The sequence below is a fragment of the Gymnogyps californianus genome, chromosome 9 (assembly GCF_018139145.2).
Source record: "Gymnogyps californianus isolate 813 chromosome 9, ASM1813914v2, whole genome shotgun sequence".
Taxonomy (NCBI): domain Eukaryota; kingdom Metazoa; phylum Chordata; class Aves; order Accipitriformes; family Cathartidae; genus Gymnogyps; species Gymnogyps californianus.
In genome coordinates this window covers 17,446,251-17,673,084 of record NC_059479.1, presented here as the reverse complement: position 1 = coordinate 17,673,084, position 226,834 = coordinate 17,446,251, and the positions used below count along the sequence as shown (strand labels likewise).

General features: G+C 45.9%; 15 protein-coding genes, 1 long non-coding RNA gene and 1 other non-coding gene across 23 annotated transcripts; 10 read left to right on the top strand and 7 right to left on the bottom strand.

Moving 5' to 3' along the window:
* Positions 1–12,739: 12,739 nt before the first annotated feature.
* On the top strand, positions 12,740–15,029 carry C1GALT1C1 (C1GALT1 specific chaperone 1). 3 transcript variants are annotated; one of them, XM_050901558.1, is made up of 2 exons: positions 12,740–12,781; positions 13,643–15,029. In XM_050901558.1, exon 2 carries the CDS (start codon positions 13,648–13,650, stop codon positions 14,602–14,604), a length of 957 nt encoding a protein of 318 aa, XP_050757515.1. In that variant the 5' UTR covers positions 12,740–12,781; positions 13,643–13,647; the 3' UTR covers positions 14,605–15,029. The 3 variants fall into 3 exon arrangements, with proteins under 3 accessions (XP_050757515.1, XP_050757517.1, XP_050757514.1); XM_050901560.1 differs by lacking the exon at positions 12,740–12,781 and adding an exon at positions 13,114–13,146; XM_050901557.1 differs by lacking the exon at positions 12,740–12,781 and adding an exon at positions 13,472–13,524.
* A 2,969-nt stretch (positions 15,030–17,998) lies between these two features.
* Positions 17,999–24,565, bottom strand: MCTS1 (MCTS1 re-initiation and release factor). Of its 2 annotated transcripts, XM_050901563.1 has the most exons (6): positions 24,463–24,565; positions 23,543–23,695; positions 22,728–22,825; positions 21,489–21,622; positions 20,396–20,463; positions 17,999–18,237 (listed from the first exon to the last, which is right to left on the bottom strand). In XM_050901563.1, exons 1-6 carry the CDS (start codon positions 24,471–24,473, stop codon positions 18,156–18,158), a joined length of 546 nt encoding a protein of 181 aa, XP_050757520.1. In that variant the 5' UTR covers positions 24,474–24,565; the 3' UTR covers positions 17,999–18,155. The 2 variants fall into 2 exon arrangements, with proteins under 2 accessions (XP_050757520.1, XP_050757519.1); XM_050901562.1 differs by lacking the exon at positions 24,463–24,565 and having other exon boundaries at positions 23,543–23,766.
* Positions 24,566–28,969: 4,404 nt separating this feature from the next.
* On the top strand, positions 28,970–54,742 carry CUL4B (cullin 4B). The gene is made up of 20 exons (XM_050901555.1): positions 28,970–29,616; positions 32,327–32,442; positions 37,225–37,328; positions 38,251–38,320; positions 38,814–38,887; positions 39,927–40,089; positions 40,190–40,279; positions 40,564–40,646; positions 41,783–41,850; positions 42,990–43,108; positions 43,937–44,129; positions 45,241–45,345; positions 45,654–45,764; positions 46,518–46,603; positions 47,440–47,547; positions 47,810–47,923; positions 48,901–49,006; positions 49,084–49,256; positions 49,808–49,960; positions 51,164–54,742. The coding sequence occupies exons 1-20, from the start codon at positions 29,082–29,084 to the stop codon at positions 51,257–51,259; spliced, it is 2,667 nt and encodes an 888-aa protein (XP_050757512.1). The 5' UTR covers positions 28,970–29,081; the 3' UTR covers positions 51,260–54,742.
* A 9,052-nt stretch (positions 54,743–63,794) lies between these two features.
* Positions 63,795–73,918, top strand: LAMP2 (lysosomal associated membrane protein 2). Its single transcript, XM_050901556.1, has 9 exons — positions 63,795–63,882; positions 65,054–65,172; positions 65,699–65,912; positions 67,128–67,289; positions 68,076–68,293; positions 68,813–68,932; positions 69,211–69,289; positions 70,096–70,263; positions 71,488–73,918. The coding sequence occupies exons 1-9, from the start codon at positions 63,822–63,824 to the stop codon at positions 71,625–71,627; spliced, it is 1,281 nt and encodes a 426-aa protein (XP_050757513.1). The 5' UTR covers positions 63,795–63,821; the 3' UTR covers positions 71,628–73,918.
* Positions 73,919–81,172: 7,254 nt separating this feature from the next.
* ATP1B4 (ATPase Na+/K+ transporting family member beta 4) lies at positions 81,173–92,371 on the bottom strand. Its single transcript, XM_050901561.1, has 8 exons — positions 92,319–92,371; positions 89,423–89,585; positions 86,536–86,664; positions 85,579–85,683; positions 85,098–85,294; positions 84,408–84,464; positions 83,567–83,662; positions 81,173–82,628 (listed from the first exon to the last, which is right to left on the bottom strand). Exons 1-8 carry the CDS (start codon positions 92,352–92,354, stop codon positions 82,467–82,469), a joined length of 945 nt encoding a protein of 314 aa, XP_050757518.1. The 5' UTR covers positions 92,355–92,371; the 3' UTR covers positions 81,173–82,466.
* Positions 92,372–95,339: 2,968 nt separating this feature from the next.
* Positions 95,340–123,570, top strand: TMEM255A (transmembrane protein 255A). 2 transcript variants are annotated; one of them, XM_050901649.1, is made up of 9 exons: positions 95,340–95,397; positions 99,864–100,006; positions 104,534–104,596; positions 110,851–110,940; positions 112,842–112,904; positions 113,966–114,054; positions 116,803–116,962; positions 118,265–118,408; positions 121,972–123,570. In XM_050901649.1, exons 1-9 carry the CDS (start codon positions 95,340–95,342, stop codon positions 122,128–122,130), a joined length of 969 nt encoding a protein of 322 aa, XP_050757606.1. In that variant the 3' UTR covers positions 122,131–123,570. The 2 variants fall into 2 exon arrangements, with proteins under 2 accessions (XP_050757606.1, XP_050757605.1); XM_050901648.1 differs by having other exon boundaries at positions 116,800–116,962.
* Positions 123,571–125,718: 2,148 nt separating this feature from the next.
* ZBTB33 (zinc finger and BTB domain containing 33) lies at positions 125,719–136,767 on the bottom strand. Its single transcript, XM_050901780.1, has 2 exons — positions 136,735–136,767; positions 125,719–130,727 (listed from the first exon to the last, which is right to left on the bottom strand). The coding sequence occupies exons 1-2, from the start codon at positions 136,760–136,762 to the stop codon at positions 128,683–128,685; spliced, it is 2,073 nt and encodes a 690-aa protein (XP_050757737.1). The 5' UTR covers positions 136,763–136,767; the 3' UTR covers positions 125,719–128,682.
* Positions 136,768–137,022: 255 nt separating this feature from the next.
* NKAP (NFKB activating protein) lies at positions 137,023–141,465 on the top strand. Its single transcript, XM_050901820.1, has 9 exons — positions 137,023–137,276; positions 137,763–137,843; positions 138,241–138,314; positions 138,534–138,653; positions 139,118–139,163; positions 139,561–139,676; positions 139,826–139,901; positions 140,287–140,436; positions 141,082–141,465. Exons 1-9 carry the CDS (start codon positions 137,023–137,025, stop codon positions 141,254–141,256), a joined length of 1,092 nt encoding a protein of 363 aa, XP_050757777.1. The 3' UTR covers positions 141,257–141,465.
* Positions 141,466–142,579: 1,114 nt separating this feature from the next.
* Positions 142,580–144,690, bottom strand: LOC127019661 (uncharacterized). The gene is made up of 3 exons (XR_007766959.1): positions 144,621–144,690; positions 143,119–143,171; positions 142,580–142,739 (listed from the first exon to the last, which is right to left on the bottom strand). It is a non-coding gene; the product is annotated as an uncharacterized LOC127019661 (long non-coding RNA).
* Positions 144,691–149,790: 5,100 nt separating this feature from the next.
* On the bottom strand, positions 149,791–150,714 carry NDUFA1 (NADH:ubiquinone oxidoreductase subunit A1). The gene is made up of 3 exons (XM_050901880.1): positions 150,537–150,714; positions 150,198–150,287; positions 149,791–149,887 (listed from the first exon to the last, which is right to left on the bottom strand). Exons 1-3 carry the CDS (start codon positions 150,636–150,638, stop codon positions 149,867–149,869), a joined length of 213 nt encoding a protein of 70 aa, XP_050757837.1. The 5' UTR covers positions 150,639–150,714; the 3' UTR covers positions 149,791–149,866.
* A 399-nt stretch (positions 150,715–151,113) lies between these two features.
* On the top strand, positions 151,114–159,157 carry UPF3B (UPF3B regulator of nonsense mediated mRNA decay). The gene is made up of 10 exons (XM_050901833.1): positions 151,114–151,281; positions 151,461–151,567; positions 151,692–151,798; positions 153,340–153,438; positions 153,809–153,919; positions 154,635–154,678; positions 155,339–155,527; positions 156,023–156,174; positions 156,884–157,196; positions 158,068–159,157. The coding sequence occupies exons 1-10, from the start codon at positions 151,114–151,116 to the stop codon at positions 158,212–158,214; spliced, it is 1,437 nt and encodes a 478-aa protein (XP_050757790.1). The 3' UTR covers positions 158,215–159,157.
* A 65-nt stretch (positions 159,158–159,222) lies between these two features.
* Positions 159,223–161,868, top strand: RPL39 (ribosomal protein L39). The gene is made up of 3 exons (XM_050901748.1): positions 159,223–159,327; positions 159,708–159,811; positions 161,526–161,868. The coding sequence occupies exons 1-3, from the start codon at positions 159,325–159,327 to the stop codon at positions 161,572–161,574; spliced, it is 156 nt and encodes a 51-aa protein (XP_050757705.1). The 5' UTR covers positions 159,223–159,324; the 3' UTR covers positions 161,575–161,868.
* Positions 160,928–161,059, top strand: LOC127019855 (small nucleolar RNA SNORA69). Its single transcript, XR_007766993.1, has one exon. It is a non-coding gene; the product is annotated as a small nucleolar RNA SNORA69 (small nucleolar RNA).
* A 6,860-nt stretch (positions 161,869–168,728) lies between the features above and the next one.
* Positions 168,729–169,745, bottom strand: SOWAHD (sosondowah ankyrin repeat domain family member D). Its single transcript, XM_050901500.1, has one exon. The coding sequence runs from the start codon at positions 169,743–169,745 to the stop codon at positions 168,729–168,731; it is 1,017 nt and encodes a 338-aa protein (XP_050757457.1).
* A 2,923-nt stretch (positions 169,746–172,668) lies between these two features.
* On the top strand, positions 172,669–200,046 carry SEPTIN6 (septin 6). Of its 2 annotated transcripts, none has more exons than XM_050902062.1 (10): positions 172,669–172,695; positions 179,515–179,629; positions 187,268–187,463; positions 188,628–188,814; positions 189,055–189,216; positions 192,073–192,169; positions 192,430–192,598; positions 193,104–193,236; positions 193,911–194,101; positions 199,796–200,046. In XM_050902062.1, exons 1-10 carry the CDS (start codon positions 172,669–172,671, stop codon positions 199,818–199,820), a joined length of 1,302 nt encoding a protein of 433 aa, XP_050758019.1. In that variant the 3' UTR covers positions 199,821–200,046. The 2 variants fall into 2 exon arrangements, with proteins under 2 accessions (XP_050758019.1, XP_050758018.1); XM_050902061.1 differs by having other exon boundaries at positions 172,669–172,705; positions 179,522–179,629.
* A 3,146-nt stretch (positions 200,047–203,192) lies between these two features.
* NKRF (NFKB repressing factor) lies at positions 203,193–213,583 on the top strand. Its single transcript, XM_050902060.1, has 3 exons — positions 203,193–203,467; positions 207,201–207,322; positions 210,645–213,583. The coding sequence occupies exons 1-3, from the start codon at positions 203,274–203,276 to the stop codon at positions 212,630–212,632; spliced, it is 2,304 nt and encodes a 767-aa protein (XP_050758017.1). The 5' UTR covers positions 203,193–203,273; the 3' UTR covers positions 212,633–213,583.
* Positions 213,584–216,077: 2,494 nt separating this feature from the next.
* Positions 216,078–225,334, bottom strand: UBE2A (ubiquitin conjugating enzyme E2 A). 2 transcript variants are annotated; one of them, XM_050901718.1, is made up of 6 exons: positions 225,095–225,334; positions 224,727–224,807; positions 224,559–224,584; positions 219,094–219,183; positions 217,965–218,053; positions 216,078–217,528 (listed from the first exon to the last, which is right to left on the bottom strand). In XM_050901718.1, the coding sequence occupies exons 1-6, from the start codon at positions 225,136–225,138 to the stop codon at positions 217,400–217,402; spliced, it is 459 nt and encodes a 152-aa protein (XP_050757675.1). In that variant the 5' UTR covers positions 225,139–225,334; the 3' UTR covers positions 216,078–217,399. The 2 variants fall into 2 exon arrangements, with proteins under 2 accessions (XP_050757675.1, XP_050757676.1); XM_050901719.1 differs by lacking the exon at positions 219,094–219,183.
* Between the last annotated feature and the right edge of the window lie 1,500 nt (positions 225,335–226,834).

The following is a 226,834-nucleotide window of genomic DNA, read 5'->3' as shown; positions in this document are numbered from 1 at the left end:
ACAAGAAACATGTTAGGGCTGTGGAGCGTAAGTCACAGAACATATATTTCTCCAGACATTGAATTTTTCCTAACGAGATGTGATCATCTTCTGCTTTTGCTGATGTCTGTGAAGACAATGCACGAGTAGCACCACATACTTCAGCAACAAACACTAAGGATCTGGTCTTTCTTTATAGAAATATATATTATAACAGAAAAGTTTGTGGGTGTTTTTGCATCATATTAATTGGAGCTGGATCAAACCCAGGATGAAGGACAGCATTCCCTACTGAGACAAAGGGCAACACTGACCTGGAGCCCTTCCATCTCGTTACCATCAGAGCATCCCACCAGTTACATCAGCACTGCACAGAGACTAAGGTTTTGTCCTGGCTCCTGTCATCCAGCATTTGAGTAGACTTAAATACTGCAGTATTATTTCCAAAAAAGGCTAGGCTGTCACAGGCAGGAATAATCACTTCTCTCTCTCCAGAAGGATGTATGCAGATTGCTGGGGAGTCATAAAGGAAATGTATCCCAGAACTACAGCAAAATCAGTGAAATGCTTTACTTTGTTCAGCTTGCTGTTGAACCATCCCATTTGGCCACATACGGAGGCAGGTCCTATGCTACTGCTCTTTAAGGAATTTATATCTACCATCTTTCTTCAAAAGGAACAGTAACAAAACTTCAAATATCCAAAAACTCTGAGGCATTCTGGAAGCCTACAGTGCATCTGGCACTGCTCTCTGAATGCTGCACTGCTAGTGCTCTACCGTGTCCTCTACCCTGTCCCATCAGATGTGTTGGGTGTACTCACCTGAGCTGCGCTTTGAATACCTGCTACTTCTGCGATCACCTTAGATATTTTTCTTGTTCAAGCAACTCTGCAGCAATGCTTCCCTCAACAGTATTTCAGCCTTGCTGCCACCTAATCAGACTAAACAGATCAGCACTCAGTTTCCCCACAGTCTGTAGAAATGGGGCTTATTCTAAGAGAATCATAGAATCATAGAATGGTTTGGGTTGCAAGGGACATTGAAGATCATCTAGTTCCAACCCCCCTGCCATGGGCAGGGACACCTTCCACTAGACCAGGTTGCTCAAAGCCCCATCCAGCCTGGCCTTGAACACTTCCAGGGAGGGGGCATCCACAACCTCTCTGGACAACCTGTTCCAGTGCCTTGCCACCCTCACAGTGAAGAATTTCTTCCTTATATCTAATCTAAATCTACCCTCTTCCAGCTTAAAGCCATTACCCCTTGTCCTATCACTACGTGCCCTTGTAAAAAGTCCCTCTCCGGCTTTCTTGTAGGCCCCCTTTAGGTACTGGAAGGCTGCCATAAGGTCTCCCTGGAGCCTTCTCTTCTCCAGGCTGAACAACCCCAGCTCTCTCAGCCTGTCTTCATAGGAGCTAAGGGCTTCTGATAAGAGCTGAAGCCTCCTCTGTCATCGACCTCAGAAGGGATTAAAACCATTGAACATCTTGCAGAGAAATCTGTCTACATTCAGCCACCAAGTTCCGGGGCAGAATGCACACATGCTGTACACAAGAGCCTAATAATTCACTTGCAATGTCTTTAATGCTATCATTGCAGGGGGAAAGAACATTTTATCAGAGCAACAGAAGTCTCTTTTTTTCACATTGCCTGAAAACTGACAAAAAACCCTACCCACAGCCACTGAAAAGGCTTTCCTTCAGGAGCTGCAAAGACCTTTCACTTTTCTTTAAGGCTAAAAGAGCTTTCTGCAGTGCCACTTTCATGTCCTATTTTTCATCATCTCTGCTCTGCCCACTCCTTCTGGGGGTCCTCCCTGCTTCCCTTCTCCAGATCCGGGTCCTCTTTGAACAGCCTTTCTGTTCTAGCAGTTGGGAGAGGAAAAACACCCTCCTCTATTCTTATCTTTTCCCCTTCCCCACCAGCAGTGCTTCCCTCTCTGCCCAGCAAATTGCCAGTGTGGAGCTGCCCTGTGTGTCGGGGGGGAAGAGCTGCTCTGGATGGCACGTCCTGTACCTAGGGTAGGTGGGAGAGAAAACAGGAGTACCAGTGCTCCCTCGGGCTGCTTCACACGCCTACCTCCAGCACAAGGCATGTCTCCAAGACCATGTCCTGACACCTTGGCAAAAGCAGAGCAGCAGGGGCTGGGCGCAGCTAGGAGGGAAAGTCTTGAGAACCTGTCTGAAAGGTTGAAAAATATCATCACTGCTAGTGAGACGGTGTTGCTTTTGTGGGAAGTTCAGCTGACATCACCTGTCACCATGCAGTGAATGGGTAGCTCAAATGTGCACACACTTGTTGCTCTATATACACTGTCTGCATTTCTGCAGAGTACGAAAACCAGGAAGAACGGGCAAGCAAGGGAAATTAAGACTGATCTCCCCTGTTGACTTCATAATGGTATTGTCAACATCATGGCTCTGCTACAGGTCTTGCAAATTTGGCTACATACAAGGCATGCTCCATCATGCTGACATTTGACATATGGGCCTAGCGAACATACTCTCCACAGCAAAGGCCACCTACACTGCAATACTGATTTCTGTAAGCTGCAAATTCCTGTCCTTAGTTGGCAGTTACAGGAATGTTGTCAGTATATTCATGCCAAGAAGTCCAACCATGAAAGCAAAAACTAAAGACAAAGGACATTGCCAAAGAAAATCTGACTTTTCTGAGACTCTGACATATCATGAGTACTGTCGATGTTGGATGGTTCTGCTCCTAAATACTCCTGAAGTCAGCTATTAAATATCGTACAATAAATCCAGTGTAGACTCACTGCCCCATACTGAAAGTTTTGCCTAAGCTTTAGAGATCCTACAAAAAGTCACAGCAGGGAGAAGCGAGGCCACCCATCCTACAGAGAAGCATGTCCATTAATCAGAATTATAGGGCCATCATTGACAAATACAGCAAATCTGTTAGCAGAGAGTTAGGTGACCTTGAGGGGAACATCATCTTGTAAAAAACTTGTACCCATAAGACTCAAAATTAGTGGGGTTAAAAGGCGTCATAGGCTTTTGTGTTCTTGGTCAGTTCCTTTGAGCCAAGTCATGCATGGTGATGAAGCACTGAGCACATTAAGTTCCATGAAACTCACTGTCCTGTCTATATTTCTTGCTGATTTGAGTAATTTCTTAGAAATGTTATTTTTTAGTAATTATAATCTTGCAGGAACCCTGGGCATAGGGCTGAAGGGACCTCATGGATCACTGAATCCAGCCTCCTTTTCTTTAAATTCTGCCATATAATCCCACTCACAAGACTTGCAAATTCAGGCTTTAAACTAGCAAGGTAGCTTGTTCCCAGTGCTCTATGGATATGGCTTTTCAACATAGTGCCCTGATGCTTAACTGGTTCTGCTGTGTTTTTAGCAAGTTTTATATAATACTTACTCTCTTTACAGCTCTACCTGCAAAGTACTTCAAAAGATTCTCTGTTAAGACTACCACAGTAAACCTGCTGACTCCATAATACAAATTCAAAGTAATTCCAGGTCAAACCTTTAATCAAAGAGACCTCTCTAAGCTTCTTCTCACCCTTATTAAAGAGATTTACAAAACCGTGAAGGAGGTTGGAGAGTTAATGATGTGCCATTTAAAAAGGCTCCATTAAGATTTGGGTATTTTTATCTTTCAGAAAAAAAAGCATTTGCAGATTATAACTCTAAGGAGACAATTATAAGAGCATTCTGAGAGTCTTTTCACTTGATCTATAAGGGGAAGAAATGGTACAGCAGAGTATAGGAAAGAAAATACACTGCCTAAGCCTTTTTCTTGAATAGGATCCTAACTAGCCACGTTGCAGCTGCAGTGAAGTGTCTCATGTTCCTGTGATTTATCACTATAAGGGCCACATCATCTGCCAAAGTGTGCTTGTAAGAAATTAAATGGTTTCCAAAGGAAACATTAGAATAAGACAGATTTAGATTTGCATTTTTACCCTGATTAGTGTCTGTGAAGCTCCTTTGAAAACTTTTGTATCAAACACAAATACAAAATTATTGCCAAATGCAGTTTGAATTTGGGAAGGTTTCAGGAAGGAAGCCCAGTTACCCACAGTAAGGGATGAAGAGACTGTTTACAGGAGTGAGAATGCAGAACAGTACTGAAAGAGAAAGGAAGTGGCAGCCTTCCAACATGCTGCGCCTTGGACCAAATTGCTTTCTGTCTAACATGATGTGTTGTTCACAGGCCTGAGTTATTCCGTCACCCTTTTAGCTTGACCTTGGACACTAAGCTTCAAATCAAATGTAAGTAACAAATTAAGGGCTTGATCCTGCACTCCCAACTTCCCTTTCATTTCAAATTGAGGAGGGGGAGTGGTATTAAGACCTATATTAATGTTGATCATGGTGGTTTTCCTGATGGACTTCCAGCCAGAAAAATCACCAGAGGAAAAAAACTCCCACAATTAGCCTAGCTACTGCTGACAGACAATTTGGGATCATAGCAGAAAATGAAGCAGCAGTATTTCCATTGATCCCAATAGCATCCGTGAACCTCAGAGTCAGCCTTTCAAGACATTTGTTTGCATATGAGCACTTCTGCCAACTTGTATTGATTTCTCAATTTCAAAGGGAAAGAAATTCAGCCTCACAGTACTTGTTCATAGTTGTAAGACTCTGCTCTGTTGTCCTGCTGTAAGTCAGGAAAGCTGAGTACAACTGTAAAGAAGCCCCAATACTTCCATCAGAAAGACCTTGGGCAAATACAATACGAGTCTATTACATTTTTTTGTCATTAAAGCATGGAAAGAGGCAAAATACAAATACATGGAAAAGGAAAAATATGTAATAATCTAAACAGATTGGCAAACTGTAACACTGGGTATTCTGCCATGAATGTTCAGAAGTTTACTAACAGGCCAAACAAGCCTCTTGGTCAGTATCAATTTGACTCATGGTGTATAAAACACCAAAATGCTAGCAGTGAGAAAGGACTGACATCTTGCTGGCCTAAAGAGGTGACTTGATTTTCAGATGTGTCAGGAAGTTGCTCCTGGCAAATTACTGTTGTCCCAAATAACATGCATTCTGTAGAATAATTGCTAACGTTAGTCTTCTAGGGTAGGAATTAAAAACCACAAGTAGTTGCCATGAGACACTGAGAACAAAGCAGCTTTGGTAGTTAACACCACAGAGGAAAATTCTCCCCTAAGTTTATATAGTCTTCAGAGGGGATGTAAAAAATCCCAGGGAATAATTAGATGCATGAACAGCTGGAAATATGTGGCTAATCATGAAAATAGAAGGGTTTTTTGATGTGGGTCTTCCCATCTTTATCTGTATTCCTCCTAGAGAAGTTTTGCAGAGCTTCTACAAGGGATTATTTCTGATTTTGAAATCGCAATAGCAGTTGTAACCAATAGCACCTCCCTATAAGCCATGAATATCTCCATCCACATTCAAGGAATACGAGTTACACCACCTCAATACCTCAATCCATTTGCTTTAGCACCAACCTATAAAAGGATGACCCATAACTGTCGAGTCTTCTACCTGCTTCCTTTTCTCATTTCATGGTCAAAACAAGCACTTCACCTAAACTACTGCAAAGTTCCTTGGGGAGACAGGATGTCCTGGTTTCAGCTGGGATAGAGTTAAGCGTGGTGCTTAGCTGCTGGCTGGGGTTAAACCACAACACAGGATCACATTATGATGAAGCCCATCAGATTTGCTTTAGAACTATAAAATGTCAGGATCAGCCCATAAGAATCCTTTCAAGTGTACAGTGTACTTCTCTTCCTATACATTATTTCTACAATCCCATTCCAATTACCATGTTCCAAAGCCTTTTCCTCATGCAGAGAAGCCAGGTAACACACGAGAACCCATTGAAAACATTTCTGACAGCTTCTTTGACAGATGTTCAAGACACGCTGTTGACAGTATATTTTTTAACTGCTTAGGATTAATAATTAAAACTGATTCAGCACTGAGAATCTTCTAACTTTGTTCTGATCAGGAAAAATCATGTTCAACTATGAAATGACTAGTATCATTAAAATTCTATTTCAGAGAACTGCTGTTAAGTGATAATTTTGCTCTTCAAATTAGGAGAGAGGATTAATAATTGAATCCAAAGACCTAGTTATATATTTTGGTGGGTTTGTTTCCTAATAGGAAGAATGACTTGAGCAGAAATCCATTAAAATTTTTAGTATTCCCATGCTAGTCTGATTCTAAGCTTTTCCATTAAGTAGCACAGTCATAATGGCATTAAACCACTTAAGCAGCAAAAACAGCACATAATTATCACTTTTAATTCAATCTTTTAGAGTGTGAATAGATACTGTACATCACTGACAATTCACCCTCCTAAAGAGATTTTTCTATTCCTTCATAACAGCTTCACAGCCTCTTGTACTGATATAACTGACCCAAACATGTATAATTTTTTTCTCAAGAAAAATTCCTCAGAATAATGAGATAGCAAAATTAAGCACAGATGAAAGAAGGTGTAACAATCAGCTACTGCTTTATTCTTACTTTAAGGTAGGTGTTTAGATATGAGTGGGAACTAGGGCACCATTATCCATGTATCAGCATATCAACATTTGAAACTATGAGTGTAGTGTACTCTCAGAATTATGAGCATGCTAGATATTGCACATATTAAAAATAAAAAAAAAAAGTCCCACATAGAGCGTATAAAGTACATGGAAGCTCTATAGAAATGAGGGGAGAACAGAGAAGACTATGCAGCACGTAGCATCCCCTCCCCATCCCTCAACAGACCCCGCTGTATTTACCGCCTGGGACCTCTCTCCCTTGGGAATTAGGAAGTGTGACACCTCACCTGTACCTGCTGCCCCAAGCACCAGTGACAATGACTTGCTCCCTGCCTGGGAGGTGCAGCTGGTGTGAACAGAACCAATATTCGCTTCGCACCACTGCCATCCTCGATGCCAGCACTGCAGGGAGCCAGGAGCAACATTGAGCGTTGTAAGGTCAGGGATCCCCCAGGCGCCTTTCTCCTGGTGCCCCCTCCCATACAATTAACCCTCTGGCACACTGTAGATACTACCATAGTGCTAAGGAGCAGTAGCACCTTTGCATTTTTCTATATGTTAAAGGGATCCATAAAGGCCAATAAAAGGCAGAGCGCAGGAGTGCTGTGGTCTAGTTGTCGACAGCAGTGCCTCTGCTAAAGGCTGCAGCGCAGTAGCTGCAGTAACAAGCCTGTGCAAGTCAGGAGTCTAAATACAGCCCGCTATCTACAAACCAAACTGAAAGAAACCAGACAGCATGCTAGGACTGGCCAAGCTGAGCCCCTGTGAGACAATACAACACTGTCAACATCTGTTTGAAAGAGAGAGAGGCTAAAATCTGACACATCGACTGATCTCAAATGCAGCAATCTCAGACCCTGTGCACTCTCCTCTTTTGCCTGCAGTCTCTGCTACTCCCTGCTCACATGCGCACACTATTAGCACTGCTTACAGCCCTGCTTCACCAGAAAGCAGAAAGCTTCTACATCTGATTGCAGTGCCAGAGTGACAGCATCCCCTCCTACACAGAACAAGCTCTCTCTTTCATGGGTCCTCAGCTACCAGGTAAAGATGAAACAGTTCTTCCCCCACCCCAGGACCAAGCATATAATGTTCTTGGTATATCTCCTCTCTGCTAAATCACATATTTACAGTTGCAGTACAGGGCTCTGAGTTGCTGCTCTAACATCATTAATAATTCCAGTTTGTTGCAAACACCTATCTAGCAGACATTTTTGTTTTGCATCTGCACATACAGCTCGGGAGTCTCCTATTTCAACATCAGTGCAGGAAAGCAAATGTCTGCTTGGAGAATCTGATACTTCAAAACCTCACTTTCCTTGGCAAAATGAAGGGATGTCAATGTTTGGTACAAGAAAGCATCTCATGGAAGCTACTGACATTCAGGCCTGTCAAATGCTCTGCTATTTCCATCCTTCCTCTTCCTCCTCTTCCCTTAGTGGGCTAACGTCAACAGAACTTCACAGATCTTTCCAGCTAGTAACAATAACTATTTACTCACCATAACCCCTTTTACAATACAATACAATTACAGAAGCTTTTGAGTATCTCCAGGTTGCAGGTAACCAAACTGAGGCAATGTCTAAAGAAGATTTTCTCAGACACTGGACCAGAACTCCTGTAAACCAAAACACAAACCTAGTCCTGTGCTCAGGCTCCACAAACTGCTGGTAAATCATGCCAAGGCAGCGCCTGAAGAGCAAGGTTCCCCTTCTGACTTCTCTGTGTGCCACAGCGCTGTCTTTGTCACTGCTGCTCGCAATGATGCTTCTTACCTATGCAATCTGAGCCTGAAAAAGCATAATTTGAGACCATAATTTTCTGCAGAGGCCCTTTTTCAAATAACCTCAGACTGACAAAAGCAAGCTCCTTAAAGATGCAGAAAAATCACTTCATCACTGTTTCATGCATTTTATTTTAAACGACTATTAAGAACCCATTCTTTCTGATAGAATTCTATTTTCATCTCCACTTTTTTTTTCCTTTGGGAGCTTGCAAAATAAGATTTCTCTATCTCTGCCTTTTTTTTCCCTGTCTATTTCTATTTGATCTATGATGTGGGGTTTTTTTCCTGTGCTTCTGAGAGAGTTGACATTAAAATGTCTAGTTCCTGTTCTCTTTCTGTTGTATTTGTGAATCTGAGCCATTCACAATGATGTCAGCTCAGCTCTGGGCATTGTCTCTGCTAGTTCAATTCCAGCTGAATTGCTGGAGCTGGCAGGACATTAGCATTCACTTGATTGATTTAGCATACCCAGAGAATAAGATGGGTTTTGCATTCAGCTACACACATTAAAAACTGAAGAAATTATAAAGCAGTCCAAAGTTGGTAAGTTCTTTTGGAGTCACACATCTTTTGCTTCTCATATATCTTCCTGTGCTTGAGGGCACCATTTAAATAATGGCTACTTCAATGCCAAGCCCTTCTTTGACAGCACTCATGGATGAAAGAGGAGAGAAAAGTGATTTAAAACTATTGTTTAACATAGTTTAATCAATTTAACAGATTTCAAGGCTAAAAGATCGTATTATGCATTATCTCCTATAAAATGCGGGCCATACAATTTCATTCTGTAATTCCAGCATTTTGTCCAACAACTGGAGAGAACACTTTTTCAGAGGTAAACACTTCAACCTGAGTTTTGAAATTAGTATTAAAAATATAACACTGTATCTTCTATTGGCTTTAAAACTTTCTTCCTTTGTCCAGTGCCTACCCCTGTGACAAGGTCTTGGTGTTGTATGTGGCCATGCACACTTGCTCAAGATGTACATGACCTACGAAGAGTCCATGTCTTTCCACATTCCAGATTTGGAGTGTGAAACTAAAGTGAAGAAGAGGATGCAGGGCAGAATTTTCAGAAGAGGGGGCTAAAGTTTGGCTCCAGAATCCATCCTCCTCCAAAAGAAATGCTGAGCTGAGCAGCTCCCTGTGAAGTGAATGAAGAAATCTGGCTTTACCTACCTGCGAACTAGAATCTCCTCCTATTTTATGACTTTAGAACAGAGATTCCCAAACCTTTTCCAACAATAGGATTGAAGACCTCAGCAGACATGCTTGTTCAGTTATGCACTTTACAGGCTGAATGAAACGATGGCAGTACCAGGCACGTAACAGAACAGTAATAGTTGGCCTCTTCATAAAAGCCCTTTTCCTGCACTCTCTCTGTTGGCTTCAGTGTGAGTTCAGCTATTCAAGATAAGGGTTTGCAACCTTCAGACCATAACCACACTTGATCCCCTCTTCTGATGGAGTCAGATGGACAGGTAGAACTTGTGTGTTTTCCAGTAGCTTCAGCATTATAAATATATGGGTGATGTGACAACAGTCAGCTGTTCCAGTTCAACCACACCTCTGCATTTCTCATCATTTCAATGGTATCTTCTGATTAGGGGTTCTTTCTATATGGCATTTGGCTCAACTGGTGTTTTAACTGCCCAGAAACATCTGCAATAGCTCACCTCTAGCTTTGGTTACCCGTTCTGAATGCTACTGCACTGCTCTAGCCCAGCCTCTCTGCTGCACACTTACATAACAGAGACAGATGAGTCTGTTTCCAAGAGAGTGGACAGTCATTTGTGATCATTAACAAGCAGTCACTGTAAAAGATGACAACTCATGTGTCAGCTGAAACATTTCGCATTAATTGGAACAAAGTTCCTATCAAATATGTTTTGATAATAGCCAATCTCTCATGGACATTTTGGACCACACAGGGAGAACATAATGTTTGATGTCCTTCCTTGGAGGCAAGAAAGAGCATCAGAAGGTAAATGCAGCTGCAGCCAGCGAGGAAAGACAAGCAGAAAACAGCAGGGGATCAGCTGTCTGTCGAGACAAGCAGCGAGCTGTGGAGCTCTTCGGCTCTGTCAGCAGTTTAGATCCTGGCACAGGTCTCTAGGTGTCAAAAGCTGCTATTGTTTGAGAGTGTGGCAGAGATACTACGAAGGATCAGTAGGAAGTAAGGGGTGAAGCTGCAGCTAACAAACAACTCAATGGACAGCAAGTCAGTACTCAAAGCTGAAATCTGGCCGATATTTCGTGTGCACGTATGACTGCATGTTTTAATACAAAACTAATGCACAGCCATTTGCGGTGATCTTGGAGGAGTCAGTTCTCCTGGTTCATTCCTACTGTGTGACTGAGCACCTCCCTTGGCTTTCCTCACCTAACTTCCATCTGAGGGCTGGCCCTTCCTTGGTTACGACATTTGACTGGTTCCCAGCCCATGGCGGGATGACTTCAAACACTTACCTCCTGCAGTTCTTAAAAACAGTTTCTTGTAGTAATTTGAGATGGATAGTTTACAGGAGTACATGTGTGTCTAAATGAGCTCTAATACAGCTCCATAATACTTAATAATGGCTGTTGTGAGATCTTATGCATTACTATGCCATTTTAGTCCTTTTAACACCAAGCAACAATTTCAAGCAACATAGAAGCCAGAAGAGTCTCTTCAAGTTTATAACATGCTTTACATGCTGCTTAAACTTTCTCTTCACTGATCTGCTGCTGGATAAAAGCAATGTTGAAAATATATTAAAGAGACAGTCAAGATCTGTAGCTACATTACGCATTCTGTCAGAGCCTTGGAAAGAACCTCACTGAAGTCAAGCAGGAAAACAATTTGCTGAGCATCAGCTGAAGCAGTGAATCGCAACTCATTCAAATCTCTTTAAACTACATGATCAAGCAACTGCTGAAGCCCTGAAAGCCACAATTGATTCTGCAAACAGGAGATACCTAAAATAAACTTTGAACTGACCTCTAATCTCTGATATGTGATAACAACCTGAGTGTCCACCTATTTATATCTTAAAAGCAGCCAGGTGGGAAAAGATAGGATGAGTGATGTTCCCTTAGTGTAGTAACAGAACTACCCGAACAGACAAACTGACAGCATTTTCCTGTCACACTGTGTAATTGGGGTTTAGTTCCACTGAACGGAGCCATTCTGGACATACATTGATCCAACCAAAATGACTATTTTGTAACATTTTTACCTGAACCACAAGCAATGGTTCCCCAGGCCCAGAAGAGTCAAGCAATCGATATTCTTACAGATCTTTTTGCCAAAGATAACATCGTTAAGCTTTCATGTCTACAGTACAACCACGAGCCTAAAAAAAAAACTTATCTGAATAACCGAGGCATCTGGGGAACCCAGCCAGATGCCACAGAATCCAGATCAGCTCAGCTGTAAATTGATGTAAATAAAACCCACCAAGTTCAGCCAACCAGGGCGCACCTTACAATATAGGGAAAACCTATATGTGACTTTATCCTAACCACTGTGTTGGCCTAAGTGTACACTACGATCAGCTAATAAAGAGATAAAACATGTAAAACCTTTTTTTTTTTTTTCCCAAGAGGCTGGTGGAAAAAGGGAGCAAACTATTGTTCAGCGATGCTCCTCCAAATCAGGTGTCAATTCTAAGTTCTCAAGAGATGATGCGTGGAAAGTGATTCTGACGTGCTGCTTTCCATCTGGAGCGCAGGAATAATTATCACGAAAGGAAACGAAAAGATATGTTTGTAGAAAAATGTTTTGGCTTTACTCTTTAAAGATTAACTAATCTTGTGTGTGTGTCATGCTCTATGCCAGGGGAAAGGAAAAACAAGTGAAATGTACCATGCTTCCAGCACACTTTATTGTACTGCTTTGGAATTTAGGGCAGTATATCCAATCGGCATCAGCAGATTTGATCCTGGATATGGTTTAAGGCCGGTTCTGCCTCTCTGCCATCCTGTCCCCACTCATATACCTTCTAATTTAAAAGCAGCGAGTTTGTGCTAGAAACTTAAAGTCACGTAAGTACGTTCACAAAGAGATTCATATAGTAAACAAGACGCTAACCAGCCTCCGCAAGCGTTGCTGCCTTGGCACAGTGCAGCAGCAGCAGCAGCAGCAGCCCGGCTTTTCTCCACAGCTCAGCCTTGGAGGCGCCCTCCATGACTGCAGGCCGGCCCGCGGGCTCCGCCGGGGAGAAGCTGCAAGCGGCCCTTCCCCGCAAGATGGCAGGGCTGCCCCGCCACGCCGGCTGCTCGTCCGCCGCCTCGGCAGCCGCCCGTCGAGAAAGCCCGTCCTGCCTCCGCCTAAAGGCGAACCAGCAGCGCACCGCCCCGCTTCTGCGAACCCCGAGGGCGCCGAGGCTCCCGCCCTCACCCGTCCGGCAAGCCAGCCTCCCTGACGGGACCCTCCGCGCCCTCCTGCCCCGACGGGACACCCGCCCGCAGTGAGGGGCCGCCGCCGTGAAGGCAACGCGCGGGGAGAGGCCGCCACGGGGGTGAGGCGAGGCGGGGGCAGGACGCCCTGAGAGCAGGGCCGGTCAGGCGGGCGGCGGGTCCCACTGCCCCGCGGGCGAGGGCGCAGGGCACCGGGACCGGGCGTGCACCGCGAGATGGCGTCCGCCCCGACAGGAGGGGCCTCCGCACCAGCGAGCGGGCGGCGGGCGGCGCCTAGAAGGGCTGCGCGCAGCGCTTCCGGCGGGGAGGAGGAAGGGGCGGTGGGGCGGCGCGGCGCGCTTCCGGGGCGGGGTGCGGGTGCCGGTGCCCAGGCGCGAGCGGCCGCGGTAAGCGGCGGGCGGGCCGGCCCTGTCACCGGGGCCGCGCGGGGGAAGAGGCGGCAGGACCGGCCCCAGCCCCAGCGGTTGTAAGGCTTCCCCGGCGCTCCGGGTGTCTCGGGGACTGCGGCGGGCGGGGCGGGCCGGTCCGGGCCGCCGTTAGAGGAGTGGCGGGCAGGGTTCCGAACGGCGGAGGCGCCTCGCCGCGGGCCGGAGGGCGGCGGGGAGCGGGACTGACCGGGCCTGGCCTCCGGGAGGCAGCGCCCGAGCCGGTGCCGCGGCGTCTCGGTGCTGCGGGCGGGCGGGGAGGCTGCGGGGCCAGCGCAGAGCAGCGGCGGGGCGGGGGCCGTGCGGTCCCGGCGCTGTACAAGACCCTTCCCGCGGGGGTCTGCCGTACCGTTAGCGGTAACGAGAGCCGAGATCGGGAACTTTCTTTTTGCCACCGCTCTTTCACCAGCGCTGTCCTGGTATGTGAGTTAAGGGAACTGCAGCTGGATTTAGAAATTGAAGAACGTATTAAAACTATACAGAACCTGCAGCGGTAAACTGATTCCCGTAAGTTCTTACAGTGTGCCTCCTTTCTAGGAAAAATGATTTTTGAAAGCAGCTCCTTCGTGAAGGGTGTGGTGCTAGGAGGAGCCTTCTGCATGTTGGTTACACTCCTCGGACATATTAAGGTGGGCCACGGGACTAAAGGACATCACCACGAGCATCATCACATCCAGGCTCCCAACAAAGAAGATGTCTTAAACCTTTCAGAAGGTGAACGCGTGGAGCTTAGTAAAAGTATCCGCGTTTACTGTATCATCCTTGTGAAACCGAAAGATCTGGGGCACTGGGCTGCAGTGAAGGAGACGTGGAGCAAACACTGTGACAAGGTGGAGTTCTACAGCTCTGAAAATGTCAAAGTGTTTGATTCTGTAGCCCTCAACACAAATGATATGTGGGTGATGATGAGAAAAGCTTACAAGATAACGTATGAACGCTATAAAGATGAATTCAGCTGGTTCTTCCTTGCATATCCAACAACATTTGCTATTATTGAAAATCTTAAGTATTTCTTACTGAAAAAAGACCCCTCGCAGCCTTTTTATATAGGCCATACTGTGAAATCTGGTGACCTTGAGTATGTAGATGGTGAGGGAGGAATCGTCTTAAGCATTGAATCACTAAGACGACTCTCCCGTGTTCTTGAAGACACTGACAAGTGTCCGGAGCAGGGAGGTATGATTTGGAAACTTGCTGAGGATAAACAGCTAGCAATCTGCCTGAAGTACACCGGAGTGTTTGCTGAAAATGCGGAAGATTCAGAAGGAAAAGACGTCTTTAACACTAAATCAGTCGGTGCTCTCATTAAGGAAGCAATGTCTACTCACCCTCAGCAGGTGGTGGACGGCTGCTGCTCCGACATGGCCATCACGTTCAGCGGACTGGCCCCGAACCACATGCACGTGATGATGTATGGCGTTTACAGGCTGAGACCCTACGGCCACACGTACAACGACGCACTTGTCTTCTTGCCACCTGCAGGCTCAGACAATGACTGACGTCTCTTCAGAGAAGACCTGGAACCACGGACTCGGCTCTTCTCATGACATGCGTTTGTACTGACAGATTCGATTTTTGTATCTGCTGGCACTGGCGTACAATTTTTTTTGCACATTGAGGTTTGGTAAAGCTCTTAATTTTAAAAAATGGAAGGAGAACTTTTTTCTAAATCTTTTACACAGAAATGCTTCTGGCTTTTGACAGTGCTGGAATGAAATGATAAAGAAGTTAATGTTTATGACAAAAGGAAATTAAGTTTATATGGGGGGTTTGTACATGTAAATACTTATTAATGAAAACTCAAATGAACTTTAGTCTACTGTTACAAATATATTTTTGCAAGACTTTGATTCTTCCAATTCTTCCAGGCATTTCTAGAATGTCTTTATATCTTTCTAAGATGTACCAATAAAACTACTACAGATTCAGTCTCAAAGACTAACCTTAAGGTATTTCCTTTACACTGAACCACACAATAGCTTGAGCCATGCTGTTCATGCAGCGCCTGTCACTTCACGTACAGCCTCCTAACCCAGTCAGGAATTAGCAGGAAGCAAGCTGACGAGATCTGTTAGGAAGTTTCAGCAGAGTAATATTAAGTGACCTTTGGACTGCTGTTTTTAAGCAGATGAAAGAGATAACTATATTTGAGTAAGTATTAACATGGTCAGGTAGCCTGTTAGCACAAGAGTAATTGCTTATTTAAAATTTCACTTCATACATAAGTATTAGAATAAAGTTTCAGTATTATTTTCACTCCTGTTAGTAGTGCTAATAGTGTTTACAAGGAAGAAGTTGGTTAACTGTTACTACACATGTAGTGTAGATATATTTACAGATATTTTTAACACCAAGATGCAGAAAGAGCAACACATGCTTGCACTCCCAACCTTTCTTTGAATATTATGCAAAGCAGGTTACATGCACAACAAAGCAATATGCACAACTCCCCAATACTGGGTTTGGGGGGCAGTTGTGTGGTGGCTTTGGGGTTAGGGGTTTTTTTTTTGTTGTTGTTGTGGGGTGTTTTTTTGGTGGGTTGTTTTTCAGGTTTTTGGGTGGGGGGTTTTGTTTTGGTTTTTTTGTTTTTTTTTTTTTTTACAATTGAGTGCACTTGAAATTAGTTTTATACAAGTCACCAGGCCACACTCCCTTCTACTCACAGCAAGTGGGAATAAACAGCACTTCAATATTTACTCCATATAGAATTCACCAACCTGACGTGGATGTTTCAAGACTTAAGGACAGTACTACACCTATGTGCTACATCTAGGACTATGACAGGCTTTGTTGGTACTACAATATCCATAACATACCCTCTTCTCAGGTCTTTTATCTCACCTTTCTTTCACAGACCATTTGTAGTATCTCATCCTATCCTGAGCTGCAAGGGGGCAGGTGGGGAAGTGAAACAGCTGCTTCAGAGCTGATGAGAATATCCACATCTTTTTTGTTTTAAGCATCAGGTCCTTCATTTTTGACAAGAATGGTAAGACAACTGCTCAGAGCCCCAGGCAAACTACCAAAGCTCAGCTGTTTCAGAAGGTGCACCTTATCTGTCTCACCTTTTGCACATTCTCCTCCTCCATGTCAGTCAGAGCTCAGCTAACATAGCAAGACAAACATGTACATGATTGCTGCCAAAACCCAGATAAAACTTAAGTTAGTATTTTTGACGTTTTGCTAAATTGGTATACAAGTTAAGTTAAGCATGATTTAACTTATATCTTCTTACAGAACCATTTTTAAAAGGTTAGATCCACAGTTGGGAATACTCTGGCAAAGCCAGATGAAGAAAGTAAAATTTCGATTTCCGCAGTGTTTCTGATATTAAAGACAGTTCTGACCCCACTGCAACAACAGCAGTCACAGGGCAAGTCAAGGAAAAAGAATGGGAGTTAATTCAAACCAGAATAAATCTCATTTATCACAGATTTGAGATACTGTAACACAACAGGAGGAGACAAGATGGAAGGGGAAAAAGCAAGCCACAGAACTCAAGACTAGCTCATCTTCTGCAAAAAAGAACCACTGAAGCACAAACTGATTCCCCATGGCACTAACAAGAAATTAGTACATTTATAGCAGAGTCTTTAAGATGCACAAAAACATCCATTAGCATTCTGAAGGGAAGGTCTGAGGTTTGACCAGACTTTTTTCTGCAACACCGCTGTAATAATCACCTTAATTTTTGTCTTCCTACATTAATAAATAGTTTCGGATTTACCCTGTCATTTTCAAAAGTACAATCTTTTAAATTTCTCCCGTAAAATTATTTACAAGTAGCACATATTAGGTAACACATTCCATCTCCCATGTCTTAGTTTGACTTCAGAATCAGATGGAGAACACCTCTGCCACTATCTTCTGCAAAGGTCCCAGGGTGGGGAAACCAAACACGCAGAACAGCACCGAGACAAGGCACCTGCATACAAAGTTACGTTCTGCCATTATAAAATACAACTGTTAGAATAGAGACTTGAAATATTAATAAATGCTTCCAGAGACAGAGTTATGAGTGGTAGACCTTAAAGTTTCCTTAGTTTATTAAATGATTCCATGGCACAGGCTGTTTTCCATAGGCATAGCTTTGGGTATGCAGTCGCTGAATAAAGAGTTGGATTATCCAGACAAATACACAGTGCTCTTTAACCCGTTCTGTAGATGTACATACACGTGGCAGTGTGTACAAGCTGAGATCTCTTTTGAAGTTCCACCTGAAGAAGTTGCTCCTGGCTACACTGATAACCATGTTTTGCCATCATGCCTTTGTTAAACAGTGATTTTGTTTCTGCTCCTAAAATAAGAAGGCAAACAGGAAGTAGAGCATCAGGCACCAAGTTGGCACACGCTCCATTTGGAGTATGCCCACCGTTACTATAAACTCCACTATAAGGAGAGCGATATCAAACAGTGTTGACAGGTAGAAATTTGAACATATATATATTCTTCAGATATGAACTAGTGTAAAAGAATTTCTAGTCCACATACCAGTCTAAGTTCATAAATCCTATACAGATAAATGCATATTTAAAAGAGAAAATCCTTAAGTAAACTACTGAAGTTAATGCTGTTAATAAATTAAGTTAAAAATAAATGTCAAAAAACTGATTTCTCCATATTCAAGAAACAGGTAGACTAACAAGATGTTAATCAGAAGAAAAAATCTGAAGTGTTTCAGAGGTTTTATAAACCGTATTAATTATATTTCACATATGCTTTATATTACTTTTAGAAGAGCATAAAAATGTAAACATTTCTTGGCTTTTTCCTCCTTTTTGTTTGAAATAGTCTACTCACAGTCCATGCAGGATCTTTCCATCAGATATCTTCAAAGGACTTGGGTTTAAGACAAAACAAAAGAACTGTAATAAGAAGAAATCTAGAAAAGTATTGTAGCCTAACAGTACTTTCGCATTCACTTGATTTATTTAGCATAGCCACAGAACAAAGTAATTTGTACATTCAGTCACATTAAAAACAAGGAATTACAAAGCAGTCCACATTTAATCTAAGTGCATTCCTTTGGAGTAACACAGTTCCTTTTGTTTCACTTGTATGTCTTCATATGCCAAAGGCCATCATTTAAATAGTGGATATTTTCAATACCAATCCCTTTGTTGACCTTCTCACTGTAGGAGGAGGAAAAAGGTACAGAAGTATTAGCTAGGTTAAATACTAGAGCAGTACAAAATACAATGTTTAAAGTAGAAAAAGCAACATTTGTCAACTGGAAGGGGCGAAGCTATCATCCACAAAGTCATAATCTTCAACAGCAGGTGGACAAGCAATATTTGTTATTACATGTACCCACATCACTGAATGATAAGAGGACAAAATTTGCCTTCCACATTCTGTCAACAGCCTTCCACAATATTTTTAACTACTTCTTTGTGGAAGGCAGTTCTTCAGACAACACTTCTGCTACTTTTCTTGATTTTAGCATTTCTCTATCAAAGTAGCACAGCAGTTGAAAGTGACCCTCCTCCTCCTAGCACAGGAAGTGGTGTAACATGGCTGGAAAGTGGAATTTGACAAGTTCTGGTTCCAAGTGGGCCACTGACACACTCAAATGCAGGTGAGCTGCTTTGCTGCTAGTTGCAGGACACCTACCCACTTAATAAAGAATTACAAATGCTAAATTTATGAGCCAAGGACCTGCAGCATGCTACAGATGTACTATCCTCCTATACCCTTTGAGTCATGTCATCTTTTAAAAATGATTGTTTTGTGTGTCTGCATTGGATTTGTGTTCGTCTTTTTTCCAGTACATTATTCCACGGAAAAATCTAGTTTTGTCACAATAAACAAGACAAATCTCATCATTCTAGGACTGAGAACAAGTTTCATTCCCCTGGAGAATATAATTTACTGTATTTACACTAAGTGTTCCATTACTTATACAAATTGTCCAAAAGTAATCAGGAAAGAAAATACTGCTATGTTAATTGCATTAACAGATCATGTATGATAATCACACCAAGTGATTGAAATCATACTGTTTCACAGTTTTCTGGTTTAAACAGTATCACACAAAAAAAAGCATGCTAACGGGCTGCATAGATCAGTATCATTTAGTTTTCCTCTCCAGTTCATGTTGCTTCTCACAGGAACAGGATATTCAGCTGCAAGGCTGCTGAATTTGAAGTTAGGATTAGGAATACAGATAATCCTGGTTTGCAGTGATCACAGCAGATCACTGCAGATGTAGGACTGGGACAGAAGTAGCTATTCTTTCCACCTACTCTTGGAGTCTTTTGAAGGCACTACAAAGAATCGTGAGGAATATAATTCCTCAACAGCTACAGCAGGTCCAAATCCAGGTTGCTGCAGTCCCACTCTACCCCTGTCCTCTGTAACACATTCCTACCTCTCTCCCTTGTGCCACTGTAACGACTTAGGACCGCAGAGTGACCCAATACAGAAGATGATCCTGCTGAGAATTATTCCCACAAGAAAGAGTGGCTTGTTTTCATCAAAATCAGCTTCCTCACCCACACAAGGGCTAGACGGGGCTGGAACCAACGCAGCCCAAACCTGCTACGTGCATCTTACATCCTGCTGCAAGACATTACAGAACTTAAAATGACAAAGTGGTTTAGCTCCTTATAATTTAGCGCTGTCTGAATGCTAACAACTAACATCCATTTCCATTTTCTATCTCTCTTCCTTCTCAAATAGTTTTCAGTTGATGTTTATCCCCTGAACAGACCTCTACATTTCACAAGAAGCTCAGCTAAGCTAGTAAGCACATCAAGCAGGAATGCTGCATGTGGGTACAAGGTAAACAAAAAGAGAAGGCCACAGAGGAAAGCCCAGCTGGTCAACCAAGTACCAGCAGGACTTCAGTCTCTGCTGTCCCTACAGACAAAAAAAAAAAACCCACTTCAACATTTTCAACCCCCTCAAATCCAAATTACATCTCTTGCCAAGTCCAGGTAGTAAGTACTCTATACAAATATTTCTTTGTTCACCAAGATCTTTGAGAAAGTATGATCAGAGAGCAAGAAATACTAACATTCAGCGGTAGTACTAATGTTGCATATCTTAAAATCCATATTCGCATGAAAAGAACTATTCTGATCCCATTTCGTACACAAATAAGTAGGGAAGATATTCCCTGCCTCCTCTCCTTTCCCTGAATATTAATCAACAAAATGAAATCTTAAAAAATGCTGTACTTGTATGACATATGCTGTAACAATGATGCAGTAACCTTGACAGTAGTGCTTATATTCCAAACTAACATAGGAATAGTGAAATGGGACAGGTTTATTTCAAAACACTTACATGTCCTCAGCTGACATCTTCATTACTCCCACACATAATGCATGTTGTTTTCCCTCTGCCATTATCGCCTACAAATTACCGCTAAGGAAAACAGTTTTTTTTAAAACTATTTCAGAAAAGTAAAAGCAATATGAGGAAACGACTTCCCAAAAAGCTTCAAAATCCCGTGTTGAACTTTTACCCTTTTAGTAATTCTAGAGCTCTAGCTCTTAAAGATAAGCAAAACAATGCACTGCATTTAACAATTGAATCACAGTGTGTAGAACAAAGCATGTATTTATGAACTTTGAACAGCAATTACAGAAAAAGATCTCCCAGCACTACACTCCATTTCTTCCTTTGTTCCTTTCTGGAACAGAACTGCACATGTTTGTGGGGCCATTTTAGATTCCAAGGTACAGAAGAATTGAGACACAAATCTAAAAAACCAGAAGTACTGAAATCAGATGTGTCCTTTTCAAAGCTTAGCAACACACGATGCTAACTGCTGATCTTTTCCTATAGCATCTAACTAACAACAAAAGCAGCACAGCTTGGTATTATTAATGCTGTATTTGCTCAGGGTTCCTTTCTCAGTAATATAATGAGCAGGAGTGAATTAGCATACTTTCCTCATTTTACATACGCTAATTTCATCAGATGGATAGAGCAAGTCCTGACTACAGCAAAGCTGATTCTAAACACCTTTCCAAATTCCCTAGGAACAGGAGCAAATTCTTCTATAACTGAAGGAGATACAAGATTGATTAAGGAGACAGGACAAATCACACTGTACTTCATCTATTTTTACAGTTCTGCATAAAATCACAAAGGAGCTCCATTTATCAGTTAGATTAATGGAACAGCATCCCACCCAGCAGCACAGCAGGAAGAGTTACTTGGTTTGAAACATCACAGTAAATAAAAAAAATTAATAACAATTTTAACCTTGCCAAATAACATCTGAACCTCTGCAGCTCTTTTCAGATTACTAGTTATTCTATGAAATACCATTAAAATCCAAAGTAATTCAGATTACGATCAGCTGAGAACACAAGAACAGAAATTTAACTCATCTCACAGCAAGCAGTAATTCATAGTTAAAGAAGGATACAACAACAGTATCAACGGCAGCAGGGTAAAGTTTTGCTCCAGGAGACGTCAGGCCAGGGCACATTATATTAGCTCCACTTAGTACAAATTTAATGGCGCCTTTATCAACCTGCTGATGTGGTAGAATAAATGGGTCTAGGAGGGGAAAGATATAGCATTACAATTAATATGGTAAGATGACAACACGAATAACTCATTATCAAGTCAGTTTAGATGGGGCAATTAGATATATAGTGTGCTGCGAGGGTAGGAAGTTTGAGAAACAACTACCGGAGCTCCTGCTGGGCTGTACTGTCCCAAAAGGACACAAGTACTGTTCTCCCAGACCACATCTTTTATCTGAGAACCAAAGGGTAATCCAACACTAGGCCTATGCCTCCTGCACACTCATATACCCATACACTGAGTAACAATTTTAAAAAGTTCCCCCAATGAAAACAATCACACAAGCACCCACATACTAAGAGGTCTGAAAACCAAGGGGTCTTAAATCCCTCAAGTTACATGTATAACCTCTTACATGAAAAAGAAAGAGTTTAACGTTAACAGGACAAAAAAGGCAAAGACAGACAAAACTCATGAAGGCTGTCAGCTCTCCAAGCCATCCTTGAAGTGCATGCACCATCTGTATTTAAAACGTTGAGATTTGACAGAATAACATTTTTAGGGATACCTACGCTCATCCAAATCAGAGTAACACATTCGAGCAGAACAGTGGAAACAGTAAGAAAAATAACATGAGAGTAAACTGTAAACAGCAAAAAGCATGCAGCATAAATTCTTACAGGAGACAAGTATACATTACATCATTAAACTCATGATTAAAGAATATTTTTCTAGTAAGAACCTACAAGTATTTGGAAGGAAGCAAAAAGGGTTTAAAGGAAGACTTGAAAGAACAAAGATAGGGACTAACAACAGGAAATTTAGACCTCTGCCCCAGGGAAACCTCCCTCAAGATTTTTTGCAGAGCTTTGCACACTTTAATTCTTAGAAATCAAAGTTCAGATTGCTTAACATATAGCATTACAATAATTATGGGGGAAGCAATCCATATAGGCATCTGAAATAGCAAAGCAATAAGTTACAGTTGAGAAGGTATACTATATCTTTAAGATCTATTCTGGAATATATACATGCATGTAAGGAGTAAGTTCTTTTTAAGTCAGTTCTACAGAAGTCCTGTGGAATCATGCGCTCACCCCTCTCTCCCCACCACTACCATCCTCAGGAAACTTACATTTGTGAAGCAACCTTAGCGTCGGGTAAAAAATCCCTTCTCTTTGTCTGAAGAACAGCAACTCCCCATTCACAGTGAGGATTTCTATATGTTCATGACTGCAAGATTAAAAAAAAAAAAATATTCCAATAGCTACTTAACCCTTTTATAGTTGAAATGAAGTATTTCACTTCAGAGTCTTGTCTATCTTGGCATCTGAGAATTAAGACCGTCAATTAGCAAGAAAATTTAAAACTAAAAATATTATCTTTTTTTATGGCTTGTTCAACACTGGCCTCCTGCACACTTCCTTCCCCTTTAAAAAAAAGAAAAAAGAAAAAATCTACAGACAAACATCCAGCTGTTCACAAACTGCATTTCTTCGGGTTTTTTTAAATGCAATAAAAAGGAGAAGGAATCAGCAAAAATATACTACCCTCTATTTAAAAAAAAGAAAATCCAAGAAAATAAAATGGATGCCCAAAAATAGTAAAAAAATCCGCTACTGGAAGCTATCCAAACAAGTTTAAGCTACCACATCCATAAAGCTGAACGCTTCCCTTCAACAACAGGCTGATCCCTGGAGAGTCCCCGAATATGTTGCACATTCGCTACTAGGCAGCATTTTTGTTTTCCTCAAACATCCTACTAGCATGCCTTCACGAGCGTGATGAGCACATGCAAACTTTCTGATTTGACCATAACATGGACTGTTATCTGTTAATAAATGATAAATGCTTTTCAAAAACACCAGGTTCATCTACTATACAAAATAAATATATAAAGGAAGCAATCCTAGCACCTCGGAAGCAAAGTTTAAGAGAAATGAAACTCACCATCTTACTATTTTGACTGGGTCCTTCTTTGGCATAATTTGGTTTAGCCATGGTTCAATAACAGGAAACTGGTCTATCAGTTGATTCTTAATACCTTTAATAACTGAAGTCTTCAGCTGGATGCAGTTTGATACATTCTCCTTTTCATCAAATCTGTCAAGTGAGTAAAAGTATTTCAGAAATGCACAATTCGCTGCCCAAAAGATGCCATATCTCAGCAGCATTCTTCAGAAATGTTTATAAATTTGCTATAAAACCTTACCGGTACCACATCTGTCCAACTCTCAAATCTAGGACTTCACAAGGCTTAAATTAGTCCCCTGGGAACACTGGGCTGGGGGAAGGCGGGGGGGTCCCACTAGTACACGGTCTTTATCCCTAAACTTCGTGTACATCCATGAAACATGTTTTTAGTCTCACAGATACACCTTGGCACACAGCGCTATTTCATTTAACTCGTAGAGCAGACTTTGCTGGTAACACTAACACCTATAGCCCTGTTCAGATGTATTTATAAGAGTCCTTTACCACAGAGGTATGAACTGCGCTTTGTGCTACCCCGAAGCTCAGACAAGTTAATGACTCAGCTTACTTTTTAGTTTTTTTTTTCTTTTAACAAGCAAGTGCCCAAGCAGCCCAGGCCAGCGCGCCCGAAGGCAAACCCGACGGCTGCAGGGCGGCGCTGCCCCGCGGGCTGAGGGCGCGCCCTGCGCCCCGAGGAGGCCGAGGCGGCCGCGGGAGCTGGCGGGGAGCGGGGCCGGCCGCTCTCGCGCTGCCCCGGCCTCAGCCCCCGAGCAGGGCCTAGCCGTACCGGTCCCGCGAGCGCAGGGCCGAGCCCCGGGGCAGAGGGGGCGCCGGGCCCGCCCCGGCTCCCCCTTCCCTCAACCCTCCCGCCGCCTCCGAGCCCCGGCCCCACTCACTTCTTGAACATCCTGGGGACGGTGGGCGCCGGGCGGACGAGGCGGGCGGGTGCCTGGGGCCGGGCGTGGGGCCGGCGGGCGGCGGCGCGGGCACCCACAGCCTCCGCGCTCCCTCACACGAGGCTGCCGGCCCTCCCCTCCGCGCACAGCCGGAAGCGCCGCGCGCTTTACGGCCTGTCGCGCCGCTCCATAACAACGGAACGCGCGTGGCGTCACCGGGGCGGGCGGGGACTCCAATTCCCAGGGGGCGGGGCGGGGCGGTGTCTCGGCGCATGCGCACGGGCGGCGGCTGGGCCGGGCAGTGACGTCATTCTGAACTACAAAAGTGCCAGGAAGGACAAACTCCAGCTTCAAAACTGAAGTAATTTCCTAAAGTCAGCACACGGGTTTAAAGCATGCGGATCGAGGACCGACATTTTGCCTGTAGTTGCCTACGGCATGTGTAAAACCCGACGTTGGTCAGCATGCGCGTGCAGAGGCGGCGTGGGGTGAGAAGTTACCTCATTTTAAGGTCTTCGGCACGCTCTTCTGCCAAACCACCGCCCATCGCACACCGGTGGCTTTATTCGGCTTTCACAAGAACTAGGTGCTTGTTACTCGCAGACACGGTGCTGTTTTCCTAGGTAATATATCACTTTTCATTAAAATAAATCCTTTAAAAGAGCTAATAACTACTAACATCATTTAAACACAAAATACGTTTAACAGGAAAAAATGCCACCACCTTCAAATTAGCAAAGCAGAAGCTATCCTCCCCCAGTTTCAGAACAGGAGACAAGATCCTGTCGACCGCATTCTGAAAAAAAAAAAAAAGGTGTTTCTTGTCAAACAGCAGATGCTGGAGCCGGCCAGGGAATCGGTCAGACGTGACGGTGCCGCATGCTTCAAGGTGGAGAAGGAGCAGAAGAAACCTGGCCTGCCGTGAAGATCTCAGCTGCCAGACAGAAAGATGGGTTCTGGTGAAGACGATTACGCTACATAGTGTTTATTAGAATCAAATTAGGTTTTGCTTGGTGGTGGCTGCAGTAATCGTGAATATTAATAGAAAAACGTAGATAGAGGGAATTTACCATACTGCTTTTTAACTCTTTGAAGAGCAGACGTGCATGTTTTTGTTCTGTAGGAAGGCAGCTGCTATATAAGCATACATAAAGGCAACCACTGAAACGTTACCACTGGCATAAAGGGGAGAAGGGAGAGGACATAAAAGACCAGGTCATCGTTTATGCTAACTACCACGTTCTTTTTTCCATACAAAACAAATTAATCAGCTTTGATACTATAACAACTAATTAAAAAAGTAAAATCAAGCCTTTATACATGGTATCATTTATTCAAATAGTGAAATACAGAGTCAGGAACACACTAATAACTTTTTAAAAAGATAGGAATGAACTATGGCATTATATAAATATTCAGGCATTTAACTCATGAACGCCACCTCCACCTACATTGTAGCATCACTAAAAATACTAAGCTATAATCAAGAATTCAGTTTTAACTGAAACACAGCGACATTGCTCATACTCAGATTAGAAAGTGAGAACAGGAGTTTATCACGCCAACAAACTATTCCATACATTTTTTGTGCTCCTCAGAATAACTTCTATTAAATAATACTTTGCCAAGTAAATAACCCTTGCAGGTGTGCTCACATTTTTAAAAACTGTAGTGAAAAATTCATCATACTCCCACCTCGAATGTTAGAAACGTAAAGTAAACTTTTACCCTCAATGACCCCCAATAAATATGGCACATCTCACTGAAACCGTCTGAACCCCTGGTTTCATGCTAGCCTACAACAGCAAGATTACTTCCTAATTTTCAAAAATGGCTTTTGTCAACAGGAAGCTCTTACCTCCGTTCTTCTGCTACCTTAAAGCACCTGGACCACTGGCTCCCTTCAGGGCTGAGCTAACCTTGAGCCTGGTCTCAACATCTCCATCTTCTCTTCCAAATGCTTTTTGTTGGTGTAGCTGCAAAGACTTCAAAGCCAGCTAACTGCTTGCCCAACCTAAATTTGCTTGTGCAAAGGATTTTTGAAGAAGGCTCCGAGCACCTAGACTGGAATTTTGTACTATAGCTCTCATTGTTATTGTTCAGCCACCACCAAAAAGCTGGAGACATTTGCTCTGGTTGCAGCGTCACTTTTAAATAACAGAATTTTAAAAGCATGGTACCTGGGTAAGACTGACAAAGCAAGCAGCACATCCAGCAAATGGCTTTACAACCCCTCCAGCCCTGACAGAAACCACCCTGCAGGATCATATGCTAAACAGAAAAGATTTAGTATCTCTCCCCCCACGTTTCAGTGGGCAAAATCCATTGCACCTGGCTTCCTCCCGGGTCCGCAGCACGTTACCTTGCCTTCACCCGCTCTCCCACCTATCCCAGAGCTGCGTACTCTGACTGATGGGACACAGTCACTGACTCTTCCCCACCTGAATGACTGCATGGACAGGATAACCCTCCCGCTTCACCAGGAAAAGGGACACTTACTCATATCTCCTCTTTTATAAATCCAATCATTTTCACAAACCAAGAATCTGTAGAAATCTAAGATCTCTTACATCTCTACACCTCTTACCTAATTTGGCTTAAGTGAACGTGACAGTTACTGGGAACAGAGGAAAACTTGACAGCATAATCATCTAAGTTTCATTTACTCAGCAAACCTGTTTATTTCTGTTACATCTGACTTGGAATGTAACTCATTAGTGCTTGGGAACTATACAACCTGTTCTAAAGCCAGTCAAAAACAGACTGAAGCTTTGTTTGTTTTTTTTTAATCTGGAAAAAGTACTTTTCTACACATCACTAGCATTACGTTTCAGGCCTCAGGAGCTGTCTGCCAGTTACTCAGACAGAAAACATGCTCCACAAAAACCTCAGTAAAGTTACATTCGTATCTCCACGAATCACAGTTTCAGTCAAGACAAGTTAGCGTATCTTTTTCTATCAAAGACAGAACCGCCAACAGCCTTCCCCCGAGGAGCTCTGCTGTCAGGAAGGCAGGTGTAAGCTCTCGCCTGAAGTCCTTGGAGAGTCTCTTCTGGAACAAAACCTCATCGCTTGTTTTGTTACTTTTTCTGCAGGTATTTCTCAACAGTGATTGACTCATAACAACGCTCTTGGAGAGTTCACGTTTCCTTTGGTAAAAGATACACCAGCATCAAAAAAGAGCCACTAAAGCTCCACAATTCCTATTTTTGCTTGCAAACGTTTAAAAATAAACCCAAAAAACAACGACTCTAGGCTTTAGCCCCGCACAAGTCCATATATATTAAAATCATGTGAAAAAGTTGACACTAAATGATTGTTTATAAATCAATGTAAGAAAAATAATTTCCAAAAGAAGCTAAGAGGCCGAAGCCTCCACCTTGACCGCAGGCTCACAGCAGAGTGTCCGAGCTCCAACTAAACCCAACTTTGCACCACGTTTACCTCAGCCGGAAGTCCCTGCGGCAAGCCGACGGCAGGACTTCGGCTTCCTACGCGTCCCTGCGGGGCCTGCCCCGGCGTACCGGCACCGACCTGCTCCGGCAGCCCAGGCCGCCCGGGGCAGGCCGGGCTGAGGGGACGGGCGGCCGCCTCCCGGCCGAGGGCAGGGCGGGACCCCACCCCCCAGGTACGGGGCGCGACGAGGGACAAGCCCAGCGCCCCCCGCCCGCCCGCGGAGCCCCGCCCCCTCCGCGGTCCCGCCACGCGGAAGGCGGCGGCCACGCCCCCTTCCCGCAACGACGCGCCCTGCGCCGGCGCGCGAGGGGGTAACGAGCGCGCCCGTTACGAGCGGCCGGCAACCATGATCACTTCCGGTAGGTCAGAGGGCAGCGGAAAGGAGCGGGGGGCGCCGGCGGGAGCAGGGCGTGCGGGCAGGGCCGCCGGGCCGGAGGTGGGGCCCGCCGCCTAGCCGGGCTGCCCGGCCGCGCTTCCGGGCGGCCGCGCCCCAGCATGCACGGCGACCGGATGTGCCGCCATCTTTAGGCTCCCTCTCTGCCGTGTATTGACAATAACAAGCCCCGGGCCGGGCCGTCCCCCCTCAGGAAGCGGGAGCAGGAGGCAGAGAGGGGGGAGGCGGGAGCCCGAGGAGAGCGGGCCGCGGGGGGAGAGCGGGACGGGCGGCGGCGAGGGAGCGGGAGGCGTGTGGGGCGAGGGGCTGGAGCCGAGGCGTCGGGGAGCCGCGCTCAGCTCTCCCCGCTGCTGCTCGGCGGAGACGAGGCGGCCGGAGCAGGAGGGGAGCGGAAGGAAAAGCTGGGGGAGCGGGCAGCCGTGGGGAAATACTGGTGTTGGAGAGAAGAATTGAAAGAAACTAGTGGGTGGCGAGAGGCAGGAACCGAGACGCTCCGCTGAGAAAGGAGTAAAAGCAGGAAAGCAGAGACAAACTACGAGAAGAAACAAAGTAATAAAGAAAAGGGGAAGAGAGGAGATAAAGTGATTCCTCCGAGAAAGAAGAAAGCGAAGGAGGGGGAATACGAAGGACTCCACTGATGAGAGAGAGGAGTTGAAAGACGCCCCCCCCCCCCGAGAGACACCAAACAGAGACTGACTCTCAAACTCTCTCTCTCTTTGTCACACCACAAGGATTTGATGCCCCTCAGCCTGTTCACTTCTGTGTGTTCATGTTTCCCACAGGTTTCTCTTCCCCCAACCCCCCAGCTGCAGCCCAGGAGGTCAGACCTGCCACTGATGGTAATACCAGCAGCAGCTCCTCCTGCAAGAAGAGAAAGTTAAATAACAGCAGCAACAGCAATTCTGAAAGAGAAGAATTTGATTCCATTTCTTCCTGCGCCTCTTCTCCTTCCAAAAACACCTCCTCATCATCTTCCTCTGTCATCACCACCTCCTCGTGCTCCTCCTCAGGGGTTGCCTCCTCTAACCATCACCTCCAGAAGAAGCTGCGCTTTGAGGACTCCGTGGATTTTATTGGACTCGATGTGAAGATGGCTGAAGAGTCTTCTTCCTCCTCCTCCTCTCCTGCTGCCTCTTCTCAACAGCAGCACCAACAACAGCTCAAAAATAAAAGCCTTTTAATTTCGTCAGTGGCTGTGGGGCACCATGCAAATGGCCTGACCAAAGCTGCCTCCTCTACTGTTTCCAGTTTCGCCAACAGTAAACCTGGCTCCGCTAAGAAATTAGTGATCAAGAACTTTAAAGGTAACAGGCCATAATTTGTCACAACCTATGGGGCGCTGACGCTCAACTTTGTGTTGTGTTTTCAATGTGAAAACCGGTTGGCTTTCAAATAGCTCCAAGTTTTACAGGAAATGCTTTTCTGTGGTGGATGTTTCTATACTTATGTAAAGGGGGAATAATGTTCTATGATGCATACTTGCCCAGTCATGTACACATCCTGAGCTACACTTCGCTGCTTGGGATTATTTTTCAGACTCCTTTCACTCTGTCTCTTGAGAAGGCCTTAACTTGTATGTTAGACGAAAGGTTTTACTACATAAGTGTGGAAATCACCTTTCTTCAAACTTTTAACATTTGATACCTCTTTTCTAGTAATCCTGATTCAGGGCTTATTATATATTTTAGCCCAGTTTCTGATAAGTCTTTGCACAGAATGTGTTTTTTTTAAATTGGACCTGAATCTATGTGTCTTGCTTCTATCCGTGTTGTCTGTTTATAGGTTAATCTGCCTGTGCTTAGTTTTAAATGTTGAAACTAAGGTGATTATCAGGCTATTATGGCGGATTTCCTTTCTGGTTTCCCCACTTACCTTTAAAGTCGGTAGTTCAGATTTTTGCTGAGTGTTTTCCTTGCAATATCCTTGCTGTAGTTTTTATTATTTAACTCTTTCGTGTCTTTTCTCTGTCTTAACATACTTTTACTTTACAAGCTTACATTACTTTATAAATTCTTTCAAAAGATATGTTTGAGATTCTCAAGTGTTGTTACTAGAGACCAACTGAAGCAGAGAAATGAAACTTTTCTGCTGTGATGCTGCTTCATTTTCTAGTAAACAAAAATACAAATAGGTGTAGGCAGAAAGCTTAGCTAAAATTCTGTCATTTTTTTCTCTGTAAAGATGGGGAAATCATGGGCTTTCTTATTTCCTGCCTCTTGCTATCTTGTAAAATAGTCCAATAGCTTGCTTTCCTGCGTTGTTTTTCTTTTCCGCATGTGTTTGGGGTTGGGAGGGATAAAAGATATTACTGACAGTAAAATTATTTTCTAAATACACAATTGATACAAATGTTCTGTAGAGATACCGCAGAAGGTAAGGATTAGGATTATTTTAGCCACTGTAATGTTTTACAGCAGTTCATGATCACAGTGTAACTTTTTGCTTCAAGGTCCTCCTAATTCTCAAAAATGTTCTCCACCCATCATGTCATCATCATTTAATTTGCCTGATTATTTTAAAATTTATACTTTTGATGCATGATAGAAATAAATGCCACTTTTCTGTTGCTTGTACACTGTTATCTTTAAGGGAAGTCAACTTTCCATGTTCAAAGTATTTGTTAAATGTCATGGATTGCATGGTGCTGTGATCATCATTCCTTATGAATTGGTATTTGAATCACTTGCTTAAAAAGGATGTCTCAAGAATCTGCCAGCTTAGCTTTTTATTTACTCTTAGATGCTAAACTGAATAATAATCTTAAGATTATTGTCTTTATCTTAGTGTGATAGCAATAACATCCTTTACAACTTCCTAAAATCCGGAATCTTGGTATTTACTGCTGAGTAGCATACTCATTAGTTGCTAGTGAAAATAGGCAAGTCTCACTTGTAGTAAGTTGTCTCTAGATTCTTAAGATACAGCTAATGTTGGGATATTGCCAATATTGTAGGGAAATGCTGGGAGGACAAAAAAATTACTTCTCTGTTTGTTATTTCTAGAGAAATCATAAAGCTTTACAATTTGTTTTTTACCTTTAGGTATGTAAAAGTCAATTTTAATAGAGTATAAACTCTGGGCCAGTTTCACCTGTTGGTGGCATGGATGTGCATGTGTCTTCTTCCCTAAATTTTCTCCTCCTTCTCCATTTGGGAACATGCTTATTAGAACAAAAATGGCCATTTTAGCTAGTTATGAGAACATACAGAATTTTAAAATAGTCCTGGTATTCTGAGGATGTGACTTGGGGAGTCTCTCAGCCTGTTGTAAATGCTTTAGTCTTGCTGAAGATGCTGCATAGCAGGGGCATCTCTAGAAAAGAGGCTGAAAAAATAACAGAATGAGTCAAATCTGCAAAGCTTGAGCTATTTGAACATTAAAAGAGGGCTCTAACAAATATCTACTGGCCAAACCCAAGAGAGACGTAAATGGATTACTTTAAAATAGGAAGGTTTTCCTTGCGACCATAAAGCCTGTATCATAATTACAGTGTTTCCATGCATGTTTCTTGAGGGTTTCTTTCCAACTGTTAATACAGAATAGAATTAATAAGCAGTAAATTTAAAAAACAAGCTATACACAACTCTGTATCTTTTAATCCATCATTTTCGGCTTTTATGTTCACTTACTTTTAGCTGTGCTGTCCTGGTAGTGAAAAAGAGTGTAACGAAGATGTAGATCATTCTTGCTGGTTTTTAGCCTTTTATCCCTTCTTGAGCTGCTCAGACACACTATTGTGATTTTTATAAATCACATGTACTGTTTGGGCTACAGATGCTGTGATGTGTATGTGAAGAGCAACGCTGAATTTTTACAATGCGTTATTATTTCAAATGTAAATACAATACTGCTTTTACATGAATGCTTTCTTTTCATGTAAGTATAAATTAAAATCTAGAGTATCAGCCCATACCTCTTTCCTCTCAAAGCTACATTTTTCATTTCTGTAAAAGGTAAAATGTTCTGCTTTTTCTAAATACTTTCTCAAACTCTATATAATAATTTCTTTTAAAGATAAACCCAAATTGCCTGAGAACTACACAGATGAAACCTGGCAAAAACTGAAAGAAGCTGTAGAAGCTATCCAGAACAGTACTTCAATTAAGTACAATTTAGAGGAGCTCTATCAGGTAAGTGCTTTCAGTAAAAGCGATGGGGTAGGGCTTTTTGTTTTGTTATTGGATTTTTTTGCTTAAAACACTTTTTGATACAGTGGTAACAGTGTGACATTTTGCTTGACGCCTGCTTTTGTTATTGAAAAACTTTTCATCAAATAGTTTCTCAAGTTTTAAAATAATCAGTAAAAATTTCACAAGACCTCACATTGAACTCAGAAATTTTTTTGACTTGCCACAACATAGTCCAAGGTATGGTTTCCCTTGCAACAGTTGACAAGAATTAAATAAGGCAAGGAGCTGTATTCCCTTTACTGTTTTGGGGTTTATGGTGTGTAGCTGCTAAAGGAGAAATGTGAAATCCTGAAACGTTAATGTTTAGGTAAGAAAGAGACGATTTATAGTAAAATATAATCCTTTTTCTGAAGACAGTATCTGTTCATGATTGAGGATCATAAATCATTTAAAAACTGAAACTCTTATTTGACTTCTTAAAGTAAATAGAGTACCATTGTTCTTCATGAATTGTATTATTTTGGTTTGACTGTAATTTTTTATCATTCAGCATTCTGTCTGTTCTAACAACTGAGAATCAAAATTTATTCCCAGCAACAGCTCTGATTGTTTTGCCCTAAATGTTTTAGGAAGTGATCAGACTTGAACTGCATTTCCTAACTTTTTTTGTGAGCTCCACTTCTGCTTTTTCAGCTGAATGTGTTGGGGAGACTTCTTCCCCTCCTCACCTTTTCCCTACTAACATCGTGGTACTTGCGGTTTTAGTGGCCTAGCAACGGTACTGCTTTAGCTAGGTATTAAGACGCACTTACACTTTTTACTCTACTTTTAAAGCCTTTATTACCTGGTTAGTTGTTTGATTTGTTCCTCTGTGTGTATATAGCCTTCTCACCATCTGTTTTTAGTGTCTCTTCTTCCCCTGCCCTCCCCTTTTCAATAAAAGTTGCATTTGGATATGACTGATTTCTGTGAAAAGTTGGGAGAAAAATCCTGTTTGCACAAGGTTTGGGGACAGATTTAGGGAAGGATAAATTGTCATTCCTTGTGGAACCAAGAACCTCATGGGCCAAGATCCTCAGTCCAGTGTGTTTTTCAGCTCATTATAATCTTTTATAATGTTCAATTAATCTAAAAATAGCTTTTTTGACAGTTTGTCAGGATAATACGTAGTATTGTTAAAGTAACAATAAACAAAAGTATTGTTACTTTTGCAAAACTTGGTGAAACTAATAACAAATTACAACCCACTGTATTGGCTGGTATTGTAAATTACTCTAGACTGAACAACAGAGCAAATAACTGTTAATTAAATACTTGAAGGATATCCAAAATTGTTTAAAAATACAAAGTTCTATTGAAAGCCTTGCTTCTGCTTCACAGTTATCACTTAAATTCCTGCTCACTTTTACCACAGGCTTAATTTAATGTTGCTTGTGCTCAGAAAACCAAAAATACGCTTTTTTTCTTTTAAATCTCAATTTTAACATTGTAATAACTTAGATACTTTTCAATGAAATAGAATGCAATCAAGTATGAAATTTTTCTTTTTTAATCTAAAAATAAATGTCTTGATTTAAAAATAGGAATAGGAATCACTAGTGTTTTTAAATGCTAACTAAACTAATGTCATTTCTGAACAGCTGCTTGGTAAATGGATCTGATGCCAAATATGCCTTGGCAGACACCATTATCCAAGCATAAAGGGGAATTGCAAAAGAGTCTGCAAAAGTTCTGCTGCACACCTCAAAATAAGATACTTCTTTTTTTAATAGAGTTAAACTTCTTGAGTTTGGTTTAACTCTTGTCTGTGTTCAAAATCCTACTGAGCAAACATTTTGAGGCTTTATTTCTTTGTGGGACACTAGCTTCATACTTGCTTTGTTCCTTCCCAGCAAGAGAAATTATACACATCTTTGAGTAGCTGAAGTGCTACAGAATTGAAAGCTTCTTAATTAGAATAATTTTCCTTAGATTAGTACCAGAAAATAGAGATCTAGATCTTTGGTACCAGATCCCTAGTTAATTTCTTTTTTTACTCAGTCACAGAGTTAAGTACTTCTGGAAAGTTCTGATTTTCTCTCATCAGAGCTGTGTTCAGTTCTTTTTCCTACTTTTCCCCAGCACACAAACCCAGATGTGGATGCTGCAATTAAAACAAACAAAAAAAAACCCCACACAGCAGAATATATGTTACACAAAGGAAATATGACACTTTGCCTTCAGATGTTCTGACTGTCTTCAGCACACAGATTCCCTGATCAGAAAGCTTTATTCCATTAATTCAGAACAAGATAATTTTGTGAACTAGAGGCCCTAAAATTGCTGGGAATTTTTGATACGATGCAATTATTGTTGTGTAACACCAGTAATTAAATTTGCAAAGCATAGTATTGCAATAGTAGTGTTATGCTCCACAGAGCGAATCTTAGTACAAGGTTTTGTATTGGTGTGCTTAGAAACTTTACTCTCTTGAAAAAAAAAAAACAGCTGAGCAGAATTCACAAATTAAAGTTAAAACATTTCTATGGATGTTATCAATGAAGATGCAGAAGTTTTGCACTTGATGTTCAAACACTCAATACTAGCAGGCGTGTTTAATGCTTTGGAATTTCTGATACACAAATGCAAAAGCACAGCTTTATATGAACACTACATAAAACTAAGTGTATATTAATACATGTTAACTTATTTCACTAAGAGTTAATGGTATGCATTTGTCCATGTACAGTGCAGAGGCTAATTCTTTTAAGGATTTGGAGAAGCATGGTTAAGTAGTACTTGTTTTGATAGACAGCAGTTAGGAAAATGTTGGTAGTTGAGATGGATGAACTGGCCAGAAGTACAGCAAAATGGCTGCTGGTGTCCTAGGCTGGTAGGTAGAAGTGAGACTAACTGTGGTTATGCAGGTGACCAGCAAGTTCTATCTAAAACATTCGTCTTCTCAGCTCTTGGTTGGCTTCTCCAAAGTAAGTGGGAGAGAAGAAGAAACTCATTTATTGCACTTGCCGAAGGTCTAATCAGGCTCTTCAAGCTTAGTGTTTTCCATCCCCTTTTTCTTCTGAAATCAAAGTAGCAGTTATTTCGTGTTTTGCTGCTCTCTCATTTCGAGCCTGACCTGGTGGGTACAATAGCCAAATAGAGTTGAGCAGCGTCCATAACCTACTCTGAACAGTGAAATGTGGAATATGTTTTCCTGTCACATCATTGTATTTGTTTGGGGTTTCTTAAGTGTTAAGGCTCAGAGTTGAATTTGTTGCCATTTCCAGATATTAAGATATGTACACTTCAGTGATAATTCTGGCTTTCCTAATAATCATCATCCGGACCTGTTTTAGTCTTAAGTGGCACACTCACTCTCTTGCATTACCTGTTTGTTTCTGACAGTAAGCTTATGCTGGTTTGGTTTTCTTTTGTTGTTGTTATTGTGTGGGATGGTTTTGTTGTGGGGTTTTGGGTTTTTGTGGCGTTTTTGGTTGGTTGGTTGTTTTCTTTTAAGTCCTCTATGTCCTAGAGCCAGTGTTAGCTGTAGTCCACTTGCTCTAGAGAGTTGTTTACTGTTGATATCCTAGGATAAACTGAGGAACTCCTTGTTTAGCTGTTTTGATTGTTGCTGTGCTTTTAGTGGTGGCTGCTTACTGTTTGCTGGTGGCTTCTGTTTGGACTGTTGGGAAATATTCTGGAGGACTTCAGCGTAATGGAGTAGATCTGCTCTGTATACTTTGAACTACGCTGTCCCTGCATGGTTGCCTGCGGTTGCTGGGGAGCAAACTTGATCTTCCAGTCCTTTTTTTCCTATGAGTTGGTTGTACTGGCAACTGAAGTATTTTCCATTAAAAAAATAAATAAAATGGAGAGGCATTAGTTGAAAATCATATGTGCCTCTCTTCTCTAGCTTCTACAGATGTCTTACGGAATAATCACATATTGTGTCTTTCACCAATCTGCAAAGAGTTAAAGTTGTTCAGTTGCTTTCCAAATCTGGGCAATTGGTATAAATTTTGGAAAAGCCTTGAGTTACACTTATGGACTTAAGAATGCTTGTTTGCTTGATCAATCTCCAAGACATGTCCCCATTAAACTTCTTTTTGCTTCTTGCTGTGAAGCACAGCGACAATTCTTCTAATACTTGATTATGATCTAGAAATCTGAGATTTGTCACTGTAAACATCTGGAATGTAGTCATACTACTAAAAACTGTTCAGGATTATAACTAAACTTATTCAGGCAAGGGGTTGATGGATGGAGAGATATAGATATAAAATAAGTATATGTATGTACTTTTGGGGATGAGGGAAGCTTAATCAAGGAAAGGACTGCAAAAGGAAATAACACTAGCAGTGCTTTTCTACTAATATCAGTGTGACTTGCAGAGCACAGCAGTTAATAAAATTAAGACCTTAAGTGTCTGCTTTGAAGTATGAAACCCAGCAAGCTGCTGGAACATATTAAACTAACATCCTTGTTCTTAGAGATGCAAGCCCTGGAGTTCCTTATGAGATACTGGTACTCCAACTGAAATTAATAAACTGTAAGCTGTTCGGGGCATGGCCTTCCTTTGTCTCTTATTACTATTATAGTGCCATATATAGTGCCATGTCTCTCTCTGGTGTTTTGCATGCAGCTGTTAACTATGTTACAATTAAAAGCTGGTAGATTTTTGAGTGAGAGGCAGAAGAATTCCATGGTGGTTTTGGGTTCTTTCCCCCCCCCCCCCCCCTTCCTTGTAAAACTACATATAAGAATATAAACAGATTTCTTAGTATCTGTTTCTCTTTACTTCAGGCTGTTGAAAATCTCTGCTCCTACAAGATTTCTGCAAACTTGTACAAACAATTGAGACAGATCTGTGAAGACCACATTAAAGCACAAATTCACCAATTCAGAGAATATCCTTTTTTTAGCTGTTGACAAGCCAAAATGTTTTTACCTGCCAGTATGTGGTGATGGATTTCTTCGACTAGTTCATGACACTAGGCCGTGGTAATCTGAATTCCTACTTTTTGCATAATTGGGTCTGTTTTCATTTTTCTGTGGGACCTCAGAGAACACTACTAGTTCCTTTATGTCTGTAACCATTTTAAAAGTTTGTGAGAAAGTTTCATTGGTATTTATGAAACGCTTTGACATCTTACAAAAGCTCATATTAGACTTACAGCAAGGCTTAAAAAGGCTGTATTGCTTCAGGCTTTTTTATATGCTGAACTTACCATGCTCAGGTAAACAGAAAAGTCTTCCAACAAGTAGTTCTTGTTTTCTTTTTGAAAAGTGCTAGTGGTCTGGCAGCATACAATGTTAGTGGTTCTGAGAATCAAAATGTTTTATTTTCAAAAGTTTTGAGTTGCATCAGATCAAGATCCTGTTAAGTGGCTATTAATTAGTACCAGAACTATGCAGTGAGCTGAATACAAGTTAAATTTCAAGGACAAAATTTACCTCTTAAGGCTATCTCTTAACATGAGCTGAAATTATAGTATCTGTGTAGTGGTGGGCTCTTACATGTATTGTGGATTGTTGTTTTTTGAGGTGTGGGGGTACGTGTATGTGTTCACTCCCCAGGGATGGGGAATTAGACAAAACATTCAAAAGTATTTAGATCATTTTTTTAAATCATTAAAATAATTTTGATTTCTCATTATTAACACAAGGACCCTCATTAAAAATAAATATGTTGCAAGAAGTTAACTGGTTCTTTTTGGGAGTAGGTGAGTTTGTTGTGCTCTCTATTAAGTGTCTTTTAAAAAAAAAAAGTTGGTTCATTTCATTGCTAACACTACCTATTAATCATAATTTTCTTAATGATTTCTTCATGGATTCATTGGATAGTGTCCTTTTTCTAAAGAAAATAGATAAATGTTGGCAAGATCACTGCAGACAAATGGTAAGTTTTTTATCTTTTTAAAGAAAACCAGTTGCCTAGTCAGTGTATGTTTTGCTTAACTTTGTTCCTTTACAAACATACTGTGCTTCTGAAATGTTGTCTTAAATTTATATAAGGTTTCTTTGTGAAATACAACTGCATCTAGTTTGTTAGAAATCAAGCCTTGAAAATACTTGTCTGTAGTGTGTTTCTTGACACGTTGGTCTGATCTTGGACACACACACACCCAACTTCCAACTGTTGTTTCTATGCAAACCTTTCTCCTTTTTATACCTGTTATAAAAGGAGCTATTCTTTTATACAGAAAGATGCTAAGTGTCGCATTGATCATCTTGCTGAGATTGGCAGAATATTTTAAACAAATCAACACTGTCTAAGAAAGCACTGCCTGAAACCCGTCAGTGGGATTTTTTTGGTTGTTGAGCATAATATGTGTTGCTCTTCAGTTTCAAGAGTGAAATTATTGTGGCTTTTTTATTCCTTCTCATAACAGATTATGATTAGAAGTATCTTTTTGTTCTTGGATCGAACTTATGTACTTCAGAATTCAATGCTGCCATCGATTTGGTAAGGGCACAAAGAATAAAATTATTGGGGGTTATATTTAAATTATCGCATGTATCTTGCTGATTTTCGGGGGGGGGTTTAATATAAACTTTATAATGACCTGTAAATTAGATGGTGAATGCATACATGCTTGTTGCAAAGGGAGATTTCACTTTTAATTTTTGCCATGAGTTACAGGATTCTCCTAGAATAGCTGTGATAGCAAATTTCAGCTAAGTAGATATCAGCCTCCCGTTTGCACAGTTAAAGGAGAGGGCCTGTTCAACAACTGAAGTACGAGGGTTTGGGTTGCCCAGGTACTGCCTTTAACATGCATAGTATTCAAAGTTCTGTAAGTATTTTTGAAGGAAGAAGTTATCTAAAATAAAAGCAAGTTACTCTCTTTTGGACTTCAACCTTTGGGCCTCCCCCCCCCCATTTTAATAATTAGCAAATGCCCTACAGTGCCTTTGGCACTACCTGAATTACTTTGCCAGAGATTGAAGGAGTGGTGGATGGAGGGCCTGGCTTTTCCTAAAAGTGTCCAGACCCACAGTTTCAAATTCATGGAAGGTTTTGACTGGCATGTCCAAAGCAGAGATCCTTGTCTTTCACATTACTGAGTTCTTCTAAGCTCTGCCCAAGAATTAGAGATTAGAAAGTGATGGACAAAAAATAATATTGTCCAACAGCTTAAGCATGGAATTGGGAATCAGGATGACATTATCCTTTTCTCCTGAAGGCTGCTGTTCGTTCATTTTCCATCATCCTGCCAACCGAGTGAAAAATAAAGATGCTGCAGAAGTTAGGTGGTTATTTAGGAAAAAATATGTGCTTTGGTCTTTAAAATCTGTGGCTTACTGTTGATGCTTTGTCATGGTTTATTTTAGTGTTTATGTGTTTGTTCATCTTGAGTGATTTGGGGGCAGAGGAATGAGGAATTTGAAGAATGCTCGTATTTATTGGCCTCTCTATTTGATCTAGATCAAATTTTATTAATAGAGAATATTTGGGGTTGATTCTTAGGCAATTTATTGAACAGTCTTTATTTTCTTTTTAGGGATATGGGGCTAGAATTGTTCAGAACTCATATAATCAGTGATCAGAAGGTTCAGAACAAAACTATTGATGGCATTCTTCTGCTGATTGAGAGGGAAAGAAATGGTGAGGCTATCGATAGGAGTTTACTACGAAGCCTTCTAAGCATGCTTTCTGACTTGCAGGTGAGTAGACTTGTTTCACCTTTAAACCAATGAACAGCTCAGATTCTTATTTAGTGCTCAGTAAGCTTTATCCTGGATTGCTATCGTGTTGTTTCCCTAGATTTATCAAGACTCTTTCGAACATAGATTCTTGGAAGAGACTAACCGCCTGTATGCAGCAGAGGGACAGAGGCTTATGCAGGAACGAGAGGTATTTTGAATGTTTAACGATTTGTTATGCCTAATGACGAAGCATTTGTCAGGGAGAGGAACTATTCTGCTGCCTTAGCCAGCGTACAGGGCCATAATGTGACCTTTATGTTTTATAGTACTCTGGAAAAGGAAATTCATATGCAGTTGCCTTCAGTCACAGTGCTAATGATTTCTGCTTAAAACTGGAGCTGCTGCTGCTGCTGTCAGACCAGTGCTGTCTTTTGGGTTTTTTTTTTTCTCTTGATTTTTTTAAAACATACAAAACTACTCTGGCATTTTCAGGTTCCAGAATATCTTCACCATGTCAACAAGCGCTTGGAAGAAGAAGCAGACAGGATAATCACTTATTTAGATCAGAGCACACAGTAAGTGCAATCTCTCTTTGCTTGGTATTGTTAGCTGTTTGGCTCCTCTTCTGTTGAGGGCCATCTAATAGCTACAATTTATTTCAGTTGTTGACCGACCATCAAATGCTTCTCATTTCCCCCAATTCCTTGTTTACAGTGAAGCACTGTCTTGGCTCACACAGCTAATATCCTTTTCTTCTAAGCCACTAGCTATTTTGACATAAACATTGTTGGGCATTTGGTTGGAGAAAAACAGGCTGCCATCCCCAATCCAAACATCTCTTTCTTGCTGAAATGCAATTAATCAGCTGTCATCCTACCTCAAAAAGATAGGACCCGGGATAGAGAATTCTCAAGCTAAAGGCTCTGAATATTTACATAAAAGTATGTGCATATTCTTTATGGAGTCTGGGAAATTACTGACTAATGTCACTCTTCAATCTTTTCTACTTAGAGGCAGGATTTCCTCAAATACAATCAAGTGGAGTCCTACTATGACTGGTAGGACAGGACAAATGTTCTCCTAACATAAAGCCACAGCTGTCATGTCTGAGAGAAAATGTAGTTCACTAATATAACAAAACTCTTCGAGCAAGCGGTAGCAACTTCTTAAAGAGCAGGTACAGAGGATCTCTCTGAGAGGAAGGTGTTTTATTGCTACCATCATACATTTTTATTTCCTTCCTCCTTCAGCTGTTAAAAACATTTAGCTTGTTTAGTGGCTTCCTTCTTCTACACCATTATTAGTGGCCAACTCCCTATTTTGTTTTAATACCTCTTGACTTGTGAGGTGTGTTTTTTCTTCTCCTTGGTTTGTCTCCCAAGACATGAATCTCCTCCCACAAAACAGGAGAAGGTATATTCTTTGACAAACTTTTGCCCAGTTTCTTCACTAATGGAATCATTGTCCAGCTGCCTAGAGGTTATGTACAACAGGCTTATTGTGTGAATTAAATCCTCAGTCAGCAAACAGAAAAAAAGATTGCTTACTGGGGAGGAAAAAGGATAAATATGTGTATAATCATTTTAGGTCCTTGGCCACAGATAATTAGAGCACTCCTAATGACAAGCGTAGTTAACATAATCTCAAAAAAAGGATTTAAAACTGTCGATAATGGAAAAAGGAAAAGTAATTCTAAACGTTTTTTCTATAGGAAGCCACTAATTGCTACTGTAGAAAAGCAACTTCTAGGTGAACATTTAACAGCCATTCTTCAGAAAGGTAATCTTTCTTCTTTATAGAAATGTTTCTAATTACTGCTTCGGGGCTTTCAATTCCTGTGCTGAAAAAGAAAGTGACAGATTCAGGTGCTGGGGGAGGACATGAGCTACCTCAGTCTTTAATGCCCTTTGCTACTCAGTTCGTGAAATAGCATTGACCATTTTGCAAGAGGGCAAGTACCATTCTCCTTGTCAGAGGTAAGGAGACGCAGTGCTGTCTTCAGATATACAGCAAAGCAAAAGCAAAACGAGAATAGGGGACTCTTGACTTCAGTGTGTTAAATAGCATTTTGAAGACTCAGAGGTAAAGGAGTAGCCTTTGAATTATGGCTGTACCAGAAAGGGGAAACATTGATTACTTGCTGCTCACAAAAAGCAGCTTGTTTTAAAAACTTAGTATAATTTGAGCAATGATGTATGTTGCTTCAGTTCTGCAGTAGTCTCTGTGGAGTCAAGTGACCCTCTGTTGCTCTGAGGGATAGTCTAGAAATAGATATGGGTGCAGAAAGAGTTGAATAATAAAAGAAAATGATCAAGTCCTTACTAGCCGGATTCTGGATGAAACAGGTATGTGAGCATCTTCCTGCACATCTGTAACAGACTCTTTATTGAGAGGAGTATCAAGTTTGCAATATTTACCCATCTACTTTCTTAGAACCTTGCTGTGGAGCATCAGGCCTTCTCTGCCAATGTTAAAAAGTGAAAGGTGAAGATACTTCTTGAAGCTGCTTGCCTTCAAACATCTGTAAAATTTATTTTACAGCTGGAATTGAGACTCAGAGCTCTGTCTTGCCAAGGAACGTTTCCTACAGATCAGTAGAGCGTAAACTTTTCAAATCTTTAGGGAATAGTAAAGCAGAAGTAAGCAAAGGTGTTGTTTTAAGTATGTTACGTAAAGTACACATAGCCTAAGATATCCAGTGCAATAACAAGGTTTTTAAGGTTTGAGCCAGTTCAGGTAGCCATTCTGTGTTTCGCTGTTACATTAAGTAGCTTTAACAAACAAACAAACAAAAAAAACAACCATGAATTGCTTGATAAGAAATACTAGCTTTGAAGAGGTCCCTTACTGTAATAATATGCTGTGCTTTCTTTGGATTACTCTGATTTTAATTTCTATTGAAATTCTCTCATTTGCAGGTTTAAACCACCTTCTTGATGAAAACCGAATTCAAGACCTGTCTCTTCTGTATCAGTTGTTCAGTCGTGTGAGAGGCGGAGTACAGGTTCTCTTGCAACACTGGATTGAGTACATAAAGGTACTGTTCCTAGAACTCTGGAACAGATGCCACTATTCTATCAATGGCGTTTACACACAGATATTTGAGTCATCTCTATAAACTATTGCATTTTTCTAAGAATTAAAGACTACTTGCTTATAAACATATATTTAATAGGCAGCTTTTGAAACTGTACTAGGAAAAGTACAGTAACTGTTCTAGCCCTATCGAAGAAAATATTGAATGTTCAGTTGAATTATTGAACTCCAAATAAAATTGGAGTTTTTATCTTGCTTATAGTTAGTTAGAACTATATTTCTCCAATAGACATTTTGGTAATGGCAGAACGTTTCTGTCTTCTCCCTGCTAAAATTTCGTGTCAGAATGAGTGGTAGCTTAAGTTACCAACCAACTGAAGTTTAAAAAGCACTTGAATATCACTTAAAATGTTTCATCTTATTACTCAGTGAAAATGTTGTCACAGAAAGTATGGTTGTTGTGAATGAAGAAAGGCTTTGTAATGGCATAGGAGTACTGTTAAGTAAAATTTAGTTTAGTGGGAGCTTTACCTGTGTAAAACCTGAGGATATAGATGTTTAAAAAGGGTGTGTTAATTTTGTCAAGCTTAAGTTTATTTCTTTAGACAAAAGTTCTGAATCTGTTCACTTATAGGTTGGTTTTGAATCAACATACAAGGTCTACGAATGATTATATAGTAAATACTTCATAATGGTATTACTTCTATTGTGTTAGTGGAACTAATATGAATACCAGAAACAAAACATTACAAAATAACTTAGGCTTTTAAAAGTCTTGTCATTTAAATTCATTATTCAGGATAATTGAAAGGTATGTTTTATTTTGCAGGCATTTGGTAGCACCATAGTAATTAATCCAGAAAAAGACAAAACCATGGTCCAAGAACTACTTGATTTTAAAGACAAAGTTGACCATATTATTGATGTTTGCTTTCTCAAGAATGAGAAGTTTGTAAATGCCATGAAAGAAGCCTTTGAAACATTCATTAACAAAAGACCAAATAAGCCAGCTGAACTCATAGGTATTTTTCTTCAGTTTCTTCCCATGTGAGAATTTGGGTGGGGGACAAGAGGGAGCTGCTGATGCAGCCTACAGATGGGATATGATGGAATTGTGTGTTAAAAGACATTATGCACAATGCATTGTCAAACTGGGGATCTACTGTGCCGTATTATGCAAGTGAACTGTTTGATAGAATAGCATTAAACATCAAGAACAAGCTCTATTCATCAGTTCACTGGCTAGGCTATAGAAAAGTGAAGAACGTTAGAACTTAGGCATTCCAGCAATTGACTGGTGTCCAGATGTGAGAATACTGCTAATAATTTGACTTTTTCAGAAGCTTACATAACTGTGCCACCAACACGTGCACAGAGCTATTAGGGGCTTTACACAGATAACTATGTTTTAATATGTAGAGTGAAGAGAGATGAGGATGCGCTGTACCTCTCATGTTATGGGGACAGAGCCTCTGTAGTTTGCAAAGAACGTTGTTTACAGATTTGTGCATTACAGGCCTGGCGCTCTGCGCTTTTGAATACCTTAATCATTTCCCCACACAGTGAATAATACCTGCTTTGCAATCTGTTGTGCTGTTAGGCTTGTGGAGTAATGCTTTCTGCCCTCCTTTTTTTAAATTAATTCACTAACTGTAATGTGCTTACCAAACCATTTGAAATTAAAACAAACAGTAATCTGCTAGAGAAATTCAGCAGGATAGTCCACACATTTACATGACTGGTTTACATATTTTTCTTCTGATCTTTTTGCTTCTATTATAGCCATGTCAATCTATAGCAATAGTGACTTTTTACTTTGAGATCATAATATAGATCAGGATTTTTTACATACAGAAAAATCTTTTTTAACATTATGTATGCTAATAAAGTTAAGATGCAGTAATTGCTTATCTGAAAAAAGAGATTAGGCTATAATGTTTTTATACCTTTATAGCCTCTATGAAAATATATCAAGCTAGCTGTGATGAAACTGATTTGAAGGGGATTTCAGGATCCTTTACATTTCCAAAAGATTTCACAATATTAGATTCTTTTAAAAAATTCAAAAAATTAAATTATTTCATTGTGATACTAAGCATATGCTAAACTTTTTATTCCTCAACACTCCTTTAGCTAAATATGTAGATTCAAAGCTTCGTGCAGGCAACAAAGAAGCTACCGATGAAGAACTTGAAAAAATGCTGGATAAAATTATGATCATATTTAGGTTCATATATGGTAAGTATTGGGTTTTTTGTGGGGATACAGTTGTTTAATCAGTTACATAAAGGTATTTTGAAATAATTTTTGCAGTCTGTCTGCATTTTCAAGTGTTCATTCTCTGTGGATGCAGTTTGCTGGTGTAGTGCTGTTTAACTAGTTCGTGTGTTAAAATGCCGATAACAAGACCTCACTCAAAATCTGTGGAAATCTTAATGTGAAGGCCCTTGTTAACTTTACTGAGCTTTGAATTGGGCCTCTTGTAGGTAATGTTTGGTTAAAACAAACAATGATTTGTGATCACTGTCAAATCTCATCTCTTACAGGAAAAGATGTCTTTGAGGCCTTTTATAAAAAAGATCTAGCAAAGAGACTATTAGTTGGGAAGAGTGCATCAGTAGATGCTGAAAAATCTATGCTTTCCAAACTCAAACATGGTAAACTATCTATCTATCAGCTTGCTTTCTTTTAAAAATAGTCATTTTAACAGTCCTTCCCAGAAGTGCTGTTTGTATTTCCCCTTTACATGAGGGCAAAAACTTCATGTGCAAGTCTTGAATGACTGATAGGTTTTGAGGAGACTCATTTGCTTTTAGTTTCGTAATTATAGCAGCAATAGCCAAAAAATGGGAGCTTAAAGTGCACGGTGTATCTTGGCCTGTGGGATAGAGTTGAGGTTCCCTGCTGAATAAATCAGTGATGTGCTCAGAGAACTTTAGGATGACTTCTGCTTGCTATTCACTCCATATAAGGTCTGAAACATGAAGCTGCCAGCTAGCAGTCTCCTAGTCTGGTCTTCATTGTTTCATAGGATGGAGTCTTTGGGTGGTAAGAGTAGGATTTTTTAGAACTTGATCTTGTTCTACCATCAAGAGACAGTTTGGCAGGCAGCTGATAGGGGTTAGAATTGTCGTCTGAGTGACAGGTTGCCAGTGGAGTCCTAGGATGAACAGTCATGTCCACATGGAAGAACAATTGGGTTGCAAAATAGCTGCCACATGAAAACATTTTACCCCTTCTTGTTTATAACCTTATTCTGTATCTTAATTAGAATCCAGGTCTTTATGTAAGAACATATGCTGAAATAGGTTGTCTTGCTTCAAAGTACATTCTGATATTTAGAATAACTACTCTATGGTGTTGAAAATAAACAAGATTAATTTTTAAGATTTACATTTTCTCTTTTATAGAATGTGGAGCTGCTTTCACCAGCAAACTTGAAGGAATGTTTAAAGATATGGAGCTTTCAAAAGACATAATGATACAATTTAAACAGGTACTGTGGGAAAGCCTGCCATGGCTCCTTCATTTACTTGCTTTTTGAATGAGTTATTCTCAGAAAGCCTAACGAGAGGGTGCAGGATGTCTTCAGTTGTGAACATTTCTATTGTAATTGAGTTAAACTCCTTTTGAATTATTCCAGTTGTCTGTAATGTTCTTTCAGTACAGAGAAAAGGACTTAATAGGTGATTGCTTTCAAAAGGAGTGGACAAAAGCCCAACTGAGAAAACAGTCTCTACTGAAAATCAGTCGGAATCTATTTCTTAATTCTGTGCTGTCTGTGCTTTTGAAAATTTTAATGAATTTATTAATGGTTTTCCTGAACAACAAAGCAAAAAACTTGAAACAAGAAGCTTCTTTAAAAAAAACAAAGAAAAAAAAAAGCCACCACCCGCAGTAATAAAAGAAGTGTAAACTTATAAAACATTTTAACACCAGTTATAAAAAAATTTTAACACCGCTATATTCTGATGGACTGGCTTGTAAGCTTTTGCCCATTAATTCTGGCAGTTCTGTAATGTTTTGATTACAAGCAAATTTTAACATTCTTTCCTCCATTCACACATAATTAGGAACATCTTCACATGAGCCTGCTAAAACACTTCTTTTGCTGTTTTCTTCCTGTATGGAAGTGCCTTTAGAACTTCAGGAAAGTGCTTTTTCTTACCCTGATTTTCTTGTATGTAACTCGCAGTTTATATAGTGAAGACATTATAAGGTCACCTGTCTTCTGTGCTCTCGTAATGCCTTTTCTAACTAACTATTCAGTTCTACCTGAAATATGTTTAACAAACATTGCTTTATTTCAATTTACTTTGTTTCTTTCTGCAGTATATGCAAAATCAGAATGTACCTGGCAACATTGAACTAACAGTGAATATTCTGACGATGGGTTATTGGCCAACCTACGTGCCTATGGAGGTCCATTTGCCCCCAGAGGTAATGAATATAGACATATTACACCGAGTATCAGCATATCAGTAACGCATCTTGATATCAACTGCAACTTGGTTTTAAATATGCATATAATCTCTAGAAAGAAATGCAGAAGTGTCTTTTTTAAATAAAGTTTGTTTTCTTTTCTTGCAATTCCCTTCATCTTTCTAAGCCTTTATTTAAGGCTTATTTGATTGTGGAGGAGGGAAGGATGCTTTTAAAGTAGAAATCGTGTTTTAGTGTTTGGGTTTTTTTCTTTTTTTAGATGGTAAAACTGCAGGAGATATTCAAGACCTTTTATTTAGGAAAACACAGTGGTAGGAAACTTCAGTGGCAGTCAACACTAGGACACTGTGTACTAAAAGCAGAATTTAAAGAGGTGAGTGTATTGTTTCTCTTATTCCTGTTGCTTTGCCGATTCCAAGTCGGGGTTGTACCTTAGCGATATATCGGGAAGCTTTTTTGTGCTGTGATGGAAAACTTAGCACTGTTTTTGCAATTAGTTTTAACTTGTGACCTCTTGCTATCATTTCTGGAGTTGGTAGTTTCTGAAATAGATGTAGTAAGGTCTAAGAAGATGCATCCAATTTCTGTATCGGTAGAAAAAAAAAAGTTGGTTACTGCTTGCAGAAAATATCCAGTAGATTTAGTTCCATATTAAAAATGGCACTAATTTTTATACTGGGGAGGAAAAAAAAAGGGGGGGGTCGTGTTCCATAGGTGACCTTACTTCATCTGACAGCATTAAGCATCTTTACAGTAAGCCTTTCACTACTGAAATAAAAGTTTTGGATTGTACAAGAACACAACTGTTTTTAAAGGGCTTCCAGTTATTCCCCTTCAGCATTTCTTCATGGGCACAAATATATTTCAAGAAAATTTCTCTTGGAATAGGAATGCTTACCAGTTCTATTTTTCAGAAAAATGTTAATGGTAAAACAAATATTATCAAACTTGGTTATTTCAAAAATCCTGTAGTACTGTGTTTCTTAAACTAATATTTGTGTTACACTTTGAATTAGAAGTCTTTCAAATTGTAATTTTAAGCACTCAGTGCTTTGAGATTTATCTTGAGTAAGTTGATGCATATCTTGGATGAGTTTTGTCACTGGATGTAATAGTCTAACCTTCTGACCTCTAGTTTATTCTGCATTTCATAGTAAACACAAGGTGACCAGTAACTTTCATTCTTTTTTATTCCCAAATGAATAAAATAACAATCCCATCCTTTAAGTGAAATAATTGACATGAGTGACTTGTTGTTCCCCCCTCACCTCCCCCCCAAAAAATAAACCAAACCCCCCCCCCCCCCCCCCAAAACAGCCTAGTGATGTCTGTTAATTTCCCTTGTGACAGGGCAAAAAAGAACTTCAGGTCTCCTTGTTCCAGACACTGGTGCTGCTCATGTTTAATGAAGGAGAGGAGTTCAGTTTAGAGGAGATAAAGCAAGCCACTGGGATAGGTTGGTATTGAAGACAGCTGACTACTTCCACGTCTTCTTACTAAAAAAAAAACCTAAACAACTTGTTTTTGCTTTAGAGGATGGAGAGCTGAGAAGGACACTTCAGTCTCTGGCTTGTGGCAAAGCCAGAGTACTGACTAAAAGCCCCAAAGGCAAAGATGTGGAAGACGGCGATAAATTCACATGTAATGATGATTTCAGACATAAGCTCTTCAGGATAAAGATCAACCAAATTCAGATGAAAGAAACGGTATATTCTTTTTAATTCTCTGGGGTTTAGATCTTTGGGTTAAGTATCTTGTTGCCTGCCCATTTACAAGCTTTTTTCCTCTCGGTTGTAACATACATACGATATCTTTGTAAAAGTTAGACGTACAACTTGGATGGTAGCACATACCTAACAATGCTGATTTAAATGTGTGCTTCCATACTAACTTAGACACCAGTGATGCTAGATGTCCCTAAATAAGGTTGTTTAAGAGAAGTTCCAGTTAGTGAATGTTCTTTTCACCCATAATCATTCCCTGGAGCTTTACTGAATGGTTTGTGAACATAGAAACAAGTTCACAGTGAATTTTCCCTGACAGCCATCCCATGTAAAATCTGTGCAAAGATTTTAATTCCTCGTACAAGTGGTTTTTTAATAGATAACCGGTCTTTGTATTTCTAAAGGATTTATATCAAATACTTGACAACAGACATTTTACTGTCTTACACTGAGAATTGTCTTAGAGATACGAGGAAGAATTGTTTTGACAGTTCTAGTGTTCTCTTTAAAACTTTTCTAAATGGATCCTTCAGGTAGAGGAACAGGCAAGCACTACAGAGAGAGTATTCCAGGACCGGCAATACCAGATTGACGCTGCAATTGTACGAATCATGAAGATGCGCAAGACACTGAGTCATAACCTGCTTGTGTCAGAGGTCTACAACCAGCTTAAATTCCCAGTAAAGGTGTAGTACTGAGTTTTCTTCTTCTAAAACTTTATTACTTTTTATATTCCCTGGCCTGTCCTCAGTTAAACGGTGCTTCTGTCTAAAACACTCATCTTTTTACTATTAGGAAGGACATACTCGCTTTCAGGAATTTTTAAAGTGCCAGTTGTGTTCATTTATCTGAATATTACCTCAGACTTTTAGTAAGTTAATAAAACCCGTTACCAAAGGCTTTCAGAACTGGAGTCTGTTAGCAATAACTGTGAAGCTAGCTCTCCTTGTACGCTGTTCTTGCATTTAAGTGTTCTGGCAATGTGTTCCTGGGGACGAGGGGAAAATGATTCAGATACGTAATGCAGAATTGGTTTTGATTCTTAATTTGGTTGATACTTTTTAATAAATTAGTAATCAATAAATGTACAGTGGCTTTTCCAGACACATTATATTGGTTAATATATATACACACACATATATTTATGGAATGAAAATTAGATATTGGTGAATGTCTCAAAGCTAAAGAAACCCACAGTTGCAATATAAAATGAATAGCTTACTGTGTGCAAATGGAAATGGATTTTCAAATAGACAGTGATGCGTCTGTTTGAGTTCAAATATACAGTGCTTTCTATCAATGGAAATGTAAAAAAAGTACTGCCATCTCATTCTGTTTTGTTACCATGTTAAGTTCCTGCAGGCCTGTAAGTATTGCATAAACTGCAGTTGGACTTTGGAGGGTTATAACAGATGATTTAAATGCTTTTCCTCACTCTTTATCATGAGGCGTTTTTATAAAGTCCTTCTCCCAACAAAATCATAGGGCACCCAAACTGTCACAAAACTCACTCACATCAAGATAAAATGAAACTTTTACCATCTTTACCAGGTAAAAGTCAGAAATAGAAACGCTTTGGTACGTAATGCATGAGTTGCAGTTCTTTAAAGTAGAGTTCAGTTTAAACAGCAGCAAATATCTTTCCCTGCTGTAAAAAGTCTATGCTTAGCTGCAGGTGACAAGCTAATCTTGTAACTTTCCCTTCAATCAATTATACATTGCAGACTTTAGAAGCTTTGATGCTTTAAGGGATTTTTAAATTTTTTTAAAAACTGATTTCTGTTTCCTCAGCCATCTTAAACAGTATGTGTATTTGGCTTAAGTAGAAAGAAAGAACCGAGAAACATTGACTGCAAAGTAATAATGCTGACATCTGCTTTATTTTACAGCCTGCTGACCTTAAGAAGAGAATAGAATCCTTAATTGACAGGGACTACATGGAAAGAGATAAAGAAAACCCGAATCAGTACAACTATATTGCATAAACATATGTTGGCCTTTGTTTTACTGCACACTTGGTGTCATACACAGTTGCCAGTGGATAAACTAGCCTGTTGATCCTGTTAATTGACTTTTTATACTACCGATGATTGAATGAAAGCAGTGTAATGGAAAAGTATAGTAGAGTGGACTTCTTTCAGTGGTTAACATGCCCATTTAAAGAGTACTATTTACATTTTAAGAAGAATGCTGTTGAACTCTTTGCATGTTATTTAGTAAGATGTGCAGAAAGCTGAAAGAAAGTACCTGGTCTTTGTGATTCCATTTGTCTCTGGGTCTGAAGAGGAGTCCCTTGATATATGACAGATGTCTTTCACACCTTTAAATGGAAACAGAAGGTTAATTAATATAAGAGAATAACCTTTAAAATGCTTAAACTGCATGCAAACTTTTAATTTACTGTACAGAATGCATTTCAGTTAGTAACATACCATTGGTTTGGTTGATGCCCACACTTGGATCTTTTCCCTTGAGGGAGGGAAAATGGGGAATAAGCCAAGCTGTGCTTATTGCTGATCTAATGGAAAATATTCTTGGTCACAATTAAGACAAAATGGTACCAATATAAAATGATGTATAAAGTTTGCAGTGTGGGCATATATACTGTATATACAAACACCATTCTTAAATAACTGCTACAACAAAACAAGTTCAGATTCGATTTATATGGCTTGCCTGTAAGACTTGGTGTTCACCTTTGGGAATTTTAAGCATAAAACAGCCATAATGGAAAAAGTGACAGTTTTTACTAGTCATGGGTAGGAGGCCTTCACCTCTTGGCAGCAATACTCTAGAAAAGAGAATCTATTTACAGATTTCTATGAAAAGCCACACTGTTCTTGTGGTAAAGCTGTAAGAACAAAAATTACAAATGGATTTTAATACTTGTTTTGCTTTGCAACATTCTAAACTTGAACTAACCTCAAGGTTTAGACAGGGCAGCTCTTCTAAGACTGCCCTGCTTTGGATTGCTTTAACTTAAAGCTTTAAGAACTCAGCCCTAGATGTGGCAGGCCTCCTAGAACCCAGAAGCCTACCTCTCATATAGAAAGTAAGTATTGCTACAAGGCATCTAAAATATATTTTCTTAGATGACCAGAGAGCATTCTTTGCATCTTTATAAGACATGGGAGAATAAGTCACTTGAATGTAGAGCTTTGTTTCAACAAAATGCATTGGGTTTTTTTATTGCTATAGCAGCATGTGCCAGGAATATATGGAAGAAAAAGTGTCAGCAGAAAAGGTAACTCCTCCACATAACAGTTCTTCCTTACCCAGCCAGACTTTAGACCTCCGATCAGCTGTGTTGCAGAGCACAATGAAAAACCTCATCCTCTTTCAGGCACTGATAGTCCTGGGGAATACCAGATATTTCTTGAAAGCAAGATGTTACTTTTGTTCAATGGCAGTGTAACTTAGCTCTCGATGATCTACAACTTTTATCACTGTGATCCCACATTCAGGGGTGTGCATGTGCAAGAGAGGGAGAGTGTGTATATATGTGTGTGTATTTTGTATCCGACACATCCCATCCTTACTGCTTTTTTGATCAACTGTTTAAGTCCATATTTTCTCCAGCTGTGTTTTCTCTCAAGCTCTTTTATATGGAGTCCTTAGCTGACATGAAGCCGATGGGGTTTTTTTCTCCTACTAAATCATTTGCTGTCACCCTCTACTAACTGTCATACAGCTCTTTGTGATCTGCAGAAAATCTACCTTATCCTTTGACACTATTGCAGCATAACCACTGGTAGACATCCAGGACCACCCTTGCCTCTGTAAGAAAAATACTAACAGTAGAGTTATCTGGTAAGAAACTTGAAGACTGCTCCTGCAAATCTTTAAGTATTAGTTCAAATAGACATGCACTGGGGAGGAAAGAATGCCCCCCCCCCCAACCTTCTGTATTTTGCATTCAATGTTCCTTTTTCTTGTATGTGTTTTGTATCTTTAGCCAATAAAAGATTCCTTTTAAAAAGGTGTTTTGGAGAAGGAGCATAAAACTTAACTCTTTGGGAGACAAGAGATGATGAATATCAGTATTGAACTGGTTCCATTCAGTCTGTTGTAGCATATAAATCTAACACCACTGCATGTTTAAAATACCTATTCTGGTGAAATCCTCCCTCATTAGACAAGTGTGTTGCATTCAGTCAAACTAACGGGAAAGGTCTGAAGGTTTATTTAATTTTTATCCCATCCATTTCAGTAACTTAAATGCAGAAAATATTATATAGAAAATGTCCTCAAATCTCATCAGACTTCCACAATCTGAGGCAGACCCTAAGCGCCAGTCTAGTTAAAGCAACCCAAAGAATGGACTTTGAGAACCCTGGCTAGGCTGAGAGGGGGGGTGAGAGAGAGGAGGGAGAAGGCTTCTCCTTCTTGTGTCTTCATGGGTTTTCCCCAAGAACTTCTTCATCTCTTCTGCTAAGGTCTCACTCATTCCTGGTTAATGACAAAGCTGCAGCCAAGATTTATCGTCCAGCCGTACAACTCTGCAACTTCTTGCTGGGATCATGTGCCTGCCTATTGAGCCATATATATCTCTGTAAGAAAAAAATTAACGTGGGCTTGGACCACAGCTCATCTGGCTATAACACAGCTTGTCTGTTTGGCCACACATTTTTAATCTTGACTCTTGCATGCAGTTTATAGCACCTTGTTCATAAGAAATTGCAGTTTATTCTTAGAAATATATATTTTAGGTTTTTTAATCTTTATACCCATAAATGGACTATTTTTTTGTCTTGGCTGGTTTAAAAAGTGACCATTTTGTTTAAATGCTGTAATTGCAAATGTGTTGTAAACGTTGTTTTGTTCTATAGTTTACACAAAGGTGCCAAAGTAAATAGTTAATAAAAAAAAAACAAACCCTAGCAAATTGTTAAGTTGCTTTAGCTGTTCTTCATATTTTGGTCTCTGCTCTTTTTTTTTTGTCAGCCTTTCATTTTTTCCTAGACATATCATTTGCCCTAATGCTTTCTTAAAAAAAAAAAGTGCATCTAAAGAAATGTTCAAATACCACTTTTTTAGTGATTTCATATAGTAGGAAGAATATTTTCTTTGAAACGTTACACTAAAATTGTAAGAGTACAGCAGCATTCAAAAATGTAATATACTTTTTGTATAACAGTTCTTCAGAGTATGTCTGGAGTGGGGGAAAAACTAACCCTGTTACTTTTCAGAAGCCTCTTCCCTCGGCTACCAGAATATGAAATTGTGCTTTTTCACTGCATCAAAAAGTTATAGTTTATGCAGACTTGCAAACAGGGCATGTATCACCGTTGCATCCTTCGATGCAAAAAGCAGCAAAACTTTTTTTATGTTTCATAAGTCTGATATGGGTACAGAGAGTCTTTCTTAAGTTGGTAAATAATGTAAATACATGTCCTTTCAGAGAGTGAGTCTGTTATCTAGGTATTTTGTGTCATTTAATAAATATTAAACAGTTTTGTGTTGATAAACTCGTGTGTGTAAAATGCCTTCTTACTCAAAGTTCTGTATGTTGGGCTTACTAATGTTTGTGGCTTTTTTAAATTCTTTAGCTTGTGCTTTGATAGCAAAATACTTGTTTGCTACTTCAATATAGTAAGTAGTTCCTTCTTCATTCAGTCATTAAAATCCCTTGAGTTTTCTAAGTGGCTTCCATTCCTGAATTATTTTTTTACTAAGTCTTCTACAAGGTTATTGGAGGGGAAGGAAATAAGCATCCTCGCAAACTCTGAATCAGGATTGGAATGTGCAGAAGTGCCAGAAATGGTACAAAAATACCCAAGGTGGTGGCTTGTTGCTAGTAGAGGAGGCTGCTCTCCTGCTGTACGATTATTCCTTGTCTCCCAGCACAGTAATTTTTTTAATGGCTCTGGTACAATTATTGAAGTACAAAGGACAGGGCTGGACAGGGAACTTGCTTCTGTTATTGATGATGGCTGACTGGGCCATTTCTTAATTTTTCTTCAGCCATTTGGAACCACTGGCCCAAATCTGAGCAGAATTTGTCAGGAGTATCTTCAGCCCGGCCTTTCCTGGTGCAGTCGCTCTGAGGACTTAGTGGAGAGGGGAGGCGGAGTGTTTTGATTTGACTTTCTGAGCTCTGGAGGGGTGGTTTGGAAACACGGATAGCTGTAGCAAAGCAAGCGCTGATCCTCCAGACTGGTCTCTGTTGAAGGCTTGCATGTACTGCAGGGAGGCTGACCTTGCACAGCACTGCTGTAATCACAAAATGTTCCTAGTGCGTGGTGGTTTTAAATAGGTATGGTAAATGTCTTCCACTAATACTGCTCAGGTGCTTTCTTTCTCTGTTATAGCTTGGAGGCATCTAAATGCATGGGATGGTTTTTCCACCACCAATTTTTCCTTAAAGAGAGTATTTCCTACTTCCTACGTTCTCCACAATCCTACAGAATTCTGTTGATAAAAAAAAATCCTACAGAAGCAGACAGATAATCTATCAATCTCCAAATATCCATCTACTCTGAGAAAAACACCAGAGAGCAGTAAATACTTTTAATTTGTTACTGTATGAAGTGCAATATACATTACTGTACTTTCTCCTGATTTTGAGAGAAACTGGTGCCAAATCAAATTTAAGATGGTAGCTTTGGATTTTCCCCTTAAAGAGGCAAGGGCTTGTGAACATACTGTGGTATTTAGAAAATTACACCTCAAAACTTATTTGAAGGGTTGAGAGACAGTGGACTTTGTGCAGAGGGTATCTTGTAAAATATGGAGTTAACTGGAAAGAGGAGCAATGGATGTTGACCAGCCTATAATGGAGCAGGCTTTTCTTCTGGTTCAGTAACTGCTTCCTGATAGAAGGTCATCTTTAAAATGACTCTTATAACTTGTCTTGCTGCTGCTGCTTATGGGAAATAAGCATTAGGATATAAACAAAAGAAGAAAAGTAACTTTGAAAGTTAATTTTCTAAAATCAGTCAGACATTGCAGCACCGTAGTTAAACCCCTTTTCTTAAGCTTCAGAAAAGTAGTTCACATCCAGCAAATACTAAATTCTTGATTGTACGGATTTACGCACACCAGCCACTGTAACAGGGTCCGACCCTAGGATCCCGCTGAGAATGCCAAGTCCGAGTGAAGGTTTCCAATTAGTCTTTTATTAGTTCTTCGGTTACAGCTCGAGCTGGGTGCCTCCGGAGAGGGACCCCCACCCCAATTCACACCTCTCAATTATACTCGTACCACCCATCACCCGATCCCCAAGTCCGACCCCAAGTCCAATCACTTAATTCTGGTCGGTGGTGTTGATTTCTTACTGGTTTTCACTGTCGCTGGGCTGGCCGCCTTCTGAAGTTACTTCATTCTCTTGGAATTGTCTCCTTGGTCCTTACCCTCTTCATTCCACTCGTATCTGCCGAATTCAGTGAGTTCTTTGTCAGCAGCATTAGTTTTATCGAACGTTCACGCTTGGTCAGCTCTTGCGGCCTAAGGCTTCAGCTACTTTAGCTGCTAATGCTAAGTGAGACTGTTCAGAGAGAAGAAAACAGTTGATCAAATTTCTTCTATAGCACTGATGTTAGTTCTTTAGCTTGCTCCTTAAAACAATCAGTTGTTGGTCAGCTTGAAACACCTGTATTTTAGAGCTGGAGGAAAATAGGGATGTCACTGTGTTAAAATGCCTAAGTAATCTTAACTTGCTTTTGCTACAAAATTTTGTCTTTTCAAAAAAGTGTAAGTCTAGAGGTTCTGCTCCATCTAATGATATTTTCAGTAGATAAGGAAGTTGCAGTAACTGCTTTTCAGTAGATCCAACATTTAGATGCTTTATGCAATTAAGGCATGCAGAGGGTCAGGCATCAGACTCTCTGATAATGCCCAGGCCATTGCAGGGCTCAAGGGTTGCAATGCTTCTTTCCAAAGCTTAGTCACTATGACTTTGCAAATAGACGTGCTAGTATGCAAGTAAATTGCATCTAAGATTATATGGAATGGATTTCCGTCTACCATTTGGAGCGGTAAGTAGTTTTAATACAGCATGAAATATCAGTGCTGGATTATTAGCAAAATGTTCACTTAATATGTAGCTTTTTTCCCCCTCCCAGACCAAACCTCATATGAAATTATCACAATGCATGTTCTGTTTTACTCTTGTGTAGTCTCTGAAGCTTGAACTGTATCTGAGAACAATTTGTTACCACGGTCAAAAACAGATACCTTTTTCAAAAGCAGTCCATTAACTATATCGAGAAAATATTTCAGTTGGTGCTAGTTTGAGGCTCAAAGCAAGGCTGCTCTACTAATTTTCACTAAAGGCTGGGCAAGACACTGTGCAGACCAAGTTCTGCCAGGTGTGTGCTGGGGAGGAGGTACAGCATTCGGGCATGAGATGGGAACAAAGATTACAAAATACAGCCTCTGGAACCTCGTCACCGTGCAGGTAAAGCTTGCTTGTAGGCTGCGGCCAGGGAGTAGGTCAGGCTCGCTCCTCAGGAGAACTGGTTCTGCAACCAAAGGGCTGCGATTCTGCTGCTTGCAGAACTGGCACCATCTGCGTATCCCTTCAGTTTCTTTCTTTTTATTCCTACGGCAGCAGCTGCTGCTTCAAATCCTAGCTCCGAAAGCACGAAGCAGACACGCAGCCTCAAACTGGAGAGAGATCATTCCCCAGAAGAGTGTTGTTGCTCAGGACAATGCAGTGAACAGACAATAGCTCAGGGTTTGCCAGACCTGGTTTCCTACCTCTGTCAGAGCTGGAAACTGTAGAGTAATTACACATATCATTATTACACATATCATTATTACACATATCATCTGCCCTGATGTGCTCTGTGTAAAAGGGATGTAATGTTATTCTAGGTCACAAGGGATCCTGTAGCACTGAAGTCCTGCAGTTAAAATATCCAGATATGAAAACGACTGTATAGTACATAGTCTCCCTTCCAACCCTGTATTTTAGATATAACTTCCTTTCCTGCTGAAATTTCTCAGAAAAAGTTACAGTCAACACATCTTTCATAAGAGTTGGAAGTGGGAGGTGCCTCCTGTGCAGCACCAGTCATTTTCACAAAATAGTTTCTGCCCTGAAGCTGACAGATGTATCTCCAGCAAGTTAGCAATGTATGTCAATAAAAACACAACATTGAGAGTATTGACATTTTTCTACTTTGCTGTTACAAGCCCAAAGAATATGTTGAGTTGTCAGTCAAACAAGTTTTTTTCATATTAAACAGATCTACATCTAGAAGTGGTTTGGCGTGACTCACAAAATGCATAACTCTCATCTGCTGCCACATGTTAAGCCGGCTGCTGAGTGCTCCAGTACACGTCACATCCCGCAGCAGCTGGAAATGCTTCCGAGCACAACAGGGTACCCTAACACCAATGGCACCACCTCGCCCTGCATCCTGCAGCATCGAGGATGCCCGCAGTGGGACAGCAAAGGAGCACCTGCTGTGCCAGCACCGTGCCAAAGCCCAGCTCCTGCCTCGCTTTCACCTCCCTGGGCAGCCGGCGTATGATTAAACCAAGTTGCACGTACATGAGTTATGTTTGTGTAACAGGCTTGTGATGAAATACTGCCGCCTGTGCCTTTGCTTCTTCCCGCTAAGCTGGGAATGTGTTTTTCCAGCTGTGTCACAACACCAGATTTCAGAGTGCTTTTGCAGGAAGTTTTGCAGCTGTCTGCTGCAACCTGCTCTCTGATCTCTTCACCTCCCCACCAAGGTTTCTTTTTTTGGCATTTCACGTGATTGCCCCAGTATTGACTCAGCATTTTCCTGCAGCAGCATTTAATGGTTTGGTTTCCTACCACCACCTCCTCCAGAAACCCAACAGCTCAGAAACACTGCCATCTGCTCAGAGCAATTGTGAACCACAGCTTTCACACGTTTTAGATAATAAGTGATTTTTTCAGAGCTAGCACAGCAGAGCTATCGGGAGTCATCCCTCTTCTACCACTGAGCAGGCTAGCATACGCAGCTGAAGCACTGCAGACGTCACACTGTGCTGGACAAACTATGGTCTTCATTACGGTGCCCGGATCACAGCAAATCCTTATTCCCCAGGTGACAGACTGGGGCTGCATGAGAAGGAAAACCCTGGTGAAGAGCTGTAACTCTCACAGTTGTTGGCACAGTCCCAAGAGGGTCCCTGTGGTTCATCCCTCTCTGCCAAGTGAATCTGTGACCTCTCTGGCCAGCATTAATCTCTTCCTCTTTCCATCCCTCCCATCTGAAATGGTACCAAATCCTTCCTCTGCCTCCCGAAAAGAAATAATTGGTTCTGCCATAAACTTGTCCCTGGAAAAAAAAAACCAACAGAAAATGCCCTATTGTTTAAAGAGACATCTAAAAGAATGAATAAAAATACATTAGAATAAAGTAGTGATTACCGCATGTCCTAGGTATTCTCTCTTTCTTCTTTTTATCACAAGCTGTGTCTTCTGCACCAGAGCTCAGAAACATTAAGTTACTCAGGGCTTCATTAAACGCTGGACACTTTGCTTCTGACCACACACATCCATCAATTTTTGCAAGTCCCAGGGTTAAGAAAAGTTTGATTACAGATATAATATCTAACCAGCTGAAACCGCTAAAGGATTCACAAAGGATTAAGCATACACTGGACATCAAGAATATGATGTGAATGAAAGTCACAGAACAGCCTATACACTTGAAATTAGGCATGAATTTATATTCTTTGATGAACCAAAGCTTTAAAAAGAAATCATAAGCTTTTGCATATTTATTCTCAGTACATGTCAATACCTATTTAAAACTACTGACATCAGACTAAGTATAACATGCCATAAAAATGTAACGCCGTACAGAAACATTACAGTCCTCATTTTCACATCCAGCAATAAACATAACGAATGCCCTAGAAAACCAGGATCAGCTTGCCATCCATCAGTGGCTCCCAAAACCATGCCAAATGCAAAATCATTTCTCTCTAGTAAGCAAAAGGGTAAGGCATTTTCTCCGCATCATGGTAACAATCATTCACACTTCTATCCTTAAAGGAAAACAGCATTATCATATGAGTTTGATCTTATGTTACTGAAGCCTGACTATCACATAGATTTTACCATTCTTTAAGACTGCCACAACCAACAAAGAAATTACTCATCATAAATAAGATGCAATGGATATTTGTTGGAGGTTGCATCCTACAAGTACTGAATATAATAGCTTTCCATGGAATTTAAGAGGAATCGGACAACATCTGACCCCAACCACTAAATTTTTTTCTAAGGAAAGCTGGAGGATTTGTTAAACAAGAGAGGAATGGAGTTTAATTTTGCTCCCTCCAGAGCTACAAACAGGAGACAGGCTTTGGGAACTGCCCAAAAATTCTCTATTTAGGGAGAACAGTGCCAAACCCAAGCTTCTGTCAGTTGGCTGGGCACGAGGAGACTATCACTGTGCTAATGCACGAGCACATTGTTTTTAACAACCTTTTAACACATTCAGATGGCTGGAGCACGTGGGCTTTGCTGGGCAAACGTCATCCCGTACGTGAATGCGAGGTGCCTGTACCACCTCCCTGCAGGTGGAATTTGATGCTTTGGTCTCCCCAAGGACTCCACGCGCGGGCAGAAACCCTCTGGGCAGCCTTTGTGGCCGCCTCATCGCTTCCCGCGTTGTCGCTAGGGTCAGCCTTGACCTACACACACCACAGGCACATCAGTCTCTCCTGTGATATTCTGTGACAATCAAAACAAACTGCCAGTTCACAGTCTCTGAATTCATACAACTTCACCTTTCTATTAAACTACTCCTATAGCCAGTTTGGCATTGACTTAACTGAAAGCAGGATTAGCCCATACATTGTTTTTCCACAGCTCCAAGGGAGGAACTGTCCTCTCATTTATCTTGACTGATACAGCAAGCAAGAAGTGAACCACTGAATAAAAAGCGCACCTGCTAAGATCACGGTAAAATGACGTAAAACCACAAAGTGCCCGCGGAAGGCAGTTATATGGCAGGGATGGAGGTACAGGGAGGGCAAAGCAACCAGATGCAAACAAAGAAAGAGAATAATCTGTGTTCTGATATTAATGATGATATTTCTGGTGCAAAATAATATATTTTTCATCATGCTAAATTATATAAAAGATACTGTTCTTTTAATCCCACACCAGTTGCTACTTTTATTCTGTGTTATTAAACAGAAATGGATTTGCTTGTTATGATAGCTACCATTTGATTTCATTTCAAGCTTCACTAAATTGGCAAAACGGAAACAAGGTAATCAGTCTTCCTTTTATGTCTGCAGAACATCCAGTCGTTTTACAGTCTATTTCCTATGTGCAAGCAAGCGATCAAAATATTCAGGATTCTTCCCTCAGAACAAGGGGGCATTTGAACATACCAAAGTTTATACATAAAGCTACATGTCCTGAAGTAAATGTTCCAGCTGATATAAAAGGTGACATTCTACCACACAAACTGCTTGGAACATACCAATCATTTTGTGCTCCTCCAATTAATTAAAGCCTAATTCAATGTCTCTCTCCTAGTAGTCAAATCCTCTTAATGTAATTGCTCCTAACTCCCTGAGAGATCCCTTTTTAAAAACAGGACTTTGCACTAAAACAGTGAAGCCTGTGGAAATGTAAAAGCCCCAGCAGCAGGACTCTCCCTAGCCTCCGACATGCCCCATTCTTTGCGGTGGAGCTGAGAAAGACGAAAGACTTGCTGCTTTCAGAATTCGTGGTTTCCTCTGTGCTGCTGTTACCGGACGCTCCCCCACAGCCTACAGCAAGTGCTGGCTCCGTTATTAAATATAAAGTTTATTTCTTCAGATAAGTTTTCAGTAAATTAAGCCCAAAGGCTAAATAAAAAATTATTCTTTCTAAATATTTTGAAATGACATGAATTTTGATATTCACATACAACGATGCTTAGACAGATGCACGTGCAGCTATGTAATACGCATGATAAGTCGGTTCTAGGTGCAGTTATTAAGCCCAAAAAGAAATGCAAAGAAGCAATGAACGTGTCTGACCACGCAAGCATTTGTGCGTGGAACCCCCATTTGTACGATGCACTGGTTTCAGTGGTGGTCCTGCCTTGCCAGGCTTGGTTTTGTGATACCCTTTGGAAAAGTACAGTATTGCAAGTATACAACTGAGAGTATTTAACTGACATTTAATCACAAATTGCATTATTTCAACTTCCTCAAGACTTCATAACTGCTTTCCTATCAACACCGTCTACACTCCCACTGTCTCACTGTATCAGGTCAATGTGTTTTATTGTCTTCTTCAAGAGCTTTCATGTTCTTCCCCCATGACTGGGCATGTCTCTTAGTGCCTGATTATTCAAAATACTATTTGCAGTTCTCCCACAGCATCAGAAACAGGAATATGTTCTTCCAGGAGGGCCGTTCCTCGCTGAGTCTCGAGCTCCTGTCTCCTCAGGCAGCTGAGCATCTGCCTGCCATTTTCCTTGCTGTCTCCCAGCCTGAATCTCTTCTTCCCCGTCCCCCCTTTCTTTGCCAAGCCAGCCTTTCTTTTTTTTTTTCTGCCCCTCGTCAATAGTCTCCAGGCTGCAATCCAACCTCCACCACATTTTATACCTTCCAGTCTCAAATCCACCAGGTTTCTTCTCCACCCCACCAGCTCTCTTCTCCCTCATTTGCACCAGGCAGCTGCTTTCTCCCACCTTTTTTCTGCCCCATGTTTTGCACTTCAGCATCAGCGAAACCACAGCAAAGCACCCCAGTTCTCGGTGCTGGTGCCATCCCCCTCCCTGCTTTACAGAGGCCATTCCTGGAAAGGTTTCTGCCCAGTCATGGTGGAGGCCCAGTCCTCCCGAGAGCCTGAGACCATCTCTGGTCGGCCCTGGGTGACGTGGGAGGACGGACAATGAATGACAGTCGTGTCAGCCGGGAGGGACACCGGCAGACCACCCAAGGCCACCCCAGCCCTAAAGCAGAGCCATTTCCCCAGGGCAGGCCTGCCTAGCCCCCATGACCCCACATGCTGACCCACTGCAGTGCTCTGCTGCTCCTGCACCACTGACTTAAATATTTAGGTCAATTTAGCCCACTTCTCCCCCTTTTTATTTATCGTAAACATGGAAAATATCTCAGTTCTTTATTTTTTGCAGTGAAAGCCTCCATATTAAACTTCCTTGGATGCGCATCTCCTCTCGGCTTTCTCCTCTCGACCTACAGCAGCCCCACTGGAGACAGCAAAGGCTGCCGAGGGCCAAAGCAAGCGGCCGGTAACCCGCTTCTGCGGAGGCCCGCAGCGCCCGCACAGGGCAGGGGCAGGGGCAGGGGCAGGGGCAGGGGCAGGGGCAGGGGCACGGTGGCACGGTGCCGCCCTGCCGCCCCCCCGCCGGGCCTCCCGAGCAGGCGGGGGCGGACGCGCACCGACCCGTCGCCCGCCCGAGGCGGCGCGCAGCGAGCCTCCCGTCCGCGAGCCATCGAATCGAGGCCCGGCGCGGCGATTGGCGGCGCGCGGGCGGCACCGCCCCTCCCCTCACATGACCGATGGCGAGGTTTTTATCGCGCCCGCTCGCCGCGCCTGCTCGCCACCGGCTGTCTCTCGGCGCCCCTGCGCCTGCTGCCGGGAGCATGGGGCCGCGCTGCTCCGCCGCCTCCTGTCTCCTCTTCCTGCTGCTGCTTGGCACCTCCGGTGAGCGGGGCGGCGGCAGTCCCTAGGCCCGCGGGCGAGCGGCGGGCCTGCGGGCGCCCGGGCGGAGGCGGCGGCGGGGGGGGGCCGCAGGTGTCCCCACGGGCGCGGCGCCTCCCCCCCCCCCCCCCCCCGCCCCCCGTCGCGCACGTGACGCGGCGTCGGGCAACGGTCGGGCGCGCGTGAGGGTGCCGCGGTCCTGGCAGGCCCGGGGCCGCCTCAGCCCGGCGGCCGTTTCCCCAGGGCGGCCCCGGAGCGGAGGCGGAGGCGGCGCCGGGCTGCCTCCCCGCCGCGCTGCCTCCCCGCCGCGCTGTCACCCGTGGAAGGGGAGCGGGGGCCGAGGCGCGTCGCGCTGGCCTAGCGGGACCCTGTTGCTGGTGCCGCCGCCGGGATGGCGGAGAGCGTCGGGGGGGAGCGCGGGCCGGGTCCGGCCTGGCGCCCTTCCCGGGCCGGAGTGCAAGCCGGGCGGCTAAGGCGTGTGTTTCACCCGAGGGCCTGGCGGCCAGGGCGGCCTGCCTGCTGCCGGCCCACCCGAGCGGCGCTTCCAGGCAGTTGGTTACCTGCGCCTGTGGATCGTGTCAGCCCTCCTCACCAGCGGCCAGCTCAGGGCTGGGGGGGCCAGCGGTCACCGCAGTGCAAATCAAAGCTAACTGTGGGGCAGTGCTTCTGTTGAGATTCACTGGGTTAAAAATCCAACAACTACAAAAAGTTCTCTAAAAACATAAAGAGAATTTAATGTCCATGTCTTGTGAGCCAGAAATTGTGGAAACACAATGAAGGCACCCTGATCTCATCTCTTAGAGGTCAACTTGAGTCATACCACTGATGAAACAGATAAGATAATAGGGAGACCCTGGTCTGCAAGCAGTAGGTTGTTTAAGTGCACTTCAGTCTACTCAGTTTGTCACCAGAAAGCTAATGCTCCTTTAGATTATTAGTCTCTGTCAGGTAAAAAGACTGTAAAACATTCTCTCAATTTTTATCTAGCTTTGATAACTTCATGGTGTGCTTCCTAGTTTTAATACTTTTTAGAAATCTAGCTGCTCTTTCAGTGTCTGGCAAATTGAATCCAGTCCTGAAATAATTTACTACTTTGTAATGAGCTGTCCTCTTAAGTGGTACTAGAAAATGAAATAAAAGCAATGTCTTAATAGCTAATAATCATATCTTATAGATTTTTTCCAGTCCTATGCAGTGGAAGTAGATGTAAAGGATGCCTCTAATGCTACGTGCCTGTATGCAAAATGGATGATGAGATTCTTAATAAAATATGAAACAAACAGTAGTGATTATGTAAGTATTTGGAGGTAACTTTTGTTGAGAACTGTTTTGTCCTGGGTAAAAGTTTAAGTACATTCTTTTACCTAGGGTGTTTGGGTTTTTTACCTTTTTTTTTTTTGCGAAGTCAGTTGTTAAGAGCATTCCTAAATACTCATTTTAAAACAAAGCATAGGTTCTCAACTAATAATACAAATAACTGGAAGTGCCCTATTGCACTTACTTAAATGGCATACTGGTCAGACTTGGTGGTTTTTGTGTATCAGTGTAGTAATGTTCTTAGCCCGAATAGTAAATGCAAATTGCAGCTCAGCACAGTCAAGATTTACAGCCAAGTTAGATTTGTACTTTTGTACTTGAATCTGATGTGGCTCCTTTCTAAGTCAGATGTCAGGGAGCCTTTTTCATAATTTTGTAGAATAACCTAAAACAACCTCGCTAATCTTGTGTGAAGTTCCATCTAACTCCAGCAGGTTTATAGCATTGTCATGGGGAAGAACTGGTATCTGTGAAAACATTTAAAACTACCCTTCTCTTCTAGAAAAACACAACCTTGAATTTGTCATCCAATGTGACACACAATGGAAGCGTCTGTGGCAATGACACAGAAGCCGCACTTCTGGCAGTACAGTTTGGAGAAGGTCACTCTTGGAGCATTAACTTTACAAAAACCAATGAAACTTACCAGGGGGACTTCATCACATTTACCTACAACACCAATGATACTGCTGTGTTTCCTGATGCTAAAAGAAAAGGTAACATTCAGTGCAGAATCCTACTTACAAAACAATCTCGGCCACAAGTGTCAGATCTCGTGTAGCTGGCCTTGGTTGGCTTTTTCAAAGTTAGAAGGACTGATAATGTATCTAATGACTTCTACGCCATATACTCCTAACTATTGTTCATCATAGCTGCCTACCGGATAAGAATACAGACTGGTTAGCTTTACTGAATGTATAATTCTTTTAAGTGGAATAGAAGGGGAAGGTTAACTGTTTGAACAGCCTCGATCAGCGAGGTGCTGCTAGTAGACAACAGGCACATGGAAGATTCGTTTTAGTGTGCACTACTTGACCTTCCACATAGCAAAGCAATACAGTGTTAGGCTTCCCATGTACTAATACCTACTAATAATAGGATTTTTTTTCCTTAAATGAAAGCTTTCTTATGGCACGTCTAGTTCTGGAAGCTTGGTTTCGTGGTTTAACCCCAGCCAGCAACTAAGCACCACACAGCCGCTCGCTCACTCCCCCCACCCAGCGGGATGGGGGAGAGAATCAGAAAAAAACAAACGTCATGGGTTGACATAAAGACAGTTTAATAGGACAGAAAATAAGGAAAAATAATGATGATAATAATAATAAAATTATAACAATACTACTAAAAGAATTAGAATATACAAAACAAGTGATGCACAATGCAGTTGCTCACCACTCGCCGACTGATGCCCAGTTAGTTCCCAAGCAGTGATCCACCCCTCCCAGCCAGCTCCCCCCAGTTTATATACTGGGCATGAGGTCATATGGTATGGAATATTCCTTTGGCCAGTTTGGGTCAGCTGTCCTGGCGGTGTCCCCTCCCAGCTTCTTGTGCTCCTCCAGCCTTCTTGCTGGCTGGGCATGAGAAGCTGAAAAATCCTTGACTTAGTATAAACACTACTTAGCAGCAGCTAAAAACATCAGTGTGTTATCAACATTATTTTCCTACTAAATCCAAAACACAGCACTATACCAGCTACTAGGAAGAAGGTTAACTCTATCCCAGCTGAAACCAGGACACTTGGTTACTTCTCTGCATTACTTAGCACTTCAGGTCAGGACACATAGGTAAAACATTCAAGAAAGGTTAGGGTTGTTAAAGAGTAAGAGATAATTAATTAAGCTTGTCTTATGGAATTATATAAAACATAATGCTACCTATAAATGTTCTTGTAGTTCATAAGGCATTAAAATACTTGTGCTTATTTTTAGGACCAGTTACTGTTGTTGTAAAGGATACTATGCGTCCAGTTCAACTGAATAATGTCTTCGTGTGTCATAATACTGACTTTTTTGAAGCAGAAAACGTAACACAGATTTTCTGGAACGTTACTGTGCAGGCTTTTGTTCAGAATGGCACAATCGGTAAAAAAGGTGAGCATTTCAATTTGTGAATGAGCTTTTTTGTATTGCACCTTAGTGCAGGGAGCAAAGTCCCACAATAAAAAAATCCACCAGTTCTAAGATGTGCTGCGTTGAATAATATTCATGTAAATATCCTTTAGTACGTCTTTCCTTGTTCTTGGAAAATAGATTAGTAGAACAGATGTAGTAGTCTATAGTAATGTAGATTGTTCCCATGCTAAGGTGGTAGTCTAAAAGTGTGTATTCCAGTAATTGGGGTATTAAAAATAAGCACTTCAGAACTACTGTTGCTGACTAGATCATTTGAGCTTCAAGGTTTTTAGCTGAATGCCTTCTATTTTCAGTGGTAGCCTCTGCTTTTTCATTTAAATAGTCCAGAGCCTGTTGTTTCATCTCATAGCTCAACTACTCAAGAGAGATGAGCACATCATCCTGCTACATATAGCTTAATAGGGCTGCTTACTTTGTCTACAGCAAATACATATCACACTTCTATAACCACTTAGCTATCTTTGTGTGTTTCACTTCTGTGTGTTGGAGGTAAGTAGTACTGCATATGCTACATGGATTTAAAACTGTGGGCATTACAGAATTTCTGAGAATAAATGGTAGCTGTAAATTGTTTGGAATACTGTGCCATAGTGCTGAGTTTGAGACTTCTGACTTGGTAATTAGCAGACTCCCAGTGAGCCTAGATTTTGACAGAGCAATTGGTATCTGTATTGAACTGACCTCTGAGTCATAAGACTTTAATAAAATTTTGGCACTGAAATGGTGGTTAAAATTTCTTTTCAGAGTCTAGATGTCGTGCTGATACACCTACTTCTGCACCTACTGTTCCGCCTACTGTTGCCAATGTAACTACTGCATCTACCACCACTTTATCACCTGCTCCCACCACTGCTCCCAAACCTGTGGAGAATCCAGACACTGGAAACTATTCTCTTAAAAGTGGAAACACAACTTGTCTTCTGGCTACTGTGGGGCTGCAGCTGAATGTTTCCCAAGACAAGGTGCTTCTCTTCTAAAATAGAAGAGTAGAAAAGTTGCTGTAGTTATTTGATAAGAAATGTGAGTGCAGGGTATTTGCTTTGTACACTGCTGGCTGTCCAGAACTGCTTCTAAGTAATGTACATAGCACCTCTCTGACATCAGAATAGTTTTATGGTATAATATCTAGCTTCAAAACCTTACGTGGATTCAATGTAACTCATTACTGGGAGTACCTCTAATGTCATTAAAAGCCTGGAGCTTTCTTAGCTTTTAAGGCTGTTGGTCCCTGTCTTTCCCCACAGAGGGAGCCAAAGCTAACTGTTGTATTAGGTGAACAAAATAAGACTTCATTGGGCAATTTGTTTGCTTCAGTATTACCAGCATGTAAACTTAAGTAGCCTTGGTTCGATAGTAGCCAGGCTCAGTCTTCCCGCTGTCATCTTCATGACAAGCTCTTCTAGCCTACGACAGCTACTGACTGAAACAATGGATTCCTCATGGCAGCTGAATGTCTTTGACGTGGTATGTCTGTATTTCAGCCTCTTCTGATCAACATCAATCCAAAGACAACTAGCGCAGATGGTACATGTGGTAACACAACAGCTACTCTGAAATTGAATGATGGAAATAGCACGTTGATTGGTTTCACATTTGTTGTTGTAAGTAACTTCTTTTATTTTTAAACTAAGTTTCCACTTTAACAGCATTGCATGATGATCACTCATAGTAAAATCCTTCTGTCACTTGCTGGTGATAGGCTGTTCCCATATAGGAAGTGGAACTGGCTAGCTGACTGCCTCAAGACAAATGGAGAATTGGGTTAAAGTTGTAGAAAATGTAAGACTGTGGTAAATGTGTTAGCCTTTGTAAAGCATGTGTTCTTAAAGTTAAAAATGCAGAATTGCATGCTGACAGTTGGTTCTTGCTTCTTAAACAGAAAAATGCAAGTGGAAGCGTACAAAAATTTTATCTGAAAGAGGTGAATGTTACACTGCTCAACCGTCTGAATGGTTCTGGTAAGAAATAGTATCTGCCTTAAAGCAAGTGTAAGCTTTTCTTCAATGTCTGTATTTATCAAATACTTCTGACTTTTTTTTCAATGCTGTTCATGCTTATGGTTACTTCCTACTTTAAGTTGGTAGGAACAAAAGTAATAAGCAGAAATGGCTATAAGAGTTACTTTAAACAGCAGTGTGGGACCATTCTCTTTTCCTGAAACTTCTGCTAATGGGGTCTCTTACTTTGTGATAAACAGATATAAATTAAGAGGGCTTCTTTATAACTGTTTTCAGTAACCTCATTTTTTGAGGTATGAAATACAGTTGTACCAACTCTGAAGCTTTTTGTTTTTCCTAAACCAGCTGTTGTCTTCTTTGATTGAAGATGCTGCTGTATCTTCCAAACACTTCTACTTAACTCTCACTGGGAAAAGAGACCAGTCCTTCAAAAACTAAAGCATACTTTTTTCCAAATCAAAAGTATGGGTTTTTTTAAAGTTGCTTGTTACAGCTACTGCAGTTAAAAGGGCACTAAAGCTAAAATGCTTGCAACTCTGCAAAGTTGGGGTGAGTGGAGGTACAAGGAAAGCCTAATATGTCTATATGGAGGATAGATTACTGCTAAGTACTGTAGTAACTTCAGTGCTGGACTTCTTTTGGTTAAGCAGATCAATCATACTTCAGACTACCTTGTTTTTCAGAGTAGTCAGTGTTGAAAAGTTGGCACCTCTAGATTCAGCTCCTTAGTCTTATGATTGTATTAGCAACTCTGTTGCATTTAAAGTGGGCGTGCAAATTTCTAGTTTTTTTTCCCCTTTGTTTAGTCATTTCAAGTGCAGATAACAACAATTTCAGCAAGTGGGATGCTTACCTTGGTAGTTCTTATATGTGCCGAAAAGAGCAAACTCTTGAGATTAATGAAGATCTTCAGATACATACTTTTAATCTATGGATTCAGCCATTCCTTGTGAAGGCAAATAAGTTCGCTACAGGTAAGAGTTCTTTTTTTGTTAATTCTTGCAATGCTTGCAAAATTCTTACTTGCTAAAAAGCACCAGTGTTGGGCACAAGCACTTTATTTTTTAAGCTCTTGTTCCATTGTTCGTTTTTTTTAACACGTGGAATGAAGAGAAATTCCGAGACTGACATTCAAGTTCAAGGAAAGCTTTGTTCTCACTTTAAAAATGTCTGCTAGGTATGTTGGTTCTCCTTCATAAAACTTGAAGGAGCTAGAGACACTGAAGAGGGACTTAAGCATTGCCTTGCAGAATAGGTTAGAAGTTATCTGACATCATCTTGACATACAGCTTTTTGTAGCTCAAATATATAAGAAAATGGGACAAAACTTTAGCAGAAGTGGACTTTGGTAATACCGTTAGGTGTTTCTTTTCTTTTTACCTGTCAATCTAAGGAACAGGAGAGTTGGGGGAAAAATGAACTGGTAGAGCTTCTTTCAGAAACAGTCTTGAATATCTAGAACTAAAGAAAGATTATAAAATGTTTGTTTGCTGCATTATCCTGGTCTTGTCTGGGCAAAACTGGAATGGCTTAAATGACCTCTTAATCTTTAGTGTAACCTGGTTTTTGTACTTAATACTTGCAGCACAGTCTTATTAGACTAGACTAATCTGTAGACAAATACATTGGGTGCAGATTTTTGAACTTCTTTTAGGCAGAGGTAAGTTAACTCCCCAAATGTATGCAGGGTAAACTATTTATCATAATACGTTCTGAAGAGCTAGGGTCCCATTTCACTCTGTAGTTCAAGTTGCAGCTAGCTTCCTCCTTCTTCTAGTTATAGTTACTTCATCGCTGTAACATGTCTCCATTCTGGATAGGTTCTTGATACGAAATCCAGGTCACTTTATTCATAATGAGTAAAAGCACCAGACTTGCCTTAAGCATGAAATAGATAAGCCTGGTTCTGTCGTAAAAGTAGAAGAATGGCTGCTCCCTTGTCTAGTACAGATCCTGTGCACATGAAAACTCATACACTGTTATCTTACTATAGTTTATCAAACATTCCAAGTGATTATAATGCTTAATATATGCTAGATGTACCCATGAGACCTCTGCAGTTCTTTCTCTTAGTTTAAAGATGTAATACTACTTGATTTTTGAACACCTTCATATTAAGGAAAACAGATTTTTATACCACACTCGGCAAGTATTCTGTCTTTATTTATTCCTTGTTGCAACCTTTTTCTCATCTACAGCCCAGGAGTGTTCGCTGGATGATGACAGCATTCTAATCCCAATTGTAGTTGGTGCTGCACTTGCTGGCTTGATTGCCATTATAGTGGTTGCTTACATAATTGGCAGAAGAAAAAGCTATGCTGGATATCAAACTTTGTGAATCTAAATGTGATTTCTGTTCTGATCTCACTCTAAACAAAGCAAGTGCAAGTTCTGAAGTCCAAAAAAGATCCAAAACTTAGGAGTAATTACTAGCCACAGCTAATTGGAGTTGAGAAACACAGACTGTTTATCTCAGATGAAGCAGAACTACGTTTTTAGTTTTCCTGCTCTAAGAAGACGACGTGGGGTTTATAGCTGTTTTGAAGATGTCAAATATTGGATGAATTGCTAGGCTAAGGATTTTATCTTGCAAAAACCTGAAGTGTTTAGGATTTATTTTTGCTTTTTACAAATTGTAGCCTGAAACAAGAACACGTTCTAAACCGATGTGCATTGGGCAACTCCCAGAATAGCATAGAATTTGTACTTGCTTCTCTCCTCTGCGTTCCTTAGTTGTCATAATTGTGGGTTAAGCTGGCAGCGTTAGTCACTATGTTGACTCGTATAGTATTTAACAAGGATTGTACGATGCCCAGTAACAACTTCGTTTTTCATAGAACTGAACTTTAGGCTGGTGATTAAGTGATCTTTTGAAATGGCAGCAGTAACTTACTTAGCTTTGACAGAATTTGAGTAGTTTACTCGTGCCTTGGTGTAGTTTCAGAAATCATTCCTATACCGGGGCTGTACAAACAAAATAGGTAACCTATACTTGCCAAATGGTGGATATAGAGGAAGACTTTAGTGCCATTTCCAAATGCTTTCAAAAAAAACCATTACTGTTAGGCACTGAATTCTTCATCACTTATTATACCTTGGCAATCATCTGAAATGCTCAACTGAGGCAGAGTTCTGCTAAATTAATGCAAGCTTTTTTGCTGGCATCAGTTTAAAGGGAATAACCTTTCTAAATATTCCAGAACTTTAAAGTGCACTTAACTTTATATCGTACTCTGCACAGAACTGGTCTGTCTTGTTGCTTTGAATGACCATTGTTTAAAGATGCTTTCATTTAATGAGCCAGTATCTGTTGTTGCAGCTTGAGCTGTCTTTAAATCTTCATCTTGAATGGTTCTCTGCCAGTCAAAATTCACATTATAACTTCCCGCCATTGGCATTCTGGATGTTTAATGTACTTTGCGTTTGATTGTTTGCTATGTAGCATTTATTAATGTTAAGAATGCAAAAGCCAAACAAGTCTGAGATGGACCCACAACACCTGTTTTTTCCTTGCTGTATGGAAAGGAAAACTAGCTTAAAAAATGCAGTGCAACTGGACTGTTCTTAAACTGCAGCTTTGTAGAGACTAACCCTTGCTGCACAACTTTTCTCTGGCCTCCTTGTGCTGTAATACATAGTTTTTACTGCATGGAAAAAAAAAAAAGTCTTTTAGACTTTTAGATAAGTGTGGCTTTTTTGCATATGTCATAACATGAGCTGCCTAAATTAGTTATTTAATGAACATAATGTTGTCTCCCCCTTTAGAATGAGTTTAGCCTGCAACAAAGCTGGTTTAGTGTTTTATTAGTGTTTTCTAGGGCTGTAGAGATGTCTGTGGCATGTTTGTATACAAATCATAAAATACACTTCTTTCAGTAATTTTTTTTTGTAAAAAGTTTACTTTTGACACTAGCCAAGGAAGCAAGTATGGGTGGATAATGCTTACTATAGCTTGTAGTCTACAGCTTGAATTTTGCATCAGTTATTGAAATTCATTTTAATGAAAGTGGGGAACTACTATAAGTTTAATCCTGAAACGGGCTTCAAGACTTTGCATTTCAATTAAAAAAAAAAGTGGATTTAATGACTGTCATATTAATATATCCTCAAATGCAGAAGTTCATATAGATTTTTAGCTTTTTTGTGACTGATGTTCAGTGGCACCAGTTACACATGCATTTCTGTTAAGGAGTAGTTACCACACTGTATTCATCTGACCATGCAAATTTTTGAAGCGTGTACAGTTTCCAAGTGACAATATAGAAGATTAGTGCAAACTGCTCCCAGAATTCAACAATACTAGAAGTATCTTTGCAAAAACCTGCAACTTAATCTTCATTTGCAAGTATATTGGCTCAGAGGTTAAAGTACTCCTAGACTGATGTGCAGATAACTGGTTCAAAACACATCTAAGTTTCACCTGACTGCCTGTTGTTATAAAACCACTAGTTTTCCTGTATGTATTGCTCCGTAGGGAACTGTCAACCTGTTCAATATGTGCTCTGAATAATAAAGATTGTTCTATTTCTTAAGGAAACTTGTTGACATTTTTTAACTGATTTGAAAACAGACATCTTGTACTGTGGTTTTTTTAAAGAAAATAAACGAAATGAGTAAGGTCAACTTCAATCAGTCTATACCTGAGATTCTGTTACATAGCTGGTGAAGGTGCTCCTCGAAGAGTCCTGTGTTGTCTGTGTCTTAATGCTTTGTTTTGCAGCACATTCTGAAGTGTGCTTGGGTACAAGCCACTAGCAGAAGGCAGCTTGGGAACTAATTGAGACACTGTACATCTGGTTCATCGTTAGAAATTTGCTTGTAAACTTTTTTGTCAATTGTAGCTCCATCCAGACAAGATGTTTTATGATTGATTTTGCTAGCCGTCTTAAATTGGTGTACAGCTATGAACAGTTCAGTTTCTTCTTGCAGTTGTCCTGGAAAATGAAATCGGTCTCTGCATTCAGCAAAACTGAGAAGGCGTTAGGGTGCGTTCTGGGAATGGGTTAGTAGCTTCATCCTCTATGGTAGAAGCTGTGTTGATCCTGTCTGTGCTGCCAGTTCTGGTAACAGTACTATATACTTTTTTCTGCATCAAGAGACACTAGTCTTCCCTTTATCATAACTCACTCTGGCCTATCTTGTGAACTCTGTGGTCATATGACAAGAGGAAAAAGTGTGGTCTAATCCTATACCCTTCTTGATTCTAGCCTGCACTGCTTATATAATCATTATGTTAAAGCTGCCGCCTTATCTGCTACACAAAGTCAAAATAATGTTAGCACCTTTCTGAAGTGTAAGCTGAAGTCAGCTGAAGCTTTTTTAATGTGAAGAAGAACACAAATATTTTAATAGGCTCTTGTTAAAGAGCTTAACAGTGGGGTTCCTAAGGATGTAAATCAGTCAAAGTGAATTTAAACTACAATGGGACTGCAGGTGTCACATTTCCATCAAGTTAGCAGTACAAGTCAGTCTGCAAGAGTCTGTGACAAAACTTGGAACAAGCAGGAGTTACTGCTGTCCTGTAGTAAGTGTAAAGACTTTTTATCAAAGCATTACTATTTTTGCTGTAATTCTATCTCCAGTATTGTCATCTCTCCTGGAGACTTGCAGTGAGTAGACACTGGAAGACTGGACTTTGTGGTGTACAGTAATATGCAGATACGTGCTTTTCAAGAAAGCGTATCATGGAATTATGAGTCTGTTACGATGTTTGGCAAGGGGAACTATTGCTATTGTGTTTGGGAGAGGGGGAGGAGGTCAGGGTTTTGTGGATGATTCATGTCCTGTTGGGGAAAGGCATAACACTTTTAAATAATTAGAGGGAGATTATAGTGGTAAATACTTCTATTTAAATGCATTTCTCTGTCAGACTTGCACTTTTTCTATTTAGCTGAAAACTGCAGCCCAGAGGTAGACAACTTCATTGTACCCATAGCAGTAGGAGCAGCTTTGGGAGGATTAGTCGTCCTAGTACTTACTGCCTTGCTTTGTTGGTTACAAGAAACGCTGCAGTGCTGGATACCAGTAGTTTTAAAATGGGAATGTTTGTTTAAAAAAAAATCTGAACTCAAAAGGCGGCTTGCTTGCCGAGTCAGGCAAATGGTTTGTTAAAAACAAACCTGGTTAAGAAATGATGCAGAATGTATTGGCATGGTTTATGTTTGAACCTAACAACTTAGAATATGTTCTAGTTCATAATCAATTGATAAATTAATTTCAGTTCTTGCAAAATACTACACTTTTAATTTCAGAATATTGAACACATGCAGTGGCATTATGTGAATAAAAATAGTTTTGGTCTGTGGAAACAGCATTTAACTTGTGTGTGCCTGTGGATGTTGAATATTAATGTGTATAATCTATCATAGACTGCAGTTTGTTTTGATTACTATTGACTGTGCCGTATACATTTTACTAAATATTAAAATTGTGCTCTAAGATACCAAGATTTCTGATCTTTTAGGTTGAAGGTGCCATGCTAGTAGTCCTCAAAAGAAGCTTTTCCAGCCAATAAATGCTGCTTTTTTCTTTTTTAATTTTTAAATTTACCACAGTGTTCTTTATTGTATAGCATATACCAATAAAAACACAAAATTTTGGGCTATCAGTTGCGTCTCATGATTGGAATTAAAAGGGAAGATAGCTTTTTTTACTGGGGCTAAAAATGTTGGGGGCCAAAATTTCTGATTATTTTGAATGGAGATACATTCAACCAAGTATGTCGAAAAAGCTGTTCCTCCTGGCCGGAATGTGGAGTCTGCTTGCCGTGGTGTATAGTTCCCAGGTTCTGCATTTGAAGACACTTCTCTGAAGCTGCTAACCATTGTACAGTAACAATACATGGATAGATGTGTGCCAACAGCAGTGGCAAACTGGAGAGAGGTAAAAGGTGGAATGTTCCTGGTATGAAACTTTAAACCCTTTTTATCCTGGGAATTCCTTGTAACAGTGCCATAGTGTGATGCGTATTGCAGTGATCTCCTTCCTTTAAAGAAGAGAGAAAGGGAATTTCTGTTGCTGCCTGCTGGGCACCTTTCATCCTTAGCAAATTCATTCAGCTTTAGTATGAATGACCCATTATCCAGCATGTAGTAGTTAAATTGTGTATGTTGATCTTCAGCGAAGAAAGATGACTAAACATCAAACGCAGTTCTCTTTTTAAGATACTTAAATACTTTCTCAGTAGTCAGAAAATTCTGAAATAGCTCACTGTATAAGGTACATATTTCCTTTCCTCTTTTTCCCTTCCAAGTGGTGTTCTACTTGGCAGTAGGTGCCTTCAGATTGTCCGAGTTTAGTGTTTTCAGGTGCTGAACATCTGTATGTTGTTTTCTTTCCTCTTAGCCGAAGGCTTTGTGTAGTCTTTCGTGAAGGGGTAGTGGCGAGTGTGTACTGGACTGTAGTGAGCTAAATCAAGACAGTAAATTTCCCATAACTAAGGCTGATTCAGTTAGAGGCTCAAATGGTTTAAATATTCACTTAAAACAATAGCGAACTTTTGATAAAGCATTGAATGTGTGCATGACACTCTGCTCTAATATAAACTCAAGCAAAAAAGTTTTATAAGGAGCTCTGCTTTATTAAAAGCATGTAAGTCAAGCACCCTTACGGTGTTGAAGGAGTACACAGACACTGTATCGTATCTTACTAAACATCTCATCTTGGCACCACACAGGTGGAGCTCTGCTCGCTTTACAAACGGGAGGAATGCCAAGCCCTGCCTCCATGTCTGAGGTGTATCACTGAGTTTTGAAATCTGTTCCTGGTGTTGTTTGCTAATCCCTGCCTGAGTGCTTGTATCAGCAAGGAGTTCATCATGTATTTTACAACCTCTATATTAAAAACCCCTGTAGTACTACCGCTGTCTCCTTTTTCCTCCTATGTTGATTTCAGTAAGGTCTGCATAGTTCTGAGCTGAAACTGATAACCCTTTCCTTGTATTTGGATTACAAATAAAGAAAGTTACCCACTCAAAGAGAGAGTCTGTCACTGTTTTCCATTCAGTGCTTTCAGCATATGTATCTTGGCTGTCTCTTGTAGTTTTCAGTAAGTTTCTACTTTGTTACTTGGTTTGCTGTCTGTTGTTTCTCTTCATCTCTAGAACCTAGAGAAGTGCTGGTCACTTGAGGGTTTGGGAGGTCACTTGGACAAGGCAGTAATACACCAGTCTGTCTTTTTTTTGTTGCTGTATTGCTGTTAACTCTGAGGTGTGATCAGCTAATGCATGCTCACACTGCTGTTTTGTCCTCACGTGTCTAATCTCTCTGAGTGGACTGCTCGCTAGAGGAAGACGAAATGAAACGTACAAATCAGAAGAAGTATATTACCAATACAAATGATGTGTGTAGTGTATATGTTTAAAGAAAAATCAATCTATCAATTCTTTCCTCAATACTGATTTTACTTTAGATGTATTATTGTATCTAATACAGTGTAAGTTCTCAAAAATGTCTGTTTGCTCCTTGCTTGCTTTGGTTTCTAATGCTTGATTTCCTTTATTAATTTATTCTCCCTTGCTTTTTTTGTTTTTCTTCTTTCTGCAGCCGAAGAATGCTTTGCTGATTCTGACCTGAACTTTCTAATTCCCATCGCAGTGGGCATGGCACTTGGCTTCCTTATCATTCTTGTCTTTATATCTTATATCATTGGAAGAAGAAAAAGTCGTACTGGCTATCAGTCTGTATAACCTCTTAATTCCGTCTCTGTTGCCACCTTCCCTGCTCTTCTCCTTTTCCCAGACTCCCTGATCTGCCCCTTTAAAAAGAAGAAAAATAAATGAATTTATAGTTTCTTTAATTCAAAAAGTAAAGAAACCACTGCACGACAGAGTAACATGCCATGAGTCTGAAGATGAGTTGCAGAATTACTTGAAGCTACTGTATGATTTTGGAGAAAGAAAGTGTTCTGAGGCCATAGAATTGAGCAGGGTTGATGTGTGTCCACGTGAGAAATGCGATTATTTTGAGTAAAGGAGACATCTACAAAACTTTATTTCCGTTGTTTATCTTTTTATACAAGAAAATTTCTAGTTGCATACAGCTTATCTCGGATACTGCTAAAGCTAAAACTGTAATTAAAGGTGTGAATGCTATGTCGAAAGGGCCTGTACATGCTATGGGAAAATGAATACCGACCTCTTAACGGAATTCTATTGGGAACTTGGCATATGGCTGTTGTCTTTTTTCATTAGCAGCTTGTTCTTGTGAATCAGTCTGAATTTGCTGTTCCTTCTGAATGTAAAGGTAGTACCTGATCTCACTAATAAACTAACATAATATGAGAAGAACATCTGATTCTTCTGGTAAATTAATTTGTTTAACATCAGTATGGAGAAGTTGACTGCTAATGTATGTTAAATGGCTGTGCACTGGCATGATGTCTTTAATGTCTTTATTCACTAAGATAAGGCTCAGTCCTGGAGAACTTTGACTACTCAGAAAAGCCAACAGCCTGCTAAAGGAAACGTGTCCTGTGCTATTTTGTTTGACTGTGTTTTCTCTTTTGTTCTGAGCTCAATTGTGAACTGAGGGCGGGAGGCTGGAATTTCACTGGCTGCAGTTTGGCTCAGCTTTGATTCTGTGCACATAAAAGAAACTACACAGTGTTTCAGCACTGGTCCGTGTGAGGCTCAAGAGTATTTTGAGAGCTCTCAAAGACTGACTAAGAGCACAGATTGTTCAGAGATTCCTGCGGTTCCTTTGGACAGCTTTCATGAGTTAACAGGGGATCGCTGAAAAGCTGTGATGTAGGAATGCAAGTGAAGATATAAAACCAGTCTGTTTTGATAGGATTAATCTGCTTTTAACCTAATTAGTGCTCTCTCAAACAACAGTTGAATAGTCTAAGAGCACAAAATTTCTAGTATGACGAATGCTGATTAGAAAGCAGAAACTAATACATACATAGTAAAGAAAGTGACTTGCAAAGGAATAAGAGCATCTGACTTGTTTGAAGATGCTTTCTTTGTTATTAATGCCATACCTTTTGCAATTCTATGTTCCATATCTAAACTGTACCAAAATAGAAGGTAGTTGGTTGTGGTTGTGTTCTGCTTCATTCCCATCAGGTTCATGTTGACAGGATGAAAGAAACCTCTTGCTCTTTCAACCTCTTTGGTCCATCTTGGTAAAAGCCTTTTGCAGCTAGCGAACCCTGATTTGCAACTGTGGGACAGCTCAAGAGCTGCCAGGTCTGCAGAGAGCTACTGACGGCACACAAAGTTTCTGTCCTCTGCAGCGAGTGTTTACTAAAGCTACTTTAATATTTAATCTCTTTGTGCGTTGAGCCTGTATCTATGTTGTAGGGAAAGCACCTTCAGTAATTCACATGCACAAAGGAGACAGTCAACACTGATGTTTAAGTAACTCACAATAGCTATATATTCAGGGAAGAGAGATTTCTAAAGAGCTAGTTTTGATGTTTGAGAAATACCTGTACGTTCAATTATTCTTGTCCTCACTGTGACCAAAGATAAGCTTTACCTGAGTCTGACAAAGCTGATTTTTGTACCGCAAATGGGCTCTTGAACCAAGTTGTCTTTTTTTAGGAGTGTAATTTAATGCTGCTGAGTTGGACTGTATGCTTTGGGTTTGGTTGTCTTGGTCTTTTGTGTTGTACCTTTGCTCTCACAATACTTGATTTCCCTGCCAGAGTGGTAAATGGCGAACTATTTTGAGACTGGCAATTTCTGAGTAACACCTGCTTGTCAGAGTGTGTTGCTTCTCTGCTGCCAGCAGATGGATTCCATCTATGGTTTCATGCTTAGATTGCAGATCAAAGTATTTTGCATCACTTTTGCTAGGTTATTTTAGTAAAATGTGGCAATTTCCTAAATGCACATATATATATATTTTATATATGCATATAAAGTGTTATTTTGGGCTTCAATAGAAGTCAAAAATTGAGCCAGCACTTTAAGGTTGTTGTAGCATGAAGAGTGGTGTATACAATTCTCCAAATGTTGAAATGACTGTACAAATATGCTGAAAGCAGAATATGTGTATGGAAAATAAAGTTAACTATGGTGTTTATAAAGCTTTGTTTTAGTGTAAGTAGACACACATGCCATTTCTGAGAACTTTTCCAACGGGATTGTCAACTGGATCTGAATGTTGGTGGGGAAACAAACTTTTGCTTCTAAGCTCTTCATGCATTTACATCCAAATTAGTTGATCTTTCTTTGTTGATTGGATCAAAGCATGGGTCCAGCATCTGCGAAAGGACCAGCTGCTTCATGAATCCTTCCAATAGGCAGGTAGGGAATAGATATAAATAAAGTTTTGTCCTGTTGCTAGTTGGAGAACTGTTAATTTCATGGCCTGAAGCATGAAGGGTTTGGTTTCCTTTCAGGATCCTACAGAAATATAAATGTTTTAAAAGAGCTAAAGCAATTGGCAGGCAGGGAAACATTTCATAACCCCCATAACATGTGGGTTAACTTACTTCTGATGTCAAAGGAAGAGCCACTACCACGGCAGCATCTTGGCAGAAGCCGGTTTCTGTTGATCAGAACATGCCCTTTCAGATAAGTTGGGCAGGCAGGATGATCGTGTTGCCCTAGCTCTATCAGTGTCATATGAATAACCACATCTGAGCAAAATTAGTTCCTAAACTACCTCTGGTTCAGGTTTTTAACAGTTCTTAATAAATAGGTTTTGCCCGATGGTTGTTTATGATACTCAGCAGATAGCAAGTCTTATTGTTCTGGGCTTCTGCACTCTTTGGCCCTAGAAAGTTAATCAAGTGCTCAAAGGATCACATTATATGCTGCTTTGAAATTCAGTCCCTAACTGGCCAGCACAAGGAGCTAAAGCTAGAAAGTGTGTCTCTTACACCAGTGTTTTAAGAATGGTACCATAGAGTTAATTTTACTGTAGTCGCTTTATTTTTAATACAAAAAAATGATTTCTTAGAGACTTATATAGATCAGGAAATGATGGCAGATTAAGTACCTGGACTAGGATGTAGGACAAACATACCACAATGCTCTTGTTCAGTCAGTAATTTTAGTAAGTGTGCTTTCCAACTAGTACATTATCCTAAGGTGTCCTGTCCTGCTGTGTTCTCGTAGCTCGTAACGTGCAGAGCATAGTTCATCTCTGTCAGATACGAAGGCTGTATGCCCACGGGCCCGGGAGGGTCAGGCTGCCCGCGCAGCAGAGGTTGCTCAGGTTAGCAGCACTCCGCTCTGACAAGGGCGAGCGTGCTTCAGAGGTCTTTGAGGATGATAAATTAATTGATGACTTCACTAATACCAGCATTGACCCCTTAACGATGAAATGACTAAGCATTTTCCTGCGGTTTTCTGCAGCATTATAGCTGTGACCTCTCTGGAACAGGGAGGAACAGGTCTGAAATATTTGGGGGGGTCTAACACCTTTCACTGGCACTTCTGTGCCTGACAGGGGAAGGAGGAGCCGTCAACCTGCGAACCGTGACAGGGAGAGAAGAGCTCCTTTCACTCATCCCTGCCTAATAGACTTGATGAGGATTCCTGGGGCAGAGAGGAGTACTGGAGTGAGGAGGAGGAGGGAGAAATGCATTAATCTTCCCATCTCAGAAAGGAATAGTTGGAAAGGTTCAAGGGCAAATGATTTTCTACATGGCCTTTGCTCCAACAGCTTGGGTGTGCCGAACAAGCTGCGTAAAATGCTGCATCAAGATGCTGCTGGTGCTGAAGATCCTAGGAGGCATTTTGAAATCTGCCATTTTCACTTTTTAACTGTGTCATTGCAGGCATAATCCAGAATTTTTGCTGTTTATTATTTTACCAAGAATAGTGCTAATAAACTACCCTCTTGTTAGCTTTTGCCTGAGAAATGCACATAAAACTATGGTAAAGATTAAAATTTAAAGCCAGGAAAAATGCATTCCACAGGGGTCACTTGTAAAAGACCTTATGAAAATAGTGTTCAGATACCAGAGCTTTTTTTAATCCAAACTGAAATGCTTTTGCATTTCAGGAGATAACTTTTAATTTTCACTAATAATGATTTACATCAGATGATGAAAAATGTGGTTCCATGCTCCATTGCATCTCATTTGTTTCCTAGAACAAATAAATTAACAAAAAATCTCCATGTGCCTGTTTTTCCTAGCAGAAAAAATGCTAGCTTTATGCTTTGAAAAGGAAAAAGCCTCTGACTGACTTAACCTAAGTGCCCAGTGTTTGCGGTGGCTACTTTCCAATGCTGAGTGTGAAGATGATTCGGCCCAGGAAGCGGTCGCTGTTAACATCATTGATAATACCTTTCCCATTCAGGCTGCACTGAATAGGGACCAAATAATTCTTCTTCACGTCTGTAAAGTGCATAGCCACCAGTGGGGACGTATAGTTGACCTGAAAAGAAGGGAGATTTAAGTGTAATTTTTGAGGGAGCAGAAAAGCAGGCAGTGCTTTCATGTTCAGTAAAAATCATTAGTAATTGGTTCATGGTTCCGAGGTGTCTGAGTGCGTTTGCCTGATGTCCGTCATGGTCCCTCAGGATGCTGAAACTGAGCCTTTCTGTGCCTGTGCCTCAGGGACGGGATCACGTTGGAGTTTTGCACTGCACCGTGCCTCTTGGGTTGATTAGCCAGGACCAGTAACACTGGATAATGGGACTCTCAAATACTTTCTGCTGTTCTAAAAACCGACCTATGGCTTGTAATAAGAAATCCGTGGTGTTCCTTGGATCTGTGTGCTCAAAGGACATGCAGACGTGGCATCTGGGGCTGTTGCTCATCCTCAGCCAGCAGCAGTATGACAACAGGAGTCTAGTCCCTGCCTCATCTTCCATTTCAGCTTTTGTTGTGAAGGTGCGTTGCCTCCTAACGCTGTACAGCCCAGCGCAGACCAAAGCAGTGCTGGCCAGCACGTTCAGAAATAGCCACCAATGTTGGACTGCTCTGTTTTGAGCCACCCAGCCTGAAGTGGTTTTGTCATAGCTTTGACAGAAGCCCCATCCTTTTCCTCTTGTGTCACCTAACCCCTGACTTCCCTAACACCCTGGGAAAATGCTGGTGTTGAGACCTTCTCTGGGAGTTAGCAAAGCCAGTCTTAGTCTCCAGATGATAAATGTAATCATTCCCATTGCTGGCAAGGGGGAACTGGAGTCCCCAAGGATTTCCTGCCGTTTGTCAGAGACAGAAATAGAGCGCTGTAATCCCAGTGCCCATGGCCTCCGTCCTGCCTGCATCTGCCCAAAATAGCCAGAAAGCACATCTGTACTTTGTGCAGCAGCTCCTGCCCTCTCCTTCCCAAGGAGACATAACAAAGATGCCAGAGTCCTTACTTACGTGAGTGATCTTGCCGTAGTAGGGATAATACATGAGATCAAACGTCCCATTTCCAGGGTAGAAGTCCACTGATCTGAGATCGCTCTCATTGCCTTTCTGTAATTGGAAAAAAAATTAAGGTAGACACATAGCACGTGGGACACAAAATACAGCTCCATTCAGAGTAAGGTGAAGGAGAGCTTTAATACAGACAGGTCTTGCAAATCCACGTCAGGGCTCAGCTGCGCCTGCCTGCCTGCACGCAGCGTGTTTGCTGGGAGAGCCAGCTGCTGCTGCAGCAAGCCAGAGCATAACGGTGCTGTGAAGGCACAGGCGAGGGTTAAAGAATTTGCTGCCCGTTGAGCCCTTCCTGCGCTTGCCTGCTGCTTTATTTCTCTCTAAGGGTATGATCCAGCTGCTGCCCAGGCAGTGGGAGCCCTTCCTTCACCCTATTGCTGTTGGCTTGCAGGGGGCTCCCCAGGACCAAGGGTCCTGCGGAGCGGGTGGGGATGGATGTGAGCAGCTCCTGCCTCTTCCCCCCCCCCCAGCTCCAGGCTCTACCTGGCACCCCGGCACCCAGCCCTGCAGGCCTGCCCTCGGGGGCTGAGCAGAGCGCTGCCGGTGAGGCTGGCAGGAGCCGGCAGCGCTCAGAGGGCGAGGGCCGGGGTGGGAAGCAGGAGACTGATGGATGGCCTCTGTCGTTCTCAGCAGACCAGCCCCTACTTGCGCCCAGAGGCATCGGCAGCGCTGGGTCCTGTGAGTGTTTGGGGCTAAAATGAGGACAGATATCGGTGGGGTCCATCAGAGGGAGAGATTTGGCCTTCTACGCACCACGCTGCCGAGCATGAATGAAAGCAGTTACCTGCACTTTGCAGTCCACGCTCACGGGGACCCCAGCACCAGGGCGGTAGCCTATGATCTGCAAAAACAAAAGACATGCATGCTTGTATGAAATGCGGTGCCAAGCGCGTGCTGTCTCCCTTCTCAAGGGGTTAAGCTTTTCTATGTGCCAGTCACGTTGCTCAGGACAGGAGTTATGTGCCCCTAGAAGCAGGGTCTGCCACCCCGTGCAGTGCAGCTTGCCCGTGCCTGAGAGCAGAGGCAGAGCAGAGCATCCAGAGAGCCCAGACTCCCTGGAGCAATACAGCCACTTCCCCACACAGCTCACCCCCCCCCCCCCCCCTTTATTTTCCCAGCAGCGTGCACTGAGCCACCATGCTATTAGAAGATTTCAAATAAACTCGATTCTATGAAAATTCCCATTATAAAGAGAGTGGGGTCTGAGGTGTAGCCCTAAAGCTCAGTTCCTCCCACACAGGGACCTGGCACAAGACCCTCCAAGCACTCAGGCCTCAGCAAATCAAATCGAGCAAGTTTTGTAGTGTTTCTTTTTGATGTTTTCTAGCGGGTATGAGCCAGCAGGTTTTGGGATTCTTGTTCCCTTTTTCCCTGGGCCTGAGAAGTGGAGGAGTTTCAGTCCCTGCATGGTCTTTACTCTGTCACACTGCGATGCACTGAAGGAAGGAATTAGGATGACCGGCTTTGTCCGTACCCGGTTCATCTTCAGCAGGATGCAGGGCTGGCCTTTAGAGTAGCCAAACGTTGGGTCCTCAATGCCAGAGCAGTTCTGCAGCAGTGAGCGCTTGAACTGGCAGGCCTTCTTCTCCTCGCTTTCATTGCCCCCTTGGATGAAGTACTGTCCTGAGATGCACTCAATATTCTTCTCCTCTTGAACTTTGTCATCATAAGCTGGTGGGGACCAAGAGACGTGTTAACGTTTCTCGAGACATGCACAGACCCACGCTCTCAGAGTACATCCGCATGTCAAGGGAGTTAGAAAGTCCCACCTGGAAAGGCAAGGCTCCCTCGCACAGAAGCTCCCGTGACCACCTTATGAGCCTCCCTTTCTAGATGGGGGTCGTGAGATGCCGAGAGCTGATCCGCGCCCCAGGAGGAGACCCCTGCACTGTGTGCGTGTGTGCATGGATGCAAACAACTTGCCGACATGACTCCTGGGGTGTCTAAGAGCTTACCTGCTAGGAAGTGGTGCATGCTGTCCACGTAGGGTTGCCACGTGCTGGGCTGAGAGACGTTGAAGGCAATGGTGAACCCATTCAAGTACGGTCTGATCATTACTCCTGGAGAAGGAAATGGACCCTGTTAGAGCAGACATGGGTGGACTGGCCACAGGCTTGGGGCGTGTGTTGCAGGGGCTGGTTGCACTGCAACTGGGCTTGGGGCTGGGCACCGGCATGAGAGCGGCAGCACCAGCTCACAAATAAACTCTCTCCTCAACCTGCTGGTCCCTCACCTCCATTTCACACCCAGAGAACACCATGCACACCAAAATATCCCGGGAAACACGGGAGACCTGGAGGGTCTCAGCAACGCTGCAGGGAAGAGATGGGCTTGGGGCTGCATGTGGAGTCTGAGGGGTCCCCCATGCTCCCAGCCGCGCAGCCAGGTCCAGGCAGGGAGCAGGGCAAGGGGGCCTCGTGTTCCCCACCGACATGAAAATACAGGGAAAATGCTGCTTCTGTCATAGGGACAGCAGTTTTTGAACATTATCTTGCCAGGGGTCCCCCAAATAATAATGCATAAAAGCTATTCCTGATTTGCATTTTATTTTGAAGATATGGGGTATAAAGGGGCAGCAACTGAAATGAATGGGCATCGCTTATGAAATGCCTAAACTTGCTCATTTACCTTGAGAACAATTAGCCTCATAATTAGCATAATTAGAATAACAATTAGTATAATTAGAATGAATGCTTCACATGGGGCTATTTAAGATGCCTGATCCTCCGCAGAGAACCTGCAGCGCTGTCGGTGCCCTGAGGTAAGTGATAACGCCCCATGTTATGGAGGGCTGGTTGAGCGTACAGCTCCAGCAGGGCTTCACCCGAGGTCCCTGCCACGCCATTTTGGTGGCACTTTGCTGGGCGAGTGCCAGCAGAGGTGCCCAAGGCCGGGCTGGCTGGGGTACGTACCTGGTGGAGACACACGGTCCCGGTACGTGGGCGTGTAGGGGCTCAGCGTGAGCAGCATCACGTACATGCAAAAGGCAAACATTCCCGCCAGGCATGTGTAGAAAATAAAGTAAAACAGTAAGATCAAGCCTGCGAAAGAGAGAGGGCATCTTGCTGTTAACGCAACCAGAGCAGGTCCCATGGGCTGTGTCCCGCAGGGATGCACAGCCGTGCTCAGCATGGCATCCTCTGCAGCTCTGAGTCCATCATGGAGGTGGGAGCCCGCAGCCCCCACTCTGCACATGGACCCCGGCATTTTTGGGTGCAGGATTCTCAGCCAGACACGCTTCCTGCCCAGCCCCGGCGCCGGGGCAGCTGCTGTTTGGCTCTGTACCCTTTTTGCTGCATGGCCCTTCCCAGAGCTGGGTCAGGACCACGTCCGTGTGTCCACCTGCCTCGGCTCTCTCTGACAGACAGACCCGACCTTAGCTCCTGCCCTTCCCACCCCCTCTTGGCGTGGTAACACGCAGGGGTACCCAGTGGCTTCAGCACGTCCGAATTCCCGATGGGGGCTGCAGGGCAATGCTCCTGCCCCAACTCCTGTCGCCTGTGCGGCAGGGACCCCAGCGCTGGGACTGAAGCGAGCGGCATTGCTCGGGGGCTGCGGCATTGCTCGGGGGCTGCGGCACCGCTGGCTGTTTCGTAGCCCTGATGTCCACGGAATGGATTTGTTTTTCCTCTGGACCAGGCTGATGGCTGAGGCTGTCTCTAGAGGCCACAGCCTATGAATAAAACCCAGCGGCTCCGAAAGCAAAGTGAAGCCCTAGCCCAAACATTTCCCAGGAGAAACGTGCCGGCAGCTCGGAGGGAGCCCTGGGAACGCAGATGTGCACTCCTGCCGTGCTTCTGCCGGGGCTGTGGTGCTGGGAACCACTGCGGGGCCATGTCCTGCTACGGGCTGAACCAGGGCGGATGGGACCATCACCGCTGCTGGTGGCACAGCAGGGACAATGTCCAGCTCTGCCACAATGATGCTGGGACGGTGCCTCTGCACCAGCCTGGTGCCGGGGGCGCCGAGCCAATGCTTGTTGGGACATGGTGCTGCTACCATTCCCGTTTTTACGTTTCCTGCAATGGAGCGGGAAGCGTTGTCACCGGCAGAGCCGGGGTTGCAGCCTTTCCCAGGGGCTGGGGCCTCCAGTGCTGACCCTGTGACCAGCCGGCTCCCTGTGTTTTGGCAGCGCAAGTCCCCTGAAACCCCCCCGTCCCTGGGGAACACCTTCAGGGCCAGCGCGGGGGAGCAGCCCCGGGCTGGGCAAACTCCCTCCTCCTCACCCGTGAGATGAGAACGGGAAAGTTCAGCTCCATTCACCCCCAAATACTCTAATTTTAAAAGAAAATTTGATTTTTACAATAGCTTCAACGCCTCTCTCCTGCCCCCTGTATGGGTATGTGAGCTCACACGCGTGTGCAGCCGGGGGTACGTGTGTCCACAGGGCAGTGGGGCTGTACAGCACACCACAATGTTCCCAGGGTGCGGGAGGACACTGCGCCCTCCCCGAGGCTGTAAATAAATAACTTCCAGCAGTAGCCAGCCGAGGCCACATGCACACCAGCCTGAGCAAGTCCTCTCACAGGGCTTTTCTCAGCACCTGGCCGAGCCTCCAGAAACCCAAACCCACATCCCTAAGGACTGTCACCCCCATACTGCTCCCACACTCCAGTCTGCGCCTTCCCATCCGGCAAAGGAGCAGCGAAACCAGGCTGCCTCTGCGGCCGGCAAAGGGCACGGGGGAGCAAACATGGATTTCAAGGCCTGCCTCAGACTTGTGCTTGTGGGTTGTCAGACTCCTCTGGTGCTCGTGGGCAGGTTCCTTTGTTTCTCCTGGCTGTCAGCACAGGCTTTGCAGGAGACGCAGAGAGCTGGGCAGGGGTGCGGGCAGGCTGCAGGGCTTGCGAGCGCATTACCAGTGCCAGCCAACGAGGGCTGCAAACGCTGAGCAGCAGCCCCCGATAATTCACAGCCTTACACCGGTGCGGATGTGCACATGACACTGGGCTAAGGCTGGGGATTTTCACGCTGCTGTGGGGGCTGTGTCCTGTCAGGAGAACAGAGCTGCAAAGGTAGATGGCATCACGTGTGCTGTGGCACCTTCATCTTGGACTGAGCCTGCAGCAGTGCTCGCCCTGCAGCCGCAGGCTGCTCTTAGCCACCCAGGGCACCTCCAGACTCAGTGATAATTTTTGAAGGCCACGTGGATACAGATAAAATAGACAGGGGGCTCAAAACCCTCACTGGCACATCCCAACCCACCGGCCCCAGTAGCACATGCGGGCTCTGCTGTGGGCACCATGTCACGCCCCGGGAAGCTGCGAGGTGATGGTGATGACCGGCCCTTCCCACCCCAGAGCCAGGGTGCACGCAGGCAAGGAGGGCTGCTCGGCCCCGCGGTGCGCACCTTCCCTAAAATGCCTGCCCTGCGACTCGGGTGCTCTTCTCCCACCAACACCGGTGACCCCAAAGCCACCTCCCCACGATCTCCTGACTTACACAGGCAGGAGCCGGGGTGCCGGCAGCAGCAGGGGTGCGTGGCTGCGGCAGACCGACCTGCAGCCCCCGCGCTTGCTTGGGCTCTTAATTTCTTCCCAGTACACAGCCTGGGCAGCCCGAAATCTTTGCTTTCACATTCTCAGTAAACATTAACATCCAGGCAAAGGGTAACTTTCCCAAGGTTTTCTGCTTGTCCTCCTCACTAGTTCTTTATTGCGCTGGTTAGAAACATCTACCCTGAAAATGTGGGACGGGGGTGGTCAGTCCAAGCTATCAAGGACATTCACAGGCAAGTGCGTCCGTTGTGAAGCAGAAAAGGCAACGATCCCCGAAAGCAGGGCTCTTGCAAGGACCTACCCCAGCTCTTGGCCGTTCTCCCCAGGCACGTTCTCTCCTCCGGGTTCCACAGGAACATCTTCATCTCCCCAGCCAGGTCTGCCCAGGTTTTGCTCCCCATCTCTGCCTTGGTCTCGTCCTCCCCTCTGTCGGGATCCTGGACCTTCTCCTCATGCTTATTTTCCTGGAAGAGTTACAGAACACAACCCCCACACGCAAGCTGAACATCTCATTGGCCAAAAATAAATGCAAAAGCACTTAATAGCTGGAAATGTTTCAAATTTCCATTTTCCCATCATCACTCTTGAGTTAAAGAAAGGCAGTTTTGGCTGTTCTGACTTAAGATCGCTTAGATCCCAGCATCCATTTTTCCATGACACGTACGTCACTGCTGTCACACCGGGTACTGTCTCCTTGTCCTGGCATTTACAGAAACTCATCTTTTACCACCTGCGTGAACATGACCAAAGAAAACCTGTGAGCTGGGAGGGCCGGGGTTGTTCCCACGCTTCTGCAACATCTCTGAGCTCAAGTGCATGTTTTCTGTGCTACCACAGATGACAGCAGGCGGCATTATTTAAGAGGTCATCCAGTTTATTTTTCTTGGCATGTGAGCAAGTGTTTAGTCTTTGGAGAAATCCCTGTGTTGTTATTTTTTAATTACACTAAGTTCCAGGGAAAAGCATCTCCCAGGCGGCAAGAGTTTGATTTTTGCCTCGGTGGTGAAAACTCTTTTGTCTGGAGCTCGGGAACACAAATCTCTCTGTACCTGCGCCTGGCCAAGAGTTGCTTGAGATGAGCCACAGCAGCCGTCCCTAAGCCCCGTTGAACGTGGGCAGGCTCTACGTCTCCAAAATCAGGCAGTGAGGTGGGAGAGGGTGCAGACCTCGCGTTGAGCTCGGGGCAGGGCTGGGCCAGGTACCACCGGGGACAAGGGGTGATGCCGAGATCTGGATGGGTTCATCGCCTCCCCGCACTTTAATGCAAAGGCTGCTTGCAGGGCTCAGCCACTCCTGGCTGGGTCAGGGCCATGCTCGCCCGCCCCGGCCATGTCTCCCCGAGGCTGCCGTGCCCGCTGTGAGCGCAGCCCTGCAGCAGCCGCACCGGCATGATCGCCCCGTGTCTGCGCTGAGGGCCGTGGAGACCTGCCGGCCACGGGCACCTGTTGGAGCCAGGGCCGACAAGCGAGATATTTACACCCCGCGGGTCACGCCGGGGGAGCCGGGAAGCAGCCGACAGCTTGGCAGAAAGTCTGGCTTGGAAACACCTTCGAATCAGGGGGGATTAAACTCTGCTCAGACACACAAATACTGCAAAACAGTGAGAATGGGGGGAAAGTACCAACTCCAAAGCCCGAATTTGTGCCTTGGAGAGCCTGGGCCAGACCCAGGGGGGCTGTAAACCATCACCATCCCACTGATTGCCCCGATCAGACCCAGTTAAAGCCCCGGTGGGGCTCTTCTGGGAGCACGCCTGCATCGGAGCACTGCTGCCCACAAAATGCCCACGGCTGCCCGCACAGCGAAGGCAATGCTTGGCCCAGGTCCCGCACCCCGGGCTGAAGCCCTTCCTGAGCCAGCTCCCGCATGGCCACAGCCCCGTATCATGCAGGGCTGATGAAACCAGAGGATTTCGGAGCGGGGGAGCAGCAGCCCCAGCACAAGTCGCTGGCAGGGACATGGGAGAGGAGGTGCGGTGGCTGCTGGCTGCCAGGACATCCACGGAGGAGCAAGTGATGGAAGAGGAGGAGGAGGAGGAGGAGCTCTTCCTCCCGCTCTCCTCCCCATTAAATGAAACAGCCACCCGCAGCTGTTGTGGAAACATTTTCTCAGACTGCCAGAGTAGCAGGGACTGCTCGGAGGGACTCTGCAACCATGCTTAGTCCTGCTTTGGGAAAAGCCCTTTGGATTTCACACCAGCTGCAGCTCGGAGGCAGCGAGGGCAGCGCATGGGCTGTATGCAGAGCCCTCGCCCAGAAGCTGCTACCGCTGCTTCGAGCTGCGGGGGGACACAGGGATGGCCCCCCACGGGCTCTCACCCGGGGAACCCCACGGCTCTGCCCTGCAGAAGGCTTTTGCAAGGAGGGAAAAGTTTCCGGCTCTCCTGGCTCCATGCTGTGTATTCAGCACTCGGTGAAGGGTCTCGTTCTGCTGGCTGGGAGAGGCCACGGGGGCTCCCCGGCGGCATGGGAAGGCTGAGGAGGCCCCAAGCTTTCCCCACGGGCAGGGACGTCTGTGTGGGGCAGCCGGACAGGATGGGATGACCCCACTACCCAGTCCCCGGTGCAGGTCCCTGAGCTAAGGAGCTAGGTTAGGTCTGGATTGCAACACCTCCCAGCTGTTTTATCTTTGCAGCCCAGGACCAGAGATGGTCTCAGAGCAGTCCCTTGCACCCGGACAAGGGGCAGGAGGAGCAGCAGGAGCTGGGGTAGGAGTGTGCCAGGGCAAGGAGGGGTCACAGCCACGGCGGGACCTGTCGGGACACTGGACAGCCCTGGGCTGCTGCCTGCCTGGGGTGACTCTGGGTGACGAAGCAAAGCTGAGGTTCATCCCTGGTGGGATCACGCTGTGCTGACGGTCATGGGTGTCCTGGGGGAGGCTGGGGGCCTTGCCCCATCCTCACCCCAGACCAGCTCAGCTCTGAACGGCGGGTTTCTCCTGCTGAAAGCCAGGTGTGCAGAGGGTGGCCTATGCCCAGGTGTCCCTGTCCCTCCTAGCCCACCTCACTGCCCAGGACCACCAACCAGACCCCCTGCTGCCCCTTCCCCTCTCAGTACAAAGTGCTTACACTTTGCCTAAGGAACAAAGTAGCATTTCCTAAAACAAAGGAGCTATATTTATCAGCCATGAAGCAGGTCCTTGGCAGCAGCCCCCGCCTCGCCTCTCGGAAGGTGGCCAGCAGCCCCCAAAAGACTCACCGCCTTCCGATGGGGGCTCCTGTGCTGGCCCTCCATGCCCCCGGCGCTGGCGTTCCCGTCCATCCCTGGGTGGGAAACGCAGAGAAATGTGAGCGTTAGCACCGCAGGAGCCCAGGGCTGAGCCCAGCGGCACCAGCCCCGTCGTGGGTGTCACGTCACCCCGGCTCTCGGGGACCCACAGGCACAGTCCCCTCCCCAGCACAGCTCCCCAGCCCTGCGGCACCCCCCAAAAAGGCTGAGTGAGCATGGCTGCGCCAAGACCTTTGCCTGTCTGCGGGGAACCACGCTGCTTTCCCTCCCTACTCCGCAGGACTTCAGCGTTCGGGAGTCGATCAAAAAATAACTTGCTTTCCTAAAAGGGGTGAGCTCAACGCAACAGGATCCCGTCCCGAGCCCCCTGGCATCTGGTGGCCTTTGCAGCACCCTCGCAGCATCCTGCCCCGTGCCCGAGTCCCCATCAATGCCAGCCAGCGCCCTACATGGGGAAGCCGGGCTCTCCGCCCCGAGGAGGCTGTGTAGCTGTTAATAAACATTAGCAAATCTCTAGGGCTTTCGATGGCCGCATGTGTCTGTCAATATGTGCTTGTCAGTCACGGCAGGGCCGTGGTTAATGCTTGCAAAATCTCTTTTGCAGTGAAGGGGTAGTGCAAGGGGCAGGTCTATATTTATCCCTTTGAATTGAGACAGCAGCTAGGAGTGCGCAGCGTTGGCTTCCTCAACCCGGCTGTAAGTGCTGGCCACAGCCACTGAGAGAAAATCCAGAGGGACACCTTGCTGTGACACCCTGCAGACCAGGGCTGGGGACTATCAGATTTTCCCCCATCAGTGAATTATGGGCACAGGATGGTGCATTAGGGGCATGGGGGGGTGCATGCTGGAGTCCCACTGCTGCGAGGGGCCAGTGTGGTGGGAGTGCTGGGGGGCAGCAGGGGGACGGGGCACTGGTGTCGGGCCAGCCTTGCCAAAGCCCTGCCTGCTGCTGCACGTGCAGCAGCACCTGGAACCTCTCCAGCGGTGTGATGGCAGCGTGCGAGGGCTGCCTGTCCCTAGCTGTGCCCCATGCAGCTCTTGAGGAACGGTGGGGCTTGGTTTACACCGTCTGTCCCAGCAGGAGCTCGGCACCATCCACCAGCTCATTCCCTCGGCACGTTTCCAATGGGGCCAGCGACCCTTCCCTTTGCAGAAGAGCCAGGCCCCATTCAACGGTGGGGAAAGGCTGCTTTGCCCCAGGCTGGGGCTTTGCCTGGAGGCATGAGGATGTCCGTCCCAGGCTCCCGCAGGGCTGCACCGCACTCTCCAAGCAGGCGAAGCACCGTTTCTCCCTTTCCTCTCCTGAGCATGGCTGAAAGCCGCTCACCGGCTGTGCTAATAAATGGGCGCAGCGGGAAAGAAAGAGGTTTGGCAGCTGCCCCGGTCTGCGCCGAGTTGGCCGGGGCTGCCGCACGCCTGCTGCCGGGTATGCAGGCAGGGCTGGCTCGGTACTGGTGCCTGCCCGCAGCCAGGCCCTCTCGGCAGGAGGGCACGCAGGCAGCTGTGCTCACAGCTGGCTCTCCCCGGCCAGGCTGGTGCCTCGGGGCCGAAGAGTTGCCTGTCCGAAGCTCAGGAGCTGGGATGGGGTGCAGGGGTTTAACATGGCCTGGGCAATCATGGGGCACCAGCAGCTCCTGGGGGCACACGCACCCCATCACAGCACTTGTGCTGCCGCACAGCCTGGCCCTGGCACGGAGCGGAGGAGGGAGCCGAGACCTGTCCTCCCCATCACTGGCACGGAGCGGGGGCCACTGAGCAGGAGGGGGCCAGTGCCGGCCCCGCTGCCCAGTGGGGCACAGGGAGTGAGCACAGGGCTCCTCTAGTTCATCCAAGGTAAATAACCGCTGTTTTCTCTGGAGGTGACGCATTCTTTGCCATTAATTGATCTAGGCATTTGTTTGTAACTTGCTTCTTGCGCCGCTGTCAGTGTATGCTTTCTCTTTTCTCCCGGGAGAGGCTGGTAATTAGGCTCTTATCCAATAAAAGTGTGGGTTTTTTGAAGCAGAGATAGGATTAGTTTCTTTTAACTTGATGAAATATGCTTTGGCTTGAAATAATTACATGATTTGCACTTAGCACCTCTCAGCCGAGGGCATTAAAATGATTTACAAGCAATTATGAAGCCTGCTGGGAAGATGCTTTTATCCCCATTTTACAGATTTGATATGGAAAACAGAGGTTGAGGGCCTGCCCGGCTCCTTGGCCAGAGACGCGGGGAGCCTGCAGGGTCCCCTGGGAGCGCTGCCTCCGTGGGACGGGGCACAGGCAGCAACAGGCATCGCCACCAGAGCAGAGATCTCAGAGCACCGAGAAGTAAAAAACTGGGCCAGTGGCCACGGTGGGATGGCTGCCCAGGAGTGCCACCAGCACCGCTCTGGGGCTCAGCGCTGCAGGGAGGAGGGAGATGGGGCGGATTGGGGGGGACAGAGAGGTGCCAGGGAGATGTTTGGCGAAGGACTTAGCGGCCTGGAGCCGCGGGGCTGGAGGTGGGGTGGGAGCTGCTGGGGTGCAAAGGGGCTGGGGAAAAGATGGGGAGAGGGCAGGGGAGACCCGGCACCAGCGCTGAGCCCCTGCGGCCGGGCTGCGGGTGAGTGAGGGGGGGGTCCAACGCCGGGAACCTCCTGGAGACGGGGCGGGACCTCTATGGCTCCCCTCCCCAAAAAACCCCTCCGGGGCACAATCACTCCGCCGGTTTCCAGCAGAACGGCACCAGCAGCGCGTACGGACCGCGGCGGGCGAGCACTAATTTTGGAAGGAACGGCACATATCCACAGCCCTTCCCGCTGAGACCCGGAGGCACCGCCGCGGACCCGCCCCCGGCCCCGCCACCGGGCGGGGGCAGCGGGCGGTGCGGTCCGGTCCGGCCCGGCCCGGCCCGGCCCCGCAGCTCTCGCTGCTCCCGCCCTAGCGCGCAGGCGCGGCGGAGCCGCTGCCGGGGCTCTGTCCGCCGCCGTGGCCCGGCGGGCTGCGGCGGGGAGCGGCGGCAGCAGCATGCGGCAGTCCCTGACTCAGCAGCGCCCGGGCGGCGTTGCCCTGCCCGACTCCGTGGGTAAGTGCCGCGGCGAAGTGGGGGGGGGGGGGAAAGGCCCCGCCGGCCCGGGAGGATGCGCCGCGGTGCGCGGGGGCCGGGGGCGCGCGGCCATTTTGGGCGGTGGGTCCCCGGGGGCGCCGCCGCCGCCCGGACCGGACGGGACCCTCCGCCGCGGCCAGGGGCTGTAGCGGCCGAGGCGCCCGCCGCCTCCCCCGGCCCCGTTCCCCTGCCCGCCCAGCCGCCGTTCGGGCGCGGTTTCGGCCGCAGGCGGACGGTCCGTCTCTCCCCCCGGAGCTCCCGGGGCCGCGCCGCCCTGGTGCGGGGCTGCGGCGGAGACCCCCGTGGAGCGGCTCACTGCCCGGGCGGAGGCAGCGGCCGGCCCCGCGCAGCCCCCGGGTCGCGCAGCATCCTTTGGACCGGGGAGGGAGTGCGCTCCCGCTCCCCTCGCAGCGCTCCTGCACCTCTCTAATTAGGTCAGAGAATCCCTCATACCGCTCCGCGCCGGCTGCTAATTGCAATTTCCCCCCCCTTCCACCCATCCAAGCAGGAGATGAGCCACCCAGCCGCCTGCAGACCCCCTCCCGTGGGCCTGCCGGCGGGGCCCTCAGTCAGAGTGCGGTTTGGGTCACAGCTCGCAGGCTAACGCTTTTTTAGCAGAGAAGTGGAACAAAAGGAGGAGGGCTGGGAAGGAGAACGGCTGGGTGCCGTTTGCCCCCGGTTCTCCTAGGGTAAAAGTTAAAGCTGGCTTCCTTGGGCTACTTTGCGCTTATTCTTCGCTTGTGGCTTTTCCCCCCAAAGAACAAGATGGAGAAGTCGGTGCTGTTTCTGTGCCATCTTGTCTATTTTCTTCTGATAATCAGGAAAAACTTAAGTAAATCAGGGGCAGTACAAAGATACGTATTATTGCAAACTTTTAAAGTAATTGGGGAAAAACCTGCTACAGCCTTGTTTTTAGAGTGGGCTTATATATGGCAATCGTAATAACAGGATGTTTCTGAGGCTTAAAATAAAAACGATCTTTCTGAAGCCTGTCCACATTCTGAGTGCCATTTTCGCAAAAGAAATAGCCAGACTGTAGATAGCATTGATTTCTTTACATCTTCCTCACAGAGTTAAGCACAGTGTGTCAAACCACCTTGTATACTCACGTTGAGGTAAGCACTGCAAGTTTTGAGGTATCCAATTTGGATAAATCGCAGAGAAAAGGCTATTACTGTGTCTTAAAAGCAGAGATAGCAAAGCTGTTGTAGCTCCACTTCTGTGTGTAAAGCTGTACCAAGCTCAGCAGCAAAGAGGAAAATGATCTAATGGGGAATACTTTCAGCAAAAATTAATGTTGAGAGAGAGGATTTTGCCAGGGCAGCCCTTCAGCAGCTATCAGTGGAGATACTGAGTATGCATCCATCTATGCTGAAGCAGCTGCAGGCATCCTTACAGACATACAAAACCACTTTCTCAATATACATGTAACAAAACATGTTTTCAGAGAAAGAAGAAATGGAATTCGTGTCCCAGTACAGAGTTGAAGTGGAGGTAATCACATTATCTCTTCAATTTTGCAATTCTCTCCAATATCATGTTAAAGGATTATGGTTGGTTTTGTCAGGACTTGGAATAAAAGCATTTTGGTTTTTGGTGGTGGTGGTGGTTTTTTTGTTTTTAATCTTATGAGGAATATTGAAAAGTTTTCAGAAATTTTTCAGTTGGAAACCTTTTATTTCACTTCTGTATTGCGTGTTGGTGTGTGCCAGTTCTGAGCTGGGAAACAATGTAGAAATGGAAGAGTGGAAAACATGGTGGTTCTGAAACAAGTTCAGAATCCATAAACAGTGTTTCAAGCTGCTTCTTTTAAGAGTGTTTTCCTGCAGAAATGCTATTACAAAATACTCTGGTTTTGAGGAAAATAGCACATTTTGCAGGTTTTTTCATTGTAACTTTTTGAAGCATCTCTGATGGAAATGCAGGAATACCGGTTTGTGTGTGTAAATGCCGTGCTCGTGTAGCCACGACGCTCACTCAGATGTGCTCTGCAGGGTGGTTTTGCGTGGCGCACAAACATCTGCACATCCACACAGCCTAACCGTAAAGAGTTTAAGCTGTGTAAGGAACATGACTGGTTTTAGTTATCTTCTGCTCATTTGCCTGCCAAACTGTAGCAGTGATGAGAAGTTTGGTAATCTACCATGTGTGTAAGCAAGACAGGTTTGTTCTTTCTCTCCTTTCAGAACTAATCTATGCAAGAAGTAGCAATTTTTTCTCCAGTTTCTAAAGTTTTGTTCAGCTAAACCTTTGGTCCCAGTACTTTGGAATTTTAAGACGTTTATGTGACACTTGCATTTAAATGACTACATTGGAACTGGAGTGTGGCACAAGGGGAGGCATGTATTTCGGAGGCAATACATACAGAATGGCCTAATATCTTGATGAATTTTGAACGCTTTAGAAGTCTAGATTTTATGTTATTAACTTACTTGGCAGATTTAGGAGAATAAAAAGATTAACCCTGAATACAGCCTGCAGCAAACAGTTGGATACCTTTATCTCCATCCTCTAAAAAATGGCATGAAAAATTAAGGATCACTGATAAAAGATCCAGCCTGGATCTTAGGGTTGTGTAGCAGTTACTTAATTTTATTTTGTTTGAAATTAGTAACTGTCTAGCTATTCATTCCAGCTAAGGACAAACTAGTTGTCAGGCTCCTTGCTCTTAGACCCAGTGGTGTCCCAGTGGTGTGGTCACAGCTGTGCCCAAGGACATGAGCAGAAGGTTTGTGGGTGGAGAGCTTTCCTTCCAGAGACACTGGTCAGTCAAAAAGGATGTTGCTTTTCTTTATAAACCTCTCTTGCCTTTCATCTCCTTGTGTCGGGCTTTTAGGCCCAAAGTTTAGGACTTGTCTGTCATTTCAAGCTCATCTGGTTGGTGTGGGTGAAATGATCCAGCCCTGTGCCCATGGCAGCCGTGCCAGCCAGGAGCATGGACCGGCATGGAGAGGGAGCGCTCCTGCCAGCAGCACGGCTGGTGGGTCAGGTTGGAGTGGGTGTGGAGGAGCAGCAGGGAGCTGCTGCCCTTTTCCCTGGGGAGAGCTGTCCCTGCAGAGGCAGGGAGATAATTTGTACCAGTCTGTGTCCGTATGGCTGCATCGGTATAGCTGTTAGGGTGAAAAGATCTCTCTAGCTGTGCTGCAAATATGCGCGGACCCTAAAGAAGGGTCTGTGAGCACCTGGGGCGTACATCTTCAAGACGGAAAGCTGCCCAGCAAGGCCTGGTGTGCTCCCCTCTCTGGAGAATTTGGACAAGGAGGTTGTGGTTGGCTTGGCTGAGTCTTTCCTCCCAGCTTTTCTGCAGGTGTTTTATCTCACCAGGCTGTCAGGGAGCCGCTGAACACCTCAGATGGGGGTTCCCGACGTGGTTAGCTTTAGGGAATATGCTCGGCGATGGTGGCAGCAGCTCCTTGCTCTTGGGGCGTGTCCCTTCCCTTCTCTGAAGCACTCTGAGAAGTGCTGGTGACATGCACATCACTTGGGAGCCTCTGGGGTGGGAAATACCTTTGCCTGCTCCCAGGGTGCGTTGGAGAGCCCCGGGCTGCGGGGATGGGACTCAGGGTGGCCCCAGTGGCCCACAGGGAGTGCGGCAGGGGGCCATTACAGTGCGTTATCCTACCCACCACTCTCGCAGGTGCTGGGTTACGTCTACGTAATGTATGAAATATAATCAAAAGGATTGTTCCACAAAGTGATGTAAAGATGGCAGAGCACACGCTGAACAAACACGCCTAAAGATGTTGCTGAGTGTAATGTCGCAGCCAGCTTTCCTCTTGGCTGATGGAATGACTATTTTATATTTATGCTCATTTGGGAGATCTATAAATATATAAAAGAAAAAAACCCGTAATCAGGCAGCTGTAGATGAGTTTTACTAATCCACAAATTCATTATTCAAGCATCTAAAAATACCTGGTCCTTGCTGAAAGTAGAGGATGATACTACAGGAGGAGGAGAAGTGGCTGTTAGCGGTGATGTCTCATTTAGATGGAAAAGTGTGGATGCCTTATGACAGGATTACAGCCAAGATTTTCCCCCTAAAAACAAGTGGCATACAGTGTGGTTATTTAGCTTGATGTAAGTAGACAGATCAGAAAATATGGAAATGCCTAATGGTAATATTTCTCATTAGCTCACTTGTCCCAGGCCAGAGGGGCTGGGAGGCTCCGATGTCTCCAAATGAGCTTTGCAAAGTTACAGTTCTTAAGGCTCTCTTCATCTTCGTCAGAGCAATGATAAGTAAATGTAAATTCAGATGCCCTAGTAACGCTTGATAAAGCATGTTAGTGAAGGTGAAAAGTGACAGCCAAACCCAAAAATATTCTCAAGTTAGAAGAAAGAAAATTCACCACAATGTGGTTGGCGGTGGGAGGAGAAATTTGCGGTACCGTGACTGTCCCCAGATGGAATCAGCAAATTCTGTTGTGTATGTGTGTTTTTAGGGTCGTTCAATAGAAGAAAAAGAAATTCCCTCTACGTAACTGTGACTCTCCTCATTGTGTCAGTATTAATTCTAACGGTGGGCCTAGCTGCTACAACAAGAACCCAAAATGTGACTGTTGGAGGTTATTACCCAGGGGTTATTGTAAGTATAGAACTCCTAGGTAGGTCTAGAAAACTTATTGCCTACAAAGTCCCTTGTAATGCTGCAAATGTTATAAAGGGTGATCTTGTCCTGAATATTGTGCTCAGCTACTTCATTGCCATTTGATTTATTTGTTTTATTATTATTTTGCACCTGCTGCTCATTCCCATGCAAAAATCCCATCCAAGTGGCAGCTTCCTCTGAGCTTAGGTAATAACATGCTTTTGAGCTAACGGTGAGACAGATAAATAGGTCTTATGTCAGTCAAAGCAACCTTAGAACTTCTTTGTTTGCATACATCACATTAACCCCAGGCAGAAGTAAGGCAAAAAAGGACCATAGGTGCCAAGAACAGTTGAGAGACCAGGTCTTGAAATGCTGTTCACGTGGACTTGTGGTCATAAAGTTCACTTGCAGAAGTGTTTAACGATTCGGAGTCCCTGGATGAGGAGAAGCATGTTAGCAATAGCTGTGGCAGCTTGCCAGGGGAGCACGCACATCAAAGCAGCTAGCACATCCATTTCTTCTTTTTTGTTATCAACAGATGAAAATGGGAAAGGACAATCTTGTAGCTTCAAATGGCTTCATTTAGAGAAGACCACTGGTGCCCAGCCTTCTTGCCAGGAGATGTATAACCTCCTGCAGAAGCATAAGGAGCAAGTACATCATGCCCTTCCCGGCATGAGCAGAGGTCTAACACGAGCTGGAAAGCAAGTCCTGGTCCGTTCCTGTGCATGTCTGAGACATGCTCAAAAAGAAGCACAGAAAGGACTGAGCTGCAGCCAAATGAGGTGTCTTAGCCGGTTGAGTGTAACTGCAGCCCCCCAGCTAGAGGCTCCTGGTGTAACAGCTGTGGAGTGCTGCGCGTTTAGGTTTGGAGCCTTGAAGTTGGAGGCTTAAAGCCAGTGCAGGTAACTAGGTGGAGACTTGTTCTTGCCTTATTGCAGTTTGATTTATTTGCCACACATTGCTGATCTCAGGGAGGTTTATACTTCTCTGTGGACAACCTCTTCTATGACTGAAGAAAGCCCCTTTACAGCCATTAGCGTGGAACATAGTTACAGACTGTGTTGGGCCTCTTTGATTTAGGACTGGTTTTCTGGCTTGTCCCAGTAACTCCTGCATTTAGGCCTGACCTTTTTTAAAGATAAGTATAGAAGGAAGGTGTTGAGAAAGGTGGCAGGCTGGCTTCAAACTCTCCGCACTTAGCCTACGCTCTGTCAGCCTGAGTTGAACCTCGTGCTTCAGAGCAGGTCAGGCAGACTGATGCAGATGGGTAGAGCCTGTTGTTCACGTCCCCTTGACATCTCCTGTGCTATTTATGCTTCGGGAACGTCAGCATCGCTTACACTCTTGTAAGACTCAGTCTACTCAAGGAATTAATGAATTCCTGGACTTGGGAAAGGCGTTGTTACTTTTTTCAGAGGCACCCTGACAGTTTGTGTTTGTCACCAAATTCCCCCCTTCTCAGTTAGTTCATTAATCTGCTGTGTGGAAATGCGTGATGACCTCGCCTGTCTCGCTGCACAGAAAAACATTTCAGTGTGCTGCTGGATGCTTCAGCAGGTGCTTAAAATAGCTGATGTTTCGTAACAAGCTGGGATTTCTCCCTTTACTGTGGAAAAAGGACTTGCTGTGGTGCATGAGTACTCGGTGAGTTGTTCCCGAGCAGGTGGTTTCCACAGCCCCGAAGAAGCAGCTCCTTGCAGGTCTTGTCATCCAGAACTTCACACGAATGTTAGGCCTGCGTGCATCTCCATCAGGGGTTTCTGTGCACCGTTAGTGGTGCACCACCATTAATCATACCCTGAGTACCCTGCATTAGTAAGGAAAAGATAGAGCCAGAAGTCTCTTTGTGTGCTGGGTGACTTCTCCGTGTGTGGACCAGATCCATGGATGGGATCATCTCATGGGACATCAGATGTCTCATTGCTGCCATGCCTAATGCACCGTTCTTTCCTCCTTAAACTTGTGTGTCTTGGGCAAACACCTCTTGTGCAGGGACAAAACATGCAAAGAAGTGGCTGTCTGATGCAAGGCATTATCTTCCCAGCCCTCTGCTCCCGAGGAAGGACAGAACTGGGCACTGGAGATCTTCCATGCATCAGTGGGATTTTGTTTGGTTGGGTTTTTTGGGGGGTTGGGGTTTTTTTTCCCCAAATAGTGCAGTTCCTCATTGACGCAACTGGAGGAGCTGAAGCAGAGGTGGTCACCTCCATGACCACTGCCACCTTCACGACTACATCTGTGAACACCCTTGCTGTGCCTCTGTAGGAAATATCCTCACCTGTGGCTGGATGACTGACCTGGGCCTGGGAAGCCCAGAGTGTAACAGTGATGCTCAGGAGACAAGAGTAACGATCAGGTGCAGAGAGCAAGCACCCTTCTGGAAGTGAGGCTCTGTGAGATACGTGTGTTGTCTCCAAGCTATACCAGCTTCCAGCATCTGTGTAAATGACTGACCTTTCTTAGGCTTTGGCTGGCAAACCTCTTCTGTAATGGTTCCTTGTCAAGCATGTTGGCCTGGGGCTTTACTCTGGAAAAGCAGGTTCATTTTGTGTACTGTCCTCCTTTCAGACAGACATCCAAGGGGATCATATCCACCAGCAAATAAGCGATGCAACTGATGCAGATTACCAAGATCTCTTTGTCCCATCTGTAGAAGAACGAGTGGTTTTCCCATTAATGCAATGAGAATTCCCATTAATTAATGAGAATCCACTGATTTATTTGGTCTTCACCTGTTGGATGTACAGGCTTGCTCTAGTTTCTTCTTTTTGAATTATCTTAAATTATCTTAAGTATATCACCTTTTGGTTTGAGGCTCCTCTGAAACACCACATGGACGTTTCTCTTAAATGTGTTGGATCAAGCTCAAAGGGCACAAAACGTTTTTCATGAGCATTTGCCTTAGGCGTGTGTTGCCACACAACTTCCTTGCTGCTAAACATCACCAGACTGAAAATTATGCCTGGATCTCCCAGGTTTTGGGCTTGGAACTGAGCTGTAAAACTCCTGTACTTGGGGAAGGTGGGGGTTGTTGCTTGCCCAAGCTGAGCAAAATAGTAAGCCCAGAAGCACTGGCAGATGGGGCAGTTCAGCAGTGCCCTTGGCTCTCTGCCCTGCCTGCCTGCTGCCCCAGAGTTAAGCAGCACCTGCCTTCATTGCTGTGCTTCCCACCATGGTAGTTTGTCCCTGATGTGAGGACAACAGTCTCCAAGGCTCAGAGTGCAAGGCAGGCGGCCGGGAAGCAGCAGCCTGATCGGCTGCTCCGCTTTAATCCCTGCCGTTTGAGCCAGCAGCCCTTGCTGCCCGCGGCACTGCACCAAATGTTACCGGGCTTAAGCAGAGCGGGGGAACATTGAAGCCCAACTTTTCATCACGTTTGTGTCTGCTAATCTCTGCACATGCCTCTGCTTGTTAGTATCAGGCTTATTAAACCTTTGTTTTCTATTCCTGGATCTTAAAATATCAATTCCAGGTTAGTTGACTCATTCTTGAACCACTGCAGCTTGTCCCGTGCCTTATTCTGCTTCCTGAGGAGTTGGCCAGTTATTTGGCATTCTCACCTGGATCTTCACTGCTCCCCTAGTCTATTGACTGGATTTGTACCTGCTTAATGTGACCAGTCCAACTGTAGGACTTTTCTGGCATTTCTCATTTTGCCGACCCATAGAAGTGGAGTTGGATATGCTCTACACTGATCAAAGACCTTTCTTGGTGTGACACAGAAGTACTTCTGCATCTCCCCCTGTAGTCTGGTTCCTGTTTGAAGTCCCTGGCTGAGGTGTGCTCTGTCCTAGAAACTTCTATTTAGTGTAGCTAAATAGCTTAAGGCTATGGAGAAAGGAGGTGGGAAATCGCACTCCTGGCTGACTTCACTGAGCTGAAATAAGAACAGTGTTGTCAGTTACGGCAGCAAGAAAAGATGCTTTTGCTGGAGTAGCTTATTCTGTAGGCTGGGCTGGCATGAGCTCTTCTGGTAGAAGACCCTGGTTGATGCATCCTCACCCCTGGAAATGAGGGAGGAGTACAAGGAGGCAGAAAACTGCTAAATCTTCCCGAGCATAATTCTCCCTTATTTCATACTTCACATCAAGACACTCTCTGAGTTGAAAACTTAGGTGATTGCTCACACCCTTGGTGAGGTTACAAAAGCCTGGTCCTGCAGATGCTAGTGATGTGGTCCTGCTAGGTTTGCATCTGGAGGCTCCTGAGTGTTCGTAGGGTTGTTCCAAAACAGCAATGCATATCCTCATCCACCAGCCATTTCTCAGCATCACTGGGGAGGGGATGGAATTCAGAACTCATCCTTTTGGTTTCTACACACGCTTCTAGTGTCATATAGGGGATACACTTGATAGTTCCTGCTAGTGAGAGACTCCACTGATTCCTTGCTGAAGGAAGAGTGCTCACACATCCGCAGTATGTTCTTTTGCTGCTTCTGGATTTAATTGTGTTCTGTCTGTATGTAAAATATGCTGGATGTCGTCCTGATCTAAATGCTAACAATATGTTGTTTTTCAGCTTGGTTTTGGGTCGTTTCTTGGAATAATTGGATCAAACTTGATAGAAAACAAAAGGCAAATGGTAAGTTCATTATAAAAACTTTTTTTAAAAAATGACAGTAACTCAAATTTTGTATGTAAAGAGTATTATTTGTTTTCCTAACTCTTCCAGGGTAGTGTTGCATACCTCTTGAGAACTAGAGATGGTTCCTGGCAGCCCAGGAGAACAAGGCTGTTAACCCTGATATTTTTAAATTAAAAAAAAAAAAAAGCTCAAGGAAGCACAAAGTGACTATACACAGTCTCATTGAACTCAGTGGGATTTTTTTAAAGGGTTTGAAATTGAGTGTTTGGAGTTTTCAGGGTAGTCAGTGCTTCACAGACTCATACCCAGTGCTTTTTCTGTTGAGCTATCACAGTATGTGATACATAATATGGTAAATAACATAAACATAATACATTTATTTTAAATCTTTTAAAATAAATTCTTAGAGGCGTGGGGCTCTGCAAAAGTTCCTTTTGGCCACTTTCTATTCTAAGCAAAGGATAGAGAAGAAGATCAAGCAGGTGGTGTAGCAGCCAGCCCGGAGACTGGAGGTGAAAGCCCTTAGAGGGCCCAGCAGAAAGTCCTTCCTGAGGACAGGAGTGCTCAGAGCTCTCTGCTCTAGATATGCCTAGAGAAAAGTCACTCAAGATACCGACATGATGAAAAGCATGAAGACTGGTGTAATTGAAAAGCAACCAACTTCTCCAGTGTTGCTGATTAACATGCGTGTTGCTGGTCCTTGTTTCCAAACACCTCTTCAAATAGGAAGGAAAGCCAAGAAACTTTGCATGCTGTAAAGCAGCAGTTGGGGACCTGAGGAGCACAGAAGACGCTGGCTAGACCAGATGTGCGGACCACAGCGCTCTCTGGTTCACTCCTCATGCTGCAAGGAGGCTTTTGCATGCTGGGGCTGAGCAGCTGGTGTCTAGGCAGGTCTGTGGCGTCCCATCCCATGGGAGCAACGTTCAGAAGAGAGCAGGTGGGCAGTGAACGTGCAGATAGCACAAATCAGATGAGACCAGCGCTGCTGGTACGATATGATCATAACTGAGCTTGTGCTGGGGTACGAGGGGGTCTCTCTGTGCAGTGGGGACAGAGCTGGCCCGGATTACCCCCTTTGGCAAGCACAGGAGACTTGTGTGGACCTGGCTGGGTCTCTGATGGCCCCTAAGCATGTCTTGCAGACGCTGTTTCACAAACCTCTCATCTTCCTGCCTGTGCCTGAAGGTAGGGGCTGTAGTGCTTGGAGGTGTCAGTAACAGGGCTTAGGGTAGGGGGAAGTCTTTTGGGAGAATTTAGCAAAAGGTGTGGGTAGCGAGAGAGACTGAAAGAAGTTGGTACCTGATGTGGTCCCAGCAGGCTGTCGAGCTCAGTCTTTCCTAGCCTGTTTTCTCTGCTTGCCGTGTGTGGCTGGCTAGAGGTAGCATGTGGGGAGGTATGTCCAGCTCCTGGAGCGCTCTGTGGGCATGCCTGCCTCCTGCCTCCGCTTGGCTCTCCTGGGAGAGCGGCTGCAATCCCTCTTGTAGTGGTTTAACCCCAGCCAGCAACTAAGCACCACGCAGCCACTTGCTCACTCCCCCCACCCAGTGGGATGGAGGAGAGAATCAAAAAAAAAAAAAAAAACCAAAACCCAAAACTCATGGGTTGACATAAAGACAGTTTAATAGGAGAAAGGAAGAAAATAATAATAATGATAATAATAATAAAATTATAACAATACTACTAAAAGAATTAGAATATACAAAACAAGTGATGCACAATGCAATTGCTCACCACTCGCCGACTGATGCCCAGTTAGTTCCCAAGCAGTGATCCATCCCTCCCGGCCAACTCCCCCCAGTTTATATACTGGGAATGAGGTCATATGGTATGGAATATCCCTTTGGCCAGTTGGGGTGAGCTGTCCTGGCTGTGTCCCCTCCCAGCTTCTTGTGCCCCTCCAGCCTTCTTGCTGGCTGGGCAGGAGAAGCTGAAAAATCCTTGACTTAGTATAAACACTACTGAGCAGCAACTGAAAACATCAGTGTGTTATCAACATTATTTTCCTACTAAATCCAAAACATAACACTATACCAGCTACTAGGAAAAAAATTCACTCTATCCCAGCCAGAAACCAGGACACCCCTCCCCGGTGGTTGCCCCATGCTCTGGCAGCGAGATCTCTCCAGCCTTCCTTGTATGAGGTTGCACAGGGCCAAGGGGGGATCGTGCTGTCCCCGCAGCCTGTCCTGCTGGCCTAGCGCTGCTGCCTGCTTTTGCAGGGATGGAGCTGCCTCTGCGGGGGAGCTCAGGGATCAGACTAGCAGGGTGTGCTGCTGACCAAGGCTAGGGCACATTTGCCAAGCTGCAGAGGGAGTTGGGAGAAATTCCTGCTTGTCCTAATCCAGAGGCTGGGCTGGGCTGCCTTGCCCTTTGCTTTGCAAATAGCGTGCTCCCTGCAGAGCAGGTGGGAGAGGGTGAGGCAGACCCTGTAGGAGAGGAAAACTGCCTTTCCGACAGTCAGACAGGGTGCAGGGGAGGTGGGTTTGTTGTTTTCACCCTGGCTCTGCAAGAGCAACATGTCCTGTTCTTTCTGTCCTAGCAGGGTTTCCAAGCCTCTTCCTCATCATGTATTAGCAGCATGTCAGGGTCTGGTTGAGCAATGACCATGTTATGGCAGTCCTGCGTTCTTCACAGGAGTGCCCATGAGTGACAGCATGGCTCTGACTTGATTTGTTTGTTTATTCTGAAGAGTCCTGAGTAGCCCGTGTTTATTCTTTTCATCTGTCTCTCATTTTGTGTCCTAAAAAGCACGCGTGACCCAGCTTTGCAGGGATTGCGTCACTGGTTGGCAGCTAGCGTGTCTCTGCCCTGACCGCAGAGAGGACATGCAGTAGCTGTCACTTATGTCCCTGTGCTTTAGTCACATCTCCTCCTTGCCCAGGAGCACTTTACAGTGGCAGCTTTGTCCATTACATGTTTCCGTAATACCACTGGCAGTGCAGGATTTTTTTTTTTTTTTTTTTTTTTTAATCTTCTGTCAACTTCCCCAGTGTCCTAGTTTGCTAAAAGGCAGTCTTGGTGTTGCTTGTTACGCAGTTGCTCCTCAGTGATGGCAGGAAGAGCTAAAAGCAACTTCTGCTGCCATGTTCTTGTGTACGTGTTTCTGCCCGTAAGGTGGCTGGGGAGCGTGAGGAGTCGAGCAAGCCAGTGTGGCTGACGGGGAGAGCTAACCTGAAGCAGCACTCCTCACTTCTCTCCAGCCTGCCGACAGGAATAGACCCTTCTCGTTTTTCCCACCCGAGCGTATTGGCTTTCATGCTGTGTGTCTGCACTTCCCACTTGTCAAGGTAAGGGAGAGCTTTCGTCCCCCCAGGGAGGGCCAGCTGCCCAGCGGCGCTGCCCGCCTGCCTGCCAGCGCTGCCTGCCAGCCAGTGCTGCAGGCAGCTCTGACTTACACCCGAGCTTCCTGCTCAGCAGTTTTCAAGTGAGAGGAGTCAGCATTCTATGTGCCTTTGTGACAGTCGTCCATGCCATGGAAAAGTAGTAACCAACAGCTTCGCAGCCTATGTGTTGCTGGACCATGGCCTAAAGGGAACCTCAGCCCAGGACACTCCTGCTTCGTGGTTCCTGCACTATCTGAACCCAGTTTGTCTGCTCTTGTTCGAATGCTGCTCAGTGTGGCTGACTTCAGCAGGAGTTAGATGAGCGAAGACTGATCACTAATACCACACAGCTCTTGAGAGGGACTTCTGCTTGCTACAGTAACAGTATTGTCAACCCCAAATCAAAAATCTTGTTGGCAAATCATGAGATTAGTTGAAAACCGTGGGATTTTTAAAATAAATTTGTATGGTTTTATTTGCTGTTTGTTTATCATGAATTCTCAGTGTTTGGTTTTCAGGCTTTTCTTTCTCCAGCTGAGAGAGAGGAAACTGTGTGTAAATAAAGTAAGCAAACCCATTTCTAACACCAGATCCTTATATCCTAGTGGGGCTGTTATGAAAGTATCATCATTAACCTTGTATTATTTTAAATAACCATATTAGCAGCTCCTATCTGCAATCAGGGGCGACCGACAAATACCCTAATTGTATCTGTTTAGTGTTTGGCTCACTTCCTATCTCCAAGGGTCATGCTATTTAGGGAGAATATCCTCTTTTATGTATGTATGTATGAAACAAAGGACAGTACAGAGAAAAACTAAACTTGCTACAAAATAACCTAAGCCATAAAACCTATTTCTTCCACCGAGACTTTAAGAAGCTGTGCTTTCTCCACTTGTGTGGTTTCACTGGTTGTGGTAGTGAAACAGGGTGACTGCTGTAATGGATAGTGCAAGTTGTGATTCAGATGTGGCGAAGGTGTGGGTCTGAGTGGGGAGGAAATGCTGGTGTTTACAGCTGACAAGAAACAGGGTCCCAGCATAGGACCTGATCCTGGAAAACTTGTCACCTGCTGCCATCTGCAAGTACTTTGTGGCACAGCATCTAATATTCCAGTAACAGGTTGTTACTAGAGACCATGACTTGTTTGTATGGTCATTGGGTTAATTTCACAGTCTGCTCTATCTACTACTGCAGTTTTTATTTGCAGTAGGACAGTGTACGTCTTGAATACTTGTCTCATCTAGAAAACCATTTTATTTTCTCTCATTTTGAAGCTAACTGAAGTAAGCAATTGTACAGGGACCATTTCCACTGTCCCAAGTGAGCCCTCCTGCATCTCCACTCATTGCTCAGGCTGACCTGGTCTGCACGTGGATGTTGCTGGAGGAAGGTCTGTTTTCACTGAGGGAGGTTTAGATAGAAACAGGGTGATTAACCTAAAGATCCTGAGGTACTTTAAGAATGCACATAGGATCCTTCTGGCTTGTGTTTGTGAAGGGGTTTGGCTTGTCTTTCTGAGATCTGGATCCTCGTGCAGTGGCAGGCACCAAGGTCTTTGAGCAAACTCAGCACCTGGAGCTTTAAAACAAACATCTCCGTGCCAGGATACCTGAGGTATCTGTCAGTACTGGCCAAGCTAACTGTTATTTTTGTATTTGTGCTATTAGTGATTTTAACTACTGCTCAAAGCTCCCGATGACCAGAGTCACCTTTGTACTTGTGGAGAAGCAGTTTTTAACAGCTGCCAGCGACCAACACTTGCAGGCTGTGCTCACTGGAGTGGAAAACCACCAGGGAAAAACCCACTAAAGCTTTCAGTTCTTTAAATGGAAATACTGCTGTTCCCCAAGCAACATCTTTGTGAACCTGTCTGTTTGAATGCCGTGCTTGCCCTTCCTCCATGGCCCTGTCGATATCCCTGATGTGCTTTGGCAAGGGGCATTGGGATCAGTATTGGGAGCTCTGTGTGTGATGAGCTGGTCTGGAGCCCGCTGGCAGTGGCTGAGCTGCTGCTCAGGAGCGAGGAGAGGGGTTGTGTCAGCACTCGTGCATGGTTTCCCCAGCTGAGCACTGGCTCTTTGGCAGAGGTGGTGTTTAAAATGGCGTAGTGGGAGTAGAGACTTTGTTTCTCATACCTGGGTTGGGGTTTGAGTATTTCTGGTTTGCCTTCTGAACGCTTTCACCCTAATTTTAAGAATGGGCACGATGCGGCCAGCGGAAGAGGATTGGACCTGTCTGACTTCCCTCCTTGAGCTGAAGGTGGACATCTCTCTCCTGGCAGCTCCCCCAAGCCAGGGGGAGGCCCTGTGGGCTGTGCTCGCCGCAACCCAGCACCGAGGAGCCCAGCCAGGCTGCTGTGAGGGTGTACAGCACCGATGGCGTAGGCTGGTCACCTGTCTTCTGGTCTCACGGCTTTGTGCTTATGCTTGCATGAAAGCGTTGTTTCCTGAAGGCGCAGTCCCACCAGAGAGGTTGGCACACAGCAGTCTCCTGTGTTCTTACAGCCTGGGAAGCGTTCACAGGAGCCGCTCCCCACAGCATTCCAGGATGGGGAGAGAAGAAATCCCCTCCTTTCTCTCCAGGGAAGAGTTAAGGGCAGCAGCAGCCAGAAGAGGAGGTGTATCCTCAGCCTAAGTTTAGCGCTTTGGAGTCATGGAAAAACCTGCATTACAACATCAAGTCCCCAGAGAACCAGTCTGGCAGAACGCTCCTACTCCTGCCGCCTTGCAGGAGCAGACGCTCTCCTTTGACACGCACATCCCATTGCCTTCAATGAGACCAGTCTGTGCAGCCTGGGCAAACATTTGGGTCATTGATTGCTTGAGGGCTTATTGACTGTGGTTTACGTATCCTCGTGGAGGGGGCACGAAATGCTTGGTTGTGGAGAGGCAGATGATACTTTGCTTTGTTTTCCTTTCTCAGCTGGTCGCATCGATCGTCTTCATCAGCTTTGGCGTGATTGCTGCGTTCTGCTGTGCCATAGTAGACGGTGTCTTTGCTGCCAGACACATAGTAAGTGCTTCCAGGAAAACACAGGTCCTGCAATGCTTTTACTCTAGGAAAACAAGTGATGGTGTCTGTAATCCCGTATCAGGCCACATCAAACCCTGTAAATGTATGTCATGTGCTGAATACTGTTCTAAATCATAAACTTTAGAAAAATGTATTCTAAATCATAAACTTTAGAAAAATGTATCAGTTTTTCAAAAATATTTTGAAATTAGCAGCAAGCATTAAGATCTTAAAACTTTGCTTTAGTTTTTTTGTGTATGCTTTATGTGTTTACTGAGTCTCAAAACTGTAAGATGTAATGTGAATTACAGCTATTGCCAAGGGACAATATATGAGCAGTAACATCTATTGTATTTTAAATGTTAGCAGAGGTAGTTCTTAATGCTGATTGAACCACTGGATGTTGTAGTAGAATGAAGCAATGCAATACGAAGCTCATTAAAGTGTTACATTATAAACAGGAAGCATTTGCAGGAGGTTCTCAGTTTCCATTCGATGACTTAAAAAAATATGAGCTACTGCTGTCATGACCAATCGCTAGTACAGTGGGACATGCAAAAGCTTCAGTTATTAGTATAGAAATGAAAAAACACAATTCCATTTCAACTTTTTAATTGAAATTTATAACTGCAAACAGATTTTTGTCCCGCAACTCTGCAGTTTGATGACTTTTTTTGAAATTTTTGGCAAAATGGGATTAAAAAGACAGATTTGGGGTTTATTTGTGATCAGAATGAAAAGGATTTTCAGAAGGTTAGAATTACCCATGAAGCAGAAACTCCCTGTGTCAGCTGGCTCCCCTTTCCTGCCCCTGAGTGTTCCAATGGTAGAAAGACGGCTGGACGGCAGGATTTGCTGACAGAGCAAAGGGCAGCTCCGCTCAGCTGCGTGATAGGTCTCCGTCTGTCTGGATGCAACCAGCAAGTCTTGGCCATCTCTGACCCCCCCCTTGCGAGGGCATGTGAAGCATTAGCTTTGATAAAAAGGTGAAGCTCCTTTGACTGCTGATCCTGGCCGTGTGGGTCTGAGCCCTGCAGACTTGCTCTGGGATTTTTAGGTGCTGACCTCATGGGTTGGGTGATGGCAGGAGCTGGCATCTCCTCCCGGCTGGCCCCGGGGATGTCTGCGTGTCTGACGCAGCCAGAGCTGAGCAGTTGGTATGACAAGAGCTCTGGTTTCTGCCTCTTGATGAACGGACGTGCTTTTGGCCTCGCTTCACCCCCTAACAGTCCAAAAATGTCACCGTCTTGCTGGAGACGTGCTCCTGCCACGCTAGCACATAGCGTTCCCCCTATTGCCTGCTGCTGCCGCTGCCCTGCCACCCCGCGCTTTGGATCAGACGCCCAGAGAGCAAGTCCGGCTGCTCCTGGGAAGGGCTCGTATCCAGCGTTGCTTTCCCTGAGGTTTTGCCCTGGGGACCAGGCTGCCCCAAAGTGAGACGTTAATGCATGTTTGCAGGCTGAGCCATTGGTAATCCTCCAGAGCTTTCCCACAAGTCACTTGAGCCCAGAAAGACAAATTTGCCAGCAATTTAATGAGAAATTGTTATGATTCAGCATGAAGAACACTCGGAAACACGTCAGGCAGCCCTGGGGTGTGTCTGGGGGGATGAGGAATGAATCATTCAGTTCGGGGTGGCCACCCTCACCCAAACGAGCCTGGCTTAAGAGCCTGCTCCTCCTGTGCTAGCTGCAACAAATACATGTCTCCAAGGACCAGGGTTAAACATCACCTGGGGCTGGGGTGGGGGGCTGCCGTGGGTGGGGATGTTGCAGAACAGCCACTGTATTGAGGTGCTGATGCGAGAGCAGGGTCTCTCTAAAGCCTGGCCCCTTTCCCCAGACCAGCTAGCTGATTTTGATTTCGCTGCAATGCTAAGGCTGGTGCTTTTTCGTCGGCAGGATCTGAGGCCGCTGTACGCAGGGCGATGTCAGTACTACTCCAAGAGTACGACCCCACCAGAGGTGAGAGCAGGTTCAGCTGTGCTGTCTCCATGAAGGGGCCAGCTTCATGGTGCAGGTGGAGGAACCTGCTGCCAAGCTGCTGCTCCGGTGTCCCGGAGGTTTGCGAAGCGAGGAGGGGGTGGGAGGCTGGGCCTGGGGCAGGAGCGGGGTGCTGGGAGGACTCAAGGAGTGAATTCCTCCACACTTGGTACTGCCTCATTAGTGAAGGAGCAGGTGGAGAGGAGGGGATGGGGGACAGGAAGATACACCAGTTTCTCTAGATCTTCAGCTGCACATTCATTACAGGAGCAGGGTGGTGTGTTAAGAGTTCAGACAGCAGTAATTTCTGTGGATACGAGCAACATATACCAGCTTCTGCACCTCTGCTGTCTATTGTCTTCTCCAAAGAGAAGCCCGTTGGGGACGGATGTTCCTGCCACACACTGATAGTGTGTGTGGACATCTTTGGCTGCCTTTGCTGTGCACTGAGAGTCTCTCTGAGATTTCCTCACAAGTTCCCAAGTAGTTTTGAATAACCACTATATTCCAAATTAAAATGCTTGCTTGAGGTGCAAAGTAAGTACTACCCGGTGCCACTGGTGGGGTCCATTCTCCTTTCAGCCCAAAGACTGTCCATGCGAGCTTGGGTGTTATTACCCACAGGCAGACAATGAACCGCTTTAGTCAGTTATTCACCAATATGGGAATCTTGCTCTCAGTTTGTATCATCCTATCGACAACTCTTTGCTCTGAGTTGCTGTGTGGTGAGGAGTGTTAGTTCAACAAGGTCTTGGCTGCATGTAAGAGTTGCACAACCCCCTTCCTATGCAGGCACATGCTTATCTATGACTTCCCCATGGTGAAAGGAAACGCTGGTCTGTTCTAGCCTAGTGTGTCTTTATTCCAGTATAACTGTGTACTTTGTAGGAGCTGTGCTGCAAGATAAGGAAAGGAAAATCTGCCTGGGGCTAATCTGGAGATCAGTGCAAAATCTACATGTACAGCAGGCCAAATAGCAGCAGAAACCGTGTTTGGTGATTATGTCCTTATGTGCTTTATGTATTTTTTCTGTGTTCACACAGGCAATCTGTCACCCACAGCGCCGTGCACCTTGCACGCCGAAAATAAAAACCAACACCTGCTTCTGCTGTGACCTGTACAACTGTGGAAAGTGAGTAAGCTAAAAATACCATTCCTGGCCGTGGGAAGGGCGAGCAGTGGTCGTGCTGGTTTGCAGGTGTCTGAAGGGCCAGGATAGGGCAGGAGCAAAGTATCAGTTAATGACAGCTGTTGTGGGAAGGGATCTTAAGCTGTAGTTGCTAGCCACGAGGACTCCCAGGCAAAAGATAACCAAGTAAAGGGGTGTATGAAATACACTAAAGCCATCCCAGCTACGGGTGAGCATGCTCTGGGCCAGCCCAGCTGGAAAAATGAAGAGGGTGGGAGTTTCCATTGCTTCCATGCTTGGTGCCTTCCCCAGTTTTTCCCCTATTGAGTGTCCCTTGTCCTAACACCTTCCTTCTCTGTTGGCACTGCTCGTTAGCTGGGTTTTATTTTGTTTTAGAATATTGAAGATGTAAAAACCGGGACGCTGTTCTTCCTCACCTTGTCACCATTTCATTCCCCACCCTGCTAACAGGGAGGAGAGTTCGCAGGCTGGTGCCACCTGCATGTTCATAAATCAGTGTCCTCTCTGCCCAGTGAATATCTTTCATAGTCACGAGAGGTTGGAAGGTGTACCAGCACTGTGCAAAGATGAGTCAGAAGGGTGGTTACCAATCAAGAACCACTGCATAGTGATCACACCATCATTAGATCTGGCTACTGTGCCTAAGCCAACTTAATTTACAGCATGCGCTGCTTATATCATTTGGAGTGCCTAACGTGTGTCAGCAAGAAATTAATAAATTGATTTTTTTAGTGCTGGCTCTTGCCTAGTGCTGTTTCAGGCTTAGCATTTCTCACAGTACTTGTTGGGCTGGCCCCCACTTAAATCATTGACTGCGGTGGAGGAAGATCAAAACTGCTGTTGGGAGAGGGTGGTTCTGTGTGCTGGGAAGGGTAATCCCTGGTCTCTGTAGGACTTTGTTTCTGTGGAAGCCACTGCAGAGCGGTGAAGCTCACACTTTCCTTTGACACTTTACAGAACACGATCCCTTTTTACTAGCTCAAGAGAGCGATACACAGAGAAGTGATTGAAATAGAAAAATTTGTAACTTTTCTGTATCTTTTTTTTTTCCTTTTTCTCCCCCCCTCCCACCCGTCAGGCTGGTTCAGGGTCCTGCCTCTGACCCATTTTCCCCTCTCTGATATAAGATATCAGTTGTTAACATCTCAATCTTGCTTAGTACCACACAAGTGTTCTGCACTGAGGAGGTGCTGGTTCTTTTGGGATCCGAGGAAGAAAGTCATGGATGCTCAAGGCTGGTTAGCTCACATATTTTGTAAAGGATGGAAATTATAGAAAAAGTGACAGCAATCTTGCATCCCTCCTGATGCTGGGAACCCCGGCTGTGGCAGCATTGGACGAGCCCCTTCCTGTTGATAAGTACATGCTGTACTTATCTGTACAATGCTGAATGTTCTCAGTGGTGCACCAAGGCTCGCTGACAGCTTTACACTCTCACACATCTCCATAGGAACGAGCTCTTGCAAACAGTACATACAGGTTGTATTGTTAAAGGCAGTCACGGTATGTGCTCAGGTTATACAGAGGTCATGCAGGCTGACGTACAGGTTTTTACAACCTGTGGTTATGCTCTGCCTCGATTCTGCTTGAAATCCCTGCCTCCTTGTTGCAGTGTCTTCTGCAGTGGCCCGCTACAACAAGATATGGAAAAAAGGAAAGGAAGAAACCGAAATTGAGTAATGAGGGAAGGAGGGTGGCTCTTGTGAAAGGGGGCAGGTTCCTGCAGGCCTTGCAGAGTCTGCTGGGAAGCTGAGCCTGGATCTCCTGCTTCTTGGCCTTAAATATGAGGCTGTTCTTCCCCATTTCCTCAAAGCCCTTGTGCAGTTTGAGCCTAACCCCATACATGAGCTGGGAGATAAGTCATTCATAAGCCCTTAGTATTGTTTGTCCCTGATAAATACGTTTTCTTAAGGGGAATTTGCTGTAGCCCACTATATCTGGTAAGTTATGCCGAAGGCCAGCCTATTCCCCCAAGCGGCAGTCAGAGCAGTCATTACTGAAGAATCCCGCCTGTGAGACTCCAGCCCACATGTTGCAGGAGCCGCTCTTCCCTTTCCAAAATAATGACCTAAGTGTATTCGACTGAGTTTTCTCCATCTCTTTTCTGTATGTGGAAAAGCTTAAAAATGTGAGCAGAAAGACCTCTCTCTGCCAGGTCCCAGGGGTCCTGCCAGCCCGTGCCGTTGTAGAGCTGCAAAGGGCAGGCAGCTGGAGCAGAGCAGCTGAGTGGGATGAGCTTTGTGGCCAAGCCCTGCGGTGCCGGGAGGCCAGCTGTGCTCTCCTCTGCCTGTCCCACCCAGCTGCTCTTACGGCTGTGAGAAGCAGCCAGTGCTGCCCTGAGGGGCAGCTGCTGCTCCTCGGGGCACGGACTGATTTCCCTGCATAATTCCAAGACCGGTTTGTCCTTGGGAAGCCTCCAGGATCTCTGTGGAGATTTCAGATGATAGAAGTAAGAGGCAGATTCAGACTCAAGATCATTTGGGTGTTGGCAGGCCTTGCGGGACTTGTTTCACAACAGATCAAGCCGTCTTCTGCCGTTGTCACGCAGAGAGATTTCAGATGCCGCAAGCATGGGATCTAGCAGGCTTTATCCCCACTCCCTTGGTAGTTAGGTCCAGGCTATCATTAAATTGCAGAATGCATTTTACTGTCTAGCAGAAGTGCTTAGGTTTTATGATGTGTGGTTCATTTTTTTTATCATTATTGTTGGTTTTTTTTCTAATCTAGCAGAGTAGAGATTTCTGGAGGCTACTATGAATACATTGATGTCAGCAGCTGCCAGGACATCATCCACCTTTACCACTTGCTTTGGTCAGCAACGATTCTGAACATAGTGGGGCTATTCCTAGGGATCATTACAGCAGCGATACTTGGAGGCTTTAAAGACATGGTAAGATGGTACCAGTTTCTCTGTGCATTAAACGAAACACATCAGGCAAATTGCCTTTTCAAAATAGTCATGAAAACAGCTATTGGTATTTCAATGCAAATGATCTATGCATCACTGCAAAATAGCTGTAAGGAGAAAGTGGAAATGATTCACTTTTTTGATCTGGTGTCACCACCTGAACACAGAAAAGATGAACAGAATTGGGAGATTGTATTTTCAAAACAAACCTCAGAGGTGTTGGCAATACTGGAATGAATAAAAATAAGCTCTTTCTTAAAAATGGATCTTCCTTTTCATAGCATTGACCTTCTCCAAGGAAACGTGTGGTAGTTGCTCATGAATTGTTGATTTTATAGCAGTAGTAGGGTTCTGAGCTTTACAGACTGTTTAAGCAGCTGTGTTAGGCTGAAACTCTCCATCTAGTTTCTTCATGGTGCAGAATCTAAGAGGGTGAACTGGGGACCAAAACCAGGTGAAAGATTGCAAACTTCAGATAATGAAAAAAATGCTGTTCTGACAACGTGAGCTTTGAAATACCCTCACTTAACCAGGCTGCCTCTTACCTTCCACACAGTTTCGTTCTGCAGAGGACAAATCAATGGGGATAACTGAACATTCAACAGATAAATTTGGGGCTTTTTTCGGTGTCTTGTGACTCATTTGGAATAATACAAAATGAGACACCCAGAAAAGAGCATTTGTTGTCCTGGCAATACATTTTTCTTACAAATAAATCTTGGGGCCCTGTATTAAGGGTGCCTTATTTTAGAACTCTGAACTTTCCTACACTCTTTTCAGACTCACCAAGATCTTCCCAAACAAAACAGGATACACACTCCCAGCTGTGCATCATGGCATTTAGAGATTTGATCCACACCAGACAGCCTGTAAACCTCTGCAAAAAAAGATATATAGAAGTGTCTGTGAACAGCAGTATGAGAGGAGTTGAAATATGCTGATCTCAAAATGCACTGAACAACAGAATAATCAAAATTAATGGATTCTTTCTCCTACTTGTGAAGATGCAATCTGAACAGTTGTTTTGTTTGAGTACTGGCGTGCACTGGGCTATTACCAGCTTGTTCTGTGGAATCTGAGAGGAAACAATAGGTGGCTGAGGAATGAAATGACCTCAGGACTTACCTGCTGCCTAAGAGGAAACCGGATTGCCAGTTGCTAATTTGAGAGAGTTGAGCTCTAAAGACACACAGTGCTCCTTTAAATCATTTCTGCTTTCATTCAGCTGTCAGCTTTCTGTGACTTGGTTGGTAGCCTGAGATTCTCTTCTTTTTGTTGTAACAGACTCCTTCCCTCCCTACGCTGAACTGTACGGTTGAAAATGCACACCCTTCGGTGTCCTACTACTCAAGGCCACAAGTGACATCTTATAACACCTACTACCACAGCACTCCTCACCTGCCTCCCTACTCCGCATACGACTTTCAGGTAGGGAACATTACAGGATGTTTTCTTGTTTAGCAGCAAGGTTAAATCCAGCCGGTCTGCAGGACTCTGGAGGCCTGTCTTCCTGTCATTCACACAGTTTAATTTTCCTGTTCCTGCAGAGAATACCAAATCTTTCCTACTAGGCAGTGCTCTCTCTTACTAAGGCACTGTTTTCCTGAAAGCTGTCCTTGAAGAGAAGGCAACAGAACCTGCTGCCTGCCTCCCCCGTCCTTCACTGGTAGAGGCCACATTAAAAATAGGCATTGCCTCTGGAACACGCAATGCTCTGAGGACAGAGGCAAAGCGAGGTGTTCAGGTGCTACTTTTTATTAGGCCAACTGCTATGTCTGAGAGAAACAGATGAGCTTTTGAAAACAAGCTGTTTGAGCTCCTGAAGACACGTACTGACTGAAAAGCTCTTCTGTTGTGTATTTTTTCAACACGCTTCAGCTGGTCTAAGAATGGTCCCTGCAGACATCACCTTCCTCTTCTGAGTTGTGGAGCTGTGCTGTTGGAAATGGTGATTTCATGTGAACCTTGTTGTCAACATCAGCTTTCACTTGTTGAAGCAGATGAGGACATTTCCTCCTCAGTTCTTCTGTCAGGTGGATGTTACCACAGTGATGTTAACTTTAACACATGTTACCACAGTGATGTTAACTTTAACACATCATACGTTTTCTTTGTAACCATCAGGGCTGGAGACTTTTTTTATTAACAGGAGCTTAAGGTCTTGGACATCAGCTAAGAGGTGTGCTCTGTGATAGCCACCGTTTCCCTCACGCATTAGAGGTAACATGAATCTAAACCTTTCTGGTTTGACTGCTAGTGCCACTAGACAACACTGTTGTCAGGGCTTCCTAGAAATATTTGAACATTTACATCAGAATTTCTAGGACTTATTTATACAGATTGGTGACTCATTTTTGAGATTAATGCAACCTGGGACAGTCAGTAGTGTTGTATAACTTTTTACAGTTACAAAAATGCCAACCTCGGCGCATACGAAACCAAGCTCTGCTGCGAAGTCCTCTTCTCAGCTGCTTGGCTGGTACTAAGCGCTGTTTAACTCGGGGTTTGTCTGTATTGCAGCCACAGTACCAGCAGAGAGCTCAGCATGGGTGGATTTGCCCTGCTTTTCAACTAGAAGTACTGCTGGGGCTCTGCTAACGCTTACAGCTCAGCTGGACAGATGAAAGTCTCTCTGTGTCTCACTGCTGTGAGCACAGGTGTTGGCTTAGGAGCCAGCACAAAAGCTGGGCATAAATTGAGGTAATCTAAATTTAAAATAGCCAAGTCTCTCTTTCCAATGCAATTCCAAGTCTAAGCCTTGCTTATCTTCCAGGGAACTTGAGGGCCTGCGTGAAAGCATTAGCTGAGGCCTCTAGCTGTGGAGACTCTCTTGCCTTGAGCCCTGCTCTGACCCGAGCAGTGTCTGTACCACCCTGACACCTTCTCCCCTGCCATCCTACAGCACATGGAGCAAGCCCAGCCTTGCCTCTCAAATCCCTTTTGAAGGCTGCACTCCCTCTGGTGCAAGAATTGGCCAAGTCAGTGCTTCCCACTCATCCCACACATCTTTCACAGGAAAAAAAAAAAACAACACTCCAGAATTTCTGAGGAAGCCTGTGCCCCTGCAAGAGCCTGGCTTTCACACATAACTCTAAAACAGAGACCCAGCTCTCTGGTTTTTGGAGGAGCACAAGCTGATGGGTGTTGCAGCAGCCACCGCTTGTGCCATGGCACACTCCACCCAGCCGGTTGTGGTGAGGAAGGCAGCAGGCCCTTGCAGTGGGCCATGACGGGAACTGGGCAGGAGGAAAGGGCCCTGGTGGAAGTAGTGCCAGTATCTTACTCCTCACTTGATGTGCTTGGTTGGGGGCAATGGGATGAGAAGGTCTCAGTCCTGCAGCATTTTGACTTCTGCAGGCCATGAGCCATGTTTGGCTCTGATGAGAGAGCGCAGGTGAGCGGTGGCCGCCTCTGCCTTTCACCCCCCGTCGAAAGAGGAATGAGTGCCATCTGCCCAGCCACCAGCTTCATTAACAAAGCCAGGCTGCTGCCTGCAGTTGGTGCGAGCCAGGCTTGCAGCCACGGCAGCTCTCCTCCAGGACTCGTGGCTGTGGCTGAGGCAGCTGGGCACAGGCGTTTTGTAATGGTGATAACCCAGGGCTGCGTTTGCTAATGAGTGCCGCCACCATGTCGCTGTGGCAGTGCCCTTCCAAAAGTCTTTGCTGTCTGGGGGCTCCCACGCATTGGGCTTTAGGTGAACTGGGACGTGATAGAAGAGCTGTTGCGTTGTTTGAAACGGGAACGGTTTGTATGGCTTTCTGTGAGGTCCTCAATGAGCAGGCTGGGCTTTCGTGGTCTGTATATCCACTTACTAAACCATCACAGGTTGGTGTTAGGGGAGTGAGACAAAAAAGATGCTGTTTGAAAACAACCTGCTGTTACTGCGGAGTCCATCATCCCTCCACCCACCGAGGTAAAATCACATGGTCGCCTCCGACCTTGTACGTGGTCACCACTGCATACAGCTCTGCCTCGCCGCCCCTGGCACAGGTCCCTCGGCATGCACTCCCGTGCCCCTTGCAGCACGGTGCAGATCCTCCTCACGCTTCTGTCTCTGCCGGGGCTTTAAGCCGGGCACATTTGGGATTTGCAGTCCGTGCCTGCAGCCGAAGGGTGGTGAAGGGTGCGTGGTGCCTGAGCGCCAGAGCAGAAAGGTGCTCTGCTCCAGCGTGCCGGTGGCACGGCCAAGCGCCATCCAACACTGCTCGCTCTGCAGGTGGCTTGTTCAGGTGGGCCAGATGGCCAACAGCAGCACAGGGCACAGCATGACTGTCGGGGATAAAACCACGGTGTATTAGTGGCCAGAGGAGCGAATGCAAGTGACTGTATTTTATTGCCTGTTTGTCTGGCCTGTTTCTGGAGAGAACACAGCCTGTGTGCAGGTCTCTGACAGCGCCAGCACCGTATGACTTGAGGCTTTAGACCTAAGGTATTTTTGATAATGAAGGTATTTTGGAGAGCAGAAATTAATCTTCAGGCATGCACAAATTTTGTTTCTCCACCTTTTCAAGCTTTTTACTTACTGAAGGAATAAATGATTTTGTTATCATTAATTTCTGGGGGTTTTTTATTTGTGATGAAGAGAAAAAGTAGCGTAAAAAGAAATTATCTGCAGCTTGTTCATTGTTGCTACGGGCTGATGTTTGAAACCCAAGATTTGAAAGAGACTCATCAGTTTTCAGTTGTCCAGCCTCTGTGAAACGCACCAGGTACACAGAAGTGATGAGAAAGAAAATTTTTTATTTTTTTTTTTTTAATGCATTCTTCAGTTTTAGGTCTAAAGAGTCTCATTATGCAAAACTGTTACTTACAGACTGTGCTTACCTTGAATGCAACAAGTTATTTGAATATTTATTTGTATGTACATATGTTTTGCAATAGTGAGCCTTGAAATGTTGATTTTGCACTGCTTGGTAATGAAGTATCGCTTTGCCAGGGTCCTTTACATTAAGAAGTGGTTACATTACAGCATTCTTGCCGTCTCCCTGCAGCATTCCAGTGTGTTTCCAGCCTCCACTCCTTCTGGCCTCTCCGATGACCCCCAGTCAGTGTCGCCATCTCCCAGCTATATGTGGTCCTCTAATGCGCCGCCTCGTTACTCGCCACCGTATTTTCCACCTTTTGAAAAGCCACCACCTTATACACCATAAAGAATGTGGGAAAGAAGAAAAAAATATTTGCCATTGAAATAATTGTGAACATTTTGTATTTATATTTTACTGTGGGAGGGAGCAGGAGGATAGATACAGAAGATAATTGCAAATACAAATATTAGATTGGACTGTTCTTTCTTGCGAGACTTATTTCAGAGGTTTAACAACGGAGTATGAGGAAAGGGACTGCTGATGTTTTGCAGTGTCGGTGAGTAGCGGGTGACCTAAATTCCAGCCTCCTTGTTTTACCGCGAGGTTCATGTAGTCCTTGGTTTTTAATAAAGCGATACAACACAGATAGATTCTGGTCTGCCTTACTCCATCTTGTGCCAAGCTGAAGTAAGGGTAGCCAAGATCGACAGTTGCTGGAGAGTATCAGTCTCTTTAAGGTGAGGGTGCTTGCAGACAGCTCAACGCTTGTTTTGTTTGGCCTTGGGGTTCCAGTTGCTGCGATTTTTGGGGGCCACAGAACCTAGCTCATGTCACTTGTTGGTTACAGCCTACACACTGGAAAAATCTTGGGGGGAACCGCAACAGTGTCTCAAACTTTAATGCTAATGAAAAGAGATAACGTCATAGGATATTTTCATGTATGTCTAGCAAAACAATTGGAATCTTGCTTTTTTGAGGGGAAAAGCTTTAATAGGCAAGCTGTTTTTATTTCAGGATGCTTCTTAAGATAGAAGGTGAAATGGAGTTGTCTCTCTGAATTCTGTGTAAGTAATGCTGAAGTCAAACAGTTTGGGTGGTTGCACTGCCTAAATCTTCCTTGTATTCCTATAAAGAGCATCAGGAACTGTCCACAAGTCACTGAAACAGTGCAGTGAAAACTTTTTTTTATTTTCCCCCTTTCTGTTTGGTTGGGAATTTTTTTTTAAGCTTGTACTTCTAACTTTTTAAATGGACTGAATCAGCACCCTGAATAAGCACTGGTTTAGTAGCTGTATTATGGGCTGCACATAAGGAATATCCACTACTAGTTCTCCAAGATGCAAGTCTCACATGGATAAAATTCAACACCCTGTAATATAGGATGAAACTGATAGGAGTTTGCAATTATTGTTGTGACTTTCATTTAATCTTCAGCTGATGACTGTGCTGATTGATCTAGATTCCAACAGATTTTGCATGCATCGTGCATAACAAAAGGTCAGCTTTGTTATGTGACACACTGTCCTGTAAAGTGTGGTTCTACTCCAGGAAGTGATTTCAGATGAGTGTTCAGATCTGAGCTGCTCAACCTGAGCGTTCTCAACTGCTTACTTCAGGGATAAAAATAAGGTACTGACTTTTTACTCCTTATTTCCTAAAGATTTAATTTCCTTGGCATCAGATTGTTGACCCTAATCCTCAGTTGTCTACCTTTACTTTCAACTGATGCAGACAAAAAGGTACCTAAGAGCTAAATTTGGCTTTCAGAATCTAAAAGTGGAATACATGGGGGGGGGGGGGGGGGGGGGGGGATCCAGTTGGATTTTAAACTGTGGCATCTCTCTACTTTTAATCTAAAAAAAAAAAAAGAAATACTGTCAACATGGAAAACAAACACTGAAGTATCTGATCTCACTTTTCAAAGTATACCCACACTTTATAATGCTGTTTTTAATCCTATGCATTTGCAAAGCCTTTAGGCTAGGCTATGTGTTAACCTTATCATTTCCACTGTCAAATACTAATCAGTATATTAATAAGCTAAAGGATGACACTGTTTATCCAGAAGCAAGTGTAACTTTTCTCCAGTAACAAAGAAAAATAAATGGCTGGAGAAAGGAATACACCTCATGGGATTTAAAGCAGTAGTGTATGCAGAACACATCCTAGTGACATTTTGTTTTACTACAGATTGTTGAAGTGCAGCTCCTATAAATTTGCATACTGGACATAAATTTATATACTAGGGCGTCATCCACTTTATATTACATTTTCCTGGATTAAATCTTGACAAAGAGATCACGGGCAATTTCAAAATAGACCGTACTTCTTCTGATAAAACTCCCCACAAAACTACAATCAGAGGGGCACATTAATATCAGAAAACATTTTATTGCTGCATCTTTGAAATAAAAGCTAACAGTCCTGTCCCACTTCTGACAACCATACTCTACCATTTGTGCCTGTCAACTAAATAGGGCTAGAAGGATGAGGGGACAGTACAGGACAGGACTAAGAAACTCATGAGGGGAACATAACTTAGTGGCAGAGAAACAATTAGGAAATGATTGTGTCATTGGTTCTGAGTTGACAAATACTAAACTTAGGAAATTATCCAAATTCTCATTTTTTTCTAAGGAATATTTAAGCAAAAATTACATTGCTGCTTTAAATTCGCTATAAAAAGACAAGTCCATTTTCACATTTAAAAAATTACTGGTGAGATTTTCTGTTGAATTACCTGTTTCCTTCTGCTTGAGTAAAACTAAGCGTTTAATGTAAATGCAACATTCTGCACTGTATTCATCATTTCTTATGAGAATGTCAAGATTGTGACTCATATGTACCCTTTTATTACTTTACCAAAGTTAAATAAAATTGTGTGACTTTTGTAAACATTTATAAATTGCATTTTACATTTTAGCAACTTAACTGTTTTACAAGCATCTTTAATGTTAGTTGAGGAATTCCAGTATATTAGGATCATGCATTTAAAAAAAGCAGAAAACTAAACAAACAACAACAAAACCCCCCAAAAAACTATTTGCTATATTGGAAACTGGTGTTTCTACCAGGATTAGCCAGAAACACCATTTTTTAATTTCTCTTTTTAAAAGCCCCATATGCCCCCACACTTCATAATTCTGCAGTTCTACCCAGATTACAGTGATTGAAGTCAGGGCACCCTGTTAAGTCATTACTGCTGATTTTTTGCTTAGCACAGAGGCGAATAATCCAGCCAGTGCTGTGTCAGTGTCTCCTTTACTTACTTTCATGTTTACTATATTACTTTGGGCCTAATTCTGTCCTCATGTCAGCTGCTCTTTGATGTTAGCAGAAGTAGGTGGAAGTCCTATGCCAAGGAGATAAAGGCATCTAAAACACCATTTGATATGTTTCTTATTAAATTGCATTCCTTACCTGTAATAAGAAGTCTACATAAAGTAATTTTCTCCATGTTAGCCATGATTCACCAACAATCTAACTCTTCCAAATCATAACTAGTCAGCAACCTGCTAAGAAGAGGAGCCCTAACCATGAGTTAGCTGAAATGCATTGCACTGGTCACTGCGTATCTTTTTCTTGATTTCTAGCTCATTTGCAATGACAGCAGTAGTTGGACACTGTTCCACAGCAGCTCTGCCTATTCTGAGACTAAGCATATATCACAACATTCAGCTCACAATACACAGTGGAGTTTTTCAGCTAATTTGCTTTCTTGTAAAGTGCTCAACCGAAAAAAAAACCCAAACCCCAAAAAAACACCAAAAAACCTAAGCCCCAAATAAAAACACCTCCCACCCTGCCCCCAGGGGGTTCCCTGCTATTCCCAAAGACCTGGAAAAGGAAACTACAAACTGTTGGTCATCTAACATGTTAGACGGTAGAAGTTGAGTTGTCATTAAAAAGAAACATGCTACACCCATCTTTAGAATTAAACTTTTTTATTTTTGCCATAGAAAGCTCTAAGAACTAATATCAAGTATTGATTAATGAAAAGTAGAACACAACTTTAAAAAGTATGTTAAGGAAAGACTGTACAACTATATACATTACAGATCTGGCAAAAATGATAAACGTTTCACATGGAACAGTTCCTAGGCAATGGCTGTAGAACTCAGTGTTCAATGTATATAGTCATCAGCTTCTGCATCTTTCTATAAGCTGCATGCCTTAACAGTACAAAATAAATAAGCAGTCAATTGTTATCTCAATATTTTTAGTTCACGTACTGGAATGCTATGGTATGAATCCCCAAAGAAACCATACAGTGAGGATGCAGCCACCATTATCATATTTTGCAGCAGATCCGTTAATGTTTTTATATGCATATAAATGACTGTGAGGTTTGCTACCATACTCTGTTGAAATTTTTAATTTTTATATAAATGCATTTTCAGATTCAGTCTTTGTCTTCCATTACCCCAAAGCCAATTTCTTAATATTTACATAAGGTTTTTCATTAAGTTAAACTGGAAGCTAAGTGTTTACAAAAACAAACAAAAAAACAAATATAAGTGCAATAGCCAGAAATCTAAATATAAAAGCTCATGGCCCCATAAAAAGTTTTAAAAGAATGGATTTAACATGTTTCCGAACCAATAAATACTGGAAGTGAAATAAAAAAATGCTTTACGTGACCTCTGGACTTTGGATATCAAAAATCACTTCCAAGGAAAACTGAAGACCCTGAGACACATGCAAGCACGAGTCTTCTAGCAAAAATAGTTACAAAGCCCTAATTTTCCAGTTTTCCTCCAAAAAGAGACCTTTAGTAGGCACAGTTTAATTTAAGGTTTTAAATACATCAGCAGCAAATACTGATAGCCATTATGTTTAATTATTACTGAATGTACACTTTGCAACGTATGCTTAATTCCAGATGTGTCATGTCAAGGACAAAAACGACATTGTATTTTTCTTGTCAAAAAGTTCAGGAAGTCTCAATATAGCACGTGGCCAGCTAAGTCAGAGCTACCTGTGCGAATACAGGCAATCAGCACTTACGTCTTGTGAGGATTATGTTTGACTGCTGAAATGCCATCTCAGATAACGTCCAACCTGTAACATTTGAAAGCACACCCCATTATTTTCAAAGGGGTCTGCAATATGATCTGGAAATAATCGTGTGTATCATGTTCTTGGCCTACAAAACAGAAGTGCTGAGCATTACATGCGTAAGGTAAACAAATCCTCCTCTTTCTCCCGTCATTAACTCATACAGATTTCTGGTACCCTTTTTTATAGCTCAAGTTGTATTTGAACCATTTACCATTTAAATGCCTTTCTGTTTAGAGTACTGTATGTCTAAAACCTTAACCTTGAAGGTCATAGGATCAAGATGCTTACTTAAAACATGAAAAAGAAAAGAAAAACCTTTAACTGTAATTTAAGCAATGAAAGGTTACGATAACTAACTAGTACTATGCACGACAATCTTTCTCAGTCATCTCTAGAACTTGAGCAGTTTTCGTATCACCATTTACAAAAATTCAACAAGTCACTATATCTGAAATGCTAAACTATGACTCCAGTAAACAGCTGTTTGTTTTTCTCAGATCTACTGTTTCCTGTTCAAGTTGGACGTCTAATTTATCTTCTAAGTGCCTAAACATGTACCAATTGCAAGGAGAAAAAAAGGACAATGTAATAAGCCCAAAACTAAAAACAGATGACAGCTAGACAACTGCAGAGAAATGATACTTTGGATTATGGTGGATGGAGGGTATTTTTTGATTGTTGGTTTAGTCCTCATGCTTCCGCACCCTATAAATGGGGGGGAAAAAAAATCCAAATCCCTGTTTCATTTAAAGATCTAGCCAAATAGGCATACAAGATCCTCAGCAGTCTCAGTGCTAAACCAATATAGCACTTAGATTATTTCATAGTTTGGAAAAGTAAATTTCAAAGCCTTCAGCTAAAAAAAAAAAAAGTATTACTTTTATCATAAGTATTACTTTTTTTGAAATACCAGACTGAAGCCCTCCTTCTTGGAGAGCAAAAAAAGCATCAGCACTTTATTCCAAACTAACTACTGGCATCTTTTCCAGTAGTAAGAAAACCTAACATTATTCCTCAAGCTTTGAAAAGGCAAAAGTTTCTCCTTCTGAAGTGTTCTAAGCTTCATCACTATTGTGCTTTGTGGGTTTGGGGTTTTTTTTTCCCGTTGCAAAAAGAGTAAAATATAATGGTCCAGACACTGAATACTCTGCTCACCATACTGCCAAGTATAAATAAAGTTTGTTCAAGTTAGCCCTAACTGAGTATCTCTTGTTGGCAAGACTATTTGCCTGAAGACAGATGATTCATAGTGCTTATAAAGGCAGAACTAAGATGCTAGTTCAAAAATACACTACTCCAAACTACTGGATCAGTTCTTTTGGACCCTTGCAGTAACGCATTGTTCACAAAAATGAGTTGTGGGATTTTTTTTTTAAATGGTTCCATATTCAAGAGACTACGATGAAAAATCTGTTTTCTTGGTCAACGTCTAAACAGAATTCAGCATTAAAGTGCTAACATGAAAGAAAGGGTTTACCTAGTAAGTATGGGTACAGGAAATACCTCGATTACTTTAGAAGATTTCTAGCTCTTTAGAAGAAATTGTACCTCTTCAAGCTACAAATCCCCACGTTTTGATCAAAATTAACATACCAGAACACACTGTCAGCTCCTTGGAAATGTCTTATTCTCTATTCAAGTAAACTTTCAGATGAATCGCTTCCACAAATCACTTGCAGCTACTAATGATCCATCTAAGTGCTACCATTTGATGACTTGGTAGAACAAGTTAACTTGTTTTCACTTTAACATTTGATTTTACAGCGATTTTAACAGTTCATTTAAAACAGCTGCAATATTTCTGCACTCAATCCTTTTTCCAGTATTTAATGCATTTCAGTAAGATTCCGGTATTACAAACTCAAATTCAGTACTTCCCTCTGATGGATTTTGTTTAAAAATTGCTTCATTTCCCTGTGGAATGAAAATGTCATCCCAGGTAATTTGTTTGGCTGGAGGGTTAGATGTTGTTCCTTCAGTGCCATCCTTCCCTGTGCCAACACGATAAACAATTCCACCCTCATTTATTACTGGTATACTGCTTGAGTGATCAGTAATGTATGCATACTGTCTGATCTGCAAAGACCTGCAAGGATGCAATCGATAAAGCTTGGTATCTCCAGAAGGGTCTTGGCTATGAACTGATCTTATGTGGGAGGCCGTAATTTGGTAGTTGATGAAAGATTTGCCACACGTCAAGCACTGGTACCTTCGCTCACCGGTGTGGTGAATTTCATGCTTCGTACGGTATTCTGCAAGAGGAAAAACTTTGTCACAATATCGACACGGATACTTCTTCTCCCAGGAATGAACATTAAAATGTCTCCGTAAACTCGTCAGACATGCATACGATCTCTTACACACAATGCAAATGTAGTAGACCCTTCCATCCACTATGAGCTCGTAATGGTCATCGTGCTTTACTTTCATGCGTTTCCTGTTTGGAGAATCACCACCAGACGTTCTAGGCGTTTCATCAAGCTTGGCTTCACCTTCCTCGGAATCACCCTTCACAGGAATGACTATGTCATATGTATCCTCGCCGATATTTGCATAAACCTTACAGCCTGTGGACAGGCCTTCTATTTCAGTTGCTGTATCTAATGTTATGATTTTCTGCCCTTCTGCCACGTGCTTTGATGCTATACCTGAACTGAATTCCTTGTTGTTTCCAGTCAGGACATCTGAGATTTTTATTTTAAATTCTCCAGGTTTAGAAAATGGCTCTTGTGAAAATGTAACAACCTGTTTTTTCTGTACACCTGATCCTTCAGAGGTTGCTGCCTTGGGTAGAGAAGGTTGCTGAACCAAAGAGCTACTGCTGACTGAACCAGGACTAGAGGAGCTAATGATATCGACATCATCTTCAACAACCTCTTCATCATCAACAGCAGTTGTTTCCACTTCAGTTACGGAGCCATTATTAGAAGGCTGCTGGTTCTCCTCAAGTAAATTAATTGTAGGGGTCACATGTGTTTGATGCGAGGAGCTGGCACTGAGCGATGAGTTAAGCAGAGGCTTATTTAGCACAATGATATTAGGAGTCAAATGCTGCGGTGTTGCAGAGACAAGTGATTCGGCACTTGATTGTGTTTGGTTTGGGCTTAGCTGACTGGCAGACGAAGTGAGTTTTTGAGCTGCTGTGGTGCTCGTCAAATGGGGAGAGCCACCACTGCCACATGATTTTTGGTCAGAAACTCCAGCTGGACTTGGGCAAGGCTGGTTCTGGGTAGCAGCATTTGTGTCTTTAGTACATTCTTTTGGAGGAACAATCTCAGAGCAAAAAATTACATCATCATCATCCTCATCATCTGAATCACTCACTGTAATTTTTGTAGTCTCATATTCTATGCCATGTAAGGAGAATGACTGTGTTATAACCGGCATCCCATCCGTTACCTCTTGACTCTCTGGCCTTATTACAGGTACTTGTGTTTCAGCATCCTTTTGACCTGGACTAGAAGTTGAAGTTTCTGAAGCACCATCTTTGACCTCGCTTGGCATGTTTTTTCCTTCAGACGGAGGTACGCCCAGATCAGCTATGAATTTAACACCCAGCTGTTGCCCTGATTTAATCAGTTCATCAAGTAAATCGGATCGAACGCTGATTATTTTGGAACTATAAATATAGTTAAGAATTTCTGCAAAAATTTCTGCTCTTACAAAGCTCAGTTCAACCACTTGGTCAGCCACTGAGAAAAGCTGGTGAAAATATGTGCTTGAGGCCGAAAGGATGTTTCTGTGAGCTCGAAATTTCCGGTCCTCCACGATGACAGTAACATCACAAAAAAGTCCGTGGCCACGTTGTTCATTCAAAGACTGAAGGAGCACACTAGAATACTGTGTGTCTGTTGCAGAAATCAGTTTTTTCCCCTCCATTCCTACAAAGAGAAAGTAAAAGGCATCAAATTAGTAAAAACAGATTTGTGGTTTTAACTGCATGACAACGTTCCTGCATTTACTGTTTATTCCTTCTTTTGAAAAAACAGATCTGAGATACTATTCATAAGCTTATATGCTATAGCACTCCGCAAATTTGTTTCTTACTGTTATTTGTCCCTTCACGTTCTACACAAGGTATGTGCAATTCTGAATATATCCTCTATTCTTACAAGGTGAGGAACAGAGAAACAACTGCTTATCTGATTCAACAGCAAATAAGGTAAATTCGAAAACCAAGAAGATGCAAGATTTGGGTCCCTCAAAAGGCTTTAAACATTATTAGAGATTTCTTTTTAATTGTGAAAATATTCTGTAAATTGTTATGAGAAAGCCTGGTAACATCCAGGTTATTTATGGGCCAGACAACAAAATCCATGCATCCATATATTATCAGCCAACTGAGGTTAATGAAAATGCTATTGATACTTCACTTCCTCGCCCAGAAAAAGAAACTTTTTTTTTAACCCTTCCTCATATATTTGCAAGATTGCTTTGTGTTTGAAACCGAGTTACTGAGGCAGCACGGTAACAAAAAAGATCTGTAAAGTCAAACTAATCCATCTATCGGCACTTCCGATTCCATGCCCCCCAACAAGATGCAAAAAACAACATCAAAATATACGAACAGCGAGTTAAAGGCTCTACGTCCTTAATTTTACTCATAAAACTTTTATTTCCAGACGCCTGGAAGGGCAGGACGAGATGAAGAGGCCGAGACCCCCGGCCGCCGAGCGCCAGCCTCCCCGCTCCGCCGTGCTGATCACGGCCGCCGCACGTCAGCCGCGGCTAAAGCACATCTCGCTCTCCTCCAAGGCCAACCGCTCGGCTCCCCCCGCGGCCCCCGGTGAAGTTTACCATGAAAACGAGCGTTTCGAGCCAGAGACGACGCCGCCGCCGCCGCGGGGAGGGCACCGTCGCGGGAGGTGCTTCGCGGGCGGCCCGCCGGGCCCCGCCGCGAGCTCCCCGGGCGGGGCAACAGCGGCCCGGCGGCCCCGCCTCAGCGAGACGGGGCGGCGGCGGCAGGCCCGGGGAAGCGGCCCGGCGGCAGCAGTAGCCGGAGCTGACGGGCGGCCCCTCCGCCGCCTCCGCGCGGCCAGGCCGTGCCCGCCGCCGCCGCTTCCTGCTCGAGGAGAGGCGAGCGGAGCCGGCTTCCACCGGCGGCGGTAGGAGGGGGAAGGCAGCCCGCGGCGCGGAGGAGGAAGGCGAGGGCCCGCGTTACCTGCGCTCCGGCCGCCAGCACCCGCCGCCCTTCGCCGCACAACGGGCACCGGCCGCCGCCGCTTCTCGGGCTCGGGCGCCGCCCCCGCTGCGCGGCCGCCAGGGGGCGCTGCGCCGCGCTGCCCTCCCCTGCGGGCCGCCGCGCTCCGCCCGAGCGTGCTCGTCACCCTTCGGCTCCCTGACCCGAACGGCGTCGGGAACCTTCGGGCGCGCTCGGGACCGGAGGGCGGGGCGGGGCGGTCCTCCAGCCGCCTCAAGCGGGGGCCTGGGGCTGGGCCGCCCGTGCCTGCCGTGGGTTCCCCCGGCCCGGCCCAGCCCGGCCGCCTGCCGACCCCCCCACCCCGGTGGCGCCGGGAGCCCCCCCGGCCGCGGTGTAGCGGGCTGAGGTGGTTGGCGGCTCCCAGGAGCTCCCGGACGCCGCCTGCGGCTGCACCGCCCGGGTCGCCGCGCCCCCGCGCCGTCTCCCGCCCCTTCGTGTCGGCGCCTTCAGGTGCACCGAGGGCCGGTTACAGGCCCCAAGGCCCCGTGTGTTGGCCGCTGCCGGGGCGGGAGCTCCGCACCTCGCCGGTCCCCGGCCCTGCTCCACCAGAGGCCTTGGGCAGCCGAGGGCCGAGCACACGGGCCTCGCTTCGGCCGTGACAGTTCCTGCCTGGCTCCCGCCTATCCCGCTCTCCTTGCCCCAGGCGAAGCCCGCAGTAAGCCCCCCCAACACCTGCCTTATGTCTGACCGTGTTGGAAGGCTGTGGAGACCTGATGGCAGCAGGTTATTTCCCGCTGCGGCTCATTTCCTTCCCGGGGGCAGAGACCAGGCTGGCGCTGCTCTGCCAGCCGCTGACGCAGCTGGCACCTCCGCCCAACAGCGAGGAAATCTCCTGTAACCTAAACCTGAACACCCACGCTCGCACTGCAGGATCATTTATTTTGTATTCTTTGCACCACAGTGGCACGTGTTAGACCCTGCTAGGAGCCGTACAGACGTTCAGTCCTTTGACAAAACGTGGCTCTCGGCACATTCGACGTGGTCATCAAAGTGACATATCCACAATGCGGTCTCTTGGAAACTGTCACTGTTCATGAATGCTCAAGGAGCACCAAGATCATAAAAGATACTTTTCATCTTCAGTTACTGATCTGTTCCTTTTTTTTTCCTATGGATTTTGTGGACTTGAAACACAGGGGTTCTTGATTTTTCTTAAGATTCAAAAACTTTGCCAAGAACAAATGTCCTTCTATCAAGTTCGACCAAAAACATTACCAGGCCACGGTGACTGGCACAAACGACTGCAATCCCTCACTGCATGTATCAGCAACGAAATGGTCCTGCCTAAGTTTACGAGCCCTTCTAGCAAGAAAATCACCTGCCATGCTCCCTGTATTTGTATAGCTAGTAGCAGAAGTGCCTTCTTGAAGCGAGCCTTCAGATCTGAAATGTTACAAAGCCGGTTTCTGTTTATTTATAGGCTTTTCCAGAGAGCTGAGTGAAGAAGAATAAATAATAGAAAAGAATAATCAGGGGAAAAGGTAGGCTTTTCTTCCTCATATAACCCTTCAATTAAGTTTTCTCCTTTGATATAGGTTCTTAGTCATTTTTACACAGGAGGTTATATTAAATGAAAATAATACTATAATTTTTTTAACTCAATGTATAATCCTGTGTTCTTTTTTCTCCTCCAAAAATGTCTGATGGTCCAAATTAAACCATTTCTTAGCCTTCCATCCTTCGGCTTTAAAGAGTTTTCTTCTCCTCATTGCCTATCTCATTTCTAAATAACTAACAGGAAAATTTTCAGATCAAGATGAGCACTGATTTGGAAGGAGCCCTGCTCCTGAAGCATCATCAGTTCTCAAAAATCAGGTTTGAACTGCCTATCCTTCGGCACAGAAATGCTGGCTAATTTAAAAGATGCTGGTCTAGCTGTGAGAGTTGCACCATCTCCTTGACTTTTACCTTTTTGCAGAAGCTTCTCTCTATGGCAACTTCTTACATTAGATATAAAATCTGAACCCCACTATCACCTTGCCATGGTCAGGGCAGAGCTAATGCTCTGACCAGCTTAAAAAGTTTTACTGAAGCTGCCACTCAGTCCTCCTGCACCTGAAGGCAGAATTTCAATACGAATATTTTTTTGTCTAGCACGCACCTCTTTGTTTGGGGGGGGGTCCTCTTATTTTTAGATAAGCTTAGAAAGTGTTTGGTGGTTTGACTTACATAAAAACTATATAGTGACAAATTAAAAGAACAATTTTGTCTAAGATATTGACAAGAAACATCTAGAACATAGAACTAAATGTGGTGTTCTTGGAACTGAAAAATAGGTAAGAGACAGAATAGCAACTTTTATTTTGATGCATAGAAGTGATCCAAAAAAACTCTGGGATGGAGGCTCTGAAAATATGAAGTACAAATTTAAAGAAGTGATGTGTAAGCTTTTGTGAGAAGACAAAAAATTATGCAATTCAGTGACAAGTTTTCAGTTAATCAATTTGAAGAGCTCCCTTCTTTTTTAAAAATACAGTTTGTGGGAACAGAAAATTCTTTTAAAGACAAATCTGAGAGACAAAGAAGTGTTCTCTGTCGTGAAAAAATGTATTTTACATTAAAATAAATTAAATTTGATTAACAGGACAGTGAATTTCCCCTTAGGGCCTTCAGTAAAATAAAAATTCAACAGTTACCCTAGCTAAGACTACTTTTAGGGACAGAAATATTATTCCACTGGGGAATGTCAAATAAAACACCACTGCTTCTGAAGGACTCTAAAATACTAATTTCCACCATTTGTGCTTCAAGGAATTTTCAGAGAGTATTTTTCCTGTCAATCCCATTATATATAGTCTCATATAACTGAATTTAAAGTCCAGTGATACTTTTTATTGACAGTAGTAGTTGTTGCAGATGCTGTTACGTACTGTATATATGTGCGTTGTATAACCTGTGTATAAAAATACTTCAAGTCACTTTACAATATTAAGTAACAGAGGTGCAGAGTGCTCCTGAGAGCTCGATGTTTTAGTCACCATTTTGCCAAGACGGACCCTGGGGTACAGACATGAGCGGCCTTATCATGAGAGCTGTCTCAGCGCAACCGAAGGCTGGCAGCCAGCTGTGCCGAGCGCTGCAGTGCTCAGTGCCTCTGAAACCCCCTGGCTGTCTGCCTCCCTGCCAGCCTGCATCAGCACACGGTAAACCCAGGCTCCAGTGCACAGCACGCCGCCACCGGCCACATTTCAGGGTCTTCCACCCCTTTTCTGGGGCAGCCCCGAGCCCTGGCTGTGGGAGATCCCAGGGGAGAAGCTAGGGAGGGTCACGTGCCCTCATGAAGGCCTCGGGGGTACATTTACTTGCCACGTGGATAGGTCCCTACGTTACGTGTCTGGCCCAGCAGCTTCCATCTCTCTCATGGGTTGGTGGCATGACCTCCTGTAACCAGTGCTGGGAGTACATAGTGGCCTGGACTTCTTCCTGGGGACATCTGACTTCACATACCACAGGGGTAAATGAACTCAGGCAGCCTGTGAGGAGAGCATGGATACAGGCTGCTAAGTCTCAGGATCACTCTAGGTTTCAGGTTCTTCCTGAGACTGGAAGCTCAGACAGACAAAGTCACTGAGCCTTAATTCATGCAGTATGGATTCAGCTGGCAAAAATACAGCCGCTGCAGACTTCCAGCTGTCTCATTCAAATGACCCTACCGCCGATCAAAACAACAGCCTTTTAAAAGATAGCCTTATCTCATTGAATTAGGCAAGCAGTAGTCCCTGATATTCAAAATATTCACAAAGCCCCACAGCAGGGAGACACCAGGCCGTCCTCGGACAGACACAGGATATGCTAACACCATACACATACGCAAACCTCTGGTAACATGTTTTCCATCCCCGTTCTGCATGTGGTTAACATGCACGCAAGATAATAAACAATTTAAATAGGCTTCCTCCTTCTTACAGGTTTTTTAATGCTGCTTATGATAGGTTTGGGAACTGAAATAGTGTTTCATTTGTGAAAAAGAGACTGACATACTCAGATATCTTTTCTAGACAGCATAAACCAGCATGGGCTTTCCGGGAGCAGCCATCTGAAATGCCTCGTTTACACCGAGCTCGCAGGAGCCCGGCAATGTTACGCCGCACTTCCCAGGGAAGAGCAGAAACTCGTTTTTTTTTTAAGAAAGCACCGCTGCAAGGTGCTCAGCCCTGGCACCCTGAGGGGGAAGGACGCTCACAGAAGGAGGACAGTGAGCGTCTTATCTTAACACATAATTTGTATAATTTTCTCCCCAGATCGCTGCCGTTTCGGGTGCTCCTTAGTGCTGCCACGGAGACCGGCGGCCAGAACCATGACAGGCCGGTCTGGGAGGTGCCGTATTTTTTAATTTTCAAAAATCGGCCGTGAAGGTGCCGGGCGGCGCTGGGTCCCGGTGACCGGGGAAGGGGGAGCCCCGGAGCTCCCCGCGGGGTCCGGGGGAGGGTGAGTAACGGGGACTCCCCGCCTTCCCCCCGGCGGAGGGGCCGGGCCCGGCCGCGGGCGGCGGGGGCGGGCCGTGAGCTGTCCGCCGGGCAGTGCTGCTCCCGGGCCGCCGTGGACAGCTCCCGGCCGCGGCCCCGCGCCGGGCTCCCCGCCGGGGCCCGCGGAGCAGGGCGGAGCGGGGACGGGCCTGCGCCGCCGCCGCCCGCCGCTGCCCCTCGCTCCCGGGGCGCGGCCCCCCGCCGCCGCCCGCGCCGCCTTACCTGGCACCGCCGCTGCCCGCACGTCCATGCTGCCGGGCGGCCGCTGGCGGGGACCCGACCCGGCCGCCGCGGGGCTGGCCCGCCGCCGGCAGCACAAAGGGAGCCGCCGCCGGGAACGCCGCCGCCGCGGCGCCGTGTTGCCGCACGGGCGGGTGGGGCGGTGCGCCCCGCGGGCGGGGCTGCCCCGCTTCCGCCCCGCCGCCGCTGCCCGCCCCCGCCCGGACGGGAGGGCGCCGGAAGCCGCGCGCCGCCCGGAAGTGGCTCGTCCGCAGCGGCCGCCCCGCCGCCATGGCGCCGGCGTCGCGTTCCCGCAGCCCGCCGGCCGCCAGCCCCGAGCGCCGCGGCCGCAGGTCGCGCTCCCGGTCCCGCTCCCGCGAGCGCAACGGCCTGAAGCGCGCGAGCCACCGACGGAGCCGCAGCTGGTCCCGCTCCCGCGAGCGCACCCCCGGCGGGCCGCGCTCCGCCGCGCACCACGGCCACCACCACGGCAAGGCCTGGCCCGAGTACTACGAGAAGGAGAAGGAGGAGATCCTGCGGCAGAGGCGAGCGCCGGCCCCGGGCTGCCCCTGCCCGGGGGCTTTCCGCAGGGCCTGTCGTGCCGGTTCCTCCCCTCCGCTCGGAGGAACCGGCGCTCCCGGGGAGGGCAGGGCAGGTGCCGGCCCTGCGGTTGCCGGGGAGGGGGCGGCTGGGCCCGTTTCCGTACGGCCCTTTCGCGGCCTGGCGTCGCCGTGCTGCGGCGCTGCCCGGCGCTTGGAGCCCCTTCGGCCTTTCCTTGTGGCGGGCATCGCGTGGGGCGTTCCCCGCCGTTGTGGCGGGACGGGGCTCGGCTGGAAGGGTGCTAGCACCCGGTACCCGCCGATCCTCTGCAGTGTGCGGAGGTTTGCTTCCGGCCTCCCAGGCGCCTGGTTGTTTCTTCTCCTTACTGCAGCTGCTGTAGGCGGTGAGAAATGGTGACAGAGATCAGACCTAAAATGTTTATGAGCTGGGTACAGCACACGAGGCTTCAGTGAAGGTGTTTTCCGTTACAGGAGACTCAATGAGAGAGAGAGGATTGGAGAACTGGGGGCACCTGAAGTCTGGGGACTGTCACCAAAGGTTCCTGACCCCGAGTAAGGCATATTCTTTCATCTTTCCTTCCGGTTTTTATGATATTGATTAAATGTCGGTTTAATTTACAAAAACATCTTATCCCTACGCTAGTCCCTTTGCCACAATTCATGTTGTGTCAGTTCATTTCTGAATCAACATAATGAGATTATTACTTTTTTTTTTGGTCCTAAATAATTCCAACATATCAATTATGCAAGATATGATTTATTGTAGATCAGATGACCTTTGTGTTGTGGTTCTGAAAGCAGTTCCCATGCTGCAAATTAGCTGTTTAATGGTTTACTCTATTGCAAGTATTGACTCAAAATCTGCAAGCGTGTGTTTGGTCATATGTGTACCTTTGATCTCGAGTACTACAAAATAGATTTTAAATAGCAAACTTTTATTTTTATTCAGTTCCGATGAACATACACCGGTAGAAGATGAAGAGGCAAAATCTAAGAGTAGTTCTTCAGACTCCAGCTCAGAAGGTATTTTGTTTTGCTTATACAACTTGTTTCAAAAATAGGAAGCTACCGAAGTCTAGAATCTGGTGTTGCTCGCAGGAGGTTCATTGACTTTGATAGGTGGAAGTGAGTGTGGTGGGCTCCAGTTCAAAGGAGAGCCTTGCTTTGGGAAGGTCGGGAAATACATGTGGAGCTAGATGATCTTTGCCTGTTCTCTAATGTTATCTTTTAAAAACATTCTAGAGGAAAAAAAGAAAAAGAAGAAGAAAAGAAAGAAGAAAAAGCGGAAGGCATCCAAAAGAAAACGCAGAAAACATTCGGAGGACAGCGACAGTGAGTCGGAGTCTGAGCAGAACTCCAGTGGTAAGAAAAGAAGGTTTCGGCTGATGTGCGTGGCGCGAGAGCTCTCCTTCTGCTCTTCTGAATGCAAAGCAACGCTTCTGGCTTTTGTTGCATGCTTGCAGCATTCTGAAATTACAGAGCTGCAGCATCAATGCGGTATTCTTTTCTTGCACCGTCTTGCTGGGTTTGCAGGGCCTTTTCCTTGAGTGCTTGCGGTCTGGCCTCAGGAAATAGGATTTCTGAATTTAGCGTCCATTGGGCGTCTCGTGCCGTAGATATGTTCGATATGTTGTCATATCAAACAATACTGCAGGTAGCTTTCTATTGAGACCTCAGTATTATTTGGTACCTAAACAAATCACGTCTGAGAAGCTGTGTACTAAGGCATTCTGGTGGAGGCAATTAGTTATTCACAGTGCAGTAAACTACTTAGTTATAGCTAATCATCTCTTTTTGATAATATATATATACTTTCCTTTTGTCAGATGAAGATAAAAAGAAAAGCAAGAAGAAGAAAAAGAAGACCAGAAAGTAAGTTTCCAGGTTGTTGTGTGTAATTCTACCTGCTTTTGACTAGAGGGCAGCACCACTTTCTTAGCAGGTAGCGAGGAAGGCTGAGCACTCTTGTAATTAGGGCTATAAATGCTGTGGAATAATCTTAATTTGATGGATTTTCTTTAAATCTACAGAACCATGCAGCATAGAGGACTCACTGCAAACGTAAGGAGCCGCTTTCTAACGCATAACAGTGTATATATTGTCTTTGTTTTGCTGTAAGGTGTTTTCTATGAGACAACAACAGTCTATATGCAGACAGCCAGTCCTCGCATAGGTGGAAGTTGCCTTGAGAAACTAATGACTTGAGTATGATTCCAAGCACTTTCTTTCATCTTAAATTTTGGCCTGTCTGTCTTTGACTTTATCACAGGAAGAAGTATAAGAAAAAGAAAAATAAGAAGAGCAGGAAGGAATCCAGTGATTCAAGTAGTGAAGATTCTGATGACGAAACGTTCCAAGGGGAAGATCTCTGGATTGAGAGATCAAGTAGGTTCACCTGACTTTAAACTTGGATTGAAACTTCTTGGTGTCCTCGTCATGAATTCTTTTTTAGGTGTTGCTGACCTGCGTAACTCTTCTGATAACAAAGAACAATGGGCACGATATTAATCTTCCTCATTATTTGATTGTTGCAGAAAATACAGAAGCTGATAGCTTGATTGGACCAGAAGCTCCCAAAACTCATGCATCTCAGGATGATAGGCCTTTGAAGTGAGTAGCCAGCTCTAAGTGGCTAGTGGCTGAAATGGTGGTGGTGCCAGCCTTTACCCTGTCCTGAATTCGGGTAGAAAAGTCTGGTTTATGCTTTTTAGCCTTGATTCCTAGAAAATCAATTGTGAGATGCCTTTATTCTAATGCTCTGCAGTATTGTGACTTTATAGTGTCTTCATTACTGTTTAATCAGAATGGATTCAACTGGTAATTTACGATGTTGCTAGTGTTAGCCATAAGGAAGAAACAGGCCAATATGTGGGAAAGAATAAGAAAGTGCTTAAAAATGCAGCTGTAGCAAGTAGTGAACGGGGAAGCTGGATGTTTAGCTCAGGCTCTCACTATTTGAGACTGATTGATTGAAATAACTGCCTTTTTTTTTAAGCTACGGACATGCCCTCTTGCCCGGTGAAGGTGCAGCAATGGCAGAGTACGTAAAAGCAGGAAAACGTATACCCCGGAGAGGTGAAATCGGCTTGACCAGTGAAGAGATCGCATCGTTTGAGAGTTCTGGTTATGTCATGAGTGGCAGCAGGTATGGTATTGATGATGGTCATGGTTCAGTGAAATTTTCAAGAGCTGCTTCCTCTGTTGGCCAGTTGGAAGACTGCTTCCAAGCTCTAGTTGAAAGCACGGAAGAGAAGGTGCTTTGTGTGCTTGGAATAATCTACACTAAACTCCCTATTGCTATAGATAGATGGTGAGTTTTTTAAGGACGCTTTCTCCTCAAGAGTAAAAATTCTTTCCAGGTAATATACTTCTAATTATCTTGTATTTCAAATGAGGAGATGCTTGTGTCAGGTGGCTCAAAGGTGGTGTGTTTGAACAGCAGTGGTGATGTGCTGGCTCTTAGTAGGAGACAAATCAAAGTGTGAGAGGTTGGCTGCACTTTTTTCTCTCTGAGTCCAACAGGAATTTCACTTAAATTTTGGTGAGCCAGCAGCTGACACCCTGGGGGTAGGTGGGGCTTCCAGCTGACTAGCTGAGAGCAGGCACCCCAGAAGTCAGTTTCTTACTCTGCCACGCTCCTTCCTGGGAAGGTTTGTGTGCAGTTTGAATTCTCTAGCGTAGGTATCTTTATAAGCCCCTCAAAACATTCAGGCCGGTTGATGGATGGAAGCAGTGATGGGGCATTGCATCCCTCTGCCCGTGCTGATGTACACAATGTTCTCCTCTGCAGACATCGCCGAATGGAAGCTGTGCGTCTGCGTAAAGAGAACCAGATTTACAGTGCAGATGAAAAGAGAGCTCTGGCATCCTTCAACCAGGAGGAGAGGAGGAAACGAGAGAATAAGATCCTTGCAAGCTTTCGAGAGATGGTCTACAGAAAGACTAAGGGCAAAGAGGAAAAATAATTCTTTGTTTGAACTGTACACCATAGATTCTACCAAGCAGCAACTAACCTGTTCCAGTCATGATTTGAAAAAAGCTGTGAGTGCTGCAGTGCCTTTCACCCAACAGGGCCACGCCTCAGGAGTGGATTACTTCTATCAAGGAAACAGAGCTACTTTTGTCAGATTTTCTTGGATAATTTGTTCACCACCTGCAAGGAATCCCTGTAAAGTGAAAGGCTACAAGGCAGGAACAGGCAGGGAAGATTAGAGGTGGCAATGTTCTATGCTCGCTTTGAATCGGACAAAGAGGAGGATTCTATGGGAGGGCTTTGTTACCTGATGCTGATAAGTGCAATTTTCCCTTTATTTTGATTAATGAGAGTAGACTGGCCATCAGAAGCAAGCTACTAGTAACAGTAGCAAAAATGAAGGAACTCCTAAGTTCCTGTTTAAGATGTAAGACTGTCCACGTAGGTATTTTTTCATAAGTCTTTTAGATTTATTTTTTTCTCAGAACAGTTGAGTTTGGTTTGTGGTTCAAGCTAGACTTGTAAATAGAAATGAGTTTGTAATTTAATACAGTTGGGCTTCAGTTACTTTAAAGCAAGCAGATCACAACTGGGGTATAAAGTAATAGTAATAGGAGGGTCTGATCTTCAATCCGCCGTGGTGAAGAACTAAGTTGCTTGCTTCTTTTTCTCCTATGTTATACATAGGTATCAGAGCAGTGGGGTGCAGTGATTGGAACCCCTGGATGTACACAGGTGGTAACAAGGATGTATCTTTCAATTTGTTTGAAATTTTTTTGTCTATGGAAGTGTTCTAGATTAAAACCTTATTTTAACTCCTGTGATATTTTAATTTGGTCTGTTTCAGCAGTATTACATGGCTGTCTTTAAACTCTGTACTCAGAGGCCTACTCCAGGTAGTGCTTCTGTGGTGGTTATCTTTGATTCAACTGCATATTGCCAAACATACCCCCCTTAGCCTTCTTTTTCTCAAATGCTTTTAAAAACAAAGTGTTTTCTAGAGGGTTATTTTGTTCCCCTAAATCTCTGTGTTGTAGTTTTGGCAGCAGAGTTGTCCTGTATGTTTGTATAAAGAAAATAAAAGTCCTATAACGTTTGCCCTGGAGTTCTGCAGACCTGGTGTTCGCAAACAGCAAGTCCAGCCCAGCTGCCTCTTCCCATTTACACTCTGGAACCTGGTTCTGTCCTGCCGTACCCATCCATACCTGCAAGGGACTGTCGTAAAGCCAGCTGCCAGGTCAGGCCGTAGTTGTTTTTGCACAGATTTAATGCTTTTTGTGTATCCACAAAGTAGAAATGCTAATAAGGAAGAGCCATTCTTCATTGTGTTTATTTGATTCTCCACAAACTACCAACAAGAGCGTTGGCGATAGTGAATTGGAGCTGTTCATTAGAAAGTCTGTCTTTCCATGAGGATTATTTTATTTTCAATGATGTCCTTAAGCCACTTTTCTCTAAACTGGCACTGTTCTGGCCTGGAGGATGGAATAAAAAGAGGGTGAATGGAAAGAACAACATTGAATCCAAGTTTGGCCAGCTGAGAGCTGGCCTTTATTCACAGGGCAAGGCTATCTGCAGAAGAAAAGACCGCCACCTAGACCTGTGTAAACCCAGGACAAATTCATTATGGAGAAGGCAGATGCTCATGGGGTGGCTATCCATGCTTGCAGTGGAGTGAAGCTAATGATAAGCAGAGTCATTTGGTTTTGCGTAGCAAGATTTTTGACAGCTTCCTCCACCTCTCTGCTATTATTGCAAACTTATTTACGTCAAGCTCCCTGTTTGTTTTTGGCATGGAAAAGCTTGCTAGAATCTCCCGAGTTGTGTCAGTGATGGAAGAGTAATAACATTTACCTGTGAATCAGCCTGCTGGACTCCAGAGTGAAGAATACCTCCACAGGCAAGGTCTGCAAGAAAGGAGAGACGGGGCAGAGTTCACGTACAGGACCTCAAAAAGCAGTCATTTTAATCAGGTGAGAACTACTATCTACTTCTTCAAAAATAACCTGTGTATTTGTATGACGTTTCTGATATGGATTAGAATAGTTTTGATTTAAAGCCTCTGTGAATATTCTGTTACGAAGGCGAAGACTCGGATGTTATAATTCTAAGCTTGTGCTAGGATGTAAGATTTCTGACCAGTGGCTATGAGCTGATGTACTGGTTTTGGCTGTGACAGAGTTAATTTTCTTCGTAGTAGCTGGTATGGGGCTATGTTTTGGATTTGTGCTGAAAACAGTGTTGCTAACACAGGGATGTTTTCGTTATTGCTGAGCAGTGCTTACACAGAGTCAAGGCCTTTTCTACTCCTCACATCAGCCCACCAGCGAGGAGGCTGGGGGTGCACCAGAAGTTGGGAGGAGACAGCTGACCCCAGCTGACCAAAGGGATATTCCATACCATATGACGTCATGCTCAGCAATAAAACCAGGGGGGAGGTTGGCGGGGGGAGCTGCTGCTCGGAGACTGGCTGGGCATCGGTTGGTTGGTGGTGAGAAATTGTTTTCATTTGCATCAGTTGTCTTAGTTTTTATTTTTCTCTCCCCTGGTTATTTTTTTTTCCTTACAAATTGTCATTATTTCTTTTTTGTAAATTATTAAACTGTTTTTATCTCCAGCCCATGAGTTTTCTCACTTTTACGCTTCCAATTCTCTCCCCTGTCGCACCGGAGGAGGGTGGGGGAGTGAGTGAGCAGCTCTGTGGTGCTTAGTTGCCAGCTGGGGTTAAACAATAACGCCTGTGGACTACTACTTGGGGATCCATAGCCAGCAAGTAGAAAAGCTAAGGTTCAGCATGACTAAGCATAGGTTCTGGAGGTAAAAAGTCTACTCGGTGCAATTTATTTCTTTATTTCTCTTGAGCTGCAACATATTATTGTACAGGTGACAAACTTCAGGCCGGTCTGGAAAGGGATTGAGACAGCATGAAGAGCAGCGGGCCAGTCTCCCTCTACTGACCCCTTGTTCCGTAACTCGTCTCCGCTCAGCCCTACTTACAGCTGCCCAGAGCGATTGCTGTTGCTTGGAAGGGGAAGACAGTACGAGCAGGAAAGCAGATGTGGGATCCTGCCAGATTCTCTGTTTTTCAAGTTTCTGCCAGTCTCCACAATTTGGGAACTAAAGCAGCCTCCCGCTCTGTGCTCTGCTCCCCTTGGCGACTGACTGCTAGTTTCCCTTACACCACGTTTAAGTCTCCCGCCGTTGCTCTGACAATGCCCAGGCCTCGTCAGTGTCTCTCGTGAGAGCTGCCGGTTCCTGGCCGGTCTCTCTGCTGCCCTGGTGTTTCCCTGCCTCAGGAAACCCCCCTGTACTCTTGTCCCTTAAAGGATTGGTGCGTGCCATTTCTGAGTACTTACGGCAGGTTTGATTTTGGAGATCTCTATAACGAAGTAGATGCTTGCTGTTGCTCGTGGGATGGGTTTTCTGCGTGTTGGGATGCTCCAGCAAACTCTGTAATGGTACCTCTTGCTGTCCTTCAGTTCTTCTTCCTGGAGAAATTCTGACCAGTGAAGCCAGCTTTCGTGAACCCCCCATGTCTGCTGAACAAACATAAGGCACTGAGATTCCCTCTGTCTAGTAGAGGTGACTTGAGGAAGGTGCTAAAAAGGAACTGAGGTGCTCTCCTTTGATTTTTCACACTCCTCAACAGTGAGAAGGTGTGACCTTCCTGAGCGGATGGAATTGTCACTCACAGAAATGAGTTCTTCAATCTGCTGCTGTCCTCTCTCCACTGTGAAGCTGTTGCCTGTGGTCCACTGGATATTCTTGATGATGTACTCGGTTTCTAAGATAGATAAAACGCTGACAAATCCTTCTGGGAAGACCCTGACACATGCAAATAGAGCAGGCACGCTACCTTTCTCTTTTTTCTCCAGCTCTGGAAGATACTCATCTGTACCGCTTCTCCCATTTTCCGTGAGAATGTGAGCTTTTTTTTCACTGCCAGCATTTTCCTCTCCCTTGTCCATTGTCTTGTCCTTTAGAAAGAGAAACGCACAAACGCACTGAGTTGGTCTTCAGAGCTGCGAGACCCATCTCAGAAACTTCAGGCCGCTCTGGAAAGGGGTTGCTTCCTAACTGCCCTTGCCATGCAGGTGGGCCCTGGGTGGCAGCCCAGAGAAATAGAATCATAGAATGGTTTGGGTTGCAAGGGACATTAAAGATCATATAGTTCCAACCCCCTGCCATGGGCAGGGACACCTTCCACTAGACCAGGTTGCTCAAAGCCCCAGCCAACCTGGCCTTGAACACTTCCAGGGAGGGGGCATCCACAACCTCTCTGGGCAACCTGTTCCAGTGCCTCACCACCCTCACAGTGAAGAATTTCTTCCTTATATCTAATCTAAATCAACCCTCTTTCAGTTTAAAACGGTTGCCCCTCGTCCTGTCACTACACTCCCTGATAAAGAGTCCCGCCCCATCTTTCCTGTAGGCCCCCTTTAGGTGCTGGAAGGCTGCCATAAGGTCCCCTGGAGCCTTCTCTTCTCCAGGCTGAACAACCCCAGCTCCCTCAGCCTGTCCTCGTAGGAGAGGTGCTCCAGCCCTCTGATCATCTTTGTGGCCCTCCTCTGGACTCGCTCCAACAGCTCCACGTCCTTCTTATCTTGGGGGCCCCAGAGCTGAACGCAGTACTCCAGGTGGGGTCTCGGGAGTCTGGTTCCAGACCGGGGGTGGCTGGCACCCAGGAAGCCAGGGCCCAGGGAGCTGCGCCCGGCCCCTGGCAGCATTGCAGGGCCGGGGAGAGACCTGGGGGGACGAGACCCGCAGAGCAGCGGCTCCCCCGGCCGCGGTACCCAGCAATCCAGGGAGTGTTTGCTCCGTGTCGCCATGGCAAGGCGGGTGCCAGCCAGTCGGAGCGCTGGGCTCCCAGCATCCTCATCGGCATTCGGGGGGGGGGGCCCTATGGATGGGGACCGCAGGGCCCCTTTGGACCGGGGACCCTGGGGAAATTCCTCCCCAGCAGCCATAGTCTCCCGGAAGGGGAAGACGGTACGAGCAGGAAAGCAGATGTGGGATCCTGCCAGATTCTCTGTTTGTCATGTTTCTGCCAGTCTCCACGATTTGGGAACTAAAGCAGCCTCCGGCTCTGTGCTCTGCCAAACACAGGCTCAGTCCAGCCCGTTGCACAAAGGTGCTGTAGGCTTTGAACACCAGCGCTTGCGACACAGAGTCCTTCAGAGGGAAAGGACCACGGACGCTCCCTGAGAGAGGCCAGAGATGTTTTAGCAGAACGCAGCGTGCTGAATTCCCAGCAGCCGCTCTTCCAGGATGACAAGGGGCTGTTACAAGGATTAAGCTACTAGAGGAATAAATGAGCAAAGCGTAGGTCCTAGTCCTTGTGGTCTGACAGAGATGCTTACTGCTTGAAGGTGAAAGGAGATAATGAGAGTGATGGGAAGCTGGTTTAGGTTTGTATGAGATGGGAGAATGAGTATCAACAGGTAATACCACAGAGTGAGAGCGAGCTGTGAAACTTTGCTCATTGGCACACTTCGTTTCTGTGTTTCTTACGGGAGTTTTCCTCATTTGGTTTCATCCCCTCAGTAACAAAATTGGGAAGTACAACTGCAGCATAGGTGTCTGCTTAGAAAGACAGATGGGAGAAAAGGACCCTGAGGACCCTGGCGTAGGAGTTGTGCCAAGACATGGGAAAGCATCTGAGGGGGAACTGGTCAACAGGTTGGGAAAAGGCTTAGCAGCTGGTGGGAAGGTCTTGTGCTGGAACCGCTGGGGAGGCAAGACTTGGGACACAGACCCCCAAAGAGCTCTCTGTGTGTGACAGGTGAGGCCCACTCGTTTAGTGCATCTCATGCAACGAAGGAAGCTTCTTCCAGCTGCGGCTCAGGACATGCTATAAGGTGAGCACAGCCCGAGGCATGGTGTCAAACAGAAAAGGCCTCTTCTGAGCCCAAAAATTCTCCATGGAGACACGCTCACCCAGGCAGGACGAGCCTCGCAAGAGCCCCTTGGTATCTGAAAGGATTACAGCAAGCCCTGCCTAAAGCAGCCCTGGTTTGCTTTTCAGCTGTCTGTGTAGTTTGGGAGAGGCGCTCAAGGCTAGCGTGAGCCCTGGAAGCCTGTCTCCTCCTCTGCTTCCTGTCCTGATCTCCACATCTTTTCCCTCCCTTATTTCTTGTCCTCCTGATCTTCTCTTCCTGCTAGTTCTTCTGTCTCTCCAGCCAGCACTGTAGCTGACTAGCTGGTGGTAAGTGCTTCGGGTTGGTATTTCATTGATTCCCAAGTTCTTTTCAGCCCTTCAGAAAACTGGGACCTTGAGAAGCGTGTCAGGAGCCAAACCCAAGGCTGACCACATCTAGAAAGCACGAGCAGCTGGACAGCTTAATTTAACCACATCGTCACAGAGCACCAGAGAGAAGTGTCAGACGTATCTGTCCCTGCTCAGTGACACACGCTATGAGTTACAGTTCAGGACTACTGATAGACTGTCAGAAACACTTCATCCCAACCCAACTAATCAGCAGAGGAATTCAGATGCAAATTTCTGTGTCTGAACTTGCTGTTATTCATGCTGATGTAAATCCAGAAGAATTCTGTTTACATCAGTGTATTTTCTTTTTCTGCAATATTATTACTTTTTCAATATGACTACAAGCAAATAGAGGGAATTATATTACAGAGACACTTGCACAGAGCAGAGGAACAGACTTGGTTACAGTCAGCAGAAAACAACTTCTAGCGCTGCTGGGCATCCTCAGCTCTCACTGGTTGCGGAACGGTAAAAGGGTATTTTGCTGCTGGCCTGGCTGCTCTTTCAGTAGACTCTGTCCAGCTGAGTCAGCATAACTTTCCAGTCACGGGGCTGGAAATTTCTCGGAAATTTCTCTGATTTGCGTGACTCTGCACCTTGTTCACTCTATGTGGTTATTTGTGGTTGTTCCACACCCCGTGCCTCACAGTGAATCAGTGTTAATGGTAGTGACACAAGATCTGCATTTCACTCTCCCATTTGCCATACTTTAAGAAGCAGACAAGTAAGAGTCATTGCTTATAGCGGATTTAGGATGTAGCAGAAGCAGTTTTTGGCTGTATTGTAAGTTAAAACTGCTGAATATTACTGTGCTGGGAGGGACGAATCGCAAGGTGCAGGAGGTGACACTGGCTATTGACACAGACTGCCGCACAGTCAGCAGGGTTGCTACAGGGAACTGCAGCTCAGCAGAAGTGGGCGCAAAAATAGGGTCAGTCCTGCTGCCTTTCTGCATTTCGCTAGTACTTATTATTACAGATGCATCCATAATGGTGGTGGTGTGGTAGTCCTCTTGGCATTCCTTTTCTTTCTCTCACAGACACCTGCGTAGTGTACATCAAAGTGCATAAGGCGAGGAAACCAATTCTGTCCAAAGCTGATATGCAACTGTATTGGGTTTGCATGGCAAGGTTTTGGTAGCGGGGGGGCTACAGGGGTGGTTTCTGTGAGAAGATGCCAGAAGCTTCCCCTATGTCCAACAGAGCCAATGCCAGCCGGCTCCAAGACGGACCTGTCGCTGGCCAAGGCAGAGCCCATCAGCAACGGTGGTAGCGCCTCTGGGATAACAGATTTAAGAAGGGGGAAAAAACTGCTGCACAACAGCAGCTGGGAGTGAGAATATGTGAGAGGAACAACTCTGCAGACACCAAGGTCAGGGAAGAAGGAGGGGGAGGAGGTGCTCCAGGCGCCGGAGCAGAGATTCCCCTGCAGCCCGTGGGGAAGACCATGGTGAGGCAGGCTGTCCCCCTGCAGCCCGTGGAGGTCCACGGTGGAGCACATCTCCACCTGCAGCCCGTGGAGGACCCCACGCCGGAGCAGGGGGATGCCCAAAGGAGGCTGTGACCCCGTGGGAAGCCCGCGCTGGAGCAGGCTCCTGGCAGGAGCTGTGGCCCCGTGGAGAGAGGAGCCCAGGCTGGAGCAGGTTTGCTGGCAGGACTTGTGACCCTGTGGGGGACCCACGCTGGAGCAGTCTGTTCCTGAAGGACTGCACCCCGTGGAAGGGACCCACGCTGGAGCAGTTTGTGAAGAACTGCAGCCCGTGGGAAGGACTCACGTTGGAGAAGTTCATGGAGGATTGTCTCCCGTGGGAGGGACCCCACGCTGGAGCAGGGGAAGAGTGTGAGGAGTCCTCCCCCTGAGGAGGAAGGAGCAGCAGAGACAATGTGCGATGAACTGACCACAACCCCCATTCCCTGTCCCCCTGCGCCTCTCGGGGGGAGGAGGTAGAGAATTCAGGAGTAAAGTTAAGCCCGGGAAGAAGGGAGGGGTGGGGGGAAGGTGTTTTATGATTTGGTTTTATTTCTCATGATCCTACTCTGGTCTGATTGGCAATAAATTAAATTAATTTCCCCAAATCGAGTCTGTTTTGCCTGTGACAGTAATTGGTGAGTGATCTCCCTGTCCTTATCTTGACCCAGGAGCCTTTCATTTTATTTTCTCTCCCCTGTCCAGCTGAGGAAGGGGAGTGATAGAGCGGCTTTGGTGGGCACCTGGTGTCCAGCCAGGGTCAACCCACCACAGCAACACAGATACAAGGGTTGAATACATGTATATCTTTATTAAAGTGTCAAATCATTTTATATAGCTATGTGGATTCTTCAAAGTGCTGCCACCTTAGTCTATGTTCTCCAGACCCTGAAAAAGAAAAAGTAACAGCTGTATCTGCACCATTCTCATCGCTAACTTGCAAGAGGGCATAGCTGAAAATGCAGGTTTTTCAAACTATGCCTAAGTACCCAAGTCCTAATGAAAAAAAAATTTAACGTGCACATCCCCACAGGCAGGCCAGCTGCAGGTACAGAGCGAGCTCCGACAGCCCCAAGAGTGACCAGTGCCCGCTTCAGAGGTAACGGGAGCCCCCAGCCCAGCGCTCGGGGATGGGAGGAGCAGCGCATGGCTCCCGCTTCCCTCCCAGCGGTACCTGCCCGGTGCCCCGAGCACCTGCCTTGGAGACGTAGTACTTGTTGACACCCGACACCCGCCTGTCTCTTTCCATCAGGGTCCACTGGTAGGGATAGCGGGCGATCCTCTTCTCCTGTGGGCACCCACAGTGCTGCCTGTTACGGCCCCCGGGGAAGGGGAGCCCCGAGGGAAGGGGGGTCTCAGAGGGGAGGAGGGGCCCGGGGGAAGGGGAGCCCCGGGAGGGAAGGGATCCCGGAGGGAAGAAGGGGGCTGGGGGTAAGGAGGGCCCCGGGAGCGAAGGGATCCCGGAGGGAAGAAGGGGGCTGGGGGGAAGGAGGGCCCCGGGATCCCGGGCCGCCCGGTCGCCCCGCCCCGCGCTGACCTTGCCGCCGTTGCACCAGCGGTGCATGTAGACGGTGGAGAGGCCGGGGATGCTGAGGCAGATGCCCATGATGGCCATGCCGGGCAGGATCTCGTACCACATCCCGCCGGTGCCGCGCTGACGCGCTACCCGCCCCGCCGCCCCGGGATCCCTGCGGACACTCCCGGCCTGCCCCGCGCGGCTTCCCGGCCTGCCCCGCGCCGCCGTCACTACCGAGGCAGGCGCGGAAGGGGGGGGTGGTAGCGACAGCGCCGCTGGGGGAGTCGCGCCTCGGTAGTGCCGGGGCAGGAAATGAGGCCGTGGCCGCGCTCCGGCCCGGCCGGCGGCGGCGGCCCCGGCCCCGAAGGCTGACCCCGGCGGGTGCGGGCGGTGCCGGGACCCGCGGGCGCCGCCGGGGGCATGCCGGGAGCCGTAGTCCGGCAGCGCCCGGGGCATGCCGGGAGCCGTAGTCCGGCAGGGCCGCGGCGGGGAGGCCTCGGCCGAGGGCGCGGCTCGTGGCCCTTCAAGGCGCAGTCGCGCGAGAGGCGCGGCGGCCAATGGGCGCGCGGGGGCGCACGGCGCTGTCCCGCGGCCCGGGATGAAGGAGGACAAGGAAAACGCCAGGCCCAAGGAGCGGCGCGGGCCCGCCGCCGGGCCGGGGGCCCTGCTGGGGTCGGGGCCCGCCACCGGCACGGATGGCAGGGCCGGCGGTGCCGAGCTCGACCGCCTCGAGCGGCCCAAGGACAAGAAGGAGACGCTCAGCAAGGTGGGGCCTGCGCGCTGCTCGGTGTGGGGGCCCCCCCACCCGCGGTAACGGGCCTCGCGCGGCGGCCGTGGGAGGTGGACGTTGGGGGGAGAGCTGGGGCCGCCCCGGGAAGGAGGGGGGGGGCGGCGGCGGCAAGGACTTACTCCCCGGCCGCCCTAACCGCCGTCGCCGTGCCGCAGGTGGTGATCCGCCGGCTGCCGCCCAGCCTGACGAAGGAGCAGCTGGAGGAGCACCTCCAGCCCCTGCCCGAGCATGACTACTTCGAGTTCTTCGCCAACGACTCCAGGTACGGCCGCCGGACCCCCACCCCGGGCGGCTCCCGAGAGCCGCCGCTGCCGCCAGCCGGGCCCCGAGAGGCGCCGCCACCACCGCCTAGTCAGCCCTGCTCTCTCGGTCTTGTCTTTCTGCAGCTTGTACCCTCACATGTTCTCGAGAGCCTACATCAACTTTAAAAACCAGGAAGACATAGTCCTCTTCAGGGATCGCTTTGACGGCTATGTTTTTGTCGATCACAAAGGCAAGTGAACGGCGCTCGGCTGTGTGTTTGCATCGTTCCTGGTGTGTGCGCAGTGTGCTCGTTGAATTTTAGAGGGGTGGGTGTGAGCAGCTTCCGATTTGTTTGGTTTTAGTGCCTTAAATGAATGTCATGCAGTATTTCAAAGAACAAAGAAAATGTCTTTTGCTCTGTGGAAACTAATCTAAGTTGATTTTGTATATTTCTAAATTGATTTTGTATATTATGTGTAAAACCCAGTTAAGCGTACATCAAGGTAGTAGTGGTATCAATATAAAGCCAGTTGCGGCGTTACTGAGGTTAATACTTGCATTGTCATACCTGAGTATAAAGTCTGAAAAGTGAAAGTGGGTAGGTGGTGTCGCTGTCCAAGCTAAATGAAGCTGAGGTTAAGGATGCCACCCTCTGCTACTCCCCTCACCTGGTCTGTACACTTCTAACAGTGTGACTTATTTTTTGGTCACTTTTTAATTCAGAGTATTACTTGTTCCAATTTACAACTGAGTGAGTCATCCTGATTCAGTAAAAGGAACAGCTTGTTCCTTGCAGTCTAAGTTGTGAAAGTGACTGCTCTCTGGAGACATTAATCTGTAGGAAACAAATATTTTGTTTAATTCATTGGTTAAACATCCAAGTATTTAGTTGCCGCTCATCTTTTTTCTAAATACACGTTAGGTATTCAGTACATCTCACGTTTTTAAATTTTGCATGTCAAAACTGCTTACATTGGGTAGCACTAAAAGTTGTTAGTCTCATTGATAGACCTTAAATTTACATATTTAGCAAAAGCTTTAACAAGAGTCTTCTTGTTGGCTTCAGTAGGCTAAGGACTTCACCTTGAACTTTGTTTCAAGTACACGTGTTTTACGTTTCATCCAGCCAGGTGTTCTATGTGACACAAAGCTCTGTCCATGAGATTCTTCCTTATTTAGGAGGGTTGCATGACAAGGTTCTAATAACATCTAGAGCTTTTAAATAAGCTGGTTTGCAGTGTAACAGCATGCTGTATTTGCCATACCCAACAGTAAGATTGCATTTATGTGGCCATAAATGTGGCATTCTTGTCAGAAGATAAAACTTTAAAGCCTGGCTGTAATGTGTTGCATTCTATTGTATTTTGCCAAAAATCGAGATTTGCCTCAGTTGCATTAACTTAAAATATTTTCTTCTACTTGCACAGTGAATGCATAGTCTGTAGGATAAGGATATTAATGTGGTGCGGTGTAGCTGAGGTGGCTGAACTGACAGTTATGGGCAGTCTTAAATCTAGTATTTCCTTCTTGTTGTGAGTCTGTGAATTTGCTGTTTTGTTAACATAGTGAGAGTGTTTAATTCATTAATTCTGCTGTCTCTAAAATGTTTTTTTTTTTTTTATTAAATGGCTTTCAAAATACAAAAATTTTTTTATGCTGTCCAAGTAGTCTCTTCTAGTATTGCATATTTCTTGTGACGCTTATCTTCCTGCTTTAGACATGGACAATATACTCTTATTTTATATCTGTTTCATCTCTATTTTAATGTATTTTTCCCTCTCCTCTTAACAGGTCAGGAATATGCTGCCATAGTTGAGTTTGCACCTTTCCAAAAAGCTGCAAAAAAGAAGAGTAAGAAAAAGGATGCCAAAACTGGAACTATCGAAGATGGTATAACAGCTAGCTAGTTTGTTTTGCATGTGTAGACTTGAAAGTCCCAGCAGTAATTTGAATATAATGTTTTTACTGTGACACTGTAGTTTATCAATAGAATGTTTGCTTAATTGTATGTGAAGCTTATTAGCACTGCTTTGTCTAATAGCTGCAAATCTATTAAATATGATTGTCCTAGACAAACATAATGCAGCAGCTCATTTGAGAGCTGCCGAATTATGAAAAGGTGACATATAAACAACACAATTTACGCAAATCTAACCCAGACTTCCAGCAGTGCGGAGTACAGATTCTTTTCATGCTACAGTGTATCTTTTTTTTCCCTTTTTTTTCCTTTTTTTTTTTCTTCTCCCCCCCTCCCCTGTAGATCCAGAGTACAAGAAGTTTTTGGAAAGTTACAGCGCAGATGATGAAAAATTAACCTCCACTCCTGAAACTTTGTTGGAGGAAATAGAGGCAAGAAACAAAGAGCTAATAGGTATGGAAATCTATGTACTATAGTTACATTTTCCTAGAGCACAAAGAAATGTACGTGGTGTAATTTGAAGCTGTGATTTCTCAACCTTGAGGAGACTGAATTCTTTTGTGTGCTTGCGTGGTATTTGTTAAACCTTTAGGGTAATATTATTCAGTGTATTTTATTTTGCTCCCATGCTCTAAATTCTCCTCTGGGTTTAAATTGTGTATGATAACCTTCCTTCCTTCCCGTTTTAAGCTGCTAGTCAGATGTTTGTTAGCCAGACTAGGCTGTGGAGTGGCTGCATTTCAGTGAGATGCAGTGATGTTTAATGCAAAATGCTGTGAGCAGTGATGTTCCATGCAGGCACAAGTTAAGAGATGCTGTGGTTGAGTAAAATACCACAAAAATGACCAGAATGCTCCTTTTAAGCATGTATACAGGTATCTCTTTCAAAGCGAGAGAATCTGGGAAAAGCGTAATGCAGACTGAAGAGCCCTTTACAGATAGGTGTACTGGATATCATATTAGTGTCCTAAAGAAGCTTATAGAATCCTAATAGTTGCCACTGTTCAGGGATAGGATTGGAATACTGGTTTCACTGTTGCATTGCTGTATGTGAGAGGATATAGGCTGGATAATCCATGAGGTTTCTTCATTTCATATAGGGTTTTGTTGTAGGTGTTACAGTATTGGGTAAGGCACATTGTTTACATTTGTTTTATATATTCTCTAGCTAAAAAGACTACTCCTTTATTGAACTTCTTGAAAAATAAACAGGTAAGACTTGTCTCCGGAATCTTCTTGTTGCTTGCAAGTACAATTTGCTCATTTAAAGCATGGGTGTGTATATGGCAATGTGTATATTGATACGTTTCTGCCCGCCCTTTTGAAGAAGCAGCTTTTGACCCAACTTATTTGTTAACATCTGGTTCACATATTTTAAACTACTAGAACGCTGGCCTTTGTAGGAATGGTGGTGCTTTGCGTGCATTCTGGTCACAGCTAAACGTCTCTTGTGGCACTGCCAAACCAGATTCCGTTTTAATGCTTTCATTTTTAATGCAGTTATGGCTGAGGTCCTTGTAGATGATCTTTCTCCTAGCACATATCTCACTTTAAATTTTAGTGATGGAGAAAATCACAGATGGGGCAGATGAAAGTTAGAATGATAAAGGCTGAGGCTAGTGTGGTGTTTGTTTTTTTTAAGACAGTACAAATCAAGGCTTATGAGCAAGAAAAAAAAATGAAATGCTGCTGTAACATGTTCAGGTTCACAACAGAACAATAGGCACGACAGGACTTTTTTTTTTTCCTTTATAACAGGCGGTTTTGAGGTGAGTTATTTGGTGATGAAATACTTTATCACTTTGTGGCAGGGTATCTTGTTAGGCTTAAAGGGTGGAAATACACTATTTCTCTTGGCTTTTATACACACAGAGACTGAGAGAAGAAAAAAGAGAGGAGAGGAGGAGGAGAGAATTGGAAAGAAAAAGACAAAGAGAAGAAGAAAGAAGAAAATGGAAAGAGGAGGAGAGAAGGAAGAGAAAAGAAGCAGAAAAACTGAAGAAAGTAGACAGATGCCCAGAAAAAGAAAGAGACAGATCAAAAGAAGAACCAAAGATTAAGGTCTAGAACAGTTCTTTATTATAAGCTGTTACACTCCCTTTCCCCTATTATTTGTATATCAGTCTCTCAAAATGTGCTTTGAGTATTGTGTGAAGAATCACATGAGTTTGGTGTTAGTAAACTACCACTTTTTTGTAATATTCAATATTAGGCATTGTAAAAGTTTATATGCTGTAATGCTCCATAGTAATATTTAAAGCTTTTGTCATGTGACTGTTGTACATGCTGTGGTAAACAGAATTGTGAATTCACTATGGAATGGAGACTATTTTTAAGCTTTCTAAAATGGCCTGTTTTAGGAGAAAAATCCTAGTCTGCTGTGTGGATTATGCTTACTCATACACTCCAGCTTTTAGAAATACTACAATTTGCAGTAATATTACTTTAATGTTTATTTCTTACTGGACTATGGTTCCTTTGATGCAATTTCGGTGTTGTGCCAGACAATGTGTATTAGAGTGAGCTTTTTAGTTGAGACTTCTGTTTTCTTTGTAGCTACTTAAGAAGCCTGAAAAAGATGAAAAAGACTTGGAGAAAAAAGAAAAATCCAAGAAACTGGAAAAAGAGACTCTGAGGGAGGAAAAAAATGCGAGTAGTGCATCTGCCAAACGATCTGATGGGGAGACAAAAGAAGAGAAGGCAAAAAAGTATTCTAGTACTTGCTATAAATATATATGTATATATAACTTGTTTCCTGATCGTACTGAGGCTTAGGCTGCTCTGCCATGACCATGTTTTGAAATTCCTTTCAAATTATTTTTCTGATATGACGCATGGGATGTGTTCTCTGTGGCAGTGCACATCCCCGTGATTGCAGAAAGCTGAGTGAATTACCTGACAATTCTTCACTAGTGGACAAATTTTAATGTTTTTGCAACTCACTTGTAGGAACTCCGCAGAAGAAGCCCAGGGGTAGGTGACCTGCAACAGGCTGTGAGCGCTGTCCTTGCAATGAGGGAATTACAACCATGGCAAGAGGAGAGGTGTACTCCAGTTACCAGTCCCTTTAAGTCTTGTAAAAGGTCAAAGTGGAAAGTGTAATCCTCAACAGCTCCGTGATCTGTTCAAGGTTCAGCTCTGCCATGTGAGAAAGAGAGATGAGACAGAGAAGTTCAGGTGTTGTCCAAAGCCAGAGGAGCCTCAGCCAGCTATGCGAGTAGAAGGCTAGGAAGTGCTAGCAGTCAGTGTCGTCTCTGGTTATCATGCATGACTCAGGTTATTACAGCTTCCCAAAAGCTCCCTAGAACCTACCAGTGTGTCGTCTTCGTATTGCAAATTTACACCAGTATTACATTGATCTCCCAGCTCTGTTTGATGAATCTTTTGAGCTTAATTTTCAGTTTTGTTTTCATACAGATCAGAAGATGAGTGTGTAAAGGACTACAGGGACCGAGATAGAGATTTTGAAAGAGACAGAGAATATGAGAGAGCACAGAGGGAGAAACTGAGACGCCAAGAAGAGGAGCGTCGGAGGCAGAAAGAGCGCTTTGAGAAAGAGAAGGTTTTTAGAAGAAAAGAGGAAGAGGTGAAAAAGGAGAGAGACTTACTCAGAGAAAAGGGAAAGAAAAGTGATCTTACAGACTTTACCAGCAGCATGGACAAATCTGAGAAAGTAACCAAAGACGATAAAAAAGAGGATACAATTAAGAGGGATCGTATCAGAAACAAGGTGCTGGATTTCTTTAAATTCATGTGTTGATTCGTAGGGACCAGTTTGTGGGTTTTAGGATAAAAGCGCTTCAAGGAAAGAACCGCGTGGTTTCTCTGTTGAAACGTCTCCCTGTTCTGGTAACAAACTCTGCCATTGTGGGAAAGTTTGCGCATTTGTCCACTAAACTTTGCTAAACTGTTTGTGATATTTCTTGTCACTGTACAGGAATTAAGCCAAGATACCACGGGCTAAATTGTAAAGGCACTGATCCCTTTTCATTTGCTGACTTATGCCATAGGCTGTATCTTCAAGGTGTCGGCAGAGCATCAGTAACCTGCCTGTATCTCTGCTGATGCCGTACATGCCTGAAAACACATCTCGAAGTGGGAGTGTGATTGAACAGGTTCCTCCAAAACAGGGACAAGACTGCTACATGCAGAATAGGACAGAAGATCTCCTGTAGACTCAAGAAATAATGTCTTGAGTTTAGTTTTATAGACTCTGCAAATCTCTTTGCAGCATCAGTATGCGAGTTTTCCATGACACTTACAGCGTTATCGGGTACGAATGAAACTCAAGGTGTTGAAGAAGCTTTGAAGTTGGCCTCTGTTCTGAGAGAGGGCGAGCTGAACTCGTCTCAAGAGGAAACTCTGTACAAATAATTTCAGCTGTGTGCAGTGTTCTTTGTGGCTTGAACAGGGATGTTGCCTTACAACAGAGACAACCTTGATTTGAGACAGTTGAAGTTACATTGCCACCATGGTGGAATAATTTAACTTAGAACACCTTGAAAAGTTTGAATTTGAGCCATTTCTAATATCACTGATGGCATAATAACCATCATGGCATGGGGCTATGAAAGAGTCTAAATAGTTTTGATTTATTTCAGGATCGTCCAGCAATGCAGCTGTACCAGCCAGGAGCCCGAAGCCGAAGCAGATTGTGTCAGTATGAAGACAGTGCTGCAAAGCCCACAGATCAGGGAGCGGATAAGAAACAAGAGAGTGAGACCAGTAATGCGAAGGAAGAGGAGTGACTAGCATGCAAGCCTTATGTGTTCTGACTGTCTGTGCAGCCAAAGAGCATGTACTACGCAATCCAGAAGTGCCTTCGAAGCGAAGAAGGAACAAAGGAGGAAAAGGGGGCATTGTGCTGTTGGATGTTTCTGGTTAAAGAAACCTCAGTTGTAGATTCGGAATTTGAAATGTGTTCTCATTGTATTTTCAGTTATTTGAATTTATTTTCCCAGCATCTAACTACAACAGAGAAGAGAATCTTTGCAAAGTAGAAAGACTTTATGGCCTTAAGTATGATAATAAATGAGTCATGTGGTCAGGAGGAGATGACACCTGGATCTAAAGCCAGAGCTTTACTGTAAAGCGATCGGAGCCGGTGTTTGATGCACTTAAGCAGAGCAAGCTTGAAGTTGCCCGGAGTTAACACAGGTGTTGCTGTGTTGTGTGGTGCTCCTGCCTGAGGCAATCATAGCTAAATTATGTCAGTCGAGCACTGAGACAGGTACGCAGGCTGGGGTTGTTGAGGCACCGGTGAAGAGGAGCCCTCTGGCATGTAAAGAGGAGAACATCTGGCACTGCAGTAATAATGTTAGGGAGGGAGAAGCCTTCCTCTTCAGTGGTTCTCTGGATAAAGTAACTAAGTTGGAGTGTATGAATAAGCTGGCTTAATATGGGAATACTTCTTGACAAATTCTCATGTAAAGTCTACCTACATTGAAATGCTTATTTTTAATCAAATGTGGCTGGTTTGAGCATCCTGTTCTTTTCCAGCATTCTCCCTTCTTTAGAGTGAAACGTTTCCTAACTCCTGCCCTCTCGGTACTGCTTCATCTTCCCTCATAACTTGAAGTATTGTTTTACAGCCCAGAAAGAGACCTCACCAGTAGCAGCTCCTCCTAAGCTAGCGAATTTTAGCCATAGCTATTTTGTACTAAAACCAATAAACTCGCAGAAACTCGTGCCGCCGCCGTCCCTCACTGAGCTCCGTCTGCGCCGGGGCGGGCCCGCCGGGCCGCTAGGGGGTGCTGTGGCCGCGGAGCCGGCGCCGCCCCGCCTCTCTCGCCGCCTCGCTCCGCCCTTTCCGTCTTTTCCGCCGCCGCCATCGGTGGGACGCCAGCCTGCTCCGCGCCATGGTGAGAGCATCGGCCGCCATCCGCCGCCGTACCGCGACACCCCGAGCCCTTTCGCCGCCGCCGGCTGGCTTGGGATTCCCGGCAGGCAGGCCGCGCGGGGGGGCGGGGCGGAGCGGCCGCGGTGGAGCGGGAGGGCCCCGGGTGCAACTTTCCCCTCCCCGTCCCCGGTTCGCCGAGGCCTTGCGGCCTACCGGCCGCCTCACCGCGCGGGGCGGCGGTGCCGGTGCCTTGCTCGGCGGGGCCTCCCGCCCGCGCTGGCGTGGCTGAGCTCCCACAGTGGGGCCGGCCCGGGCCCGGCGGAGCTGCCCCCCCCCCCCCGCCTGCGAGCCGGGGGCCGGGCGGGGCTGCCGTGTGGGACTAACGGCTGCTCTCTCTTCCAGTCGTCTCACAAGACGTTCAAGATCAAACGCTTCCTTGCTAAGAAGCAGAAGCAGAACCGGCCTATCCCGCAATGGATTCGCATGAAAACGGGCAATAAGATCAGGTAATAAGATCAGCGGTTGTCTTGTGAGGAACTGCAGCCGCACAGGCGCTAAATCAGGCTGCCTCTGCAGTATGGACTGAAGTCAGAAGCTGATTGTGCAAAAGCGTTTGTGCAACCAAAAGTGCAATTTTGTGGCTGTGAATACCATAGCAGCGTGCTAGTGCAGATACGTAACTACACTGGATACTGTCGGCGCGTTGTGTTTTCTTGAGGCAGTGTGGGGCGTCCGTGCCGTTTCCTTCTGTAGCAGTTCAGTTCGTTCCAGTGCTCTGCAAGTATCCACAGGTGTTCGGTAACAGCATGTCAAAAGTGAAGGTGTGAACTGTATGTGTGGGTAATTTATTCCAGAATTTGTACCCTGGTAGCCTCTCTGACGTTCCCCTTCCCAACACCTTTCCCCTCTCTCATAGCTGTCCCTCTGGGTTCCTGCATTTTCAAGGAACAGTACCTTACTGAGCGTGGGTGTTCTGAGATACAGAAGAGTGTGCGTAAGGGAGCAAAGGGCTTTTTGGGGTGTATGGGAAATAAAATTGATAGTATAAGATCCTTGGTACATGACTGCAGAATTAATTTGCAACAGTTCCTTTTTGTTTGCCAATAGTGTTTGTTTTCAAGCGTTGTATTTAGGAAAATGGAATAAGAATACTGTAGAATACTAGGGAAGTGTGAGGCATGCAGAAGGTGGTGTACATCTGAGCCCTCTGGTTTAAAAGCTTCAGCCGATATAGTTTGGTCACTTGCGCTGTGCAGCTAGCTTTTTATCTCATACACTCCCTTGTCTAGACTCCTTAAGGGAACAGGATTCTTTCTCCCAGATCATTTTTTGTCCTAAGTAGGGAGGAGAGTGACAGGAGCAGTGGCTGGCTCAGGCAGTGAAATGGCACAGAATTGCCAGGTTCTGTTCCTGCTCCTTCTCCTACCTTGTTTCTCTCTAGGAAAAATGGATGTCGTGTGCCCCAAACTGTATCCTTGTCTTCCAGATCCTGACTTACAACGGCGTTCTGTTTTAGCTAAATTGCAGTACTTTGGAATACTTTATCATGGGGCAAAATCATGAATTTTTGTCTTGTGGCATTTCAGTACCTCGGTCATGAGTTTTTATCCAAACTGTGTGCTAAAGCAGGCTGCAATTACAGTGCTTCATTCTGTGGGAGTACTGCCATTTTCCTGCTGAGAGTAACTCTGTTAACGCTGTCTTTGGTTTCACCTATACGGTGGTGAAACCGTTTGTTCTTAACATGTACAAGTACATACTCATAAATGAATATACTTTCCTGGAACAGGGCCTTTTCCATAGGCTGTCTGCTTTCATATTTGGAACAAAAATGATAATTTTTGTGTTAGACTATGAACTACATTCAAGGGGTGGTTTTCATTATCATTGGCCAATCAATACAAGATCACAGCTCTTGTCTCCAAAAGAGGAGGTAGGATATTCACACGCCAGTGCTGATGTATCTCTGCAGGCATCTTTCTCTCTTTGAGGTTTAGATTCTGTTGCAGTAACATGCTAGTCGGTTAGGGAATGAAGAAAGTAAACAGATGCAAATTCTAAAAAATGAGTACACAGCTGATTATTGTTGGCAGCTTGCCACTATAGCACGTAAGAAAGATTTTGGTCCTTTACTGTTGAGCTAATTCAAGGCGGTTTCAGTCCGCCTGGATCCTCAAAAGCGCGTGTACACTTTGCTAATTTACCCTGCTTCTGTCTTAGGTACAACTCCAAAAGGAGACACTGGAGAAGGACCAAACTGGGCTTGTAAGAGAGACTGTCTCCTGGGAACTCTAATGACACTTGTCTTTCTGCGTCAGATTGATACGCCCCATACACTGTTCGGCGACCCCCAAGTGATTCCTTCTGTAGTGTTGGACTGCAATCCCCAAGGTGTTTGGTTTTTTTTTTTATAAGCTAGTCTGGGTCATTGATGTTAACTGGGAAAATCTTGAAGTAATTTCCATCTGAAACATGAAGACTGTTCTATTAGTGTTCTTTCTTTCAGGCGTCATCATGAATATTGACAGTGTACAAGCTTACTAATAAATATGGACCTGAATGACTCAGTTGAAATTATTTCATATATATATACGGTGGGATAGTAACAAATAAAAACTAACATTACTGTGAATATAATCTCACTTAGTATGAGAAACCTTTTCAGATAGAGTAGGCTGTGTCTTTCTTTTCACTTAGTGTAGACCTTTGAGAGCAAAGCTTACGAATTTTTTAAAGAAAAGGGATAGAAATCAGAACTGATTTTAGAGGAGTTAATTTGAAGAAAATCTTTTATTAGACAAACTGAAATAGTTTTAAAAAAAAAAAGTCTTTTAGAAGCAGGTTTGAAAAAGGCAGACTTCACTTTATGATCCATAGACCACTGTGGCTACAGTAACTCTGTTTGGAGCATCAGCCTCTTATTCCTTAACCCCAGGGAAGACTCTGGATTACATTTCTAGTAGATGTATGCAGTGTTCCTAAGAAAAGTAAGCAGCATTGTCGGAATTTGCTAAAGGTGTGTCTGTATAGCCGCTGGGTGCAATTTATGGGGCTGGAAAGCAAAGCCCACTGAAAATGCTCCTCTGGGGTAAGGTAGCATCCTCTTTGAGGTGTGCTGTGGTAGGCGAGGGGGATCCAAACTAACCAAACCTTCTGCTAAACCAAGTCTATTTCCAGTTACCACCCTCTCTTACATTATGCTTACACATTGGATGCGTGTATGTTCCCTATGGCTGGCTTCTGTCACAGCTGCAGATTCTCGCCTCCACCGTTATCTCCCACGTGGCCCTTGGGAACATCCAGGGTGGACCACGTAGTAAAGTGTAGCTGGGCCTGTTGGTCAGTCGGGTGACATTTTTAAGTTAGTGGAAGAGCATGTCTGAACTGCAAGTGTTGAACAGCACGAATGATGGCACTACAGTACTGGGCAAATGCTGAAATGTTACAAGCCCAGAAATACTATAAAAATACTTGCCCAGGGAGCGAGAACGCTGAGCTGAGAATAATCAGTGATACTTGAATACCAAGACTACTCGTCCCACGCCTGAGCAGCGTACCGGCAAGGCTGCCCCTGAACACCCACTTGTGTTAGCTGCAGGTGGCTCCTCGCGAGCCTCACGCCTGCGGTCAGCCGAGGATGGCAGCTTCTTGCCCCATGTGCGTCTGGCCCCTGCGCCTGCAGCACCGGGAGCTGCTCTCACGTAGGACACGGGGCAGGGCAGCCCTTGGAGCCTGGGCTTAAGATCCTGGCTGGGGAGTAGGTGCAGTGGAATAATTAGATGAAATTTTCACTTAGAAGGTAGAAAAGGAGGAGGAAAGGGAAGAATACAGCAAGGGCAGTGGATAGATTTATCTGCTACAAAATGCCATACTCCTATAGACTGTAGTACATAATGTCTGCATGTTCCCTAGAATATGTAACAACCTCCTGAGTTTCGTTTGGAGCTCTGTGTTGGCTTGATCAAGTTGGTCTTGATGCCAGCCACAAGTGCGGCTTAATTTAAAACATGCTCAGCAGAAGGGTAGTAACTCATGATGTTGCTCAAAGGAAGAGTTAGCAGCTACCCCCTTTTTTAGGGGGAGAGAGGAAAGAAGGGATTAAACTGCTCATAGTAGTCAGCACTCCAGCTCCCCGAGGCCGGCATTCTCCGCTGGGGCCTGTGAAACATCACCTGTTTACCGCAGGGAAGCGGAGGAGGCGGCTGTGGCTCAGCACCGAGTCCTGCATGGCTGCTGCTCCTTTCCCTCTGCAGTGCAGACCCGGGACGGATGCTCTGGTCAGCAGGAAATAACTGAAGGTGCGAGCCTGTTCTCCCATGCGGCTGCGGCAAAGCCCACCCTGATGCTGAGGGCTGCGAAGGTGCTGTTTTCTGGGTTCAGCCTGCCGTGGTGGCTCAGTTCCTGGGTGGCAGCTTCCTGAGGAAGCTTCAGGCTGCCACACCTTCTGTGTTGCTGCTTTTCATGTTGAAGTGTGGCGGGTTGACCCTGGCTGGATGCCAGGTGCCCACCAAAGCCGCTCTATCACTCCCCCTCCTCAGCTGGACAGGGGAGAGAAAATAAAACGAAAGGCTCGTGGGTTGAGATAAGGACAGGGAGATCACCAATTACCTTCACGGGCAAAACGGACTCGACTTGGGGAAATTAATTTAATTTATTGCCAATCAAATCAGAGTAGGATAATGAAAAATAAAACCAAATCATAAAACACCTTCCCCTCACCCCTTCCTTCTTCCCAGGCTCAACTTCACTCCCAAGTTCTCTACCTCCTCCCCCCGAGTGGCGCAGGGGGACGGGGAATGGGGGTTGTGGTCAGTTCATCACCCGTTGTTTCTGCTGCTCCTTCCTCCTCAGGGGGAGGACTCCTCACACTCTTCCCCTGCTCCAGCGTGGGGTCCCTCCCACGGCAGACAGTCCTCCACAAACTTCTCCAACATGAGTCCTTCCCACGGGCTGCAGTTCTTCACAAACTGCCCCAGCGTTGGGTCCCCACCACTGGGGCAAGGGGAACAGACTGCTCCACCGTTAACCTCCACGGGCTGCAGGTGGAGATCTGCTCCACCGTGGACCTCCATGGGCTGCAGGGGGACAGCCTGCCTCACCATGGTCTTCCCCACGGGCTGCAGGGGAATCTCTGCTCCGGTGCCTGGAGCACCTCCTCCCCCTCCTTCTTTGCTGACCTTGGTGTCTGCAGAGTTGTTCCTCTCGCACATTCTCACTCCTCTCTCCACTGCTCTTCTGCCGCCATTTTTTTCCCCGCCTTAAATCTGTTATCCCAGAGGCGCTACCACCGTCGCTGATGGGCTCGGCCTTGGCCAGTGGCAGGTCCGTCTTTGGAGCCGGCTGGCATTGGCTCTGTTGGACACAGGGGAAGCTTCTGGCATCTTCTCACAGAAACCACCCCTGTAGCCCCCCAGCTACCAAAACCTTGCCATACAAACCCAGTAAATGAAGGTAAATAGATTTATCTCCTTCACGTTACAATTCATAGCAAATAATGCTGGGCAGTAGCATATGCCAAGCATGTATAAATGTATAACAAATACACGCCTCGCTCAGAGCTCATGACAGTCTCTCCCTCCTAAGGCGTGCTGGGGGTTTCTGTGAGCACAGGAGAGCAAGGCTGGGATTTTTACCAACTTCAGGACACTTCAGAGGTATCTTCTAGCTTCTTTTCCTGTCTGGTAAGAGTCTAGTTTCTACTTTGTTATCAGAGGGAAGCAGTAAGTCACTGCAACAGGAAAGCAGCAAACGGCATTGCCGGAGATGTTTCAACAGAGGCCCATGTGCTGCAAACACTTTTACCCCGATGTTTTTTAATCTCTTCTGTGCTCTTCTCTTTGAAGCAAGTGTTTAGGAAATAACAGCACTGCTGAGGATCGAAGATCAGCCTTGGGGCCCTGCGAACCGCTGCCTGCCTCTCCCCATCACCACTGCTGGCAGGCAAAGCTGCTCACAGAGTTTCTCTTTAATTGTGTCTATGAGGACCTGGCTGAGGAGGAAAAAAGTAATTTTCTGGACATGAGAATGGAAAGAGACAGTTTTCTCCATGGCATTTGTGGGAAAGCTTTCCTGAGCAATAGATTGAACTATTTATTACTATTTGTTAGATAGTCTTCCTATTACTATCATTACTGTGCTATTTTTATTAGATGGAAGCAGCGTCTACCAAGGACTGCTTTGGAAAATAACCCCTTGTATTATTTTTCCCCATTTGACTGAATCTGCTTTTCAAATTGGACATTAAGGGATAGCACGAAGAAAATTTAGTACAAATTAAAATTGGATTAAAATCCATCTTCTGCAGAACCTTAACCAACCCGAATACCTCTGGGTTTGAATGATTGCTGCTGTTCCTGTGGCAGCTCTCTTTGCCCTCTCCTTCCCTGTGAGAGTTGCAGGGGGGGACCAGGGATCTCTGCAAAACTGGGCTAACAGACGGTAACTGAGACATCAACAGAAGTGTTAAAGAAAAAATCTAAATAATTTGCATATTCTAGTCCATTAATTTTGGTGGATATGCTTTTGTTTTCTGAGTGAGAAGCAAAGTTAGCGCTGATTGTATACTTGAGGAATATTTTTTAAACGTGTCTGTATTTCCAAACCAACTGCCCCTCTGTAGGTATGAGAATAAACCGTGCGAGACAGAGGGGTGGGTCACTGGAAGTGGTGTGGTGTTTGGGACAAACACAACGTACAGCGGCAGAAAGGGTACTGTGATTGGAAGAAGATCCTTTTTTTGCTCTGTGGAGAGGAACCCTTGCAGGGCAGGCAAGGCGGGGGTGGCATTGATGAGTATGTTGTAACACCACCCAGAGAAGCAGGGCTCTGGTCTTGCTCCTTCTGAAGTGCCTGCCTAATTTGCCTCAGAGCAGAAAACAGCTTCAAACCCACTACCAAAAGATGGGGGAAAAAACTGCCTTTAGGGGGTTTTGGTTAGCTGTCAAGGGGAGGCAAGTACTAAAAATCATTTAGTCGTATTTAAGTGTAGCATTTGCCAGTTAAATTTTACTTTCAAATGGAACATTGAAGTCCAGGTTTCCTGGACTTGTGCGCCACCTGGACACGCTTCCTGGTGGAGCGTGACTAAGCTGCAGGTACAAATGCCAAGGAAACAGCTCCTTCAAGGAAATTCTCACCGAGTCTACTGTTTACTCTGTGCCTTACTCAGAGGAGGATGTAAGAGCGGTCCCATGCTCTCTCCCCAGCAGCATGCTGCTGCAAAAGGGTGACAGAGGACTAACAGGTCAAAAAATATTTCATCAGACATGCACCCACCTGTCTTATCAACAGCACTTTGGTTACCAGAACTAAAGATCGCAGATGTTTTGACCTCAGTGCTTTTCATGGAGTTTGTGCTGGTGTGACCAGACTAGTTAAAAGCCAGCCTGCTGTCCCATGGATGTGGCCAGAGAAGTTCTGGAAGGACCTATGTCGCCATAGTCTTTAATCTATTAGAGTTAAAGCATTACAAAACCGGGGTAGATCAGGCATTAAATCCATTCCCAGTGTGTTTTGTATGTCTCTGCTGCTGACCCCAGTGACTAAAAAGATGTCCAGACACATCTATGCGTCCACCCAGTCACCTGGACTGGACACTATCCAGTCACTGGATCCGCTCATCTGGGGGCTGTTCTTCCACGTATCGTCCACTGCAGACTGAATTATTCCGGTGTCCAAGCAGCATTTCAGAGCACAATCTGAATATAAATGGGGTTTGCTCAGGGTCCGTGAAACCCACCGGCTCAAGTTCCCCCGAGGGAGTTACTCGTGTATCTTTCTGCATCAAGGCACAAATTCACCTGCGCAGCCAGGCCAGAGATCATCTTGAGTCCCTTGGTCACCTCTGCAGACACCCAGAAAGGCAGCTGGAAAGAAACCGGGACTCCCCTCCGAAGCAAGGTGTCTCCGCAAGGGCTGCTGCTCTGTGATGGGGAACAGAAACTCCCCAGTTGCTGTCTGAGTGTCACTTCTCAAATGGGACTGCTATTTAAGGGGGTAGAAATGGTCTCATGCTGATGAAAAAGAGGAAGGGGCAGTTGTTTTTCTGAAGATATTTTGAAGCAGCCCTGGCCTTCGAGAATGTGAAAGGCAAGCTGAAATCAGCTGGGCAGAGCTCCATTTGGTGAACAAAACACAAACAGGCGAGCAGAGGCTTTGCCCTTTTAATGCAGTTACTGGTACATACACGCGGGGTTATGCTGCTTATGTTTCTCAAGAGTCATTTTTGAGCGTGACCTCAGTAGCAACAAAGATAATCTCACAGCCTTCATACCTTTTCCATGGTTTCGAGCAATGAATCATCTTTCCAGAGCTGCTCCTGGACTCCAGTCCCTGTGGGAGCCACCGCATGCCACTCCACTGGGTGTCCCTCCTCTGCTCTGGCCCCCATCCCCAGTGGGGCTGAGTGTCTCAGGCTCCCCTGGATGGGGGTCCCCAGGGACGGGCTGCCAGGGGGACTTGTCTTGCACTTTCAAAGACTGCTCTGGGCCCGGCCGCCTCTGGCAAACCGGGCACTCCATCTCTTACTTTACTGAGAAACAGCTTTATCTGTCATAAACAAACAGCAACCCAGAGGAGGCGCATGTGGCAGAGATCTGGGGATCTCACAGGGAGCTGGAAAGCGCTCGCAGCTCAGTGGCACGGTCTGCTTGTCTGTACCCACTCTCCCTGCCAGCAGAGAAGCATACATAAAAAAGTGTTTGGGGGGGTTGTTTCTGAAGCCATAGTTGCTTCTCCATCATCAGCCCAGTGCCAGGCCTCTGGCATCTCAGAGTATGGTTGTCAAATTTTTAATTATATTCTGCCAGTGTCTTCGTCCAGGCACCCAAGGCACTATGACCTGTCCAACCTCACAGCGTTGCTGGGAGCCAGGGCAGTGCCAATGGCCTCGTTTTACAGGTGGAAGAACCAAGTTGCTGAGTTGCTGCATTACCCACCTATACTCACACGCAAAGTCTGCCAGCAGCCCGGGACGGGCAGCCCAAACGTCCACCGCCGGCCCCCAGCATGGGACACCACCTCCCATGGTGGGTCAGCATCCCCCCACAGGCACGCGGGGTGTCGGGGAAGCAGCTCCCTGCAGCGGGGCCGGCACGTGAGCCCCCAGCGTGGGGCTCTGCTGGGCTGCGGCAAGGAGTCCCCATCAGCAGGGGCAGGGGGGAAAACCCCCTCTGGGGACAGGCGGTTTTTTGGAAGGGCTGTCCCTAGGCAGTGCTCCCGATGGTCATGGTTGCCCCACACACGCACCGGCACAGCCCCAAAAGACCACGTGAGACCCAGGGTGGCCACGGTGCCCCCATGCAGGGGGTTAATCCCCGCTTGGCCAGGATTTCAAGCGCCAGATCTCGCCAAGTTCCCAGCTCCCCTCGGGCTCTTCAGGCTGCTATTCAGCGCGGGTTTGCAGGCGAATGGGCCAGGGGAGCTTCAGCGCTCTTGGAAGAAAGCAAATGCCTGTCTGACAAAGGCCTGGAGGGTCGATAGGCGCCAGGAGTGCTGGGCTTTCCCCTTGGCCCCGGAGTCCACACAGTCCTGCCCTGCCCTGGCCTCTCTGGATGACTTACAGTTGTTGTTGGTGTTGTGAGAGCGCAGCTGGACCAAGTCCTCCTCCAAGGCCCCCGCCAGCTCCTTCAGCTCCCTGGAGGTGTCTGCCCTCAGGTACTGCCAAGCCTTGCGCCCGTTGTGGTCCCTGCGGTTGGTGTCCGCCCCGTAAGCTCCCACCAGCACTTTGATGAGCAGCTCGTGTCCCTGCAGGGCGGCCAGGTGTAAGGGGGTGAGCCCACCGCTGGCCGTGGGGATGTTCACGTTGACAGGATATCCCTTCTTCTGGGCGTGGGAGATGACCTGGATGAAGCTCTCATGGTGGCCGTGCTTGGCAAGCCAGTGGAGAGCAGTGAAGCCCGTCACAAAGTCTTTCCTGGTCAGCAGGCTGGGATCCAGGTCCAGCAGCCTGACGATGTTGTCTGCATCGCCCTGGGCCACCGTCAGCAGCCACTCGTGCTCCAGGGGATCCAAGGCAAAGGACAGCACCTCGGGGCTCTGCTCGGGCTTCTGCTCTTGGTGCGGCCCTCCAAGGAGGCTGCTGCCGTTGGATGTCTTCTGAGCGGTGGCAAACCGCATGGTGCTGCTGGGGCTATTGCTCTGCAGGAGGATTTCCTTCAGCTCCTTCCTCCGGGTACTGGCAGGGCCAACGGAGAGCCTGCCTGCAGTCCTACCCCAGCTCCCCGGGCCCTGGCTGCCCCGGCTGACGCTCCTGGTGGTGTCCATCTTCTGCAGTGGATGGAAACGCTCCCTGCTCCCCGTGGCAGCTGGCCAGAGATGGGAGCTGCGGGCTAGGCTCCCCGCTTGGGGCTGGGCGGCTTCCAGGAAGGCAAACGTCCGGGCAATGCCAGCTACCTTCTGCTCTGCCGAGCCCCGCTCCCGCTCCCGCTCCCGCCGGGCCATGGCGGTGCCTCCTGCGGGGCTGGCCGGCAGCCCGCTCCCCGGCAGGGCACAGCTCGCAGCTCGCGCTCCCCAGCTCTCACCCCACGCTTCCTGCCCTGGCGTTAGGCAAAGGAGGAACCGACTCTGCACGGTGGGAGGGCACGCCGGGTACGGCGGCGGATCCGCGGCGCTGCCACACTGCCGGGGCGGTGCAGGCGACCTTTGGTCATGCTGTGTCCATGGCTGCCGCCGGCGCCGGGCACGGCCGCAGCCACGGGCCATCCGCCCCCCAAGCCCCGCTCGCCTGCGGTGTCACGGAGGGAGAGCGGGCGGGTGGGCGGGCGGGCGTGCAGGGGCCGCGGGGAGCATGCAGCACCGCTGGGGCGGGCGGAGGCGGGGGGGTCCTGGGCAGCCCGATGCTGGTGCTATAGAAGAAATTTGATCAACTGTTTTCTTCTCTCTGAACAGTCTCACTTAGCATTAGCAGCTAAAGTAGCTGAAGCCTTAGGCCACAAGAGCTGACCAAGCGTGAACTTTCGATAAAACTAATGCTGCTAACAAAGAACTCACTGAATTCGGCAGATACGAGTGGAATGAAGAGGGTAAGGACCAAGGAGACAATTCCAAGAGAATGAAGTAACTTCAGAAGGCGGCCAGCCCAGCAACAGTGAAAACCAGTAAGAAATCAACACCACCGACCAGAATTAAGTGATTGGACTTGGGGTCGGACTTGGGGATCGGGTGATGGGTGGTACGGGTATAATTGAGAGGCGTGAATTGGGGTGGGGGTCCCTCTCCGGAGGCACCCAGCTCGAGCTGTAACCGAAGAACTAATAAAAGACTAATTGGAAACCTTCACTTGGACTTGGCATTCTCAGCGGGATCCTAGGGTCGGACCCTGTTACAGTGGCTGGTGTGCGTAAATCCGTAACACTGGTCCCGGGGACACCCCAAAGCCCCAGGTGCCTTGGTGAGGCACCTGCCTTACAGTCCCCCCCATAATTGCTCCCCACCATTGCAATGCTTCTCCTTGGTGCTGTGCTCAGGAAGGCCGAGGTTACTGCCCCAAGGGGCCGCTTCCCCAGTGGCTGGTGGATCTCTGTGCTGTAAGGGAGACCCAGCCCGGGGCGGTGTGTTGGGTCTCTTGCCACCTGATGGTTCAGCCCGGCGGCATTTTGGCCTTCCTCTCTTGCTGTGTTTCACTTCCCAGCAAGGCCGCATGCCCGGCGTTGTTGGCAGCTGCAGCCACCAGCAATTTGTACCCTAACTTTGTTAGGAATCAGGACAAATTCCTCTGCCCCGAAAGCCCCCGGTCCTGTTTCTCCCAAGGCTTTTCTTATCCATGACTTCTCAGATACCCATAGCATGGCTGAACTGTCACCAGATGGTTTTGCGGCTGGTCAGGCAGGTAAGAGCCACGCCAGCCCCTTCAACCCTTTTTCTTTGCCTTCCCTAAGCTTTAGCCCTGCTCTGACCTGCCCTGGGCTGGTCATCAGCCCTCGAGGGAGCTTTGCCTTTCTCCAACCACTTGGACCAGTTTTTCTGGGATGCGTGGGGAGCCGGCGTCATCCCATAAAGCCCAAACGACTGGTGGTGAAAACATAATTGTGCCCTTGCTCCCTTTCTGGCACTGCCTGGTTTTGTCACTGGCTGTTGGTGGCTTCTGCGGGCTCAGGGAGGCAGAGAACTTGACCCACACAGCCACGGGATCCTGGGGAACGGTTTAAAACACTTGTTGGGTGGCAGCTGGGGAAAAGAAGGAGGGAAATGAGGTGCTGCTTTGGGGGAAATGAGGGCACCAATGGCGCAAAGCAAAGCATCCATTTAGGGCCACCCTGGTCGTGCCTGCATTAGGGACTGGTCACACTGGCGAGCTCCGACTGGGCTAAAACCGGGGTGCCAACCCTGGGGGCTTTACTCGGGGGTCTGAGGGGCTGGGAAAGTTATTTGCTTTGGGTAAGGACTGAGTTCCCTTTCTCTCAGCTTTTGTTCGATGCTTGTGCTGGCATCAAATGAAGGGAAACCTAAGTGTCACCAGCTACACCCTCAAAGCAGATGGGCTTATCCAGCCCCTGCCCGCCGGACCGGGGAGCTGAGGCTGCATCGAAGGGCTGAGGGGGGCCGGGGAAGGGGCTGTACTGCCGCTGGATGAGAAATCGGCACAGCCGCCATCAGTCGGGTTCCTAGGTGAGCGTGAACCGCCCCGACGAACCTCAGGGAAAGTGCGCAAAGCGCGCAGACATTTTAAATAGCAAGTGATTTACTGAGGCTGCGAGACCTCAGACCCTCAGACCCAAACCATAGACCCCAGCCTCGCCTCAGTGCTGCACGGCTCTGCCCTAGGCGTGCGGCCCGCGTTACCGGAGGGGCCACAGGGCAGTCGGGCAGGGTTCCCCCCGGGCCTGCCCTGAGGAGTCGGTGCGGGGGAACCCATCACCGTGCTGCGAGCCGGGGGAGGCCGCGGTGGCGGGCAGGGCAGGGCGCGGCCGGGCTGCAGGCAGCGGCCCGCCGGACAGCCCGCGGGCCTGGCAGGGGGGCTGGGGGGGCTGCGGAGCCGCTGGTCGGGGGGTCGTCCGCCCACGCCCCGCTCGCCGCCGCCCCCGGCGGCCCCCGAGCCCCTCAGCCCGCCGTGCCCCGCGCCCCGCCACACTGTGGCCTGGGCCCCGCCCGCAGCCCGGGCTGCACCATCGCGGGCGGCCGCGGGGGGGGAACTGGCAGCCCCGCGCCTTCCGGGAGCGGGGCGGCGGCGGGACCGGCGGCACCCAGCCGAGCAGGGGGGCGGCGGGGCGGGGCGGGGCGAGGGGGCGGTGGCGCGAGGGGCGCGGGGCTGGGCGGGGCCGGGGGCGCGGCGGGTTGTCGTCCCCCCCCCCCCGCGCGGCGTCGCGGTGGGTGCGCCCGGAGCCGCCCGCCCGGCCGGGGCGGGCGCTGTGGCGGGCTGGCAGCGATGGCGGCGGCCGAGGTGGCGCGGCAGGTGGGAGCGTGCGCCGGGCGCCGCCGGCGGCGGCCTCGTGCGGGCCGGGCATGGCCGGGACGGCAGGCGGGAGCGCCTGGCACGGCCGGGGCGGCGGGCCGGGGCGGGCCGGGCCGAGCCAGGGTGCACCGGGCGGGGCGCGGGCTGCGGGGGGGGCACCGGCCTGGGGCCTCCCGCGGGCTCCGGGGCTCGGCTTGGGGCGGTGGCGGCCGCCCGGGGAGGTCGGGGTTTGGGGGCCGCTGTCGGGGTTTGGGGGCCGCTGTGAGGGGAGCCGGAGTTAGCTGGGGGAGGGGAGGTTTGGGGTGTCCCCCGCCCCGCTGACTGCGGGGCAGCAGCCCGGGCCGGCGACCTTGGGCTGCCCGCACCGCGGTGGGCCCGGGGGTTCTGCCCTGCCGGTCCCTCCGGCCCTGGGCTCACCCCAGAGGGACCCGCAGCGCAGCCCAGAGCTGGCCGCACTGCCGTGATGGGGAGGCCTCATCCTGCACCCTTATCCTGGGCTGGGGGCCCCTTGCTAGGCCAGGGTGTGGTAGTGGGCGAAGCGCTCCTTGGCATCCCTGTCTCTCCAGGGATGCTGTTCTCCTCCCAAAGAAACCATCATCCCGTGCTCGTTAGTGCATGATGCGGGGAAGGTCATCAGTCCGGCACCGTGTGCCGCGGAGGAGCCGTGGGAGCCTGTGCCGAACATCGGCACGGCATCCCTGCTGCGCTTTGTCCCCAAGGGTCCCTCCGCGGTGTCGTCCCCGGCTGCCCATGGGCACACCTGCCGCCACTGATGCTGGCCTGCCTTCCTAGCGCGGTGCAGAGCTCTCTGTGCCTGCAGAGAATTATCCAGAAGAGGAGCAGAGGAAGTTGAACCACCTCTGCGTTTGTTAGAGAAATGCTAAGGAGGCATCTGTAACGCATTTGCATGCAGAAGCGTTTTGTCTGTGCTTTGATGGGCTTCCAACTTTTGTGTCCATGCGTTAGTACAGAAATAATACTTGAGATGAATGCTTGCCGTTTCGTCTTCAAAGCAGTAGGTTTTAGCATGGACCCAGTCTTGTTGAATGGGTAGATGTAGCTGTTCCTTCCCAGTTCGTGATGTTATTTCCTCCTGGACATACCCATTGCCTTGTATGTGACTGCCAAGGTATGTAAAGTGACTCACTTGCTCCCCTGTCTTTTAAAGAAACTGAGTGTTAGGCTTTCCTAAGATAATGTACAGGAGTTTCAGACGTCTGCTAGTGGCCTGGAAGGAATTAAGATACAGCACAGCCTCTCTTTGGAGGCAAAAGGGAAAGCTAGCTGTGAGACAGACATGAAATTAGTGTGCTGCAAATTGAAAACATCTTTGTCCAGACAGACGACTTGTCAGCCCAGCTCTTGGGCATCCGGTCGTGGCCGTGGTTCGTGGAGCAGTCAGCCGTAACATCCTGGTGATGCAGAGGGCTGCTCTGTGTGTGCCGACGGGGTTAAACACATGCAGGAGCTGGGGCTGGATAAGTGGGGGAGTTGGGGTCACCACCCTGCCTCTGTCCCAGTGAACCCTTGATCTAAACCTGCATGCATCGTGGAGATGCTTGGTGGAAACCCCCTCTTCCCTGGGCAGGCAAGGCAGCCCAGTCACCGCTGAGCTGAGGCCCCTCTCCTGTCCTCTGTGGGCGTGGAGGGTGCAGGATTTAAACGCCGAGACCCACAGGGGATGTGTCCACCCTGCTCCCCGTGGGTGGAGTATGGGTGCAGAGGACTGGCTTGCCGGGCACTGTCTAACTCTCAATCTCTGTAGTACGGGTCAGAAAAGTCATTAAGACTGCTGATATAGATAAGTATTTTTTAATTGCTGGAGGAGACTTCTCCTGGGAACGTATCCAAACAGCATGGCGTTTCTGCAGCCCTTTGGCAGGGGCATAAAGAAATGTAATCTTAAGAGCTGTCAGAAATTGAGATTTCGGAAGCACTTGACTGTTTGTGAATGTTGAATGGCTGAATGATGCCATGCGCCTGAAGAGGGTGGTCAATGGTCAGGAGCTTTGGTGAGACGTTTCTTGCTTTCCGTGGTGGCTGATTCAGAACTATTTCTCTCCCACTTTTCTGTTGTTTTTCTTTTATATGCGTCCTGACGATTTGTTATCAGCCAGGCAAGGAAAAGAAATACAAAGTCTTTATCTACACTTTACATTCCTGCTTTGCATTTATCTCGTGGAGGATGTTTATACTGTCTGCTGGATAATTCTCTCATTGCATAAGAGAATTACACACTTGTACAAGTGAGAAGTACAAGTGTTGCTCTAATTTGCTGTTTAATCAGAGCCAAATGCAGTCTGGGGAAGTGGATGCCATAACGCCGAGGTCATAAGAAGGAATCTGATGTTGTTCTGGCTTAAAGATGATATGAAAAACTGTGGTGTGGAAACCTGAATTCAGGTTCTGCCTTGCTTTGCGATTTTGTCATTTAACTTTTTGTGCAAGAGTTGTCTCAGATCTAGGGGTTAACCCCCTGGGTCTCAGCTTTACGGGGTGGCAGAGGGGCAGGGGAGTGGCTGCTCTGAGCATCAGCAGCGGTGGTGGAGCTCTGTGAGCGTTGCTTGATTTGTGTTCATTGAGGGATGGTGCTGTTGTGTTTGTTGTTGAAAATCCTCCGAAGGGAGTCTCCAAGGCCTCGGCGTTTGAAGTCATTCTCATCTGGGGAGAGGTGGGAAATTGTGTCAGAAGTACTAAATGTCAGCTGTTAGTGTCCTAAACAGGAGCACTCTTTTCAATTAGATGCAGAAGTAGTATTGTACTGCAGTCTTTGGGAGCGTTTTCTTGTTGTGCGGGCCTCGTTTGGGCACTGGGTCCCTTGGGTTCAGAGCTGTAGCATTCTTTATTTGCTGTGTTCTGCCTGAATATCGCCAAGTGAGGGCTTTTCCTTTGCCATGGTGTCTTTTTTCATTGTTCCTTTAGTCCAGGCCACCAGAAATTGTCCTGAATATGGAGCACTGACGTTTGCAATGAGCAGCACCATTGCGTGTCTTGGGGAGGATGCTCTGGTTTGTCTCCACAAAGCGGTAACAGCCTCTCGGGGCTCCGAGGACATTAGGAGGTGACAGCGCTGTACCTACTTGTCGTGTAAAGCAGATCAAGGCAGAGGCGCGCATTCAGCAAGATTTTCCTCTAATCATTTTTTCATCCTGAGGACCCTGGAGTGATTCAAACATCTGGAGTCTAAATCCTGCCCATTTTATGTAAACTAATATTTAATGTGCAGTGCTTTCAGGCTTGGGGTCATATATTACAACATCTTTGTATTTTCCATATCCTTCTGATAGTTCTCTGTAAGAATTAGAGTAGGCAGTGGTGGTTTCTGTGGCATGGAGAAGCCCTAACAAAAGGTGTGTAAATCCTCCAAAGACAGGGAAAAAATAAAATAAGCTCCCCAAGTGGCTACTCCTTACTTTCACTCTGCAGTAGGCCCGCCTCGTAATGCAGCAAGAGACCGTGTTGCTCTTTTTGTTCTTTTAATCTTGTTTGTGGCAAACACGCTTTGCTTCCTCCCAAGCAACAACAGCCCATTCTATGCTGGGGGGGGGTCACTCTGTGCATGCGGGGAAAAAAAAGGCATCTGGTATCTTGGTGTGGTGCCAGTGTTCACACTGGCTTCCCAGAGATCCCGTCTTTGTCTTCGTTCCAAGGAGATGCTAACTTTAAAACAGAGTACGGAAGGACACTCAGCCATCCAACGTTCACCGATGCTCATGGGAAAAGCCTTCACACAGACAATAGTTAAACCTTGCTTACCTTGTTGGTACCTCTTCATGCGTTTTAAATTTGACCTGAAAGATTGTTTTTGAAGATAAATAATGGAAGATAGCTCTTGAACACTTTTTCAACAAAAAGCTTGTAAACTTAACATACTCTCCTTCAGTTTTGAACAAGGTAATCCAAATCTGCATTTAATGTACAGGCAGGATGACTAATCGCCGTGTTCATATGTTGTTTATGATGGTGCTGTTTATATATAGCAGCGTTCTAGATACAGAGACACCACTTGGTGCGTGAAGACTGGTGACTTGCACTGTTTCTTGGTCGATCAGATAGATAGAAAATGTTTCTTTTCTCTCTGCAGGTTTGGTAATTGCTGACAACTTTCTGATGTGTGTCAAAACCAGTCTGACCTTAAAACATTATTTCTTTTTTTTTTTTTTTCACTTCATCTGATCTCTTGATGCCTTGGCCAAGCAGGCTTTGGATTTTTAGCCAGAGTAGCACAATATACCTCGTGGCTGCGTACTTAACGTGAAGGCTCAGCTGCTGTGACTGGAAATCAGATTTTGCAGTACTTGTTTCTTGGCCTGTAGCAGATGTGAAGTGTGGTTTAACTGCATTATAAAACCACAGGTGACTAGAAAAAGAGGCTACAGGAAATGACTTGCAGGCTGAATTCTGTGCGATGGTAAATGCCTCCTCTCAGCCAAGAGTGGCTTCACTTCTACCATTTATTTTGTTCCATCTGGATCACACTTATATTTAGGGATGAGGAGAAGATTTGTTCTTAATGAGAGCCTACACTCCCGCCCACGCTTCCTGGTGAGAGTAGCGTTCAAACAGTCTTCCAACGGTGCAGTTTTAAGGCTGTATTTAAAAATACACTTGATATTTCTCCTTCCCCAGGAGGAGTCTGCCTGTGGTTCTCTCGCGCGCCTTTGCGGACTCTGTCCACCCATCTGTTCTTCACCGGGGCCATGGTGCTCTCGCTGCAGATCAAACACTGCCATGAGATACCTCAGTGCTGGTTTTTTGTTTTGTGCTGGGTTTTTGTTTTGGTGAAAGCAGTTTAGGAGGGTTTAGGTGTGTCATCACAAAATCTGTGTGCCTGACGGTCTCCCTTTCTTCTGCTTTAGCTGTTTGTTTGTGAATTATTGGGCCTCAGAGCTGCATCCTCAGAAGGCGAAAACAGAATCCGCTGGGGAACTCGAGCGCCTTCCTGATGAACGTGTCATTCGCAGGCAAGGTGCTCAGGAATTAATAAAGCACCATATTTGGTGAACATCTTGGCAGGAAGAGTCAGACTAATACACAAAATATGGCTAAGGGGAAACATATTTATACATCACAGAGTGGTAAATATGGTTAATGGCTGAAGTGTATTTGAAGCCTTATATTTGGAAAAAAACCCCACACCAGCAAAACAGTAACAAGGCAAATAATCGTACTCTGACAGGCTACTATAGTAAATGCAGTCCTTGGAGATGTTTCCCTAGCCTAAAATACCAGTGCCATTAACAGAAGAGGGAAAACCAGTATGCCTGTCCCTATAAACAGGCCTTCAAGATATATGAAAACGTGATTCTGAAAGAATAAGTTAAAAATTACACCCTATAAACTATTGCCTTTTGGCTGTAGTATTTCTTGCAAACTGATGATGTCCCTGAAAGGCCAGAGGGGAATTTTCTGTATTTGACACTAAAATACATTGTTAAGAAAAGCCTTTGCTTCAGAGAGGGAAATACCTTTTTGGCGGGGCTGCAGGAGGGGAACTTTCCACTACACACAAATACGCAGGTTTAGCACCGGCTCTCCATTTTGCGTGATGCCGTTTCTGAGGTTGAGCCTCTGCGCGTAGTTTATTGCTGTCTGCTGTGCAGGTTTGGAACCCAGAGTGCCTTGGTGTACGCAGGCCTTTGTGCAATGGCCAGGTGAAAATTTCTGACCCCCCTCCAGAAGCAAGCAGCCGTGCTGGGTGTGGAGCACAGCGTGAGCAGGAGCTGGAGCTCGGCCCTTCCGCTTCCCGGGGCAGAAAGGGGACGCCTGGCCGGGGAGACTGGGTTAGTGGTGTCGGGCACAGGAGAGAGCAGGCCGTGGGAGCAGCTTCTCATGAAGTCGTTTGGGTGGCTGGGCAGGAGCGGCCCGTGCCCCCCAGCAGGCAGGTTTGGGTGCCTCCGCTCCCAAACCCCCGTGCAGGCTGCCTTCTGACGGGGCTGTGTGGTTACGAGGAGCTCAGTTCTGGATGCTTTTTCTCAGCTGCTTTTTCCTGTTCAGTTCCTAGCTTTGAAAGATATGCTCCAAAGCTTGGATAGCAACACTCAGAGCTGGAGGAGACCTGCTACCTTGCATGGTCTGGCCACTTGCCCATGCGAGTGTCTTCCTTGCAGTTTCCTTCAATGATCCCTGATTTTCTGGTGCTAATGGCCATTTTATAGATTTGGACAGACTCCTGTTTGCAGTCTGAGATTTTCATCTTCGCAACGATATGGAAGGTATTGCTGTGTTCGATAGCTTGAAGACTGTATTCTTTGCTGCTTCTGTGCTACAGCACTTGAGCTTTGCAGAGGCAGTGTGTTTGGGTTGTTCAATTACTAGATGTAGGTACAGTTTTGCGAACTATTTCTAGCTAGTTTCTATAATTGCAGCTGTGAATGTGAATTACATGTGAGTTACAATTCACATTAAGTGAATAGGCCTATAGGAGGAGGCATCATTCATACATTTGTTTGCACAGGGGATTCTTTTTGTTTTCAGTATGAGGCGAGACTTGAGTGTTCACGTAATTTCTCAAGAAACAAATGTTTTGCCACCTCTTTATTTCAGCAGCTGTGTTTGGGTATGTGTTTTGCACAGTTTAATATTTTTCTGACAGGGCTACCTTCTGATGTGTGGCAAATGAAATGTTCTATTTGTGCCGTCTGGATTTGTTTTTGAGAAGAGGGAAGGACGCTGACACGATTTACAGTACATGATTTACAGTATACGTGCAAATCTCTGCTTGGACTGTGCAGTTGATTCTACTTGGGAGGTCTTAAGGGTTTATAAAGGTAAGTGTATTTTGCTTGAAAATGACACAACTATTTCATTGTATTTCAGGGTGAAGGCTGTCGTACTGTCCCGCTTTCCGGACACGTAGGATTTGACAGTTTGCCTGACCAGCTGGTTAATAAGTCAGTTAATCATGGGTTTTGTTTCAACATCCTGTGTGTGGGTGAGTATTTCCATTTTGGGAAGTTCTCTTGCTGAAAAGGGCTTCTCTGCAGCTGGATGTAGCTTGTAGGTGACAGCGTTAACTAGGTAGCTTTGATTTAAATTTCCTCAACTGTTCTGTCTATTTTCAGTAACAAGATTTACTGGTGCCCTGGGAAATCCCTGCTGGGGTTATGCAGTATGGCTTTCTACCAAGCAGTGAACCATAGAAATAAAATGCCTAAAATGCCAGGCTTTTATTATGATCTTTATTTTCCTAGTATGTTTGAATTTCATGTTTTTGAAAGAAAATAGGTACTCGTGCCAGAGAACTTTGTTCTGAGGTCTTGTTTGGTTAGGTATTGAATTATTATTATAATTATTTTAACAAAATACCAGTCATGCTCCTCTTAAATCACTAAAAGCTATTTTTTTTTCTCCTCCCTTCCGTGCATGCTTGTATTAAAATAGTGTCTAGCCAAGCCTTAGCTGGTCAGACGATTATCCAAACTGCCATGTGGTATGCATCTCAGCTGGGGCCTGGCGCTGTAGTAGGACTTGGTGTCTGTCCCTGCAGCGTCTGTCCGTCTCACAGGTCCTTCCCAGGGTTAGGATCCCAAATGGTCCCTCCTCAGAGGCACTGCTAGGTAACCGAAGTAAAATCTTGTATGGCTTTGGTACAGTAGTTTGGTAAGGTGGATAAGGAAATTAATAATAGGCAATTAATAATTGTCTGATAGGACGATTAGTTTGGTTTACTGATGCCAGTGCCCTGCCTCTGGGAGCAGGAGGTTATTGGGTGGCTGTGGCTGGTTGGAGTAAGCCCTGTCTGCAGGTGCTCCCAGCAGTGCCTGGCGTGACAGAGGGGAGAGCTGCAGCTGTGGATACCTCCTGGGGACTCATCTTAGCTGGTGGTCACCTCTGCGCCTGCACAAAGGTTGTCTGTCTCCTCCTGTGAGAGATGCAGCTCATGGTATGGACCTGGTGTTTGCCCAGGACAGGGTTAAGTCTGAGACGAGAGGAATAGAGCGAGGAGAGGGGAGCTGACCCTTGTTCAATGAAGCTGGGAAGAAAACTTTCCTTGACAATGGCATTCCTGTGAGATGATAAACTTTGCTGACAAGTGGAGGTCACTGTCAGGCTGAGTCGCTAGGTGATTTCCACAGTACGTGAATGTGATATGACCTAGTGAAACTCTCGTCCTAAAGACTGAAGTCTTAAAGTATTTCCTTTTGCACTTATCGAGCTGCTGTGTTTTTTTCTACAAGTTATAGGTGTAGCAGTGGATGCCTTCTATGGTTATATGTTCACTTTGATGCGTGGAGAGGAGTTGAATGCCTCTGCTTTCCTCTTTGCAGGCCAGAAATGGAATGCATTAATCGCTTGTTGATCTGAATAAGAAGGACTTGCCAAGATCATTAGTTATTATTAATGTCAGTCTTTTATGAATAGTAATAATACAGACATGGTCAATCTTGAAATAAAGAAACTTTATAGAAAAATGTGATAAGCTTCATTAGAGAAAGATCCACAAATCCTGAGTTGAGGAGGTCAGGCTTTAAAATGTCTTTTAAGAGTTGACTGGTGCCTCTGTTAACTTGTGGTAACAAAGTTAAACACTTAAACATCCTGGAGAAAGAAAACAAAAAGTCCCAGAGTCCATCTATCATTTATTCTGTTGGGTCTCACTTGTACAGCAGGAGTTTGGGGTGAAAAATTGAAAGAACAGGGAGCGAATAAGGATTGGAGCCAACAAAACAACAAATAGATGAAGTGATCCCATAGTGAGGCCACTAAGCATGATAGAAAGGCACTTCATTGCCCCCCATTTTTCAGCTGTGTGTGGCATCTGTTGTAGGAAAAATCCAATGACAATTTTGCTCTGCGCCATACTGGATCTGAGCCACCGATTCCTCCAGCTCCCGGTGGAGGAGCCAAGGAAAGCTTCAGAAATGACTCTCAGCAGCACGTCCAGAGTGGAGCATTTTTTAGCTCTTCTCATGCTGAAAGCTGTCTCCCCTTTGAGACTAGAGCCAAAGATAGAATAAATGAGCAAACCTCTCATAAGAAGCTAGGGGTTGCGGATGGTTTCTCTGATGTTTTATTCCTCAGCACAACCATTTTCTTCCTCAAGCTTCCATGATAAAATGTTAGTTGCCTCTTAATTCAGTGCAAAGGCTGGAGAAGTATTTAATGGCCAAGACCTCCTGTGCTGACTGTATTTCTCAGTGAGATGGGGGAAAGAAAGAGGAAGAATAGGCTGTCATTTTTTAATGTAAACTGTCTCAGTGTTGGCCAGGGTAGATTATAGTTGCATTAGACTAATATCCCATTATAAGCAGGAGTTTCCCCCTTCCTCTCTCCCAGGATTTGCAGGGAATTTGTTCTAACCAGCCTATTCAGTGCAACAAGAAACGGCTATTTTGTGGCAGAAATGTACTCTCTTTTCCCAGGGGCTGTACCACAACTGCTTGAGGTCTCTCACTCCAAACGAGTGAGCCCCTTTGGTGTGCAGGACCTCTCACCGGCTGGGGAAGGGAGGGATGTGCACAGGTTTCCTTGTGCAGAGCTGCTGTCTGCTCTCCAGGAGGCAGCTTTCTGTGGGGTGATGAGCTGTACAGCCTGGAAGTTGCCTAATGGTTGTTTTTGTGGTCACTGGTGCAACCAGCTGAGGAGAGAACAGGGTTTCTCCAACCGAAAAGCCATTGGTCTCCTCAGCCCTCTCCTGACCCCTCGCCGCTGGTCCCCTGGGGCAGATGGCGGCGGCTGGGAGCTGGGTTGTCCTCTGAGGCGCTGCAGCATCTTTTGTGAGCCCACGTTGCTCCTCTTGCCCCCGCAGCCCAGCCTTTGCCTTGCAGTGGGTGAATCGTGCAGCGTCTCCGTACGCCTGTCAGATGAAAAGAACTATTTTTTCCTCTCTCCGTGAGAGATGGCCTTACCAGGCTGAGCTGCCTCAGGGCTTGTCTCAACAAACCTGCTACATTGGATTAGCTCCCATTTCTTCACATGAAAGGGCTGTGCATGTGTATACGTTTTCTTTAAGATTGAATTATTTGATATCTGGAGCCACAGTTGTTAATCTCGTGAAGGACAGGTGTTGCTCTCTCGTGAAAGGGCGCCCTTGTGCAAGCTGCTCCTTGCCTTTGAACAGGGAAATACTCCAAGGGCTCCTCTGTCCTCCCACAGAGTCAATTGAGGATGATATGACTGGGGCCTCTTAAATCCTGAGTGATGTGGAGAAGGGGGCCAGCAAGCAGTTGTTTGTTGTTTCACTTAACATGTACTAGGGAAAAGAAGTAAATTAAATCGCCAGGCACAAAAAAGGAGGTACAGCTTTTGTGGTGTATAATTCAGCTTACTGCTGCGGGATGCATAGGATGCCAGAATTTCTGTGGAACGAAGCCATGAAGGTGCACTCAGTACAAAGATACCCATTTTGGTTTGGGAAGCTGGGAGCTTCCCAAAGGAAGGAGCATTTGCTGTGGGCACAGCTTCTTCTGTTCCTCCACCTTAGCTGCTGGCCAGTGTCAGAGACAGGTATGGGAGCACCTCACCTCCACCTCTCACCTCACCTCATCTCCATCTCACCCAGAATAGCTGGTGTTGGGTAGCCCTCGTGTTGCTCGCCTGCACAGTGTGACGTGTCGCTTTGCAGTACTGATGGCTGGATCACTCACTCCTTGCAGCACTGGTGCTCGCTGTCTTTTGGTACGGGCTCTGCCTGGTCACCAGCTGGAGAGCCCCAGAGAGTGTGAGCGATGTCCTGCCCAGGCCACATAGGGAGGGCAGTCTGGTCCCAGAGCAGAGGGTCTCTGTGGAGTAGCTGAAGGGAAGAGAGTGGCGTTTGTCCCAGCTGTGTTTTTGCAAGTGGTGCCACTGCTCCGTCAATGAGGGATTTGATGAACTGTTTCCATAGAGCACTGAAGACACCACGTGCATGTGCAGTTGGAGCAGGGAGCATGTCTCAGGAGACCAAGAGGAGGTGCAGGGAGCCCAGCACAGTGTCTCTAGCCTGGCAGGCTGTTGAGTGTTAAGAGTGAATGGTGCCTTCCGGGCGCTGGTATAGGGTTGCTGCGTGTCCAGAGCCTGACTGGTGTGGTGTCTCTTGCCATTTTTTTTTTCACGTCTCTGAAGATTGTCAGACTTAACAGCAAAAATCCATCCCATGATGAAAGGCACAACGCTACAGCTTTTCAATAGCTGTCAGAGCTTCCTGGTGCAGAACTCTAACAGTAAAGGTCACCCTTCCTGCCCTGTCCTCCCCACAGCGCTTTGTTAGCCCTTCTTCGGGAGAGCAGACCACTACCGAGTTGCATAATCCTTAAGTATGGTTTTGGAGATCAAATCACATGTGTGCCTATAAGCCTGACATCAGGAAATAATCTCCCTGCCAAGGACGCCTCTCACTCGGTTTGCATACACTGCTGCTTTTTCCACGGTAATTCTGCCTCCCTTAATCCCCATTCATCGTTTCTGCTTTTTGGAGAAGATTCCAGTGCTGTCGGCTGGAACAAGCACAGACTACTTGTCCTTTTCATCAGACCATCTGTTCCATCTGGACTGCTGTCCTTACAAGAAGCAGTTGGCACCATTTACGTCTTCCAGCCAGCATAAAGTTGCCTCTGTATGAGGCAGAAACTCTCAGGAGATTCAGAAATCCTCCCTTGTGTCGTTGTGCCCTTCAAAGTAGCACTGCTCCCTAGCTCTGGTCATATTTAACACAGTGAAGCACTTTCTTAACATCTTCAATCTTTTACCATCTCATGTCGCTCCATCAGTGTTAATGTCATGTTTCTTTTAGCTGAGACAGTCATTCCTCTCTCCTCCATCCTCCTCTTCCCTGGCAGGCTTTAATGCCATGACATGTCAGTGGGGTTACACAGTGCGGGGACGGGTGTATCTGCTGGCTGAAATGTCATTTCTGGTGTGCAGACTTCACGTTTGAGCTGCCGTGTTAGTGGCTGGGTGTTTTGTGTTTTAAACACAAAGTTGTAGGTGTTTGGATGGGCAGCTCCCACCTATGGAAAAATGCGTTACCAGTTCAGATCTTCCCCTTCCAAAAGGAAAACCTCAGTGTGTGAATTCAAAGTTGCCTTTGCTGGCCCTATGTAGCTGGCATGAGATGGAGTATAAAAGCATATTCTGTCTTAAAAATTTGCCTGCATCTCTTATGCACTTCTCCTGGCTCCTCTGACAGTTAAAGTCGCTCCTGCTGGAAACAACACATTAGATTGATTTAAAGTAGGCAATGATTAGCAGGTTCAGGATGCGTTTAAACAATAGTCTTGGCCTCACGTGAACACCTTTTGCCCTAAAGAAGGAGGGAGGCAGAAATGAGAGGTGGCTTACAGGGTGTTTTGTCTGGCCAGAAGCCAGCGTAATTTACACATGACCTTGTGTATTCACTGCAGAGAACAGCTCCCTGCCCTGGTCGCTGCTGCTGCTCCCCGTCACCCTGTCCTGCAGCCCTGGAGGCTCGGGGCACAGACTGCTGGATCTGACCTTGCTCCGGGGTCCACCAGGCTGTGGGACGGAGAACATGGGGCAGCGGCACAGGAGGAGGCTTTGCAGCCTGGTGTGTGGGCGATGCTCCTGCACCCAGGGCTGACGAGCTCCCCTGTCCTGAGATGTCCCATCAGGGATCCTGGCATTCGCAGGCAAGCAGCCAACTCCCGGCTCTGTCCCACCCATCCCTTGGCAGGGGCTCTGGAAATGCTGCAGCCTTCTCAGGCTGTTTAGATTTTTTTTTTTAATGCAGCTATTTTCCTGGAATCCCTCAGAAAGGCCTGGCGAGTCGTGCAGGCTGTCTTCTGTTAACTCTCAAAATCCCCGTCCAAACCATGGCGATGCTCTGGTCTGCTGTGCTTTGTGCACCTGCTCCCCATTTGGGGCAAACGGTACCCCAAAAGCCCAGATTATGAGATTCCAAGTCAATGAAGGGCTTGCTGTGATCAGCCATGAGTCTTCTGGATGGTCCAGCTCATTCTTCCAGCAACAGAGATAACCTTGTGCTTTGCTGGGTCCCCCTCCCTTCCTCGTGCTGGGGCATTTCAGTCAGTGGTGGTGTAGATGTGGCTGATGCAATCCCTAGTGCTATGTCAATGCAGCAATGCCAGCTCCTGGTGCTGACTCCCTCTTCTCCCCTTTGGATTGCAAGTGAGATTGGTGCGAAGAGCAACTGGATTTGTGGCTGTTCTGGCTGTAGCTGGCATCAATCGGTGATGGAGCACAAGCTCTTAGCTGGCTCCCAGGCAGCTCTGCAGCTCAAGGTGTACATTGACTTTCAAACGTTAATGAATCTTGCTGCCTCTGGAAGGATACTTGATATATGATCCTGGCAATCAGAGACCACTCAGTTCCTGGAGTAGTGGATGTTTGCCCTGCCCTGCCTGCCATGTACTTCAGCCCTGAGTGAGAGAAGTCCCTTCTGGGGCCAAGAGAGAGGAATTTGCCTGCTTGCAGGGATGAGGCTCAGAGATTTGGACGGGGGTGGATGGGGAGGAGTTTCCCCTTGTTGAATTGGGCATTTCATGCAAGTTTGGATCTGTTGCAGAGCTCTCAACCTACAAAAATAAGCAGCTCTTTTCTTCTGAGCAAAGTAGGAAAATGATGAAGTTGTCTTGGTTGGGAGCTGAGGGCTCGGGGAGGGAGGGGAAGGCTGCTTCAGCCAGACGCAGTCTCCCTGTGGTCCCGCAGTGGGCTGGAGAAGCAGCCTTCGCAGCAGGTGGGGTTCAGCCAGCTCCTGAAGTTTCAGCGAAAGCCAGCTGGGCAGCTCAGAAATTGCTGTTTCCCCAAAACACAACAGCCCTCACAGGGCAGCAAACCAGACTGCTTATGGGTTTAGCGCAAAGTCAGATCCTTTGAGCTCAGAAAGCTGGCTCTGTTGTCAGAGCGTGGTAAGGGAGGCTGCCCTGTGGAATGAGTGCACAGAGGGATTTGTTTTGTTCTTCCTGGGATGTATCTAAAACAAATTTAAGACTGGTCACTGGGATTTGTCTCTTTCTTCCAGACAAGGAAATAGTTCCCCGTTGATAGATGGAATCCAAATAGCAGTTCAGTGCTGCAGAACTTTTGGAAGCAGATTTTGGAGTATTGTATAGCTTGTGTAGCCCCTAAGGTATGGAAACCAGGTATTAGAGAAGATGTCCCCTCCCAGTCTAGAAGGCTGATCCCCCAATTCAATCTCTTATGGGTACAAGAAACAACTGCAGAACTTGCTGTAGGACTGGAACCAACTCTCAGTGTTTCTGCATGGAAGGAGGCTATTTCAGTGGCTGCTTATTGATCTGGAGCATCTTTTTTTGGAAATGGCAATGAGCCCCATTCCCCCTCCCACTTTTTAATGAAAACAGCATCTTCTGTAGCTGTAGTGTAGTTGTGGGTTTATGCAGGATCTGAACGATGCTTTCCTCTTTGCCTTTTCACCTCTTTCTTTTCATCTCTATTTTCTAACGATATTAATGGCCATTAGACTGTGAAATGTAATTTGCCCGGAATACAGACCTCCCATTGTACATGGCTTTCTGCTTGCCAGACGATCCCTTTGGAGCATGAGATCTGCTTTCATCTGCTACAATTTCACCCCTGTTAACGTTTGGAAGCTGAAAGGCCAAGCCATATTAATATTCAACAGAACATTTCAACTCTTTTTCTCCAATAGGGGAAACTGGCCTTGGTAAGTCCACCCTCATGGACACACTTTTCAACACCAAGTTTGAAGGTGACCCAGCATCTCACTCACAGCCCGGGGTCCAGCTGAAATCCAATACCTACGACCTGCAGGAGAGCAACGTTAACCTCAAACTGACTATTGTGAGCACAGTGGGCTTTGGGGATCAGATCAACAAAGAGGACAGGTGGGTGAAGGGGGAGAGCGGCTGTATCGTGACCTGGTTTTCTCATGCAGGGTCTCTCCCTGTGCCCTAGTTGGGCCAGACTGCACTGTAAAGTTTTCCTCCTTCCTTCCTTATGGGTTATCCATGTCATCTCTTTGGGATGGGACAGGTAGAAGAGAGGACAGAGGCTGTGGTGTGTCAGCATGGCTCCAGCTATCAAAGCAGCTTTTCTCATGCTGTCAGAGAAATATCTGCCCTGCTGGCAGCCTTCTGCCCAAAGTCATCTGGTGGGGAGAGCAGAGAGCTCCAGGGCATCAGTGCTTGTTTCCTTGTGCTGTGCTGACCACAAGCTGCTGACCAAACCACTAGTGTAGTCTAGTGACTGCTTGGCTTAACAGCCACTTCTGGCAGGGCTCTTCCATGTTGCCAAAGAAATCACGATAAATGTGCAGTGAGATACCCCGGGGAAGTATTTCTGGCAGCTCACATCGCAGCGTGGCTGGAGCGTGGCGATTAAGGGGTGTGCAGTTCCACCAGGCCGTCTCCAAGGTGCATCTTGACAGAGGCATTGCAGATGGGATTTGCTTTGTTGTGGGACTGTTAGATTTTCTGTTTAGTTTTGTTTTAAGATGCACTGATGCCCTTTACATTGTGAGTCTGACAGGCTCTGTATTTCAGGTGGCCTTGCAAGGGAGTTGCAGGGATTTCCTGCCCCAAAGCACTGGGCGAAGGTAGTACTGAATGGAGGGGTGTCTTCCACCTGCAGGACTCGGGGCTGTGAGAGCAGGAAGCTGTTCACTGCCTGAGCACAAGCAAGGGTTACACACTGCTGTGAAGGAGTCTACATTATCCTTCCTTTTAAAAAAGTCTCTCACCCTCACATTTTAAAGTACAAGAGTCCACTTTCCCTGGAGAGAATGGCATGTCTCCTGTCCCGTGCTGAATCTCCAGCACTGTGTTTTGTCAAACAGGCTGCTAGAGTCTGATGTAGGACCACATCTCCTTGTCAGTAGTGCAACTTTAAAATTGCTTATGGGTAGGGAGGAAGGGAGATTGAGAGAATTGGTCTTGGGAAGTGAAATCTAACAAGCAGCTTGTTTCTTAAAAACAAGCAAAGGAGCACTGTCTGTTTACCTCTCTGTCTGCGAGAAGTGTTACTTTTTTTTTTTTCCCCTTTCACCAAAGCTATAAGCCCATTGTTGAGTTCATTGATGCTCAATTTGAAGCCTACTTGCAAGAAGAACTGAAGATAAAAAGGGTCTTGCACAACTACCATGACACCCGGATCCACGCTTGCTTGTACTTCATTGCTCCGACAGGCCACTCGCTGAAATCCCTGGACTTGGTAACAATGAAGAAGCTTGACAGCAAGGTAGGCACGTTTAACTCGTACTGGGCAGGTTCACCGTGTGCGTGGCGGAAAGGCTGCTGCTTTTCTAGAGCACATCTCCCCACCTCAAATAGCCCTTATGCTAGTGGACATGACTGGGTTGGCAGATAAATCCTGTAGATTTATTGAGCACTTTTAAGTTTTTGTAAGTTGTATTGCAGACTTGGAAAAAAAATCCCTGGAGCAAAGCTGAGGACTTCTTACCACTCTGTTCCTTTCTAGGTGAACATCATTCCCATCATTGCCAAATCTGATGCCATTTCCAAGAGTGAGCTGACGAAATTTAAAATTAAAATCACAAGCGAACTGGTCAGTAACGGAGTTCAGATCTACCAGTTCCCAACAGACGATGAATCAGTGGCGGAGATAAATGGGACAATGAATGTAAGTGACTCGGTGCTTCCTCCTCTCCCAGAACAGCACTGTCACTGTAGGGGCTGGTGGCTCATATTGGGGTGCTTCTTAAATCCACTTTCCCTTTTATTTTGTGTCTTAAAACCAGAGGATTTCACAGGGATCCCATCCTTGTAGTGGCATCCTAGGCTAGCAGAGCCTTGTAGTAGGCTACTGCCTCTCTGGTGGGCTTTTCTAGTCAGCAAACAGACTGTCTTTTAGCTCCTTCCTTGTCCTAATGCATATCTGTTGAGGGACATGTAGGAAATCGGACAGATGGTGAGGCCTGGCTGTAAAGGGCAAGGACAGTGCTGGGTTATGAATTAATCCCGTGGGTGTTACCCGTCTGGTGTGAGGGGCAGGCTGTCTACAGACATGCACCTCCCTGCTCCTCGCCGTGTGTTTTTCGCACCAAACAGTTTTGCTCTCCTGGGCTGGTGTTTCCTGCAAAGCCCTGCCTCCATAGGTGTCTCCTCTTGCCTGTGGCTGTCCTTGCAGCAGAGCCCCTTCACCTGGCCGGCTCTGGGACTCCTGTCTGCACTGAGTTGATGTTTTATTATTGATCAAGTTACTTAGCTAGGTCCTCGGTCTGGTTTGGCCTTTTGGCTCTGGTGCTGTTGGCCAGAACGGATGGACGGGGATACAACGAGGCTGGCTAGAGCAGTGGCTTCCCTTGAGCTACATCCAAGTGCTGATGTGAGAAATAAAACACAAGGGTGGGACCAGAGACCCATCCAGCCCAGTGGCCCTTCTTTTCCCTAAACATCTGCTTTTGGTCACTTTTGGAGTATGTAAGAAGAGAGGGAATGTGTACGATGCTTCGCTTCCCCCAGATATTTCCCCAGCATCTAACCCCGTTCAGCTCAAGGGTTTCTCTAGATTTCTGTCGCACGCATCACCTGATGCCCCCCCACCAGTGAACTTCTGGGATCCTGTGGCAAGGAGTTACACAGCTTAACCAGCAACATGTGAAAAACAGTACACAACTTGGGCCAAACATGTCTCGAGGTGCCTGCAGGCGCTCGTTCTGGCTCCGGCGTTCCCAGCATCGTGGGTGCCTGTCTGTGGCTCCCTGAAGATGGAGCAAGCTGTCCCTTGGCCCCTCTGGCAGTGGATCCTGACCATGCTCCCATTTTCCAGAAGGCTTTTTTCAGGAAAGCAAGTAGGGGAAGTTGCTTGCTTAACTGCTGTTGATGAAGTACAGGTCTAGCTGACGTGCTTTTGTGTCGTCTCTTGATCTAATATTAATAGTTGTAGAGTGTTGTGGAGAGGCCTGAAAGAAACGTGAAGTTTGTCCTAACATAAGAGCTGTCAGTGGTCGTTTTCTGGTCAGAGTAGTTTTGTGGTGGCATCTTTCTCAGTGCTTAGTGCTCTCACTGTGTAGGAATACAGTTACTCCTGGAAATGAAGATGCAACATCACTCCATCTTCAAGGAACCAGAGGTGTGATGACAAAGGTAGAAGTCCTCTCTCCTTGGCCCTTCTGAGGGCAGAGGTGAACCTCTGCTCGTCTCTCCTGTCAGCCATTTACATGTCTCCTGGCAGGGAACTGCTGTCTCGGGTCGTAGACGTTCTGGGTTGTGTCAGCTGCTGCACAGAGAGAGCAACTTTTTAAATCCTCCATTAAACTAATATAAATCATAATTACCAGGTTTATGGGGACTAAGCAGGCCAGAATCTGAATCTGATCAAGGCCATTTTGCAGACCTGGAAAACTTGTATCCAAATACTGGTTTTGTTAGCAACATAAGACAAATCTGCTTGTGCTTCAGGTCAGGAGATGAGCTTGTGGAAGAATTGAGACCAGTAAAAGAGCCAGGATGGGTTGATTTAGCTTTGTGACTTAAATTGCCAATTTTAGTCATGTTTAAAATTGAGGAATGGGAAACTTTGATTTAAATCAGTTGCCTTAATCTTTGTGTTTGTACTTCTCTACAGAAAGCTTCATTGTCTTTGCCTGTTACAGATCAACATCTTTGAAAGGTTATAAAGGCAGTCTTCATGCTTAAGTAGTGCTTCTTGCTGACCAGCAACTTCTCTGGATCAGTTACTTTTTTTGGTTTTTTTAATTACGGAGAAAATTGAGACTGGTCTTTTGATTACTTGATGTTTTGCTTATAACCTGCATTAGTTGTCTTTTGCATGAAAAGTAAAATTAGGCTTTAAAATATGCAAACTCACTATTTCATATACTTTTTACATTGTTATATCCACTTGTGCTAGATGCATTAGGAATTTTTTTCCAGAGTATTTTGCATTCCAAATTGGCTTACTAAACAGAGAAAATATTGCCTGATCTGGCAGGAGTTGGTTAACTGAAGGATTTAAAATCTGTGCCATCATGATCAGAAACAAAAGTATTTAACCATGAAGAAAGGTGTCAAGTGAAGTATTTAGAAAATAATCAGATTAAACAAATCTTCAGAACAAGGTGCTTGGGGGGATAAAATCAAGAAGGCTGCAAGACCTCTTTCATTGCTTCTGTGCTTGTGCAGATATTCTCCTCAGCCACGGCAGGCCCCCGGGACAGCACCGCAGTCAGAGCCGCGCAGCGCATTGTTCGAGCTGTCGTTCTGATGCTAGTCTTGCACTGGCTCATCTCACCTGAGACCCTGTGGCTGGGAGGATCAGCCAGGTAGAGGATATAGAGTGGTAGCACTAACAAGGTTTCCAAAAAGGACCCTCCCTTCTCCCCCCTTGTCTTGGACTAGTGGCCAGTGACTAGACTCCCTGAGATTAGCGTGTGCATAATGACTGTCTTGCTCAGTGGCTGTGCTAATCTCTGTGTGCTGGCAGGTCAGCCAGAGTTGAGAGGGACTAATGTGGGTATCATTAAATGTGTTCCAGGCCCACTTGCCGTTTGCAGTGATCGGGAGCACGGAGGAGCTGAAAATAGGAAACAAAATGATGAAAGCTCGTCAGTACCCCTGGGGCACAGTGCAGGGTGAGTTGAGCCCTGGGATTTTCATGGCATGAATGGTGACACTTCTGCCAGGAGGCAGTGGGCTCTCATAAGAGGAGCAAGGGCCCGCTGGACTTTACACTGGGAATTATCCTTTGTTAAATCATTGTGTCAGGCCTATGGTGACAGTTTTCTCTGCTCAGAAGGGCTGTTAAACCTGTTGGAGGAGTAGACGGGTGGGGAATGTGGGAAGAGAGCTTTGTTTCTGCCCCCATCTTACTCCTTATCATGTCTTCTTACAGTGGAGAATGAAGCTCACTGTGACTTTGTGAAGCTGCGGGAGATGCTGATCCGCGTGAACATGGAAGACCTTCGTGAACAGACCCACACACGCCACTATGAGCTGTACCGGCGATGTAAACTGGAAGAGATGGGTTTCAAGGACACCGATCCAGACAGCAAACCCTTCAGGTGGGATCCCTGGAGGAGACAGGAGAGCTTGAGAGAAGCATTGTTGGATGCGCTGTGCGTGTGTGTATATGTGTGTGTCCTTGAGAGAGCACATAAAGAACCAATGCAGCAAGAAAACCTGCCAGGTCAGATAAATCCAGACTTCAGCGAAGGTGCTGGCTGAGTGAGAGAAGGTGAAAACACAGAGCGCGTGTGCAGGATTGACTGTGAAACTGCAAGTATAGGAGTAGAAATGTCTGTGCTGCAGAGATACAGCAGTGTCCCTCTGAACTAGTGTTTGTTGCCAGCTGGTCTCTTTGAATTGCCCAACATTCAACTTACAAAAAGTGCAATAGCTTACAGACCCTAGAAACGGTTGGATAAAGAAGACCTTGGGCACACGTGGGTGGGTGAGTAGCAAATGTGCTATGGGCAAGCAATATTCATGGTGAGGGCCTGATTTCAGAGGGTCAGGGGAAGCAGAGTTTGTCCCAAGTCATATCACTGGACTTTCCTTTCTTTTTAGCTTACAAGAAACTTATGAAGCCAAAAGAAATGAGTTTCTGGGGGAACTGCAGAAAAAGGAAGAGGCAATGAGGCAAATGTTTGTCCAGAGGGTCAAGGAAAAAGAAGCGGAGCTGAAGGAGGCTGAAAAAGAGGTGAAGACTGCAGTACTTGTCTCTTCACGGTTGTGAGTGATAGATCCACTTCCAAGTAGGTGGCTGCTGCCAAAGCACTTTCTACAGAGTGTGGTTTAGGACTTTCTTATCAAGAAGTCTAAAGTTTAACTTGTGGTCATGGGGACATTAAGGTGTTCATCCTGTAGGACAAAACTAGATCACAGTGCTTGTAGTGTACAACTTAACTGCACCATGAAAGTGCCATAGTCTTGATTCTGATGGAGAGCTGCAGTGTGGCAAAATTCAAGGAGAGAAACAGCCCCTGATATAAGCTTGTTATATAAAAAATATACCCATACAACTTCCATAGCATTGTGAAAAATCCATTAATTTACTGACCTTTAAAGAGGAATAAGCCAGAGACGCCTGGAAATGGATTAAAATTTTTTTATGATTATACTCTCCCAATCCTTTGAAGTTAGTCTGTACAATGGTGCATCACTAGAACACTGCCTGGTTTGTAAGCTGTTGTGGAAGGAGACTGTTCCCTGGCCTTTGTCTACGCAATGTCAGCTTAGGGGGCTAGAAATGGTGTAGAGACCAACAGAGACTTGCAGGCTCAGATCTCATGGGATCCTTCCATCTTCCTCTCTTCCTGTGAACAGAATATCTGGTAGCGCTGAGTCCTGCTTACCTCTCTCCTTTCCCTCTAGCTGCATGAAAAGTTTGATCGCCTGAAGAAGTTACATCAGGATGAAAAAAAGAAGCTAGAGGATAAGAAGAAGTCCCTGGATGATGAAGTAAATGCATTTAAACAAAGGAAGACAGCAGCTGAATTGCTCCAATCTCAGGCTCAGCAGGCTGGAGGATCGCAAACTCTTAAAAGAGACAAGGAAAGAAAAAAGTAAGTTGCTAACCCCGTGGTATTTGCTTTTTGGTAATGGTTCCCCTTTACTATTTTTCTGGGTGTTCATATCCCTCGCCCAACCTAGCCAGTCCTTATCAGGGGAAGGTTTGCAGCCAGATTTAATACCTAGTAAGGCTGAGCAGTAGCTGGAAGCATTTTACCTTTAGCTGTCATCCTGAAGAGCAGGGAGCAGTGCTAACCTCCCTCATTGCTTGCTGACAGCATGGGAGAGGATGAACTTGTTTTTATTCCCTGAGATTCCCTGGTCCCTTGGTCTGTCAGTGCTTGTAATGAAGTGGAACAATGTTGGGTGCCAAGGCTAGGGTGTGGATAGTAGGGATGTCCCGCTACTCCCAGAGAGGAGCATGTCCTGTCTCAGGTTCTTATTTGTTTAGGTTGGGAAAAAGCTTATACTGTGGAAATTATTCAGGGAGACTAATGGTCTTGAATTGTGGAATCTGCAAAATGTAAGGCTGCAAAACGAGGGGACAGGTCATAGCTCCTTGTTAGTGCTAGTACTCTCCTCCAGCCCTAAAGCAGCTTTTTGCCCTCCACAGAAACAGTGAGAGATACTGCATGGCTTTAGCAGGAGTTCCCCATGCCAGGGACTGGTGTGACAGGATCCAGCCCCTCCTCAGGGTCCTGTGATCCAGGCTGTCTGCAGTGCCCATGCCAGGGTCCTAATGCTCTGCAGTTGCTCAGGAGCAACCAGCTGTACAGCTGAAACAGTCCTCCCGGATCACCTAGCAATGAGCAGTTCCTTTTCTTCTTGCTGTGGTACGTTTCCCGAAACGGAGTGCTGTGCCACCTTAGTATGTGTACAAAGAGCAGTGTGCAGATAAACAAGGGTCTGGTTTCTGTACCACTGCCGTAATCCCCTCTCTGCACATCCCTGGGGCAAATCCAGAGTCAGTCTTGCCTGCGCTGCACAGTCTTAAGTACATGGAGAAGTGCTGTTAATATGAACAATATGGCACGTGCCCCAGGAGCTGACAGGACTGTTTGTCAGGGAAAATAGCCCTTGACGGTTAAGCTTGGAATCAAGTGAGACAAGAGAGGAAAAAACTAATAACCAGAATGAGATCCTGGTATAGTCTTTTTGGTTTTGAGCTGGAGCTGCTTCAATGTCAACATTCTTTTGCGATGAGCAATTAGTGCTGCCCTTTTCTCGCTTGTCCGTTCCTTTTTCCACTGCGTATTTTGATTTGCTCTTTTGAATTACCTTCAGGGGGTTTTAATATCTTTTCCTACTGAGGAGCCTGAGTCTGACTGGGGACAGACTTCTCTGCCCAGCCTGGACTGTGTGAGGAATACACATCTGAGTTCTTTCATGCTTAGAGCCCTCAGACAGCTGTACACTGAGGACTGCAGACTTCAGCCCTGAGATCAGTCAGGGTGAGGAATGCAGGAAAGGGAGACGACATGCCCTATAGTACGAGCGATTAGTTGCTGTGGCCCAAGTCACACTCTTGTTCCTAGAAGCAGTTCTGATCTCAGAAGAGCTCCTTGACACCAAGCACATTCATATGGAAAAGCATTGGTACCGTCCTTGTTGGTTAAGGACACAGAAAGGCACAGAAAACTCCATGAAAGAGATAGGGCGGTGCTTGAGTAAGGCTTGGGAGTAAGGTTATTAGGAGGCCTCTCTCTCCTCCAGGAAAATTGCTGTGTTAGAAATGGTGCTGCTTTCTTTACTCTGTAACTTCTCCAATTGCCCTTAATAATTAATTTCAGTATTTAGATCATAAATATCTCTAACAATCCGTGAATTTCACAAGCTGTAGCTTAGTTGTATGTTGTTTACTAGCGGCTGGCAGTACACTAGTGTTTTTCTTTCTCAGGTGACTCTTTTAAACCCAAGCTCTGTAATTTGCACTAATCATGACTTGGTTTCTTTTGTTGTTGTTGTTGTTACATCATTATCATCATTATTAGCTCTTACATGTGTGCTGTTTTACAGTTAGCTGCTGTTTGGCTGCATGGTGCATGAGGCACATAGTCCTGGTAAGCGTCATTAACTAATATAGACCTCACAGTGGGATCAGTTACAGTTCCTAAAAAAGCAGACCCTGTGCAAGTCCAGAAGCCTATAAGTATTCTCTCTGTCTTCCTCTGCTTTCACCCTTACTATACATGCTCTACCAGTCTTTACATATGCAGTTGTAGAAAAAGGGTGCAGTGAAGTTTGTGTTTAAAGATTCTGCAAAGTAAAATGGAGAGAGACTAAGTATTAGGACGTGAAACGTGGAAAAATAAGGATTAGGTCCTCTTCCTTTTAAACCCTCCCAGCACTTTGTTGGCTCTGTTTTCTTTATTCCATCTCTCTTAGAAATAAATTATATTCTTTAATCATGTAGGCCATGTTGATACTATGGCAACAATTGCTATGGAGATGTGGTGCTGATGACAGAACCCAGCTAACCATGAAAATATCTTTTCCTTTTCTCCTCCTTCCCTCTCACCCCTCCAAGTTGTAGTGTTAACTTGTGGTTACAGTGCAGGTGAAGGTAGATGCAAGACTAGTTTCTATCCCCTCCTTCACATACTAACAGATGGTAAAATCTGCCAAACCTAGAGCTTTCCTTTGTCCCAAAGCACCAGAGAATCGCCAGACTGGGTGTGTGTATGAGTGCGTGTGTATGTGTGTGTGAGGGGGCGTTAAAGAAGCTACTGCCGAGTAACCAAACCAATATTCACCTGCTGACCGATTATAGTTGATTCTCCAAAACCACAAGAGATGATGGGCTGAGCATTTAGCAGATAATGAAGGCTCAACTGAGAGACTTTATGACATTTTTAACAGTCAAATGGGTCACCCGTGGACTGGATGTTCAGTTGTAGCAGACAGACGCAGACCCACACTCCTGGGAGCCATGGCAGGTCTGCCCACGGTTAGGGTAAGGCTAGTGGTAGAAGAGGGCTGTATTCAAGATGTGTCCAGAAAGCCTGCCAGTGCACTTTTCCCCTCAATAAGGCCAGCATCTGAGTTTCCGAGGAGTTTTGCCAAGGCGTGGAGAGTTCCCACTGGAGCAGAGCCCTGTCAGTGGTGTTATGCTGTGAGTCTGCTCCAGTTGCTGTGACTCTGTCCAGAGTGTCTCTGCCTTCATGTGAGCAGGGATGTAAAGTGGCCACATAGTCATGGGCAGGCTTGTGGAACAGATAAGGTTGCCTGAAAGGGTTAACAAACCTGGCCATAAGCAAGTGTCTGCAGTGCGAAGTGCCAGCATCTATTGGAAAATGAAGGCTCATTTAAACAAAGATGCGTAAGAAATGCACCTGCCTGGCAGGAGAGCAGCATCCTCATTAGGGTTATTAGTTAAACTGCTAATGACAGTGGTCTACTTATAGCTAGGTTGAGTGTGTTTAATTGAGCCTTCTTAATTTGCTGTTCATTCTCTGGTGAGAGGAAAAAGAAAGCTCCCACTGGAATGTCTTGCTTCCTAACAGAGCAGCAATACTTACCATCCAAGGTAAGGGAGACAGCACCCCAGGCTGAGGTGTGCAGGTCTCTCGGAGAAGGGACCTGTTGGAACAGCACCACTTAACTGTAAAACACCCTAAAAACTCAGCCTTGAGTCCACCCTTCCCTGCAGACAAAGCTAGGATTTACATTCTCTCCAGGGTACAGTCCAAGCTAACTTACGGTCTGCCCTTAAATAGGGAAAAGCTGATTCCAGGATTCCTTCCCTCTTAGCTCCACCAAGGGAAAATGGAAAAGCAAGTAAACATTACGCTGTCAGTGAGAGGCATTTGAATTTAATTTCAATGGGACGTTCCACTTAACAGAAGAGCTTCAGAAGGGTCTTGCACTGACTCGAACTGGAGCTTGCAGTCGTCTTGAGCAGTCCAGTTGAATGAATGTCTCTGCTGCCAACGGTAACTGTAAAACAATGAAAAGAACAATTCTCTGCTTATCAGGCTCTGAATGTGGAAAAAAGAATAACAGCTTAAAGAATAACAGTGTTCATTCTGGTGCTGAGTACGAAGGCACGGCTAAAGTGCAGTTGGAGTGAACGTTACTGATTTTTGTTGGTTTTGGATTGCTTTTGGCAGTCCTCATAACTGTACGTTGTTGTATGCCGGGCTTTGAATCAAATGAAGTTCTTTGTTCCCACTATACAAATGCAGACAGTGCCTTTTTCAATGGGCATTTGTCCTTGCTAAATTAAATATGTATATATGGTACTTTTCCAGAATTCAGAAAAATACTCTCCATATTGATCCATGAAGTATTGCAGGGCTCCACTGTTTTGCAAGGATACAAACAAGTCACAGTTGATGAGTCCTGTGGCTTGCAAAACTGTGAAAGGATTGTTTTAGAAAATGAATTTGATTCATCCCACTGCTGAGTTTGTGCGCGTGTATGCATGTGTGTGTCTGCATAAAGCATGTTTTGTAATCAAATTAAACCTTATTAACACTTAGCAACATTTCTTTTTGTGTGTGTGTGTTAGGAAACATTTATATTCTTATTTTGGTTTTTTTTGTCATTAATCCATAAAACCATTAATCTGCCTTTTTCTTTCATTTTCAGTTCGGGTTTCCTGTAGAACCTTTCCCTTCACACCAGAAGCGAATGCCCCCACATTCGGTTAACACGCAGCTATGCCATTGTGCCTGTTTGCTCACCTTTACTCATTGCTCCCTTCCTGCGCTCACCGTTTTGTTTTAAGCAAGAGTCCGCACCCTTGGCTGTTCTGGGTTATGGTTGTTCTTGTGAAGAACTCAGCAATAGCCTACGTGGAACTGGCAAGAGATGCTCATTGCTGATACCTCTTCCCCTTCGGGCAGTAGCAGGCTGCCGAGCGCTCGTAGGGCTAGCGTCCCTTCTCAGTTGCTTGGCTTTTTGTCTCTCCCTCCATTTTGTGCGAGGGCTGCATGGTAAGAGAGCGCGGCTGCTTGGCGGTGTGCATTTAGCCCCTATTGTGGGACTGCTGTGAATGCAACCCGACGCTGCCGTGGGGTGGGGCGTGCCGTCTCAAGAGACTGGCTGCCCTCTCCCCTTTTTAATTTGCTGCGTCTAACCCCTCATTACCCCCCTGTGCTGCCGTGTGTGACTCAAAGAATTTTAAAGGACTTTTTGCAAAACTTGACATCCTCACAGGCGTGGGCCTGAGTCCAGATCTCTAGTCCACAGGCTTGGGGGATTCTCAAGCTTGGATCCACGGTTTGCAACTAAGTGTTCTCTGAATGCTGCAGGGGTCACGAAGGATCTCTTGCCTTGTCTCCCTCTCAGTGTGCTGGCCTGGATGCACATCCTGGATCCAGTCTCAGGGAAAGCTGGTCACCTTGCTGTACATATCAGTGTTTGTGAAGAAAGACGATGATGTTTCTTTGACTTTCTTCTCAGAGATTCCAACAATTTCTGGTTTTAATGCAAAAAGTATTACCTTTATTTTTTTTTTATTTGGCATCTGTTTAGAAGTGTGCAGATGCTGGCAGGTTGCTTCTCATATTTTCTATTCGGCAAAAGCCTTGTTTTACTGCAAGATTTGCACTAAAAAGGAGGGTGTTTTGCTCACTGGGGCCAGGAGTTCACTCTGGCCAAGTGCAACTGTGGTTTGCCTGCAGGTGTCTTCTCTGTGTATTTCTGGATGAGTTTTGTTTTTAAATAAAAGACTTAATCAGACAGTGAATGCTGGTTAACATTTACTTCTTTTGTTTTTTGTTTTCTTTGCCCTTCTTTTACAGTAACCCATGGCTCTGTACTGAGTAATTACCCCTGAATACAATGGGCTGGAATGGACCTTCATTTACTTGTTAAATCGGAGGGTCTAATAAAACGTGACAGCATTTCAGCTGTGACCTTTCCATGGTGTTACCCTTGCTCTCTCCTATATCCTCATTGTGATTCTGTCTTTACTATGTACTGGTGGTTATTGCTTTTATTAAACAATGTAAAATTAGTCCTAACGAGGTTTTGGATGCCCCAACTTTAAATCCTAAAATCTCCCCCCCCCCCCCCCCCCCCCACTATCAATAGATTCCCCTTTCTCCTGGTCCCTCTCCACCCAGATAAATAAGGGATGTGGAAATAAGTTCTGTGAGTTATTTTTGCTGGCGAAATAACAACGCAGTTTAAATGTATTTATTGGTGACGTTAAAATGACACCACCACCTTAGTTTAATTATCACATAGTTGAGAGATAAAAAAACTCTTTTCTCTTTATACTTGGTGTCATTTTCGTGACATCATCTATCTTTTTTAATTTGCTTTTATTTTTTCTTTTGCTCATTCATGCTACCTGAAGACTAGCATGTAATCCTCATTTCCATTTCAGACTTGCTTGTTGTGACCCTGATCCTTCAGTCGCACTGTGTGCAGGCTAAGTTCTCTGTATGTGGGTGAACCCATACGTCCTGACCCTGCTGAAAGGTCAGGATGCATGCTGCCAAATAGTTTCAACAAAAACCCTTCAAATCCTGGGTTTTTGGAAGATAAACACACTTCAGACCTAGCCGTGATAGGTAATGCTGGTTTTAGTGCAAGCTGCTGCTGAGAATTTTACTAGAAAGGTAGTCTGGATGATGCTGAAGCCTCACGAACAGTTTCTGCATACGACGTGTTAGTCTGGCTAGCTGCTCACGGCAGCAGCAAAACTTATGCAGTAACCCAGATCAAACAACGGTCTGGCCTCCGTTTCCAGCAATCAAGGCAGTTAAAACTCTTGATTGCAATTTATGTTCTCAGGTATTCTGTTTCACCATAAATACAATTTTATTTCCCGTAAAAGTCTTTCACTGTTTTGTGTTGTGTTTTTTATAAGCAAGTTAAAATAATTTGAGTATTTACTTCTTCCTCTACTGTCGAATGTCGGTGGGCTCCCAAAACTAGTCCATATCAGTCTGTCAGTGATTTCTAGATTATCTGCTAAAAGAACCATTTAATGTGGCTTTTTTTAACCGTACTGCAGGTCACTGCCTGTTCTTCCTGACCATTTGCCTTATTAGAATGTTATTTAAAGTTATGTAAGGTCTTTTTAAAGACTTTAAAGAAAAAAGGTTTTTACTTGTGTGATGTACCACAAGGAGGTTCCATCTCTCCTCTGTCAGCTGTTTTCATGTTGCATCTCTTTTTCCTGCTTTTTGAATGTCTTTCTCTTTTTTGCTAATCTTCTGGTTTTTTCTCTTTTTCCCCTTTTCTCTCTCTGTAGCTTTTTTTAATCTGTCTTCGCCAGCTGCACTGGGTCTGAGGGAGAAGACTGCCACTTCTAGAAGAGTTTAAGGGTCTTATGTCTGGGGAGGGGGGGAACAAATCTTCAGTGTTAGTGTCTTGGAAAGAAGCCCTTTTACTGACTTGCATGGTATCTAAAATTGAAGTGTCTTGTAATTTGTGTGACAAGACAGGGTAATACGGGGGAACTGATTGGTTACCTGGAACTTTGAAGAGCAACAGAAATGTGATGTTTGGACTAACGATGTAGCGAATACATTTTCAAACATTGTTATGGGCATATTTTTTTTCTAATTTTGTCTTTAATAATATAAATGTCATGGGCTTCCATGAGGTGTGAAGCCTAAGGAATATTTTCAATATGCTGTTGTTTGATTGGTTTTGGAAACTGTGCATTCAGAGTCAAAGGAAATATAAACATGGTGCAATTTGCTCTGTCGGCAGCCACGAAATACTTAATTTTAACAAAGAAATAAAGTAAGAAGAACTGCGTGTTTTCAGTGGTGTCCTCCTGTGTCTCCCCACCTTATTAAACAAGCCCTATCGGCTGGTGGACGTGGGTCGAGTGGTACTTTCCCCCCCCCCCTAACTAAACCTCCTCTTGTTCTTTAAAGTTAGAAAAAAGTTAGCAGTATCAGGAGGGAGAGGCGATGCTGACAGCTGGTATAATACTACTAATAGTGATCCATCCGAATCCCCCGTGAGCAGGGTGCAGTGTCCTTAGTGTGTGCTGGAGCCCTTGCACTTCCCACTCCTCCGTCCTGCCCTGGCCCGCTCCCTGCATGCTTTCCCGAGCTGCGACCTGCTCTTCCCCCCCTCCCGGTTTGGTTTCCTTTTTACAAATAGAAGTGCGTGAGAACTGCACCGAGTTATATATTTACACGACAAACGTTGAAGAGCCAGCACTGTTTAGCCTGATACCTTTCTAACTTTAATGTAAATTTTAAATAAAAAATACGAAAGCCTGCCTGCGTGCTGTCGTCGCGTGCTGCTCGCGCGTCCGGGGCTGCAGGACCTGGCCCAAGGCGGCGAGCTCTGCTCCGATCAGCCAGGTGCTGCTGGGCATTTCAGATGGTCACTGAAAAGAACAAAGCCCAGCACGTTTAGGGCGGGCGTGCAGCGCTGACGGCGGTTTTCCTTGCCTCTCGGGCAGAAGCGTCCCCGCGGTCCCGTCTCCCCCTCCTGGCGCTGCTCCGGCGGCCGGGGCGGCACCACCGCCCTGCGAGCAGAGCCGCCCGCCCCGGGAACCGCGGCTCTGCACCGAGCGTTACGCTGCCTGTATTCAGCAACCCTCCGGGGGAGGCTTGGCCTGGGGCGAGCCCGGCGGAGAGACACCCCCCCGCCCGGGCCCTCGGTGACGGGGGGAGGGGGAAGGCCTCGAGCTCCCCCAACCTGGTACCCGGCGGGGAAGAGCTGCTGGGGCGGCACCCAGAGCCGGTCCTGCGGGCTCAGGGCAGGCCGGCAGTCGGCCATCCTGGCGGGGTGCCTGCGGGCCGGTCTCCCCACCCCGGGGCCTCCCCGGACGCCTCAGCTGCGGCCGCGTCCCCCGCCGCAGCTTGGCGGGCTGCGCCCCGCCCCGCCCCGCCCGCGGCCGCCGCCAGGGGGCGCGGGGGAGCCGAGGCGGCCGGCAGTGGCGGCAGTTTCTCGCGGCGTCTCGCGCGCTCGTGACGCGCGGCCACGTGACGCGGCGCCGGCCGGGCCGCTCCGCGCGAGTGAGGGGAGAACGCCCGCTACACCGGCACGGGCGGGGGCGCGGCGGGGCCGGGGCCGGGGCGGGGCCGGGCCCGGGGCCGGGGCGGGGCCGAGGCCGGGCCGGGCCGGCGCTCCCCGGCGGCCCGCAGCGAGCCGCGGCCTGGTCCGCACGTGGGGCCTGGTCCCCTCCGGCACACCTGGGCCGCTTCCGCCGCCGTGCGCGCTTGTGCCCGGAGGCTCGGCGCCCACCGGCGGGGACGGCCCCTCGGCGAAGCAGGATCGTCCGCCGAGCCGCTGCCCGCCATGCCGCCGCCGGAGCCGGAGCCGGTGCCCGAGTCGGTGCTGGAGCAGTGGCGGCAGTACAACGAGACCGAGCGGCAATGGGGGCTGCGTCGCCGCTTCATCCTCCGCCACCTCCACGGCTACCCCGGCGCCGCCATCGACCAGCTCCTCTCGCTCTCCGTCCTCTGGACCAACCACGTCTTCATGGGCTGCAGGTGAGGCCCGGCGGGACATCCCCGGCACCGGGCTGCCGCCTCGGGGCCGGGGCAGGGAGGGGGGCTTGCAGCGGTTGGGCCTAGGGGAGGCCTTGAGGTGGGCCCGGGGGTGTGGGGAGGCCCTGAGGAGGGCCCGGGCCCTGTAGCGGCCGCCCGGGGTGGCCGTGGCGGGCCCCGGCCGCTCGGCCCCGCTGCTTGCCGGGGCCTGGCGTTCGCTGTCAGGCGTGGGTGCCCCGGCGTGTCAGCCAGGTTCAGGAGGGTCCCCCCGAGGCCTCGGGGCGGCCGAGGCACCGCAGAGGCGGCCCGGTCTGCTGGCAGGAGTCGGGGTAGAAGTTTGAAGCTGCCGCCTGGAGCGGGGCCGGGCCGCCCCCGCCGCCGGGCCGGGAGAAGGAGCTCAGGCTCCCTCTGGCCGCTCCTCTCGGCTGCCCCACTCTCTGGGGTCCCCGTCGTGGCCCGGTGCTGCTCAGCTGAATCTCAGCCCCAACTGCCTTTTAAAAAGTAACCCCAGGAGAGCTGGGGGGGAAGGGGCTGATGCAGGGGAACTTCAGTTCCTGGACAGTCTTCTTTGCATGTATTTGTATGTGGAAGGGAGCAAGCTGCTGAAAAAGTATATATGTCTTTTGAAAGTAGTTCTTGATGTCCCACCCCTGAAGACTTGTTAAGCATATGGTATAGTGCTTTATAATTTAAGTGAGAAGAAAGTATCCCTTTAAGCATAAAGCAGCCAATACAATCCCCTTAAAGCTCAGGTTTTTTGAGAGAAATAGGCCTGGTGAATGGAAGAGGTTTCCGTTCATCAGGATCACTGTTAACATGCAGAAACCACCGTACCGTAACTAGCAACTAGGTTGTGGAGATCTGCAGAAACATCACCCACGTCCCAACTGACACTTCTGATGTAGTGATTATTTTTAACTGGACATAAGGCTTTAAAGGCAGAAGCAACTGCTTAATGACTAACTTCAGCAGATTGTGCAGTGACAGAGGAGCTTGTAAACACTGAAGGGCATATAGTTTGACTTCGATTAATGTTACTATCCCACAGCCTTGTTGGGGAATATTTTGTGTCATTTGTACAGAGCCAAGTCAACATCTTTAAATGTAGATCTGCATGTTTTCTTGTTTCTTTCTGGTCCAAGTACTAAACTATTCTGCTCTCCAAGCACCAAAATTGAACATAGTTTTAAAACAGCTTCAAATTCCAAAGCTTGAGTAGTATGTTAAAATTGAGCGTGTCTTCTTAAGATATAGTCTCTTTGGTCCACTAGCTTATCTTGATGTGTTTATGTGCTGTCTTAATGGAGGGCCTTCTTTGTGATAGTGCTTTTGGGAATCAGTGCAATAATATGGTTATAGGGTGCTGATAACAGAAGTGAAGAACTATGTGGCAAGATCTCAAATCCTAAAAAATGATGTAATTTAAGCCTGTAAATGCACATACTTTCCCTGATGGACATCTCTACCTGCAACTTTCAGGGGAGACATGAGCAACAGATTTAGGCATGATGCGGTGCAGAGCCATTATCAGTGAGGATGTACAACAAAGCTTTCGTTGTACACGAACATGAACACACCGCACGAGCACGGTGAACACGCTGCGCTGTTAAAGAGCAATTGGCAGCTTTACTGAAAGTTGTCTGGGGGAGGGAGGGGACCCACAGCTTTCTCTGGAACTGCCTTTTGCTGCTTGGGAAGAGCTGTTGTTGCTGTATCAAATGAATAACTTCAAAGTTTGGGGGATTTTTGTTGTTTTCTCTTAGGTTTGTTGGTTGCTTTTTGGTTTGGGGTTTTTTTGGTTTTTTGTTGTGGATTTTTTTAATGTTGATCACTTGCTAGCTGAAGACAACCTGTTTGTCAGAGTAAATACAAATCAGAGTCTTTGCTGATGAAATCTGAGGGAGTATTCTGCTGGTGGATGGTCTGGAGAATGTCCAGAAGACTTAGAAAACATGGTCTGTGAGGAGGGAGTTAAGTAACAGGATTCATTTAGTTTAGGGGTGGATGAGAGAAGATGCATGTGTTCTCACATATGTTAAAAGTGGCTGCAAAATGGGGGGGGGGGAAGCGTTATGCTCCAGAGCTACTGGGATCAGGATAAGAGGTCACGTATTTAAGTCACACCAGGGAGACTTTAGTTAGGCATTGGAGGCATGGGATTCATCTGCCTTAATGTGCAGTCTCCACAACTTGAGATTTCTAAGGCCAGGTTAGACAAACCCATGTTGGGACTGGTTGGTCTTCGCCCTGGCAGAAATCTGAGCCCCAAACATCTCCATCCTTTGTGAAGAAGAGTGACACACTCAAGTCAAATCTAACGCTGTTCTTGCACCCTGCTGGAAAAGGGCATCGTCCTTCATGTTCCCATCACAGGCGATGTACTCTTCTCCCTGTAAGCCAGAGAGAGGAATAGAGATTCCCACCCCTCTCCCTTCTGGCTGCGGGAGGATGAGGGGGTCACCGCTGTCTGCCTCCCTTTGATCCCTCTTGGTGTTTTCTTCCCATGCACGGTTCCACTGCCGCTCTGCTGGGGGCTGAGCTGTGCTGGGTACCTGCAGGTGAAGCAGGGACCGCAGTAGTGTGTGTTCAGAGTTCTCGCCCTGTAATTTAAATGGATCAAATTTCTGCCTGGTCCTCTAAATCAGGAACAGGAAGGGCATTTCTTGAGTGGAGAGTGAATAGATTTCCAGAGCCCTTGGAACAGTAGTACTTAAAAGCTGGTGCAAGTTATTGCAGCACTAGCTGTTGGTACAGCTGTGGACTCCTGTCCATGGGCAGTGACCTGATGCTTTTTGACTTTTGAAGGTGAGCGCACCATGGAACAGGTGCAAGATTGCTTTTTCTCCTTTCTGAACCACAGTGCGAAGCTGTCAGAGGCTAGTTTCAGGCCATGTTTGTAGGTTCTCCTTGGTTAGAAAGGTTTGGGTTTTTTTCTTGTTCAGCTTCAGCGTGCAAATGGCTTGCAAACATTTGACAGATCCCCAGAGCAATGGAAGACTTAGATGGTTGGGGATGTAAGGCCAAGAGAGGTGGGGTTGTACACTGGGTGTCCTTCCTGTGTGGAACTCTGAGCGTGCTGCAGCAGGGTCAGGGTTTGCAGAGAGCTAGTTACAGCCACCTCACCTCTGTCGTGGCTCAGGGATTTAAAACATTTCAGTTACAGCTACCAAGCTAGAAATTAGTATGGCTTTTTAAAGGGTGGTCGATAAAGGCTGAGCAGTGCCTTTGTCATCTGACATCTGCAATTTCAGTATTGGTGACGTGCAGTCTGTGGCTGCTGACCCAGACAAGACTTCAGTGCCAGTCAGTCGCTCCTGTGCTTAGTTCACTGAAGCTGCGATGCCTACAGAGACTCCTCCTTCTCCACACTTCTGTGTTCCTTAGTGTTCCTAGTGGCTCTGCCAAATGTTATGTTTTGACAGATAATGTATTTAAATTTAAGTTTAAAACACTGTCAGTTTGGTGGCTGCACGGTTTGTTATTCACAAATGGGTTCACTTAGAGCCAGGTAGTTTGTTAGCTGGTGTGCAGGCTGTCTGCCGGCACTGAACTAGCTGCAGCCTGAGGCCGGTGGTCAGCTCCTGTGTTAATACTCCAGCAACATCAGGGGGAGCGTTTCTCTTACACCAGATACTATGTCTCAGGCAGCTTTTGTTCTTGTTTTGCATAATAAAAGCTTGTGTGTGTTGCCCCTGTGGGACCAGTTCTAAAGTGGTTTGCTGTTGAATCCACACAGATACGGCTTGCAGGTCATGGAGAAGGTTCTCAAGATGGCTGAAGGCATCGATATCGGGGAAATGAGGACATACGAGTTGGTCCCTAGCAGGAAGCTAAAAAGATACCGCTCTCCATCTGACAGTGAGTATATCTACCTGTGTGTCAAAGGAGACACCCTTCCCTGTCACTGTTTGGTGGGCATTAGCGGGAGCATGGGGAGAGCAGTGTGCCATGGGGCCGCCTCAGCGAGAGCCAGCATGGTAAACTGAAGAGAAGTGACCGTGATGTACTCTGCTAGACTGCAGCTGTTTCCCCTCCTCTGCCATGTGTGGGGTGTACATAATTCATGCAGTTACCTTTTTGCTTAAGAAAATACCGTTTTTCATTGAAATTACCACGTAATTGATTTTCCCTAGTGATAGTGTTAGGGAATTGAATCTATGTAATGAAATATCTGTCTGCCCTTCTTCCCTGTGGTGAGGGGTGACGATCTGACCTGAGAAGGGATTGTACGTGTGCATGGAGATGTGCAGTTCAGCTTATTGATTTTGCGTTACGACCTGCCTGGAGCATTAAGGGAGGGGGTTAATTTTTTTCTTTTTTTCCCCCTCCCTACTGGGCCTGGAAGAGTCCTGCATGTGTCAGCCCAGTCCCGTGGTCTCAGGGGTTGATGTTCCAGCTGTAGCTTTTCCACTGGAGAAAATGCAGCAGGGAGAGGGGGCTGGCAGTTCAGTGGCTCCATCCGCTGGCTCCTCTCCAGCACCTTCAGAGCTCCCTTGCCCTCTCTCCGGAGTGGATGCGAGCAGGCAGGCCCTTGCTTTGTGAGGCAGTGTCAGTCAGTAGTTTGGCTGTTTAAAGCACAAATGGTCAGACCGCACAGGGCTCCTCTAGACTTGGATATAATCCCTAGCTCTGCCAAAGTTTCTTCCCTTACTTTGACACCCAGCAGCCTTTCTGTGCTTCCATAGGCCAGCTGCAAAACTGAGAAAAATACTACTTTTCTCCCATGTTTTGTCTGTCCCTCAGGCAGAAGCTCTGAGGGGAAGGGTTCTCTATTGCATGTTACACAGACAGCATAAAGAGCTGTTCTGCTGGTGAGAGCCTTTAGATGCTGCTGCAGCACAATCATTAAAATGCCAAACTGAGCAAGAAATGTAAACCTTGCTGTAACTCATCAAAACTGACGATGGAAGGATTTAACGCATGTATAAGAGCTTTGTCACCTGAATTAAATATGAAGGCCTGTTTATGCTGTATGTATGTGAAGTAGTTTTTTCATCTGCAGTGAACTAGGCTATGATAAATACGCTATGGTAGTGTGATGTCTAGACAGATGTGTTGCCTGACCTATATTACGGTTGCGCACATTGGCATTGGATTAGGCAGCTCATTCCAAGGCACTGAGGTGGCCTTTTGCTCCTCTGATGAAATTACACACATGTACCACTTCAGCGTGTGGGGGCTAAATCTTTCACAAGAGAGGTCTTGTATCATAGAGTCATAGAATGGTTTGGGTTGGAAGGGACCTTCAAGATCATCTAGTTCCAACCCCCCTGCCATGGGCAGGGACACCTTCCACTAGACCAGGTTGCTCAAAGCCCCATCCAACCTGGCCTTGAACACTTCCAGGGATGAGGCATCTTTTAGATGTAACATATTTCTTATCAGTGTGGCGCGTTGACCCTGGCTGGACACCAGGTGCCCACCAAAGCCGCTCTATCACTCCCCTTCCTCAACTGGACAGGGGAGAGAAAATATAACAAAAGGCTCACGGGTCAAGATAAGGACAGGGAGATCACTCAGCAATTACCGTCATGGGCAAAACAGACTCGACTTGGGGAAAAAAAAATTAATTTAATTTATTACCAGTCAAATCAGAGTAGGATAATGAGAAATAAAACCAAATCATAAAACACCTTCCCCCCACCCCTCCCTTCTTCCCGGGCTTAACTTTACTCCTGAATTCTCTACCTCCTCTCCCCAAGTGGCACAGGGGGACAGGGAATGGGGATTGTGGTCAGTTCATCACCCGTTGTTTCTGCTGCTCCTTCCTCCTTGGAGGGAGGACTCCTCACACTCTTCCCCTGCTCCAGCGTGGGTCCCTTCCACGGGGTGCAGTCCTTCAGGAACAGACTGCTCCAGCGTGGGTCCCCCGCGGGGTCACAAGCCCTGCCAGCAAACCTGCTCCAGCCTGGGCTCCTCTCTCCACGGGGCCACAGCTCCTGCCAGGAGCCTGCTCCAGCGCGGGCTTCCCATGGGGTCACAGCCTCCTTCGGGCATCCCCCTGCTCCGGTGTGGGGTCCTCCACGGGCTGCAGGTGGAGATCTGCTCCACTGTGGACCTCCATGGGCTGCAGGGGGACAGCCTGCCTCACCATGGTCTTCCCCACGGGCTGCAGGGGAATCTCTCCTCCGGTGCACCTCCTCCCCCTCCTTCTTCACTGACCTTGGTGTCTGCGGAGTTCTCTCACATATTCTCACTCCTCTTTTCAGCTGCAATTGATGTTGTGCAGTAACTTTTCTTCCCTTTCTTAAATCTGTTATCCCAGAGGCGCTACCACCGTCGCTGATGGGCTCGGCCTTGGCCAGTGGTGGGTCCATGTTGGAGCCGGCTGGCATTGGCTCTGTCAGACACAGGGGAAGCTTCTGGCATCTTCTCACAGAAGCCACCCCTGTAGCCTCCCCACTACCAAAACCTTGCCACGCAGACCCAATACAATCAGCTGTTTGATTCTCATTTTCTGCAGTAGCTGTGCTTATCAGGATATTCTGCCTTATTTGTATTTCTTCTGGTTAAGAAACAAGGAATGTGTAATGGGGCCCCCCCAGCCACTGCAGCTGTCGCCTGAGGCTCGGGCAGATTTCTCCAAGTTTGGAGTCCTTTAGCCAAGGGTAGTTATATTTACAGAAAATACGCTTCTATTAACACTGTCATTAACAGCCCTGCATGTTTTGGAAAGGAGGGTGCAGTATCACTGTGTTACTCCATCAAATGAGAAGACCTGAAGATAAAGTAGTTTATCTGAGATCATCCTGCAAACCTGCGGCAGAGTCAGAGCTGAGGCTCTAGTCCCGCTCTGGTGTTTTGTCTTATTGGCCGTAGTTTTTACTTGTTTTAGTACCTTTGAATGGATTAACTTCAGAAATCACTGGATGGGTTCAGTGGGCAATGTTGCGGGGCAGAGCAAGTGATTCGGACCTAAAATCCATGTATCTAAATATGTGGAGATTTTTGTATGGTAGTTGTGGAGCTGGAAATACCGCTGTAGTGACCTGCACAAGAATGAATGGTCCTATTTGATCAATTGTGAATGTCTTCGGAAGGAAACCTTTTGGTTTGTGGCTAAGAAGTGGGAATCCTGTGTTCAGAGCCTGCAGGCTCCTCCTATAGATAACTCTGTGAAAATGTTGTCTCCCTGTCATAGCACATATTGGTAATCTTGTCATTTTCTTCCACCCCATAGGTCCAGAGCTGGAAGAGATTCCTGAGCCGCCCAAAAAGATGGTCCCCAGGTTCCGGGTGCGACCACGTTTTGAACCCATACACTTTGTCACCAGTGCTGAGAAGGGTGACAAGAAGGAAGATTCTCTGGATAACCAAATGCAGGAGGTGAACCAGGAGGCAAATACAAACAGCATAGCGCAGCCAGCTGAAAACTGTACAAATTCTTTTGTGAGTGCACGGGAGGTGGATCCCCAGCTCTCCAACTCAGCTGGGTTTGGCTTTGCAGGCCAGGCAGCAGCAGCGAAGGCGGCTGTGAATAGTATGGACTCTACCACAAGCAGTGTGTTGCAGGTGTCTGTTTCTCCTTCAACTGTCCAGTCTGCATCAGAGACTTTCCCTCCGTCAGCTATAATGCTGAAGCAGAGTTTTATCGAGAAACTGTCAGCAGCTATCTGGAAAAATATCACTAACCCAGATGCAAACACTGGGACTGATAAAATTAACTATACGTATCTTTTGACACGTTCAATTCAGGCATGCAAGACAAATCCTGAATATATTTATGTTCCTCTGAAAGAAATCGCCCCTGCTGACCTCCCCAAGAGCAAGAAGCTCCTAACAGATGGCTTTGCTTGTGAAGTGCGATGTCAGAATGTCTACCTGACCACCGGTTACGCCGGCAGCAAAAATGGATCCAGGGATCGTGCCGCGGAGCTAGCAGTCAAGCTGCTGAAGAAGTCTGTGGAAGTTAGAGTTGTTCAGCGGAAGTTCAAGCACACCTATCACGAAGACTTGGTGGTGTGCGAGGCAGGCGTGAGTCGCCCAGATTTCCCTCCTGCTCTCAAACCTCATGAGGAGTTTGTAGTTGCCAACAGGGACTGTGTCCCAATGCAGCCTGGTACTGAATCCGTAAAAGGTTCCACTAATACCAACAAACACTGGACTAGTTTTGTCCTCACGGAGAATGCCAGCGACGCAATAGGAATACTTAACAATTCTGCCTCATATAACAAAATGTCTGTTGAATATAAATATGAATTAATGCCCAACCGCTCGTGGCGTTGTCAAGTGTATCTACAAGATCACTGCCTAGCCGAGGGATTTGGCACTAAAAAGACCAGCAAGCACGCAGCAGCTGAGGAGGCGTTGAAAATTCTGCAGAAGATGCAGTCAAATATAGCAGCCATCAAAGTGACCCAGGTTCAGAAAGTGGGCTGCTCGTCGCGGGGCTCCGGAAGGAAGAAGGACCTGAAGGACCTCGTGGTTTATGAGAACTCCAGTAATCCAGTGTGTACGCTGAATGACACCGCCCAGTTCAACAAGATGATGGTGGAGTATGTCTTTGAAAGGATGACTGGCATGCGATGGAAATGCAAGGTGCTGCTTGAGGATGAATTCATTGCAGAAGCAGTTGGAGTGAAGAAATCTGTCAAGCATGAGGCAGCAGAGGAAGCCGTGAAAATCCTCAAAAAGACTCAGCCAACTGTTGTTAATAACCTGAAGAAAGGCACCGTCGAAGACGTCATCTCTAGAAATGAGATTCGGGGTCGATCAGCGGAAGAGGCTTTCAAACAGAAGATCAAAGAAGACAACATTGGGAATCAAATTTTAAGAAAGATGGGCTGGACAGGCGGTGGCCTGGGGAAAGATGGTGAAGGAATTAGGGAGCCTATTTCAGTGAAGGAGCAGTTTAAAAGGGAAGGACTTGGGCTTGATGTAGAAAGGGTGAACAAAATCGCTAAAAGAGATATCGAAGAGATCATTCGGAACTATGCACGCTCAGAAAGCCACATTGACTTGACTTTCTCTAGAGAACTGACCATGGATGAGCGGAAGCAGATACACCAGATCGCCCAAAAATATGGTCTTAAAAGTAAATCTCATGGGCAGGGGCACAACAGATACTTGGTGGTAAGCAGGAAGCGGCGCAAGGAAGATCTGTTAGACCAGCTGAAGCAGGAAGGCCAGGTTGGGCATTACGAGCTTATTATGCCTCAAGCGAACTGAGGTTAGGTGTCCCATTGTACCGGAGACTGAGCTTCCGAGATATTTGATTAAAGAAAGAGATGCTGCATTTTTCTTGTTGTGGGTTATATTAACGTTAAAGTCTTTTACTTCGTTAATATAATTTCTAAAATGTTGTTAGAGGTTTAGAACTGACCAGGTTCTGTTCAAGTATATTAGCACAACCCAAAAGCAGTAGTGCTGTTACTGTATGTGTCTTTGATATTACTTGTTCCTTCACATTTTAATAGTTTTGTAATAGCAAAACCACATGTCCAACGAGAAGGAATTTGACATCATTTAAAATTATAGTTCCCTTATATTCTTCTTGACAAAGGAAGGAAAAAAATGCCTTTTTTTTTAAAAAAAAAAATAAAAAAATAAAAAGCAAAGGAAATGCAGTCTGGGGGAATAAACCTGTATGTAAAGTTGGTAATAATGACAACAAAAATAAAGTTTTATTTCTGGAAAAAACAGGATTTGTCACACTTCGTATAAAAAAAAAAAGTGTGAAAACTGCGTTTATTCTTGAGAAATACATATAGTGAGGTTTTGTCTCTGCTGTGTGTATGTATGTAGAGATGTCCTTAACCAGTTTAACAGTACAGTTTTATTCATAGATTTCTACCTTGAGTCTCCCATACTGAGAATTACTGAATGCACCTTACTCGTCAGTGTGTCGGACTGAGATAATTCCTGGGCATTTTTTACCTTGGAGCGCTGCTTGACGTGCAAATACCATGGTGAAGTGTGAAATATAAAACTGGAGGTAAACGCAGAGCCCACGCTCAAAGATGCTCATGTAGCTTGTGGGGACTGTTACATAACTTATTTTTTTACTTTGGATATAAGCTCTTTAATCCTGAGCAAAATCAAATCTGTGCCTAATTATTTCTCTGCTCCATTGCTGTACCTGTGCTTGTGTATGTCAAGGGCGATTCACAAGTAAACTTTCTGGTGTTGCTCTGACGTGTGGTGTGAGTGTGCCGTCTCTCCAGGGCTGGCACGCGCTGCTGGGAGGCTGGAGCACTTCTCGCCTTGCCGGGGAAGCAGACTCCGACCTCCGCCTGTGCCGTTCTGCCGGCAGTACCACAGGACACGGTGCTTTGTGAGCCTTGGAGGAACACTTGCTTCGTGCTTGGAAAACACAGAGGTTAGGAATTGACCTTGGAAGAGCCAAGAGCGAGATGTGCCTAGAGATGCTGGCTTTTTTTCTGTCACCAGTAGGGCCCGCTGATGATGCTTTAGTGTGAAGCCAGTCCTAATGAAATATTTTTTTTTGTCTGTTCTCCTGTTGGCTTGTGTCTCAGCTATCGCTTTTGTTTTTCTGCTGCCTGTATTTGCCTCTCCATCTTTTTACATCATCCTCTAGCTTTTTTCCCACCTCCTGTTCTGTTTTCTTTTTAAATACACTCAGTGTGAGGAGAGGGTGACTGACCTCTACTGATGAAGCAGCATATCCTGGTGATGTGCAGTGAGAGGCATTTTCATCCCTGCAGTATGAAAAGGAAGAGGCTGCCCTGGCAGGTAAGACTTGCTCAGGAAGAAGAGAAGGAGCATTCCCTCCTCTCTTTGCCTGGATGGCTGCAGCACGGCTGCTGCTAGCTTGGCTGCCCGAGATAAAAACCTGCTGCTGTTGTCTCTGTAGAAAAATAATCTGGCAGGTAATTCTCGAAGTATGTTGGTTTTGTTGTTTGGGGTTTTTGTGTGCATTATTCCCGCTCTCTACTTCTGAATTCTGCTTTCAAGAACGCTGGGCTCTAGCAGATGGTGATGTAGGAGTGGAAGAAGCCTGGTACTTTCTAGGCAGATATTCCTGCAACCAGGAGTGCAGCTCCCCCTCCCTAACTTGGCTATGCAGCAGGTCTTCAAAGGTTGGGGATGCTGAGAAAGGCAGCAAGAGCACCGCTGCAGTATTTGGGATGAAAAATGCCTCTTGTGGGGTGGGGGTGGGTGGGCAGAGGTGCTGGCTAAATGTAATGGTACCTCAAGAGCAGTAGGTAGCTGTCTAGCGTGAGTCTGTGCAGGGCGTTGCTTTTCCTGTCCTGGGTAGTGGCCGTGACTCTGGGCCACCCATCTTTGCCGAGCGCGGTACCTCTGTGCAGGACCCGTCTGTTGCCTTCCTGGTTAGTGAGTGGCTGTCGGTTTGGATGACTGGGTGTTACCTGTTGGAGCTAAAGAACCACCAGCCTCTCCATTGCCGGTGTGTTTATATAGCTGTCAGCTTTCTGGAGCGCCAGTACGTGGTTTAAAATGAAGTTAGTGGCTGAAGGCCTTACCTAAGAGGGGTGTAAAGGTGAGATTTCCCCCCCCCAGCTGTGTGCTGCTCTTGTTTCTGGCTGCCTTAAGAAGAGTCCACTCCCTCCTCTTTTTTTTTTTTAGTGACTAGCAAGACAAATACAAACAGGCAGGGACTCATACGAGGGCTTCTGTGACATTAAAATGGCTGGGACCATTCAGAAAGGGTTCTGCTTGCAATAGCTTGCAGAAATTGTTACAGCTGGTACGGGGGCAATGGTTAAGGTACTCTTGGTTGGCTTCAGTCATCCCTATCAATGCAGGTGATGGGGTTGGGGTCAGGTTGGTTTCTTGGGTGTTTTTTGCCCTGGTCTATAACTTGGTGGGTGCAACTAAGGTGCCTGTTGCTTGACTGGCTCTGACTTGGGCAAGTCGTGCACAGGGACTGCTTAAGAAACGAACGCGATGATTACTTGAGGCAGACTGGCTCTGTCCTGCCTTCTCCATCCACACCCAAGAGACTGCCACACCTAGCTGGTACGAGCGTCCCGTTAAGATGCTCTGTCCTTTAGGAAAATGAGCAAGTGTAACAACTAACTTAGGTAGGGCTTGAATGGTAAAAGGCTGTTCCAGGTCAGACAAAAGGCCTCTTCAGGCATATGAGCTGTTGTCACAGCAGGTATAAATCCCAGTGTAATTTTCTGAAAGAGCCTGGCAGCTTCTGTCTTAATTGTAGAGCTAAGCAGCAGTACCAGCTTTTGTTACATGTCAGTCATTTTAAATCCTGTTCTCCCCCTCATAAGACAGGAGGAAAATAAATGATTCCTGTATCCATTCATTCCTGAGCCCATTAAGTTGCTGTAACTCGTTATCATAGGCTGCTTTTCTGTCAACAGTTCACTCACAGGCATGACACGGTGCTGAGCTTCCTGCAAGTGCTTTTTTCGCTAAAACTTGTGTCTGTTTCTCCATTTCTCTGCTAGGTAGCTGGTCCTGGCCCGTCTTTCCTCCTTTGCACCTCGCACCTCCTCCTGGCTGGAAGGGCTGAGTTTATTATCCCTGCGCTACAGCTGGCACAGCTTCTGCCCAAGCACAACACCGACCGCCAAGGTTAGGAAGTATTTCACGGTCCTGCTGTAAGTCTGCCTGGAGCTTGATCCCACGCCAGGCTCCTACTGTCCCAGTTAAAATAACCACAGTTATACACCTCTTGCCTATTTATACAATAAGCACTAAGGTTACACTTTATTTACAACTTTTGAAAAATGTACAGTTTCTTACATGGGTTACTTGTGCAAAGTTATACTTCTCAACTAACAGACCAATGTGCACACAAAAGACACTGGAACAGTGGACAACACAATTGTAGGTTTCATCCCACACTGCTGCTTAAGGTACTGTATCCAAACGTACAAACTTGGCCTTACAAAAAAAGTGAGTCTGGACTTACAAATGTTTTTTCAGAGTTGAAAAAATACTTTCATAAAACTGAAGGGAAACTAACTCAAGCATGCAGCAGTAGCTCACACAAACCACACAGTAATCTACGAAGAGCAGAAACTGCAGAGACTCAAGTGCCTACCCCCTACTTTAGTCAAACTTTCCACAAGGCAAAGTTGGATCCCGGAGAACTTCTCTTTCTCAGCCAAAGATAAGGGGCAGGAGGAGGACACTGAAGAAGAGTAATTCCACCACTGGAACACTTCAGGTTTTACCTCTTCCTTAATGTGGAAGGTCTTTTGCTCAGAGTACCACAGCTCTACCTGGTTTTGTCCAGTAATGCCTCAGTGACAGGACTATAGAAACTTACTGAAGCAGTCTCTGTAGGCATGTCCTTTAAAATAAAATAAAAAAAAAGGGGGGCAGGGGTTGTTTCTCACCCTAAGCAAAGATCAAAGTACCACAACTGTAGTGATTTATGTATATCTGTACATAAATCTTGCATGTGAAGTGCAGAAGTAACTAGCATTCCACAGTCTTACTAAATATTTGAATTGGAATCAACTTAAGAGTTGGTTTTTTTTCCATGAGTAAGGAGTTGATAAACCAATACAAAAGGGAAACGAGGTTATTTCTTCACTCAGTACTTATAAATGCAGTGGGGTCTAAACCAATAGAGGTAAATGACCAGCCTGGACACATCAGCACTTTAGTTAATATCAGTTAAAAAATGTGTATGTATATAAACATCCCTTTTATCAAGCTACACATAAGCATCACTGTGTATAACACAATTACAATTAAAAGCTTAGTGTACACTACAGAAATGCACAATACTGCCCTAAGACTGGAGAGGGACCACAGAAAAATGAATTCAGCATCAGTAACTCTTTTGCAAGTAACCCAAGTACAGAACATTTGACTTCAAAGTGGGTGCTTTCTGATGTCCAAGGAGAAGAAGCTTCAGCAAGGGAGGGTGGCAACAGCACGACAGCTATTCTGCTTTCAAAGTAAATGCTAGGAGGAAAAAGATGACTCAGACACTTTGTTTATTTTCCTCATCAACAGAGTGTTCATTTGCATCATCCTGGGTCAACAGTCACGCCAGCTCTGTTCTACTATTGCAGAAACCCGTTTTTCATATTCCCGCTTATTCTCTTGGTATAGCTGAGCTGCCTGGCTGTTTGCTGGACTGTTGGGATTTGGCTCATCCAATAGAGACTGTGCAAAGAGAAAAAGATTCTTAGGCACTTGAAGGTATGCGTAGTTTTCCAACATATTCCTTAACCTATCCCTACTAATAAGAGCGCAGAAGTTAATCTAGATACAGGTAAGGCACATTGCATTATTCCAGTTGCAAGTTACTGGAAGCTTTCGCCATCAGTCTTGCTCTCAGCAGTGCAGGTGACTGTTTAATTGACAGTCAAGCAGCAACACCCAAGCAGTGCAATCGCTGGATGGGTCCCTTCAGTGACGACCTGCTGTCACTGTCTAGTCAATTTACATCTGGGAAGCGTTCATACTTTAGCAAATATCAAGGTATAGCTGCTATACTGGCTATCATGAGCCAAAAAAAAAAAAAAAAAAGGTGCTTCCTGAGCTGTTTTTTCAAAGCATCCTAATTTCATTCTGCCTTTTCATGCAGAGTTCTTTTTACCTGTATGGATGTTAAGATGGAGGAGACATCGTAAGTAGGACTCCAACGATTCTGAAGAATATCCAGACATATACTACCGTCTGCATAGACTAGAAAAGGTTCAAGAAGAATGGCTTAAAACAGCAGTTGTACAGCTACTCGCTTTTTTCCTAGTATTGCCTGATCCTGAAAACCTACGTACTGACAAAACACTACAAAAGTCAGTAGTGTCTGACAGACTTAAATCCAGCAAACGAGCCTGTAGGTAGGAAGAGGTGAAGCTTGTCACCGACAGCTGCCTCAGGTATTTAAACTCAACCCCTACTTACTCTTCAACATCAAGCTTCTCTGTGACATTGCAAGTACCACTATGGAAAACCATGAATAGATTTTAAGGCAAAATAATTTAAGCTACCCACAAGTGAACCAAATAAAGAACACAAGCAAAAAGCTGTTTACACATAAGGTTTCCCCAGAAAGTATCTACACCAGTCAGTGTCTAGTCACCTTTCTCACAGCAGCTTTAGAAGAACCCTCCCTCAGTGCACTCTACCCACACATGCTTACTTGCTACATTTGAAACTTTCCGGTATTTCTTCACAAAGCTAATCATTTGTTTGGAGGCAAGAAATACATCTCCAACCTTTAATTACCCAGGAAGGGGATTAATTAAACGATCTTACTATCACTGGCTATAGTTGGAAACTAGCACTACATTTCAAGGTGTATCATTCTTACAGGCATTTTTGGGAAAAGTGATAAAAGACAACTGCATTCAGCAGTGTCATTATGCTATGTATGCAACACATATAAACAAAAGTCCAAGGCGCTGCTACTTAAGTACAAAATATTCTTCTGTAAGGTTTAACAACAGGCAGCTGAGAGAGAACAGTGTCTCATCAACATTGTGCTGTAACACCTGAAAGCTAAGCAGCTCCTTTTATTGCCCCTTTCATTTCAAGCCCGAGCACAGCTCACATATTCAACCTTACCAAAACTACATAGAACCACACTAGAATTTTGCTAGCTTATTAGATAGTGGAAACTTTTATAATAAATAGACCTTTTTGTACAGCACTATAGCAAGCTATAACAACAACAACAAAACCCCAAACCAAACGAACAAAAAAAGCATTGTCTATGTACTTACCATTTGGATGAAACATTTTAGAGACAAATCTAACAGTAGGTGGCTTATTCGGATATTCTTCTGTGAATTCTATTGTAAGTTTGAAAGTTCCTGGAGTTGAAAGAGAGATAAGTAACCTTTATTCAGAATGAATTTACAGAAGGGATGAATAAGCAGCATCCCTCTACAAGCACAAACTGATACTGTTGTGCTCATACATGCATGTTGGATATGGAATACAGATTGCTCAGTCCTACAATGATTCTTCTACTCTCTTCGGAGTTAATCATTAACTCTGAAGTCCTGGACAGTTCTCCTGTGACTTACTTTTATTGCCAAAACCACCACCCCAGTCAAAAGGTTTGTGTAAGGAAATAAATCTCCCCTTCCACAAAGCCTAATCCCAGTGCACTGTAAAAACAACACAAGTGGGTGTATAGCCATCTGTGTAACAGGCCATGATTTAGTAAGTCCCAGAGACTGGAATATGCTATCATGACAAGGACCTTCTTATTTATTTCCTGTTTAAATTTCAAGAAAATACGTTTTTATCAACAACTGTAAGGTAATCAGGTCTTATTGTAGAAAAGTAGTATTGAAAGCAGCATCTGAATCAGACACTTTAAAATAAAAATCTGATCATTTACTTCACACTAACTAGTCTTCCTTTGAGAAAGACTGATTAAGCGGAAACAGAAAACTGTGTAGTTAAATCCCAATCCAATCGTTTTAACAGCCTGCACCAACGTAAGTTATTTTAGCCCTTCTTCTCAGGCTATGACAATCTGAGAATAAGAAGTCTGTCAACCAAGCTGCACAAATATGGGTCCAAGGGACTAAGCGCTGCTAGCGATTCAGATCAGTAACTAAGGAACTCTACATGCTCCACTTCAAAACATGCAAGCCTCTCTTTACCATGCTATCGCCTCAGACCAACCAATCCGGGAGGCAGCTTATGAAGTTCCTGGGTATGCCCAGAGAGAAATATCTGAAGCACCTTCATATAAATAGACAGCTCTCCTGTAAAAGGAACGTACCTTACAGTAATAGCTGTACCAAGCTGCCAGGGCAGACATACTACCTTTTTTGAAAAGGCATTCTTACATATCAGTGACAGGTTTTTTTACCCCCAACACTCAGAGCCCAAATTAAAACTCAGGGGCTCAGATATAAAGCTCATCCTTGCTTCCTACTGTGAGGGAGTTTTCCAGCACTAATATAATTAACGTATTCCTTCGTTTAGCTGGCAAACATGTGCCAACAACTGGTGGCCAGAGAACAGATTTTTCAACCCCTTTTCCTTTTTTTCAGATCAGCAAGGACCTGCAGTATTTCCCAGGGACTCCTTCCTTTATAAGGAGATAAACTGTAACATTGAGTTGCAAGAAATGAAGGTCATTGCTTTGACGTTCCAGTTTGCATATGAAGACACAGTACAGATGCTTCAGAGCTTTCCGTACAGCAGTGGGAAGTCTCAACATCCTAAAAATAAGTTTTTGCATGTTTGTTATTTATTAGCAGCCTAACAACAAAAGAGCAGAGAGCCAACAGCACGCTATCTTACTGGAAAACAAAAGGAACTAGAGTGGTATAGTTAAGATTGTTCAAATTAGCGGAAGTCTGTAGTGGGGCTTTCAAGCTTTATTCCAGCTAATCCAGAGGCACAGAGCCAGATCTGAGGTCAGTTTGAAAGCCAGCACTGGAAAGTTTGTAACAATTTCTACCAGCTGTGAACATCAGCTCAGGACTACCCTTCCTTCCCTACATGGTGACAATCCCAAGCAATATTGTCCCTTTAGAATGGAATGCTTAGCGATTTGATTCTAAATCTTAGAGATTCCTAGCTCTTCCTGTCCCAGTTCTGGCTCTCGGCAGCCTCCTTATGAGGCAGGAAAGCAGGCACTTTGTTCTGTGGAAGAGTGACTAAGCAACCAGCCAGCTGAAAACTGAGCACAAACCATCACATAGTAGAGTTCAACAAGCATACTTGAGAAAATGAATGCTATTCTACAACACTGACTGAAGTGGGGGAGCAGAGGGGACAGATAAAATGGCCAAAAAGCATCAACAAGGGCAGTTTGGTCTTAGAATCCATTTAAAACTACTGAAAGAAAGGGAAGCTATCTGTCCCACCAGGGACAGGACAGCACTACGTTTAACACAAATCTGAGCGAGTGGTTAGACAGCTTCCAGCTAGACGATCTACTTACTCAAATTTCCAAGTCAAGACCCCGACTGGCAATGGCTCTTTGAAAGAGCTCCACAGTACGCAACACCTCATTGTTGAGCTTTATTAAAGGACAAATCCAGAGATTCGGTGAACCACAGTCCAAAGGTCACTCACACTGAAAGCCCACACAAGTGAAACAGGTATCACGACGCACACTGCTGGGGATGAGGCCTTCAGTGTCCAGTCTCTTCTGTCACTAATTTTAAAGCTTTCAACTGGTATTCCTTGCAACTTACCCTAGACAGCCAATTTTAAAACATAAATTATCATATTCCCTGTCATTATTGATATTAGGATCATCCCTGATCTTAGGAGAACATTCTCTTTTCTCTCTTGTACTTACTTACCTGGTTGATCTGTTTCTCCTACCTCGGGATGCGAGACTCTCACATGGCTAACAGGGACGCTGCTCCATGACCTGTACGCTGGCCTGAGTAACCCCCGCCCAGAGCAGCACCCACGTTCCTGCTAAGCCCCTCTTGCCGCAAGGAGTGAGAGCAGCCCCCTCTATTCCACTGTCCATAAAGCAGGGACAATCTCTTCCTCTCCCACATGAGGATACAGAATCCATATTCCATAAGCAAGGAACCAACCACATAGAAGGCAAATGCCTTGCTTTCTCTGTTCAAGCTTCCTGCACACTCACAGAAAGGCAGGATACTACAATAGCTGTGTTACTTAACTCTCTCCAAGCCAGGAATCCTGCGCTAATGACAGTATCATCATCCAGTTTCAGAGAAACAGGTCTGAAGAACTGGGAGAGCCTGGGTTTCCATCACTGTGACAGCACTACCACTTTAGATGCCACACACATATAGATTCTTAGAAATATGGTGAAGGGCAGGATAAATATCCCTGGGGTCCTACTGCAGACACCTGCAATCAAATCCTCTTAAACCAGAAGATGGAAGTTGTGCTGCTGATCTAAATTAGTAGTTGCTCCTAGGCCGAGTCAGCCTGCGCAACGAGTTGTGAAAACACCCTCTAAAGTCTGGGGGTGGAGGGGAGGGAGGGTTGTTAGCTGCATTATGCTGCACAGCAAGTAAACAAACGTGTTTGAACTTAAGGTTTTCAGTTTAGACAAAGCTAAGAAGTCTCAGAAGCTGAGCCTGGAGAAGGGCCTCACCAGAACGAGGATAAAGAACAGTAATTCTCACGATGTTGAAACTATTACACCTCTAGTTCAACAACAACAAAAATTCACAGGCTACTTTCACAAGAACTAAGGTATCTGAAGTCTTACAGTATCACCAGGAAGTGACAGAGCCTAAAAACGAAAATACAAAGCGACTTCTGAAGAATGCTGTCCTGCAAAGGCTTCCTGAGAAGGATTACAGAGCTCCAGTGCACCTTTGACTCACAAGGGCCTGCGCAGTTACAAAACAAGCCCAAACTAACAGCTCGATACTGTTAAATAAAAATTCCCTTATTTTTACCTACATTAAGCTAAACTGCATCTGAACTGTGCTACCGTTATCTGAGCTGTGCTACTCTACTCACTTAATGGAAAAGCACAGCCGAGGCACGAATACAGTGGTATCTCTAGGCACCATTTAGCATTTTGTTATCTAGCACAATGTAAGATACGTCCCAGAGAAAAAGAGATAAGCATATCCTGCAACACAAGACATATCTGTTTTCCTGAGCGCATACTGTGAAAATACACACTTTGCTATGAAAAGAGCAATCCATCACACACCGCGATTATATTATTAGATCAACCAAAGCAGTAGGACAGCAGTAGCAGACTCAAGCATCTGTTTGAACTTCAAACTGCTGTGAGTGCAACATGTCCTAAGTATTTGAGATAAAGACACAATGCTGCCACAGTGGAAAGCACAGAGGAAATCAGTATGTCAGGGCTCTCAAAAGCAGGCTCCAACCTTCTGCAACTAAACGGAAATATATGGAAAAAAGCCCTTATAGCATCTGCTAACCTCACACTGAGCTGGAAGAGCCTGAACATGGAAACAACTTGCCTTTTAGCACACTGCAAGGAGACGGCTTTCCGCTCCAAACAGTGAATCACTCTATTAGTGGCAGTGCACCAAGAACCTAAGCAGCTCTAGCAACCCTCACAGAAGTTTAAGGGAGCCCTTCTTTAGGGTTTACAAGATGAGGTAACAGCATACGTTTAGTCTATCTGTTCTATCATGCGATGTTATGGAATACTCAAGTTCTAAACATTATGCTTCTGAAGCAGCTACTACAGCAAGTTTCTTAATTAATCAAATACATTAAAAAAAAGTAACTGGAGTCTTTGGAGTTTTCTTAGGCCTGAAATATTTAAAACCTTCAAAATCTTCACAGAAAAAAAGTCTGCAATCTACAGGCATGCCCACAGGTGCTACCTCCGAGGATAAACAGAGATAAAGGAGTTAGCCAAGAACAACATAAGAGTTAAGGAATTTTTCCTATGCTTTTGTCATGAGTCATGGAGATCTAGGATTAATTATAGCCTGCACTGAAAGTATCTTAAAAAAAAAAATGCATCACTGATTTCAGTTAGACAGTATTTCATGTCTAACAAGTTTTCACAAAGATGCTGAAGTATTCATAAAGCATCAGTAAAGCTATAAAAGACAGTAACGCCAGACGGAAACTACTAGGAAACAGGTATGTTACAAGGACCTATTTAGTCAGCTTTTAAAGTTAAAAAGTCCTTTTAATCTTTAACCCTGAATGATACCAACTGTAGCAGAGTGAAGTAAATGCCAAGAAACCCCCCCCCAAAATCTGTTCTGAACTTCCACAAACATTCAGCCCATTTCCTCCTTCAGCTGACTCATGTTGGGACTTACTCGCAAAACACTTCCAGCATCAGAAAAAACAGAACTCAAAACAAATGACAACGGTTCTATACCAGGTTTTTGACAGTTCTCCAAAAATGAGTGTCCCTAAAAACATGATCCAGGGTTCAACAGAAAAACTTGGAGATCCTTAAAATGGTACATTAAATGAGACTTAGTGATTACAAGCAAGCCCCTACAAGCTAATTTGTATGTTTCTTTAAATCAACATAGCAATCTAAATCTACAATGCTTTCTTGGAGTAGAATTAAAAAAAAAAAAAAAAAGATTTATATAAGTCCAGCATACAGATGTGTGGTCAGGTGAATATGCACCCATGTCCCTTCTCCGTCCCCAGGCCCACACCTGTTGCAAAGTGCACGGCAATGACACACCAAAGCTGTGTCAAACTGCAGCAGTTTACCCCGAGAAAGCCAAACACCAGGACCACACGTAGCCGCACTTACCGTCCTCAAAAGGGGTCCCTTCGGGCCTAGAGGAGGGAAGAAGCAGAGCACAGCGTTACCGCGCGGGCAGCCCAGCTCTGACACCCGCCCCCCCCCCGCCCCACGAGGCAGAACAGCGGCGGCCCCCGCGGCCTGCCGCCCCCGGCGCCCCGCCACCGCTCGACTCACCCGAAGATGACGGCGTTCCACACCATGATGTTGTTCTCGGAGGGGGCCCCGCTCACCCCGGCCGGGGGATCCTCCTGCAGCCTGCGGAGCACAGGGAGGGCTGAGGCGCCGGCCCCGCCGCCCCCCCGGCGCCCCCCGCGCGGCCAGCGGCCGCCCCTGCGCACTTCGCGTAACCCAGGCAGGTAGCTACCCGCCCCTGCGCAAACAGCGTAACCCGCAGGCAGACAGCGTCGACCGGCGCTACGCAATCAGCGGAGCGCGCCCTACCCCGCCGCCATGTTGTGCTGCCCCCCTCCTCCCCCGGTAAAGCCGGGCCCTTCGTCCTCCCGCCCGCCCTCCCCTTCCCCCTCAGCCGGCGGCCTCGGTACCTCTTGAAGTCGCGCATGAGGCGCCTACGGGCCGGAGTGGACATGGCGGGCTCAGGGTTATAGATCAGTCATACACTATCAGAGGGAGCACGGGGCGCCCAGAGACGACGGCGGCGGCAGCGAGCTCCAACTGAGGCAACGGCAGCGCTGACGAACAGGAGCGATCGCGGCCTCTACCACTGAGGCGGGGGGGGAGGGGGGGGACCTTGGGCTGCGCCGACTCCTGCGCCGGCTGCCGGGCGATCCCGGGACGTACCAACAGCGCGGGGAGAGGGGGGCGGAGCCGGATGTCGCTGAGCCCCCAGCCCAGCCTCTACCACCGCGGCGCGGGGGCGAGGGGCTGTACCAACGGCTGTGACGTCACGGGGGGAGGGCGGGCCGTCTTTCTCTCCGAGCGGCGGCGGTGGCGCCGGTGGGCCGGGCGGGAGCGGCTGGCCCCGCCCCCGGGAATGGCGGCGGGCGGGGAGCGGCGGCTGCGGCGGAGCCGGGGGTGGCTGCGCGGCGCTCGGTACCGGCAGGAGTCTTCTGGCCCCTTCACCTGTGTCGGGGTTTAACCCCAGCCGGGAACTAAGCCCCACGCAGCCGCTCGCTCACTGGGGAGAGAATCGGAAGGGTAAAAGTGAGAGAACGCGTGGGCTGAGATAAAAACAGTTTAACAGGTAAAGCAAAAGCCGCGCACACAGGCAAAGCAAAGCAAGGAATTCGTTCACCACTTCCCATCGGCAGGCAGGTGTTCAGCCATCTCCAGGAAAGCGGGGCTCCATCACGCCTAACGGTTACTTGGGAAGACAAACGCCATCACTCCGAACGTCCCCAGCTTTATATGCTGAGCATGACGTCATATGGTATGGAATATCCCTCTGGTCAGCTGGGGTCAGCTGTCCTGGCTGTGTCCCCTCCCAGCTTCTTGTGCTCCCCCAGCCTCCTCGCTGGTGGGTGAGGAGCAGAAGAAAAGGCCTTGACTCTGTGTAAGCACTGCTCAGCAATAATGAAAACATCCCTGTGTTATCAACACTGTTTTCAGCACAAATCCAAAACATAGCCCCATACCAGCTACTGTGAAGAAAATTAACTCTGTCCCAGCCAAAACCAGCACAACCTGCTATGCTGCACTTTCTGCTTCCAGAGAGAGCTTTTTCCAAGGAAAAATAATCTCTTTTCTACCTTTTTTTAATAGCCTTTGGGAGTAAAGAATTTCCCTCTGCTCTAGAGTAGACTGGATAGGCCCCGTTTTTCGAGGTTATCCTCACTTGTAACTTCATGTAATATAGCCGTGTGGGGAGGTGGCTTCAGAAAAAGACATGGGAGGAAGACCTACTGCCTTCCACAGAAGTTGAAAGAAAATAACAAAAACACTGCTTTCATGGCTGCACTGAAAATCTCCTGTTCTTGACCTTTCGCGCTCTTACCCAGCCTATGCAAGGAGAAACGGATGAGCTCTTGGTGCTTGCCAAGAAGAGACTTTGCTCAGCGCCTTGCCTTTAGGTACGGAAGAGCTCCCCGTTGGCCGGCCGTGACGGAGGCACAGACGGAGCTGGGGGGAGCCGCCTGAAGCTGCATGTGAAGGGAAACGGCGTAATAACCGCCTCCCCGTTCCCCACGGTTCAGAGCACCTCTGTGCCGAGTTCAGCCGAGCTTGTTTGTTAAGAGAAATGACGTTAAGGCCTAAATTTTGCCGTTGCAATCTGCGTTTAACGCGCGATCGTACTGGGCCGTCCTGGGCTGGGAAGCGGGGTGCCT

Bases quoted from the DNA above. Each gene is read 5' to 3' on its own strand.
- C1GALT1C1 (XM_050901558.1), top strand. From the start codon at position 13,648: ATGATTTTTGAAAGCAGCTCCTTCGTGAAGGGTGTGGTGCTAGGAGGA.
- MCTS1 (XM_050901562.1), bottom strand. From the start codon at position 23,766: ATGCTGCTGAGATATGGCATCTTTTGGGCAGCGAATTGTGCATTTCTG. The intron at 22,826-23,542 runs GTGAGTTTCATT...TTAATCTTGCAG, and splicing joins CCAGTCAAAATAGTAAGATG to TCATGAACATATAGAAATCC. The intron at 20,464-21,488 runs GTATCCTTCTTT...GGTAATTTGTAG, and splicing joins CTGCCGTTGATACTGTTGTT to GCGATAATGGCAGAGGGAAA.
- CUL4B (XM_050901555.1), top strand. From the start codon at position 29,082: ATGTTTCCCACAGGTTTCTCTTCCCCCAACCCCCCAGCTGCAGCCCAG. The intron at 29,617-32,326 runs GTAACAGGCCAT...TTTCTTTTAAAG, and splicing joins AGTGATCAAGAACTTTAAAG to ATAAACCCAAATTGCCTGAG. The intron at 46,604-47,439 runs GTACTGTGGGAA...TTCTTTCTGCAG, and splicing joins TAATGATACAATTTAAACAG to TATATGCAAAATCAGAATGT.
- LAMP2 (XM_050901556.1), top strand. From the start codon at position 63,822: ATGGGGCCGCGCTGCTCCGCCGCCTCCTGTCTCCTCTTCCTGCTGCTG. The intron at 65,913-67,127 runs GTAACATTCAGT...GCTTATTTTTAG, and splicing joins TCCTGATGCTAAAAGAAAAG to GACCAGTTACTGTTGTTGTA. The intron at 69,290-70,095 runs GTAAGAAATAGT...CCCTTTGTTTAG, and splicing joins CAACCGTCTGAATGGTTCTG to TCATTTCAAGTGCAGATAAC.
- ATP1B4 (XM_050901561.1), bottom strand. From the start codon at position 92,354: ATGGAGGGCCAGCACAGGAGCCCCCATCGGAAGGCG. The intron at 89,586-92,318 runs GTGAGTCTTTTG...TAACTCTTCCAG, and splicing joins GGAGCCCCCATCGGAAGGCG to GAAAATAAGCATGAGGAGAA. The intron at 84,465-85,097 runs GTACGGACAAAG...TTGTTTTTGCAG, and splicing joins TCCTGCTGAAGATGAACCGG to ATCATAGGCTACCGCCCTGG.
- TMEM255A (XM_050901648.1), top strand. From the start codon at position 95,340: ATGCGGCAGTCCCTGACTCAGCAGCGCCCGGGCGGCGTTGCCCTGCCC. The intron at 95,398-99,863 runs GTAAGTGCCGCG...GTGTGTTTTTAG, and splicing joins TGCCCTGCCCGACTCCGTGG to GGTCGTTCAATAGAAGAAAA. The intron at 112,905-113,965 runs GTGAGAGCAGGT...GTGTTCACACAG, and splicing joins AGAGTACGACCCCACCAGAG to GCAATCTGTCACCCACAGCG.
- ZBTB33 (XM_050901780.1), bottom strand. From the start codon at position 136,762: ATGGACGTGCGGGCAGCGGCGGTGCCAG. The intron at 130,728-136,734 runs GTAAGGCGGCGC...TTCTCTTTGTAG, and splicing joins GCGGGCAGCGGCGGTGCCAG to GAATGGAGGGGAAAAAACTG.
- NKAP (XM_050901820.1), top strand. From the start codon at position 137,023: ATGGCGCCGGCGTCGCGTTCCCGCAGCCCGCCGGCCGCCAGCCCCGAG. The intron at 137,277-137,762 runs GCGAGCGCCGGC...TTTCCGTTACAG, and splicing joins GAGGAGATCCTGCGGCAGAG to GAGACTCAATGAGAGAGAGA. The intron at 140,437-141,081 runs GTATGGTATTGA...TCTCCTCTGCAG, and splicing joins TATGTCATGAGTGGCAGCAG to ACATCGCCGAATGGAAGCTG.
- NDUFA1 (XM_050901880.1), bottom strand. From the start codon at position 150,638: ATGTGGTACGAGATCCTGCCCGGCATGGCCATCATGGGCATCTGCCTC. The intron at 150,288-150,536 runs GTCAGCGCGGGG...GGGTGCCCACAG, and splicing joins GCTGGTGCAACGGCGGCAAG to GAGAAGAGGATCGCCCGCTA. The intron at 149,888-150,197 runs GCAGGTGCTCGG...TTTCTTTTTCAG, and splicing joins ACAAGTACTACGTCTCCAAG to GGTCTGGAGAACATAGACTA.
- UPF3B (XM_050901833.1), top strand. From the start codon at position 151,114: ATGAAGGAGGACAAGGAAAACGCCAGGCCCAAGGAGCGGCGCGGGCCC. The intron at 154,679-155,338 runs GTAAGACTTGTC...TTATACACACAG, and splicing joins ACTTCTTGAAAAATAAACAG to AGACTGAGAGAAGAAAAAAG. The intron at 157,197-158,067 runs GTGCTGGATTTC...GATTTATTTCAG, and splicing joins GGGATCGTATCAGAAACAAG to GATCGTCCAGCAATGCAGCT.
- RPL39 (XM_050901748.1), top strand. The intron at 159,812-161,525 runs GTAATAAGATCA...CTTCTGTCTTAG, and splicing joins AAAACGGGCAATAAGATCAG to GTACAACTCCAAAAGGAGAC.
- SOWAHD (XM_050901500.1), bottom strand. From the start codon at position 169,745: ATGGCCCGGCGGGAGCGGGAGCGGGAGCGGGGCTCGGCAGAGCAGAAG.
- SEPTIN6 (XM_050902061.1), top strand. From the start codon at position 172,669: ATGGCGGCGGCCGAGGTGGCGCGGCAGGTGGGAGCGT. The intron at 189,217-192,072 runs GTAAGTGACTCG...AATGTGTTCCAG, and splicing joins AGATAAATGGGACAATGAAT to GCCCACTTGCCGTTTGCAGT. The intron at 194,102-199,795 runs GTAAGTTGCTAA...CTTCTTTTACAG, and splicing joins AGAGACAAGGAAAGAAAAAA to TAACCCATGGCTCTGTACTG.
- NKRF (XM_050902060.1), top strand. From the start codon at position 203,274: ATGCCGCCGCCGGAGCCGGAGCCGGTGCCCGAGTCGGTGCTGGAGCAG. The intron at 203,468-207,200 runs GTGAGGCCCGGC...GAATCCACACAG, and splicing joins CACGTCTTCATGGGCTGCAG to ATACGGCTTGCAGGTCATGG. The intron at 207,323-210,644 runs GTGAGTATATCT...TCCACCCCATAG, and splicing joins ATACCGCTCTCCATCTGACA to GTCCAGAGCTGGAAGAGATT.
- UBE2A (XM_050901718.1), bottom strand. From the start codon at position 225,138: ATGTCCACTCCGGCCCGTAGGCGCCTCATGCGCGACTTCAAGAG. The intron at 224,808-225,094 runs GTACCGAGGCCG...TGTGCTCCGCAG, and splicing joins CTCATGCGCGACTTCAAGAG to GCTGCAGGAGGATCCCCCGG. The intron at 218,054-219,093 runs GTAAGTACATAG...AACCTTTTCTAG, and splicing joins TAAAATGTTTCATCCAAATG to TCTATGCAGACGGTAGTATA.